The sequence below is a fragment of the Corythoichthys intestinalis genome, chromosome 7 (assembly GCF_030265065.1).
Source record: "Corythoichthys intestinalis isolate RoL2023-P3 chromosome 7, ASM3026506v1, whole genome shotgun sequence".
Classification (NCBI taxonomy): domain Eukaryota; kingdom Metazoa; phylum Chordata; class Actinopteri; order Syngnathiformes; family Syngnathidae; genus Corythoichthys; species Corythoichthys intestinalis.
Window position 1 is genome coordinate 14,810,500 of NC_080401.1, and position 231,247 is coordinate 15,041,746.

The 231,247-nt window shown below is 39.6% G+C and overlaps 5 protein-coding genes and 1 long non-coding RNA gene across 16 annotated transcripts in view; 3 read left to right on the forward strand and 3 right to left on the reverse strand.

Annotated features, from left to right (window-relative positions):
• The window catches only part of LOC130919284 (uncharacterized), a 21,616-nt gene extending 15,797 nt beyond the window's left edge, over positions 1 to 5,819 (reverse strand). Inside the window, exon 1 of the long non-coding RNA XR_009063935.1 lies at positions 5,400 to 5,819. This is a non-coding gene — a long non-coding RNA (uncharacterized LOC130919284). The remainder of the gene's footprint in view (positions 1 to 5,399) is intronic.
• A 17,585-nt stretch (positions 5,820 to 23,404) lies between these two features.
• On the forward strand, positions 23,405 to 78,900 carry rnf220b (ring finger protein 220b). Of its 3 annotated transcripts, none has more exons than XM_057841557.1 (16): positions 23,405 to 23,601; positions 24,412 to 25,026; positions 61,420 to 61,549; positions 62,295 to 62,337; positions 62,429 to 62,521; positions 67,071 to 67,113; positions 67,395 to 67,484; positions 72,643 to 72,686; positions 73,009 to 73,096; positions 73,457 to 73,553; positions 76,387 to 76,446; positions 76,547 to 76,605; positions 76,684 to 76,768; positions 77,325 to 77,433; positions 78,272 to 78,346; positions 78,416 to 78,900. In XM_057841557.1, the coding sequence occupies exons 2-16, from the start codon at positions 24,432 to 24,434 to the stop codon at positions 78,485 to 78,487; spliced, it is 1,683 nt and encodes a 560-aa protein (XP_057697540.1). In that variant the 5' UTR covers positions 23,405 to 23,601; positions 24,412 to 24,431; the 3' UTR covers positions 78,488 to 78,900. The 3 variants fall into 3 exon arrangements, with proteins under 3 accessions (XP_057697540.1, XP_057697541.1, XP_057697542.1); XM_057841558.1 differs by having other exon boundaries at positions 23,405 to 23,561; XM_057841559.1 differs by lacking the exon at positions 67,395 to 67,484.
• A 2,462-nt stretch (positions 78,901 to 81,362) lies between these two features.
• Positions 81,363 to 95,750, forward strand: guk1b (guanylate kinase 1b). 2 transcript variants are annotated; one of them, XM_057840715.1, is made up of 9 exons: positions 81,363 to 81,428; positions 85,092 to 85,206; positions 88,669 to 88,710; positions 88,930 to 89,049; positions 92,940 to 93,036; positions 93,917 to 94,055; positions 94,193 to 94,277; positions 94,356 to 94,441; positions 95,234 to 95,750. In XM_057840715.1, the coding sequence occupies exons 2-9, from the start codon at positions 85,095 to 85,097 to the stop codon at positions 95,264 to 95,266; spliced, it is 714 nt and encodes a 237-aa protein (XP_057696698.1). In that variant the 5' UTR covers positions 81,363 to 81,428; positions 85,092 to 85,094; the 3' UTR covers positions 95,267 to 95,750. The 2 variants fall into 2 exon arrangements, with proteins under 2 accessions (XP_057696698.1, XP_057696699.1); XM_057840716.1 differs by lacking the exon at positions 88,930 to 89,049.
• A 4-nt stretch (positions 95,751 to 95,754) lies between these two features.
• Positions 95,755 to 162,270, reverse strand: obscna (obscurin, cytoskeletal calmodulin and titin-interacting RhoGEF a). Of its 4 annotated transcripts, none has more exons than XM_057840708.1 (84): positions 162,088 to 162,270; positions 158,010 to 158,132; positions 157,666 to 157,932; positions 157,328 to 157,489; positions 157,129 to 157,233; positions 156,692 to 156,958; positions 156,225 to 156,494; positions 155,861 to 156,127; positions 155,496 to 155,759; positions 155,133 to 155,399; positions 154,787 to 155,056; positions 154,434 to 154,700; positions 154,072 to 154,338; positions 153,435 to 153,707; positions 153,091 to 153,354; positions 152,720 to 152,986; positions 152,183 to 152,449; positions 151,838 to 152,107; positions 151,453 to 151,719; positions 149,961 to 150,236; positions 149,610 to 149,876; positions 149,241 to 149,507; positions 144,706 to 144,972; positions 143,280 to 143,546; positions 138,759 to 139,025; positions 138,416 to 138,682; positions 138,065 to 138,331; positions 136,192 to 136,461; positions 135,810 to 136,088; positions 135,476 to 135,733; positions 135,139 to 135,405; positions 133,624 to 133,890; positions 133,285 to 133,551; positions 131,332 to 131,598; positions 130,958 to 131,224; positions 130,568 to 130,834; positions 130,146 to 130,412; positions 129,715 to 129,981; positions 128,712 to 128,978; positions 128,360 to 128,626; positions 127,998 to 128,264; positions 127,665 to 127,931; positions 126,501 to 126,767; positions 124,304 to 126,394; positions 124,173 to 124,245; positions 124,013 to 124,107; positions 119,751 to 119,863; positions 119,402 to 119,602; positions 119,201 to 119,283; positions 118,933 to 119,106; positions 118,626 to 118,785; positions 118,440 to 118,541; positions 118,206 to 118,370; positions 117,953 to 118,111; positions 117,691 to 117,868; positions 116,014 to 116,127; positions 115,782 to 115,949; positions 115,581 to 115,683; positions 113,891 to 114,020; positions 113,700 to 113,805; positions 110,778 to 110,883; positions 110,524 to 110,654; positions 110,193 to 110,305; positions 107,903 to 108,071; positions 107,722 to 107,809; positions 107,442 to 107,642; positions 107,308 to 107,368; positions 105,772 to 105,849; positions 105,516 to 105,688; positions 105,378 to 105,404; positions 105,135 to 105,287; positions 104,887 to 104,932; positions 104,723 to 104,800; positions 102,912 to 104,616; positions 102,712 to 102,828; positions 102,507 to 102,629; positions 102,240 to 102,407; positions 102,064 to 102,169; positions 101,742 to 101,981; positions 98,282 to 98,505; positions 98,183 to 98,197; positions 97,859 to 97,934; positions 97,625 to 97,774; positions 95,755 to 96,333 (listed from the first exon to the last, which is right to left on the reverse strand). In XM_057840708.1, exons 2-84 carry the CDS (start codon positions 158,047 to 158,049, stop codon positions 96,153 to 96,155), a joined length of 19,488 nt encoding a protein of 6,495 aa, XP_057696691.1. In that variant the 5' UTR covers positions 158,050 to 158,132; positions 162,088 to 162,270; the 3' UTR covers positions 95,755 to 96,152. The 4 variants fall into 4 exon arrangements, with proteins under 4 accessions (XP_057696691.1, XP_057696690.1, XP_057696693.1 ...); XM_057840707.1 differs by having other exon boundaries at positions 97,859 to 97,955; XM_057840710.1 differs by lacking the exon at positions 129,715 to 129,981 and having other exon boundaries at positions 97,859 to 97,955.
• Positions 162,271 to 167,160: 4,890 nt separating this feature from the next.
• On the reverse strand, positions 167,161 to 189,713 carry zgc:153738 (uncharacterized protein LOC558115 homolog). Of its 3 annotated transcripts, XM_057840714.1 has the most exons (21): positions 188,265 to 188,301; positions 184,225 to 184,291; positions 183,494 to 183,821; positions 183,296 to 183,415; positions 180,411 to 180,590; positions 180,253 to 180,324; positions 177,071 to 177,276; positions 176,900 to 176,984; positions 176,709 to 176,804; positions 176,546 to 176,621; positions 176,349 to 176,455; positions 176,172 to 176,249; positions 176,025 to 176,083; positions 172,995 to 173,077; positions 172,329 to 172,436; positions 172,026 to 172,225; positions 169,677 to 169,763; positions 169,409 to 169,586; positions 169,093 to 169,331; positions 168,831 to 168,996; positions 167,162 to 167,534 (listed from the first exon to the last, which is right to left on the reverse strand). In XM_057840714.1, the coding sequence occupies exons 2-20, from the start codon at positions 184,233 to 184,235 to the stop codon at positions 168,856 to 168,858; spliced, it is 2,454 nt and encodes an 817-aa protein (XP_057696697.1). In that variant the 5' UTR covers positions 184,236 to 184,291; positions 188,265 to 188,301; the 3' UTR covers positions 167,162 to 167,534; positions 168,831 to 168,855. The 3 variants fall into 3 exon arrangements, with proteins under 3 accessions (XP_057696696.1, XP_057696694.1, XP_057696697.1); XM_057840713.1 differs by lacking the exon at positions 188,265 to 188,301 and adding an exon at positions 189,546 to 189,713 and having other exon boundaries at positions 167,161 to 168,996; XM_057840711.1 differs by having other exon boundaries at positions 167,161 to 168,996.
• alkal1 (ALK and LTK ligand 1) lies at positions 188,937 to 225,557 on the forward strand. Of its 3 annotated transcripts, none has more exons than XM_057840717.1 (6): positions 188,937 to 189,351; positions 189,509 to 189,781; positions 206,158 to 206,211; positions 206,765 to 206,848; positions 216,378 to 216,453; positions 224,958 to 225,557. In XM_057840717.1, the coding sequence occupies exons 2-5, from the start codon at positions 189,511 to 189,513 to the stop codon at positions 216,440 to 216,442; spliced, it is 474 nt and encodes a 157-aa protein (XP_057696700.1). In that variant the 5' UTR covers positions 188,937 to 189,351; positions 189,509 to 189,510; the 3' UTR covers positions 216,443 to 216,453; positions 224,958 to 225,557. The 3 variants fall into 3 exon arrangements, with proteins under 3 accessions (XP_057696700.1, XP_057696702.1, XP_057696701.1); XM_057840719.1 differs by having other exon boundaries at positions 206,768 to 206,848; XM_057840718.1 differs by having other exon boundaries at positions 188,937 to 189,325.
• Positions 225,558 to 231,247: the final 5,690 nt, after the last annotated feature.

The following is a 231,247-nucleotide window of genomic DNA, read 5'->3' on the forward strand; positions in this document are numbered from 1 at the left end:
AGTAATGCATACATATCTCTTAACTAGCTAACACTGTATTAACTTGCTTTGAAAAATGCATATAGCACTGTGCACTGACACATTTATGATTTGTTCATCATCAGCTCTCCCATGTATCCTCCTGTAAGGGTGGTTTCCTTCAGATGTTTCTATCTTAGGCTCTTTTATTGTTTTGTTTTTCTGATTACTGAATTTGTATTAAAATGTCAAAGACAAGCCTTGCAGATAGATGGTAATAAAATAATGGAAAGAATAACAGAATGTTGGCGACAAACTAGACAAGAGAAAAAGATTGTGACAGTCATCCGTTTGGGACTCGGACTGTTGAATGAGCGCAGTCTGGCTTGTCAAATCTCTGCTAACAGTGAATAGGCGTATCTGCGCAGAGCATAGAAGGGTGTCATGGACTGTGGTTTCATGGTTCAGGATAAGGCTGGATAAAGCCATTGGATGGATGACACGCATCGAGTTTTCTCTCTAACACTTTGTATTTTTGCACTTTTGCGACTTTAGCCTAAAAAAAACTTTCAATTCAATCCATTTGGCTATCTGGAAAAAGAGGCAACAAAAGAATTTAATTAGAACATATCCACTCAGCTCTGAACAAGTTGATGGCAGTGACATTTTTGGGTGTGTGCGTGTGTCAGCTGCTGAAATGACTTTCACAGAAACCCCACACATTGTAACATCTCCATTAACAATTGCAAATCTCCTATATCAAATTTAGGATATATTTGTCTGTGCCTAGACTGACCTGTGAGGAGCAGCACTGTGCCATAATGCATTGACAGTGCCAAAAAATATTAAGAGTAGAGGAGCACTCTGAGAGAGCAGACTTACGCCAAAGCTGCCAAATTCAAAGCATTACCTTATTTCTGAACTTTGTGACCTTTGACCCTTTCCATTCTCATTCATCATATCACTCACCCTACAAATTTGAGTTAAACAGGCTAATCCATTATCAAGTTATTGTGAAATGCCTTTTCTAACCTCTGCCACCTTTGACCTCATGACCCCAAAATTTATTCACTTCTTCCATTTTATGTTAAAAACATATCCTGCAAGTTTGATAATAATCATTTTATTCGTTATTGAGTTATCTTGAACATAAACAAAAATACGGGACTGAATAGATAACCTTCAACTACTGTAGGTGTCACCTACTGGCAGAGGTAAAGAAGCAATACTCGTAGTAGTAGTCATAGTTGGTTAGTAACGCTTTAGATTTACTCCGTTACATTTGCCTGAGTAACTTTTTGAGAAAAATATACTTCTAAGAGTAGTTTCACAATACCATACATTTTACTTTTGCTTGAGTAGATTTGTTAAGAAGAAACACTACTCTTACTCAACTACTTTGGGTTACACTTCAGTCATTACATTTTTTCCTCTTTAGTTTACGTATAAGGGTTAGGGATTTTACTTTTTTTTTGTCAGAGATGCCCACAGTGGCTAACCAATACAAGCTTGCAGTCAGAAGTCCTATGATCGCACTGACCTGTTTAATCATGTGGCATTTTAAAGCACCCTAAAAAAACTAACTATTTGACATAGAGCGCTGCTGTCCAAATTTCTCGAAACAGCGGATTTCAACCTCTTTACCAGTTTTTGTTTGGCACTGATTGACCACGGAAAACCAGAGATTCGATTGTTATGATTTCATGATAGGAAATATGTTTTCTCCACTAGAAGGCACTCATGCTCTTTGGACGTGTGATGTTTCATTTCTGTTGATTTTTCTAGTAGGAATTACATTATTTGTGTGTATTCTTGTGTCTTAATTATAGCTTATGGTACAGTATAATAGTAACAGTTCATATACAGTGTATCACAAAAGTGAGTACATTTCTTCAGATATTTAAGTATATCTTTTCATGGGACAACACTGACAAAATGACACTTTGACACAATGAAAAGTAGTCTGTGTACAGCTTATATAATAGAGATAATTTATTTTCCCATCAAAATATAGCCATTAATATCTAAACCCCTGGCAACAAAAGTGAGTACACCGCATGGGAACTACGTACATACGTAAATGTCCAAATTGAGTACTGCTCGTCATTTTCCCTCTAAAATGTCATGTGACTCATTACAGGAGTGCTGTCAGCATTGCTGCAGAGATTGAAGAGCTGGGGGGGTCAGCCTGTTAGTGCTCAAATCATACACCGCAGTCTACAGCAAATTGGTATGCATCGCTGTCACCTCAGGAGGAAGCCTCTTCTGAAGACGGTACACAAGAAAGCCCGCAAACAGTTTGCTGAAGACATGTCAACAAAGCACATGGATTATTGGAACCATGTCCTATGGTCTGATGAGAAGGGCGGGCTATGCCATTGTTAAAAAAAAAAAAAAAAAATCAGCCATTGTAATCAGTTACACTTTATCTGATTATTCATTTCACTAAATACTTTTTTACATCTACTTGAGTACATTATTTGGATGACTACTTGTATTTTTATTTGAGCTATATTATTTTGAAGTTACGCAACTCTTACATGAGTAAAATCTTTGGCTACTCTATCCGCCTCTGGTAGTAGTAGTAGTAGTAGTAGTAGTAGTAGCAGTAGTAGTAGTATTAGACGAAGAACTACAATAATTGAGGCTAGCTGTTAGCTCATCTTGTCATCACTTTGTGATGCAATACTCTTCTTCTTATCAATTTTATTGTGATGAAAGACTTGTGAGACATTATATAAATATGAAACACAACCAGTTGCTCTTCTATTTGTGTTTGGAAACAAAGTGAGTGAGGATAAACTTTCAGAGAGATTTGTCAATAGGGTCTTTGATGACTTCAGAAGTGAAGAAAATGCTCACAATCTACATAACCAACTTTGTTGTAAACTTTGTTGTTCTGTTTGGGTAATAGAGGTAAGATCGGGCCTAAAACATAAAACCCGACCCTTGATTTGCAGGCCTGCGTCCGGAACCGAAAATTTTGTTTTATTTGTGAGGAATCAGGAGAAGGAGGAAAAGCAGGGATGCGTCAATCAGACCTGCCAGTCTTTCTGCTATTGTACGAGAGTAAAGCGCCACATTCGTTACATTCAGCGAAGCCGACACAGGTTTCTGTAGCATCTTCAACAATCAATTTGAAGCCTATCCACACTCCACTCCTACCGGTGGGTGTCTGTGTTTTCAATTCCCCTGTCTTTAGTTTATTTTTAACTTCTTTTTGCTCCATATCAAAATACCGGGTCAAAAATATGTAATGGATGCTGAGGAGAAGGTAAAAAGAGGGCGGGGCCACAGCGTTGAGGTGCGCAGGGCAGGCTCTGCGGCTCCTGTTTGCAATTACCATACAGCGCTTTCTCTGTTTTATCCAAATTTATTTCATAACAAGTATTCCTTATTTTTAGGATACATAACATATATATAATAGCCCTGGATGGGGAAGAAGGGGAGGAGTCGGTATTGACTTATCCACTTTATTGTGGCAACAATAATAAAGAAAAACAATGACAAAATAACAGCGGGCTGCCGCAACACGATCGGGCTTAAGATCTTACCTCAATTGGGTACCTAGCTTTTTGATGGCAGTGACATTATTTCTTCCAGTGGCTGTGCTCAAAAAGTAAAAGACGTGGACTAAGGATGGGGTCTAATGGAGTTGTTCAACTAGACTATAGGCCTTAGAGTCCTGATGCTCCCGGTCTTGCTTTATGGATGCAAAACCTTGACATTAATGATCCTTTGATACTGATGCGATGCCTTTGGGCCATGTTTTCATACCCGGAGTGAATCTAAACCAATGTGAGACAGGAAGAACAAGACAGGAAGAGACACTAGTTTGCTCAACAGTAAACATGCAAACTAAGAACTTCATGCTGTCCTCACCGTCAAATGGTGTTAGACCACGGAACAGTTTAAAAATTCCATCTTAAATGGTTTTGATTGCTTGGGTGATTTTGATGTGGAACTAGGGCTGGGCGATATGGCCTTAAGCACGTATCACGGCAAATTGAGCAGATTTACCTCGATAACGATAAATGACGATAAATTCGCCCAAGCGGACTGTTCTATAATATGAAAATCTAAATCAATGCATGAAATACAGATTAACTGTTTGTTGATTTATTTACCAGCTTTCAATTTAATATATTTAACAATTGTACATGCAGTCTAAACATTGAGTATACAAAAGTTTATTGTAAACGATAAGAATTCAAGTTTGAACATTTATAACAGCTTGTATGGCATGAACAATGTACATTGTTAAAATCAATATGCCTGTGCAAACATGTCATTGTAACACAAATGACTTACAGCTTGAACAGTACACTTCAAAGAGACAACTTATTGTTAATGGCTGCTGTGACATGATTACTTAACACGAGTGTTTACTTCAAGGTTTCAGGTTTTTTTTTTTGCCCAGTGCATTTTTTAATACATGCAAGCACACATGAACCCCCACACAGACACACACACATTAAAGCTGCATTGATCTAATGACACGAATTAAGCACATACAGAAAAATAGCTGGGGCCATTAAACGGTCATATTATAATTTTCACTGTTGGATTGTACTTTATGCTGAATGCTTTACCATGACAAAAGCTATCAGAGAAATCACACACAGACAGAGATACAAAATAACGTGACATACTAATTGCTAGATGCAGTCCGTGCCCAATCCACTCATTAAGTTCATCTGTTTCGACAAGGTTAGAGCCGCTCTCCGACTCCATCACGTTCATTTGTAGCGTTAACCGCTAGCGTTAGACTGTGACTCGGCTACAAGTAGAAAGCATTGAAAGCATCCTCTTTGGAAATCGTGAGAACAAGGGAGGACAGCGGGTGAAAGCCCGTCTGGATGCAACCAAGAGTCTATTTAATGTCAGGTGAAAGTTTGGCGAACCTCCCTTAAGCCACACTCCATCACGTTTGCTTGTAGCGTTAGCCGCTAGCGTTAGCCACTAGTGTTAGCCACTAGCGTTAACCTGTGGCACCTGTCAGCGGCTTTCGTACATAAAACACAAACTAGAAGGCTATCAAGCGATCACCGTGAAAGAAACGCCGAACCGTACTAATGCAATGCAATGCTTGAAGCATGAAGGTGGAAATACATAATACAAATACAAATAAATGTGCACAAACTCACCGGCGGTGTGTGTCTCTTACAGCAACGTGACCGTGAATTACCGCGATGCCGACCCGCTTAAATGCACATCCACACCCCTTTCCCGATTGACAGTGGATTAACCCTTTCGGACAAGATCGTAGATGACGCACAATTTAAACACGCTTAACCTAGCGAACGGAACAACAACTATGATCGGGGATTGCCACGAGTTAACTTTCGGCTAACGTCGCCAGCTTATACTGTTCATTCCACAACAATTGGTATCTCTGCTTTGACAAAGTCATCAGTCATCTATCCAAAAATCACACTTACTTTTTGGCAAATCCTTGATCATAAGCAGACCGGTTAAGGAAGCAGGCATCTTCAAAGTGTTTGCAGCAGACAAGATGGCGTGAAATTCATTCGCTTCGTGCGAACGAAAGATGTCCATTTACGTGCCCTGCTATCCTTTGGCCACTCATACAACTTTTCGTTTGAGTGAGAACAAAACATCGCCACACACCGCCGTGGCATCTTACCGAGAAGCAATGCAACAAACAATACTGTTCTATGGCGGACTTCCCTCGCACTTCCCGGTGTGACGTAATTTCCGAAGATTGCCAAAGAAAAGCATTTTCGTTGTCAAGGGCGTTGCTATGAATCAACAAAGAAACAAACAAAGAATCTGGAAGGGTTGCGTTAAAAAAATAATGAAAATATGCTTATAATTGTTTGGCCATTGATATTATTAAAAAACATGGTTGGACAACCTTAGTTCACATTTCCGCTTTAATGTTGGGTGAAAATATGGCGAACCACCCTTAAGCCACACTCCATCATGTTTGCTTGTAGCGTTACCCGCTAGCGTTAGCCTATCGGGCTCTTCTTTGTTTGGTTTCCCGATAACCACGTGACTCCATACGTAAGCACACTGTCTGCTTTCATAAAGGGGAATGAACATAGCCGAACAACACAGAGTTATAGCGGGATGAAAAGACTGTATTTTCTTGTTTTATTAAATTACAGAATTTACCGTCATGGTCAAAATTACGTTGATCATCGTGAAGAATTTCGGTACCGGTAAATTTTCGGTTTACCGCCCTGCTCTATGTGAAACCAAACTTTAACCCCATCAAGCACCTTTAGGATGAATTGAAATGTAGCTCCATAAATTTCCTTCTACGTTCACTTCTTATAGGTGTCCCAATACTTATACTCTTGCAGCATATTCGTAAAGCATTTCAGTGGGCAGTGTCTTGCTGACAGATTAAGCCCTGTGCCTCTATTATTGAGCAATGACAACCCTCCATCCCCTTGGCCTCCTCCTTTGCATTGTAATATCCTCCTCATCTCAAAGAGGAGACCTATTACCAGCTCATTAGCCGGAATCACAGGAGAATTAGACCCCTGCCTGCTGACAGTAGTTCAGAGAACAGGCGGCTTCTTTGCTCAAGAGTCAGGGGTTAAGTTAGCAATCAAACTAGCTGGGCAGATGTATTGAGACATTTTAATATTGGCCGTTGTGGGAGCTCTAAAAATGTTAATCTCTCGCCAACACGAGTGCAGCCCTCAGGCAACTCAAATTAAAGTCTCCAGGAGGAGGGGGCTTTGGTGTTCACAGAATTGATGCACCCTGCGGCATTTGGATAATTGTGTTGGAATTGTTGCTGCCTCAAACAGCTCTTTTTTGTTTTACTCTTGGGCTCAGTGCTCACCTGGAGAAGTTTTCCATGAGAGACTCATGTTCTTGTTTGTCTCGCTCTTTTTAAGTCTTTCGAAACCTAACAAGTTCCAAGAGGACTTCTCACATTGGTGTTTTTGTTCTTTATTGATTCTGATTAAATGGATCAAATGGCCTTCCAATTGTTATTTTACAAACAACATCAAGAAGCCAATGATAAAGACAGCCACAGTTGATGTTCAACGGATGCCCTTTTTTTGTGTATCTGCATGTTTTACAAATATAAAACAAGCTATTCCTAATGCACCTGTCAAGGCTCTTGTGCTCCACTTCATTCTTCCCATACATGCTATAGTCTTCTCCATGGTCCACGCAACACCTTCCCCCTCCCTGTAGCCCTGTCGTCTCCCAGGGCTCAGACTAATGACTGGTGACAGTCCACTGAGGGGAGCGAGCTGTTTGCAGTCAGCAGTGCGTTTGTTGGTAATTATTTTCCAGAGTGTCACATTAGTGTCAGCCTTGTGGCGGTGAAAGAGCAGTGAGGACGAGGGCCGCGGCCGGCTGGCTGGATGGCTGGGAGGAAGTGGAAGGAGCGAGGGGAGGGATATGGTGTGATGTTTGGCGGTGGGTAGTGTTGTGTTGATGTGCGTAGATTGAAGCCATTTTAGAAGTTTGAGGATGCACCCTTTGACTAGACTGCTGGGCTGCATAAGGCCAAAGATTTGGACGCACGGAGCTTTTTTCCAAAGAGCATCCTAAATGACTGAATAAAAAAACATTGTTTTTGAACAGCCTCGTATAAAACTATCTGCTGCGAATCTTGCTGGAGATAGTCTAACATCTTGATTACTGCCTACATTACAGCCACAAAACTATCACTTCTAATCGGCTCAACTAAAAGTGTGTCCATCCTGTTACTATTGTTTGTTTTTTCTATGTTAATCTACACTCACTTGATGGTTCTTTAGGTACATTTGTATAATATACAAATGAGAAAGGATACAATAAGGTAATGTAGCTCAGATTTTGATTATGCTCCAGCAAAGCTAATAATTAAATTCAATACCGAAGCTGTTTCTAATATTTGGATGTTCTTATAGCTCTTCATGAGTAGAGAAATAATAAACTATAGGAAATAGCTCTCGGTGTTGCACCATGTAAACTACAGCTTTGGATGTGGTAGGTGGGTCTCTTTGCAATAGACCAACATAAAAATCATTACGTTTTAAAAATAATTTTTATACTGTTAAAGTAGCATTTCAAGCTGTTTAAAGTAAGCTGGGAGAGGCTCCAACTCACTCGCGAGTCATATGAGGACAAGCGCTTGAACATGAAGCAGCAGATTATGCTGAAAAGCATGTTCATAGGATAACCCACAGTATCGTCACTCCCTATTGAATGTGTTCCCTCTTGTGGCACCACCTAATCCACAGAGTTCTACTAAAACTGCTAAGCTCAGGGAATTTAACTTCACAAGTGGAGTACAACATGCAAGCAGTGCAGGCCCACCAACTTGTGTGTCCGTGCATGTGCTGTAAATGTGGAAGCTGCGTTGATGCGGGCTTTTGTGCAGGGAAGGGGGCAGTCAGCTGCTCCCTTGGGAGGAAGCAATCAATGATTGAGACCATAATGCACCTCTCTGTATTCCTCCTCACATTCACGCTGGACGGCTGCTTTGGGGAGCTGTCACACACGCACATACATAGACACACACATTGCCACATGTTCGACAGCTCATCTCTCACACGTACCCCTCCACTCCGTCCTGGAGCTGTCTGGTCGATGGCCTCTCTTGCTACCTCACTTCGACTGGCAAACTGCGCTGGATCAGGCTCTCCCATGTTAATAAAGTAGACCACTAAACCCCCCTGCCCCCCACTCCCGCAGCGCTACTACCGTACAGACAGTCTCAAAGTTGACACTTTAAAATAACGCCAATGAATTTTCTTTTCTTGCAGCTGAAAACACAACAAAATGAAATTGCTGAGCGTCTTTTATTTTTGTGGTATTTGACTTTAAATGATAGAGCACAGTATAAATATTGAAGGCAGCCAGCAGTAAGAAAGCATCCTGAGTCACACAGAAAATGGCAATCATCACTAATTGGTCTGCGGAAATAATTACAGCTACATTAACTCCGACTCCCCAATGCATTAAGTGGGAACGAGTGAGTTGGAGAGAGAAAAAAGAAAATAATGATATTAAATACTCTTTTATGTTTATGAGAATAATTACATGATGGGAATATTAAAAGACTCGTTTGATGACCTCTTCCGCTCCAATATGAATAAACTCATAAGGTGCTAAAATACATTGCATCGATTTAGGCCGGGGTTATCTAATTTAAGGAATTTTGTTCTTCCCTGTGATGCAAACTCACAAAAACATGTCATACACTGACAATATAATGAACATATAATGATTAATGAGTGAGAACACAACGAGCATGTACATTGTATTACAACGAACATATAAAGTCAATCATCGCTGATTAACTTTGCACCTGCTTAATAAAATCCAATTGTACATTTTACTAACATTTCACGCTTACTCTTTTAGCTGAAATTCACCTGCGAACCAATTTGAGTCTTAATTGTTCTTTCATTGCAATGGTTAGATTTACATTAACGCACCTGAGGATTTGTGTTCTAATCTCATGTATTATTTTTTGGACATTCCAGCTACCTCCTTGTTCCCAAAACATGAAACCATTCTACAGTGAATATGTGTGAATGTACAGTGGTATGAAAAAGTATCTGAACCTTTTGGAATTTCTCACATTTCTGCATAAAATCACCATCAAATGTGATCTCATCTTTGTCAAAATCACACAGATGAAAAAAGCAGTGTCTGCTTTAACTAAAACCACCCAAACATGTATAGGTTCTAGGTAGGTAGGTTTTCACATTTTAATGAGGATAGTGTGCAAACAATGACAGAAGGGGGAAAAATAAGTAAGTGATCCATCACATTTAATATTTTGTGCCCCCCTTCCCCCTTTGGCAGCAATAACTTCAACCAGAAGCTTCCTGTAGCTACAGATCAGTCTGGCACATCAATCAGGACTTATCTTGGCCCATTCTTCTCTTCAAAACTGCTGTAGTTCAGTCAGATTCCTGGGATGTCTGGCATGAATCGCTGTCTTTAGGTCCTGCCAAAGCATCTCAATGGGGTTAAAGTCTGGACTTTGACTTGGCCACTCCAGAACGTGTATTTTGTTCTTCTGAAACCATTCGGAAATTGATTTACTTCTGTGTTTTGGATCATTGTCTTGTTGCAGCATCCATCCTCTTTTAAGCTTCAACTGTCTGACAGACCGCCACAGGTTTTCTTGCAAAACATCCTGATAAACTTTTGAATTCATTCTTCCATTAATGATTGCAACTTGTCCAGGCTCTGAGGCAGCAAAACAGCCCAAAATCATGATTCTCCCTCCACCATGCTTCACGGTGGGAATGAGGTGTTTTGATGAGCTGTTCCATTTTTTCTCCACACATCACGTTGTGTGTTACACCCAAACAATTTAACTTTGGTTTCATCAGTCCACAAAATATTTTGCCAAAACTTTTGTTGAGTGTCCAAGTGCCTTTTTGCGAACAATAAACAAGCAACAATGTTTTTTTTTTTTTTAGACAGCAGTGGATTCCTCCATGCACTCCTCCCATGAACACCATTCATGGCCATAGTTTTGCACAGAAGTATTGGACTGTGCCAGTGATTTCTGTGTCTTTAGCAGACACTCTAGGGATCTTTTTTACCTCTCTGAGTATTTTGCGCTGAACTCTTGGCATCATCATTGGTGGATGGCCACTCCTTGGGAGAAAAGCAACATTGACAAACTCTCTCCATTTGTAGACAACTTCTCTGACTATCGACTGATAAACATCCAGACTTTTAGAGATGGTTTTGTATCCTTTCCCAGCTTTATACAAACCAACAATCCTTGATAGCAGGTCTTTAGACAGCTCTTTTGACCGAGCCATGATGCACATCAGACAATGCTTCTCATCAAGACAATTCTTACCAGGTGTATATTTTATAGTACTCAGGAAGCTTTAAAGCACTCATCAGTGGTTGGGCGCACATCTGACTTAAATTGTTTGGTAAAAATTGGTTTCAATTGCTCTTTAAGTCTCCTTCGGCAGAGGGTTGCTTATCCCCCCCCGTCAGCGTTCGCATGCTATCCTCATTGAAATATGAAAACCTATAAATGTTTGGGTGGTTTTAGTTAAAGCAGACACTCTTTTTACATCTGTGTGATTTTGACAAAGATCAGATCACATTTGATGGTGATTTTATGCAGAAATTTGAGAAATTCCGAAAAGGTTCAGATAGTTTTTCATACCACTGTAGTTGTGAATGTTTGTGTATTTACCCTGTGTGTGCCCTGTGATTGTCTGAAATCTTCACTTGACCATCATTTTCCAAAATTTCACTGGCCGCAAATGCAAATTTTGCTGTTTTTGACAAGTCTATTTAACACAATATTTTACATATGTTAATTTTTATGTGGTTGTGGCCTTACTTTGCCTTGCAACTCCCCCTTTCTCACACATTTGGATTACACACGCAAGCGCACAACTTGACTGTTGGATGCGATTGAAGAAGACACAGAATAAACAAAGACACTGACAGAGAACTCAAAGCTCAAGTTGGACGAATTCTGACGTGTGTGTGTGCGTGCGTGTGACAGTCACCAAGACAGCCAAGTGACTCACCTCCTGCCAGAAAATGAAGACATACAATTAACATCGCATCCCATCATCCTCAGCTGAGTGGGCAGGCCTGTAATTGGCTGGCTGACCAACCTGCGTGGCTCCGGGTGGCAATTTATTCTGGGAGCCTCGCAGTTTACCCACGGCGGCTGACGGCCCCTGTGCCATAACCTGGCTGAGGGAGCGGGGACATCATTAACACTTCAGTGGGCCTGCAGGACACACAACCATCATCCACTACACACCCGCACTCACTTCGAGATGGAGGAAGATGTATGCCTGCTCATCAGCTAGCAAATGAGGACACTTGAGCCATGTTTGCTCAATCGTGTCTATCGCTATTATGCCGCTGCCATGTGCGATCGTTGCATGTTGGCCAGTGGAATTACTTGTTCAAAAACCAATGGATATGCTATATAAAGATATATATTTAAATGATTCCGAATGAAATACACCACGTTTCTGCTAAGCTTTTTTTTACTCTTACTGCATCACATTAGACCCACCAAAATTGTGTTAGACCAGCTTTCCTCCTGCAAAAAAATGGACAGTTGCTGAATTAGTGTCTATTTTGTGGGAATATATTGTCATATAATCATGAATAATTATACGTAGTCATTCGTTAAGTCTGTCACAGTATTCAGCTTTGTTCGCAAAGTGCCTGTACTCCTCTCTGTAAACAAAATTTCAACATGATAACGGAGTAGACGTTTATTCTTTATACTTTGTATTTTTCCACAGTCTGCAGACGGGCAGGAAATTTCCACTTGTGAGTCTGACAGAGTGCCCTTATGGGGGTTAATTTGTGGGCTGACACAAGACTGCCAATCTAGATATGCATAATATAAAGTCTAACATTTTCTCAAGTCGGGACCGAATCTTCTTGAAGGCATCATGGTGCACTCGAAAGCAGAGGTCCAGGCTAGCCTTCTTTTAATTGTTCATTAATGACTACATTTATTTAGGTTAGGTGATTATTACTTTCTTTTTGCTCCTGAATTGTGTGTCGTCATCTCTAGTTCATCAAGAGGATTACAGAACCTGTAAAAAGAAAAAAAATGGTCTTTGTTGTCTTCAATAAGAGACCAACTGCCAGTCACCAAATTGTCTCAAGCTAATTTTTCGAAAGACGTACCCTCACTATACTTGTACCAATACACTCAGCTTGGTGAAGACCTGTCTGATATATTAACCAAAAATGTCAGATGAACAAAATGTTAAAAATCCAGGTTTAATATGCACTGGTTCTCTAGACAGGAGAAAAAACTTCAATCCCGTTTATACTTTTGCTTTTGCTTATCCTTCTGCAATTCCTTTATGCGGCGAGACGTCATACACAATGTCCAGTGCGCTTGCGCACGCATGTGCACATCGACTAAAAGTGGGGAGTACTCACTATTTTTGTTTTTACTGAGTCTTATTACTTTTTCATTGCCTCAAAATACTTTTTGCATGTATTTTCCTCTCATACTTTTAAGCATTGTGTTTTCTTGTGGTAGCATTTAAGCAAAGTGTTGATCTGTTGACCACATTACTCACGTAGTGTATTTAAACCACCCTTCTTTGATATAGCTGCATTTAAGTATTTTCCTAAGGCATTTTTTAGTATGTCCTTCCTGTATGCAAGTTGAAAGCGCACGGTAGTTCTTAGGGTGTCAAATTCGCCTCTCCGATCGACAGTCATTCACAGTGCACATGTATTCAGACAGATGACCATCCATTCTCTTTTAATCTTTCACTATCAGTGAGTACTGCAGCTGTACGGAAATAAGGCAAGTCAAACACTACATTAGAAGTAATGCACATGCAGGGGAACATCAGAAATGTTTAGAAAAAGTAAAAATATATACGGTCATATGAAAAAATTAGGACACCCTATGGAAGCCTGTATGTTTTCTAACATATTTGGTCATATGAATATTTAATATCAATGTTAACAATCTTCAGAGATTTAAGTAATAGAACTAAACAATAAAAACTGAAAAAAAAAAAAGATTTTTTGAAATAACTTTCTGTAAAATATAATTTTGAATAAATGCAATTTCTGTTGAGGAATACATTAGCACACTACCGCATTCAATCCCACTTAAAATGGCTAAAATCAAACACAGGGGTATCATATCAGGTGCACCTGATAAGAACATCATTACCCAGTGTTTTGAAGGAGGCTTGCCTTATTTAAACCTCACTTTTAGTTTTGTGTGCCCCTGACTGTTGAAGTGAGAGAAAACATCATGATGAGATCAAAGGAGCTGTATGAGAAAAAATATTGTATACGCTTATGAGTCTAGTAAAGGATTCCAAAAGAAGATAAAATCAGCCATTCCAATGTCCGAAAAATAGTCTACAAGTGGAGGACATTCAAAACAACTGCCAACATGCCCAGGTCTGGCCGTCCAAGCAAGTTCTCCCCGAGAGCAAATCGCAAGATGCTAAAGGAAGTCTCCAAAAACCCTAAAATGTCATCACGGGACCGACAGCAAGCTCTTGCAACTGTTGATGTGAACGTGCATGCCTCTACAATCAGAAAGAGACTTCACAAGTTTAACCTTCATGGGAGGTGTGCAAGGAGGAAACCTTTGCTCAGTCTCCAAGAAGAACATGAAGGCCAGACTGAAGTTTGCCAGAGTGAATGTAGACAAAGACCAGGACTTCAGGAATAATGTTCCTTGGACAGATGAATCTAAAATGTAATTATTTGGACTCCAGATCAGAGGATGTGTTTGGCGTAAACCCAATGAAACATTCCAGGGAAAAGAACCTCATCCCAACTGTGAAGCATGGAGGTGGAAGTGTCATGGTTTGGGGATGCTTTGCTGCAGCAGGACCTGGCCAACTCACCATCATAGAATTCACCATAAATTCTATCGTGTATCAGAGGGTGCTTGAGGAACATGTGAGATCATCAGTGAAAAATCAAACCTGAAGCGAAACTGGACCCTGCAACATGACAATGACCCAAAACATACCAGTAAATCCACCAAGGACTGGCTGAAAAGGCAGAAATGGAGAGTCCTGGAATGGCCGAGTAAAAGCCCAGATTTTAATCCCATTGAGATGCTGTTGGGTGACTTGACAGGCTGTACATGCAAGAAACCCCTCAAACATCTTACAGCTGAAAGTATTCTGCGTTGAAGAGTGGGGCAAATTTTCTTCAGCCCGATGTCAAAGACTGGTACATGGCTACCAAAAGCATCTCACTGAACTTATTTCAACCAAAGGGGGTAGCACTGGCTATGAGGTGGTAGGGTGCCCTAACTTTTTCCTCGGTTAGAATATGCATTTTTGTTGATATATTTGGTTTAATGAGTAAAACAATGTTATTTTTTGTTGTTTACATGCAATTAAATCACTTTCTTTTCCAGAGATAAAGAAAAACAAGATCAGACAGATATGTGAACATTTCTTAATACAGAACTGAATATTTAATGGAGTGTACTAATTTTTTCACATGACTGTATACTGTATATGGTAATTGATACCCAATTGTATTATGAAATGCAACATTTTATAGTACCTTCTAGAACACTCAACAATTGTCTTTAGCTAAAACAGACAGACAGACTAAGCCCCTAACAATGTGTGAACAAGAGCACACCAATGACCTTGTCTTGTCACACATAGGCACAAGTTACATGTTGCTTGAAGGCCTGGACAGTTACTGGGCCTGGTCATGTTTATATGCCCCTTTTTAATGGCTGCATCTGCTGCATGGCTGCAGCTGTCATGAACTGGTGATGAGATGAGCGTGCATTGTATAGTGGTGGTGGTGTGAAAAGAACAAGAATGTAAAAACTAATGACAAACATTCATTTTTATATCCCAGTCCAGTTTGTTCTCACAGTTCAGACTGTCCACAAGAGTGAATGTATTCCCCATTCACTCATTTCCTATCTCAGAACTTGCCCGCTGATCACACATACACACACACGCGCACAGTGCAGGCTCACAGCCAAATGGCTGTTCATTAAAGACAGGGACCTGAGGGGAAGCAATCGTCTGAGAGACGGAAATTGCGTGTCACATTAGATTAGCAGTGTAAAGCCCCTGGATTGGCTCGGGGGAATAAAGAATTATTTCAATTACATTATTTCAAAAAGTCTTTAAGCAAAACCAATACCGATAAAAACAAATTAAGAGTGATTTGGGCTGATTTGTGACGCTCAGAGCCGTGCTTTCTGACAATTTGCTTGAAATCAGATATGAATTATGTAAATATTACACCGTCTGTAAAGCGTTGCCATTGAAAGCTGATTATGGTTGACAAATATTACCTATGGTCTGCATTGTGTCTCATCAAATGGGAATGTTCCACAGTGTCAGTCACTAGACAGGCTGCAGACGTTGCTGCCTCAGAGCGTCACAGGGGAGAAGATGACTCCATCAGCTGCCGTGCACAGTACTGACAGCGAGCCACACCTGCACTTGTTGACTGTGTTAAGTCGCTGAATTTGAGAAGAATGTACAGATAACATTTGATTTTAGAGTTTAAACATCTTGAGCGATTTTTAAAAGTGGAGAAACCCTGCTCATGACAAGGAAAAACGTGTTTATTAATGTACTGCTGTAGATGCAGCAGAGCGCTATTTATGTCAAAATTAGGCTCCTCAATTCACTTCATCATAGTTTCTTGGCACCAAGAAATACTGAATTTGTAAATGTCAAAGCATGAACATGCATGGGTTCACTGTAGTACCAAATGCATCTCCTTGTCATTTCTAACGTGGCTGACTTTTGAGATGGATAAAACAGGTGGACCCCAGGTTAGGAACGAGTTCTGTTCCTACCCTGGGGACATGACCTGAATTTCTGTGTAATCAGAATTAACCCTTTAGGTACCCCTAACACCCCCTAAATCTCAAAATAACTATCCAAAAACTTGTATTATACGTCATTGTACTGTCTTCGCCAAAATGTTGGAGCTAAGTCCTAGCTACACAGCGAGCTAAACTAATATTTCCCCTCTCTTGCTCAGCTGGGCGACTTCTTTGTGGGAGCAAATGCGCTCTTTTTTGTGTGCACAAATACGTTCTTCTTCGTGTGAACAGGCGCCCTTACTTGCGTGTGGAAGTACTACCTGCTGTACGCTTCCTGCGCCAAAATAAGAGCATGCATCCCAAAACAAAAGTCTACATTATAATCAAATACACATTTCGTCAAAGGGCAGAACAGTCATATTAGTAAAATAAAGTTAAAAAAAAAAAATACTCTGAGGTACAATAAGTACTGTTTACACACTTGAGAAAAAAAATCAACTGGAGACAACGCCGTCGTAAAGTCGAAATCACATGTCGGGTAAGTCATAACCTGGGGTCTCCTTGTATCGACTAATCCAAGTAGAGATTTGTGGACGTCACCCTCAACTGGTGGCTGCCATTACTGGGGTGTTTAAGCACCTCCGTAGCAGCACAGAGTCAGTTAATGTAAAAAGTAACGTTGGTGGCTGCTAAGCTTGCAAACTCCCTAATAATAAAAATATGGGACACCCCATTGGTAGAGCCGGTCGGCCTGATAACCGTCACCTTTTAAAGCAACACTAGGTAACTTTTCAGTATTGTTCAATTTTAGTGACGCAAGTGGACAAAAGCGGTAGTGTTTTGCCATTTCCTATGAGGACCAGCGCACAGTGTTGTAAAAGCCTGATCTCCCGATCGCTGATTACAGCGGCTGTGTGAAGGATGAATAGTAATGAGGTAATGAATCCAGTTGTGGCGAAACAATAGCATCTGATGATGTTGAAAATAAGAATGGTTTGTTTTCTTTGTTCTGTCAGGTCATTGGTCAGAAAACAGGAGAGGCGGGGTAATGCGTTCTTCCTTTTCACAAACATATCCTGGTACATTCCTGTGTAACGTGACACGGGATTTACTCGCGTCATTGCTTTCACCCATGTAGAGATGTCCCGAGAGTGACGCGGGTTGGACACTTTCACACACCTGTCCCGTGTTGCCCAATGGCGCTCTATGTGTGGGAAAGGCTGCTGGCGTGATTTTATAACCTGGACATTACGTCACTTTTAGTCGGCATCGGCTGTCACAATGTTGGTCAAATCGTAGTTTGTTCCAGAGGGAGCGTTCCCGACGTCGTAAGTGCAGCCAATTCAATCTCATCAAAACTGTATTTAAGCCCAGGCGAATCAAGAGAAGGGTGCCGAAATATTAACTTGGCTGGATGCCATTCGACACCTCTGCCGCCCTTGTTTTGAAATCCCCAATGTTGTGCTGGTATTTGAGTCTATTTGTTTTGTTGTCTTATCAGCTCTCTGCCTACCGATTATGTTAGTATTATTGATCCCTGTCGACCTACTCTCACGGACCCATTGTGTTATTACCCCTTTTCCGCGATCCCATGTATTTTTGTTTGTATTTAATAAACCCTTGAACGCTTCCCCCCGTTGTTTTTTGTTTTGAGGTACAACCTTGTTCCCGCAGTTACGCACCCTAACATTGGCAACATAATAAACCACACATTTCCAAAGATGGACGATGGACTCTCTTCCTCGACTCTCCGATCCAGTAGCAATTTCATTTCATTATGTTTATGTTGAATTTAATGTTAAGCCGTGTCCCGGGACTTTCACGGGAATTATTCTAAAATGTGATCCATGAAATGTCCACGTAATCTCTGTGTCAGTCGACCCGGGAATACAACGGCTGCCCATTTAAATCCTGCGATTTTCACGGTGTTTCGGTATGTGTGATAGGGGTAATATTCTTGAAAAGCACTATACCAGTATTCGTTCGTTCAACAAATAAAACACTATTTTCGATTTTCATGACAATACAGGACAGAACGCATCCCTCGTAAGATTACTACGGGACCCATGCTTTCTTTTCTAAATACTGGACGATTCCATTTTTCAATGGATGGTTGGCAACCCTAGTTGCTGCTTGCCGTCTGCTGCGGACGGCACACCTCAGCAATGGCAGGCAATGTACCTCCAGTCGTTTTTCTCGATTAGTCGATACAAAGTCTTAACAAAACCAGTTGCGACTCAATTTGTTTTTGGCAATAGTGCGAGCTTTCGGTTCCTACCAAATTGGCCCTCATTCTTTTTCATGTCCCAATCACAGAGACCGAGGCTTGGCTGAATTCCGTATGGCCAGCTCAAGGCTCGAATTGCTCCATCATCAGTTTGTGTACCCCGCATAAATCATTAATCTCATTCATACGCACTCTGAGACACAACTTTAGGTACTTTTGCATATTCTACTGAGATGAACAACGAAAAAAACAGTACAGTAGTGTCTGAGCCGAAATAGAACACCCACCAATAAGATTCTTTATTCTTTTATACAGAACCTCAAGAAGGAGGGATATTGCTGCAAGTGTGCACTTTTACACAGCAACACAGAATCAGCGAGAAACATATAATTGATTTTTCCTGTGTACTTGTGTAAAGTACCCGTCAACAACAGTATTACATTGAAAATACCGAAACAAGAAGATGCAAGATGTCTTAACTCTCTCCCAACATTCATTGTGAAATATTAGTTGAATTGTTATGTACTTTTTGGCTATGTGCAGTTTTTTTCAGATGTTCAGTAATTGTTGAACCAGATAATTGTGGCTTGAAATCATTCATGCCAACCAATCGTAGACAAACAACAATTTTGCACTGGCAAAGAAAAAGTCTTTAATCAACCTAACACGCAAGAAAGTGGAATGTGAGAGCTGCATCTATGTAAAACCTGTACAAGTAGCAAAAGAGCAAGCAAAGTCCATACAAAGGCTGCCACCAATCTGTAAACACTCCATAAAATCTAAGACTCTAAATTGGAATGGACTGATCAGTAAGTCACGCCCCCTTGAAAATCTCACACAACCCAAGGCTCTGTCAAATTCTCTCAGTGACAGTGACTGACTGAACGAACGACGCTTGATGGCGGGAGTTCAAAACTTCTGAATTTGCGCTACCATAGTGGTCAATAGACATCTTTTTTATTTAAATAATTTTTTAATTTATTGTTGCTTTCTTTTAATGAATTTCGTCGAGGACGAGACAGAAACTTTACAGAGACGAGACCATTATTATAATCAAGGCGAAATGCTAACAATCGCAACTTAAAAACCAGAAACGCCACAGGACGAATAACTATCTAGCTATAACATTAGCTACTTAGTAACGTTATGACATATGTGTCATATGTCTGGCGCTATTCATTTGGATTCTCAATATTATCCAGAGGTTCCAAATAAACAACTTTCATCATAAACATATATGTGCAACATGAATACAGCGTAAATGTATGCTCAAGGCATTAACGGTGAGAGAGCGGTGTGCAGTCGAGTTGACCACAGCCACATGCTAGATGTGTGTGAGGAGAAATTTCCTTCGTGTGCGTCGGTGAACAAACGTAAGTACATATTCCTTTCTTTATTGAAAGTCTGTGGTGTTTACTTTGGACTTTCAGTGCTGCAGTCTTGACAGCTTAGATTTGTTATATTTTATTCTATTTGTGTAGTGACAGGCGAGTAAACAAGTAGGCAGTGAAATTTTAGCAAACTAATATGTTAATAGTTAAGTCTACCACATGCTATCAAATATTCTTTTTTTTTTTTTTTTTTTTTTAGACAAATCGATCATTAACTTACCTTTGAGCAAACATAAGTGTCTATTGTGATTGTCTTGACATTCATTTGTTTATGTGGTTGATGACAGAGCCTTATCCATAGCTTGCATTTGGCGAGCGTTCTTTTAGGCTTAGAAAAAGGCACCAAAAAAATTGCTCCCCCCAATCTTTCAGGGTACCTAATGTCGCAATTACCATTTTACCATTTTAAAGTGAGAAAAAAGATGTTTTAAATCATGACCGCACTGTACATTCCTATGCATCTCAGTTTTCTGATTTCGGGGTGTGGTTTAGCGATAGGTCCATTGGATACTCATTAAAAATTTTGTTTAGTTAATTAACCCTTTCAGGGAGAGTGGACACTACTGTGGACAGCTATCCAAAAGTTATCATTATCTTAACTCATTCACTGTCAGGCCAGGTCTCAGAGTATGTGCTTTTTGGTAGTTATAGACAAGTTTCCTAAGCGAATCATTGGCTTGGAATTGGGAATCATGGAAATGGAAACTTGGAAAATTTCTGCTTCTAACTTTCGGTTTAGAAAAAAACCTCATGAGTTGCGGTTGAAGTTAGCAGTGTGTTGGCAAAGTCAAAATCAAATCAAAGCAACCCACTGATTCTCCAAAAATGGATCGTATACAAGGGTCGAGGACTTCCTATGCTGTGCGTGGCTGTGCAAACTCCTTGAAGCGCCTAAAGAAATGGTTTGAAGGGGAATGTTTTTATCACTGACCAGCGACAAAGCGCCACTGTGGATGTACCCTGCCATACGCCTTACATCAGAAACCAGTAGCAGACAATATTTCAAGAATGTGTATCGCTGCTCTAAAATTAGTCTCCACCCAAAAGGTTGTTTTATTTTTAAGAAGCTTGAAGCTAGTTATACTAGCCTAGTACTTAGCATGTGTTGTTGTAGTAGCAGCTACAGCAGCAGCAGTAGTTGTAGTAAAAATTCTTAAACTTCATACTTACAATCATCATCATAATATTAATAGCAAAGGCAACAAGTCGTTTCATGTGCGAGATTTTAGGTTTCGTAGTTTTGGAGCACATACCTTCGATAACACAGCGGCAGCATGACTACACGAACGCCTCGATTTCGGCGTCTCCCTCTTATGTGCCCAGCACCCATGCTTTGTGGTACGGAGCATTGAGGCACTGGCTTGGTTCTACATCCACCTTCATGAAGACAATATTCCCGTGTTTGTGTATGAGGACACATCCAACTTTGTGACTATGCAAGTACTGGAATGCTAGAATGCCTAGAGCTTTTCAGGTTCCTGATGGCCTTTCCATCCACTGTCATAGTCAATAACCTATGTCGAGATGGCAGAAGGATGCGATGTTTCCAGTTCGTGTTTTTTCAGGGTTTTTGGTGAGTGATGCCGCTCCAGCCCCATTGAAGTTAATGGTATAAAACTTGAAAAAGGAAGTCGCTTGCACACATGTACATGCACAAGTAAAGTGGAAGGACCTCGGAAACCTGTCTATAAAAAGAGGGAACTTGATACTGAAAACACCTATTGACGGGAACAGATATCCTGTCAATTTCAACTGGGAGGGGTTAGAGGCCATCGAACAGTTAACTGTTCAAATGGAATGGACCGCTATTGGCGTCAATGGCAGTCAATGTGTTAAGCTATATGAGAGATTTATAAAACAAAACAAACAAAAAATAGATCAATAAAATTCCTGGAGCAAAATACAGTGTATCACAAAAGTGAGTACACCCCTCGCATTTCTGTAGATATTTAAGTATATCTTTTCATGGGACAACAGTGACAAAATGACACTTTGACACAATGAAAAGTAATCTGTGTGCAACTTATATAATCGTGTTAATTTTGTTTCCTCTCAAAATAACTAGAAATATAGCCATTAATAACTAAAACCCTGGCAACAAAAGTGATTACACCCCTTTGAAAAAACGTACATCCCTAAATGTCCAAATTGAGTACTACTTGTCATTTTCCCTCCAAAAGGTCATGTGACTCGTTACAGGAGTGCTGTCAGCATTGCTGCAGAGATTGAAGTGGTGGGATGTCAGCCTGTTAGTGCTCAGACCATACGCTGCATTCTACATCAAATTGGTGTGCATGGCTGTCACCCCAGGAGGAAGCCTCTTCTGAAGAGGGGAAAGACCGCAAACAGTTTTCTAAAGACATGTCAACAAAGCACACTGGAACCATACCCTATGGTTCTGAAGACATGTCAACAAAGCACACTGGAACCATATCCTATGGTCTGATGAGACGGGCGGGCTGTCTTGTGTATCGTCTTCAGAAGAGGGTTCCTCCTGGGGTGACAGCCATGCACACCAATTTTATGTAGAGTGCGCCGTATAGTCTGAGCACTAACAGGCTGACCCCCCACCTCTTCAATCTCTGCGGCAATGCTGACAGCACTCCTGTAACGAGTCACGTGACATTTTGGAGGGAAAATGACAAGCAGTACTCAATTTGGACATTTAGGGATGTACGTTTTTTCAAAGGGGTGTACTCACTTTTGTTGCCAGGGGTTTAGATATTGATGGCTATATTTTGAGTTATTTCAAGGGGATAATAAATTAACTCTATTATATAAGCTGCACACAGACTACTTTTATTGTGTCAAAGTATCATTTTGTCAGTGTTGTCCTAGGAAAAGATGTACTTAAATATCTGCAGAAATGCGAGGGGTGTACTCAGTTTTGTGATACACTGTATATATGGGCTACACTTATTTGATTTATTAGTTTTTAATTATTATTATTTTTACAATTTGAGGTAATATATATTTATTTCTTATTTATTATTACTCATGGTTTTTTCTTAATTTGTGATTTTTGTGTGTGTGTATTTTAATTGCCCATCCTAAAATACAGGTGGGCTAATACACTAACAACACTAATACTACAATTTGATGTCAAATGGGACCGCAAAATATTGACCTGTAGGATGCAATTGGCCCCAGGGCTGCAAGTTTGAAACCACTGTCCTGTACAAAAGTGATAAAAATATTGAGGAAACAAAATCATAATTCTTGCATCAAAGTGTTAAAGTTAAGTTTTGTTTAGTTTTGTCATACCATACTTGGAATTGCATATGAAAATGAAGCTCTGTTTGAACTTTTTAATGGATGTGATCCTCAACCATCACCCATGAAAGTACTTTGAGAATAAAATGGGGTGTTTTATGCATACTTTCTTCCATACTTTTACAACTGTTGGTTTGTTTGACTGCTCTTTAGCAGGAGGGGGAATTGAAAGTGTCCGAGGAGGGCGTGGGGTGGGGGGTTGAGTGGAAAGCGGGGCTGGAAAAGAAGAAGGGAGGGGATGTGGGGGTGTCACACACAAGGAGGAGGAAGACACGGACAGATACGCAGCCGGCCCACTGGTGTACTCCTCCGGTCAGATCCACGGCCACCGGTGAAGTCTGGCAGCAGCATCCCGGAGTACGCAGACAAGAGGAAAGGAGGACGCTTCACTCTCCTCACTCTGCCCGCCCGTGGAGACTGTCGCGCCCGTGGACAGTTGGAAGTTGACAGAGTGAGTGGAGTACATATCGCGCTCGGAGTTCTTCATCACAGTGAGTGTGCATGTGCGTGGATTACATTTTTGTTTCTTTTAATTAGTTATGCTGTTAGTTTTAATTCGCGTTTATTGTAAAACTACGGCGCATTCACTTGCGATTGTCAACTCTCTAAAAACGGGCCAACATCAGTCACAGTTGAATTTATGATTTATTGCACGAGTAACTAAAAAGTGAATGCTTTCTCGTGGTGTAATTTTAATAAATATATAAAGTTTGCGCGTGCAGAGTTAGCGTTTAATTGGAGCAAAACTTTCAAAAATGTTTTATAGTTGTGTCCCACCCTCACAACACGGGAAAGACTAATAAAGTTTATTTTAAACTAATTACAAAGTTTTTATGCGTCACTAACTCATATATTCGAGTAGATTTTTATATTCAATTATGTTATTCTTGCCTTTTAATTACGTACTTTCCTATTCCTATATTAACTATCCTTAATGTTACATCAAAACATAGTTTAAGTATTTATTTATATATTTACTAAATAATAAATTTGTTGCGATATGACAAATTAAAATAATAATAATTTTCCATCATATGACCTTTTATAATTGTTCTCAAATTTTATTATTAAATGCAGTGCTCGCAAGTTATTGCAAAAGACTGTATTTTAATAGCAATTTGAACCTCTATAAAAGATTTCCAAATCTGGGATTGTTTAAAAATAAATAAAATAAAAAAAAGAAATGCACTCCAATATAGTGTATTTTGCGATTTTTAACAATGCAATTATATTTTAAGAATTTGACCTGGTGTGCATTGAATTAAATTTAAAATTATTTCTTCCACTCGATTCTTTTTTAGCACCGCTCACAAGGAGGTAAATGGACCTCCACCGACCTTTCAAAATGGACAGCTCCTCCTACATGCCAGCGCCCCTCGCTTCCCCCGCTCTCATGGTCCTTGCCTCCACCGCTGAGGCTGGCCGCGATGCTTCGGTCCCCTGCCAGGCGCCCAGGCCCTTTGGTGTCCCCGCTTCCGTGGAGAAAGACCTCCACCTCCCCTTTCCCTCTGCATCCTACACCTTTGCCTCCATGTATCAACGTCAGGGCCCCGTGTCGGGTGCCTTTCCAGGCCGAGACTTCCCGTCTTCCCTGCTCCACCTGCACCCACAGTTCACGCCACCGAACTTGGACTGCTCCACTTTGGGCATGCTCCACCACAGCGGGGTCGGCGGCGCCTTTCGGCCTTTCTCATCCCCTCATGACGAGAGGGAAGCGATTGGGTATCACTCGGCTTTCTCGCCTGCAAAAAGGCTGAAGGGTTGCTTCTCAGAGGTGGAGGGTAAGGAGTTCGACTTTGGCTCCCCCGGAGGCTCCATTAAAGCAGTAGAGGAGTCAGCGAGGAAGCTGTTCTCCATGTCCGGCCTTCTTTCAGATGGCGAGACTTCATCCAGCCCAGAGGATCGCAGGGAGCACAGTGAGTACATACCCATACATCTTGATGCATCTCTATTATCTGCACAGTTTCTCTTGGACTGATTCCGCGCATTCTGTATTAATTGGATCAAATTGCCGTGATTGAACTCAACAGAGTTGTTGTCCAATGAAAAGTATGAACTATACATTAATTTTCTGCGGTTAATTGTTTTCTATATCTACACTGTACTAGTATATACTGTGTATTATAATATACGTATATTAAATGAATTAAAACAGCCTGTGATTAGCTCGTGAGCAGTCCAGAGTGAACCTGGAGTAAGATAGATATGCTCATCTCATCCGTGACCTGAATGAGGACAACCGCTTTAGAAAGTAGATGGGAGGATTGATCAGAAAAACACAAGAGTGTCCTGACTCACAATTTCAGTAGCAGTTCATCCCAAAGGTGTTTGCATCCACCTCTTGCCTTAGTGAACCTTTTTTGGTGTACTTAATCAAAACAATACTTTGATACTATTTTTGTTCTAAATGTCTAGATACAATGAACAATTTTCTGTCCAAACCAACCTCTGGTTGATTAACTGATTGAGAGTGTCTCCAAAGATGTTTGCCTTTTGTTCCTTTTGCTCTCCAAGCTTGCCTCCGAGCGACTTTGACACAAATCATGTGAACAGCTGCACTTGTTTAGCTCAGTGATCATTAGCCACATATGACCATTAGGCCTATTGGAAGTCAGACTTTACTTGAGCACCGGAGATACATGGGAGCGTATGGCGGGCAGACGTCGGAGGAGTGCGCGTCGGAAAAGGAATGACATCCTGTCAGAGATAACGAGGTGGCAGAGATAGAGAAAGGGATGGAGTAGGATGGAGAAAATGAAAGAGGGAGAAAGTGTGAGGGAGAGCAAAGCGTCTCAGCCCGAGCTTCCCCGCGCAAAAACCCTCAGTGCAAATATGGCCGCCCACACCAGACGTCTGATTTGTTGACAAATGAGTGGGAGAGGTGTCAGTCAGTGCACAGTGGAAGGAAGAGACGCTCCTCATTACTCCCGGGGATAATTGCCCGATGACGCGGGGGCACCGCACAGGGGAGGGAGAGGTAGGAACTGAGGGGAGTCAGGGTGAGGGGGGGACAATGCTAGGCATGATGGGAAATCAAACCCTCCTCAGCGGCGGCCGCCACGGGGAGCGCCTGACACTTCAAAGCGAGCACAGAAAGACAGAAGGAAGAGAGAATCCAAAGGCTCGTCAGATCAGAGGGGACACTATCAAAAATAATGACAATGAGAAAAGGAACGGGGGGGCTGAAGGAAGGAGAAGGGGGATTGGGAGGGATGGAGGGTACAGATACACCTAAAGAAAACTTTCAACCCACACAAAGGACAAGGAACAGGAACAAGTTGTCTTAAGAAAAGTTTTGCATGTGCCGTCTTTTTTGTTAAAACTTGACGATTTTGTATTGAGTGACAGGGCCTGGGAGGCGGAGCGGCGGGAAGGAATCTCAATATGGAATTTTAATAAGGATGGGAAGGGAACGTGAAGCGATGGCAGCCGGCGCGCTGGCGTGAGAGGTGTGTCTGCCTGCCTGACAGTGTTTGCTCTGTGCAGCCGTGCATGCGCGCTCCGATCACCTCCTGATTTTGGGGAATCTCATTTAGGGAAATGTTGACAAGGACAAAAGATGGAAGGGAAAGAGGGAGGGCTCAAGTTTAGGGGTGGACAAAAACTGGAATCTGCTTTTCCAGCTTGATCCAATTAGTCTGGAGTGAAGGCAAACTTAAGAGCTTTAATGCAATTGAGCTCCCAGCACTTGCTGCAAGTCTGACATGCACTTGTTCCTCTTGACTGACTTACAGACAGTCACTTCAGGACCTCAACTCTTAAGTGTTAAGCCTGGAAATTTCTCAGGCTTCGAGAGTGCGCAGCTTTCAGACCCGACAACCCCCCCCCACATGCAAACAAGTAGAAGCTAAACGAACAAGTCTAACTTTTCCTCATTGGTTGACTCGTCTAGTTGCTTCCTTACATCCTATAGAAAAGAGTACCATAGAGTCACTTCATATTTAGGATGGGTCAAATGCAAATGGCAATTTTTTAAACAGTTATTATCCAATTGTGATTTTTCAGAGGGTGGTTTGTAAAACTTACACTTAGGAAACTTTTCACACTCGCATTCAGAATTTATCTAACATGCATGGGAGGAAGTACTTAAAAACATACATTGGAAGACAGACAAAATCTTCTACCAAAATTTGAACGTTGAACGTCAATCAAACGTGTGAACCAATAGCACCCCATGCTTCCTTCTGCATAATTTGAAGAGATTCAATACAAGATCTGAAGAGTTACTGATGTTATAATTTGAAGTAGTGTACAAATCCTCCAAATCAAATTGAGAGCTCTTTCTAATATTTTGACTTTGCTAAAATCAGACATCTCTATAAATGTGGATAAACTAATATCTTGCTAATATTATCAATCGAAACTCTACTTCATTCAAACAAACAAAGTTAGGGTATATTGAGGAGGTAATTATCTATTGTATATGTGTGAACTTTAAGTCATTATTCTAGTTACAGATCTTTTATTACATTTCATAGAGGTCTACCAAACGTTGCACGGCTCTGGTCAGTGTCCACATCTGGCTTGTGCATCATGGTGGCAGGACACCTCCATCTGCCCCGTTAGTGATTTTCCTCTGTTGATTTTTCCCTTCCCGAGTCTCCTCAGTTTTATCAGTTAAGGTCTGGGATGCTCGGCGTGCGCTGACAGCTGTTCAAACAGTCTTGCTGCCTTTCAAAGGGCAGATGCTTGCAGCCGAGCGAGTCGTGCTTATTTTCCTCAGGGAGATGCTCTCTGCTGCTGGGCCGAGCTGGAACCAAAACGGCTCTCTACCGGGAACAAAAGTAGGGAAACTGGAAGCTACAGGCCAGAGCCGACAGAGTATGTGCGTGTTCGCTTGTATCAAGGTGCCAGAGCTGTTAGAGATCCAGATCAATAAAGGCTAATGATCAGCTCTACTCGGAAACTTAAATGTCTCACCTGCACAATGATCCAAGCCCTTAAACAAGGCAAATCATCACTAAACAACAATTAAGTAATATTTCCATACATTAAATACTGACAATGTTTGTTCAACTGGTGCCTGATCTTTTTTTTATTCCGTCAAAAGATTTGCCAACCCAGAAAAGTGCATCAAACTTAACTGCTCCATAAATAAGTGTTGGAGAAAATTCACTAAAGCTGACTGCTGCGCAAATGATACTTAAATGTTAATCTCATATGGCAGTTAAAGAGTTCATTTTATCACATACTGACATATTCCATGTCTGCACAACTTTTGCATGCCCTCAACCACTCCACAAAATTTAAGTCAAAACTACATTTGAGCTAAGAAATTGTATTGTAATAAACATATACATTACAAACTGTATAACTTATGTACACAATATATATGTATTACAACTTGTCCAGTTCATGCAAGTCTGCTGGGATATTCTCCAGCTCAAGTGTGCAGTGTCATAGACTTCATTATCAGTTGATGGGACACGGGGCCAATCCATAGGGGGTCTTTTTTGAAAAACTTAAAATTCAAAATATTTACAAAACCAAAGCCACTAGTGACCTAAAACCATAACGGGCACCTCCCATAGGCATATATGAGTCTCCATGAGCAGCGACATCAAAAAATTCAAAGTCGTTCCCTATTAAAATCCCGATTAATTATTTTTTGATACAAATACACCAAAATCTAAAATGGCTATAAAATTCTCAAATTTTACGCTAGATGCACAAAAATCACCAGATGCAGAGATAATCACCTATATTTCCAGGATCAATAGCACTATTTAACACATCATACAAGTTTTTGGCCAAGATAACAACGTAATTTTTTTTTAAATTTAGTGCAAGTTTTCAACAGCAGTAAAACATTCGTCGGTTTTCCACCTAAAGCCGGCGTGTGAACGCAGTGTGTGTTTGAGTTTATCACAGTGAAAGCCAAATCAGCTCTGCCTGGGTCGGCCCCCAATGGGAAGGCATGGCGCAATGTTTGCAGGAGCTTTCTTGTAAACTGATGGTGAAGTCTATGGTAGAATAGAATAGAATAGAATAGAATAGAATAGAATAGAATAGAATAGAATAGAATAGAATAGAATAGAAATTAAAATATATCGTCATGTTCTTGGCAGCCCTTTTAATTTTCGTCTTAGTCTTTTGGACGAAAATACATATAATTCTTCGTCATATTTTAGTCATTTCAAAATGCGTTGGTCTTCGTCTAGTTTTATTCAACGAAAACTCTGACAAATTTCGTCTAGTTTTAATCGACAATTACTCCAAATGTTTGCGTTTGTGGACTTCAAACATTTTATTTCCTCAGTAAAAAAATAAATAAATAAAAGGTTTCCAACAATTTTGAATAAACATACGGGCACATAATTGTTGAGTCTACAAGGACATCACCATCTTCGTGATGATATTATACATTCAGCAGGAAAACAGTACATTATTTTCATACAATAAACTCACCTGGATGGCACTAACTGGACCCTCGCCATGCTAAATGCTACTGCTACAAGTTACATTGGTGTATTATTATCACTCAGCATAGACCTTTAAAGGCGAAAGCAACATGGCATATGTAGCCAAGATAAGAAAACAAAACTTACCAAGTAGCACCTGACATGTATTTAAAAAAAAAGTATGGAGCCGAAAGGGATAAACTGGTGAGTCTGCGTGTGTGACGGGCGGAAGGGAGGTTTGCTACGATGCGTGCTAATAAATGTCTAATACAGAAAGAAAATGTCACACATTGTGAACATATGACGGAAACTATGGTGTATTTTCATCTCGTATTCATATTGTAATGATTTGGTCTCCCAAGACACATTTTCAGCTCGTCATCGTCATGAAAAAATGTTCTTTGACAAATTATTTTCGTTACTGACATCGTTGACGAAAACAACACTGCCTCATCCTCTAAAAATACTTGACCAAAAAAAATCAACCGACGCAATTATTGTACGATGGAGTTGATATTAGGATGAAATTTCAATCGTTTCAGTTTAAATTTTTAAAATTCAGATTTGACTGGCCCCTCATGAAATTTGATGTCGCTCCCCTTGACATACACTTTGACTGGATATTATAGTCAACATTAATTTGATAAATAACTGTTAAATAAAATGACCTGTACATCATCATTCAAATCATGAATTTGTATGTCATGGGTAGACAGTGATATGCAACGAAACAATAACTAATTTTTGGACTAGTAGCCTACATCTGCATTCAGAATTTTTGGGGACAAGATGTTTAATTGAATTAAAAACAATCCTGAGGAAGGTTACTCGAAGGAAAGCATTTTAAATGCAACACGGGGTACTCACTGCTTTTTTTGCCTTGTTGAAACAATCAATATTGCGTGGTTTCATGTTAAATGTGTCACGTGGATTATTGGCCACAGTGAAGATTGACGGGTTAAGCTTGCTGCAGACACGATTTAAATGGGTCTAAAAGAGTGCACGCGTGTGTATGTGCGTTTATGGAGAAACGTAGCTGTGTGTGAGGATGCATGAATTTATATTGATGCCATATTGTTCTTCTCTTGACTTAATATTCTGAATCCCAAATTTTCCCTACCGAACAAAGCCATCTTGAACTATTAACAGTCTGAAAAAGAAATACACTCCCACAATTGGTATCTACCAGCAATATATAAAAGTCGGTTTGGCATATTGACTTATGAATTCAAGCCCTGTAGTACATGAATACAAAGACCGCAGTTTGTTGTAGACGTCTGCTTGTATTGAGTGGAGCTTCCCGTTGAAAGACACAATGTTTACATGCCACTGGCAGACCGCATGGAGATCGATAGGCACCACTCAATTCTCATGCATATACATTTAGTATCTACTCAGCGCAATTATTCCCAGGATGCACGCACCTCCTCATCTGTACTCCAAGCGCCGACCGCTTCCCTCACCAAATGCTTATTTAAGGTTTGAGGGAGTTTTTGCTATTTGTATCAAACTGAAAACATTTTTTTTTTTTTTCTAATCTTATGCGAGTTTTTATAAATACAATAAATATACAGTAACAACAGGAAGCATAATTTGCAACTGCAATCGCATTGTAAAAAACAGTTAAGCCGTTAAAAAGCAATGTGGAAAATGTAGGAATTCAAGTATACACTCATATAATTTTACATATGTTTATTTTCCAAATGTCGGAAATATCACGAAAAATGCTAATCAATTGCAAGTCATGAAATTTCAAATGAAGTAAATTCCAATTTTAACTGTGTAGCAGATGCATGCAGTAGTTCAGATTATACCATATTTATATTTCTTGGTTTCCACATGTTAAGGCAACCAAATATAGACATGGAAAAAAAAAAATAACTGGACCAAGTTTTGGACACACACTATTACTTACTCCAAGAACAGAAAAAAAAAATAACTGGACCAAGTTTGAGAAACACACTAATACTTACTCCAAAAACAGCACTATAAATTATGTGCCGAGTTTATTTACACACATTAACTTTGCATAGTGGTTTTATGACTGTTTTACGAATAAAATAACAACTGAGAAAACTGCTGGATCTGAATTTCTTTTGCTTTGATTCAAGCTAAGGGGTAACTAAAATCCTTTATAGAATCCACATTTTGAACAAAAGAAAATAAGAACCTATGCTCAAGTGAAGAGCCATGTGTAAGCCACTCTCTGACTGACCACACTGGTAGTCTTCTTGTGCGTTTCAAATGCTCCAGGAGGAAGAATTACAATATTAATGGTTGGTTGTGTTTGATGTGTTGACTGTTTCCCCTCCTGTAGTGATGGTAGTTTGTTCTCCTAATGTTCTCCCAAGTAAAAGAGGCTTTCATCTTGGCAGGAGGGGGAACTCTTCAGTGCTTAGCCCCCTTCCCTTCATCCTTTCCATCAGGGCCAGAGAGAGGGAGGATGGAATTTTACTTGTCATGTATTTAGATTTAGATACGGCGATTGTGTGGTCGCGCAGCACGCAACTTTTTCAATCCCACCCTTAAACTCATATTTACATTCATCAACACCACTGACAAAGTAAACACAGAACCAGTCGGTGCTTTTCTCTGACAGATTCAATTATTTTCAATGGCATTATTTGGGAGGTTTTCCCAGTCATATCAGTTGTAGCACTCTTTTCCATTGCAATTTTTCCCCTTTAATTCTGAAAAATTTCTACATTTTAACAAATGCAAATGTCAGATGTCATACTTGAATATTGTTATTTTACTTAAACATATTATGCCAGCCCTATACACTCTCAAAACAAATACACAAATCATCTGGTTTCTAATCGCAATCTTACATGAGACCCATGTAATAACTTAGTTCAACAGGTATTAAATGATGAACCTTTTTTTAGAATTTTCTTTACCTTTATGTAATTTATAGGTTATTCTTAAAAAAGTTTGAAAAGTTGTGTGATGAGAAGCACAGACCCGCAAAGTTATATACTTAATAATATTGATGTTGTGTGGACTTTGTTATCTTATGTCACAAATGTTGATTTTGCTTCCTATTACACTAGTCGTCTCATATGACTTGAGAGGCCTAGTTTATGGTGGAATTAATTAAGATAAGTTTACAGTGTACCGTAATTTCCCGAATATAAGGCGTGTATAACGCGCACCCCAAATTTACTTGTAAAATCTAGGGGAAATTATTGTACCCGTGTATAACGCGCACCATAATTTTAGCACCAATAAATAGAAGAATACAAGAAAACAGAGCTCGTGTACAGATACAGAAATGTCATTTTACTGATTGGTGAAACACAGCACAAGCATAGCACATTGGTAGTTCAAAACGTTACCGTAAACTGACAATATTTACGGTAATAATATGATCTGATAACTTCTTCAACTTACTAGAATCCAGGAGAAAACAAAAGAAATGTGACTTTTCTTTTAAAGGCTGCTGTATAACTTGCTCGTTTCATCATGATGAATAAATGTTTCCTCCATGGATTGATACGGTAAAATGAAAGTGAGAACGTAAGTCGGAAATCCGAGAGAGTTCATCGCTGTCGACACGACAGTAACAATAGAAACTATTGTTATTTGGGTTTGAGTTTCCCGAGGGACAGATATAGTAGTTGACGGACACAGGAAGTCTGTGTTGTGTTATGTTTGTTATGGTCCAAGTTGCGGAGCTGCAATAAACGTTGACTCAAATGAGTTCAAGAAACTAAATTTTGTGCTTTATGAAGAGTTAAAAAAGCAGAATTTAACACAGATGAAATCATTCGACCGATCAGAGTGAAGTATTACCGAAAAAAAACAATGGTGATGTCACGTCCCGTAATGGTCGTCAACGGATCGCCGCATACGTTTCTTCAACACAACATGGCCATGTCAATACAAAAAAAATTCGTTTTTTTATAAATATATATATATTTTTTTCTGTGTATAATGCGCACCATGATTTTACAAGTTGATTTTGGGTGGAAAAAAGTGCGCGTTATATTCAGGAAATTACGGTAAATTAGTTTCATACTTATATGAGTGTTTTTTAAAACTATTTTATTATTAATATTTTGTGTTCATATTTCCTCTTCTTCGCATTTGGGTACGTTTCTTTTATCTCTGTTTCTCTTTGTCTTGCCACCTTTCTTTACATTTTGTGCAAAAAGTTATTTCCTGAGGGATTGCTTACTCTCTTCATTATCGTTGGCCTAGTGCAAGAAAGCAAACACCATGCGACAACGAGAGAGCCACTGCCATCTCCTCTAGTAGATGAGCAATAACACTTAAATCTAGTGGACCCAGTACTTCTCAAATAGTGGGGCACACCACCCAAGGGGGGTGTAGAGCGATGCCGGGGCTGGTGTATGTGACCTCGGGGAACATACTTTTCTGCTGTACAAGAATAAAGTTTAGGTGGACATCCACTCAGTGGGTGGCGGTGGCGCTCTCAATTTCAGAGTGTGTGCAGTATTTTTGAACCAAACAAGAGCACACAGCAAAGAGCACTGAAGATATGAAGAGCCAAGACGAGGAAATATGACGAAGCATATGTAGCGTTTGGCTTTTGCCTCTGACTTTTAATACAGTGGGAAACAAGGCAAGACCAGTCTGTTTACGAGAGGTGTGTGAAATATTCCAATTCTTAAATTATTACCGATTCGGCCGTGGAAGATTCGAGAACGATTCACAAACATCCAAATTACGATTATTAAAATATGTAAAGTAAAGCGAAACTAAATCACAGTCAGTGCGGTCTTCATGACGCAATGAGGAACGGACCGAGAGTAAACATCATGCCAACATCATGCCAATATGCCATAATGACAATGCTCAACTCACGGCTCTGGCTCAACTCATGCCGTCAGATAAAAAAACAATAATACCTGACTGGTGCCAACAGTCGCTACGTCTACAAACTACGTCCACATAATGCTAAGGTAGATATCTTATATACAGTATATAGAACTCGATGCGAAATGACAGACTTGTTGGCGTTAGTAAAAAGCCCCATCTTAAAGCAGTAGACTTCTCTGAAAGGCTGTTGTAGCGAACCTTCCGAGCGAACCTAATTAAGTTTTTATCTAAAATACTCCTGAATTGGCAAAATTTTGACTCGAATCTATCTTTAAAACAGTTTTAAGATGTTCACGTCGAAAGTAGACGGAAGGGAAATTATGGAATAACGGGAGCAATTTTAACAACTTTAACGGTTGATTCACATCATGAAATTAATTGAATGTAGTTTAAAGCTGCTGCTACAGAATGGGGACTTGAGTATTTTATTTACTGTTTTGAACTGTTAACTTGATACTAATTAATGTACGAAACATTAAAAGCAGCCAATAGCTTGGGGGGTTGGTGGGTGTCATCAATAAACGATTCATAATCGGATCGTAGCCTTTGAAATTTAATCATAATCGAATCGTTTGGTGCCCAAAAATCTCTCCTCTACAGTTTACTTTGTCTAAAAATATTTGCAGCGGCTAGCAGGAAGCCAAATCAAATAAGACATCACTTAAAGACTTTTGACCCCAATCATATTTTTAAGTCGCTTGATTTTTTTTTTTTCAGCGAAAACTCGCAAATTATTGCCAACAATCGTCCCGCTTTGTCAGTGTTACATCAGTAAACCAACGAGCGTTGTTAGCATCATATAAGGTTGCATACCAAGTTGCTCAGTGCAAAATAACCCCACACCATAGCAAAGGAGCTGACTTTTTACTGACTATTTTTACTGCCTGCAGCAAAAATAAAAACTGTCCCTCTGTCCAATGACACTCGTTTTTGTTCAATTAATTTGTATTTTTTCGGTCAATTGTTTGGCATATTGTCCTCATGAGTTAATGTTGCTAATCAATTTGAATTTATTATTACTTATTGATTTTATTAAAATTTATTTTTCAGTATCTAATGGTCATAAAATGTACCTTAAGTGTATCTTTACAGTTCGGATGCGACTTTCTATTTTATTTTTTATTTTTTTATCCAGGCAAAGTGATGCTATTTAAGTCTTTTCTGTTACAAACAAAAACAATGTTAATCAAGGTATACTTTATTGTAAGTTGATCTATATTACTTTTTTTTTTTTATATCAAAAAAGGACACAATGTTATGCAGATGTGTACTTATAATAATAATAATAATAATTTTATAGACAAATGATACTTATTTTATTTGCAGTAGTGGCAGAGAGGGTGGGGGGTGTAACAGAAAATAAGTCAGAAACACTGAGTAGACCTAACACTAAAAGCATGTTCCCACGGGTCACACGTTTCCCCATTGACATTGGACCACTATTCTAGAAGCACTGTCTTATATCATAACTAGGGTTGCAGCTACCGAATATTTTAGTAATCGAGTAATCGACTGAAAATTCTATTGATTAATCGAGTAATCGGATAAAACAAATATAATTTTAGGTTAAGAGCAATTATAAATATACATGAGAAAACAAGACATTTAATCTAATCTTGAACCATTTTCAGTATATCAATGTCTTTATTATTAATGTATATTTTTGAAAACAGCCAACAATTGCATCTCAGATGTAACTAGAATAAAAAAAAGACTAATTCACTGCTTTCACTCAAAAAACCTTTAGATCTTATTAAAATATACATATACATATATATATATATACCTAAAAATGCCTTTACGCTTGATAACACACATCACTTAAAAGTTAGGATTTTTTCCCACGTGTTTCAATTGAATTTGTATTTGTGTCAAGCCATTTTTAAGTTCTAGTTAAGTTTTAAGTTAGTCTAAACTGTTAGTCCTGATAGGATTTTGAGTTTTTGCAGTGTTCAAAATAAATGTATGATACAGGCTGTATTGGAGCACATTAGGGACTAGAGCTACTTGGTGTTTTATCCAGCAATGACCACTTAGCTAAAATTGATAGTTAGCATTATTGAGTTTTTATTTTACACCCTCATCACTCCACAACGCTATGTTATGTTAAAGCCTGTATGTAAGACACGTTAGCCACGCATCGAAAGTGGTCATTATTAATAGAAACCTAGCCCTCCGCAGGGCTAACGTTACGTGAGCTAGAGACAGTAACGTTAATCTTATTTATTAGCGCTTAGCGCTCTTTATTAGCGCTTAGCACTATACTGCTTTAAGATGGTGGCTGTTTACTAACGCTGCCCAGACGCGGCCGAGTCTGTCATTTCGCATCTAGTTCAACATACATGTGATCTCTGAGACTCATCAGACGCTACCTGCTACCAACGTAGCATCGTGCGGGCTAGTATTTAGCAACGTCAGCGTCGTTTGTAGCCTGCTGTTGGCTGCAGTAAGTTTTTTGGTTTTTTTTTTTTTTTTTTTTTTTTTTTGCTTCTTCCTCTACGCACGTGACATCAGCGCGTTGTCCCGCATTAAAAGTAGTCCAAGCAAAACGTGATGCTTAGAGCTGTCAAAATAAACGATTACTCGAGGTTAATAAAATTACTCGGATCTGTTTTTAAACTCAAGTTACTCGAGCTGCTCGAGTATTCTTTTCAGCTCTAATCATAACAAAACTTATATTTCTATTACAGTGATCCCTCGCTACTTTGCACGTCAAACTCAGTCCAACACGGATTTTTTTTCAGTTAAACAAAAAAATACAGTATCTTATTTTAAAACGTTAAGATATATGCATGTGTACATGTACAAATCAGTTTTATTTTATGTCATTTACAGTATGTCATAATTATTATTGCATTTGCAGTTCTTAAAAAAACATTTATAAAAATATCCATATTCATGAAAGTTTTTTTTTCTTTTTAACCCTTTCAGGTCTGGGCCTATTTTGTCTGATTTTGCATGCCTTTGAAGTTGCCTTTATATTTCAAAGAAAGAATTGTTTACGATGGCCTGGTTTGGTCCCTTTTTTTGTGACACCTTGAACTTCATGTCCAAAGTGTTGCTTCCTTCACTGACCAATTATAAATCATCATTTTGGGCCCAAAAAGACCAAAAATTCCAAAATCGTTTTGTCAAAATTTTTAATATTGATGTCCAATTGACAACCAAACATGCGTAACGAACCGTTTTGAAACTTTGTAATATTTATTCAACATGTTAGGATGAACATTCAACCAAAAAAAAATAGAATAAATAGTCTTATATTTGACAATTCAACATAAACAACAGGTATAGCCATAGGCGTTTTTTGCCTTTATACATGCTCTAGTCAAAACAGGTTATATACAGCAGACCAAACAGTGAAGAACAGTGAAAAATTATATACCATCTAACACAAAAAGTGTTAAGAGGCCATCTCTTTATGAGTTTAGGTATTGCGGCCCATCACCTGATGAAAACTATGTACACACAATCAAGCTTCATTGGGAAAAAAAGTATTTTCAAAAATATTTACAATAAACAAGTTAAATTTTTTTCAGGCATGCCACTCCGAAAAGCAGTTTCGTCCTGGAATTAGACACAGGGCTACATCACACAGCTCACACTTCCATGGGGTGTCAGTCCTCTTTGCACCCTTCCACCCTTCCATTTTCATTTCACTTTACTTTCATTGTCACTATAAATGTACATGAAAAAAAGTCAGTATTTATGAAAATAGTAAAGTATAAAATAAAAATATATACAGCAATAAATAATAATGGAAATCTATATGTATGACAATAGAAAGAATACCATAGCTGAATATGTGCTACATCCCTAATCTTCATATCGAAAGAAGAACACCACAAATTATAAATTCCTGCCTGGGATACCCACAGTGCATGTACGACTTTGATCTGATATGCACATTTTATTATTATATACACAAACACACACTTATATTGCATCAAAATTAACTTTGTCTTGCAATATCAAAAGAAACTTTCAAAAGAAACTTTTTCAGTATAAAAAAAAAAAGAGTGAGTTGGCTTACCTCTGCTCGTCGATGGCGTCACCCGCGTGTTCAAATCCGTCACTATCTTCACTCGAGGACTCTTCCGAAGAAAACGATGATGACGAATTTGGACCATCCTCTTCCTCAAGTTGATCAAAAAGCACAATTGCTTGCGCTAAATTTAGTTTTCCGTTCATTGTCAAAGTCACACAAAGTCGCTGCTCGATCCAAACGGCCGTCGCTCGCCACCTCGCTGCTTCAGAACACTCCTCCCTCTCGTTCGGTGGATCGTCGCACGGCAGTTATATTTATTAAAAAAACGCATTTTGTGCTTCCACTGTGACTTCGAAAGGGTTCGTTTGATTTGTGTTTTTTTCATGGAGCTTCCGTTTTGAAAAAGGACAAGAAAATGATGGAAATATAGACATAAACAAATGATCCATGCAGCGTTTTAATGTTTTTTTGAGAGGACAATAAAACTATAAAACTTAAATGACAATATCTCACGTTCTAGTTGGTCGATTGACTTCAAATAAAAACGAGAGTAAACCGCAACTTCCGCACTTTAAAACGAGACCAACAAACGGCATGTGGGTGACATAATTAAAATGTGAGGGCGCTTCAAAGACGACGTGCGCTGAGGACGCGCCGGCGCGTCCTTCGACTCTCAAGGGTTAATCATACTTTGGCAAAAACATCTTTTTCCAATGATGTTAAGTCTGAATAAATGGACATCACTTATATCGCGCATTTATCTACATGGTTACCATGCCCAAAGTGCTTTACATTCACACTTACCCTTTCACGCACACATTCACACACCAGTGGTGCTGCTGCCATGCAAGGCGCTGCCAACCCATTGGGGGCAAATTAGGATTCGGTGCTCTGCCCAAAGGCACTTCAGCAGTGGGCAGTAATAGCCAGGAATCGAACCGCTGACAACTCGAGCTTCCCCCCCAAAAAAAGGCTTTAACAGATTTTTGATTTTCTTTTAGTGTGAAAAATAAGAGATCACTGTATTTGCTTTTGGAAATTTGTATTGACAAATTTGAAAAAAACAGAGTTTCACCAGTAGTGGTTCTTTTGCAATATTATTGATGTCAGTGATCTCGGGCAGGCAGGCGAGGTGGACTCAAATACAGCGAAATGGAGGCGAGGCAGACAGGCATGGTCCAACAATATTTTAATTAAAGTGAACAAAAAACAAAGTACAAACAAAAGACAAGGGAATCCAAAAAACACAAAGGCAAACAAAAGACTGGTATCAAACACAACTTACTATGGAAATCACACATGGCAGGATGAGGACACAGGAACGCACAGGGCTCAGACGTGGACTTTGGGGCCTTTTATATGGTGACGCTCCGACAAAAACAACAGAGCACGACCCATTTCATGTTCGCATTTACATGGTTCCGTCTCCATTCGAACGATGTCACAATTCCTTCTCAAAACACAGAATGTAGTATTCATGCCAGGCCCTAGGATGCAGTGCAGTTTTACAAAGTGACAGCCAATGATGCACTTCCTTGAAAAAAAGCATCATCAGATCGGAAGACAACGTACCCACCCACTCGAAGCAATGTTTTTTTTTTCTTTTGCTTCAAAAGGCACAAAAATGCAAACATAAAATCTATTATAATAATTATATATATTATACAAACAGTCAATTAAAGCCGACGTTCTGCCATATGTGCTGTTTTGATTGTTTAGTAGCAGTGATTGCTCATGCCCAAAGTAACGTGTGCGAGTGCTGACGTCATCGGAGTGAGAGCATTCCGTTTATATTGTTGCGGAGCGAGCCCCGCAATCGAATCGTTCCACTTTGGAGGCCGCGATCAAAAGTTTGCATCTTCACCTTCCGTTTTCACTGTCACAGTGTCTTGGTGTCACAGCGGCTATTCAAACTAGACATAGACGATGTCACACCAACGCTTCAACAAAAACGTGGAGCTTAAAACAATGAAAACAATGGGCACACACAAGGACAAGATACACTAGGGCACAAATTAGACAGAACATACTTTTACTCAGGTGTGGGAAAAAATATGGGTGTGGGTTCTCCGTTGCAACCCATCAAAAGGAAACCTTTACACCAATCTGGTGTCTACCAAGTGCAATCAGTTGATCGCAGTAAGGTGCTTCTTGTTTCAGCAGAAACCTCATTGGTTAAACTGTCTGCGCTGGATGAGTTGGAACAAAGACCAGGACCAACTACGGCCGTTGAGAATTGGTTTGCCCACCCCTAACTCAAACCATGACAATTGGACATTGCCATCACTCGTCAACTTTTCTTCACTACATATTTCAAAAGTTTGAGCACTAGCAACTATTAATAATTTTTATTTATGAATTTTTATTATGAGCCCTCGTCACTTGTGTTTGCGTATGTGTGTGTGAGCGTCTCTGCAGGCTCAATTGTGTTTTCAAAAGAGTTTGTGTCAGGATGTGGACCACACGGCTTGCCGGAGACAGACAGGATCTCTATAAGTCTGGAAGGACGCTTTTACAGTAGCAGGGGGACACGTGTGTTTATGTGCATTTGTGTGTGCTGAGGTCTTTTTGTGGTGACCATCAGCACCTGTTAGACCATCACGAGTCATAACACATCTTGTCGTCACTGCATCTGCCTCCCGTGCCCTGTTATGATGGGCTCAGAGAAGGGTGGGGGGCAGGTCATAATGAGTCCAAGGCCCAGGGGTCTTTAAAACAACACCCTTGTTTTGTTTTAACAGAGACTGTCTTTCCTTCTTCCACTGTGTTTTCTCCCGCTTTCTCTTTTTTTCACCTCTCTGTCCAAGCACCTGATCAACCTGCATTGCAGCTGCTTCTCATCTCACATCAAAGTGCTGCATGCACATGTGTGCATATGTGTGTGCGTGCATAGGAAGGAATCAGAATAACGGCGGAATGGGGATTTCTGGAGATCGAATCGTGTGTTCCTCAGAAGTGGCACGCACGCACACAACATCCTTTGCCTCGTCCCCCGAGCCCAACAAATCAGTGTCGGGCCCATCGACATGTCAGAGAGGGCAAACGTTGAGGTTAAACACATGCTGCTCACTATGTGTGTGTGTTTGGTATGTGTGTGTAGGCCTTGTGTCACAGACAGACCTCATTACAGCTTGTCGCTTGTGCTTTTTTTTTTTTTGCGAGTCTTCCAGCTGTGGAGGAGCTTGACAAAAGCCAAGTGTGTCAAAAAGACATGCCAGGCTTGATGGCTTTACCTCCCCCAGTGCACAATCATTCTATGACTTTGAGCCATTGTTTGCATTTGTTAAAAGTATTTTATCAAAAATGAAGCAGCATGTCAAGATGAGTACGTATGCGTGAAAAGTGATGTTTTAACTGAACCCTTCAAACTTCTCACATACATACAGTGGGTATGTGAGGAAAAATGTCATTTTGGCTCATGTACTCACAAGCACAAGCTATCTACTTTGAAGTCTGAAATAGCATTATTATGTGAATTAGTATCATATTTTGAGACGATTCGACTATACAAAAATGTGGCAAAGCGCAGATGATGGGAAATTAGTCTTTTAATCCACCGTTTAGCCACGCCTACCATTATAGTGCTCTAGCGTCCCCAAAAGGAGGATGACGTCGGCTGGGTCATGGTTTCATCTGATTTCGAATTCAGCCCATTGAGGGGGAATTATTCTGAACGAGGAAACAGGCCCGGATCATGTCACGCGGTGGCGGGGTTGTCGATTGTCTTTGCCGATCGACAACCCACCTGGCGGCGAGCAAGTTACAGCTCGTTCCCCTGTTACGGACATGAGATTTGCCGGGGAAGCAGCTGGAGAGTACCGCCGGACAAACCGGCCGACGTCAGAGGAGCGCGTAGCTGCCACATGGTTAACACAATATGGCGTAAAATAATGCTTTACTTCACAACGACGACGTAAACAGAGGGCGGTGTGCTGTTGTTGTGCAGCTAACATGGCAGGATGTGTCTGAGGGGAACTTTTCTACATTTCCAAACATCAAATGTAAGTAAATAGTCCTTTATTTAAAGAAAGTTTGTAGTATTTAATTTGTAATCGCTTTATTCGCGGCCATTTTTAACACAAAGTTGCAATTTCTGATGCGGTTGAAAATTTGACGGAACACCGGGCACACGAATAAGCCGAGTATGGGGGGGCGGGGGGTGCAAACAAGGCCGAGTATGGGAGAGGGGGGGCGGATGTGCAAACAAGGCCTAGTGGCATTCATGGTGAACAATCAGCCACAAAATGCAAGCCACCTCCGTATTAAAACGTGTGCCATGATCCCAGTATGAGATTCTGACGGTATGATAACCTTAAGCAAAAATGTCACGGTTTCACGGTATTGCAATTACAGCTCTAAAATGTATTTAGATTTAGATATCTGGGTTAAAAAAAAAAAAAAAAAAAACTTTTTTCCATTGAACAGGATTTTTATTTATTGAAATATTAGCAAATTGGAACATGAGTACAATGTTAAGTTAAAATAAATTGAAAAAATAACAAAAATAAAATTATTCTAAATAAAATTTAAATAAATACAGTCCTTTAAGTGAGCCTAAACCAAAAGCCAAAGCTCAACATTATTATCATCAAAACAAAAATAACTGAAATATTTTCCATAAAAAGCATGTGTGTATGACTCGTATCATGTTTACATTATATACAGTATACACTCTCCTTCTCAACACAGACAGCTGCCAGAGAGGAAAAAAAACCCAACACGTTTTACCACCGCTAGAAACACTAAACATGCTAGAGTTAACTCTCGTATCTGGTTGGAAAAGTTGATGACAGTGTTTATCAACCTTTAAATTTAAATTTTAAATGCGAAATCATATTGGAAGTATTGCATCCTCAGCAGCCACCCTCCGCAAACATGTTTTACATGTCGGTTGGCCTTCCTCCTCTGAGCCGCGGTCATCTGTAACTTTTCTCTAGCCGAAGTATTCCCATGACAGCGATTTTATTTTCTTTGATGGGGGTAAAAAGTTCAGGAGTTTCACCTCCTTCAACCATCGTGTTGCACAGCTGACTCACTGACACTGATCAACAACCAGTGGTGGAGTGTTGAGCCTTGCAGCTGCAAGCTAGGGATTTCTCCCTACATTTATGGTACATAAAAAAATTAATACCTTAGGAACGGTATGACGGAAAAAAATTTTGGTTTTGAAACCGTGACATTTTCATACCACGCTATACCTTCAAACCGGTTATCGACACATGCCTACCCATGATGTATCTCCAGCGCTTTTGCTCAACGGTTTTATTTTGAAACTCAGACTTGCATTGTCTCCAGTGGCAGACTGGCAGTAACTTGTGTATACTGTAGATGAGATTTTCTGGGGTATTTATACGTACAGAATTATTGTTTTATTAATGCACTACTATTGGCTTAAAATTATGACTGTGGGCTAAACACCCCTAAAGGTCAGATCCTACATTCACCTTTTCTGCTTAAAGGTCAAAGTTGACCAAATTCAATGCTATAGTACAAGGGGTGTAAACACTTTCCCCCATTCCTCTCGACACAATAGCTTTGAGTCTCTGCCATAAATCACATGTTTTATAATTGGTAGGAAAACAGCCGTCCAGCAGTATATAACCTTTTATGTGTCGTCTCAACTCTTTATTATGGTGCTAATGAGTGCCCAGGCATCGGTTGGAACTGCAAGCCAACCGTGTAGAGGGGATGGAGGGGGCTGAGGATGTTGGTCACTTTACTAAAACACTTTTGACTGACCACTTGCACATAAATACAGCACTTGCACACAGGAACTGAATGCACTGACTCACACCAGAGGGCACGAATATTTACGTCGAAGGATATGCGCGTATGCAACCAGACCCTCGCACACGCATGCAAATGCAAACACACAAACGCACACATCGGCTCAGCAGTGTCCATTACAAGCTGTCATTAGTATGGAGATTGTGCTAATTGTCCCCATAGACCACACATGCAGGGCTTGGCTAGCCTGCTGTGAGGCCGCTGGGCTGGGTCACAGCGTAGAGTCCGCTTCACACATCCTATTGTCTGTGCTGAGACTCCATTAGTGAAATTACAAATCAATCACTGAATAATTATGGGATTGTTTCAGTTTAAATTACGCCAATGTAGCACTTTGACATTAAGGGAAAGGTCGAAAATCCCTTGCTAATCATAGGGTAGAGGAAACCTTCATTTGTGTTAAGATGATGATGATGATTTTTTTTTTTTTTTGTTGTTGTTGCTTCAGGTACTGGCATCATTCCTGGATATTTTTACATACAGTCCCTGACAAAAGTCTAGTCGCTTATCCATTTTGTAGAAACAATTGCTAATAACCTGACTTTTAATTATTCAATTGGTTTCAAAAATGGCTCATATGAAAGCTAGGACCCTCCCAAATGATGTTGAATGTACAAAAATATATTTGTTTCACTGAAAAAAGATTTATCATTTAATAATCAAACTTCACTGTTTTGTGGCAAAAGGTGGATTTTTCCAGATGAATCTTCCATTGAATTACACGACAGTTGCCGCAAATATTGCAGGAGACCTACTGGAACCTGCATAGATACGAGATACACTCTGAAAACAGTGAAGTTTGGTGGTAGCAAAATCATGGTCTGGGGTTACATCCAGTATGGGGGTGTGCGAGAGATCTGCAGGTTGGAAGGCAACATAAATAGTCTGAAATATCAACAAATCTTAGCTGCCTCTTACATTCCTAACCACAAAAAGGGACAAATTGTGCAGCAGGATGGTGCTCCATCGCATATTTCAATCTCTACCTCAAAGTTCCTCAAGGCAAAGAAGATCAAGAGCCTCCAGGACTGGCCAGCCCAGCCACCAGACATGTGTAGGATGAAAGAGGAAGCATGGATGACGAAACCCAAGAATGTTGATGAACTCTGGAAGGCATCAGGGCCGGCCCAGGCCATTTGGGGGCCCTAAGCAAAATAATGCAAAGGGGCCCATATTTTTTGGCCCAACATTTCCTCACAGTGTACTGTGAAACCCATACATGCAATCCAACCCATACGTCCATATTTTGTATATTAATCAGATTTTGTTGCACTGCATACTTCAAACTTCTCACCCCAAATGATTGTCAGTACTTACAGTAGAAAGCGCCAAACCTTTTTCTAAAAGAGGAAAGAAAGAAGTTAAGGAAGAACTTTTATTTTTTTAAGCTTGTAATCAAGTGTCAAAACTCACAAAAGTCAAATAAAGCAAAATGTAATAAACAAAATCGAATATAAATTAAACAATTGGCAGATTGGGGGCCCCCTAGTGCTCAGGGGCCCGAAGCAGTTGCATAGTCTATGTATAGGCTGGGCCGGCCCTGAAGGCATGCAAGACTGCTTTCTTTGATGTTCCTGATGACTTCATCAATAAATTTTATGAATCCTTGCCGAACCGCTTGGATGACGTCCTTCAAGCCCATGGAAGTTATACAAAATATTACATTTGAATCTCACAGCGCCACTACTTAATTCGCTTATGTTATGTAAAATATTTTTGTATTTGAAGTACATTTTTTGTTCAATTTTCACAGAACTTTCTGTAGGCTACAAAACTTTTGTCTTGCCAAAATTTGACCTTTATGTCTTCATGTCTTCATTATATTATATCTTTTTTCAGTAAAACAAATATATTGTTGTGCATTCAACATCATTTGGGAGGGTCTTAGCTTTCATATGAGCCATATCTGAAACCAATTGAATAAAAAAGTCAGGTTCTCAGCAATTGTTTCTACAAAATGGATAAGCGACAAGACTTTTGTCAGGGACTGTATTTTAACAGTGGGCGAGTGGTTAGCACACATGTGTTTCACAATTCTGAGGTTGCTGGTTTGGATATGCTTGCATGGTTTTTTTTGTTTGTTTTTTTTTTTTTTTTTGGGGGGAAAAACATTTCCTTAATGAGAATATACAGTATCAATGTTTTTTTGTCTGGCTGTTACCAGCCCAGGGTGTCCCTAAAAGCCATCTAGGATAGGATCCAGCACCCCTGTTACTCTAATGAGGATAAGTACCAAGAAATATGGATAGATAAAAACAGAATACTTGAAGTTTTCTTTATCCTTTACATTACTTTTATAACCTTTGATGAGAATGAGTGTTGTTTCAAGCTCCTTTAGTTCAACCTTTTTATTTTCCTCTACAAACAGCGGGTTTCTCATTAATTTGTGGCTGACTGCATCAAATATGAATATTTATTATTATTAATTAATAATTTATTATAATAATATAATTTATAATTAATTAATTTTTTTAATTACCGGTATTCATTCTGATTAGCCTTTGGCAAGTGGGTGTGTTAGAAGTACAAAGTGGGCAGGTAATTGCATAATAAGGCACGGTGTGACACCACGCTGTCAGCGATTTGTTGAAAAATGAATATAATCAAATCTTAAACCACATAGATGACAAACTTCAACCAGGTCTCATACTCATTTTGACATATCTTACCAATGAAACATTGGAAAAAGTTGAGCAATATGTTAATGTGCAATAAATGTACAAGATGATTGCACAGAATATGTGCTACTTAATATACAATTATTTCATAAAAATATTAGTTATTGGCTGTTTATAATCATAATAATGATCGACCTACAGATTATAATACTACTGTAGATTTTGAGATCTAATTCCCAAAAGGCCTTTGCTGTATATAACCTCAGATTCTTAGTGGGACAAATTTGGCTATTGAGCGTCCAACCTCATTAGCACCAGCTGCAGCAGCAGGAGCTCAAAGCTTCTGATGAGTCAAGTAGAGGAGCTTGAAGTGATAGCTGCTCCTGTGTTGACCTCACTCAGGCAGAACACAGACAAGAAGATCTGTACCCGCAGGCGGCGCCGCAGGCCTCTTTGTTCTTCCTCTGTGTTTGCTGACAGATCGGTGGGCCCTATTGGCGGGGGCTCACGGAGACTAAGTGTTTGGTGTGCATATAAGCAACATATTCATGAGTGTAACGTGTGTTTGTAGCACGTATCATAGGCATATTTACATTCTTGTCTTCATCAGCCTGAAATAAGCACTACAACAGTAGTGGCATTTTTTACTCCTGGTCCAAGAGCCCAATGTCAGTTTGATGTCTGTCCAGTATGTCGACATTCTGGGGCTGTGTTCATCCATATATATTTATCTCCATGACACATCAAACAACTCTCATACTCAGTCACAGAAATTGCACATAAGTAACTGCATTAGCATCTAAACCACAGAACTATAATACATTGACAATACACATACTAATCTTTTAAATGTTATCATATTTCGACTATATTCACAGTCATTTTATGCCTTTTACAGCAGGTTTTTTTTCCTGTGTGTTTGGTGTCATTGGGGAAGATGTCAGCTTGCAGGTACAGGGCTGGCATTCACATGACAACACGCTCAATAGTTTTTGTAGGTCTGTGTGAATGGTGGTTTTCATCTACATTAAAAAAACAAAGAAAAAAAAACACAAAAAGTGCTTGTATTTTTTATTTGACCATTATAATATTAAATACCGTAATTTCCCGAATATAAGGCACACAAGTGTATAATGCGCACCCCAAATTTACTTGCAAAATTTAGGGAAAATTATTGTACCTGTTTATAAAGCGCACCCTAATTTTAGCACCAATAAATAGAAGAATACAAGAAAACAGAGCTTGTGTACAGATACAGAAATGTCATTCAACTGACTGGTGAAACACAGCACAAGCGTAGCACATTGGTAGTTCAAAACATTACCATAAACTGACAATATGTACGGTAATAATATGATGTGACAACTTCTCCAACTTACCAGAATCTAGGAGAAAACAAAACAGATGTGACTTTTCTTTTAAAGGCTGCTGTATACCTTGCTCGTTTCATCATGATGAATAAATGTTTCTTCCATGGATTGATACGGTAAAATGAAAGTGAGAACGTAAGTCGGAAATCTGTGAGAGCTCATCGCTGTCAACACAACATTAGCAATAGGAACTATTGTTATTTGGGTTTGAGTTTACCGAGGGACCGATATAGTTGACGGACACAGGAAGTCTGAGTGCTTATGTTTGTTATGGTCCCGAGTTGCGGAGCTGCAATAAACGTTGACTCAAATGAGAAGAGAAACTAAATTCTGTGCTTTATGAAGAGTGAAAAAAGCAGAATTGAAAACAGACGAAATCATTCGGCCGATTAGAGTGAAGTATTACCGAAACAAAATGGTGACGTCACGTACGGTAATGGTCGGCAACGGTTCGCCGCATACGTTTCTTCAACACAACGTGGCCGTGTCAATAAAAAAAAAAATCGGTTTATATACTGTATATATGTAATATGTATATATTTCTGTCTCCATCCATGTACCCGTTTATAATGCGCACCATGATTTTACAAGTTGATTTTGGGGGGAAAAAGTGCGCGTTATATTCGGGAAATTACGGTATACCCATTTCTATGATATACCATAGACTTCACCATCACTTGACCTGACAGCTCCCACAAACATTGCGCCACGTCTTCCTGTTGGAGGCCGACCCAGGCAGAGCATTTGGCTTCAACTGTGAAAAATTCAAACACCAGATTTAGGTGGAAAAAGGAAATTTTGCTGCATACAAGCAGGCAGGAGTGTCTCAAGTGATATGGTCGAGGATTCAAGGTAACTATTATATAAAATAGCCCCATGCATGCACTTTGAAACGTTGTGAAATAATGCATGGAAAAAAATTGGCGTAACTTTAGCTCGAAATATTTACGAAAAATGAATGATAACTGTTTGTTTTTTTTGTTTTTTTTTGCTTTTAACCAAGAATCTAGACTGTTCTATGCTCGTATCGATAGAAATTGCGGGATGTACGCATTTATATACAATAATTTTCAACTTAAAAAGCTCTTTGTTTTGTGATGGACGCCATGTTGTATCCATACACAGTAGCGTAAGTTTACATTCAAATGATATGTCAGTTTTTGGACAGAAAAAGTAGTAATTTAGACATTTCTGCATTCATACAAAAAATTCGCCCATACGTGTTTTATTTTATGTAACATTTCAATCTAAAAACGATGAGAGCCAGATAGCCAGCAAGACGTGGGTCCCAGACTATTCTCCTATTGTTTGAAAAACACAGGGAGAACAGTCTGGCCGTGCCAGGCAAAGATGATTCTGCATGCTTTCCGCATGTATTAAGTTTCTGATGTGAAAATTGAGCAATTTGTTAGCTGTTGAGAACTAAATTAAAAAAAAAAAAAAGTTGCTATTTTGGGCAAAAACTAATATGCTAAATATTGCTATTGATCCTGGAAATATAGGTGATTTTCTCAGCATTTTTTTGCATCTAGCGTAAAATTTGAGAATTTTATAGCCATTTTTTGGCCAAGTTTTGTTATAGTTGAATAAAAAATAATTAAGCGGGATTTATTAGGGAACGACTTTGAATTTTTTTTTTTATGTCGCTGCTCATGGAGACTCATATATGCCCAAGGAAGGTGCCTATTTTGGTTTTAGGTCACTACTGGCTTTGGGTTTGAAAATATTTGAATTTTAAGTGTTTGAAAATAGACCTGCTACGGATCGGCCCGAGCCCAGTGTGCCGTCAACTGATAAGAATGTCTATGAATATACATTTACAGTTTGACACTTTGACAATCATTGTATTATATTATGTTGGGCTGTGTTTAATACAACACAAATCAGCCTTTGTTTTATACAGGATCATCAATTCATGATACAAGCTCTCCAGATTACTTTAGCGGTATAAGAAGTATTAATAGCTTTGATTGTACAGTTATTATACATTTATAATAAAAAAGTAAGTAATCAGACAGAGAAATATAAAGAAGTGACCTGTAAGCTGTACATTTTTCCTTGGTATCTATCAGCTTCAATTTGATAAAGAAAATCACGATACTTGAGCAATTTAGACACAAGAATGCCGTAAGAATTGAAATGCTGTTGTCCTATGTAAAGCAACTCTCCATACTCTAAAGCGCTTGTCTTTATTAGGGTCACAGGAGACGAGTGGGGTACACCCTGGACTTTTCTCCGGTTATTAAAACATCAGAAGTGTGAGGCAGACGTGTTAATCAATAGTCTACAGTGCGCCCGTATTATGCCATCAAATTTGTTATGTTTTAATGAAATCAAAATAAAGTCATTTTCTCTTGTTTAAAGAGCAAACCAGTTCATTGGACAGCACTTCTTTTGTTGTTTTTACATACAGTATGTGTCTTACTGAAGATAAGACCCATTCTGTGTTTGCTCTTCCAGGCAGACACAATCCTTTAGGAAGTGTGACTAACCCAAACACAGGTGCATCACAGAGTGCCAGGTGCATATTCTCTTGAGGTACCAGCAGCAGTCAACACTGTTTTGGACAGTATCGGATGTTATCTAGTAAAGCAGTCGGGGGGTGTGCTCAGCGTTAGCAATACCGGTAATGTCTTACAATCAGGCTTAAAGCCTTGAAATGTCATGGGGTGGTAAATGACACAGTTTTGAGTTTCTGACGGGATGGACGGATGCGGGCCTTTTTGCGGTCAGCTGCCCTCATAGAATCTAAGCCAGTTTTTAGTTTTCTCTTGGAGTATGCTGGTGGTTTAAAAGAGCTTTCAACTTACCTATGGAGTGTTGAGACTTAATATCTAATATCTTCACCTGCACTACACATTGTATGAGAGTTACAATAGCAGTGCATGCAAGCGGAAAGCAACGTTTTCTTTTGTGTCTGGGATATGTTTCTACTGGATAAAATATCCAGATGAGGGGAGCACATCCACTTTTGAAGATGCAGTACATTCATAACAATAAAAAGCGTTTAAACACAGTTTGGATACACACTTTTTGATGTTTTTAATCTTTTTTTTTTTTTTTTTTTACCTATAGTGTGGTAAACAACTTTAAAAAAAGGAGAAAATAGCACTCGTTTTTTTCTGTCTGTGCTTTAAGAGCCATTCCATTAATGGGCACATTAGACCAAAGATCAGGATAAACTTTACTACATTTTCTTTTACATTTTTTTTTTAAAGTTGTGCCAAGGAATGTTATACAGGAGGAACAAGCATACCTTATAAGTGACTTGAAAACTGAGAAGCATGAGAGAATCAAAACTTACTTTTAGCTCAAACAAACCCTGCCAACTGATGGATTCATTGTGTTGAGACAGATTCAAGAGTTGGCATTGTGATACAATGTGACAGTATATTTCAGAGCGAGTGCAGGTGGATGACATCAGAATGAATGACAAGCCACCGGTGAACTGCTCTATCTGTCTCTGCACTCACTGGCTTCCTTGATCCTGTCAGATTGACGGCATGGCAAATGGGCTAGCAAAAGGCTGAATTTGACATTTTATTGCCCCTGGTAAGAGCTACATTGCGTCACGTATGCTAGGAAGAATAAAACAAGAAGAACTTGGTGCATGATTCAGATGTGTGTAAAGTCTCTATCAGGCTCCAGATCAGATGTCAGAAATAATGAAAAAAAAAAAAAAAAAATCTTGTTTTGTGATCGAAAATGCTTGAAAATGATTAAGTCCAAGCCAGTAATACTACTAATACATGTTTATTTTTTATTATTATTATCTTCCCCCTGATCCCAGTGATTAAAGTTCTGTAGGGTGCTGTAAAAAATGATCTGTACCCCCATCTCCTTTTTCGACCCTTTGTTGGGGTTACCAGTCACAGTAGTTTAAAAAAAAAATCTTAAGGACAGTGCTAAAGACATGAGGTTGATTGGTCCTTACCATGGGAATGGAATGGGCGCTTCTCATAACAAAGCTGGTCTTTTTGTCTACCAGTGTTATTACCCTTTGTGAAAGTACTATGGCCACATAATGGTAAATGTTTTGCTGTTTAGTGACTGTTTCAAATGCTTACAAATTGCTTAATGCTTAAAAAATTAACGTCATTTGAAAGAGTTGGAGATTTGTAGATGCACTGAAAAGCTGGACCAACAAATCACCCCCCTGACATTAAAAAAAAAAAAAAAACCTTTGGAAATTTGCGGCATCTGGGAAGAAAGCAGCAAGGATCAAGCAGTATTTCAACATGAAAGAAAGACAGTTGCATTTACTGTCCTTTTTCAAAAAGAAAGGAAGATGGTTCAAAACGAGTCAGAAAAGCAACAACTGGTGATGAGGGCAGCTGCAGCGATCAGGAGGCTAGTGCCGCAGCAGCTAGCCAGGTTCACGGACAGCCAGCCAAGCAGGGGCAGGAGGCTGCTACCGTGGCAGCAGCTGTTCAGGTTCAGCGCCAGTAGTCAGCAAGGTGGACCACCAACAGCCGGCGCAACAGGCCAGTACACTGGCATCAGCTAGCCCGGTAGAGCAGCCGGAGCAAAAGGTGGGAACTGCGACATCAGCTCACTTATAGTATGATTCAGAAGGAGAAGAGAGCACAGTGAGCGGAGAAGAATGTGGGACATCCAGCGACAGGTCAGGAATGGGATGCAAAACTGTTTGGACAGCAGCTCAGTTCAAGGTGAATGCAATATAGTAGGCGACGCCGTTATGAATTATTTCCAATTTATTTGCTTGCATGCACCTATACAATAATTACAACTCTGTTATTGGAATAAATTATTATAGAAGTATAATGAATTAACAGATAAATATGTTTGTAAACCACAGACTCAAGGCACGAATATAATGGCGTAGTGATGAATTTGGTGATGAGGCCCTAACCATGTATTAATCATCTAGTCATATTATATCGTGAATAATACACGGCAACTGACCCATCAGAGAGCTTCCTCAAACCCACTTGTTATTATAATAAATAATTATAATGGGAGATTTTTGCTATTTATTTGTAATCTCTGATTTTTGTTTTTACGTTTTACCAGTTAAACCCGTTGAAAAACTAATTGCTGACTGTATACTGTAAGTCCCACCTCTGGTTATGTGGGCAATTGCCCGTGCTGTGCAGAGTATAGCCTAAAAAAATTGTAAAGTGTTGTCATAACATTTATACCGGGGATATTATCTGAAATTGAGGCTTGTTAGTCCTACAGCAGGGCAAGTGGGCATTTGCGTGTTGTTTTCAGCACCATTTTCTGCGTATGTTCCGGGACTTGTGCCTGTTTCGTCATCCCTATGCTGTCATCTTACCTTATGATTTACAAATTAAGCACTGCTTACAGACTGTTTTCTGTTTATTATCATATGTTTTTAAATCTAAGGTAATTACATAAGAAAAAGTCTTCAAACTGCCTTGTAGATTTGCTGTGAGTGAACACATAAGTAGCTTTATATCACTGCAAATGGCCAAGGACAGCTCCTGACTTGCACTAGCTCTCTTCAATCTGTAATTCACTATCACAGATCATTGAGCCATGCATCTCAATGAGAGCCAGATTGATTGGCTGGAACAGAGCGGAGGCAGGGTTCGATTCTTCGCCCTGCGGTCCTGGGAAGGGAAATGTGGCCGCAGAATCTAGAAGCCAGCCAGTCCATTCTCCATCAACGACATGATTGGACTCATGCATGCTGGGCCACACCCGCACCTGATTGAACAATTGTGGTGACTAATGGAGAAGATGAGAGAGAGAAAGGCCGAAAGGGAGACTGAGATAAATTTGGGGTTGTGTGCTGATTGACCCACGGTCAGAGAGGTTATGTCCATTGATCTGTAGGTCAGGAGAGAAAGAGGAATTTAGCCTGAGGTGCCTCAGAATGAGTCCATTTGAGGTTTAAGATTCCTGTCCATTCCCACCAGGAGCTTTTTCATCATCTGATTCCTGAGGACTTGCAGCTGTTGCCTCCCATCACATGTGGTAGCTCCACGCAAATCCCAAAGAACTAGTGAGGACAAAGGCTAATCAATGTTCTACAAGAGGTTGATACAGATCTTATTAGTCAATGAATGATCATTAGCAATCTAACGAGGCATTGATTTGTGAAAGGGGCAAAGGTTGCTGTGGTTGTGGCTTGTGTTTTTAACACATTAAATACAATTGATTTCCTCAGTCGGAAGGATAGATTTTGAAGGATGCTAGAATTAGATTGGACAAAGAGAGGCAATTTGAGGTCAAGCCTTGAAGAAAAATGTATTTTCCTTTGTTCGAGCTTGTTACAGCATTATCATGCAATTAACAGAGCACAGATATCTCCAAATACTTTGTCAAAGGCAAGTCAACGTAATGTTTCAAAGCAGCTTTGAAAGTGGAGGAAATGACTGAGCTGCTAACAGATGTGTTACTACAGGCCCTATTATGTTGCTCATTAAATACCAAACTTCTCAATAGGCCATTATTTCCCCTATAAAAAACAAATGGCGGCCTGCAAACTCTCCCCTCCCGCCTCCTCTCTGGAGTTTAGCTCTACCTCACAGACGGCAAAAAGTCCTGACTAATATCCTGCATGGTGCTTTTAAATTGTAAGCAGGCAGTCTCGTAGGGTGTGGCACAGGTGTGGCAGGAGCCAGTGGCTTTTTATTGCGACTCCTCTGAAATTGTGCCAGGGACTTGCCTACTTATCAACCAGTGCGGAGTTATACACCAGGCGTTAACTGAAACCCTCGCCCTCCCCCAAAATCTCTGCATGCCCACTGCTTATATAGAGTAAGTGCTTGTTACAGTTTTATAGAGGGCTTTCTGGTGTGCTTAAGGAATTGTTTGATGATTGGAATAACGGTGCCGGTCAGACTGACTTGTCTCAGCACTTTATCGCCAGTGAAAAACCCAGCTTGCACAAAGTAAGCACCATAGCCTCCACTGGATGCTTGCTCGCGTGTCTCCTGCCATTCAAAGAGCTTTCTAGTCCGCATCACGTCAATCAAAATTATACCGCGTCCACAGGTTTGTCGCCAAGAGGAATGGGTGGGAGGGGGCCTTTGGGTTTTGGATTGTTCATCACAACATCTCCCCCTGCAGAACAGCCTTTTCATGCCCTAGCATAATGTCAGCGGGTGACATCCTGGCCTGATGTGATGTGGCATTCACTAAAGGTCACGTTAGGCATCTCTGCTCTAGCCGCATCTGCTGAAGTGGCAGCCGTCATATGGGCGCTGGCATCGGCCATTACCAAGGCCCTTAGGGGAGGGTACGTGATGTTTTGAGGATTTTTTTAAAAAGGGATTTTGATCTTGATGCTGCAGGGTGTTGGGTATCGGACATTGTGCAGGTCCACTGCACACATTCATATTTACAATGGAGAATGAATGTGGCATGAAACATTTACTTTATTACAGAATTCCACATTGTCAATCTGTAGATGTAGATCTGTGGCTTTGCTTGTGCTGTTTTTTTTTCTTTCATTTTAATCATAATCTCATAGAGGAAACTGTATTACACGGAGCTATCAGTGCAAGCGGCGTTCTGACTACAGAAATCAAATGTACTCATTCATTCCTCTACCGGAATTTACTACAATCCTAATGCTTCTTTATTTGCTGTACAAACTAACACCGCCCCAACTTCTTTAAAAAAAATGATTAGTTAACTGGCTGTAGATAATGCGCGAGAAATAGCAACTTAAGCAATTTGTCAGCGCTCACAAAATTTTCTTTCTTGCTATTTTAAAAACACATTGTTTTATGTGGATAAAATAATTTCTGAGTATTTTGAACTTCTGTTTTAATATCAGTTTTGTCTGGCTGAATGAGTTGTGGCTTGGCAGAGGTTTGCGTGGATGCAGCTGTAATTCTGTTGATATCAATTACAATGGTACCTCGACATACGAACACGTCGACATACGATCGTTTCGACATCCGACGTAAAATTTGACTCGTCATTCTTCTGAACGTATGACGACATGCTCGAAATACGTTTTACAACAGCGTGGCAATTTCATTGTTTTCCACCAAGTGTATGTATATGTATGTGGCGGAAAACACTCAGGTGACTTGAAGTTCCGCTCTGAGACCCCCAATTTGGCCAACTTTCAAAATTGTCCGGTATGCATGTGTGATACATCATTGGAAAGCTAAAAATCTCAATTTTATCACGGGGAACAAAAATTTGAACAGGAGGGAACTTTTTTTTTTAAAAAAAAAGTTTTTTAAACAGCAAAACCCTATCTGGAGGTGAGACCATGCGAGAGCAGAATTACAAACACCATGACTTTAACGAAATATTATCGCGTACTTACCTTGTTTCAATCCAAAAACTCCATGTAGCATGTATCACCGAGTGTCAAGACACAGATTTGAATGGCCACAGCTGGATTTTTTGGGGATTTTATGGGTGAAACATGGTAATATAACAAGGGTCGCGATGCAGAAATCGCAGACATCAAGGAGTGGTCGAGATTTCCTTTTTATATATTTTCCCTTTCAAACGTTTTTTTCTTTGTTTGGATCGATTATTTATTATCTAACATATCGGAGAAAATGCGACAGTAACAAAAAAAAAATGCAATTAAGCAATAGTAATGAGGTAGACAGCCGTGACTTTTTTACAGATGCCATTTTTTTTCATTGTGACATAATTTGTTTAAAAGTTTAAAATATGTCAGTGAATAAGTTTTTAAAGTCGTTATTTTTTTAAAACGAAATACGAGACGTCAATTAATGATTCTAAGCTAAAAATGTCAGACATTTTGAATAATAAATATAGTTAATTATCTTTGTTTTATGGCTGGGTTGAAACAAAAGCGGTTGCGCGACGTCTGTAAACGGGAGTTTTCAGGGTAAAACGGACAAATTAAAAATAGTTTGGGCGCTTAATGTGCCATGAATCTGCTATGGCAGCATATAGACATATTGTTCTATCAAACACAACAGTTCTTTTGGCTTAAAATACAGCAGTTTCTTTTAAAGAGGAGTGCAAGAGCAGAAACTGCTTTTTCAGTCTTCTCTGTGTTTTTCGCCATATATATATTTTAATAAATGGCTTTAAGCACTGTTAATGTAATTAATAATTATGAAAAGTTTTAAACATGTTACTGTCCCACCGAATTATTTTTAAACAAGAATAAAGTAGAAAAGCGCTTGTCTTTATTAAAAGCTGCATTGTGAGTCCACTCAAATCCTCTCAAGCTGCTCACTTACACACAATGAGTTGCCACAGCAACTGTTTAACAAGTTAAAAGATGATTGTCGCATGCGGCGCTTTTGAAGTCCGTGACTCTGCCAAGATCAAATGCAAACTTTAATGAGCAAGTCCATTGACGTGCCTGATGAACAAAGAGCAGGAAGAGGGAGGGAGGGAGCTAGAGTGAGACTATGCAATCGGCTAGGGACAGCTCATCTGTATTTTTAATTTTTTTTATTGAAAAAAAAAAACGCGATGGACTGAGGGCGCAAAGTTTGAAGCGCTAAGTAGCGAGGGATTACTGTATTTCAGAACTTGTGCAACACAACATGGCTACTGTCCTCCGTAGCCGACACCATCAACAGAACATGAAAAGTGAAAGTAAATCTTTAACGCACCTCTCTCTCTCTCTCTCTCTCTCTCTCGCTTTCTCTCTCTCGCTCTATCTCTCTCTCTCTCTCTCTCTCTCGCTCTCTCTCTCTCTCTCTCTCTCTCTCTCTCTCTCTCTCTCTCTCTCTCTCTCTCTCTCTCTCTCTCTCTCTCACCAAGACCATTTCGACTTACAAGCCAGGTCCTGGAACGACTAAAATTTGTATGTAGAGGTACCCCTGTACTTCATTCGACAGCAAAGTAGCTAGAGCTGAATCACCAACTACTACTCGGTGGCTGCTAAGTAGTATACTCCATTTGTCCTCACTTGCTTCAATACTTTATTGCTCAACCATTCATTCAGTGCAATCAACATGAATTTTAACGCTCAATTAATCAATCGATTGTGCTTTCTACATAGTGACAATTAATCTATTGCTAGACAACACAGTTATTACCAACACCAGCCTTTTTTAAAATGTGAGGCTTGAAATTACATTGTCCACTCTGGAATATGGTTTTATTATGCAGTTAGATATATATAATTCACAACAACACATTCGTAAATGAAGATGTTTCATTGTGACACACATGAAATTTACAGGCATCGTCACACTCGAAGTGAACAAATGAAGGACATACTGTCCACTAGACAGCCAAGAAAGGAGGTGCTGAACTGGCGAGACACCTTTAGGAAAGAGAAAGGAAACAATCAGAGACACTAACACAGTGAATCCATTAAATGACAGGCCCTTCAAACTGGGCAAGACCCAACAACAGCGCGCCAACAATCCATTGGAGACGGTTGCTGTAGTGAGGGAACAGTTTACAAGCCCCGCAAGCAGGTTTTACAGCCCCCTGTTGTGTGTCTGAGACCCCCCAGGCTGAATACGGTGAGTCTGAGTGATACTGACAGCGTTTATGTGGACAGGGGTAAGGGGGTTGGAAATGTGTAAAAAGAGTGGTGGTTGTCAACCAGCTACTGGCACTTACGAAGCAGCAACTCAGTAATTTTTTTTTTTTTTTTGTAATCTAATGTTGGTGTGGAATCAGAGGTGACTGATGCCTTCGGTAGGAGGAGGTTTGGGAAGTGGAATCCCAAAAGTGGACCAATAAAACACCTGAAAATCAAATCCCATTGCTCTTATCGCCGTACCATTCAGAGGCGTTATCTGTGCAGGTAATGTGGTTATAAATTCAATTTCAACACCGAGATTTCATTGTTTACTGATGCCGACATGTTCCGGGCGGCAGAGCGCAGAAAGCGCAGGAGCGCTCGATGCGTGTCGGGAAAAGTCATTTAGGCTTGCACAAGGGGGTGCAAAAAAGGTGTGATGGAGGGAGGCGGTGACACAAAGAGAAATGTCACTCTCCCAAGGACACCACTTTGTATTTTCCACCCCATGTTTTATTTAGAGGGCATTTTGTCCTATTTAGCATTGCATTAAGGGTTCACGTAGTCAAATGATGCCTTGTACGAACAGATTTCGCTTTGACAGCGTGACAATCGGGCCCTTCCTCGCCATAAAACTGTCCAAACCTGTTTGGGATCATCTGGTTTAAAAACGATAACCAGCACTACCATTGGCTTTCCCTCCTCTGTACAAAGATGGCAAATTAGGCGCATCTTGCCTAGTAGCGCTCAGTGATTGATGGCTTTCAGGAGTAAATCACCTCATCTACTAGGTAAAATCTTGATATAGTGGAGCTCCTGAGGATCCCAGCTGGCTGCTTATGGCAGTAATCCATCAGTGGGGCCCAATGGGCCGAGTGGTCCTCCTGGGTAATGTTCCTATTGACAGCCTATGATGTCCACACACTGACGGCAGGGAGATACTGCTGTACATGCATGCGTATGTACCAGTTTCTCTACTACTATGAAAATAGGATACTTGGGTCTACGGAACAGCCACAACCAATGCAACTATAAGTGTCTGAAACTTTTGACAGTAGAAAGAAACTGACATTACATACCGTGTACTAAAAAAATATTTTATTTATCTACCGTCATGTGAAAAAATTAGGACACCCCCTTTAAATATTCAGTTCTTTATTAAGAAATGTTCACATATGAATGTCTGATCTTGTTTTTCTTTATTTCTGGAAAAGAAGGTGATTTAATTGCAGGTAAACAACAAAAATTACCCGAACATTATTTTACTCATTAAACCAAATATATCAACAAAAATGCATATTCTAACTGAGGAAAAAGTTAGGACACCCTACCACCTAATAGCTAGTGTTACCCCTTTGGCTGAAATAGCTTCAGTGAGACACTTTTTGTAGCTATCTACCAGTCTTTAACATTGGTCTGAAGAAGGTTTGCCCCACTCCTGAATGCAGAATACTTTAAGAGTGACTAACTGTTGAAGTGAGAGAGAACACCATGGTGAGATCAAAGGAGCTGTCTGAGGCCTTCAGAAAGATGATTATAGACGCTTATGAGTCTGGTAAGAGATTTCAAAAGATCTCAGAAGAATATAAAATCAGCCATTCCACTGTCCGGAAAATAGTCTACAAGCGGAGGACATTCAAAACAATTGCCAACATGCCCAGGTCTGGCCATCCAAGCAAGTTCACCCCGAGAGCAGACTGCAATATGCTAAAAGAAGTCTCCAAAAACCCTAAAATGTCATCACGGGACCTACAGCAGGCTCTTGCTACTGTTGATGTGAAAGTGCATGCCTCTACAATCAGAAAGAGACTTCACAAGTTTAACCCTAATGGAGGGCGTGCAAGGAGGAAACCTTCGCTCTCCAAGAAGAACATGAAGGCCAGACTGAGGTTTGCCAGAGTGAATGTAGACGAAGACCAGGACTTCTGGAATACAGTTATTTGGGCAGATGAATCTAAATTTGAATTATTTGGATACCAGAACAAAGGACATGTTTGGCGTAAACCAAATACAGCATTCCAGGAAAACAACCTTATACCAACTGTTAAGCATGGAGATGGAAGTATCTTGGTTTGGGGATGATTTGCTGAAGCAAGACCTGGCCAGCTCACCATCATAGAATCCACCATGAATTCTATCGTGTATCAAAGGGTGCTTGAGGAACATGTGAGTTCATCTGTGAAAAAAAAAATAAAGCTGAAGTGAAACTGGACAGTGCAACATGACAATGACCCCAAAAATACCAGTAAATCCAACAAGGACTGGCTGAAAAAGTAGAAATAGAGAGTCCTGGAATGGCCCAGATCTTAATCCCATTGAGATGCTGTTGGGTGACTTGAAACGGGCTGTACATGCAAGAAACCCCTCAAACATCTCACAGCTGAAAGTATTCTGCGCTGAGGAGTGGGAGAAAACTTTCTTCAGACCGATGTTAAAGACTGGTAGAAGGCTACAAAAAGTGTCTCACGGAGGAGGTAAAAGGGGGTAACTGTAGCTGTTAGGTTGTTTGGGTGTCCTAACTTTTCCCCCAGTTAGAATATGTATTTTTGTTGATATATTTGGTTTACGGAGTAAAACAAAATGCATTTTTGTTGCTTAACTGCAATTAAATCACTTTCTTTTCCAGAGATAAAGAAAAACAAGATCAGACATTGATATGTGAACATTACTTAATAAAGAACTGAATTTAATGGGGTGTCCTATTTTTTTCACATGACTGTATATTTAGTAGTTTATGGCGTACAGTAAGGTGTTTCCATATTTTTTCCTGTTAAAAAAATCTTATTTACCTTTTTGCAGTTTTAGAGAATGTTGGTGAACAGTTATGACAATCTTGTAACTGTGGCTTATTTAACTTACCTTGAATATCTCCAGGTGGCAAGGTAAAGATTCTCTATGATGCGGGGGCCCCAGTGTGTCCAGTGTGTCAGAGTGTTCTGCGACCAGGGGAGCTGCAAGAACACATGGAGCAGGAATTAGCCAAACTTAGCCAAATTCAAATCAGGTAAACACAACCATCAAATTAGTTATTTCAATATTTGCATCTCCTTGTTCTTTTATTATTATTTTTTTATCACTGATCTGTTAGTCATTTGATTAATATTCAGTTTTCTGGTATCGATAAAGTAAAACACTATCTCAATACTACGAAAAAAATGGCCCCCACAGCCTGTAGTTTCCTCAAGTGTTTGCCTCATCTTCCCTGTCACCTGTGTCCTATGTTTACAAGCCACCTCATCTTTCCCTACATATTTCATATTGCAGACTCCAGCCTCCAGGCTACAAATCATACAGCGGGCAAATAATGTCCCACTAATAGATCTTAAAGGCTAACACGCTTGCTCGTGCAAGCGCAGGAAGAGACCCTACCCACACATAAACACAGGCTGATGCTTTGAGCAGAAGAAGGATCTCTCCAATAAAGATATTACACTCCAAATCTGCTTAAAGACCACTTGGCGGACAATAATGGTGTCAAATTGAACTTGGCCCACAGCGACACTTTATGACTGTGTGTGCGTGTGTGTAGACAATGTAAGCAAGTCCCCGTTTGTGAGTGAGAAAAACTGAGTGAAAAGGTGGTTATACAAACACTCCCATGCAAATTTAGACGAGATAAAGCCAATTATTCATTATAAAAACATATTTTGTTTGTTTTTCAGCATGTCGGAATTATATGCTATTGAATCATGTTTTATATTGTTGATTTGCCTGGGTGCTCATGTATTATTTCCCTTTCTTCACACAAGCGTCACTTCGGTGCAGCACGACCACCTAATGAGGACGCCAAAGGTGAACACACTTATATGGTATCTTCATGGTTTACATTGAAACTATTTCTCCTCATTCCTCCTTTGACTCCTTCCTTTCCCCTTTTTTGTAGTCTCTTTCATTCTCTCTACACATCAAACGTGAAGGAGCTTCACCGACTTCACCCACACGACCGGCTGACGACATTCACTCTGACAGATATCAGGTAACTTTGAAATGATCCAAAGCTTATGTTAAATCCATTCATGGGGATGATTTATAGAATAGTAAAGTTCAGCATTTGACTGGCAATAGACATTGCCCTCCATAGGGTCATACATAGGGTTGCCAACTTCCTGGGAAAAAAAAAACAAAAAACTCATTGGTAGAGCCGGTTGGCCCGATAACTGTCCCCTTTTAATTATTTTTTTTGGGATGTGAAAAGTGATTTTTTTTGTTGTTGTTATAACTATGATATTATAAGAATTTTACTCAAAACTGAATTAATTAGGTACATATTTGAGTTGTATAAGCACATGGAAAAAATATCAGCAATATATTTTTAATACAAAATTTAGTACAGTTAAATCTGTCCTGCTAAATTTAAAATTGTATAGTTTAAGACAAGTTCAGGAGCTTTTATGTATGTGTGTCTGTGTTTTTGGCCGTTTTTTTTTTAGTTACAAAAAGTTACAAAAAATACATACAAACTCTCAGGTAAAGGCACAATTTAGCTGCGTTCAAAGTCCCCTCAACAATAACATTTTCGCAAATAATCACTCCAAATATAATGAATTTGACAGAATACAAAAATGTAGGGATGTTCCGATGGCATATTTTTGTAGTCTGAGTGCGGGTCACCTGATTTTGAAAATCTGCCGATACCAAGTCCTGATCTGATACCGCAAAAAGTTTCAAACATTTTACAATACTGTACTAGTTACAGTACTTCCTCTTCAACTTTTTCCGAGAGTGTTGCGGAGACAATAACGTATACTGTATATTTTTGTTTCTTTGGCAATGACATTGTATTTCTGGGTTATTTTGTTACTTTTTAGCCCTTAAAAAAATATATATATTAGATTTAAAAACCCGATCTTTTTCACCACATTCCGATTCTTTGAAAAATGACGCAATCGGCCCGATTTCTGATCAGATCGAGGACATCCCTAAAAAATATTATACAATTAGTGAAAATTGATTACACAGAGAAGAACAAATAAACAAATGATCATCATTTTGAACATGCTTTTTACTTTCGCTTCACTCAAACCTCTTATCTTCCACACGCTTATGTTGTCTTCTGTTCGCGACAGTACCTCGACCAATGAGATGAGTGGGATTTCGTATTGTCATTGTTCCATCAGCTCATTGGTCAAAAAGTATTACAGGTGGTAGGCCTGCACAATATATCGTTTGGACATGGCCTTCTCAATGTGTGCATGCGCAATAGTCCCATCGCAGGACATGCGATAGTTTTTTTGTTTTTCTTTCTTTTTAATGTAAACTTTTGTTTTGCTTCATAATAGCAGCAATTGTGCAAAGACATGGCTGGATCTTTTTTATATACATCAATCTTCACAGATAAACCCCCTTAGCCGGGATTAAACGATATTATATGAATACTAGGGGTGTCATATTTTTGCACCCGAGTTCGAGTCACCTGATTTTGAGAATCCGCCGATACCAAGTCCCGTTCTGATACCGAAAAAAACCTTTTTTTTTTTTTTTTTTTTTTTGCTTTGATGCTCATGCTGCCAAGAACAGCCTTTCACTTACCCAATGAATGAATTGCAACAGCACACTTTAGACCAGTGGTTCTTAACCTGGGTTTAATCAAACCCCTCGGGTTCGGTGAGTAAGTCTAAGGGGTTCGGCGAAGGGAAAGAAATGCAGAGCCATATTTTCGTATGCTGATTTAATCTAGGCAAAGTGACTTTTTAGACCAGGTCTTGGACTGGTTTGCTCCCAATTTACAGGCTTAATCAATTTCTTTTAACTGCTAGTCGTCGATCTGACGTGAAGAGGAACTGGTTTGCTCAGTGGAAGATTAACTCGCACTTGGTAAGAGAGAATACAACAGTCCAAGTGTGGTCTCAAATTTTGACCTGTTTATTTTTTTATTTTTATTTTATTTTTTATTTTATCTTTGTTTTATCAGGCAGTCTCATATCTCTTATAAAACATGCTTTCAAAGTGAGAAGAATTTTGAACGCGAATATGCGAAATTGTAAGCTTGCTAGCTTAGATACAGTATATCGGTTTTCAATTTGAAAAAAAAAAATTGCTTTCTTATCTAATTCCAAAGGGTTTGGTGAATCCACATGTGAAACTAGTCGGGTTCAGTACCTTTAGCGAGATTAAGAACCACTGCTTTAGACTGTGTACCAAGCTTAACGATGATTAACACATACTGTATGTGCTTTTGATCGAAGAGTTACTGAGGCATCTCTGGCCAGATCAAAGCTACCGGTCAATCATTGTTAACTTTAAGTACCAAACGCCAGCTGCATTGGTGACCTAGGGGCAGTTTACATGGTGACTCTGCGACACGAAGATGCAATGACTGAGGGGCCGTTTACATGGGGACTCTCCCAGAATACGAAAAATTTTAAATGTGTGTTCATATGGTTTCGTCTCCATTTGAACAATGTCGCAATTCCGCATGAAAACGATGTAGTATTCATGCCAGGCCTCAGGGGGCAGTGAAGATTAACGAGGCGACAGCGAATGATAAACTTTGACCCCACCAAGCTCCTCAGCCCGGAAGAAAACATGCCCGCCCACTCCAAGCAACGGCATTTTTCTTTTGCTCCAAAGGGCACAAAAAATGGAAACATTCAACATATTGAAATTTAAAAATATTATTAAAACAGTAAATTAAAGCCAACGTTGCGTCATTTGCTGTTTTTAATGTTTAATAACACCGCTGCGCATGCCCATGTGACATATGCGAGTGCTTGGGCTTGAGCAGCGGTGCTATTAAACATTAAAAACAACAAATGGCAGATTGTCTGTTTCTACTTTACTGTTTTTATAATACTTTTTAATTTAAATATTTTAAATGTTTCCATTTTTGTGCCTTTTGGAGCAAAAGAAAAATGCCATCGCTAAGAGAGGGCGAGTATTTTGTCTTCCGGGCTGAGGAGCTTGTTGGGGTCAAAGTGCATCATTGGCTGTCGCCTTGTAAATCTGCACTGACCCCTACGGCCTGGCATGAATACTACATCGTTTTCATGCGGAACTGCGACACTGTTCGAATGGAGACGGAACCATATAAATGCAAATTTGAAATTGTTCGTATTCTCGGAGAGTCACCATGTAAACGGCCCCTAAACAGTTTGGTTGCACTGCTTAGCAGGAGGGAGGGTGAGAGGCTGTATGAGCATTAAGCAGAAAAACATACTTACAGTATTTTAATTAAAACCCCGATCTTTTTCACCCAATCCCGATCCTCTGAAAAATGACGATCATGTGCTCGGGTCGGTACATCTCTAATTAATACAATGTGGTCATAGTGAGTCAACCAAAATCTTCCAAAACAGAGCTATTTAAGCCATCTGGTGAAAATTCTTCTAGTTTTAATATCACAATATATATCGCAATGCCCCCAAGAGTCGCAATGTCAGTTTTTTTTCAATATCGTTCAGCCCTAATAGGTGGGGCAATGAATTTCCCTGCATATCTTTGTAAATCACCATACCAGTATTCATTCCTTCTACATACAGTATAGGACACATATTTAGACTTTCATGATAAGGGACAAAGCGCGTCCCTTGAAAGCTTGATAAGGGACGTGTACACTTGTTTCTGAATACGGAATGATTCTGTTTTTCAAAGCACAGTTGGCAACCCTTACTCATACAAGAGTATGGGAACTCATTAAATTTCAGATGTACCTAATGTTGTGGCCAGCGAGTGTCAAGCCAAAAAGGTTTATTGATTTTGCAGGCGTTGCTTTCAAATGTTCTGTTCATTAACGCACTAAAAGGGAAAAAGGTTTCTCAGCTAGTAGTTAGCGACATCATAAACGTTGTTGCTGGTCTTGATGTGGTGCCAGTGACTCAGCAGTTTTATGAGCTCTGAGTTGATCAAATGCTGGAGTCAACACTTACAGGCAATATGTTCATCAGTGTACCAGTCCCTTAGCTCCTAACAGAGTAAACGTGGGAGGAAATAGAAGAAATCAAATACAGATGTCAAAATGAGCTCACACTTCCACCCTCGTCTAAATTGCTAGTTTGCAACTCGGTATGTGTTATTCAGTCCGAATTGATAAAGTAAAAATAAGACATTGTGACAATGTTCTCCAAGTTCTATAATTAGTGACTATACTATAGGTGTATAATTGGTTCATAAATTTTTAGCTAGTACACAACTAACTTTGAAAATAAAAATCAAAGAAAATTAGCTCATTCAACTGTAATGCATTTTTAAAGGACATTTAGTAACAACACAAATATAACATTATTATTCAATTTCTCTCCTGAGTTTTAGCAATGTATGAGGAACATGGTGTGATAAATAAAAAGCACAGGAAGAACTCCACAAAATAAAACTCAAATCACAGAATTGAACCGTTAGATTCAGTCATAAGCACAATTTATACTATGTTATATTTTGCTTCAGGATGAGTGGATAATACAATACGTGCTTACCATCAATAACACCTCAACAACTGTTATTCATCAGAGTTCAAAGACATAATGAGATTGTATTGCTTATTTGTATTTAATCACTCATGGATTATGACATGTTTTCTATTTTTGATATAGACGTTTCTGCGCGTACGGGCCAACAGACACACAAGACTAAACGGTAAGTTGATTGCCTGCTAACGAAAGCAAATACTTTGTTAAATTGCTGCTGACTCAGTTTACCAATTAAAAAAACAACAACTTATGAGTAAAAGACTCACAGCTCTGTACTTAAGAGGCTAAACTAAACTCCACTAGTCTTCCCTTTTTGACATGGCCATTGCTTTGTTTTGTTGCACACACATCCACTATTTTCACCAAATGCGCTCCCAACTGGCCTAGCGCCCACACGAGCAGAGGAGTTATTAACCTTTCAACTTTGACCTTTTGATATGTTAACAGTCGAAGACCTCTGCTGGTGCAGGTGCTACGTCAAATCTGCCCCATTACGCCCCCACAGCGCAGGAGCCCACCTAGACTGCACACAAGCTGGTAAGAGACCATGCAGAATAAAACTGGATGCACACAATGCCAATCTTATATGCATAACACAATAATACTGTAATATTTTGGTTGATAAGTACCATACCAATTCCATTTTTGCATTTGCTTAAAATAGTTGTATAGAGTTCATTTTATCTACACTTATAGATTAGTTGATTTTTTTTCTTTTATCCCAGACAATTTTTTTAGGTTGTTTTAATTACCTGACATGTTTCGGCGACTACTTCCGCCTTCATCAGAGAGTCACAGGTGTTGGTGTGACGCGTCTTTATCAACTAATGGATGAAGGCGTGACTCACCTGTCAGTTTTGACAGGCGAGTCACACCCTTTGCTGACCATTCACTCTTCAAGGATGCTGGTCTAGGTAGTAGAGAGCATGTAAGACCCCTCGTCCCTATTGATAAACACACCGGTCAAACCACACACAACACTGACAGATATTGGTCCATCCAAAGGACAAAATCCACCCAGAAAACAAATGTAACTCCATATATGAAATTCCGTGCAAATCATGCAATAAATCATACAACAGGGAGACTGGGAGGAGCTTTATTATAGAAAAACTGAACACAAGCACAACAGGAACATCACAAGTCAGCCGTCACCGATCACTGCAAGAGAGAAAATCACATTATGGACTGGGAAAAGGCCAGAGTCACCCGCACCGATGAAAACAAACAAACATCAGCAGTGGATCGGGGGGGGGGGCAATTGAGATTCCCAAGAAGGTCCCGAGGAACTCCATATACAGTATGAAATTCCATGCAAATCATGCAATAAATCATACATTGGGGAAACTGCAAGGAGCTTTATTATAAGAAAAACTGAACACAAGCACAACAGAAACATCACAAGTCAGCCATCACCGATCACTGCAAGAGGGAAAATCCCATTATAGACTGGGTAAAGGCCAGAGTCATCCGCACCGAAGAAAACAAACATCAGCACTGGATCGGTGGGGCAATTGAGGTCTGCAAGCAGGTCCCAAGGACCAACGACAGGGACGAGGGGGCTTACATGCTCTCTACTACCTGGACCAGCATCCTGGAAAAGTGAATGGTCAGCAGAGGGTGTGGCTCGCCTGTCAAATCTGGCAGGTGAGTCACGCCTTCATCCAGCAGCTGATAAAGACGCGTCACACCAACACCAGTGACTCTCTGATGAGAGCGGAAGTAGTCACCGAAACATGTCAGGTAATTAAAACAACCTCAAACAATTGTCTGGGATAAATGAAAAATTCAACTACGTAATCATACTTAAAATATATATAAATTAAAAATGAAATACAAATTTAAAGTTCACTAACAGCCAAGGTTTGGGTAATGTTTCTGAATGAATAGCATGAGACCTAGAAGTACTGTGCATATTTTACTGTAAATGATAATGCATATCATATAATATTGCTTGGTTGTTGTTGTTGTTGTTTTTTTTTTTTTTTTTAAATTTTATTATTATTATTATTTTTTTTAATATATACACACATACACATACAGTACACAGGGGTTGGACAAAATAACGGGAAACACCTTGAAAATCAACAAAAACTAATTTAATATGATGTAGGTCCGCCTTTTGCGGCAATTACAGCCTCAATTCTCCGAGGCATTGATTCATACAACTTATGAATTGTTTCCAAAGGAATTTTAAGCCATTCTTCAGTTTGAATACCCTCTAACTCTTTTAGAGACGATGGAGGTGCAAATCGACGTCTTATTTGAATCTCTAAAAATGACCATAAATGCTCAATAATGTTGAGGTCTGGGGATTCTGCCGGCCATACAAGATGCTCAACTTCATTAGAATCTTCCTCATGGCATTCTTTAAAAATTGATTATGAAGCCAAAATGTTAGGTGTTCCCATTATTTTGTCCAACCAACTCCTGTATATTAAATGGTATTCATTTATATATTCATTTATTTATTCATTCATTCATCTTTGGTTGGTATTTACGTTGGGACGTGGTTTGAAAACCATAACGTAATTCAAAAATAATACAAATATTTCTCATATAGAAGGATTTCAGAGCTTTTTCAGCTTCTAGCTGACTCTTCAAACTGTTAATGCTGTTGAGGTCTGTTAGCCTTTATTAGGCTCATAACAGGATACCACAATGAGCTTCTAAATACGTACACGTCGGAGGAAGATGAGTGTGTTTTAGTGTGTGTGTCCATGTGAATGAGTGTGCCTTGTGTTGATTAATCAACCTCTCACTTTCCTTCTCTCCTCTACTTTCTTGTTTGATGAGCTCTTTCTCATCTATGACCACCTCTTTAACCCTCATTATATTTGCTGGCATGGTGACGCTTAGGGTCATAGCCACTGACCCCATTGTGTGTCCGTGTGTACATGTGTGAGTGCGCACACCACTGGCACCCTCCGTCACCTCGTTGTCAAAAGCCACTGTCATGCAGGAATTAAGGGCTCCTAAAACTTAATGTTCCTTGCTTGCAATCTCCAGTCAGTGTGGTCCAAATGGGGAAGGAGGGACTGTTGGTGTTCTGCCATGTTAACTTTTATATCACAGGGTAAAGTGGGGGTGCACTGACACTTTTAGTCTGAGGCCTTTGCCATGCTTTTACTGTGTACAGTATGTGATAGTTCGCCTTAGGATGGATGGATTATGTAATCATACCAAACAGGATCATGTTCAATAGGGAAGAATGACACAATGCAATAAGGTGATTCAAGTATTTAAATGTGTTTACATTGCAAAGCTTGTACTGTGTGCTTTTAAGACAAAAAGAAGTATAGTTTTTTAATTAAAAATACTGGATTGTGCTGAATTTAAATGCATCATCCTGTCTTTAAGAGTAGGTTATTGTTAGTTTTCGGTTATTTGAACCCGCAACATGGGTAACCGTTTTATTTGAGACAGTTCAAATTCTTTGTAATTGTAACAGCGCTTGGTGGTCCAGAAGTTGTGTCTCTCTTATATTTTGATGAAGTTGGGGCAATTCTTTTCCTTTCCAAAATGACACAATCGATTTTTAGGCAGCAAAACGGTATCCAGTTTTCATTTTCGTTGTATAAGAACTAGAGGAGGACTCTCAGAGCGTAGACATTTGCCTAAGCAGCCATATTTAAAGCATCACCACATTTCTGACCCCTGTGACCTTTGACCCTTTCTCTTCTCATCATACCCCTTACCCTGCAAATTTGAGTTAAACATGCTAATCCTTAATCAAGTTATGGTGATATTCCTTTTCTGTGACCTTTGGCCTTTGACTCATCACTCCAAAATGGAACCACCTTTCCATTTCATATTACAAACATAACACAGCAAGTTTGATGATAATTATTTTATTTGTTCTTGAGTTATTTGAACACAAACATACAGACATAGAAACAGAAAAACATACACAGAGGCAAATACATACAGTGGGGCAAATAAGCATTTAGTCAACCACGAATTGTGCAAGTTCTCCTACTTGAAAAGATTAGAGAGGCCTGTAATTGTCAACATGGGTAAACCTCAACCATGAGAGACAGAATGTGGAAAAAAAACAGAAAATCACATTGTTTAATGTTTAAAGAATTTATTTCCAAATTAGAGTGGAAAATAAGTATTTGGTCACCTACAAACAAGCAAGATTTCTGGCTGTCAAAGAGGGCTAACTTCTTCTAACGAGGTCTAACGAGGCTCCACTCGTTACCTGTATTAATGGCACCTGTTTTAACTCATTATCGGTATAAAAGACACCTGTCCACAAACTCGGTCAGTCACACTCCAAACTCCACTATGGCCAAGACCAAAAAGCTGTCAAAGGACACCAGAGACAAAATTGCAGACCTGCACCAGGCTGGGAAGACGGAATCTGCAATAGGTAAAACGCTTGGTGTAAAGAAATCAACTGTGGGAGCAATTATAAGAAAATGGAAGACTTACAAGACCACTGATAATCTCCCTCTATCTGGTTTCTCCATGCAAGATCTCACCCCGTGGCATCAATATTGATAACAGGAACGGTGAGCAAAAATCCCAGAACCACACGGGGGGACCTAGTGAATGACCTACAGAAAGCTGGGACCACAGTAACAAAGGCTACTATCAGTAACACAATGCGCCGCCAGGGACTCAAATCTTGCACTGCCAGACGTGTCCCCCTGCTGATGCCAGTACACGTCCAGGCCCGTCTGCGGTTCGCTAGAGAGCATTTGGATGATCCAGAAGAGGACTTGGAGAATGTGTTATGGTCAGATGAAACCAAAATAGAACTTTTTGGTAGAAACGCAGGTTCTCGTGTTTGGAGGAGAAAGAATACTGGATTGCATCCGAAGAACACCATACCCACTGTGAAGCATGGGGGTGGAAACGTCATGCTTTGGGGCTGTTTTTCTGCAAAGGGACCAGGACGACTGATTTGTGTAAAAGAAAGAATGAATGGGGCCATGTATCGAGAGATTTTGAGTGAAAATCTTCCATCAGCAAGAGCATTGAATTGAATTGACTGCTCTAGAGGAGATCTGCATGGAGGAATTGGCCAAAATACCAGCAACTGTGTGTGAAAAGCTTGTGAAGAGTTACAGAAAATGTTTGGCCTCCGTTATTGCCAACAAAGGGTACATACTGGCCTAGCCAGTCTCCAGGTCTCAATCCCATAGAAAATCTGCGGAGGGAGTTGAAAGTCAGTGTTGCCCAACGACAGCCCCAAAACATCACTGCTCTAGAGGAGATCTGCATGGAGGAATGGGCCAAAATACCAGCAACAGTGTGTGAAAAGCTTGTGAAGAGTTACAGAAAACGTTTAGCCTCCGTTATTGCCAACAAAGGGTACATAACAAAGTAATGAGATGAACTTTTTGTATTGACCAAATACTTATTTTCCACCATGATTTGCAAATAAATTCTTTAAAAATCAAACAGTATGATTTCCTGTATTTTTTTTTTCCACATTCCGTCTCTCATGGTTGAAGTTTACACATGTTCACAATGACAGGTCTCTCTAATATTTTCAAGTGGGAGAACTTGCACAATTAGTGGTTGACTAAATACTTATTTGCCCCACTGTAACCTTAACGTTCTGTAGATTTCACCTAGAGGTGAAGTAATAGTCAGAATAATAGTCTATTAAAAATTAATCGCAAATATGAATCTGTATTATACCCAGTGTTGTTTCAAAATTTACTTTGTCTTGTGTCCTCAGTAAGGATCAGCAAACTGAAGCGGAGGAAACCAGATGACGGTCAGGTATGGTGATTTGTTGCCGTTTTCTTTTTTTCTGTCACGTAAAAGACAGATGAAACCATACATTGTGACATTTTTACTGTCATCGGACATATATACGTAAATATCAGCAGCATGCACGCGGACAATGTTATTCGACACTGTTGGTTGCCTTTGTCCATGCGGCATTAGGATCACTGTCATGTCAGCGTGTATTCATGTGAAAACACTTCACTTGTTATGAAAATGCCGCCAGAGGCTACTGGAAGCATCAAGACAATCATCCGAGTGTGTGCTGTTTGTAGGTCTGAAAATGTGCTCTTCTTCTGTGTGTGTATTTGTTTAGGATGTCCCTGCAGACACAACACCATCAGAGGATGAATGGAACGAAAGGAGGAAGATTCAGATGATGTCGCTAGTCGGGGGGTTCAAAGGTAAGCGTGTGTGTGTGTGATGCTGTGCATTGTACGGTACTAACGTGACTGAGTGGCAGTTGTTGAAAAAGCACTGAACTTTTCAGTCCGCATTAAAGAGGAAGAGCATGCCTAGAAGGTTAGCATCTTTGCAATGGCGGCCTCCGACATGCAATTTTGTCACAAAAAAGATACACTTGAATACATCTCGATTAAGATCACCTCTTTGTAAACTTGAGACTAAAATACTTACTTTATAATACTGTTTTTTTTTTTTTTTTTTTTTTTTTGATAACTACGAATAAATGCATTCTTTGTCGAAGCATTTTCATACTTTGGGTGCATCCCTGTCAAAATAAACTTTTCTCCATGTTTCCTCAGGTTCAATGTTGGTGAGCAGCACGTCTAAAGAGGGTCGGGACAGCGACGCAGACCTCGACGTGGATGGAGATGACACCTTAGAGTACGGTCGTGCCCAGTATCCTTTAAATCATAAAACCAGTGTTGTTTTTGGCAGCCCTTTTAATTTTTGTCTTAGTTTTTTGGACGATAATATTTATCAGTCGTAGTCATATTTTAGTCATCTCAGAATGTGTTCGTCTCTGTCTAGTTTTTGTTGACGAAATTCAAGACTAATTTGGTCTAGTTTTAGTTAAAGTTGCTAAAATTGTTTTCCTTTGTAAATAAATAAAAAAAATACTCCAAAAATAAATAAATAAATAAAGGTTTCCAACTATTCCAAATGAACACTGACAGACAAGCACATATTGTAGCGTCTATCTAAAAGAGCAGAGCCAAAATGGTGATAATACACACCCAGCAGGTAAACAGTCCATTATTTTCAATTAATTGTGTCCACCCGGATGCCATGAACTGTAAGTAAAAAAAAGTTATCTGAGTTTTTAAGAGAACACTCCGTTAGCATTAGCCTAATGCTATCTTGAATGCTATGCTAATGCTATGAGTTACGTTTAGTGTGTGATGATCACTCAGCACAGACCTTTAACTCATTTGCTCCCAAAACGTATAAATACGTTTTACAGTATTTTTAATTTTTTCAGTGTCCCAAAAACGTATTTATACGTCTTTTACGTTTTTTTTTTTTTTTTCCAAGAGACATCTCTAGATTCTGATGCAACTTTACTTCAAAGCACAATGCCCAAAATCCATTTTAAAGCAATAAAACTGGCCACTGGAGGGCAGTAGCGCATTTGGTAAGAACTCATTTTGGACCATGAAAGGAAATGAATGAAGAGAACGGAAGTTGGAAGAAGTAAGACGCATGAGAAAAATTTGGAGAACGATGTAAAACACAAGGCACATTCACCACGCAGTTCCCTAGGTGAATTCTGTTATGAGGTAATGGTCACTACAAAAGAAAAAAGATTTAAAAAAAAAAAAAAAACTATCTTGATGAGACAGACAGTGATAATTTTACCCCGTCTGTCGATACAGCCGCGGCCACAACAGCGTCATCTCTCAGTTCAATAGTTTAGTTGTGTAAATAAATTGCTACTTTGCTAAGCTCTATTTGTCTTGTTGGTTATGTTATTTTGTTGTAGAAGGAAAACATTCAGATGTTTGGGATATCACAAAAGCAAAAAATAGCTGTGTGAAAATCAGTTATATTTGAAATGTATGCTTTTACAAAAAGCTCAATTTCTCAGTTTTTTTTCATCAGAAATTGGAAAATTGCTCAAACTGAGCCATTTTCTAATGCTGATTTCTAAAGAATCGAAAAAGATATGAACTAAAAAAATTTTTTCCTGCTGAAAGAAGAGTCTAATCTTTCTTTTGGTGGGTTCCATGTGTACATAGCAATAGAATAGAATTTTCTGTGGGTCTTGCAAAATCAGTCAAAATCCAGTAAAATGGCTAGGAACGAAGGGGGTTGCTCCGGTGAAAATGGCTGGGAGTGAATGAGTTCAAGGCTGAAGCAACGTTGCATACTCTCTCTGGCCAAGAAAACAAATCTTACCGTGTGTGCAAGCCTGCATAGCAACTGGAGACGACACACTGTTTACGAGTGACACAACCAGACACTGCTACGATGCAGGCTAAACTACACATGAAATGTCACACATTGTGAACATGTGACGGAAACTATGGCGCATTTTCATCTCGTTCTCGTCTTGTCAGACGAAAACTGGCTTTCGTCTCGTTATGTTTTAGTCTCCCAAACACGTTTTTAGGTCATTAATTTTCTCGTCATCGTCATTAAAAAAGTGTTCGTTCACAAAATATTTTCGTTGTCATCAAGACTGCTTAAAACAGGGTTTTCAACTGTGATTGGCTGCTTTTCTTTCACGACAGCAAGGATAACTACTACAATATACCTTTTCTGGATAAAAGAAATAGGTGGGGAATTTTTGCTCTCCCATGAGTCATTTCTTGTAGTTTTTCTGTCAATTTATTAATTTTCGGCTCACATTCTTGTTCCTTTCATTGGCTGCCATTGATGTCGCGAGACATCCAATCCATGTTGAGTGGGAGGGGTGAATTAACTTTTAGCATTAAATGCAAGTCCTTCCTTCCAGTTTAAATGAATTTGACTTTTATCATTGTTAATTTTCTGGCAATGAGGTAGTTTTGGGTTACTTCCTTGTTAGTTTTAAGGTACTAGAGATAACTTAATGCTTATATAAGGGCATATCTGTGTTACTTCCTGTTCATTGGTCACTTCTTGTTGATATTGGGCCATCTGTCTTCCCAGTGGGAATAAATAGGGCATTTGTCAAATTTTGGTGCAACTGTATATGAATGGCAAAAATTGTATTCAACTTTTGTGAGCCTTGATTTCCTGAATTTTTTCATTTGGTATAAATGGAATCGATTATTTTTGAAACAGTAACAGTGCACTCCAGTAATTTTCTGGGAATCAGTTTATGTATTCTTAAATGTTTCTTAAACTAATGCTTTAAAGACTTTTAAACTTTGAAAGTATTTATATTTCAGCGGTGTTCAGTCACCTTTTCACGATGATTAGATTCATTTGTCATTTTTAATCATCTAATCATGGGGTTCTGCTGGTTCAGGTTGAGATGTGACATGAGGTATCCGAATTCAAGATTAGTTTGTTACACACTGAGAAATGAATCGTTGTAATGAATCATGGGGGTGGGGGGGGGGGGGGGGGGGCATTAAGTTAGCACAAATATTTTGGGAAGATCGGGTCCGTAATTTTCAAATCATCCTATTGCACATATAAACAAATGTAATTATAATTAAATTCATGGCAGATACATAAACTGTCATGCATGCATGAATACAATTTTTGGCGTTTTTTTTTTTTTCCTTAACTTTCTCTTTAGATACACAGAGACAGATGTAATTATGTGCTCAGGGGAAAACAGCAAGGACACGACAGCTAAGTATGTTCCTTTAAATTTCAAGACAGCGTTGAAGTTTCTCAACATTTAATGCGTAATTCTCTCCGAGCATCAGTTTGCATTTCATTGTTTTTGTTACCAGTGTTGGTGCATTACCTGACTCTGGAGTCCAACAGGAAACGTCCAAATGGTCAAATGAAGGTATCTTGACATAAAAAGAATGGCATGTCATTTACTGTTTTTCATTATGTATTTTTGTGCTAATGTATGCCACTATAGAGTGTCCGTCCACCAGCAGTGGCGATAAAGTGGATGGAAGCATGCTTGTCCTCCCCCAAACCTGCAAAAACACAGAAGAAGACATGTAAGCTCAGAATGATTTTGGATTTCAGGGACCTCTGTGTTTTCTTTGACAAAAAAAAATGTAGTAGGTAATTATACTGTATTACATTCATCATATATTGAAACTGGACTATGCACCTTACACGAATTGATTGATTGTGTTATCCAACTTTTTCCACAACAAGAAGCAAACATGCCACAGTGCTGGAATTTGTTCATTTTTAGATTTTGTGGTATTGTTAAAAAGGTAATGGTAGTGTAAATTTTCATAACATGCTTTGATGCAAAAAAGAAAAAAACATTTTTTTCTTGATTAGTGACAGCAAAAGTCTTGTCTGTTCTTTCAGTATTTATGCAATGTCCCACTTCCCAGCAACACACCACACGCTCACCATCAAATCACAGAACTCGCACCTTCACTCAGCCAATGATAAATGACACGGTGCATATAGCCAATAATATTGCAGCTAAAATTCATGATAACTGTCCATGTTGGCCAGCTGATAATTTATTTTGGGTAACTATGCAGTGTCTAACTCGCTGCATCTGTGTGTTGATGTGCACGTATGTGTGTGAAGGCTCTCAGAAGACTCTGCGTTGACATCCCTGGATGCTCTTAAAGCTCGAATACGGGATTTGGAGAAACAGTTGTGTAAGGGAGACAGATTTAAATGCCTAATCTGTATGGTGAGTATATGCCTTAATTATTGAGTGCTTGTTGATCAGGCAATGTTTTTGTAACTACGTAGAGTACTTTGAGTTTTTATTTTAATTTATATTATTGATTTGATCGTTAGGATATATTATGTGTCCTCTTCAATAAAATGTTCAAAAATATTCCTTTTCTGACCGACTGTACTTTATACCGTTACTAACATGAACATTAGATCAAAGTTTTTATTTATTTATTTTTTTTTTATCAACTTATTTCAATAATACATTTGAATCAAACAACAAGTTGATTTTGAATGAAATGTTACTTCAGAGCAAATTATTTAATAACTATACAATTTTTTTAAAAATAAAATTTTGATCAACAATTTTATGTATATACAATTTTATTTATTTTTCATCATTCTTTTTTTTTTTCTTTTCAAATTTTCGAAAACATGAGTTGTATGAAAATATCGAAAAGGAAAATAGCAGATTAATTTTAGAGGGTTGTTACGGAGGACCAAATGGGACAGAATGAAATACATAAATAAATCTTTAAACAAATACTTAAACGTGCTATTAATTCATTAAAAAGGGAATGAAATAAATAAAAGCGTCATTAAATGTGACATTAAAATGAAAATATAAATAAAGACTAAATTTAAATGAAAATTGAAATAAATATAATATATCTTTCATTCTGTCCCATTTGTTCCCACATAGTTTTTTATCCTAATATATAAATAAAGCACGTAATCTGGTCTGAACCGTGGGGGGGGGAATGAACGCCGTAAAAGAGGCTATTTATGGACATCTAGTGGCAAGATGTGCTATTACAAATCCGAGGACTTTGACATGTGCTTCTTTTCAGGACACTTACTCAACCCCGCTCACTTCCATCCAATGCTGGCATGTTCACTGTGAGGAGTGTTGGCTCAGAACGTTGGTATGTTTATTCCCTGCAACAGCATATCATTTTGGATGAATTGCTTTAAGGTGTCATTTTCTTCATTAGGGAGCTAAGAAGCTGTGCCCTCAGTGCAACACCATCACCTCGCCCGGCGACCTTCGGAGGGTGTATCTGTGACGCCAGGCTGGTCATAAGGAGTGGACTTTTAGAGCAGCTGGCCTGACTCCCACACTCTTCCCAATCCTACCTTGTTTTGGACCTACTTTTTAGTCAGTGCATACACTCCAAAATAACACTCATGACTGGAGAACAGCTACAAAGTGACATTTTAACAAGAAATATTTCCAATTTCTAAGACTTGTTTGGTGGAAACAGCCGAAAAACACACTGGGACAATATTTATCAATTTTATAATCCCTTTTGTCTGTTTTCTTGCAAAGCACATGTACATAGTTTTTGTGTTTGGATTGGTGTTTGTATATGATATTGAATAGTACAACCTGACTGTATTTACTGTACATAGTTTGTCTTATTGTTTAACTCTTCTCACACTTCCTCCTCACTTTTTGTCTCTGTCAATGTTACTATAATAAAAGTTGTGGCCAAAAGATGCTACGAGTGCTTTATGAAAGGGTCAATTGATGTCATTGATGAATCAATGTGTCGACCCTAGGAAATGGGTCACTGCAGGATCAGTCAAGTCCACAAACAGCTCAATTGGGGCCCCTTAAAATTAAGTGTTTTTAATTAGAAAGATTACGTAGGTGAAAACCAGGGGCGTCACTAGTTTTTAAGAACAGGAGGGGCTTAGCCCCCAGGAGATGCATAAGATGTAAGTGAACGGAGCGTACAACCACAAAACTTTACAAACATAACAAAGACTGATCATAAATTCATTATCATTATTATTATTATTATTGTTGTTGTTTTAGTCTATATTATATACAGTAGAACAACAGGGGGGGGAATGGCTACAATTGCAAGTTACTTGGTAGATGGAAGCATCAAAGAATGCCATCTGTTTTTAAGGTTGGCAAATCAGTATATCACTCTGCTCTGACTTCTACAGGTCAATAAAGGTTGTGGAGTGATTATTATTAGTGTATTATTATAACTATTTACTGATGATAATCATAGGTGAATGAGCTCAGCTCCTGTAATCATCTATGTGTAAAGTGAGAAACACAGCTGATACTCCAGAAGGAAGTCACCCCAAAGATAGTGGTAAAAAGAGTGCACACTTAACTCTATAAACAACCAGGACCTTCACAAATCCATTTTAGACTAACTAGCTAGCAGCAGTTAAGTAGCAGCGTTATTTTAGAAATGGGATGTAACTTTTGACTGCAAAACAACAAAGGCGTGCGCAGAGATTGTATGTAGTGTGCAAGCCAGCTTTTTATTTGTCAAACACGGAGCAGTTGGTTTAATAATCACATGGGACTTTCTGCTGTTAGTCGGGGGTTGGAGCTAACTGTTACCATCAGCAGTGATAAATACTTTCTTGGAAAACCTTCTTATATCCATCCTTCATCCATCTATTCCCGCTCTGCTCTGTGTGCGTCAGAGGTTCAAACACACATGCCGGTAGTCTGGTACTGACTGTGAGCAAGGTGACAGGGAAAACGCGCACTGGATTTTCAGTGGGTGTTCTCTATATCAAGGGCGTAGGTTTGCATAGGGACGGTAAGGACATAACACTACCAACTTTTCTGGATGCTGAAATTGTCCCCACCAACTTTTAAGCAACCTTATTTGCATTGTATAATGACTTCAGTTATAAAGGCGATTATGATTGTCTTCCCATAGGTTGTAAGTATAGAATTGACCCTCCCATTATTAAGTGAAATTACTTTCATTGTGTTCAAACTTACATTGACCCCTTTTCCCTTGCTGAATGTGCCAGTCCATTTATTCCCGTCAAACGGTTGTTTGATTGGCTGATGACTTGACCTCCCGCACATACACGCATTCAAAGCCCCGACACTAATACATGCCACCCATTCGAAGACGAGGAATATTTTTTTTTTTTTCTGCCAGCAGCAGCCACTGTAAGTAATGTAAAAAGCCATCAATGTTGTGGAAGTTGGGAACACACCACAAATTTTGCTACTGAAAGTCCGACCTGAACAAGAGTTAGCATAACATTAATTTCCCGAACTCTAGTAGAAAGCTGCTTTAGAGAGAAATATCCTGTTTTATACTGTTAACGTTAAACTGTGAGAAACCGAGGTGTACCCCCTTCTCCCCAATTTTCATTATTATTTTATTTATGTGGTCTTAAAGCAGCCCAAACAAGCTTTCTTTTTTTTTTTTTTTAATTTGGCTGTGCTTGCGCACAAAAGTAGTAGTGTTTTACCTGAAGGCATTTATCATTTAGCGTATCAATTAATTAGATTGATATTCGTGAGAAATGTAGCTCTGACCCCCTGTTCACCCATCTGTTTGGTCTTATTAATGGTCTTATTAAAGTCCCGTCCCCAGCAAAAAGTGTACATGCAGGTTATGCTGTGATATTGTCCTTACCAATATTGAGACCAAACATACGTCTTTGCTCTATATGAAACAACAAGTGGAATGAATTGGATAACAACGCACTGAAGGGACTCTCTACCTCACTCTACGAAGTAAGGGGAAACTGAAAGATTTATTATTATATATAAGTTAATAATCATAGGTTGTATGAATATTGATTAAACTAACATCCTGGCAACTTCATAGTGAAAATGTCTGCATTTAAAAAAAAAACATAAAACTACAACAAATTATTGAGAGGGGGGGGGGGGGGGAGAATATTTTAGGGGGCGCACAAGCCCCCCTAAAACAGGCCTAACAACACCACTGGTGAAAACACTGCAGACCGTTCACACCTTTGCAAACATCTTCATCATTTCTCTTTGTGTAAATGTATACATTTTTCATTACACTGGGTATGGAATACCTGTGGACCCTTAAAGTTGTGGATGGGCTGCCTCCACAGTACACAGACATGATTGGTTCATGGATGTTACATTGAGGAGAGTAATTGAAGTTGACAGTGAGCTGATCAGCGAATCCCTCAGTGAACAACACGCCTGACTGAGCGGTCTACTCCACATCTTCGCAGCGGTGCACAAAGGTAAGGAAAATGCTTTCAAAGAAAATCAGTAGTTGGAAATATTAAAAAATCTTTAAAAATGATTTAATATTAAAATTATAATCCTTATAATTAATGTTTGTAGTTAATTTGGAACTCTTTTGCTGATTGGATCACTAGTTCCAAGTCAACAAGTGGATCGTTAACAAACATAATTTTGCACATTAAAATACAATATATGATATGTGACTGAATGGTCTATATTTATTTGTTTTTTAATTCAATTTAAATACTTGATAATATTATGAATTTGACAAAACAAAATTCATATAGAGTACAGTACTTTGAACAGAAATTGGTTTTACATACAGTATGCAAAACGTAATTCTTTTACTGCTTAGGATGTTTGACTGAATGAACTCAGCACCTGCCACTGCCAAATTCAACATACTGTAAAAATTAAACCATGGACTCAAAAATGCTAACATGAAAAGTATCATTAAATACAATAGTAGAAAAATAGATAGTACTGAAGTTGCATTTCATTTCACTTTTTAAAGTCACATTTGAAACAACAGTAAACCTTTTGTCTCCGAGCATCACATCATAATCACGTCATAATCTTTTCTTTTTTTTTTTTTTTTTTTTTTTTTTGTACAAATTTAATATGTGGAAAAGATGGTCAAAGTGAGTCTGAGCCTTGAATGAAACAGGTGAATATTGTGTATTTTTTTTTAAAAGTGCTGTTAACAATTAATGTCCTCCAATATTGTATAATTAGGTATAGTAAATGAACTCTCTTAGCTCTGTAGGTATAAAAAGGTCACCTGTCCTTGCACCTTTGGCCAGACCCAATTAATCCTGTTGACTGACCGGCCATGACTTCATTAATGAGCATTCTTCACGTTAACCTGTGGGCCTCAGCCTGTCGCGCCACTCACTAGTTTGTTATAGGACCATGTTTTCTTATTACAATTAAACGGGTAGGGACAGTGAATTATGCAAAAAGATGTGATCTACTTTTAATCCTGTTCGTGCATGTGTTTGTGTGTGTCTTGTCTGTCTGTCTGTGTGTCTGCATGTGTGCGTGTGTGGGGGTGTAGAGGTGAAGTGGATAAAAAAAGGAACAGCAGGGATCAAGAGATTAACACAGATGATTTAACAGGACTTCCGATTTGGTGGCATTTTGGTGTCCATTGGACTAGAAGCCTCACCTACTTGGGATTCGCTCTTCTTAAATTTACCCCTTCACATTTACACGCAATTATTGACAAACAGTACTGTAATATAGCAATGGTAATCCATCAATAATACGCAATCATTGACAAACAGTACTGTAATACAGTATAGCAATGGTAATCCATCAATTACATAATCTTTCTGTTTATGACAACGTATTATGAAATTTGCTGTAATGAGAAAATAAAAAGATCATAGTGTGACTGTCTTGTTTCCCATTTTGATGCTGTTGCATTGCTTAAAATAAAAAAAAAAATGAAACGCTTGGAGGACACCACTTGCGTCAAGGGAGAAGGTCTGTTCGCTTTTCTTGGGAGGAATAGTTAGGCACTTCTGAGCATCCATCTACCTGGTTGTACTATACTGTACTGTATTAAATTGCGTCTCTCATTTCTGTCCAAGTTCTTGTCTTGTTTCCTGTCCGTGAAAGGTTCAATATTATCCGGTGACAACTACTTATGTCTGTAATATACATAGCGTGAGATGAAGTGGCTTGCTCTTCCACTATACAGTATTTATTACCACTCCTATTTCTTTTTGAAGACCATTCCATTGAAGTGGTGCCATTTAATTGTTGTTTTTTCACAATTCCAAATACTAATACCGTATTGGCCCGAATATAAGACGGCCCTGATTATAAGACAACCCCCTTTTTCAAGACTCTAGTTTGAAAAAAGACTTTTTGAAGAACAAACTAATTTTATACAGAAAATAATTACAGTACATCTGAAAAAAATATTATAACAATATATTGGAGAGAAAAAGAATGTTATTTTGACTCATTCAAATCTTAATATCTGAACCTTTAAATATTTAAATTAAAGTGCAATCACATTCGTAAATGGATGGCTTCTTGTTTTTTAAAATGTAAATAAACCAATCTATTGTGTTAGAACAACAAAATTGTAATAAATGCAATAACCATCAAAGTGAGGTCTAACTGTAACTGTAGTCTTGAAACAAATCTGAATAAGGAAAAACATTGCAATAAAATAATGCAAAGTGGTTAAACGAGAGTAGCTGAGATATGTCATGACAGAACATTACTCCTCAAGTTCAGCATTCGCTTCAATGATATCTGGCGCCATCTAGTGTCGTGAATGGGTATAATGTCTAAACCGCGAATATAAGTCGACCCCCACTTTTTCAGTCTTATTTCAATGCAAAAAACACTGTCTTATATTCGGGCCATTACGGTATATTAAACGACTCAAAACGTTTACTGTAAACGTGACCATCTCAGGGAACTTCACCGTGCCAAGATTTCAAAGCCCCGGCAGTCATTGATATCAAGGAAGTATGTTACAGTGAGCTACAGTATCTTGACTATAGTGGGTGGAATGATAAACAGATCTAGATCGATACATTGATTGAATGGCCTCGTATCAGATCAAATCGTGGAAGACTTTGTAACATCATCAATTCCACAATGTAACACATATTTTGTTCCCAGGTTCTAAGGGGTATTTCCTAGTTTGCTTTGTCAGATAGACATATAAAAACACTTTTGTTTCCCAAAAGGTTTGTTGTTTGTGGTCACGACTTGAAATTCTATTTTCCACTTTTCTTTACTGTTCTTACTAATGCTTATATATGCGTGTATATGTACATTTTCCTCCTTATTTTATAGACTTAGTTTGCCCTGAAACGCGAAGAAATGTCGTTTAACGCATAACTAGGACGCAATCTTTAATATAGTCTCTAATTTTAGCAAAAACAAACTTTTAACTTTTTAGTGGCACTTTTTAATTGAGTTTGGACCAAAGCAACACAAATAAGATGATTATAATGCAGGGACAAAATTGTTTTTACCTGTAACATGGTGTTATCGTATCATTGCATAAAGCCTTGATATTGTATCGTTATGAGTCATGAAATAGTTGATTTGCATCTCAAGTTAAAACTAAGACTATGGGTGAAGGACACATCAATCTGGATCAATATGTCGATTGGTTAAGAAGCTATTGAATCGAAACAAAAGATCGTTTAAAATCATCTTCTTTCAGATGTCTTTTATTGTTATTAAAAAGAAGGTTTTCATTCAAATATCTGAAATGTTTCAGCAACAAAACTGTCAGAAACATCAGAAATTCTTTGTATTATTATAGGGCTTTAGGTGAAATGTTAAGTGTGCATAATACAGTATTAAATTGATGAAAGGCCCTTGAATCGAATCGAATCGAATCGAATCGTGGCAGACTGTAATATCTCAAATACTGTAACATTGCCCAAATAATCAATATTATATCTCCCTGAAGTAATACATATATCCAAATGTAAATACCTTTTGGTGGGTGTCAATTTTTATTTTGTTTCGCTTCTTTCATATGTGCCATTGCGTGGAAATCCGGGGGGTTGCTGTACCGTTATTTTAACGGCTCATTGTAAAATCGATAACTGTTTCACACCAGCATCATCCTTGGGTTGATCACTCATCGAGCCGTTGTGTGTGTGTGTCCATATCAGACAATGTCAGGACCAAGGCCTGTTGTGTTGAGTGGCCCATCCGGTGCGGGCAAGAGCACACTGATGAAGAGGCTCATGAAGGAGCATGAAGGAGTATTTGGATTTAGCGTGTCACGTAAGTGCAACCAACACCGTAGTGAGCTAATCCAGCAAAGTGCATCAACCACTTAACTCAGTGACATATCAGGAGGCACATTTGAATTTCTCTTACCTTTAAAGGCTTTTTATTCCAGATTCTAGTCCAGAGTAACAGCAATGGAAACAAAGAATATTTGTGATTGTAAACATTTGCCCCATAGTTATGAAATTTATAGTTTGCGTCTTGACTGACTTGTTGTATGGAGTTTGCATGTACTCCCAGGTTTATCTCTGGTTACTGCCGTTTACAAATTCATGCATGTTAGGTTGATTGACAACTCTAAATTGTCCAGAGGTGGGTAGTAATGGGTTACATTTACTCCGTTACATGTACTTGAGTAAGAAAAATGTAGTTGTTAGTAATTCTACTAAGCCATACTTTTTACATTTACTTGAGTAGATTTGTGAAGAAGAAACACTACTCTTACTCTGCTACTTTTGGCCACACTAGTTGTTATATTTTTACCTTTTATTCTACATATTATATTTTACTTTATTTTTTATGCAGAGACACCAACAGTGGCTCTACCAGTTTCACCAGTAAGACGTCGTGACAATAGTCACATGACTCCATTATACCAATCAGACTCAGGCTTGCCGTTTTATGATCACGCAGGCCTGTTTAATTACGTGGTGCCTTTAAAGAACTGATTTACCACGGAAAACCCAAAGATGTGATCGTTTTAGTTTCATAATAGGAAATATGTTTTGCCCACTAGAGGACACACATGGTCTTTGGACAAAAAAAAAAGCTTCATTTCTGCAGATTTTTTTTTTACGCCATCATTCAATGATTCTTTTCGTATTTCTATGGCTTAATGTTGTTCTCTAGGTTATAGTACAGTATAATGATAACAGTTCAGATAGATAACTTTTTGCTGGGGAAAAAAATATAGCATTGTTAAAAAAAAATCTAACATTGTAAGCAGTTATTCACAATGTTACTCATTACTTGAGTGTTCTTTTCACCAAATACTTTTTTACTTGTACTTGATACATTTTTGGGATGACTACTTTTGCTTTTACTTGACTAATGTTATTTTGATGCAACGCTACTCTTAGGCTAGGTTCATACTGCCTAAGGCATACTGCAGGTCTTAATGCACAATTCATTCAGACTGTCTTTGTCCATTAAGCCCGTTCAAGTATAACGCATACGCACTAATTCGCAGTCCGACACGCGCTGAGCAAACTGACCCGCATGCGCAGAAACATCATAACAAATAACTGCACATGCTGGCTGAATGTTATCCCAGGGTGATCAAATTTGAATTTACAAAAAGAGGACACAAATAACAGACATTAATTATCCCCGTTTAGTCTTTCCGTATATTCAAAGTTTATATGGACTGATAGAACGCACACACGCACTGTGCGTGCAAGATGCACGCACATAAGCCTGTGCGTCAGTTTGCCCCAACTCGGCCATGTAAGCAGTATTGAAATATTGCTCATTTGACGCACAGAAAGAAAATCGAGCATTATCAGGCTTATCCTTTTCATCATTTTATTTTTTTTATGACTGTGGTCAAGCCAGCTGCCTGCGTAAATGACAAATTCAAGCTAGGCGCTAATGCATAGCTACATCGCTGCCGTCCGGCCTGCCACTCTCGCTCTTTGCTAACATAATTGCTGCATGAATTTGGGAGATTGACAGTACAGACCGCTGCTACATTCTGGAAAAGTATGGCCCAGATCAGATTTAAACCACATACGAAAGTGACCCAGATCGGATCTGGAATGGTCCACTTCTATGCGACTTGTAACATTCAGACCGTCCAGTTAATTCCTCTCTTGAGTCGGAAAAACACAAAAACAAATTGGATTTGTGCATTAAGATCTGAACCTAGCCTTTTCTGAGTAAAATTTTTGGCTACTCCACCTACCTCTGAATATGCCTATAAAGTGTATCTGGATGCCACACAAGGAAGTGACAAAGCCAAGCCCACGTTGTACATGTAAAACACATTTTATGTATGGAAAAGACTTGGAAACAAACAAACAAACAAAAAACCAAGTACACAAAGGTCTCATTAAAATTATTAGACATACATGCAATGTACTCATTGAATTTACAAAATGTACAGCTCATTGTTTGATGATCTGAAGCTATGGTGAAATACATACAACCCCTAGCAAAAAGTATGGAATCACCAGTTTCGGACGAGCACTCACTCAGACATTTTATCATGTAGAACAAACTCAGATAAAAAGCTAGAAAAAATAATGAATTAGTTGAAAAGTGCAACTCTTTTAGCATTCTAGAAACACTAAAAGAAATGAATAAAAAACATTGTGGTGGTCAGTAATGTTAATTTTATAGAGCAACTGCAGGGTAATATATATGGACTCACTCCATTCTGAGGGAAAAAATATGGAATCATGAGAAACAAACAAAGAAATAACAATCAAAACACATCTCTAGTACTTAGTAGCACCACCTCTGGCTTTTATGACAGCTTGCAGTCTCTGAGGCCTGGACTTGATTATTATTCTTCATCAATTTGGTGCCAACTCTCTTTGATTGCAGTTGCCAGATCCTCCTTGCAGGTCGAAGCCTTGCTGTGGACCATTTCTTTCAATTTCCACCACAAGTTTTCAATAGGGTTGAGATCTGGGCTATTTGCAGGCCATGACATTGACTGGATGAGTCTTTCTCCAAGGAATGCTTTAATAGTTTTAGCTTTGTGGCATGATGCATTGTCATCCTGGAAAATGACAAACATATTTTCAATTGAAGGGATAAGAAAGCTGTCTAAAATTTCAATGTAAACTTGTGCATTTTTTGAAGATTTACACAGCCGTCTTCCCAATGCCTTTGCCTGATACGCAGCCCCATATCATCAAGGACTGAATCAAGGAATTTTGTTGTCTTCTTCAAGGCAGTCATCTTTGTAAATCTCACTGGAACAGCACAAAAAAAAAGTTCCAGTATCATCACCTTGTCCAATGCAGATTCTTGATTGTTGACAGGGTGCTACTAAATACTAGAGATGTGTTTTGATTGTTATTTCCTTGTTTCTAGTGATTCCATATTTTTTTCCTCAGAATGGAATGATTTCATATATATTTCCATGCACTTGCTCTATAAAATTAACATTTACTGACCACCACAATGTTTTTTATTCATTTCTTTTAGTGTTTCTGAATGCTAAGGAGGAGCACTTTTGAACTATTTCATTTTTTCAAGCTTTATATCTGAGTTTGTTCTACATTATAAAATGTCTGAGTTAGTGCTCGTCCGAGACTGGTGATTCCATACTTTTTGCTAGGGGTTGTAGAAATATATGAATAGAAATATGCATAATTGGTAATTTAAGAGGACTTTTATTGTGCTTTTATCCACATCACAGTGCCCTTTACAGTTACACATTTACCCATTCTACAACAGAAGGCGTTTATCAACAACTACAGTATTATTGTAATTTCCTCCCTACAGACACAACACGGAACCCTCGCCCTGGAGAGGAAAATGGCAAAGGTACTGTAGTGTGAGGGTAGGAATGAATTGAGGTTTTAGCACCTTTGTTGTAACACCGTATGACATTTCCCAGGCCCCTGCATTAGTTCTTACTCCCAAGTGAACTGCAAAAATAGTTTTGTCCGTAACCCTCCCTACCACCACCCCTCCGAGGCTGGGATAAAAGTCTGTGTGTGTGTGTGTATGTGTGTGGGTATGCCTGCTCTGCTTTCTCCGTAGGCCTCAACACACTCCCCATGCTACTGGGGGCTACTTTACTGCCCGTAGCAGACGTCTTTTCCTCAGAAGACTTAGACACGTCATTTTCGTGTCCAAATGAATCAGAAAGCCCACATGAAGGTGACCGCCGGTGTGATTCCACATGCGTATAGCTTAAGGCAGAGGGATGGGGGTTACTTTCATCACCCTGGAATGCTCTCTTTGGATATTTGGAAAGCGCTCTTTGTATCAGGAAAAAAAAAGGAAGAACATTTTGGGAATCACATTAACACATAAGTACACTTTGGAGTAAAAAAAAAAAAGCTTTTGAAAATAGCCCCCAGTGATACCTCCGTAGTGACTCCTGGTGTCCTGTCCTGTTTTGTGGAGGATTGTCCACAAACACTGTATCCCTCAGTAGAGTGTACACAATCTGCAACCAATCATTAGCATCAAAATAACCTTTTGTTTTTGTTTTCTTGGAAGGCTCAATGTCAAAGGCGCACCGCAAGCAACACATCACTTTTGCTCATTAATATTCATGACGTTAGCAATTGTTGCTAGGCGGGACAACCTCCCAATTGTATCTAATAGTAAATGAATGAAAATACAGTACGAACGAGATGTTTACTGAGCTAAACCTACCAATTCTGTCAGAAAATGATGTCCCTGGTGCCAAATTTACTGGTAAAGATGTGGAAGAACATACAAATGTTCAGTTAAAGAGATGGCTTGCGTGTCGAGGGCTGAAAAAGACAGGAAAAAGAGCCGACCTGATCCAGAGTTAGCTTTTATATCAACACCTTTTTCTTGTGTACATTGCCTTACGCCACTGACAATGACATTCTCCTGTTTCAAAAATCCCTCCTTTATCATCATATGCCCCGTTTTTCTTATATATTATATCCTCTGGATGTCTTACGTCTCTGACTGTTCTTGGGGGCAATTCATATTGCTATTTTTGTGCAGCGATTGCAAATGCTACTCAGCGACAGCCAACAAACACTTTTTAATTTTTTCCATTAATAACAATTCTTAATTCTATAATTTATTTACACTTCCCCCTCACTAAAGTTGTTTTTTTACAACAGAAATGGTAACAGTGGCAATCAGATACCATTAAAAATGTTTTCAGGTCATTCATTGTCAGACAGAAGCAGCATGGCAAAATGCCACGCTGAAAAATAAGTAGAAATATCAAAATGGCTTACCTCTTCGTCCTCTGAAGGACCATGGCCTCTAACAAAATGTTTACTGCATATGAAATGTGAATGGCTTCACCTTGCTGGTGTTAAACTGGTGTTTTGGCCATCCGCGCAAGTCCATCGAGTCTTCAAATTCTTTTCTCCCGAGTTTTTGGTTTCGGGAAACGTATGAAGAAAACATCCTTCATATGTCGTAATGTCTAGAGTGATTTTTACAAGTTCCATAGCAGCAGTGTTTCATTGACATGTTCTTTTTTTTAAATATTACTGGAGAAAATATGCAGAAATAACATGGTTTGTATGCGAGGGCATGTCTATAATGTCCCATTTCCGCGTTACGACGGGGACGACATGGTCCAGGTCATAACACATTCTCCCAGTCTTCTTCTGGATCATCCAAATGCTCTCTAGCGAACCGCAGACAGGCCTGGACGTGTACTTTCTTCAGCAGGGGGACACGACTGGCAGTGCAGGATTTGAGTCCCTGGCGGTGCATTGTGTTAATGATAGTAGCCTTTGTTACTGTGGTCCCAGCTCTCTATAGGTCATTCACTAGGTCCCCCCGTGTGGTTCTGGGATTTTTGCTCACCGTTCTTGTTATCATTTTGACGCCACGGAGTGGGGAGGGAGTTGAAAGTCTGTGTTGCCCAACGACAGCCCCAAAACATCACTGCTCTAGAGGAGATCTGCATGGAGAAATGGGCCAAAATACCAGCAACAGTGTGTGAAAAGCTTGTGAAGAGGAACAGAAAACGTTTGGCCTCCGTTATTGCCAACAAAGGGTACATAACAAAGTATTGAGATGAACTTTTGGTATAGACCAAATCCTTATTTTCCACCATGATTTGCAAAAAAATTCTTTAAAACTCAATGTGATTTTCTGTTTTTTTTTCCACATTCTGTCTCTCATGGTTGAGGTTTACCTATGTTAACAATTACAGGCCTCTGTAATATTTACAAGTGGGAGAACTTGCACAATTAGTAGTTGACTAAATACTTATTTGCCCCACCTTATTCAGTGGTGGAATGTAACAAAGTAAAAGTACTTTGTTACTATACTTAAGTACATTTTAGTGTATTTGTACTTTACTTGAGTACAAATATGAAGTGGTACTTTTTACTTTTAATTCACTACATTTTACAGCACGTCTCTGTACTTTTACGCGACTACTTTTCCAATTATCACCTGCGTTAAACGTTCCTTTTGTTTGTTTGTTTTTCTCTCATCGTGAATAGCAATTTTTTTTTTTAATGCCTCCAATGCAATCAACAGGCCCTGTGCAACTACACCGTTATCGATACTAGAGGGAACAACACGAGTACAAGCAAGATTAGGCAGGTGGACAAGATATTGACTAATTAAAAAAAAAAAAAACAGTGAGAGCAGTGCACCTTCAAATGGTTGCTAAGGGTGATAGGCTTTGTAGTTTTTTAAGCTTGTTAAGCTTCTGTTTACAGTGCATTCAATTTTAATACCTTTTTCCCTTTCTGCATGGTTATATAATATATTTATATTTAAAATGTATATCACATTTTTGCATCTGGAGAAAATATTTTTACCTTTTTACTTGTACAGTTAATTTTAAATTAAGTACTTTTGTACTTGTACTTGAGCAATTGTTTTCTTAGATAGTTGTACTTTTATTTAAGTAACCTTTTGCCCGTGTCTGTCAGCGCAATCAAAAAACCCCTGTGCAGCTATACCATTATTGACCACTAGAGGGAGCAACACGAGTACAAGCAAGATTAGGCAGGTGGGCAAGATATTGACCAATATATAACAAACAGTGAGAGCAGTGTGCCTTCAAATGGTTGCTAAGGGTAAAAGGTTTTGGAGTTTTTTGACAGTGCAGTCAATTTTACTTTTTCCCATTCTGCATGGTTGTATAATATACTTATATTTAAAATACAAAAAATATACATCACATTTTTGCATCGGGAGAAAAAAAACACTTTTACTTTTTACTTGTAAAGTAAATTTTAAAGCAAGTATTTTTGTAATTTTAATTGAGTATTTGTTTTCTTAGATAGTAGTTGTACTTTTACTTAAGTAACTTTTTGCACCTGTGCCTGTGCTTTAACTTAAATTAAAAAAAAAAAAAAAAAAGTGACTACTTCATCCACCACTGCACATATTCATTTTACTTACTTAGGGCATGCAGTCACGTGACCATTATTCAATGTCTTCAAACTTTTCTGGTGTACAATACATTTCTAATGCTGTTTTCATTTGTTGCACTGAATTCATAACTTCTTTAAATCCCATGATTCCGTTGACTTGAGTTTAAAGCACAGTTTAATTCCATTAGTATCACCACAATTATTCTGGCCTGAGCAGGTAACAACTGTGCATCCTGTCAGTAGCACTTCAGTTTCAGGGGTGGCGTGGCTCAGTGGTAGAGTAATTGTCACCCAACCCAGAGGTTGTGGGTTTGATTCTCCGCCCTGATGAACACGTCTAAGTGTCCTTGAGCAAGACACTGAACCCCACGTTGCTCCTGGTGCTGCGTCACCAGTAGGTTGATGGTGAGATAGTGTAAAGCGCCTTGAAAGGTGGAAAAGCGCTATATAAGTGTAACACCATTTACCACCACCAACACCATTCAATAAACTTTTTAAGCATTGCATAGCAAATGCTTTCGACACATTCATTTCCTAAACAGGACCAGTTAAAAACTCTTCAAACTAGTGCTAATGATTGGGTCTTTCGTGATAGAATGCTGTATGTGTTTTTTTTTTAAGGTTGGAAAACCCCACAATTGGTGCATGGAGTAGGTTCAATGGCTTTTCATTGTGCCAATCAAAAAGTTTGATGTCTTCACACAGATTACCACTTCACCACCCGAGAGTCCATGCAGGAGGGCATCCAACGTGGTGACTTTATCGAGAACGCCGAGTTCTCCGGCAACCTATACGGAACAAGGTAAACAACAAGCTGCTTACATTCCATTGGCAAGCTCATATAGAGTACCAATTAATTCATACAATATGTTTTGGAAGAACAAATCCTACTTAATTTCTATATTGAAAAGCTAATGCTATGTATTGTTTACTGAGTTGACAATTAAAAAAAAAATTTTTGATAACATATTAATACGACATTTTAGCTTTCATATGACGGTTCCACTCTGTTTAGAATGAAAATAATCACAATAAATCACTTAATTTTTTTTTTTTAAGTAAACAATTTAAAAAACAACAACAAAAGGAGGAATACAGTAGGCCTTACATGTGTTTTTCAAATAGGAAACTTTTTTAAAACAGCAGAAGCAGTTCACCTGTTATTCTTCCCGACATGTTTTCGTCTACAGAGATGGGGGAAAAAAATGACATCTCTATTTTAACAAGTTAACAATCAAAGGTGTGGAGTGAAAGAAAAAAAAGGCAATGAAAAATACCCTCACAATATAGAGGAGATATACTGTTAAATATAAAGACGTACTGTATTTCCACTTTGTTCCTTGCCGGTACACTGTTTTATATCTTGTCGGGCATCCTTTAAATAAAACAAACACATTCACTTAGTAGACAAGAGGTTAGTTGCCTTGAAAAAGGATGCACTTTAAGACTGCTCCACTGGTTAAAAGAGGATCAAGAAGATATATTAAACGCTTGAGGACAGATGGTGCTTTAACCCCTGATGTTACAACACAAGTGTATGTGTGTCACATTCAATCCTGCCGTCTTATTGTGAGACAAGCACAAAAAGTGTGACTGGCTCGGATCAACGCAGAGCGATCCTCTTAGTGGGGTCGCTTCAAGTAAGAGGTTAACAAATGTGCGTGTGTCTATGTGCTTTATAGTAAAGCTGCCATAGAAGATGTGCAAGCCAAGAACTTGATCTGCATTCTGGATGTAGACATCCAAGGAGTGAGGAGAATTAAAGAGACGGACCTGAACCCCATTTACATCTCCATCCAGCCTCCATCTATGGAGATTCTGGTAAATATACAGTGCTGATATGAAACTGCAGGAGTACATGCACCTGCATATTATAACACAGAATCTTTTAAACTGTTTACACAATAAAAACACGAGAGGAATTGTTTCAACAATGAAATGAATGACGATTCCCTCAGGAAAAACGCCTGAGAGACCGACAGACAGAGTCAGAGGAAAGTTTACAGAAACGTTTGGAGGCAGCACGCATTGATATGGAGCTCAGTAAGTTATCAGCAGAAAGATGACATGTCATATCAACTGCAAAAGAATCAATTCATGATCCGAAATGTTTCTCTTCAGGTAAGGAGCCAGGAGTGTTTGATGTTGTCATCATCAATGATGACTTAGAACGGGCTTACGAGGAGCTGAAGGAGATCCTTAATGATGTAAGTAAAGATATTTTACAGTGTAATGAAAAAGTAACTGAACCTTTTGGAATTTCTCACATTTCTGCATAAAATCATCATCAAACCATCTGTGGATGCTGTTTTGCTGACTCAGGGCCTGGACAACTTGCAATAATTAATAGAAGAATGAATTCAAAAGTTTATCAGGATGTTTTGCAGGAAAACCTGAGGTCGTCTGTCAGGCAGTTGAAGCTAAAAAGAGGATGGATGCTGCAACAAGACAATGATTCAAAACACAGAAGTAAATCAACTTCAGAATAGTTTCAGAAGAACGAAATACACGTTCTGGAGTGGTCATGTCAAAGTCCAGACTTGAAACCCATTCAGGTGCTTTGGCATGACCTAAAGACAGCGACTCATGCCAGACATCCCAGGAATCTGACTGAACTACAGCAGTTTTATAGCGAAGAATGGGCCAAGATTAGTCCTGGCAAATGGGGGGGGGGGGGGGGGGGGCATAATATCAAATGTCATGGTTCACATACTTATTTTTTCCACTCATGTCATTTTTTGCATGCTATCTTCATTCAAATATGAAAACCTATAAATGTTTGGGTGGTTTTAAAGCTGAGACTGTTTTTACATCTGTGTGTTTTTGACAAAGGCCAGATCACATTTGATGGGGATTTTATGCATAAATGTCAGAAATTCCAAAAGATTCAAATATGTTTTCATACCACTGTACAAGTCAAGACATTGTTCCAGTCATACTATTACAGTACTACCCATTTGTTCCTGAATGTTAATAGGTATCTCTCTTGCTCCGTACAGGAAATCCAAAAAGTTCAGGAGAGCAAATCCTAAAAAGGGAAATTCAGCATCTCAAAAGTATGGCAAAGTCGTCCACCTTCACCAAATGACCAAATATGGCAAAATGTGATCTTTTATCCCCTGTTTACTGGTTTAAACGAGTAAGAGATGATGGTTTTTTGTTTTGTTTTTTTAGACTGAATTCCATATTTAAATATGTGGAGCTCCTTTCACTCCATGTTTTTTTGTTGTTGTTTTTTTTGTTGGATGATTATTTATAGACTCATGCCTTTTAACGGTGTTGAAAATGATTGGATTATTATGGTTCATTTCCCTGTCAGTGATGTGATCCACTTGAAGGGGGGAAAGGTTGAAACAGGTACCACTTTTTTATGCTATACCACTCAGATCACAATACTAGAGCTGTATTAAACATTCTGCCTAATGGGTGGTGAGTGTACCAACACTGCAGCATTCAACATACACATGTCTGTTTGTGGTTATTTCCAATAATCTGAATAAATAATGAGGAGAATTACTGGTCAATTTAATGCTATTTATTACACCGGTCATTTGGTAACTCATCCAAGCAGGTGGTTGACACAATACATTGTATTATTGAGACATTCACAACACACATTTCTCATTTACACAAAAAAGGCTAAACAATGTGACATTTAAATTAAAATCTAGCATGCACAGAATAATATATTTTCCAAACTCAAATGCAACCGCTGAACATTATCCCTGATATGTTTTAATTTAAGCTAAGCAAACACAACTTTGAACACTGTTTGCTAAAATGCTATCTCTGAAATAAAGGGATAAAAAGCTTTTAAGACACATCATATTTCCTTAGAAGATGCTTCAAACAGCTGACTGACACACAGCTTCATTAAAGTGGTACTGTAACCGTCAATTGATTTTTTCTATTGAGCAGCTATTGGAAGAAGGGACCTTGAATCTTGATCCGCACTTGATCTCTCTTCTCTTCCTTCTGTGCGAGATACGCTTTGAGCTTATCAGTGGAGAAACACACCTTAGATTGGCGTGATCGGTGGGGAGCACGATGAGCGCGCAGCCAGGAATTCTGGAGACACTCGGCCGCAGTGGGTCTCCCCCTTAAAAAAAGATTATATATTTTCTAAATTTTGGCTGCACATCTTTTAGGAATCGTGAGCTCAAGATAAAAAAATCACTGCATTTGGAATTCAATTTTTCTCTTTGTGTAGGTCAATCAACTACAGTGGTACCTCTACATATGAATTTAATTCATTCCAGGACCTGGTTTGTAAGTCGAAATGGTCGTATGTGGAGCGGGATTTTCCCATAAGAATACATTATAATTCGTTTTACAGCCCAAACTATGACGGACAACAGCCGTGTTGTGTTGCACAGGTTCTGAAATACATGATTAAAAACCTAACGAAGCTGGCGATTTCTGTTTCAAAAATAATAATTCTCACCTTAACTTATAAAAACTGGCGAACGGAGGTTGGAGGAGGATCGTTGAGATCAAAGATCGTATGGATTATTAAGATCGATCAAAGATTCCAGCTGTATTGTCGAGCCAGTTCATTGATGCGCACACCACTATTTTTCTTGCCCGGAACTCCAGACTCACCGCTGTTCCAGCAATAGAGTCTGGAGACCGTTCCGTGGATCAAATTCCCAGGGCGGCGCAAGCCACAGCAAACGGACTGCAGAGTGGCAGGGATGGGCAGAAGTGACATTGGTAAAGCGACAAGAAACTCTAGCGCGAGGATGTAAACATACGAGGAGAACGGAGAAGTTTATTCAGCATGGCTAGCGCGAAACAGACTGTTGGTTTTAGCGACTCAATGCGTTTTTGGTCATTTAAAACTGAATTTACCGCGGATAGAAACATTCTCGGCCCTCCCGTTCTTCATCTGTACTGTTGTGGAGACGACTTCCGACGTGCAAGAGTGACGTTGCTCGGTTAGAACACGTCACGCAAATAAAAAAATCTGATTGCACGGTTGATTTCTTTCGGGCTTGAGAGGCCAATGAGCTGGGTTCCAGACTGTTCTCCTAGTAGTTTGAAAAATACAGGGAGAACAGTCTGGCTATGCCAGGCAACTATTTTTCTATCATTTCCATCTTAATTTCAATGCTAAGCATCACCTTTTTCCTTTTTTTTACCATCTGCACTAACCGTCTTGGGGCACATGTTGATTTCTCGCACAAGAAAATCTGCCACGCGTCCGTCTTTCAGGAAAACAATGAAATTGCGACGCTGTCATAAATCGTCGTATTTCATGACATTTTACATCGGATGTCGAAAGGATTGTATGTCGAGGTACCACTGTATTAGGAAAATCTCTCATTCTGAAGGTAAGTCAGTTTCTCTATTTGTGCTAACCACACTGATATCACCAATGAGATGCTCACCAGGATTTGTTATTAAGGCTTATCTTCATTAAGTTCAAGGCTCCTTCTGACAAACCAGGATAACAGCGCCCAAACTGGATCTTCCCTTTCTTGATGTTTTTGTCTTGTTCCCAACTCAGTTCTGAGTGAAACGGGCTATCAGCACTCAACCTAAAATATAGCAAATACAAATATAAGCTAGGACTAAGACAAAATATCAGTAACACTTTATAGAGCACTAATTTGTCTGCTTACATAATAAATAAGAGAACTCCAATCGCCCAAACATCAGTCTCAGGCCCAACACCTTGACCCTCCAGGATTTCCGGAGCTTTAGGGAGGACAATATAAACTGACAAAACAGACAGAAACATGATAATGTTCATAAAGTGTTATGCTGTTATTAGCACTGGAAAGTTCACACTCTTGATAAATTGTTGGTTATTCGGGAATGGGACACACCCATTTTGTACAAAATAGAGAACAAAAATAATATGAAATGGGTTGTTGAGCTTATGGATGTTAGGATCGATTGACGTTATTCCCAATCATCCATCCATCTATCCTCCAGTAAAGTACCTTTGCCGCAGCGTTCTGTTGAAGGCCATGACAGTCAAATGTTTAGTGTATTAGAGATGTACAAAAACACAACGATATCAAAACCAGCGCCTCAGTTACCTTTGCTCTCTGATTGGCCGTGCAGGTGCTCGGTGTGGAGAGGTTGACCAGGTATGAAAGACTGGGCCGAGCCGAAATCCACAATCTTCAGGTGGTTGCCGTCATCCACCAGCATATTGTCAGATTTGAGGTCTAGATGGACCACTCGCCGGCCATGAAGATAGTCGACTGCACTCAGGATTTGACATAGCAGCTCAGCTACGTTAGCCTCCGAGTACAGATCTCTGTGAAATACCAATGTGTAGTTCAAACACAAGGGCGTAGGTTTTGTCTCAACATTGGTAGGGACGATATAACAGCATAACCTGCATTTACACTTTTTGCTGGGGACAGGACATTAAAAAGACCAAACAGATTGTTGAACGGGGGTCAGGGCTACATTTCTCATGAATATGAACCTAATTATTTGATAGGCTAAATTAGCAATGCAAAATAAATCTATATTGACTTATACTAACTTTCATGTGTATTGGTTCAGATGATACAACGTTCGATTCAAACCTTTGTTTTCAAAAACTATTAAAGAAACATTTTGAAGTGCAAGTCCCTTTATTAAAAAACAGGGAGCTATCCAAGAATGGGTCCACTTCTGGGGGACACTAAAGCAAACACCCAAACGACCAGGCCGCAGACCGGGATCGGTCCGTGGAGCATTTGGTAACGGGCCGCGCAGAAATAATAAATTATTAACAACTGCATTCTGGCCGATTGATTTTGGCCTATGCCGCTTAACACACCAATATCCCTGTCTACACTAGATATACAACTACAGGATAGGAGGTTGTCATAGAAATGCATTGATTGGACTGTTGGCAGTACATCTTGTTTTATATATATATATGTGCGCTTGGCCTCGATAATAACTTATGAAGTAGGTCCTCGCCCATCACATTTGTTCCCGGAAATAATTAGCCCCACACTAGAATGACTGAAAAATGGACGTCTTTGGACAGATTTTTTTACCGGGAAAGGGAACCTCACGAGCCACATGATGAGCCTTCAACCTCGAAGAAAACAAAATCTATGCTACTTCCCAATCACTAAAGACCCGCGAACTGCGTAAGAGTGGATTTGTGACTCGTATGTGAATAAACCGAGTGATTCGAGCATGTCTGTACAACAGAAATATCAGCTTGTAGAGATCGCAAATCACGGCGACATTAAACGTACATTTGAGTCAACAACTCTACCGAGGTTCTGGATTAAAGTCATTTCGGAATATCCTGACATCGCTAGGAGAACACTGAAAACTGTGCTACAATTTCCAACATCGTATCTTTGTGAAGCGGGCTTCTCTCTCTCCCATCTCGGGAGATTCAGCCACTGATTCAGCGGGTGAGTTGTATTTTCCCTACACTTAACACGATGGGGCTAAAAACAAATGTTATTTCATATTTGCTGTATTTTTCTGCCGCACATTGCCAGTGTTCTGACAAATTTGGCATGCACGTAATGTTAAAAATGACTGCGAATGCAGCGATTCCAAAGTACACACTGCAAACTTTCTTCAAAGAAAGGAATATTAACTTACGTTTGCCATGTTAGCTACACAAAACAACTGGACGCAGCTCTCTCACTTCGCCGTGTCGTTAAGCATTAATTTACGCCATTTTCGTGTTGGATATGCATGTTTATGATGTAAATAGTTTTTTAGCACCGTTGGATAACATTGAGAGTCCAACTGAATATAAAAGAGGGTTTTTTTTCACCGCCACAAAAGCTTTGGGAGCAAAATTTTATAAGGATGCAAAATTTGACAACAACGGTCCGTGAAAAAAAGACCCTTATCACACCGGTCCGTGGTGCAAAAAAGGTTGGGGACCCCTGCACTGAAGCACCCCTAGACTCAATCTATAGTATTGTAATATGTAGGGAAATATTTCATATATTTCGAATATATTCTTTCATTACTTTAAAATAATGTGTATTTCTATGCAGGTCTTTTACTTCCAGTATTATTTGGTTTGTGACCAGAAGGCCTGAGTGGTTAATGACTCTCTTTGAGCTGTGTAAGCAAAATAAGTTATTTCCTGTCTTTACGTTTTATTATTTTATGCGGGGCAATTAGGCCAAAGGAATGTTTGTTTCAACAACTGTTGATGAGATCAGTGACCACAGGTGGACATTCTTTAACCTCCTTTGTTCTCAACAAATTTTCTCCTCTGGTAGCCTTTCTAAGCATTTCCTGCCTTTGTTAAGCCCATTGGGATTGGCTCACTTGTTCATTTGCATATAGACTTAAAAGTTGATGTGTCCTGAAAGCGGGGCCCTCCCTTGAACCCGGAAGTCACCGAAAGGTGGACTGAGAGAGGGGACCTCGACTGGTCAGTATTATCTACAGTAATTGTTTTGTCCCATTGCAGTATCAAAAATATCTTACTGTTCTATGTTCTGTTTTGTTACATTTTGTAAGCTTGTTATTAAATGTTTACCCTCTTCCGTCTTACTGAGAGAATTAAAGGATTTGCAAGTAGAGGCTGTTAATTGCAGCACACAAAAAATAGTTTCTTCTACAAATATAAAGGTGATTTGGGAAAAAATTAATAAAAAACAATCTGAGATAATTCAAGGACCAATCATCACGTCTGAGGCAAACTAGTCTACTCCAAGACTCGAACCGAAGCACTCTCATGAAATCCCAATGGGTGATTTCATGTCAGATTTTGTTTTTCATGTCAGTTCATTTTCATGTCAGTGTCTCAGTTTCCCCCTGAAGTGGACCAATTCTTGGATAGCTCCCCGGGACTTGCACTCTGAAGCCACTGTGTGTCACTACCGTAATGCACACAATGCAAACAATGATCCAAATGAGGGACTGCTAGCTTAGCTTCGTTGTTCCTTGTCAAGTAGGGGTGGGCCAACTATTCAACAAAGGGCCGCAGTGGGTGCGTTTTTTTTTTTTTTTCAAACCCATCATGAGGACAGCCTTTCACAAATCTGGTTTCAAACAATCAGTTGATTGCAGTCAGGCGCTTCTTGATTCCGCTGAAACAAACTGTCTGTACTGAATCAGTTGGTACAAAGACCAGGACCCACTGCAACCCTCAAGGACCAGTTTGCCCACCTATGTTATAGAGCAGGGGTGGGCAAACCGGTCCTCGAGGGCCGCAGTGGGTCCTGGTCTTTGTTCCAACTGATTCAGCACAGACAGCTGAACCAATGAGGTTTCAGTGGAAACAAGAAGCACCTGACTGCAATCAACTGATTGCACCTGTAAGAAACCAGATTGGTGAAAGGCTGTCCTCATGATGGGTATGAACAAAAACCCGCACCCACCGCGGCCCTTTGTGGAATAGTTTGCCCACCCCTGTTATAGAGGCTGGCCTGACCGCAGTAGTTTTGCAGGTTAGCAAGTTCACATTTTAATGTTATGCTAACTCCAGACTTTCAGTTGCAAAATTAGTAAGGCCTTGTATCATTAGTGCTTTTTAGTACTGTGTGTGTTTCAAGCATTTCTCACCTTGCAGCTAGACTGTCGAGCAACTCTTTGCCAGGACAGAGCTCCTCCACGAGCACCAGGTGACAGGATGTGATGTAAGCAGTGTGCAGCTGTACCAGGTGGGGATGGTGAAGCCTCCTCAGCAGCTGATATTCCCTGAGAACCAACTGTCTCTGCTCTGCTCTGTAAGGTGTTATTTTGGCAGCAAACACTTGGCTTGTTTCAGCATCACGACATAAGTTGACCACACTGAAACGACCCCTGATAAAAAGACAACAAGCAAAGTGAGGCACTAAGTATTTTTGCTTTTTTTTAGAAGACGGTCTGTTCCAGGAAACCCAACCTATTGATCTCTGAGAGGAAGTTATAATGCCTCTGATTTGCTTGATTTTCTGACCCAGTAACTTTTGAACCCAGGCACTCAGTCTGAATGAGAGGAATGTTTGCATCTGTGCAAACAAATAAAAAACGTTAATACTTCGAGGACGAAGCCCGCTTTAAAAACTTGAATGCACTCACCTTCAGAGTGAGTTGCCATGACGACTGGGGCAGACGCGTCACTGAAAGGCCCTGCTCCCATCTTAGTTATGCAACCCACCCTAAAAACATAAGACATTCCTCTGGGTAGGTCCCTTGCCACATAACTGCTGTCACTAACGTCCTCCGATAGGACTGTCCACTCCCCACCTGAAGAGGAATATAGCACTCTTTTAAAACATGGTCACACAAGTTAATCAAAATTTGAACAGCGTTTGTAGCCTTGAGAAAATCAATCATTAAACCTACCATCTGTACAGTACTGCACACAGTAGGTAACAGGGTCACTAGACTGGACAGGCTTCCAGACCAGTAGAACTCCACCTCCGTCCAAATGTAGCACATCTGCCTTGTTTGGACGGATGAGAAGCTCTGATCAAATGAAGCACAGAGGAGAAAATATCAACACAATTAATATGAACAATAGACAAATTCAACGAGGGTAACTGGATACCTTTCGATTTTTTGAACGCTGGTATCTTAAAAGAAGGCAAACGCTTTGAGGTCCTCTTTTTAGGAATCTCAAAACTATATTCCTTTTCAGGAAAAGTAGATCCCTTAACTATTGGCCCTGTGATAACAGAAAAATACATTAATACATCTGATTATATTATTGCTCTTCAAACTGATTCCTCTGCAACAATGAAAACGTACCGCCTTTACTTAGATCATCCTGACTAGATGACCTTGAAAACAGCTTGGTCAGACTTGAGGCTGAAGCTCTCATTCTCTTCCTAAGGGACATGGTCGGTGTATCTGGCTTCATGATCTCTCCTAGCGTTGGTCCTAACTCTCTGCTGTCTAACTGTGAGTAGGAATGGCTAGCCCAGGACTGCCTGCGGAACATCTTCAGTAGCCCCAGTTTTGGGGATTTTCCTGCTGGTGGCTGAATTTCAAGAGCTGGTGCAGATGCATGTCTTTGAAGGCCGCGGTTGTCTTTCTTATCTTTGGCTCTAGGAGGCCTTTCAGGAGCCTGTAAAGAGGAGAGGCTAGGACTTGGACTGGGTGTTGCTGAAGTCTGCATGTTGCATATGTTGGGGTGGGAGCGCGTGCGGTTACGTGGTGGAGCTTGAGGAAAGGGGCCTCTGGGTCTAAGTTCTTGAAATGAGCGAGGGCATGAAGAAGACAAGGGCTCCCGCGGATCATCATAGACATCACTATCTTCTGATTTGTACCTCCCTCTGAGCTCCTCATATGAACCAAGTCTACTGGAGGACTCAGAGCCATCATGCTCCAAAATAAATGACTCAGCCAAGGAACCCTGGGAACCAGTGAATGCTTCCCCATCAGATTGGTCCCGACTTATTTTGCCACCCATAGATATGCTTATTGGAGCAGATCTACCACCCAATGTGGCAGCGTCTTGCACAGGAACAACTGAACCCCGTCTTCTTGTGGGTCTGCGGGGGCTTGGAATTGCCAGCAATTTCTTTCCTACCACTTCATCATCTGTGAAATCCTCTTTCAGACTTTGCGTACCTTCTTCGTCACCTGGCTTTGAGGGCTTGGGCGAACTAGGAGATCGCCGAGAGTACCCGTCAAGAGACCTGCTCCTTCTGTGAGGTGGAACATTGGTTTGGATGCGGTTGACACTGCCGTCAAAGGAAGTAGACTTGTGCATCGTGGGCTGGACGGATCCCCGTCTCTGGCTGCGGTTGGTCTCGGTGTCATCCTCTACATATTCTATGAGAGGTTCATTAAGACGCCCTGACAAGCTTCTTCGAAGTGGCTTTCGACCTCTTTCCTGCTTTTTAGCCTGAAACTTGTCCCGCAATGTCATGTTTCTGGCAGACATGGGTGAAAGCTGATGAGAAGAGCTGTAGAAAGTGCTCCGGATCACGCTGCCTCGAGGTATTTTACCCGCATCACTCCCTGAACCTTCATCACCGTCGGAAAAGTTGAGAGAGTGACTACTGCCCTTGTTGAACCTTCGTTCATTCTGAGGTGTTTGCAAGTATGAAACATCTGACGATGCAGCCGACTGCCTACTCACACTCCGTTCTAGCACACCCTTCGGACTAACCAGCTCATCCTCCTCCTCATCCCCAAATGCTACATCTTCCTCCTCGTATAGGCCTTGATGAAGTTTAGCAAAAGGTTCTGGAATCCGTGCTCTCTCGCTCAGAGTATCATAGTCCTCTTCTGTTTCATCTTCCTCTTCATCACTTGGGCTGCAGTACTGGAAAAAGTCCCAAGAATCAGCTTCATCATATTCAGATGATGAACCACTGCTCATAGAAGTACTGCTGTTCTGCATGTGTTCACGGGGTACAGTCACTGCGGTATCTCTGAGAGGAGCATCCAGGAGCTCAGGTATTTGCCTTAATGTGAGCACGGAACCAACGCATGTCAAGGAACGCTGGGTGTGAAGAAGGACAACACTGGTATTAAAAAGGGGTCCTATGATGATAAATTGCAGAATCTAACATGATCCCAATGAGTTTGTTGAATGATAAATAACTCACCTGCCATTTTCTTTTTGAAATGAACACCTTTAAACCCTTCGTGTTAATTTCATCTGTATCTTCACCTGCATTTTCATCCTGATCACAGTTAAATTTAGTCACATTTTCATTTACAAGTCAGGAAAATTGTTAAACATGTACACTATGAAGTAGTTAAGGCTCACCTGGAACCATTCATGGCTCAAGCATTCAAAGGCTGAAGGACGCTTCCTAGAAAGGGTGAAGAAAAAGTATAATGTATATTTTTCCACACCTTAATTGAAACGATTTGTTTTTATTACCCTGAGCATTCTTTGCTCAGAGTTTTACTCTGTTGTAGTGAGGTGTGTGTTACCAGTTTCTAGTCATTAACAAAAATCACCTTTGACAATTAAAGGGCTAAGGAAATAATAAGGGATAGAACAGGGCCTACTCAGGGTCTGGTTGAAGAAGACTACGCAGAAAGCTCTGGGCCTCTGGACTCCTACTCATCACATCAGGCGCATCCCAGTTTAGGGTGCCTTCACCCACTCTCAGCAGTGTAGCACGGTCCGTCTCGCCCACAAAGGGACAACGACATAATAGACTGTCAATAGAATAGAAGTGAAACAGTAGTTTCTGTTATGGTCAGTTCTATGATAGCGTACTAATATGTGTTGCCTAACAATATACGTACCATAGATATGCCATCACACCCACCGACCTGTCACAGACAGAAAGATATATTTCTGTTATGTCACATTATTCATTTCAAGTAAGTCAATTGATTAAAAAATTGTTGGCTCTGATTGCAATGTCTTGAATCTTGGCTCACCAAATATCTGTGCCCCCACTGACGGGTTCTTGATGTACAACTTCAGGTGCAACAAACTCTGGCGTACCAAACATGCTATACTGATGTCTGGATGTGTCTACTTCCTGGCAGAAGCCAAAGTCACAAATCTTGATTTCATCTCTGGGTGGATATACCATGAGGATATTCTCTGGCTGAGGGGTAATATGCAGAACAAAATTCATGAATTCTTGAATACAAAAACAAGTCAGTATGGAAACTTGAGTCAAAATCTCACTTTGATGTCTAGATGCAAAATGTTCATGCTGTGTATATGTCCAACTCCTTCAAGAACTTGCTGGATATATGACTGAACCTGAAATCGAATAATTCACAGTAATACATAGTGTGGGGAAAATATACAGTGGGGCAAATAAGTATTTAGTCAACCACTAATTGTGCAAGTTCTCCCACTTGAAAATATTAGAGAGGCCTGTAATTGTCAACCATGAGAGAAAGAATGTGTGTGTGTGGGGGGAAATCACATTGTTTGATTTTTAAAGAATTTATTTGCAAATCATGGTGGAAAATAAGTATTTGGTCATTAGCAAAAGTTCATCTCAATACTTTGTTATGTACCCTTTGTTGGCAATAATGGAGGCCAAATGTTTTCTGTAACTCTTCACAAGCTTTTCACACACTGTTGCTGGTATTTTGGCCCATTCCTCCTTGCAGATCTCCTCTAGAGCAGTGATGTTTTGGGGCTGTCGTTGGGCAACACGGACTTTCAACTCCCTCCTCACCCCGTGCCGTCAAAATAATAACAAGAACGGGGAGCAAAAATCCCAGAACCACATGGGAGGACCTAGTGAATGACCTACAGAGAGCTGGGACCACAGTAACAAAGGCTACTATCAGTAACACAATGCGCCGCCACGGACTCAAATCCTGCACTGCCAGACGTGTCCCCCTGCTGAAGAAAGTACACGTCCAGGCCCGTCTGCGGTTCGCTAGAGAGCATTTGGATGATCCAGAAGAGGACTAGGAGAATGTGTTATGGTCAGATGAAACCAAAATAGAACTTTTTGGTAGAAACAAAGGTTCTCTTGCTTGGAGGAAAAAGAATACTGAATTGCACCATACCCACTGTGAAGCATGGGGCTGTTTTTCTGCAAAGGGACCAGGACGACTGATCTGTGTAAAGGAAAGAATGAATGGGGGCATGTATCAAGGGATTTTGAGTGAAAATCTCCTTCCGTCAGCAAGGGCATTGAAGAGGAGACGTGGCTGGGTCTTTCAACATGACAATGATCCCAAACACACAGCCAGGGCAACAAGGGAATGGCTTCGTAAGAAGCATTTCAAGGTCCTGGAATGGCCTAGCCAGTCTCCAGGTCTCAACCCCATAAAAAATCTGCGGAGGGAGTTGAAAGTCCGTGTTGCCCAACGACAGCCCCAAAACATCACTGCTCTAGAGGAGATCTGCATGGAGGAATGGGCCAAAATACCAGCAACAGTGTGTGAAAAGCTTGTGAAGAGTTACCGAAAACGTTTGGCCTCCATTATTGCCAACAAAGGGTACATAACAAAGTATTGAGATGAACTTTTGCTATAGACCAAATACCGGTACTTATTTTCCACCATGATTTGCAAATAAATTCTTTAAAAATCAAACAATGTGATTTTTTTCCCCCCACATTCTGTCTCTCATGGTTGACAATTACAGGCCTCTCTAATATTTTCAAGTGGGAGAACTTGCACAATTAGTGGTTGACTAAATACTTATTTGCACACTGTATGTATTTAAAAAAATACCTTGAAAAACAACTCTCACCTCTTTCTCTGAGACTAATCCTCTGAGTAACAAATGGTCTACAAGGCCATGAGAACAGCAGCTAGTGATTGATTATGTTAAAGAAGAAGTTTATCTAATGTGACAAAAGGGGAAACATTTTTAAGAGGGGATACAGTTCTGTAATTAGCACCAGTGTGCGCCGGGTGCAAAAGAAGTCCAGTAGACAAGCCACCCGGGGATGAGCCAGACGAGATAGCAGATCCCTCTCCTTGAAAGCCCGGGTGCGGGTGCTGCTTCGCAGCGGTAAGAATTTGGCAGCAAAAACTTCACCTGTTCCTCTGTGGATCACACGCTTCACTACTCCAAATGTTCCCCTAAGGACGATGATTCACAAGTGACACTCAAAGAGATAAAGTGATGCTAGGACAATCCTGCAGTGCAACAGGGCCGCACCTCCCAATTTCTGCACCAACATCATAGACTGCAAATAACTTCCTTCTTTTCCCCAGCTCCACTTCTCTTTCCTGAGACCCCAGCGGACCTTAAACAAATAAAATGACAGTGTACTATTCGATTACCGACAATACGTCGGATTTTTCTTAGCCCGAAGAAGAGCCACAATCAATTGACCCACCTTCCTCCACTGTAAGCTGGGCCTGGCACGAAACGTGGCCAGAGTCATTGTAGGAGAAGCACGTGTAAATGCCACTGTCTTCCCCTTCTGGACACACTATGGTTACTGAGCAGCGGGCGGCATGTTGTACTATCTCCACATTTTTACTGGCTCTAAGTTCTTCCCCATCCTCGAGTAACAGAACATAGATCAAATTTATCAGAATATGTCAATATAATTACGGTAGATATCACTGGTGGTGAAAGTTTAAGCTCGTCATGGTTATGTTCAGAACTGTAATCCCTGGGTATAAAATTGTCAGGGCTCCAGACTAACATTTTTTACTGGGAGCACAGTGGCCCCTAATGTAACATTTTAGAGGCGCAAGCAGAAGATTCAGGGGCGCACACTGTAAAATCGCAAAGTTTTCTCGTGTTCTCACTGTTTAACCAATAAATAATTTCATAAAAAATGCATAAAACTATGAATCTATATTTTATTCTCTATCAGTTTTTACATCAACCAGTATACGGCTTACAAATTAGGTTAATAGCGGAATTATTTTACGGAACCTCAGCTGTGGAAATGTGGAGTGTCCTATTCATGACAAAAAAATAAATATCGATGAAAAAAGTTTTGGGGAAAAAAAAGACAGATACTCATGGGTTTAAGTCAGGGGTCAGGAACCTTTTTGACTGAGGGAGTCAAAACACCCAACATTTTAAAATATGATTCCACAAGGGACCATACAGTGTGTGTTTGGGGATGGGTGCATGTTTGTGAGAACTGTTTCTTTCGAGAGCGCATTTGACTGCATCACACGGGAGGGAGAGTGTGGCCACGCTCTGTTTTTACAAGCAGTCGCTGAGTATTGATTGAAATAAATCTTGAGAAAATGTCAAAGAAAGTCTATCATCGTTACTTGGGATGTTACAATCGTTGCGCAGTTTCAAACTCACCACTCGGAAAATAACAAATAGAAACATGTTGTGGCACCACGTATATTTCCTGGAAGCGGAGACGACCAGGAGGAAATGTGCATAACGGTGGCCGAGGCTGTCTCATGAGTCTCGCTCTCCTTGAAGTGATGACAATTTGAGAGTCCAAAAAGTCATGAAAGTGAAAGCGACTAAGCGCCTGTAAGACTAGGAGTATCACGCTGTTTCCTTTCCTGCTTTAATTTTCCCCAATGCATTTTTTATAAACTCCACTTCATTCAGCTTCGAGTCAGGAGGGGCCGACCCACCGCTGGCCAAGCAGCGTCCACTTCCCACATCCTCCACCTCCACCTTTTTTCCTGTTGTATTTTCCCTTGGCAAACCAGCTCGTTACATTAGCGCCAACTAGTGGATTTAACCGTAAAGGAGTTTATCAGCAACAAAAACATACAAACAAAACCTGCAACGGTCGCGCATGTGCCAGTATATGAAAAAATACTCGCACTGGCACTAATTTTAGGCCATGTCTACACGTAGCAGGGTATTTGGCAAAAAGAAAAACTTTTTCTACAGTTTGGCCTATAATCCACACGCACACGTACATTTAAACGAGTGTTGTTGAAAACTGCGCCAAAAGTGAAGATGTGCGAATTCTGCGTTTGTGGCGCCATCATGTGGACACTGATAACCGACATTTTAATTGTGGAAACGTCACTGACTGTGACAAAATTTGTCCCTACGTCACACATTAGACCAATGTTTACATTTGGAGTAAATTAGACAGGTGCTTTTTTGCTTCCATTTATTTACAAACTCTTGCAGTACTTCATATTGAAGAACACATGCTAAGGTTGGGTGTATAATAGACAATTCTTTTTCGCGCATTGTTATGAATGTACTTAAACATTAATGAATGCGGTTGGTTGTGGAAGATTTTTTTTTTTTTTTTTTTTTCTAAAAACGTGCTGGTGTGGACATAATTATTTTTTCCCTGACATATTAAGGCGGGATACTCGGTTAAAAAAAAAGACCCTGCTAGGTGTAGACATGGCCTAAGTCGAAAATACGACCATTTGGTTGCAGTCTGGAGCCTTGATTGTTATCATGCAGGTGTGTAGGCAGGCATGTAGAAATAAATATGTCATCGTGAAAGTGAGACGATGCAGCTCTCTATTGAATTCAGTGTAGAAGACACATTAAATCAAGCAACAATAGATGACACCTAACATGTTGTGACACCAAGACTTTGACCACCCCTAAGCTAGTGGCACCTAAACATTATAAAAGTAAAAGACTACCATTATAAGAGATGAAGTCAAAATGACAAAGCACAGAACCACTCATTAACTTCTAAATCACACATTCACTCCTACCTTGTACCACTGTATCTGTGGCGTAGGCCTTCCTGTAATGATAGCGGTAAATGTTGCTTTTTGGCCAGGTTCCACATAGATATCTTCTGGGGGTACTTGGATGAAGGGAGGAACTGAAGAGAAGGGCAAAGAACGTTGCAAGATTACTATTTGAAAATAGTGCCTCTTTTTTTTTTTCAACATAAGAATTATTACATTTTCTGAGGCGATATAAACAGGATTGACATTTAGAACGAGTGCAATTTTTTTGACCAAAAAAACATGCTAACAAAGACAAATGAAAATAGTTAATTAACTTTAATTTCAAGACATAGTTAAAAAAATACAGTACCATCTGTAATTTCCTCCAATTGCTCTGAGATATAAATTTCTTCTTCCTCTTCAGCGTAACATGGAAGTTGTGGCAGTGTTGGCTGATCCACAGATGCTAACTGAGGAACTTCTGCAATACTACTCTCAGCTCTGGAGGGATAAATGCAAGGTGTGGTAATATCGTGATAACAAAACATAAAATTTAAAAAAATAAATAAATTGCTAAGCTTAATGTACAAAGGGAAGTTCAATAAAATACAGCGTTAAACTCACTGTTCTTGAATGGATGGGAAAAGTCTCTGCGCAATAGAGGTGGGTGTGAAATCTGTTTGTAGCCATTTCTTCACAAAAGCAGAGGACCAACCATCAGAGTCGGCGTCTAAAAAAATGCAGAATGTCAGTTGGTTGATGAATGCAATGATTCAACAGTGATGTAATTGAAATGTACACTACCTGAGAAATGCATAATAGAAATAAATCTCTTACCTGCTGATTTCAGGCTTTAGTGAAACTCTAATACCCACCACAATAACAAGATATGGGCACGTGCCCACTCCTGTATGAGAACAACTGCCCAGCACATGGCCATCTTGTATTTGTGGTGGTGAAGAGTTAGGTTGGCATGCGTTGACGAGAGGGGGAAAAAGGGAAACACTGAGTGGTTACATGTTATCATGACAATGATGACTTACATGGAGTAGCCCTCATGAGGAACGTCCTGCTTTAAGACAAGTAGAGGGAAGATGGAAACATGACGGTTATAGAGAATGAAAGAGTAATATCTAAAATCAGTGTTGTTTTTTAAAACTCACCAACCACACCTGCATAATTTAAAAAAAAAACAAAAAAAAAACAAAGATCCAGAACATGAAGAGTAGCTAGCATTGCCCATTTACAGACATTACATTGTAATGCTCAGTTTACACAGTCATAGAGATATGTATTTAGCATAAATTGTTACCTAAAAAGGTTTTCATTCGCATCTTTAGGGAAGAGTGAAAACATTTTTTTTTTAAAAATCAATCACTCTGGTTTATATTTTGATCAATGGAGGGTGTTTAAACTTTAAAAAAAAAAAAAAAAAAATTTTTTTTGTTTTGTTAGCATAACGTCAAAAACTCTGAAGTATAGCGAGACTTATTCTGCAAGTGATGCCAGTGTACATCTGGCAGTTTCTCACCATATGTCGGAAACATTATGAATTTAAATTACTACTTTTATCCAATAGTTTCTCTTTCAGGAATTTTTGAAATACCAAAAAAGACAATTTATATGCTAAATGAAATAATATTGAATTGTAAGAAAGTGAAATGGATAAGAGGAAAAGTAATGTCTCAAAATGCGATAAACAGACAGAATGGATGAAGTGTCCCACAGGACTACATTAAAAGATGAGAATAGACATGGACTGTTGTGGACGATGGCATGTGCTTCCTTCTTACACATATCTCAAAACAAATTTATCTGTACACTATATTTAAAAAAAAAAAAAAAAAAAAAAGACAACTTTCTCATATGAAATCTACATTTTTTTCTGTTTAAATTCAAGTCAGATGACCAAGATTATTTCTATTTGCTAATTCCGGACTAATGATATGTCATTAGTACTGTATTGATACCAGTGGTGAAAGTGGCCAGAATTTCTTGCCAGAACTCCCTGACATACAAATCGCTATGGTGCCAGAATTTTTTTTTTTTTTTTTTTTTTCAAAACCTCCTAAAGCCACAGAGATGCAAAGAAAACTGCTTTTGGCAGTTAGACCTATAACACAAAATAAAACACAACAAGTTTTACACATGCATTAGGCTACTGCATTACACTTACTGTAACAAAGCATACATGAGAAACTGATTTTCATTAAAAATTGTATTTTTCGACGATGTGCAAAAAAAGTAACATACATTAACAAGAATAGGTACAAATGACATTGCTGACATTATGCACAGTGAAATTGAATATATTTTTAAGAAAACGCAAACATTGACTTTTTCATTAAAAAGGAAATAAATAAGTAGCCTTATGCACATTAACTATATTGCCAAATGTATCATATTTGAGACACGCATTTCTGGACCTCACTGCAGTAAAAAAAAAAAAAAAAAAAGTTTAAAACCCTATTATGTTTGATTTCACTTTAGTTATATTTGTTTTACCAAGTGAACTACATTTAATGTTTATTGCATAATTTATGATACAAATTAGAGAACATATAGATATAAATTTAAAAAAAAAAAAAAAAAAAACATTCAAAATGTTTTGTTATGTTTAAGGACAACATAAAGCTTTCATATTGAAAAGGTCCGAATTTTCTGTTCATTATTTCTCCGGTCAGGCATTATGTTCTGAACCTCCCCTATCAGAGAAAATAAGTCTCTTCAACTCTTTCCTTTCTCTTAAAGATCTGATCAATTTGCCGTTACATTTCTCTTTTTTATTGCTTTAATTCAACAAGCTTGTTCTTTTTTTCTTTTTTGTTGTCCCAGAATACATGTGCATTTGAACCAATCAGAGCTAACTATCCATGCTGATCACATGTCAGTATTTCACCCAATGAACTAACAACTGGAGTCCAGGCTAGGGAGGGTGATTAGGTGAGCGCATGCACACATCAACGTGACTCGTCAGACACACGCTGGGAGAACTCCGTGGAATAAATAAATAATAAATATTGGTGGAAACAAATGGTACTACACAAGAACATTATTAGGCTTGTTGTTCATGCTTGTGTAAGTAAATCTGACGTTAGTCATTTTTTTTTCTTGGAGATGCGCGTGAGGCAGCCTGAAAGTTTAGTTTTTTGTTTTTTTTAACATGGAGGTTTGACAGTTGCTGTTATATTTTCAGGATCAACGCACCGTTCTGCCCATGGATTTTATACTGCAATGGCGTTCCGGACAGTTCGGGTCCACTTTCACCCCTGATTGATACCTTTACCTTTAAACTATATGATTTGGGTTGAACATTTTTTGGATATTCTTTGCCAGTTTCTTACAATTTGGGCACGTTCCCAAAACTGAGTCTGATTTCATGTCAGAAAGTCAGAAAAAAGGCATCTGTCTTTTATATGGTCAACATACAGTATGTAAACCTCTGGTACATGTTGAAGAAATGAAAGTATGTCCCAAACAAACAACCCCCGATGACCTCTATGTTCTGCAGAGGACAATTACCTTGTACAGCTTGAATTCTCCTACCTTTCGGAGGCAAGTCGTGTATTTGTTCACTGTCTGAGTCGTTTGGAGCAATGTAGGAAGGGCATAGTCCAGCTTTGCACTTGACACAACCAAATTCATTTGAAAGCTGAAGTCCAACAGAATAATTACCATCCTGTGTCATCAGGGATCACTTCTGCAAATGGTGACTATTAGACATGGGAGCATTATACCTCACACTCATAGAGTCCGATGTCGGCCTCTGTTGCACCAATGACTGTTAGAGATAAAATTCCACTTCGAGGGTCATTCAAGACTGAATATTTTTGCTTGTCAGTCAACTCGTTATCATCCTTAATCCACCTGCAAAGGCAAAGTTTATTTCATTCCAATAAAGCTGATTTTTCTAAATTCTGCATTTACAAGCAGGCATTTTTAATATTAAAAGAATGATAAAAATCAGGCATGGTGGCAGAATCCACTATAATTGATCTTTATTTGGATCACAAAAAGTAATGAGGTTTATCATTGTGTCAATGGGCCAATTATGAGTGCACTTTTCGCCCTATAACTTTTTTTGTTTGGAATTTTTGAATGAAATAAATAGTGACATCATTGTGTCAGTGAGTCTTGTAAGATTCGAGCAAAAAAATAGTGAAAAAGATTACTTCTAAATAGGGTTGTTCCAATCATGTTTTTATGCTCCCGATCCGATCCTGATCGTTTTAGTTTGAGTATCTGCCGATCCCGATATTTCCCGATCCGATTGCTTTTTTTTGCTCCCGTTTCAATTCCAATCATTCCCGATAATTTTTCCCGATCATATACATTTTGGCAATGCATTAAGAAAAAAATGAATAAAACTCGGACGAATATATACATTCAACCTACAGTACATAAGTACTGTATTTGTTTATTATGACAATAAATCCTCAAAATGGCATTTACATTATTAACATTCTTTCTGTGAGAGGGATCCACGGATAGAAAGACTTGTGACTTTGTATATTGTGACTAAATATTGCCATCTAGTGTATTTGTTGAGCTTTCAGTAAATGATACTGAAGGCCATGCCCAAATGCATGATGGGAAGTGGAACCATGACTGTGCGTAGTGCTACCAATTGATATATCTTCTCTGCGTTGGGAAACAACATAAGGTGTTAAGAAAAAGATCAGTTGCTACCCTGCTTCCCCACATTGCTTCCGATGATATTTCTAATCGAAAGGAGAGGAATTGTAAGGCTTTAGCCAATTAAAATAAGGCTCCAAAGAATGCCAAAATTCACTCTACTCATTTTATGCTGCCTTTTAGCTCTCTATATAGGCAAAACGGCGCCATTACAGATGAAGCGCGACAATTCGTGAGTAGGTCGTGCAGCGCATGCATTAATTGCGTTAAATATTTTAACGTGATACATTTTTTAAAAAAATCAATTACCGCCATTATTGGGATAGATTTGATAACCCTACCTTAAGCCTAAACTAAAGACTCTGGATAAGTGTAACATTTTATGTCTGTAACGTTAAATACAATTAGAAAACGATTTACGGTAATTAAAAAAAAATAAAAAAAGGCATGGCCGATATTTTTTTGCAGATTCCGATACTTTGAAAATGACGTGATCCGTCCCGATCGATCGGGATGCTGATCGATCTGGACATCTCTACTTCTAAATTTTTTTCCAAGTGCCAATATAAGCAACTGATTCCTTAATAATAGGCAACCGCAGCTTTTTTGTTCATATCATAATGCCCTCATAACTGAACAATAATTACAATGAACAACTAGGATTAATCCCACAATAGAGAATTTTATATTTAAAACTATTTACAAATGCACTTTTGAAGTATTTATATACAATTATTTAATTTACTAACTCACTCTAATTAGTGCGCATTACTGGAAAAATTGCATACTGACCTGATTTTGGGCAACGGAGTTGTGAGTGTGGAACAACTAAACTGGATGTCTTCATTCTCAATCAGGCAAGTACTTTCAAGACGACTCACAAACCTGGGTGGAGCTAGGGGGATTTAAATATGTATTCAATAAGTAAACCCTTGCGGATTGAAATAGTAAAATAGAGTAAAATATTTTAATTTAATAAATCATGGGATTTACCCTGCACTATAACAGTAGCCAGAGTGCCAGCACTACCCATGCTGCTGGTAGCGTAGCACATATATTGTCCAGCGTCTTCTGCAGTCAAGCTGTCCAAGATCAGACTGCACGTGCCTGACCTGTCTGCTGTGATAATGTGCCGGGGGTCATCCTCCAACACAAGGCCATCTGAGGCAAAGACATCCGGTTTGTGCAAACCATTGCAGTGCGAGTCATATTTTTCCATTCTGACCTTTGAGCCAAGTGATGACTGGTTGAGGCAATCCTGCGACCTTGCAGCTCAGTTTGATGGTCTGTCCGATCTTAGTTGTGCAGTCCGACAGTGGTGATTTAAACACAGGGGGATCTTTGATTGATTGACAGATGCAAACATGGCAGGGACAAACAACAAAATTTGTGTGCATTATAGTTTTTAGTGCTTATTTAAAAGCAATGGTTCTCAAAAAGTGTGGTACAAGTACCATCAGAGGCTCACTCTCGTGCAGTACTTCTTAAATAGTGGGATGCGCCCCTGCGATGTCTATGCGCATGTGACCTCGGGGAACATACTTTTTGCCATAATATAATAACGTGCAACCGCACACACACTCAGTGGGTGGCAGTGGCGCTCTCAGTTTCAGAGAATGCGTAGTATTTTTTAACCAAACAACAGCACACAGCTACAAGCACAGAGATATGAAGAGCTAAGACGAGGAAATACGACAATGCGTATGTAGTGTTTGGCTTCACTTTTAATACAGTGGGGGTCAACGAAAGACCTGTATGTTTACTGTGTCTAAAAATGCTGGCAGGTCACAGCATGAAGCCAAATGAATTAGGATGTCACTTAAAGACATTAAATGGTGTTATACTTATATAGCTTATATAGCTTTTCCACCTTAGACCCCAATCACATTGATTAGCCGTTTGATTTTTTGAAAACGTGACGAATATTGCCAACAATTGTCCCGCTTTGTAGGTGTTACATCAGTAAACCAGCAAGCTATGTTAGCATCATAGTAAAGGAGCTAATTCTGCCAGCAGCAAAAATAAAAACTGTCCCTCTGTCCAATGAGACTGTCGATTTTGTTCGTTTTTTAAATTTTTTATTTTATTTTCTGTATTTTTTTTTTAAACTTAGGTCGAATTCTTTAGCATATTGTACTCTTGAGTTACTGTAGCTACACAATTTGAATGTATTATTATTTATTTATTTATTTATTTTATTTTATTTTTCAGTATTAAATGGTCAAAAATGTACCTTGAATGTATGTATACAGTTTGGATGGCTTTTTTTGTCCGTTTGTTTTTAATTCAGGCAAATTGATGCACTTTTTCTTTTCTGTTAAAAACAAAAACAATGCTAATAAAGTTATAATTTATTGTTAAAGTTGATAAATATTACTTTTTTCTTTAATGTTAACAAAGACACAATGTTGTGCAGAGGTGTACTTATAATAACTTTATAGACAAATGATACTATTTACAGTGGTGGCAGAGAGTTGGGGTGTCTGAAACTTTTACGTCTTCCGGGCGAAAGAAATAGAAAATAATTGAGAAGCACTGCTCTAGTGTTACACTAAAGATTTACGTACAGTCATTGTTCAAACAACTTTTATAATCCACTACAGTGCAGTAATCAAGTACAGTTCAGTTGTATTCAACCTAAACTGAAAAGGAATCAGATTTAAATTTTAAAACCTTTTTCTTTTCAAATATTTAGGAGCAACATTTAGGTGTAATGACATTTAACTCAATCCTTAAGTACATTACTATTTCTGTTTTTTTAAAACCTAAAACCTTAGAGCAGTCTTGTTACTTTCTTAATGTTTGCCCTGATGGTGGTACTCATAGAGCCAAGTATTCGCTGAGGTGGTACTTGCTGTAAAATATTCGAGAACCATTTGTCTACAGCACACGAAAAGCCTACTGTTAGTGGGCAGGATGGATCGTTGCTGCAGATCCTTCAGGTCCTTAAGCCAGGAAAGTTTCACTAGTGGTGAACGGCCCTGTATTGTGTACCTCCGCACCGAGCCCCTGTGTTCATGCCACAGCTCCCATGTCTTCTCATCACATCCCGTTGTTTCCTTCAGCTCAATATCATTTAGCTGAAGTTGGTCAAAAAGTTAACATGGATTTTTAGGTCAACACATGTGACTGGTCACCACCAATAGTGTAATAAGTGTAATTACCTTCATTTTATTCTTGAATACATATGTGTCACAGTTCTTACTGGCATCTTTTTTCAGTTTGCATAGAACTATGCATTCTTTGAACAGAAATACTTGTCTTTGGTGCCCTCTAGAGGTTTTTTTTGTTTCTGGAGCGTCATCCCACACTGTGAAGGTCCCCTTCGAGGGGTGAAAAAACAAGAAAACCAGCATGTTTTGAACTCATGAAACTTACATACATTTATTTTAAAATGAGATTGATATTTGCACTGACCTGCCGCAAAGGCTCACCCAGAGCAGTCAAAGGAGCGGGGTAGTTCTCAATGAGTGACACCTGGTGAAGGTTGTCAGATCTCCAAGGTAGACAGGCCACAAGGGAGAATGCATCTTCCAACAGACAGCAGTTTTGGCCGCTTTTTGTCTTGTTCTTAATTAATTCCTGTAAATAAAATGCTCATTCAAAACATGGTGGACACGCTGTGGAGAAATAACCACATTGATTATTGACCTTCATTAATGCTTGATATGTCTGGATCCTTTCAACTGGTCTTTGGAGGAAGGTCAGGGAATCAATGACAGGTGCCTCAGGTCTACCAGATCCTGGTAATTCCTGTAATTTAGCAAAAAAATGTCCCTTAAAATTACATGGATGTTTATCATCGTTCTGGTACAGAACAATATTGATGGCACGCACTTTAAGATACTGTTGGATAGCTTTATCAGCAATGCAGGCCTCTGCTTGTGGTTGACCCAGAATGTAGTGAACATATTTTTCAAAGTCCTCTGAGTGCTGGATCAGATGCATGGCAACATCATCATCAGTGGCACACTCTCTCAACCCGGGGAGAATAGACCTGAAACCGCAACACATTATGTCAACATTAGGTTCAAACTGACAGAAGAAAATTACGTTCTACTTCTTGTATTCTTTGTGTCTAATAATGTGGGTGAGTTTATATATTCTGTACATACTGTATGTACACTTTGTAATGCATATTTACTTCTCGTGAAGAGAGACAATGTCCTTTATATTTCTGAAAATAATATCTTTCTGGTTAACGATGTTGACTGGGACATGGCGACTTGAATCCAAGTAATTTAGTGGATGAGAAATAAACATCTTCATCTCCTTCACAAACTCATCTTCACCATCAATCAGACCTTGGATCAGTTGGCTAGAGAGATTAGGTAACAAAAAATTGATTTTTAGATGTCAGAGTAAGAGAAGACAGACTATTTCTGGAACAGTGCTTTACAATATAAACAGACCTCAAAGCCCTCCTGTACTCTTCTCCTGTGGAACCAATTCCATCAAGATCCTCTTGGGGTGTCCGCTGTTGTATGAAGGCTTCCTGTTTTAAAAACAAACAAACAAACAAACAAAAAAAACTAATTATGTGTATTTTTTTCCAATACACTTCACTAATTGATTCATTGAGCTAGTCCTCACAAACAGAATTAGTATCTAACCTTTCTCTTCTTCTCCAGGTAGGCTGGGCACACCCATCCCTGTCTTGCAGGGTTTGTTTTGGTGGGTTTGGTTCTTACGAGCCATTTGTCTGGATGAACAGAGTCTAGAACCTCCATGTACTGACCCTCCTTCAGTAGAAAACTGTCTTTGGTTCCGCTGTTGGGGTTGCAGTCTACTCGAGCCACATACATTTCAAATATCTAGAGGTTTTACAGTAAAATGGGCAAATTATTACATTGCGCTACTAACTGTCTGCCTGGTGTATCTTTTTCTCATCTTAAACACATTGGGCCAGTCACAAGGAGTTATGGCATATACACTTGACAAAAATCTAATCAAATGACAAACCTCGTGCTGATCTTCTTCCCCTTCAGACTCTGATCCAGACACAGTGCTGGTTAAAGGTGTGTAGGCCCTATGGTGTTTAGGAGATGGTGTCCTCATTCGGTCGTCTTGGGGGCCTATGAATACATATCATACGATTAACACACCTTATTAAAAAGCATGAATACGCTACAGCACACTACAGGCCGAAGGCTGCGTATGCCTCTCTATTGGCTAACTTGTAACCTACAGGCAAATATAAATCTGCAATTGATTAATCAGCCTTGATGCAAAAACATCAAAAATCGTGCTCCAACTATTGATATATGGCACAAAATACAGACAAGACTGAAAAAGCAGTTTCTGCTCTTGCACTCCTCTTTAAAAGAAACTGCTGTATTTTAAGCTAAAAGAACTGTTGTGTTTGATAGAACAATATGTCTATATGCTGCCATAGCAGATTCATGGCATATTAAGCCCCCGAACTATTTTTAATTTGTCCGTTTTACCCTGAAAACCCCCGTTTACAGACGACGCGCAACCGTTTTTGTTTCAACCCACCCATAAAACAAAGGTAATTAAATATAATTATTATTCAAAATGTCTGTCGTTTTTAGCTTAGAATCATTCATTGATGTCTCATATTTTGTTTAAAAAAAAAGGACTTTAAAATATTATTTACTCACATATTTTAAACTTTTAAACAAATTATGTCACAATGAAAAAAATGGTGTCTGTAAAAAAGTCACGGATATCTACCTCATAACTATCGCTTATTGTATTTTTTTGTTACTGTCGCATTTTCTCAGATATGTTAATGATAAATAATTGATCCAAACCAAAAAAAGTTGAAAAAAAAAACGTTTAAAAGGGTAAATATACGAAAAAGAAAATCTCGACCACTCCTTGATGTCTGCGATTTCTGCATCGCGACCCTCGTTATATTACCACGTTTCACCCATAAAATCCCCCAAAAATCCAGCTGTGGCCATTCACAGCTGTGTCTTGACACTCAGTGATACATGCTACATTGTTTTTTTATATCGAAACAAAGTAGGTATGCGATAATATCCCGTTAAAGTCATGGCGTCTGTAATTCTGTTCGCGTGTGCTCTCACCTCCAGATATGGTTTTGCTGTTTAAAAAAATTTTTTTTTTTTTTTTTTAAAAAGCCCTCCTGCTCAAAAAAATTCTTCCCCCAGAAAATAGAGATTTTAAGGTTTTCAATGATGTATCACACATGCATATCGGACAATTTTGAAAGTTGGCTACATTGGGGGTCTCAGAGCGGAACTTCAACTCACCTGAGTGTTTTCCGCCATATACTAGCCCAGTACTTCTCAAATAGTGGGGCGCAGAGCGATGCCAGGGGTGGCGTGTGTGACCTCGGTGAACATTTTTTTTTGCCGTACTAGAATAAAGTGTACTTGCACATCCACTCAGTGGGTGGCAGTGGCGCTCTCATTTTCAAAGTGTGCGCAGTATTTTTGAAGTAAGCAAGAGCATACGGAATCACGGAGGAGACTCATGAAGAGCTGGAGAGCTGTGCGCCGTTTTCGAAAGCCGTTTTCCGGCTGGACTCACGCAGCGACCCACTGTCTTCTCCGGTTCTCACGTGTCCGCCTGAGAAGTGCCATTTTCGGCTTGGGATCGTCACGATGACCGGCCTCACCTACGGTTCTCCCTCGGCCGCCGAGAATGCTTTGACATTTAATACAGTGGTAGACGAGGAAAGACCACTGTTTACTGTGTCTAAAAATGATTATAGTGGACAGCCGGAAGCCAAATGAGTTAAGACGCCACTTGAAGACATTAGACCCCAATCTCATTGATAAGCCGCTTGGTTGTTTTTCAGCGAAAACGTGCCGAATATTGCCAACAATCATCCCGCTTTGTCAGTGTTATATAAGTAAACCAGTGAGCACTGTAAGCATGCTCATTGCAAAATAACCCCACATCATTGCAAACTGGAGGTGATACTGGGAGCAGCGAGCAGCGAAAATAAAAACTGCCCTTCTGTCCAAAGACACTTTTTTTGTTCTTCTTCTATTCAGTTTTGTTTTTTCGGTCAAATTTTTTGGCATATTGTCTTCATGAGTTAATGTTTCTAATCATTTTGAATTTGTTATTATTTACTGATTTTATTTTTCAGTATCAAATGGTCAAAAATGTACCTTGAGTGTATTTTTACAGTTTGGATGTGACTTTTTTTTTTTTTAATTCAGGCAAATTGATGCGCGTTAAGTCTTTTCTGTTACAAACAAAACAATGTTAATAAAGTTATACTTTAGAAGTTGATCTCTGTTATTTTCTCTAATAGAAAAAAAGGATACAATGTGAGGCAGAGGCGTACTTATAATAGTAATATTATAGACAAATGATACTATTTACAGTGGCGGCAGAGTTTGGGGGGCGCGGAACATTTACGTCTTCCTTGGGGGGGGCGTAAGAGAAAATAATTGAGAAGCACTGTACTAGCCTGTACTACAGTGCCTTGCAAAAGTTTTCGGCCCCCTTGAATCTTGCAACCTTTCGCCACATTTCAGGCTTCAAACATAAAGATATGAAATTTAATTTTTTTGTCAAGAATCAACAACAAGTGGGACACAATCGTGAAGTGGAACAACATTTATTGGATAATTTAAACTTTTTTAACAAATAAAAAACTGAAAAGTGGGGCGTGCAATATTATTCGGCCCCTTTACTTTCAGTGCAGCAAACTCACTCCAGAAGTTCAGTGAGGATCTCTGAATGATCCAATGTTGTCCTAAATGACCGATGATGATAAATAGAATCCACCTGTGTGTAATCAAGTCTCCGTATAAATGCACCTGCTCTGTGATAGTCTCAGGGTTCTGTATAAAGTGCAGAGAGCATTATGAAAACCAAGGAACACACCAAGCAGGTCCGAGATACAGTTGTGGAGAAGTTTAAAGCCGGATTTGGATACAAAAAGATTTCCCAAGCTTTAAACATCTCAAGGAGCACTGTGCAAGCCATCATATTGAAATGGAAGGAGCATCAGACCACTGCAAATCTACCAAGACCCGGCCATCCTTCCAAACTTTCTTCTCAAACAAGGAGAAAACTGATCAGAGATGCAGCCAAGAGGTCCATGATCACTCTGGATGAACTGCAGAGATCTACAGCCAAGGTGGGAGAGTCTGTCCATAGGAAAACAATCAGTCGTACACTGCACAAATCTGGCCTTTATGGAAGAGTGGCAAGAAGAAAGCCATTTCTCAAAGATATCCATAAAAAGTCTCGTTTAAAGTTTGCCACAAGCCACCTGGGAGACACACCAAACATGTGGAAGAAGGTGCTCTGGTCAGATGAAACCAAAATTGAACTTTTTGGCCATAATGCAAAATGATATGTTTGGCGTAAAAGCAACACAGCTCATCACCCTGAACACACCATCCCCACTGTCAAACATAGTGGTGGCAGCATCATGGTTTGGGCCTGCTTTTCTTCAGCAGGGACAGGGAAGATGGTTAAAATTGACGGGAAGATGGATACAGCCAAATACAGGAACATTCTGGAAGAAAACCTGTTGGTTGCACAAGACCTGAGACTGGGACGGAGATTTATCTTCCAACAGGACAATGATCCAAAACATAAAGCCAAATCTACAATTGAATGGTTCAAAAATAAATGTATCCAGGTGTTAGAATGGCCAAGTCAAAGTCCAGACCTAAATCTCATCGAGAATCTGTGGAAAGAGCTGAAGATTGCTGTTCACAAACACTCTCCATCCAACCTCACTGAGCTCGAGCTGTTTTGCAAGGAAGAATGGGCAAGAATGTCAGTCACTCGATGTGCAAAACTGATAGAAACATACCCCAAGTGACTTGCAGCTGTAATTGGAGCAAAAGGTGGCGCTACAAAGTATTAACGCAAGGGGGCCGAATAATATTGCACGCCCCACTTTTCAGTTTTTTATTTGTTAAAAAAGTTTAAATTACCCAATAAATTTTGTTCCACTTCACGATTGTGTCCCACTTGTTGTTGATTCTTGACAAAACATTAAAATTTTGTATCTTTATGTTTGAAGCCTGAAATGTGGCAAAAGGTTGCAAGGTTCAAGGGGGCCGAATACTTTTGCAAGGCACTGTACATACTGTAGGTAGTATGTTTCAAGACGATTGGTTCACGTATAACGTGTAGGACTTTAAAGTTAGTGTCCACAAAAAAATGAAATAAAATAACAACAGCCACTTGAGTTGTGACTCGATAGGCCTTTATCCTATAAAAACTCGGTAAGACGTAATGATGACATTGCTGACCTTTAACTTGTAATAAATTCTTGACATTGAAAGAATCAGGGAATTGTTCATCCAAGTCCTTTGGAGGAATTTGTTCTGTTGTCTCTGCAACCTCCCTGTAAGTGTATTATTTAGACAAGGTATCATCATGAGAAATGAAAAATAACATCTGATCTATTACCTCGGTGAAGGGGTTTTAATTTCATCAGGCTCCAGCATATCTGGTGCCGTGTCATAATCAGATGGACTTGACACTGTAGAGGAAAGAGGTTTGAATCAAGAAAAGGTGAATTAACCGGACATAATACTCACTAGAACTGGTAGCGATGAGAGATGATGGTCTCCTCTCTTGTCGGCTCATCTGAATGTTTTGTTCTGTCAGGTTGTAAGCCTCCCATAAAGAGACGTCCACATTCTCAACATAGTTATCAGCATCAGTCGCTGAAACTACCTGATCTGGAATCTGTGTTTTGTCCTCAGACCTAAGTGGAGCCAACTGCAATGGAGTTATTGCAGCTAGTGGTGGATGCACAGGTCTGCGCGCTATCTGAACAGGTTGTTGGGGCGGCACCACTGTTATGTTTCCGTTGTAGGACGTAACGCCAAATTTATTGACCACCTCACAAGTATAAATGCCACTGTCACTGAGTGTCACTTCTTTAATTACAAGAGAGCATAAGCCGCCATCTGTGGTCTCAACAGATTGTCGTTTATCACTACTGATTGGTTGACCATCTTTAAGCCAACGCACGCTGTCATACTGCCCTTCTACGTTACACCGTAGACTGAGTGTATTATTTACATCCACGCACTGGTTCTTGAAGACCTCTTTCAAGACCGGTTTTGAATCTTTGTCAGGCTTGTAACCATGGAAAGGGGTCCGGATCTTGACTGTATCCAGCTGTATTTGTGGTTCATCTTCGGCACTGATCTGAATCTCTGGAGGAGCATCCTTAACTGTTTTCTGGAGAACCAAAACTGTAGGAGGCGTGTAGGGTTGGGTTGATGTTTCATCTTGAAAGCCCCCATGTTGGATAATGCTATAGTCAGTTGGGATCTCGGCTAAAGCTTCTGAGAAAGTTTCATCTTCAGAGATGTAGAGAAGTGGAACATCTTCTGTCATTTGTACTTCTTCTTCTTCCTTACTTCCCATTGATCTGGCAGCTATTTCATTGTCCACATCAGATTCTTTTCTCATGGGCTTTACTGGATGTTTGATCAACTGTTTGTGGACAACCGTTGTCTCCAACAGTTCAGCACTTGCTGTTACCGACTTGTTTTGCTCAAGTCTTGGTTGCTCTTCTTTCAAAGACCTTGCAACCTGTTTTTGTCGCAGCAGTTGCTCATCTTGATCAGTGTCAGTGTCTCTTGACAGTTCTTTCTCTGTTTTTGTTTTGCTTTTTGTTCTCACAGGTGGCTTTGGAGGAATTATCTTATTTTCTATTTTTGTATCTTGAGGTAGTTCTGATCCTTTTACAGAGCGTCTGTTCTGCTGATTCACAGATGGCTCTTGTATCACTTGTACCTCTACTCTCTCTGTGGTCACAGCTTGTTTCAAATGGTTTCTCTGTGTATTTACTTCATTGGAGTCAATGACTGTAGAGTTTGATGGCTGTTTGATAGGCACCTCAGATTCTTTTTCAAGATATTCTGGAGGCTCTTTTCCTCCCACTGTTGCCTTTCCCTTTAACCTCACAGGCGCTTTAACGTCCTCTTCCGTCTTCCCTATTTCACTATCCTCAGCAGTCAGCTTTGCTTCGTGTTCTATCATCTTGTTTCCAATAGACATTACTAATGGATTAACAGTTTTCTTTTCTTCTTCGACTCTCTTCCACAACATTGTCTCTGGATGTTCTATTTTCTCAACTTCTCTGACTTTTTCGCAGGATTTCTCTTTTTGATTTTGATCCATTTCCAGGGATTGAAATATCTGGGTCTGTTGATCAGCACTATTGTCTCCAAAAATCCTACCTAGCTGAGTCACTTCTGCCTTAGTCTGTCGTTTTGCTGGTTGTATGTTCTCCATGTTAGCTTTTTCAATATCATGCTCCTCCTCAACTAACATTGCTGGTCTTTCGCAAACCTCTCCATCTTTGTCAATTATATCCTCATGTCGGTTTGAAGCTCGAACATTGTCAAATTCTGTCTCTGTAGATTTTTCTGTCTGGATATCTTTTTGGTCTTTTACATCTCTTGATAAAGACTGGATAGGTTGTTTTATGTTCAACGTGAGCTTTTCATTTTGTTCTAAAGCAGTGATGGATGCTTTTCGCAATGTCCTCTTCTTAGGCTCTGGAAGGCTTGGGTGAGCATCAGGGAGAATGTCATTTTCAGATTTGGAAGCGGTATTTCTTGTCCGTGGCAGTATCACAGAAGGTTCTTCAATTGGTGGAGTCTTTGGTGCTGGAGTGAGAGTTAAGAAGGTGAGGGAAACATTTCAGGGTAAAAAAGAAATACTCAATTTTGTTGCTGTACATGTATTTTAGGTATGTATATTACATGCACCAACCTTTTACAGTCAGTACTGCAGTGGTCTCTGCATTCCCTGCTTGACATAAGTAGCTTCCACTGTCTTGTGGATTAAGATCCTTGACATGAAGTTGGACTAACGTGCCATCCTGCTTCATTTCGTACTTCTTGTTTGCTCTGATTGTTATTCTGTTCTTTTTCCATTGTACTGACACTCCAGTGGTAGACAGTTCACAGCACAAGATGACTGCACCTCCCTCCTCTGTCTCCATGTTTTGTAATTCTTTCTTGAAGAAGATGGGGAGTTCTGGAATATATTAGGAAAAGAAGTACACTCATGGCATGCCCCTTTAAATACCGTATTGGCCCGAAATATAAGACGGCCCTGATTATAAGACGACTCCCTCTTTTTTAAGACTCAAGTTTGAAAAAAGACTTTTTGAACACCAAATTAATTTTTATACAGAAAATAATTACAGTACATCTGAAACAAATGATTATAACAATATATTTGAGAGAAAAAGTGTGTTATTTTGCCTCATTCAAATCTTAATATCTGAACATTTAAATATGTAAACTAAAGTGCAATTACATTTGTAAATGAATGGCTTCTGGTTTTTGAAATGTAAATAAACCAATCTATTGTGATAAAACAAAAACAAAAAAATGCAATAATTGCATTAACCATCAAAGTGAAGTCTAACTGTAACTGTAGTCTTGAAACAAATCCTGAATAAGGAAAAACATTGCAATAAAATAATGCAAACTGGTTAAACTTGAGAGTAGCTGAGATCTGTTATGACAAAACATCACTTCAATGATATCTGGCGCCATCTAGCGTCGTAAATGGGGAGAGTAGCTGAGATCTGTCATGACAGAACATCGCTTCAATGATATCTGGCGCCATCTAGTGTCGTGAATAGGGAATTATGTCTAGACCGCGAAAATAAGACCACCCCCTCTTTTTCGGTCTTTTTTCAATGCAAAAAACACCGTCTTATATTCGGGCCAGTACGGTAATACACACTCAGCTGCAGAATCATTTGAGGTCCAATTTGTTTTACAGAAATATCAAAACATCAATATCTGTATGATGGAACTTGGCATGTGTACCTAATGTGTGTATGTGTAGTTGTGGGTTGAGGTGTGTGAATTCATGTCTTGCAATACAAAATTGACTGGAAGACAGTAATTTAATTCACACCTTTTACGGTCACAGTTGCAGTGGTCTCTGCACTTCCTACTTGACAGGTGTAACTGCCGCTGTCCTCGGGATGAAGCTCCTTTATGTGAAGCTGGAGGAGGCAGCCATCCTGTTTTATTTCATACTTCCTGCTCACCTTTAGTGGTAGTGTGTTCTTCTTCCACTGCACTGACACTGCAGGTTTTGACAGCTCACAAGACATGACAGCTGTAGCTCCCTTCTCTGCCTCTATACTTTGGAGTTTTTTCTTAAACAGTGGAAGGATCTCTGGATAAACAGACACATATTAGATAATAATGGATTTTATCGTGAATTTGTCTAATATACACACACCTTTTACAGAAACTGTTGCACTGGTTTCTGCCCGTCCTACTTGACAGGTGTAGGTCCCACTGTCCTCTGGCTTGAGTTCCCTGACATAGAGCTGGAGAAGGCAGCCATCTTGCTTCATCTCATACCTACTGTTGGCCCTCAGAGGCAGCCTGTTCTTTTTCCACTGCACTTGAACTCCAGGTTTGGACAGCTCACAGCATAAAGAGAGTGAGCCTCCCTCTTCCAGCTCCATGCTTTGCAGATCTTTCACAAACAACGGTGGAAGCTCTGGTAGAATTCAACATAAAGAAAGAAGATGACAATCGCAGGCAAAATTAAATGGCAAAGTGTGATTGAAATACCCAAACTCTATTTTAGCGCACCTTTCACTGATAAAGTGGCCACAGTCTCTTCACTTCCGGCTTGACACGAGTAACTACCACTGTCCTCAGGTTTGAGGTCTGTGATGTTGAGTTGAAGGAGACAGCCATCTTGCTTCATCTCATACTTCCTGTTGGCCCTGAGAGGTAGCTTGTTCTTCTTCCACTGCACTTTCCCTCCAGGTTTAGACAACTCACAGCACAGAGAGATTGAACCCCCCTCTTCCACCTCTTTGCTTTGTAGATCTTTCACAAACAACGGTGGCAGCTCTGGGGGGAATTCAACATCAAAATAAAATATGATCATGGCTGGCAAAATTAGATAGCGCCGCTTGATTGAAACACACAAACACACCTTTCACTGATAAAGTGGCCACAGTCTCTGCACTTCCTGCTTGACATGAGTAGCTACCACTGTCCTCAGGCTTGAGGTCTTTGATGTTGAGTTGAAGCAGACATCCATCTTGTCTCATTTCATACTTTGAGTTGGCCCTCAGAGGTAGTCTGTTCTTCTTCCACTGTACTCGCACTCCAGGTTTAGACAGCTCACAGCATAGCGATGCTGAATCTCCCTCCTCTACCTCTATGTTTTGTAGGTCTGTCACAAACAGCACTGGGAGTTCTGGGGGGATTCAAATGGAAGAGTGGAGTTGCAGATGATCGACAAGATTAGGTGACGCAGTGTGTGGTTAAAGAGACTACATGGAGTCACTTTTTTACTTGCGACTGGCACCTCCGGCCTAAAGTGAAAATGCATCTCGAGCATGGTGCGCATGCTTGTACGAGCACTAACATAAAGCAACAAGCGTTTGGCCTATCAAATCAGCACCAGAAACGTAAAAACAGATAATAGTAAGTATTAAGCGGGTTAGAAAAGTTGTTTTTACAAAGCGGAGACTGGGGGAAGGCTCAGCGAAACAGCGTTGCTGCCGCAGGGAAACACACAGGCGGGTGTTTGCCCGCCCACAGTGTTCGACCTGAAGTATCTCTATTGAAGGTATGAAAAAGGGCTTTTTGGGGCAGTCTCAGTTACAATGTCATGGCTCTGTGTACTTATCAGGGCATTGGTGAAGCTTGCATTGAGTAGAATAGTGATTTAAATTAACTCTAAAAATCCTGTATAGTCCCTTTGAATTAGATCAATTAGAAGAAGCTTGATTTATTTTATAGGAGGTTTAATTTTATTTCATGTTATTTGATTTCTACGGCATAAAAATATGCATGCTGGTACATTGAATTTTGTTAATATTTACTTTTTTATAGCTGCAAAATGAAAGCAATTGTGCAAAGTGGTGGATGACGTTTGGTGAGTCTATTAAAGGCCAATTGCATGACCCACGTCTGAAAGTCAAACACACCTTTCACTGACAAAGTTGCTGCAGTCTCTATACTTCCTGCTTGACACGTGTAAGTACCACTGTCTTCAACTTTGAGGTCCTTGATGTTGAGTGACAGAAGGCATCCATCTTGCTTCATCTCATACTTAACGTTGTCCCTCAGTAGGAGCCTGTTTTTCTTCCACTGTACTGGCACTCCAACTTTAGACAACTCACAGCATAGAGAGATTGAACCTCCCTCCTGTGTCTCCATACTTTCTAATTTTTCTTTGAAAATTAAGGGTAGCTCTATAAAAAAAATAACAATAAAATAATGGACAAGAAATTGATGAAATATAATGTTTGGTGTCAGAGATTGATTTTAAAGAAATTTTCCACAAAATTTTTGATATACTTAAAATATATGACCATATCTACTATAAATTATATGCACATGTACCAAATGAAAATACCTTTCACAGCTACAGTTGCAGAAGTCTCTGCACTGCCTGCATGACATGTGTAGCTTCCACTGTCCTCAGGTCTGAGGTCTTTGATAGAGAGTTGGATAAGACAGCCATCTTGTTTCATCTCATACTTCCTGTTGTCCCTCAATGGCAGACGGTTCTTTTTCCATTGCACTGCGACTCCAGGTTTGGACAGCTCGCAGCACAAGAGAGCAGTATCTCCTTCTTCTGCCTCCATACCTTGCAAGTCAGCCTTAAATGAAACTGGGCGTTCTGAAGAAGGATTAGTTAGAGTATAAAACGCTTTAAAGTTGACAGCAAGGGATAGATTAGTACTAAATAATACAGCATATATAGAAGCGGAAAGCAATCCCTTTTACACAGATCACAAAATTCGAAACTAAATTCCTTTTCCTCAGTGGACTCACCTCTTACAGACAAAGTTGCCACAGTCTCTGCACTTCCAGCATGACATGCATAGCTACCACCATCCTCAGGCTTGAGGTCACTGATATTGAGCTGCAGCAGGGCACCATCTTGTCTCATCTCAAACTTCCTGTTGCCCTTTAGAGGCAACCTGTTCTTTTTCCATTGCGCTGGTATCCCAGGTTTGGACAGCTCACATTGCAGAGAGACAGTGCCTCCCTCCTCTGCCGCTACACTTTGCAATTGTTCTTTGAAGAATAATGGGAGCTCTTTTGGGGAAACAATTAGATGTTTGGAATCTAATTACAACAATAGTAATGCATTGCGATGATAAAATACAATTATTTTTGATAGAACTACTCAATACACACTGAATAAATTACAATAAATACCTCTCACAGCTACAGTTGCAGAGGTCTCTGCACTTTCTGCTTGACATGTGTAGGTTCCACCATCTTCAGGTTTGAGGTCCATGATCTTAAGCTGTTGGAGATAGCCCTCTTGTTTCATTACATACTTCCTAGTGGCCCTCAGAGGTAACCTGTTCTTCTTCCATTGTACTGATACAGCAGATTTAGAAAGTTCACAGCACAGGATGGCAGTATCTCCTTCCACTGCCTCCACATGTTGCAGTTCCGTTTTGAAAGTAACTGGAAGTACTGGAGAAGAATTATATGTAATGTATAATGATTGAAATGATTAGCAAGGGACAATATAGTAACTAATAATGTATATGCAAGCAGTGCCTTTAATCAAAGCTTCCCACCTCTCACAGAAACAGTTGCAGTGGTTTCTGCGTTTCCTGCTTCACAAGTATAGCTACCACTATCCTCAGGTTTGACATCAATGATTTTGAGCTGAAGGTGGCAGCCATCTTGTTTCATCTCATACTTTCTGTTGGCCCTCAGCGGCAGTCTGTTCTTCATCCATTGCACTGTTGCTCCCAGTTTGGACAGCTCACAAGACAGGGAGATTGAACCTTCCTCCTCCACGTCAATATTTTGTAAGTTTGTCACAAAGAATGGAGGCAGCTCTGTGAAAATGAACACTTTTCCATTATGATGACTAGGGTTGGGCATCGAGCATCGATGGGATCCGGGACTAACAATCCGGATCTCCCGGAACCGTTCGAATTTTTATATTTTGATTCCAAGTTTCGATGCCATGACCGCCGACCAGAAAAAATAAAAATGCCGACCGCCATGAAGAGAAAGCCATATGAAGTGTGTTTGAACATTGCAACTTGATTTCAAACGTAGTCACTGTGTAACAAGAAAAATGACCAGGCAGCTCAGTGCAACATTTGCAACAAAGCTATATCATGCAAAGGTGGCTGCACGACCAATATGATTAAAAACCTCCGGCTTCATGGAATACAAGTGCGGCATATTTGATGCACTGCGCCGGACCTCCAACCAGTCAGAAGCAGGTAAATAAAACAGTAAATTACATCTGTCTTCTGCTGCCCCCGCCCACCCGATGATGGATGGATGGATGGATGGATGGATGGATGGATGGATGGATGGATGGATGGATGGATGGATGGATGGATGGATGGATGGATGGATGGATGGATGGATGGATGGATGGATGGATGGATGGATGGATGGATGGAACAGTACGAGAATAAGTTGCATTATTACGTCGGGCTAATGTAGCTATTTAAGTAGCTACGTACTTTACATAGCGTGTTGCCGCCTTTGTTAAAATCAACAGTATTAAACGATCATCAAATTATAATAAATAGAAAAATTTATACTAATGGTAAATGGTAAATGGTGTTATGCTTTATCGTAGCTCCCAGCTCACAGCTACTTTACCCCTACATAATATTTGCAACTTTGCCGTAGCTATAGTACGACTAATCTCGCAGTCCTTTTTTAAAATCTATTAATTTAGCTCTAATACTCTGTTGTATCAACATGCATCATTAGTTTGTTTTTCACGTGCTTCACTAGTGACACATGACATTTATTTATCTGCTCTGCTGTGAGCACCAGCCACTGTTATGCTTTCAAGCTTCATCTACACCCAGTGAGTGTGTGTTCTCCACTGCAGGAGACACTATCTGTCCAGAACGTTCACGCTTATTGCCTGAGAAGGCAGATATGATCATTTTCCTCAACAACAAGCTGTTTCTGATGTTATACTGTACCCGCTGCTAATCTGGACCTGGTTTTACATGTTGTCTTTTTGTTTGTATGTTTGATATTCTGCACTAGGTTAGCCTATTTGCGGAAGCTCAAAAACATGTAAAATTGCCTGCAGGATAAGACACTTTAAAACATAGGCAAAAGAATATGGGTAAATGTTTTCTCCATGAGCTTTTGAAAAATCTTTGTGAAAGTTCACTCCTGTGGGAAGAAACTTCATCATATTCAAGTTCAAAGACTGATATTTATATACAAGTTAAAAATAGCCCTGTGAGAAATTCATAGCAAAGTTAATTGAAGATTCATATAACTTCGAAAATAATCAAGTTAAGAAATTAATATAAACTATGCAATTTTTTTGACCTGCCTATTAAAAGGATCGGAATCGAGAATCGTTTGGTACTGGAATCAAAATGTGAAATCAGAATTGGAACCGTTCAAATTCAAACGATGCCCAACCTTAATGATGACCCTCAAGAATGCAGTAAGTGAAGAAAGAGACACATATGAATAGTATCCAAATGTAACTGAACCATTACTCGAGTAGTATTTTTGTTTCAAAGTACCTTTTACTGACACAGTTGCAGTGGTCTCTATACTTCCTGCTTGACACGTGTAACTTCCACTGTCCTCGGGTTTAAGCTCCTTTATGTTAAGCTGGAGGAGGCAGCCATCCTGCTTCATCTCATACTTGTTGCTTGCTTTCAATGGCACCCTATTCTTCTTCCATTGTATTACAGTGTTTGGCTTTGATAGCTTACAGCACAAGGAGGCAATACTTCCCTCCTCTGCCCTTACATTCTGTAAGTTTTCTTTGAAAAATGGCTGTAGTTCTAGGAAATATTTGATTAATGGGTGAGAAGCACTGAACAACAACAACAACAAAAGGAAGACGGTGAACCTACCTTTTACTGTCAAAGTTGCATATGATTCTACACTCCCTATATGACAGGAGTAGCTGCCACTGTCTTCAGGTTTGAGGTCTATGATGATAAGCTGGAGGAGGCAGCCATCTTGTTTCATCTCATACTTCCCGCTTGCCCTCAGCGGCAGTTTGTTCTTCTTCCATTGCACTGGTGCACCAGGTTTAGACAGCTCACAGCTCAAAGTAGCTGATCCTCCCTCATCCATCCGCACATTTCGCAAATCTTTTTTGAAGAATGGTGATAGCTCTGAATAATAATGGATACCAAAGATAAAAAAATCCTAATAAATATAAACAACTCAACATATCCATTTTAACATTACATCATGAACGTGATGTGTAGGGTTGCCAACTCCCTGAAGAAAAAAATAAAAATAAAAACGGAACACCTCTTTGGTAGAACCGGCCGGCCCAATAATCATCACTCTTAATTTGTTGTTTGTATGTGAAAAGTTTTTTTTTTAACTTAAAAAAAAAAATATATATATATATTTAATTTATCATAATAATTTTACTCAAAACTGATTAGGTATATATTTGAGTTGTATAAGCACATGGAAAAAAAAAATCAGCAATGCATTTGTATTAATAATAATAATAATACATTTTATTTCTAGAGCACTTTTCATGCCACTCAAACATGCTTCACAAGAAATAACAACAAAACTATCATAAAATTAGACTAAAAACAATTTGAAAAATCACGAGGTCAATATAGAACATAGCTATGGATCATTGTGGGTAAGAAAGAGTGAACAGGTGTGTTTTGAGTCCGGATTTGAAAAGTGAGAGGGTAGATATATCAGGGGGTACGGAGTTCCAGAGCTGGGGGGCACAGTGACTAAAAGCTCTGGAACCGAAGGTGGTGAGATGGACACGAGGAACAAAAAGGTGCAGGATAGAGGAAGAGCGAAGTGAACAAGGGAGACGGTTAATACAGAGGAGATTGCATAGATAGGTTGGGGCCAGGCCATGAAGTGCTTTGAAGGTAATGAGGAGGATCTTGTAGTTGATTCTTAGTTTAACTGGGTGTCAGTGAACTTGACGTAGGATGGGGGTAATGTAATGTGTGGTGGGGGTCCGAGTGATGAGGCGTGCTGCTGAGTTTTGGAGGAGCTGCAGTTTCTGGAGGGACTTATTTGGAAGACCGAAGTGCAGTGAGTTACAGTGGTAAAGCCGGGAGGTGATTAGACTACAAACAAGAGTGGAAGCGGTATGGCGGGTGAGAGGAGGGTAGGTGAGAGAAGGGAGGGTGTGAAAAACATTGTGAAGGTGGAAGTAGGCTGATCTGGTGATGTCATTGATATGGGAGCGGAAGGAGAGGGTGTTGAGGATGACTCTTAACCTGAGTAGAAGGATGCAAACTCTTAAGCAAACCATGCAAATTGGAAAGTTGACCACTTTAACTTTCTGAAAATAGTTTGTGGAATGCTTTTCTCTATTGTGAGAATGATTATAAGCATTATGAACTAATAAGCTTACATTTTAGCCTTACCTTTAACAGTTACCGTTGCAGTAGTTTCCGCATTTCCTGCTTGACACATGTAACTGCCACTATCCTCTATTCTAAGATCCTTGATGTGAAGCTGGAGGAAACAACCATCTTGTTTCATCTCATACTTCCTTCCGGGCCTCAGAGGCAACCTGTTCTTCTTCCATTGTATCGGCAGCCCAAATTTGGACAGCTCACAGTACAGGACGGCCGAGCTTCCCTCCTCAGTCTCAACACTTTGCAACTCTTCCTGGAAAAATGGGGGGAGCTCTGGAGAAGAGACAGAAGGCACAAATAAAGACACTTTGACTTGATAATGCCACAATATTTAATGGATTACCTTTTACAGTAAGCTTGGCACTGGCCTGTTCATCGCCTGTATCGCAGGAGTAAATTCCTGCATCCAGGGGCTCCACAGCATGAATCAGCAGCAAATTAACCTTTCCCTCTTTACGCATCTCAAATTTGTCACTGTTTCTGAGAGGAATATGGTTGCGCGTCCAGGTAACGGAGGTGGTAAAATCAGTGGTTGTGCAAGACAAAGTAGCAATTTCTCCTTCCAATATTAGGAGATCTTGAGGCTTCTCTTCAAATAAAACTAAAAAAAGTACATCTCTTTAGCTTAACAAATAATCACATCATCAACATGATTTGATATGTATGTCTCTCCTCACCTTTGGGCTTGGGAACCACTAGAAGATTTGCTGATGTTCTTTCCCCCCCAATCACAAATGCTACAATGCCGGTTTCCTCTGGTGTTGTCATGGTGAGGACAAGCCGGTGTTGGCGTCCCTGGCACGTCATCTGGTTCATTTCGTTCTTTTGCAGTGGACTGGAGCCCAGCCACCACGCACCCTCATTCACATTGGCATGGCTAAGCTCGCACACAAATATGGCGTCCTCCCCGGCACACACAGTCAGGTCTTTTAGCTCTTTAACAATTTGCACTCGCTCTGTGAGGAAAACAGAAAAAGTTACTGCTGTAGCAATGGAGTGGGAGATATTTACAACTTTGATAAGAATTGGAAGATACTGTAATTCTTTGTTCCCGCATACCCCTCACTATCAGCTTGGCAGTGGTCTTCTTGCCCCTAGTGATGCAGCAGTATTCGCCAGCATCTTCCAGGTGCAACTGCTTGATTTCAAGCATATGTCTAGGCCCTTTTTTCATAATAGTTAGTCGTTCCCCTTCTTCAATGGTAGTGTTGTCCTTCTTCCAAGTGACTGGGACATTCGCACTGGAAACTTCACATGACATCAGCACCGATTTGCCCTCCATCACTGCTTGGCTTTCCAGTTCCTTCTCAAAGAACACTGATGCAGCCGCTAGTACGATTAGAAAAATAGATATATTCTGTTATGAGCACACATTGGAATTATGGAAACAGTTACAAGTAAAACAACGATATGCATTTGACCAATGGCGCAGGTTTGGTTTCAATATTGGTAGGGAAGATATAACAGCATAACCTGCATGGAAACTTTTTGCTGGGGACGGGAGATGAATAAGACCAAACAGATTGGGTGAACGGGGGTCAGGGCTACATTTCTCACCAATATGAACCGAATTAATTGATAGGCTAAATGATTAATGCAAAATAAATCTGTATTTGACTTAAACTAACTTTCACACTGCAAATTTATAATGTGTTAATCTGACTTTTCTTTAATCTAGTCGAATAATTTTCTCCATCTTGTTTTGAGTGTCAACGGCTAGTTAACAGATTAATGTGTCAGATTACTCGGCTTAATATTAGTAAATATTTATATTTAATATTTCAATGGCGTTTCTTCAGTGCACCACGCAACCCAAACTGTTTGGCCCGTCGACGCCGTTCCAATAATGAAATGACCGGAATTCTCGTGTGATGCAGGGAATGTTTCGAATGACCCCCCAAAAAGTACCGTTCATGCCGGGTTTTTTTTTCAAAGTGTATGTAGTCCTGCAAAACATACCGTTCCCCCCAAAATTCGCCAAAAATGTTCCCAGTCGTTTCTAATGGCTAGAATTTCCCCTTCATTTTCAATGGCAGAAAAACATAGGTAGTTGTTATTTTTGGCCAAAAACTTTGCATTACAGCCCATTGACCTTCAACTGGCGCCAAGTAGGTCGAATGCTAAGCCATGCACTTCCATTGACAGCCATGTATGTCTTTGCCAATGATGGCCATGTACGTCAGTGCCATTGACAGCGATGTATGTCGATTCTATTTATGCCAATGTACTTGGATTCTATTGACGCATATGTAAGTTGATGCCATTGACGACCAGATATGTCAAAATACCCACAAGAAGTGACTCTGAAATGCCTATAAATCAATAGGAAGTGACTTCATATCAACAGGAAAAAATCCTAAAATGTCGTCACATATGATATCAACAGGAAGTGGCAGGGAATTAGCAGGACATGACCCCAAGGGGTTTACCTGCGAAAGCAAAGCTACCTCTATTTTTTTTTTTTTCTTTTTTTTTTAATTTTGGCACTTCTGTGATTACCTAGCTCTCAAGTATTAGATTATTTCCCAAATTATTACATTTTATGAAATTGTATATATTACGCATTACATTTTAGTTCTCTCAAGCTGTTCTTTACAAATAAAATTTATATTAAAACTCACATAGCGTGTCGACAATATAGTGCTGTATGAACTGTACATTTGAGTGCAAATTTTAGTTGTATTGTATTATCATTTCCATTCCAATTAGTCTAGCAGGGTAACTTTGAAATAGCACCATAGTTTAGCTTGCCATAATTCAACAAGCAATGATTCCAGGTCATAATATTCAATGCTTTTTAAAATAAGCAACAGGATCATCAGTGTCTCTGCAAGCTCCAACCTCAGCCTAACAATCATCATAGCATTTCCCTAAGCTTTGTACCAAATGTACAAAGTTCTTGTGCAAACAGATTCTGCAGAATGTTCAATACCTCTTACGTTCACTTCAGCTGTGGTCCTCTGATCACCAAAGACACAACTGTACTCCCCGACGTCCTCTGGCAGGATATTTTTGATGCTCATCTCAGCTATGTTCTCCTTCAGAGTCATCTTGTACCTGCCGCCTTGATGGAGCTGGTCCTCTCCCTTCCACCACTGAACAGAAACCCCAGTCCTAGACAGTTCACATCGTAGGGTCACGTTGCCTCCCTCTGCGGCTTCCTGGTTCTTTAGACCCAATTTAAAGGTGAGTGGGATTGCTGTGAATGTGTGAGAGAAAATAAGTAATACAGTATTTCACAACACACATTTTTACACATACTACAGTCGCAACCACATCTCACGTGTAATGGTGATGTTGGCTACAGTCTTCGTGTCGCCATAGGTACAGCTATAGACTCCACTGTCGTCCAGTTGAGTGTTTTTGATGGTTAGCTCCATTGTACTGTTCCGATTTCTTAGCTGATACTTGAAATTATTCTTCAGCAACTCTTGGCCTTTTCTCCACTCCACAGAAAGGCCAGGCTTGGACAATTCACACGTCAACGTCACACTGTTCTCCTCCTCTACTTGCAGATTCTTTAACTTAGTTTTAAATGTGATGGGAGGTGCTGAAAATACATCTTACAGTGAAAATTGTTGCAGGACATCTTGATGTATACTTTTAAAAAACGTGAGATTCCTCACCTTTCACTGTGAGCTCGGCAGTAGATTGGCTGTCTTTAGTCTTGCAAGTGTACTTCCCGGCATCACTCTCTTCAACATTGTTGACAAACAGTTTGGTGAAATTTCCCTCCTGTTTCATTTCATATTTGTAACCAGGCTTCAGGATCACTCTTCCTTTCCTCCAGTCAACCGAAGCTCCAGGTTTTGATAACTCACAGCTGAACACTCCACTGTCACCTTCCTTCACTTCCAAATTTTGAATTTCTTGCTTAAATGTAATAGGAAGAGCTGGGAAAAACAACACAGAATTCAAACAGATTTCAGTCTTATATACAGTAACTAGAAAGTTTCACACAATATTATAAGATCCAATACACGATCACAATCAGTTCTTTAATTAATGATGAGTTAATAGATTTTTAAATATTTTTTCATGTCCTGTATGTTAAAAATGTAAGCAAAAAATATTAGGGGTGCACGATATCAATTTTTTGAAACCGACACCAATATCGATAACTTCCTGCTCCTTAAGCCCGATACCGATACGTTAACCGATAATATATATCATTTTTCAATGTATATTCACCTGAGTTTTTGAACACCTGTAGGTCAAAAATACTAGTGGTGGATTCAGCATAGATTTGCCTTTGACCTAACCAGAATTTTCATGATGACATGAACCGTATTATAATGAACAAAACAAAGACAAGAACAGTTTTGACTTCAAATAAAGTGCCCATATTAGGCGGGTGGGGGGGCCGCGCGGGTGCCGGTCCGGGGCCGCGGCCCTTCCCCGGCCGGCCGGGGTGGGGTGGAGTTGGGGTGGGGGCCGGGGGGTGTATGCGGCAGCCATGGTTCCCTCCCAGGTCCGCCCGGCCGGAGCCGCGTCTCCCTGTACCGGGTGCCGGGGAGGTGCCCTCTGGTGCCATACCGCGCGCCCCTCTTGGCCCGGGGGTGGGTTGTGGGGGGTGCGCTTCCCTCCCCTTGGTCTGTTTCCGGCCCTGTCTGCCTCCCTGGGCCGCGGCGGCCGCGGCTGCCCCCCGGCCGGCGGGGTCATTGGCGGAGCCTCTTGGGGCCCGCGGGGCCTAGGGTGAGGCTTGCTGTCCCTTGCCGGTGGGGTGGACGCCCCCTGGTCGCCGGCGCTTGGTGTGGCGCCTGCTCGGGGTGCGGGGTGGGTGCTTGGTGGGTGGGAGGGGGGTGGGCGGTCGCGGAGGCGCCGTGGGTGGTCTGGGGCGGGGATTGATCGGGGCCCTGACGCTTCTTCCGCCCTGGGGCCGGTGGTTCTGGTGGACGGGGCCACGCCCGCGGGAGCCTGCCTCTTAACTCACGCACTTCTCACTTCGGCACTGTAAATATTTTTCACCCTGGCACTTACATGCTCATACATTTCTCCGGGGAGAGTTGGGACGGGGCTTTACAGTCCCAGCCCGACTCCCCCCTGTTTTTAATGCACCACACACCAAGGTTGTGGGATGGTTGGGACCTGTTGGGGGGGGGGGGGGGGGGCTCACGGTTGCCTCCTCACCACAGGCCCCGCCATCCCTGCACCTTTTTTAAATGCACCACACACATCATACTCCACAGGAGAGCTCCGGCAAAGGGCGGTGGGACGGGCGGCTGGACAGAAACTCCATGCTGCGGTCCCACTGCCCCAAGCCAAGCTCTCCTATTTTAATGCATACATTGCACTACCCTCCCGTCACACCCCCATCACGGTGCTGGGTGATGGCTGCCAGTCGGGAACCTGGCAGCCACAGTAATAGGGTGGTAGGTGGGTCCCACACTTTTTCTATATGGCGTGGCTCCCGGGGTGTGGCCTCCCCTCTGCCTCGGCTGCCGGCCACAGGAGTGGGTTGGGGGGTCGGGTCTCCGATCTTGCATCGCCCCGTGGCAGTTCCTGGGCGTTCTCCTGCCTTCGCCTTCCCCTCTCTTCTCTGGCTGGGCATCCGCCCTGCGCTCCGTCGCGGGTCGCTGGCTGGGCGCCGGTGTATCAGCAGGGTGCCGCCTGCACCGGCGGGGGACCCTGCCTTGCCTGGGGCTTGGTGGGCCGCTGGGGGTCCCGTGGCGTGCCGTGCCGTTTGGGGGGCTGTGGCTGTGGCTCGTGGCCCGAGTGGGCGGGCGGGGGTGGGTGTAGGCGTGGGGTTGGTGATGCGTCCCCTCCTGCCATCCCTGAAGGCCGGTTGATGGGCACGCGGGTGGCCCGGGTGACCACCCTGGGTCCCGGGGGGGGGGGCGGTGGCTCCTTTGCTGGGCGGCGGGAGGAGGGATGGGCTGCGCATGGCCCCCCCACCACCCTACGGGCTGGCTGGGTGGGGGCCGTGGCCCTGGGTTGGCGCCCGCGCGGTTTCTCCGCCCGTCTGCGTGGCTGTCGCGCGCCCGGTGGGGCTTGCGTGCTGCTGGATGTGGTAGGGCATGCTCGGGTTGGGGGTTCCGGTGCCGGGATTGGCAATGCGGCGGCGTAGGGTTGGTCGCCAACGGGCTTACACTCATAAGAGATTCACACGATTACTGGGTTCTAGATCACAGAACTGATTTGTGTACACTCTACCCCTTTCAATCACTTAGCTTATAGTCTTATAGACACCCCCACCCCCATTCTCCTCTTTCACTGGCCAATTGGCCCCCACATGGTGTAAACCAGAAATACATCTCGCTGACGATAGCACCAGCATATTAGTAACTAGTTTAGATGTTCAATGTATTTCTTGTTGTTGTTTGTGTATGTGTTTCTTTTCTTTCTTCTCTTGTATTTCTTTTCTTCTGTCCCCCCATAATCCCTTCCTGTTCGCTGCTTTGTCATAATAAAAAGGTATTTTGAATGATCACAATGGGAGTATGTCAGACTCTCCATGTGAAACATTAAAACTGCTCAGAATCCGGGCACTTAGACTTCCATTCTCTGTGTCAAACAGCTGAACAGGACAGGTTTTAAAAAAAAAAAAAAAAAAAAAAAGTGCCCATATTAATTTTTTTAAAATAAATATAATTTGAGTCAATCACAATCAATCAGTCAATATCATTGATGATGTGTTCCCCTGAACAATAAGCACAGAACTGAAACAAACATAAACCTGACAGGTATTGTGCTTTCATTCATTCATTTTCCATGCCGCTTTTTCCTCACAAGGGTCGCGGGGTATTGTGCTTTGTCAGCAGATAAAACATTTGGTGCAACAGGAGAGGAGACTTTTGTCATTTTGGTCCATGAAACTTTCTTAACCTGGCAATTACAGGACAGCAAGCCTGTCAACAACTAAAAGGCCTCTCAATAACTTGTAAACATAACACTGTAAAATGCAAACATTTGCTAATTGCCATAGTAAGGTTCATCACTCAGTGATGGAAAAATAAGGCCTCTAGAACAGTAACAAAACTTTGCATACTGGTAAAACAGGAATGGAAACAAACGCACACATCCCAATCCACTGACACCGTGCCAAAATTAATATTAATAGGCCCGATAATATATAATGTTATTGGATTTATTGGTATGATGTAATAATTCCTATTATCGGACCGATAATTATCGTCCACCTCTAAAAAATATCATAAGAAAACATAATTTCCAAACATTATAGGACACTTACTGAAATACTTGCAAATTAAATATTTTTAGCCCAAGTATGTTACATGGTTCGTTTTGACTTTATAGTATTAATTTTCCATGTTCTATTCATAATACAGTGGTACCTCTACACACGAACGTCTCTGCATACAGATTTTTAAATTTAAGACACGCCTCAAAAGGGAACTATTGCTTCTTGTTACGAAAGAAATCTCAGGATACAAAAGGCAAAAATACAGAATGGCTGTTACTCACAGCTCCCAAAGTTAACTGAAGGTAACATACTTAAACCTGCTCTGCCACTGGCTATTGCCTAGCATTCCTGGCATCCAATTGGCTCTACTGTATGTGTATGTGTGTATCCCAGTGTCCTGTTTATTAGCCCCCCGTGTTCCCACAGCTTTACGTGAGAGTATTAAACTTTTACTCTTTATTCTTGTTTTGTTTTGTTTTTGTTTTTTTACATTAAGGACAACACTTATTTTATGTTTATTGTTCTTTCATTGTAGCATCTATTTGTTACATGTTTTGATGCATTTTTAAGCATTATAAAAGGTTTATGTCTGAATTTTGGGGGGCTTGGAACGGATTCCGACATTTATATGGAAAACGTGTATATACTTACAGAATTTTCAAGCTACGAAACTACTTCCAGAACCAATTAATTAAATTCGTAAGTACAGGTACCACTGTGCAGATACTGATATCCTTGTAATGTACTGAATTTTCCTGTCCTCACTGATCGGCTGCGACAGGTTAGATGGTTGTATTGCGTTATACGGACGTGTCATTCATTTTAACTTTTAAGTTGAAATTTCGCGCAGTGTTCATCAAAGTAAGCATTAGTATGTTTTGTTATGATTGTCTTTAACTTTTTGGGGGGTCTGTTCACCGTAGATGCAGGTGAGCCAACAATTGCCCCTAATGTTGCGTGACTAATAAATGTTTGCAACCGTATTGACTTGAGAGAAGCCTACCTCGTACTTTAATATCAGCTGAAGTCACTGCTGTACCAACAGAGCAGCTGTATTCTCCAGCATCCTTGAGCATTAAATCTGTGATCAGCATCTCACACACCCTGCCCTCTTGCTTCATCAAATACTTGGCTCCCTCTATCAGGAGCTGAGCATCCTTTCTCCACTCGACAGGAACTCCTGGCTTGGTGAGCTCACAGTGGAGCGTCACGCTGCTCTCCTCCACTGTTTCTTGATTCTTCAACTTTTGTTTGAATGTCACTGGAATTGCTGTGGGGGAATTACTGTCAGAAATGTCCTCTTATTGATCATAATAGTAAATATGCTTCTGCCACTTAATGAGATCAATACACTTTTAACTTCCCAGCATCATATTGAGATTGTATCTTTGTGAGCAAGACGAAATCAGCCATTCCAAGACCATATATACCTGTATTTTCGGCACTATAAGGCATATCAGAGTATAAGGTGCACCTTCAATTAATAACCTATTTTAAAACTGTTTTCATACATAGAGCCCCTATCACATATACCTGAACACCGTTTAAATCACGGGATTTAAACCGGCAGCCCTTATGTTTGAAAGCGATTTCCCAGGTCGACTGACACGGAGATTACGTGGAAATTTAACGGGTCATGTCTTAGTATTATGTCCCGGACTTTCCTCAGATGAAGCATGAGTGAAAGCAGGCGTTAAATTCCCGGTCAGAGCATGAAAGCTAATGACGTAAATATCATAGCGAGTCGATCGTCATTTCCTCTTTCTTCGCAGTAAGACGAAAAGCAGCAAACAAACATCTCAATTATCAACATCGCAAGCTGGAAATAGCAAAATTGAACTGAAAACAGAACTAATTTAAATTGCTACTGGATCGTAAAGCTGACGAAAAGAGTCCATCGTCTATCTTTGGAAATGTGTGGTTTATTTTGTTGCTGATGCCGACCAAAAATGATGTCATGTCCGGATTATAAAATCGCGCCAGCTGCCCTCACCTCACAGAGAGCGGTGAGTCGGCAACACCGGGCAAGTCTGTGAAAGTGTCCAACCTGCGTCATTTCCGGGATATCTCTCCATGTGTGAAAGCAATGACGCGGGCAAATCCTATGTCACCTTACCCGGGAATTTACCGGGATATAAGTCTGAAAGGGATTTAGGGCGCACTGCATTATAAGGCACAGTACTAGTAGTAGTATAAGTAGTAGTAGTAGTTGGGGTTGTGTTATGCATCCAGTAGATAGAACTGCACTAAAGAGTATGTCATGTCATGATAAACCAATATTAATCCATAAATAAAGCGCATCGGAATATCGGGCGCACTGTCAGCTTTTGAGAAAATTGGAGGCTTTAAGGTGCACCTTATAGTGTGGAAAATACAGTAAGTAAACTTATACTGTATTTTACTGTAAAATAACTATATTTGTTTCTTACCAGTGATTATAATTGTGGCAGTCGTTTTAACGTCTTCACAAACGCAGCTGTAAACGCCAGTGTCTTCGGGCTGACTCTTTCTGATGAGCAGTTCCAATGTAGAGCCTCTCTGCTTGAGCTGGTATTTTTCATCATTGGTCAACACTTCATCTCCCTTCATCCACTGAGCAGTGAGCTCTGCTTTAGAGAGCTGGCAGCAAAGTGTTACCCCATTACCCTCCTGCACTTCAATATTACTCAGTTCATGGAGGAATTTGACAGGTCGTTCTAATTGGGAAACAACAAATATAGGTCTCACTAACACACTATAATTGAAAAAAAATTAACATGTTTGAGTTTTGACTATTTTAGTATTTTTCCCTAATATACTAATGTTGAATTCTGCGTGGAACCTCGAAATAAACGTTACTAGAGAAATGTATTACAACAACAGCCTATCAATCCAACAGAATATCAAAATGGAAAAAATCAGAATTTTGGATGAGAACTGAGTTAAGCCCTTTCAACAATGCCTTAAATAGTCATTTTAATTGCATATGGCGGAAAACACTCAGGTGAAATGAAGTTCCGCTCTGAGACCCCCAAATTGGCCAACTTTCAAAATTGTCCGATATGCACGTGTGATACATCATTGGAAAGCTTAAAATGTCAATATTCTGGGGGAAGAAAAATTTGAACAGGAGGGCATTTTTAGGGCCCGAGCACTAAGCGTGCGAAGGCCCTATTGTTTTGCAAAGGATTATTATTATTATTATTATTATTATTATTATTATTATTATTATTATTCTTCTTTTTTCAGGGCAAATGAAAATGGCCAATTTGGAGGCCTGAACATGCACGAAAAGTCACCAAAATTTGCACAAACGTGCGGCTTTGCGTAAATTTCGATAATCTTGTGTCGTTTTGAAAAAATGTCAAAAAATGGCTCAGTGGCGCCCCCTTGACCCTTAAAATTTTCAAAAAGGCCTCTCCTCTCAGGTTTTCAACGTAGAGCAATGAAATTTGGGGAGTAGATACCTTATGCCTAACTGCTCAAAAAAGCCTCTTGCACCCATATTCCAAATCCAACAGGAAATCGGATATTTTGGATCAAATGTGAAATTTTTATCGGTTCACAGTTTGAGTTTACATTTGGAGGCCTGAACATGCACGAAAACTCACCAAAATTTGCACATACATGCAACTTTGCGTAAATTTTGATAATCTACAAAAAAATTTAACAAAATGGCTCAGTGGCGCCCCCTTGAAATTTTCAAAAAGGCCTTTCCTATTAGGTTTTTTCAACGTAGAACGATGAAATTTGGCAAGTCGATACATTGTGCAAAACTGCTCCAAAAAGTCTCTTGCACCCATATTCCAAACCCAACAGGAAGCCGGAAATTTTGGATCAAATGTGAAATTTTATCGATTTACATTTGAGACCTTGTCGCTGAAGAAAATAGTTGGATAGTCTTCAAAATTGGTCAGACTATTCAGGAGACATATGAGATCTTAAGTTTTCAAAATGGGGAGTTTTCACTCAAGGGTCTGACCTGGGCGTGGTCCCAAAGTCGGCCATTTTTGGGCAAAATACCAAATTCAGAAAATGATTAAAAACTCCGTGATACAACGTTCAATCTTTTTCATTTCTAGCATGTATATGAGATATCCCAGCCTGAACACGACTGCATTGAAATATTACCCATTAGGCCTGGCGCCCCCTAGTGGGAACAGGAAATGGCCTTCTTTACGAGACAGGCTCCTCCTCCAAGGGAAAAAAATCTATTGACCTCAAACCTGTTTCAGGGGAGCCTCAAGACATGTGTTCAGGTCCCTGATGAAAAATATTGAGGTTTCGTTGAAGCGGAGAGGTCCAAACTGGAAGTGAAAATGACCGTCAACAATTTGTCTCGCCAAAAATTTTGAACAGTCATAACTCGGCAGATATGCAACATATCTGCGCCAAACTTTCCGTGTTTGTTGAGAGTCATACCCTGAAGGTTCTTGTAGGGGTCATTTGCATCAACTCTACAGTGCCAACTAGTGGCGACAGAAAGAAGTTTTAAAAAAGGCCTTTCCTATTGGGTTTTTTCAACATAGAGCAAGGAAATTTGGGGAGTAGATACCTTATGCAAAACTGCTCCAAAAAGTCTCTTGCACCCATATTCCAAATCCAACAGGAAATCGGGTATTTTGGATCGAATGTGAAATTTTCATGGGTTCACAGTAAGAGTTTACATTTGGAGGCTTGAATATGCATAAAAACTCACCAAAATTTGCACATACATGCGGCTTTGGATAACGTTCGATAATCTTGCAACGTTACGAAACAATTTAAGAAAATGGCTCAGTGGCGCCCCCTTGAAATTTTCAAAAAGGCCTCTCCATTTAGGTTTTTCTAACATAGAGTGATGAAATTTGGAGAGTCAAAACTTTGTGCAAAACTGCTCCAAAAAGTCTCTTGCACACACATTCCAAATCCTACAGGAAATCGGGTATTTTGGATTGAATGTGAACTTTTTATCGATTTACAGTGTGCACATTTTACACCTTGGCACCTAGGGAATTAGTTTGATCATTCTCAAAATTGGCGAGACTGTTCATGAGGCATATGAAATCTTAAGTTATAAAAATGGTGTGTTTTCATTCACGGGCCTGACCTGGGCGGGGCGCCAAATTCTTCCATTTTTTCGCCAAAACACCAAATTCGGAAAATGACTGATAACACCCTCATACAATGTTAAATCTATTTTAAATCTGGCATGTGTGTGAGGTATACCAGCCTGAGCAGGACTGGATTGAAAATTTACCATTTGTGCCTGGCGCCTCCTAGTGGAAACAGGAAATGCCCTTTTTTACGGGACACACTCCTCCTCTAAAGGGAAAAAACCAATCTACCTCAAACCTGCATAAGGGAAGCCTTAAGACCTGTCTTCAGGTGCCTGATGAAAAATATTGAAGTTTCGTTGAAGCGGAGGGGTCCAAACAGGAAAGTGAAAATGACTGTCAACAATTTTTCTCTCCAAAAACTTTGAACAATCATAACTCGGCAGATATAGAACATATCTGCGCCAAACTTCCCGTGCTTGTTGAGAGTCATACCCTGAAGGAACTTGTAGGGGTCATTTGCATCAACCCTACAGCGCCAACTAGTGGCGATAGGAAGTCACTCGTTTTTCCAAAACATGTCCAGTTCTTTTCATGTTGGTCATTGTAGTTTCAAGACCTATTAAAATACTTTTTTACGGCCCATGTCCACGTGTCTCTGTCTGTTGCCATGACGACCCTTTGTTCGCCATTTAAAGGAAATATTTTTTTTCAGAGACTCAGGCAGCTTATAGAGCCACAATATTTGGCACACTTGGTCGAATTGGCCAAGTTAGAAGATTAATTTTGGTTTTGAATAAGGGCTTGGCTGCACAGCTCAGTAGTGGCTCCTTTTTTGTAGTACTCTCTCCAATAGGGGTTTTTATCTCTTGGGTGTGGGAATGTAATTAGGCGACTTTCGAGCATGTTAGGTTCTAATGAGATGATTAGAGAGGAGGATCTGCCACCACCCTGACCTGCACACAGTCCGAGTTGCGTGACGTCCGAGTTGCGCTAGATTGCGAGGGCCCGTTCAGTCCTGCTTGCAGGCCTAGTTTTTTTTTTTTTTTTAATGTTTTTTTAAACAGCAAAACCCTACCTGGAGGTGAGAGCACACGAGAGCAGAGTTACAGACGCCATGATTTTAACGAGAAATTATCGCTTACTTACCTTGTTTCGATCCAAAAACTCCATGTCGCATGTATCACTGAGTATAAAGACACAGCTGTGAATGACCACAGCTGGATTTTGGGGGGATTTTATGGGTGAAACATTGTCATATAACAAGGGTCGCAATGCAGAAATCGCAGACATCATGGAGTGGTCAAGATTTTCTTCTTCATATATTTACTCTTTTAAATTTTTTTTTTTTTTTTTTTTTCCAATTTTTCTTTGTTTGGATCGATGATTTATCATCTAACATATCGGCGAAAATGCGACAGTAACAAAAAAAATACAATTAAGCGATATTTATGAGGTAGATATCCGTGACTTTTTTACAGATGCCATTTTTTTCATTGTGACATAATTTGTTTAAACGTTTAAAATATGGGAGTGAATAATTTTTTAAAGGCGTTTTTTTTTTTTTTTTTTAAACAAAATATGAGACATCAATTAATGATTTTAAGCTAAAAACAACAGACATTTTGAATAAAATATATAATTACTTACCTTCGTTTTATGGCTGGGTTGAAAGAAAAGTGGTTGCGCGATGTCTGTAAACGGGAGTTTTCAGGGTACAACGGACAAATTAAAAATAGTTTGGGGCTTAATGCGCCATGAATCTGCTATGGCAGCATAAAGACATATTGTTGTATCAAACACAACAGTTGTTTTGGCTTAAAATACAGCAGTTTCTTTTAAAGAGGAGTGCAAGAGCAGTAACTGCTTTTTCAGTCTTGTCTGTGTTTTCCGCCATATGTATTCAAGAATTACATCATAAAGGAAGAACAAATGCATTATATACAGACCATTTACTGCAAGCCAAGCTGTGGTACTTTCTTCGCCGCAAATACAGGTGTAATCACCAGCATCTTCAAGAGTGATATCCCCAATAGTCATCTCTAGCTGCAAATCCTTCTTCCTCATCTGGTACTTATTTCCTTGCTTCAGCACCACCTCTCCTCTTCTCCACTCCACTGAATGGGCAGGTTTGTTCAGCTCACAGCGCAGAAACACACTGTTGCCCTCAATGACCTCTTGGTTGGCAAGCATGATAGTGAAACTTGGTGGTAAACCTGTAAGGTAGGTAAAAGGTCAGTGAAATGACTTTTACCTTGGTAATCCATTCAGCAACCCAAAAGTAAAGAAACATGTTCTGTCTGATTTTGGCAACTTACCCAGTACCGAAAGCTCGGCAGTTGATTGGCTGTCCTTGGTTTTGCAAGTATATTTTCCAGCATCGCTATCTTGTATGTTGTGGACAATCAATTTTGTGTAAGGCCCTTCCTGTTTCATCTCATATTTACTTCCGCTGCTCAGAAGCACTCGACCTTTCCTCCACTCCACTGGAGCTCCAGGTTTCGAGAGCTCACAGCAGAAATTCCCACTGTCACCTTCTTTCACTTCCAAATTCTGGATCTTACGTTTAAATGTGACAGGAAGTGCTGTTTTGCAAAGCACACACAGATTTCTGTAATCAGCGTGGGAATACTCTATAATATTATGTGTGACATGTTCATTTCACTTACGGTTCACTTTGAGCTCAGCAGTGGTTTTCTCATTCCCAGTAATGCAGCTGTACCTCCCTGCGTCTTCCTCTTGAACGTTCACAATTGTCAACTCAGCTATCTTCCCTTGGAGTTTCAGATAATATTTCCTTGACGACATCTCCTCAGACAGCACTTGTCCATCTTTCTGCCACTCTACTGGGGCATTTGTTTTGGATATTTCGCAGTGCATTGTCACACTATCACCCTCTTCTGCCTCCTGGCCTTTCAGACCCCCTTTAAATGTGGCGGGAACAGCTTAAGAAAAACAAAGAAGATGTTTCACGTTGTACCGTCAAGGAAGAGCACTTAAGACAGATGATGAAGTCTATCGACATTGTTTATAATGACACAGACACCCAGGCCTCACATGTTTGCTTGTAATCCTCAGAAAATTCTTGGGTTTTAGGGTGTGCGTGTATAACAAATGCAAGTGGTTGCATGCAATTGGTTGCTGTGCATGCTGGGAAACCTCACTCCCTTTGACAAAAGAGTATGCTGGTGACTTACAGTGTATCACAAAAGTGAGTACACCCCTTGCATTTCTGCAGATATTTAAGTTTATCTTTTCATGGGACAACACTGACAAAATGACACTTTGACGCAATGAAAAGTAGTCTGTGTGCAGCTTATATAATAGAGTTAATTTGTTTTCCTCTCAAAATATAGCCATTAATAACTAAACCCCTGGCAACAAAAGTGAGTACACCCCATAGAAACTACGTACATCCCTAAATGTCCAAGTTGAGTACTGCTTGTCATTTTCCCTCCAAAATGTCATGTGACTCGTTACAGGAGCGGTACACAAGAAAGCCCACCCGTCTCATCAGACTATAGGACATGGTTCCAGTAATCCATGTGCTTTGTTGACATGTCTTCAGCAAACTGTTTGTGGGCTTTCTTGTGTACCGTCTTCAGAAGAGGCTTCCTCCTGGGGTGACGCCCATGCACACCAATTTGATGTAGAGTGCGGCGTATGGTCTGAGCACTAAATAAAATAAATGGAAAATAAATTAACTCTACTGTATAAGCTGCACACAGACTACTTTTCATTGTGTCAAAGTGTCATTTTGTCAATGTTGTCCCATGAAGAGATATACTTAAATATCTGCAGAAATGCGAGGGCTGTACTGACTTTCGTGATACACTGTAGCTGCTAGCCCATGCATTTAGCTCAGTGGTCAGGATGCTCAAATTTTATGGGGCTAGGGTTAGGTGTGACGCCACCACCACCATTAAGACTGATTACATCAGTGAGACTTTTGGTCCAGTTGTGAGGTCAAGCATCTAATGATGGACATGAGAGATTCTGCCTCTGCAGTGAGACAATTCTTGTGTTTCATTTCAAATCCACTCTGCAATGGTATTTGGAGCATAATAAAGATGTGAGTTGTGTCAATGTCCAAATCTTTATGGATCTGCCGGTAACCAGTGCTTAGAATCAACAACAGCCGACAAATATTGTAAAATATACCAATGACTTTAACTGTGGCCTTTGTCTTCTGGTCTCTGCAGACACAGGAGTAGACGCCGCTGTCTTCCGGTAGAGCATCTTGGATAGTCAGCTCCAGCACAGAGCCTCTCTGCTTCATCTGGTACTTCTCTCCATTCTCTAGCAGCTCACCAGCCCGCCTCCACTCCACGGGAAGACCAGGCTTAGAGATCTCACAAGACAGCATGATGTTGTGTCCTTCCTCAACTTGAAGGTTCTTAAGTTTCTGCTTAAAGGTGATTGGAAGTGCTAAAAAATGACATTGACAAATGAATAGAGATATATATTGTAGTTTGATAAATGAATGTTGATACTCTAGAAACCCCAGACGAGCACAATCTAACTATTGTTTAACCTTGTACTTTACCATTCACAGTAAGAGTAGCTGTGGTCTCTATACTGCCACAAATACACGTGTAGATGTCACTGTCCTGTGGTGTCACATCCAGGATCCTCAGTTCAATCAATGTCTCTCTCTGGCGAATATGATATTTGTTGCCATGCTTGATCAGCTCATCCCCAGCCTTCCTCCACTCAACAAACAGAGATGCTTTGGAAAGCTCACATCGTAAAGTTGCAGTGCTCCCCTCTTCGATGGTAACATTGTGCAGCTTCTGCTTGAAGTTGAGCGGCTGAGCTGGGGGATGGTCGGAAATTATAGACACCGATGAATCAAGAGTCTAAGATAATTTATCAAAAGAATATTTGCTACCTTTGATTTTGACAGTGGCGGATGTGACCTGATCGGCACACAAACACTTGTAAAACCCACTGTCTTCAGGAACAGCTTTCCATATCAAAAGTTCCAGGGTCGTCTCCCATCTTCTCATCTGGTACTTGACTCCATTCTTCAACACATCTTGCCCCTTTGCCCATTCGACTGGCATTCCAGATTTAGAAAGTTCACAGCGCAATATGACGTTGCTCCCTTCCTCCGCGTGCATGTTCTTCAGCTGCTGGATGAACGTAATCGGAATAGCTGAAAAGGAAGGATTAAATAAAGATAGGATGTCGGTGAAACTGAAAATAAAATGGGAATGTTCACAATCGTCGGACACTTCAAAGACCACAGTTGTACGTAATGAAATTCAGTTCAAGACCTGAATCTAAAAACTCAATCGAAAACATCCGTTTACATCCAAATACGGGTACAGGTATTTATTTCATCTCAGTGGAGGAAACTGGCTTTGTTATTTATTTGTGTGTTATTCACCCTTCAAAATGTTGTTTTAACAGGAACATGGCTTACCTTGTACTTTTAGCCTTGCTGTAGTGTGGTGGCCTCTGCATTGGCAGGTATACTCCCCTGAGTCCTCTGGCTTCAGAGCTCGGATTATGAGTGAATTGATGGTCTGTTTCTGTTTCATCGCATACTTGTCACTAGGCCTGAGGCTCTCTACACCTTTTTTCCATTGGAACTGGACTCCCGGTAGAGAGTACTCACAAGTCAGTGTTGCAGTTTCACCTTCTCGTGATTCTACATTCTGCAGAGGCTTTGTGAATTCAGCTGGGATAGCTATAAGGAGATGGTAATATTCAGCAAAGATTGTAAATTTTTGTTGTTGTTCCTGTATATTCTAAATGTACAGTACTTCTAATGGGGAAAATTCCCTTGGATACCTTTAACAGTTACGACAGCCCTCGTTGTAACAGAGCCAGCACTGCATTCGTACACCCCGGCATCACTTTGACAGACCTCCCGAATTGTCAGTCGAGCCTCACACCCAGAACGACTGGCAAAGTACCTCGAAGAATTCCACATCAGGCAGCAGTCTTTGTACCACAGGATGTGACAGGGCTTTGAGGTCATGCAGGACAAAACTAGACCCCCTCCTTCAATGGCCTCACAGTCTTCAAGAGCTTTACAAATGGTCGGACGCCTCTCTGGCAATATGAATAAATCAAATCTACTAAAGACCAAATTAAATGGGGAAAAAAAGAATTAAGCAAAGACAAAGCCTCACCTCTGACCAAGAGAGACGCATATGATCGTTTGTCACCGGCTGCAAAGGAAATGGTACCAGTGTCTTTGCGGGCTAGCTGTCTAAATGTCAATGTGTGATAGCCTCCTGCTAGCATTTGGATCTCATTAAGTTGATTATTGTAGAGCAGAGTCTCGTCCAGGTACCACTTCACACTCGTGTAGTCACCCGGACAGATTTGACACTTGAATGTGACTGTGTCACCTTCAAGGCACTCAATGTCTTCCAGTTCATCCAGGATTACCACTCTCTGGCCTGACAGAGATAGAAAATGTACTGTAAAATGTCATATAGTAGTACAGTTGCCGTTAGTTGGTAGGTATTAAAAGGTCAGCTGACTAATTTGCCCGTGATTGTCTACCTCTCTTTATTATGGAGATGTCAGTCTGTTGTCTGTCTGTGTGTAACTGGCCCAAGAGCATTGCAAACTACAGTACGCTATCAAACTGCAATATTCTACATGAGATTTAAATTGAATGATTGGTACTAAACAGGGCCTGGATGAACTTGAATTAGCCAAAGTGAATAGTACTAAAGAGGGCCCAGAAGAAACTCAATTAGCTAAAGTTCTGCCTTGGTCTACATGAACATTCTACACCAAAGTCTGGCGTTTCTTTACCTTGCACTGTCACCTGTGCACGGCTCTGCATGGTACCAACATCACATGTGTAGATATCCGTGTCCAACTTCTCCAGATAAGTGATGGTGAGAGACAGGACCACACCCTTCTGCCTCATAACATACTTCTTACTTGACCTAAGTTCCATCATGCCCTTCAGCCAGGTGACTCGCTTGGCAGGCTGTCTGGTCTCGCACTCCAGGGTGACTTTAGTCTTTTCTTCTGCTTGGGTATCCTTTAACTCCCTTGCAAATGAGTGCTGCAGTTCTGGAATTATGAGCATTTTATAAATTGTGTGTGGTGCCTTCTGATGTACGGTAGATGTAACAATAATGCAGCAAATATTTTTCTCCAGTACTTACCTCTGACCTCTAGCTTGGCGCGAGAGGCAACCCCATCGGCTTGACAGCAGTACTCTCCCGAGTCTCTAATTGTGGTGTTCCTGATTATCAGCCTTGCCAGGTTTTTTTCCACACTCATCCGATATCTGTGGCTCTGCCTGATTAAATGGCCATTTTTCAGCCAGTGGATTCTGACCTCAGGTTTGGTGATCTCACAATTTAGCTCAGCATCCTCACCCGGAACAGTCTTGATATTTTGAAGATCCCTAAAAATGTGCACTGGTCTCTCTAACATCACATAAAATACATTATGGCAAATAATGTTATTGCATATATTAAATTAATGTTGCATAGATTTCAATATGGCTATTCACCTTTGACGAAAAGCATGGTTCTACAGGTTAAGTCTTTAATTGTAAAGATCACTTCTCCAGCATCGGACAAAACAGCACCTTTAATGCTCAACTTGTACTTGCGACCATTGTTGATGACCTTGAAGTGGCCGTTGGAGACAACCACTTGACCGTTGATGGTCCAGGAACACTCATCACTAAGATTGTGGGAGAGCTGACATTCAAAAGTGCAGCTTTCACCTTCAAGCACAGATGTCGTCTTCAAGCGCTGGATGATGGTGATATGTAAATCTGTAAATAGAATAAATGATGAATACCACAAATGTGCACTTTCTTCGTAACAGATTTATCCTGATCTTTAACCAACCATGTACGGAAACTTTGGCCTTGGTCTGGCTGGTGCCCAGATCACAGGTGTAGTGTCCAGCATCATCTTTGCTCAAGCAACGAACAATCAATGCCATGGACCTTCCGTACTGGCACAACTCGTGTTTTTCATCAGGTGTTAGGACAATGCCATTCTTTCTCCAGACTGGGATCACAGATTCTTTGGAAATTTCACATTGGAGGCAGACCTCTCCTTGCTCTTCCCCAATAGCATCCTCTAGAGGTCTTAGGAAGACTGCTGGGCGCTCTACAGCAGTAGTAAAAGTAGTACAGAACATAATATTACTGTTTATCAGTTATTTCCCTAAATTAAAGTACATATCATAGGTGTGTTGTGCCTGACCTTTGACCTTTAAAGTTGTTGTCTCTGAAAGAAGGCCGGCTTTAAATGTGACCTTGCTATGCTGGGGCCTAAGCTTCTTAATATTAAGGCTGTGCATTGTTCCCATGTGCTGGATCCTGTTTATGGCATTGGAATAGAGGCGGACATTGTTGAGGAGCCACTCTACGTTGGCAACCACGTAGTTGAGCTCACAAGAGAAACTGGCAATGCCGTCCTCTTCAAGTTCCACTGGTTCAAGATGTTTGACTAGCTTCAGCTTTCTCACTATGGTAAAAAAAAGAAAAGAAAAAAAAGATAGAGAAGCCGATGCAAGTGGCACACGGAGATAAGCGCTCAGCTCAAAATATCATCCTCAACCTACATACCTTCGACCTTAACATATGACGTGCTCTGTGCTCCCCCCGCCACACAACGGTACTGCCCAGCATCCATCCCGACCAAGCCATGGATTGTCAGCTCTGCACGTTTTCTATCTCTTCTCGTGCAATACTTGTTTGACGTCTTGAGAGCTGTACGACCTTTAAACCACCTCACCACCCTGGGGGAGGGGGCAAACTCACAGCTCAGAGTGACAGAGCTGTTCTCCTTGGCTTCCACATCTTCCAAATTGCGGACAACTTGGAGGGGTCGCTCTACAGGGCGGGATATAGTTTACCAATTGAAAACGATACTGTCACCCTTCTAATGGTCACAGGGAGGGTGAATTTGGGGGAGGGCTAGTTTACCCACCTTTTACCGTAAGCTGGGCAGTAGAGCGGCTCTTGCCGGCAACAAAAACCACAAGCCCTGACATGGAACTGTCTGTGGAGGTAAGGCAAAGGCTGTGGATGGTTCCCTCCCTGTAGATATCCACCGCTTCGCTAGGCTCCAATACATTCCCATTGAGGGTCCATCTGGGCGGCCTTCCCGACTTTAGGCTGGTCTCTACCTGGAAGAGCGCTGGCTCTGGTTCGGTCACTTCCACTGAGCTCATGTCTCGAACAATGCTCATCGCCTGCTCTGCACGGACAGTCACAACATACAGTATACTTCTGTAACTGACAAAGTTTATTCTCCAGAATAAATTCCTTATGACACCTTTTTTTTATGTCTTAAATGAACAGCTGTTTAGAAATTTGAATGATCATGGATTTGAAAATTAGCGTTTCCACTTTGTCTTACTAATTTTGTGTATACTATATCTGGGTATATCTCACCCTCTACTAGAAGCTGACAACAAGTTTTGTCATCGCCAGCATCGCAAGTGTAGGTGTCTTCATCTGAAGAACAGACGTCATCAATGGTAAGCTGCCTATAGACATCTTGGCTAACTAGTTGGTATTTTTTGCTGGACACAAGCTCCTTTTTGTTCTTGTACCACTTGACTTGAGCATTGGCCCGAGAAACCTGGCACTCCAGCAGGCCTCTGTGATGATACATGGCTATCTTGACTCTCAGGGGTCGAACTATTTGGACTGGCAGCTCTGATGATTGAAAACAAAGGATCGGTCAAGGGCTTTAGGTGAATTACTTATGTGTTACTGTAAAACAAACAACCCTCATTTCAAATGTTAATTGTTTGCTTATTGAGTTTATTAGGATTTATTCTGAAAGTTTGAATGTGAATTAAATTCTGAGGCACAAACAGGCTTACCTGTTACTTTAAGAGTTGCGTAAGACGAGACACGCTCAGCAGTGAATCTGATTTCTCCAGCGTGCTCTGGCCTGACCGACTTAAAAGCCATTGTGTGGGTTTTACCTGAAAGAAGTTTCAGTACAGTGGAATACGATTCTACATTCTTGAAGACTATTGTAATAAATCTTTTCACATATTAATTATTAGGATCATTTACCCTGATGTCTAATCTTAATGTTGTCTCCAGGTCGGATCCGACAGTCATCTCTGTACCATCGACCATCCACATCCACTTGGTTTACTTCACACAGGAAGTTGACAGGTTGGCGTTCCATAGTATCAACGTCTTGCAGTTCCTGAATAATTCGGATGTCCCTAGCTGGTAGGAAAGAAAGTCACAACTGACATATTGAAAGAATGGCATTTTCAATTATGGTCCATATCAAAGCCTCATAATTTTGTCACCACTAGCTAATTGTGTAGAAACCTGAATTTAGACCTTGATCATGCTACTGTTTTGGACAAGGAAAATCACAGTCAGTTGTCTTGACATACCTCTAACAGTGAGTCTGCCAGAGGTCTGAATGCCGTTGGCCTGGAAAGAGATCAAACCCACGTCTGCCAGAGCCACTCTGGTCAATATGAGCGAATGCGTCTTCCCATGTGTGCTGATGCGACAGTTGGGTTTGGACTTGACCCGAACTCCATCCTTGGTCCAAACTCCCTCAATGTATGACAAATTGAGGATCACCTCGAAAGAGCAACTCTCACACTCTGACACTTCCACATCCTCCAAGCCTCTAACCACCTGCAAGCGATTCTCTGAAACATAGACAAAAGCACTTTGCGTATACACTTCAACGCCAACATTGACTATTGCTTTTGAATGGAAAACTTACTTGCGGCTGCTACTATTCCCCCAGGTATATTTTCTGCCATGCTTCTTGAAAAACGAATGACTTATTATTGATTGGAACCTTTCAGTCTTGCAGGTGTATCTCTTATGAGTTACTGGCAACAATCTGGTTAATAGGGAAACAAAGATTTAAAACCTGTTTATTGTACGTTTGCCTGTAACTAAACTACAGTAATTTTCGCACTATAAGGCGCACCTGACGATAGGCCACTACCCACCAAACTTGGCATGAATACGGCATTTAATCATACATAAACAGCACTGGACTATAAGCCACAGCTGTCCTCACTGTATTATGGAATATTTACACCAAAAGATATTAATCGGTACCACTTTATTTGACAGCGGCATCATAACACTGTCATAAAACCAAATGAACCACCATGAAGCTTTGAACCAATTGGCCGCAATAAACCACCATGAAGCTTTGCGGCCAATTGGTTCAAAGCTGGCCAATTGGTTCAAATTCTTGAAGCATTGAACCACAATGAAGCTTTGCGGCCAATTGGTTCAACGCTTCATGGTGGTTCATTGCTTCAAGAAGCTTCATTTGGTCATCACTGCTGCCTTTGGAGAAACAGTCAAACTCTGCTGCCACCTGCAGTCAACAGTGTTGTTGTCCAACATGCCCCCTAGCATACATTGCAGCGCAACAGATGTAAATAACAATCAAAATTCATGTTCTGTGCTATTTATTTCTTCAGTGACTGTTCCAATTGTTTCATTAATTGCTAGTTATAGTATTTGGTAACACTTTATTTGACAGTGGCGCCATAACACTGTCATTGGACAGTCATAATTCATGAGCATAAAGGAATGCTTATAACAGATGTCATTTAGTGTTATCCGGCAAATTATCTCAGTTTTGAACGGATGTAAAAGATCCAAGCTGGACATAAATGAAGTTAGTGACATCATTTGCCGCATGACACTTAATGACATCTGCCATAACCATTCAGTAATGCCCATGATAGTTTCATGTCATAATTATGACAGTCTAATGACAGTCTTATGACACCGTGGTCAAATAAAGTGTTACCTATTAACCCAAATAAATCAACAAATGAGCCGCACTGGACTATAAGCCGCAGGATTCATAATGAAGGGGAAAAGTAGCGCCTTATAGTCAGAAAATTACAGTAATTAGCATACTTTAAAAATGGCAAATCGTGAGTTGCTTTCTATCTCCAGAGATCGCTCCCTTAACATAATGAATAAATGATCTGCAGAATCTGCAGTATTAACAAAGAGAAGGTACTTTAAAAATCTGTTTTTCCAAAATAATAATTATTTGACCATATTGACATCATTTATTTTATTTTATTTTTTAAGTTGCTTGACGGGATCCGGCCTTCCTGTGTGGAATTTGCATGTTCTCCCCGTGCCTGCATGGGTTTTCTCCGGGGACTCCGCTTTCCTCCCACATCCCAAAAACATGCGTGGTAGGCTGATTGAACACTGTAAAGCAGACATGTCCAAAGTCCGGCCCGGGGGCCAAATGCGGCCCGTAGTCAAATTTCATCCGGCCCCCAACCTCTGTCATAAAATCAATGACGTCTGGCCCGCACACATACTTAATAAATTGGTCAGCAGTACTGCTACCAGCATATGAAGTAACTTACACGCTAAATGCTGCTCCTCATTTACCCACTAAAAGGCAGCAGCACTCTAAGCAACATGACCCCATGTGACCCTTTACTCCCAATTTTCTTCAATGGCGACAATCAACCAAAAAAAGAAAGTTGACTGCGACGGCTGACGCTTCAAGGATAGAATGTAATTGGACTATTTCTTCACTAAAATACGCAACAACTGTGTCTGCCTCATTTGCAAAGAGACAGTCGCTGTTTTTAAAGAGTTAAATGTGAGGCGATATTACCAAACAAGACACGCCGACATGTACGACAAGATTACAGGGAAGATATGTAGCGAGAAATCGAAGCAACTTGAAGCTAGTTTAATTTCACAGCAGCAGTATTTCAAAAGAGCCCGGGAGTCAAAAGAGAACGCCACAAAGTGTAGTTGCGAGAATGTTGAAATTATTAATTAAAAAAAATAAAATAAAAATAAATAAATAAATAATGTAAAGTAAATGTGACACACAGAATGGCTTGCTAATTTGCTTAAATATATTGTTCTACGTAAAGGACGTCAGCCAATGTCAGCCCCCCACATTTTTACCACACCAAATCTGGACCCCTTTGCAAAAAGTTTGGACACCCCAGCTGTAAAGTGTCCGTAGGTATAAGTGTGTGTGAACGGTTGTATGTCTCTTAGTGCCCTGCGATTGGCTGGCAAATAATTCAGGGTGTACCCCGCCTACTGCCCGTAGTTAGCTGTGATAGGCTCCAGCACCTCCGCGACCCTCGTGAGGAAAAAGCAGCATGGAAAATGAATTAATGAATGACTGAATGAATGAAGTTACATGACTCAAGGGGAAAGCTGGCATCAGTTCCATTCGGTAGCAAGATGATCACTTCATGAATTCAGCCAAGCAACCAACAAATGATTTATTATTGTTGTTTTTGTTGTTTGCAGAGTTATAAAACTGTAATGTATCTTACTGAGAGATGTTTCCAAAATGTATTTCAGTCACTTTATTCAACTGCTCAAGAGGAGGCAGCTTGCACTACAAGCAGACCAATTAAACGTTATGTGATATGCAAACGACTTGCTTGCTCAGCTTGTAAAAACCTCAAGTAACCACAATTTCGCTTCAACACTTGTGCTTCAGTGGTACTCTCTCGAAGAGGTTTTCAAATTGTTGAGAGCAAGGTACTGGAGGGATAAATTCCAAGGATCCTCCCTATTAGTCCTAAAGACATTAGGAGGCAACATTAGCCGTAATGAATACCAATAACAATAGATTCCAATAGATTTGTGTGTGTGTGTTTTATTTATAGTTTTTTACCATGTTTGTTCATGACCTGTTTAACTAATAAGCTGTCAGTGATGACAAATGATGTTTAATTCATTTCAACTAGGAAGAATGAAGAGCCACATGATTGGACGTCTGTTCTCATCAGTGGCATTGAAAGAGTTGAAAGAGTTAATAGAAAGTACTCATGGTCATGTTTTGGTTTAGATTTGATTTAGTTTAACACGGTTTCCCCGTGTTTCTAGGTCTTGTCTTGTCTACTAATTATGTTTTCATTTCCACCTGTTTTCGTCAGCCCCTTCCCTTATGTTAACCCTCAGCCCCCCTTGTCCTGGTGTTCCTCGTTGTGACGTCAATTTGTTTTTATATTTTGCCCGGCTTTCTTTCAGTCTAAAAATACACTACTGTTCACAAGTTTGGGGTCTAAGCGACCCTAAACTTTTGAACCGTAGTGTACATAATGAAAAATCCCATATGATACACTACGGTTCAAAAGTTTGGGGTCGCTTTGACCCTAAAGTTTTGAACGGTAGTGTATGTTTTAGATATGAAATGGAGAAGTCTCAAGGAAACAAACCTATGATGATGCAGACACTGTTAAGAATTTTTCAAATTCAAAGATGGTCACATAAGGTACAGAGCACATCACTATCTTATGGTGGAACCCTACCATGGCATGCTCATCCCGACCTCCTCGGTAATGACAAGCAGTTTAATCTTTGTCACTTTACTTGACTGAGCTCATCATTACCGATATAGATTCAGCTGTGATGCTGTCTCTACCAGACTGAATGCCCCCAATCAAGAAAGAGAAGCTAAAAAAAACATGAGGTTAAATGACAATAGATTGATATCAAATCTGAGAGATAGGCGCCTATAACACTATCAGAAGTAGCAGGATGTTTACAAGGCTCTCTGAATAGATTTAGCTGCCATCTCGGCCAGCTTCACAGAGCAAACCACTGGATTTGGATTGAGTATAGTTCAACTCAACATTTGGTCCAAAGATCGCGAGACCAAACTCTCATTCCCAAGAGTGTCTTAATAAATCACAAATGGGGCCTACCACAAAATACATCAATGTTAATATTAGAAAATTAAAATAGAATTCATCCCTCCCTTATGGTGTGGAAATTTTTAAAGACACATGCCAAGAAACAAAACACCAGCATGATGTACGCACCTTTAACTCTGAGAAATCCATCCTTACACTGGCAAGACATGATGGAAAAAAAAGACCTTTGTCTGAGAAGAATCAATATATTTAAAAACACCATCACAACAAAACTGCAAACATCTCGTTTTTTTTTTTTTTTTTTAAACAAAGCCTACAAAATAAACAAAGTCAGCATGCATACATTCGGAATATGAGTCGCACTCCCCGAAGGAGACAGCCTCCAGTATATCCCCCCCCCTCTTGCTCCAGTGATGGAGCGATTTACTGAACAGCTGACACATCCCTCCCCACATACTGACCTCCAAATAGCTCTCTGTCAGTATGCAGGCAAAGATAGCTACAATCGCGTGAACCAGAATGTGACCAGCATCAATTGAATCAGAACTTAATCAAACAAAATCTAGTAATAGTGATCAGAGAGTAGGCAGGGAAGCTACGCCTGCTCCTCTGGAGGGTCATAGTGAGCTGTAGCGTACTCCAGCTGAGAAGAGGTGCACCCTGGACTGGTTGTCAGTAGATAACAGGGCACCAGCAGAAAAACAACCATTCGATGAAAATCTTTTAAATCTTCAAATAACCTCATATTTTTATAGGTATGTGGGAGGAAGCTGGTGTACCTACAGTGCTGGCCTACAATTCTGTCAGATAATGCTCAATTTCTCCCAGAAAATGATTGCAATTACAAATGCTTTGGAAGTAATACTGTCATTTATTTTGCTTGCAAATGAAAAAACACAAAAGAGAATGGGGAAAAAATTAAATCATTATTCATTTTTCATAAAACTCCAAAATAGGGCCAGACAAAAGTATTGGCACCCTTTAAAAAATCTTGTGATGCTTTGTGTAATTTACAACACCTGTTACTTACCTGTGGCACATAACAGGTGGTGGCAATAACTAAATCACATGTGCAGCCAGTTTAAATGGATTAAAGTTGACTCAACCTCTGTCCTGTGTCCTTGTGTGTACCACATTGAGCATGAAGAAAAGAAAAAAGACCAAAGAACTGTCTGAGGACTTGAGAAGCAAAATTGTGAGGAAGCATGGGCAATTTTAAGGCTACATGTCCATCTCCAAAGACCTGAATGTTCCTGTGTCCACCGTGCGCAGTGTCATCAATAAGTGTAAAGGCCATGGCACTGTGGCTAACCTTCCTAGATGTGAACGGAAAAAAAAAATTGACGAGAGATTTCAACGAAAGATTGTGTGGATGGTGGATCAAAAACCTCGACTAACATCCAAACAAGTTCAAGCTGTCCTGAAGTCCGAGGGAACAACAGTGTAAACCCGCGCTATCCGTCGGCGTCTGAATGAAAAGGGACTCTATGGTAGGATCCCCAGGAAGACCCCACTTCTGACCCAAAAACATAAAAAAGCCAGACTGGAGTTTGCCAAAACTTATCTGAGAAAGTCAAAAACGTTTTGGAAGAATGTTCTTTGGTCAGATGAGAAAAAAAGTAGAGCATTTTGGGAAAAGACATCAAGTGTCCAGTTTACTGGGGAAAAAACAAGGCTTTCAAAGAAAAGAACACGGTCCCCACAGTCAAACATGGCAGAGGTTCCCTGATGTTTTGGGGTTGCTTGGGTGCCTCTGGCACTGGACTGCTTGAGCGTGTGCAAGTCTGAAGACTACCAACACATTTTGCAGCACAAATCTAAGGCCCAGAGTGAGAAAGCTGGGTCTCCCTCAGAGGTCACAAACACACTTTAAAAAGCACTGGAAAATGGTTTGAGAGAAAGCACTGGACACTTCTCAAGTGGCCAGCAATGAGTCCACACCTGAATCCCATAGAACACCTGTGGAGAGATCTGAAAATGGAGGGTTGGAGAAGGCACGAAATACACTCAACTGTGGAAACACAAGTTTAGTACCGGTGCATACATCTTTAGTTTAACTATATGTTGTCAACCTTCACAACTAACTTGACCTTAACCTTTAGCTTGTACCATTAGCAACAGCAAGTGACTAGGGTTGCCAACTCCCTGAAAAAAACAGTAAGGGACACCTTTTTTGTAGAACCGGCTGGCCCGATAACCATCACGCTATAATTTTTTTTTTTTTATGCAAAAAGTGTTTTTTTTTTTCCATTACAATTGTAATATCAATCATTTTACTCAAAAACTGAATTATTTAGGTAAATATTTGAGTTATATTAGCACATGGAAAAACAATATGTATCAGCATTGTGTAAATATGTCATGTTAAATTCAAAATTGTATAATTTAACGGTTAAGGTCCTGAGCCTTTATGTCTGTGTGTGTGTGTATGCATGTGTGTGTGGTTTTGGCAGTCCCCCCCCCCCCCTAACAATTTAGGTGCGTTCAAAGTGCCTTCAGCAATAATGCAATAATTCACAAATGATCACTCCATATATAATGAATAAGACAGAAAACAAAAATATAATACAATTAATGAAAATGGAGTACACAGAGAAGAACAGGAAAACAAATGTTCATCGTTTTGAACATGCTTTTTACTCTCTCTTCACTCAAACCTCTCATCTCCCACACTCTTATGCTGTCTTCCTTTAGCGACAGTACCTCGACCAGTGGGATGAGAGGGATTTCATAGTTATTGTTCCGTCAGCTCATTGGTCAAAAAGCAGGATAGGTGGCGGACTGTGGTTACCTGCATATTCTTGTACAGCACCATACCAGTAAGCGTGTGCCGGTATAAGTTTCTGACGGTATGATAACCTTAAGCAAAAATATCCCGTTTTCACTGTATCACGGTATTGCAATTACAGCTCTAAAATGTGTTACTTTGAGATATTTGGGTTTTAAAAAAATCCATTGAACAGGATTTTCATTTTTCAAAACATTCGCAAATTGGAACATAAGTATGATGTTAAATTAAAATTAATAAATAAATACAATAAATAAATATTCCAAATCAAATTAAATTCTGTCTTTCCGGTGAGCGTAAACCCACAGCCATAGCTCAACATTATTATCATCAGAACAAAAATAATTGAGCTATTTTCCATAAAAAGCATGTGCGTATGCGTATGACTCGTATCATGTTTACATTACATTACATTACACACATTCTCTTTCTCAACACAGACATTTGCCAGAGAGAGGAAAAAAACACGTTTTATCACCGCTAGACACACTAAACATGCTGGAGTTAACTTTTGTAGCTGGTGGGAAACATTCATGACAGAGTTTACTAACCTTCAATTTTGTATAAATGAGAAATCATATTGGAGGTATTGCCTCCTCGGCAGCCACCCTCTGCAAACATGTTTTACATGTCGGTTGGCCCTCCTCCTCTTAGCTCTGACCAACTAACTTTTCTGTAGCTGAAGTATTACCATACCAGCAATTTCGTTTTCTTCGATGGGGGAAAAAAGTTCAGGAGTTTCACCTCCTCCAGTGATCGTGTAGCACAGCTAATTCACTGGGACTGAGCAACAACTGGTGGTGGAGGGTTGAGCCTCCTAGCTGCAAGTGAGGGATTTCTCCAACCATTTTTGGGACATAAAAAATAGCTAACACCATAGGGACGGTATGACAGAAAATTTTTGCGGTTTCGAAACCGTGACATTTTCTACCACCGTACACCTTGAAACCGGTAATCGGCAAATGCCTACGTACAAGTATTCGTTCGTTCTACAAATATGACACTATTTTCGAGTTTAATGATAGTAAGGGACAAAGTGTGTCCCTTGAAATCTCAATAAGGAACACGTACTTTTGTTTCTGAAAACTGGACGATTTCGTTTTTCAAGGGACAGTTGGCACCCGTAGGAGTGACTCACATGAATGGCTTAGCAGTCTTTCCACCCAATGCTATTCCTAAGGCAGAACACCAATTTGTTTTTGGGGGGAAAATCTGAGCTTGGCAAAGGCAGCAGAATATACCGCTTCTGAACCTGTGCCAATATATAAAAATTTGAAAATGATTTTGAAATCATTGCCATCTGCTTTGATTTGTGATGACCCAGTCTGTCATTGTCTTAAATATCATGTTTGACAGTTCCACCCCTCCGGGAATCTCCTACACCGTCACAGTTGAAAGGTCGTGAAGAGATTAAGCAATAATGAGATGCCATTTCACAGGATCATCATTCACAAAAAACTCAACACATGGCATTGTCATTTCGCATTCTGTCCATTAAATAGATGTGATTCACGGGTTTGATGCCCAAGCTAAAGATAATAGTGCCTCACACGACAGTTAATTAAAAAAGTGAGATTTAAACGTGTTCCCGAATTTAGACAGCCAGACAGACCACAAACACAGGACAACCCAGCATTGTGTTTGCTCGGCTTGATAGACAGCTCCATGTGGCACTGAGCACTCCTTAATCCACTGAAACTCTATCGACACGGTAATCTCTACACAGTCCTGCTGTGGCACAAAAAAACAACTTGTCGTCAGCAAGAGTGGAATGGCGGCATCCAAGCCAGTCTCACTTGCCAAAGTTCCACCAGACCATTATATCACAAAGGTTAGGTTCTGTTTGATACATTTTCTTCGAATACCTATGATTTACCAAGACTACAAAGAAAAAGGATTTCTTTACCACACATTTGGTACAATTGGCGCAATCGATTTGACCTATATTTGACCTTAAAAGAACCCTAAGGCAAAGCTAAGACATGGAATGTTTTTGCAACTAAACAAAACAGCTGGACTCTCTCCATACTGTTGAGAATCTTTACGTGAGTGACTGTATACATCCAAATGAAAATAAGATTTTAGTGGGATGGGAATGCTGAATTTAAAGTGTTCGACCTGACGAGCTGGCCTAAAAGTCGTTTCCTGTTGGTGGTGTAATGACACATTTAGCCGTGTGCCATTCAGGCAGCTGCATCATGCAGCAGAACAACATTAGATGTCCTTGACTTAAGCCTTGTCAACAGTCCTCCATGTCTAATTACAGCACATCCTTAAAGCTGACAACTACTTAAAACCCTGACTATTCATTTAACCTCTTAAAAACATTATATTTCTTTCTATACTTCCATCAGTTTTCAAAAGCACGTCCTTATTTGGGTCGTAGGTGAGACAAGGTGAGAGGCCTTGTTATAAACCCCCCAAAGGACATGGAAAACATGTAGTGGAGGAACAAGTTATTCATGTTTATAACTTATAAGAAATTGTGGAATTTTGCAATGCGACCATCTTCTCTAGTGCAGCCAAAATGCTTGGAGACTGCAGTTGACAGCGTTTTGCTGCCCTCTTGTGGCTTTAATATGCAAACTAGACTAGTGTTACCTTTTGTGGTAAAACTTTATTTTAAAAAAACACATTTATACTAACATTCATGAATGTCTGAACACATTTCCTGCAAAGGCATAGGTTTGGTCTCAACATTGGTAGAGACGCTATAACAGCATCACCTGAATGTACACTTTTTGCTGGGGAGTGGACATTAATAAGGCCAAACAGATTAGGTGAACGGGGGTCAGGGCTACATTTGCCACGAATATGCTGATGTTTCCTGTCAAAATGAAAAAAATTAAAATTATTATTTTCATGGGAGATAGTCATTTTTTTAAAATAGGGGAATTTCCCCTTGCGTCATATAAAGGAAATTTAGAGTGGTTGTTTTTTGGAGAGGTTGAATGGGTAGACACTACTTAACCTATACATGGAACTACATGTCAGCCTACATTGTCCTTCACCTCAAGAGTAGTACTGTACATTGCTTTGATTGGTTGTCTCTTTCATTTTCTCCATTATTTTCATCCTCAATGCGCATCAGTGGGTTGAGCAATTATGGGAGAAAAAAAAATCTCAATTAACTCTCAGTTCTTTAAAGGATGAAACTTTTCATCTCAATTATGATTAATGTATGCTTATCTGAAAATAATGTCTGCATTATCTTCAAATAAAAAATATTTTTAAGTAAGGTAGATAATAAATGAATATATTTAAATTAATGGATGAATGCACTAATCGGTATTTGGTTTCAAAAGTGTAAAGCCACAACATGCTCTAGCCTTCTTTCCCTCTAAACCAGGACATTTACAGGAAGAAAAGCAGCAGCATGTTTTTGTTGTTGTTGTTTTTTTTTTTTTTTTGACTATAAACACTTTCCTGTTAAACACAGACTGGGGTTTGGGACCTCTCTCACCAAGCAGCTTCTTTCTCATGTTTCGTTGGTTCTATAGTTTCCATCAGAGTTTAGTACATTTCTCACAGTTCAATGAATGATAAGAGTAGAAAACACATTGCAAATTTATTATTTAGACCATAAATAGGTCTGTCAATCTTACTTTCGGCTAGTTGATAGCGCGAGTTGTGCTGGGACAGAAGGGTCAGCGGTTCGATTCCCGGCTACGACTGCCCACTGTCGAATTGCCCCTGGGAAAAGCACTGAACCCTAATTTGCCCCCAGTGGGTTGGCAGCGCCTTGCATGGCAGCAGCACCATTGGTGTGTGAATGTGTGGTTGAACAAGTAAATGTGTGCTAATGTAAAGCGCTTTGGGCATGGTAACCATGTAGATAAATGCGCTATATCAGTACTCTCCATACACCATTTACCATTCACCAGCACATTCAGCTAGAAAAAGGGGTAAATGTGAGCCTGAATATATTGAGAATAATTCACTACATAGGTGTAGGGTCAATTCTATCCATAAAACATATGGAAAGAATCTAAATTACCTATATAAGTTAGAGTGTAAATTACATTGTACGATGCAAATAAGATTGCTTAAAAGTTGGTGGGGACAATTCAAGCATCCTGAAAAATTGGTAGTGTTTTGGCCCTACCGTCACTATGCAACCTACGTCCTTGATTTCCTGATAGTGAACATTATTTCTTTCCTTTCTTCGGTGCATCTTTCCCTTTCCCTTTCCCTTTCCCTTTGTTCGCTTGCTGAGCCTGTAGTGCCTCTTCTCTTTCTTGAGCAGCCTTAATCCGCTTCTTTCCCAAGGGAGTTTTTGCATACCATTTCTGGACAAACACGCAAAAAACAAACGCCACACAATTTGAGAAATAAAAGAAACTAATAATAACAATCTTTTGTTGAAAAAGAAAGATCCACAGTACTTTTAAGGCCTCTTCTTGATCCTGAAACACTGGGGTGAACTTGGCCAATGGGGCCACAAACTCAACAGCAGTCAAAGGCCTCTTTTCTTGCAGCAGAAGTCGTCTCTTGGTAATAACTTGCTGGATTGCCTGAATCATGTTCCCTGCGGTGTAGCCATCTGAAATCTTGGACAAGGAGCTAAGGTCCAATGCCGAGGTTATCTCGCCTCCGTGTTTCTGGATCAGTTGCTTCCACAAAACTGAAATCATTTCAAATTAATGCAAACATTGCGAGTAATATAAATTCTTGTTTAATCTTTGTGGGAGTTTTTTCTACCGTATCTTGAGCCATAGTCGGGTCTTGGGATCAAGATTACTTTTGTGTACATTTTACAGAGCGACTTGATATCTGCAGTTGTGGGATCTTTACTTGTTCCTATTACGAGAACACGATCCTCTTCTTTAATCAGCTTGAGCGATTTGGGCAAATCTTTCTTCAAGCGTTTAGGTTCTAACTGGAAATGTGGAGAATGTCTTGGTTAGAAATGTTATATGAATAAATTGTACACTGTTTACTATGCAGCTTTCATATTCATCAGCCATACCGCTCTTTCTTCCTTGGGAATTTTCTTGTAAAACATTTTCTCTGCGCCATCTATCCATATCACTGAAGGTTGCAACAACCTTGCGACCTGTGTGAAAATAATCATGTAAGGACTCACTTTTTTTCCACAACATGAAAGAGAGCTTTAAAAATCAATGTTCATGGGGTGTCTAGAAGTTCCATACCACTGACACAAAAGATATACAGGTATTTCAAACCCAAACTATAGGTTTTGACGTTCTAAGAGTGTTACGAGTGGCATCCAAGGTGTTGCGGGGTTGTTTATTTTTATTTTATTATTTGCATGTGGGGAAGCAGGTTTGTGGCCTTTCGATTTTTTTTTTTATATCGTTTTTCTTCTTATTTTGGTGCAAGTAAAAGCTTGTCCCAAGAGTTAGCTTCTGTAGCTGGGGGTCAGACAGCCAAAATCCCCGCCTTTGGCTGCCACACAACTCCCTATGCACCCGACCCCTTTTGCCCCTCCCACAGGTGGTGAACCCATGTGAAGGGGGACCCACATTGCCTTTTCGGGCTGTACCCGGCCGGGCCCCACGGATACAGGCCCGGCCACCAGACGCCCGCCTTCGAGTCCCACTTCTAGGCCTGGCTCCAGAGGGGGGCCCCGGTAACCCACGTCCGGGTAAGGGAAAACTAAGTCCATTTATATTACGAGGGGGTCTTTTGAGACATGCTTTGTCTGGTTCCTCAGCTACGACCTATTTGCAATGCGTGACCCTGCCACGGGCATAAAGCCCCAGACAACTTAGTTCCTAGGATAATTGGGACACGCAAACCTTTCCACCACGATAAGGTGATGACTCACTGATGGGGTGTCGGAAAAGGGTGGTGTGCCCCAAGTGGAGGAGTTCAAGTATCTTGGGGTCTTTTTCACAAGTGAGGGTAGGAGGGAGCAGGAGATCAACAGGCGGATCGGTGCAGCGTCTGCAGTGATGCAGATTCTGTACCGGTCCATTGTAGTGAAGAAGGAGCAAGCTCTCAGTTTTTCAGTTGACTTACGTTCCTACCCTCACCTATGGTCACGAGCTGTGGGTCGTGACCAAAAGAACAAAATCCCAGATACAAGCGACCAAAATGAGTTTCCTCCGCAGGGTGTCTTGCCTGGCACGGCCAGACTGTTCTCCCTGTATTTTTCAAACACTGAGAGAATAGTCTGGGACCCAGCCCATTAACAGCCTCTCGAGCAAGCACAAAATCAATCGACAAATCAGATTAGTTTATTTGCGTGACGTGTTTTTAACGAGTAACGTCACTCTTCCGTGTCGGAAGTCGTCTCCACAACAACAGAGATGGTGAACAGGAGAACCGAGAATATGTTCCAATCCACGGTAAAATCTGTTTTAAATGACCAAAAATACATCGATACAAGTCTTGCGCTAGCCATGTTGAATAAACTCTGCTCACCTCGTATGTTTACTTCCGCAAGCGAGTACTCGTCGCGTTTCTAACGTCACATCCGCCCGTCGCTGATTGGTCCACTCCGCTGTCTGTTTGCTGTGGCTTGCTCCGCCCTGGAAATTTTATCCGCTTAATGGTGCCAGACTCAATAGCTGGGACAGCGGTGAGTCTGGAGTACCAGGCTACAGGGTGTCTGGGGTCTCCCTTAGAGATAAAAGAAGCTCATCAAGTCATCCGGGAGGGACTCAGGGTCGAGTAGCTACTCCTCCGCAATGAGAGCAGCCAGCTGAGGTGGCTCGGGCATCTGGCTTGGATGCCTCCTGGATGTCTCACTGGAGAGGTGTTCCGGGCATGTCCCACCAGCGGGAGACCCCTGGGACGACCCAGTGCACACTGGAGAGACTATGTCTCTCAGCTGGTTTGGGAACGCATTGGGATCCTGCCGGAGGAGCTGGTCGAAGTGGCTGAGGAGAGGGAAGTCTGGGCTTCCCTGCTAAAGCTGCTGCCCCCGTGACATGATCCCGGATTAAGTGGTAGATAATGGATGGATGGTAAAAACTTGTTTTTTGGCATATCAATTTGATATCTATTTGTTAATGACCCCTTTGTGGGGGGCACATGTGAAATCTTGTTTTTTGAATTTTAATTTTATATCGATTTGTTTAAATGTATACTTGTCTTCCAATCTTTTTATGGTGCATCTGTATGCCCATTTTTGTCCTTTCAAATAATAAAAAATAAAACACTCCAATGTAAGGACAAACAGGTTCATAAATATTAGGACATCAACACACTTTCCTCATTTTGGCTCGAAATACAACAACTGAAATGAAACAAAATTGAACTGTCCTAATATAGCTTTGTTTGTAAATTAATTTTTACTGTTAACAATGTATTCCCATGATTTCCCAAGATTTCCCATGTGCTGTGTTACCTTGAAGACTAAATGGAGCATCATAGAGAGGCCACTCTTGCCTGGATACTTCCCAGCGATATTGACAGGAGACAGGTCAAAAAGGGTGGCACCAGTCTCCGTGCAGATGGCATTGACCAACATCCTTTTACCAACCCCCACTGGTCCTGCTAGTAGAATGGCCTTTGTAAGGGGGGCTTTTTCATGGACTATTTGAGAGCCTTTAAAGCATAAAGAAAAAAAGCGGCATGGAAAATGAATGAATGAATGAACTCTTGATCAGTCTGAATAATTACTTTCTGTTGCATGTGTGAATCTCAATACCTAAAGGTAAAATCGCATAGAGAGATAAAAGTTGCCGCACATCGGACATTGAGGGCATGGGTTCGATGTCGTTCATTCTCAATGTGGTTCCAAGGTAATTGAAGTCACCTGGGAGTTAGAAAGCGTTCAGATCATGCTAGTGGTGGTTTTTCAGAATCACACCAGAAGAGGGCAGCACATCGCTATTGAATAATTAAAATACACTCATTGGTCACTATTAGGTACACAAGCACACATCTCAGCCACAGGAACTACAATTATGTTTTAATATTTTAATTCTGCAATTATTGATGTTCGGTTTTTATTTACACTGCATTAGCTCTATTAATACAACCTTTCATGTGACGGTCAAATATTTTGCTCCTCTTGTATACGTAGCTTTTAAAATTAACTAAATTATTACTGATATGCCATCATGTAGTGAAGAACAGTTGTGCACTGCAAACAAACTACAACCACAATACAAATACTATGCATTCGTAAGATTGCGCAGGTGTACTCTTTGTCAATCCAGTGAGCGTGCAATATTGTGTCAGATGGCAAATGGATTCTTAAAGAATAAAATTATTGACATAATGTTTTGTAGTAATATCTTTGTGTAGGCCATATACTGGAAATCATGCAATAAATTTGGGCTGGAAATATACATATTGTACTATGACTTACCCAGGTAGTCTTGCATTCGTACAGGATTTGATTGCTTCAATAAACCCTCCTCCACCATCTCCTGACATAGAGATTCAAGAGTCCTAGAGGACACAAATGATTTATTTCCTGTGGGTATAAAATCTCAATATTCCTTTTTAAATATATATCTTTTTTGAGTGATAGAAAGCATTTAAAATAAAATGTTAACCCACTGGCGCCATTAATGGTGATTGAGCAGCTGTGAGGGCTGCTATTGAATGATGATTGCCAGCTCTCGCAGTTAAAAGAATTTGCACATGTAGTATAGTACCATCAAACTACCGTAATTTTTGGACTATACGCAGCTTTTTTTCTTCATTTTGAATCCTTATAGTCCAGTGCAGCTTATTTGTTTATTTTATTCGTTCCATTTACAGTGGGGCAAATAAGTATTTAGTCAACCACCAATTGTGCAAGTTCTCCTACTTGAAAAGATTAGAGCCTGTAATTGTCAACATGGGTAAACCTCAACCATGAGAGACGGAATGTGGGGAAAAAAAAAACAGAAAATCACATTGTTTGATTTTTAAAGAACTTATTTCCAAATTAGAGTGGAAAGTAAGTATTTGGTCACCTACAAACAAGCAAGATTTCTGGCTGTCAAAGAGGTCTAACTTCTTCTAACGAGGCTCCACTCGTTGCCTGTATTAATGGCACCTGTTTAACTCATTATCGTTATAAAAGACACCTGTCTACAACCTCAGTCAGTCACACTCCAAACTCCACTATGGCCAAGACCAAAGAGCTGTCGAAGGACACCAGAGAAAAAAAATTGTAGACCTGCACCAGGCGGGGAAGACTGAATCTGCAATAGGTAAAACGCTTGGTGTAAAGAAATTAACTGTGGGAGCAATTATTGGAAAATGGAAGACATACAAGACCACTGATAATCTCCCTCGATCTGGGGCTCCATACAAGATCTCACCCCGTGGCGTCAAAATGATAACAAGAACGGTGAGCAAAAATCCCAGATCTACACGGGGGGACCGAGTGAATGACCTACAGAGAGCTGGGACAACAGTAACAAAGGCTACGATCAGTAACACAATGCGCCGCCACGGACTCAAATCCTGCACTGCCAGACATGTCCCCTGCTGAAGCCAGTACACGTCCAGGCCTGTCTGCGGTTCTCTAGAGAGCATTTGGACGATCCAGAAGCGGACTAGGAGAATGTGTTATGGTCAGATGAAACCAAAATAGAACTTTTTGTAGAAACACAGGTTGTCGTGTTTGGAGGAGAAAGAATACTGAATTGCATCCGAAGAACACCATACCCACTGTGAAGCATGGGGGTGGAAACATCATGCTATGGGGCTGTTTTTCTGCCAACGGACAAGGACGACTGATCTGTGTAAAGGAAATGAATGGGGCCATGTATCAAGAGATTTAGAGTGAAAATCTCCTTCCATAAGCAAGGGCATTGAAGATGAGACGTGGCTGGGTCTTTCAGCATGACAATGATCCCAAACACACAGCCAGGGCAACAAAGGAGTGGCTTCGTAAGAAGCATTTCAAGTTCCTGGAGTGGCCTAGCCAGTCTCCAGATCTCAACCCCATGGAAAATCTGTGGAGGGAGTTGAAAGTCCGTGCTGCCCAACGACAGCCCCAAAACATCACTGCTCTAGAGGAGATCTGCATGGAGGAATGGGCCAAAATACCAGCAACAGTGTGTGAAAAGCTTGTGAAGAGTTACAGAAAACGTTTGGCCTCCGTTATTGCCAACAAAGAGTACATAACAAAGTATTGAGATGAACTTTTGGTATTGACCAAATACTTATTTTCCACCGTGATTTGTAAATACATTCTTTAAAACTCAAACAATGTGATTTTCTGGGAGGGTTTCCACATTCTGTCTCTCATGGCTGAGGTTTACCCATCCTCACAATTACAGGCCTTTCTAATATTTTCAAGGGGGAGAACTTGCACAATTAGTGGTTGACTAAATACTTATTTGCCCCACTGTATGTCCAGTTAGGATCTTTTACATCCATTTAAAAATGAGATAATTTGCCGGATAACACTAAATAACATATCTTATAAGCATTCATTAATGCTCATGACAGTGTCATGTCATGAATTATGATTGTCCAATGACAGTGTTATGGCGCCACTGTCAAATAAAGTGTTACCAAGTACTATAACTAGCAATTAATGAAACAATTGGAACAGTAACTGAAGAAATAAGTAGCACAGAACATTAATGTTTAATTGTTATTTACATCTGTAGCTCTGCAATGCATGCTAGGAGGCATGTTGGACAACAACAGTGTTGACAGAAGATGGCAGCAGAGGTTGACTGTCTCCCAAAAGGGAGCAATGATGGCCAAATGAAGCTTCTTGAAACAATGAAGCTTTGCAGCCAATTGGTTCAAAGCTTCACGGTGGTTCATTTGGTCTTATGACAGTCGTATGATGCCGTTGTCAAATAAAGTGTTACCGGTTAATATCTTTTGGCGTAAATATCCCAGAATAAGGACAGCTCTCATGACTCAACTGATTAGATTTATACTCATGTTAAATAGAACTTATTACTTAAATTGCCTCTGTTTAACCTAAAATAAGGTTTAGCCATTCTAGTTGGACTGTGACATTTTTTTTTCTATGCAAACCCTGAAAGATGCTAACATTTCCCAGGTAAATGATATCTTCAATGTCTTTTTTAAAGACACAGTTCCAGCTGGAGTAAAACAGCCTCAAAACATGATGCGCTTACCATGCGTCACTGGAGTAATGGTGTTCTTTTTTGTGTGTCTGCTCCAAGCTTGTCTTTTTTTGGAATTATTGGTGAGTTCAACCTTGGTTTCATCAAACTACAACATCTTTTGTTTTGGTACCGTGAAATCAAACTTGATGTTTGTGTAGGGTTCAATTTTCTATCTCAGTTATTTAGTTTCCCTTTCCCGGACCAGTTTTGTTCTTAAATTCAGTTGTACAATATTTAAACTGCATTCTTTGATTTCTGCACATAATTCACAAGGCTGAAAGTATGACATCTCTTAGTGGCCTCACCTATTAACTGTCAAATCTTTTTCCCCTTTTTTCTTTTTCTTGTCGCGCTTCGGTTTTTTCTGCAAATAAAATGGCACAGTTGGCACAATTCCGAACAGAGCAGCCAAGTATTACATCATGAATTTTTGGTTATGCTAGACTACACACCTTTTTATAAATTTTGGCTGGTGTTTTTTCCACAGCAAGCCTCCAGTCTGCCAGTTCCTGTCTCATGTCCTCATCCACCTGGAGAAACAACAACAATGTTAGCTCCTGCGATTGTGAATGTGAATCAGTGTAATCATTGGTTTTCTTCAGCTCATGTTTGAATTCCCAAATATTCACCTTAACTCGAATCTCTGACAGAACGTCCACCCTCTTCTCCTCCTTGATCAGCTCTACCTCATGCCTTTGGTCGAAATTTCGAGACTCAGTGCGGGTTTCCCAGAAATCTGCGGGGACATTCACATGATTTTTTTTTTTTTTTTCTAATAGAAACTAAGTGTTCACCAACGACTTAAAACCAGCTATAGTTCCGTTACCAACAAAGGTCTTGTTGCATAATTCCAAGTCTGCCAAAAAATTTGAAGGTAACATCTCCAAGCCCTCTTCTTCTTCCTGTGGTTTAGTTTCCATTTGAATTACATGATGACGGATAGCAGTTCAATTTGTTCAACTATTCAAACGGATAAAATTAGCCCTCACCTCTTTCCCCTTTGCTTTCTTTGCATCTTTTTTCTCAGGTTGCTTTTCTTTTTTATTTTTGCCATCATCTTCAGCCTCAGCCATTTCTTTCAGCAGCTAAAAAAATGAGAGAGAGAGAGAAATGGCAAATATCACTCCTGCCTGCATAAATAGTGCAAGACAATCTTCTTTTAACTTCAAGTGGGTTATACCTGTTGATAATCCTTTTCAGCAAAAAGAATAGCTGAGCCACCTTCATCATCATCCGGAAACTCTGGAAATACTCCTGTTAGATTACTGAAAGACAAAACAAACAAAACCTCTTGAAATAATTTCTTATTTTAAACAAAAAAAAACAATAAAGAGCTTCATGTCTAACTGACCGGCATTCAAGAAACCACTGGCGGATTTGTTCTTTCATGTTGACAGCTATGTCGTGACCTTCGACCTCTAGCAGGTGGCTTGCAATTGCTATCACAGACTTTTGATATTCATCCTCATGTTCTTTCTGCTTATTCCGTATGGCTTCTTCAGTGGCGTGAGCATCGATCTTGGCTTGGATGGGCGACTGGTATTTTGGATGTGGGGCCTGTTACGGAAATATTTTAAACATAAAAAGAAAAACAGACCGTACTGTTAAAAAGGTGTTGGTGACTCCACATATCTAGAATGATGGAAATAACTTGAACCCTCTGATGCATGAATTATGAAATCTTTGGTCAAGATTTTTTCCTGATATGTTTTTATTCTTCTTAGGACATGAAAATAATGTTTAATTTCTTAATTTCGGGAAAAAAAAAAAATCATGAAGTTACGGACATGTCCAATCCAATGGACTACATGCACCTGCACACGCAACATAAAACAAGGTGAATTCACTATTTTTTTAAAAAAAGAAATTAACTTGTGTTCTATTGTTAATAGAGTAATCCTTGATCCCTTTTATGCTTTGATAAACACTATAACAATTCATAGGCCTAAATAAGAAAACCAATGAAACACCGAAGCACCAATGTCTCTGTTGTTGTCTGGCAGCCACTAATCATCACTGTTGTGACTACAATCATCATCACTGAAACTGGATGGAATTTTTCTGGGATATTCTGTAAACTACCTTATTCTTTGCTGCTTTTGAAGTCTACAACATAAGATAACATTCATATGGCGGAAAACACGCACGTGACTTGAAGTTCCGCTCTGAGACCCCCAATTTAGCCAATTTTCAAAATTGTCCGATATGCATGTGTGATACATCATTGGAAAGCTTAAAATCTCAATTTTCTGGGGGAAGAAAAATTTTGAGCAGGAGGGCATTTTTTAGAAAAAAATATTTTTTAAACAGCAAAACCCTATCTGGAGGTGACAGCACGCGAAAACAGAATAACAGACGGCATGACTTTAACATGATATTATTGCATACCTACTTTGTTTCGATCCAAAAACTCCATGTAGCATGTATCACTGAGTGTCAAGACACAGCTGTGAATGGCCACAGCTGGATTTTATGGGGATTTTATGGGTGAAATATGGTAATATAACAAGGGTCGCGATGCAGAAATCACAGACATCAAGGAGTGGTCGAGATTTTCTTTTTCATATATTTACCCTTTTAAATGGTTTTTTTTTTCAACTTTTTTTTGTTTGGATCAATTATTTATCATCTAACATATCGGAGAAAATGCGACAGTACAAAAAAAAATACAATTAAGCGATAGTTATGAGGTAGATATCTGTGACATTTTTACAGACGCCATTTTTTTCATTGTGACATAATTTGTTTAAAAGTTTAAAATATGTGAGTAAATAATATTTTAAAGTCTTTTTTTTTTTTAAACGAAATATGAGACGTCAATGAATGCTTCTAAGCTAAAAACGACAGATATTTTGAATAATAAATATAATGAATTACCTTTGTTTTATGGGTGGGTTGAAACAAAAGCGGTTGCGTGACGTCTGTAAATGGGGATTTTCAGGATAAAACGGACAAATTAAAAATAGTTCGGGGGTTAATGTGCCATGAATCTGCTATGGCAGCATATAGATATATTGTTCTATCAAACACAACAATTGTTTTAGCTTAAAATACAGCAGTTTCTTTTAAAGAGGAGTGCAAGAGCAGAAACTGCTTTTTCAGTCTTGTCTGTGTTTTCTGCCATATACAGTGGTATGAAAAAGTATATGAACCTTTGGAATTTCTCCCATTTCTGCATAAAATCACCATCACGTGATCTGATCTTTCTCAAAATCACACAGATGAAAAAAAAGGGTCTGCTTTAACTAAAGCCACCCAAACATTTATATGTTTTCATATTTTAATGAGGATAGTATGCAAACAATGACAGAAGGGGGGAAAATAAGTAAGTGAACCATCTCATTTGATATTTTGCGGCCCCCACTTTGGCAGCAATAACTTCAACCAGACGCTTCCTGTAGCAGCAGATTAGTCTGGCACATCGATCAGAACTAATCTTGGCCCATTCTTCTCCACAAAACTGCTGTAGTTCAGTAAGATTCCTGGGATGTCTGACATGAATCGCTGGCTTGAGGTCATGCCACACCATCTCAAAGGGGTTCAAGTCTGGACTTTAACTTGGCCACTCCAGAACGTGTATTTTGTTCTTCTGAAACCTTTCTGAAGTTGATTTATTTCTGTGTTTTGGATCATTGTCTTGTTGCAGAATCCATTCTCTTTTAAGCGTCAACTGTCTGACAGACGGGCTTGGGTTTTCCTACAAAACATCCTGTTAAATTTTGTATTCATTCTTCCATTAATGATTGCAAGTTGTCCAGGCGCTGAGGTAGCAAAACAGCCCCAAATCATGATGCTCCCTCCACCATGCTTTACGATGGGGATGAGGTGTTGATGTTGGTGAGCTGTTCCATTTTTCCTCCACACATAATGTTGTGTGTTACTCCCAAACAATTTAACTTTGGTTTTATCAGTCCATAAAATATTTTGAATTAATTCTTAAATTAATTTACTTCTGTATTTTGGATTGTTGCAGCATCCATCCTCCTTTTAGCTTAAAGTGTCTGACAGACGGCCTCAGGTTTTCCTGCAAAACATCCTGATAAACTTTTGAATTCATTCTTCCATTAATGATTGCAAGTTGTCCAGCAGCAAAACAGCCCCAAATCATGATGCTCCCTCCACCATGCGTCACAGTGGAGATGAGGTGTTGATGTTGGTGAGCTGTTCCATTTTTCCTCCGCACATGCCCACACAATTCAACTTTGATTTCATCAGTCCACAAAATATTTTTGCCAAAACGTCTGGGGAGTGTCCAAGTGCCTTTTTGCAAACATTAAACAAGCAACAATATTTTTGGGGGGTCATCAGTGGTACACCAACTGACCACTGAATTGACCTCAATAGAGTATGACAACAGAAAGCATTCTTGAGGTTGCCATGCAGTAAAACTTTATACACCAAATGCATTAAAGACAAAAGTAACTTTCAGTGGCTGTCCACCGTAGTTACCACTATGCACCCAGGGCTTAAAAGGTTCCTGACTATGAAACGCATATAATCTTCATTATGGACGGTCAGAAGTATTTCGCTTACCATTCCGAGAAAAATCATATCTTCAATACGAGCAGCCTTTGTCTTCTTCCTCTCTACGTAACCCCTCCAAACCTACAGATGACATTCAAGTCTTTCAGCATGATGTTGATAAACACACAATTAAAAAAAAAAGGGTCAATATCTTGACAAATAACCACCTTCTGGATGCGGACTGCGGCTCGGGCCATATCAGCGGGTTGCGGTGCCGCGGCCATGGGTATCTTGCTCAATCTTTTGCTAGCTTCATTTAAGGCTGCTCGTAAGCGTCCTTGCCGTGCCCTCTCTGCCACTTGAATGATTCTGATGGCCTCATCTTGACTCATGGGCTTTGTCACACGCTAACCAGTTGAAAGAGTACAAATTTATGATCGCTCGACACAATCAAAATACAAAACACAAAAACAGTCCTGGAAAACTGACAAAATGCTTACTCAACTTTCTCCTATTGTCTTTCTTTCTTCCTGGAAAACTTACTAAAGAGCTGTTTTCAATTTCAGGACCTCCCATTGTAAATGTTTTTAATTTATCACTCTTCTCTGACATTGTACCTGCAGCTTTTAAGACTATTGTTATTCAACCAAGGGCCTAGGTTTACAACAGGACAGTAGGGACACAACACTACTAACTTTTCAGGATGCTGAAATTGTCCCACCAACTTTTAAGAAACCTTATTTGCATTATATAATAAGTTAAAATATATAGGTAATTTAGATTGTCTTCCCATATGTTGTAAAGATAGAACTGACCCTACACTACCTTAATTGACCCCTTAGTTAATTATTTTCATTATGGTCAGACTTACATTTATCCCTTTTCACTTGCTGAATTTGCCAGTCCATTTTTTCCCTTCAAACGCACGTTTGACTGGCTGATGACTTGTATTTATTTCAAATGTATTTATTTATTACCTACATTATTTATTTAAAATTATTTTTATTTGCCGCCTATGCAAACATTTTTTCATAATCATATATTAATCACAGTCGGGATAAAAAGTTTTGATTTTAGTAGTGAGTAGTGAGTAGAGTAGTGTTTTACCTGAAGGAAGGCTATATTTTTATTTATTTTTGCCATACCCTGACTAAGAAGTTTTTAACTTCTATTCATTAATTTAGACCAGGGGTCCCCAAACTTTTTCCTGTGAGGGCCACATAACTTTTCCCTTCTCTGATGAGGGGCCGGGGTCAGTTTGTAACAGAAAAAGTGTGATGATTGCAGGAGTGCCTAAATGTAAAAAATTATTGTTTTTCAGACAGCCACAATCAAATAACCCTTTCTGGATTCTTCACGGAGCAAAAGTAAATAAAATAAAAATAATAGTGTTATCATTATTTATTATTATTATATTATTATTATTATAATTTTTTATTATTTATTTATATTTATCAATTTAATTAATATGTTATTATTATTCATTGTTATTACATTATTAATTAATTAGATAATAGCCAAATAACCCTCTCTGAGTTCTTCACAGAAAAAGGCCAGGAAATAAATAACACTACTGAGAAAAAAAAAAAAATCTAAATGCTCTCTGGTATTGTTCAGCGGGCCGGACCAAATGTGGAAAGGGGCCGTATCCAGCCCGCGGGCCGTAGTTTGGGGAACCCTGATTTAGACAGACAATATTGAGTGGTCTTAGGACAAATGTTTATTTTTTTGTATTCCTGGATGGTTAAGAGATTATTAACAAATATGTATTTATTGTGTATTTTAAGATAATTTAAATTATGTTCAAACATTGCAATTTAAATATGTTAATAAAATTGCGACATTTATTCTGGAAGTTTTAGAAATTTTTATTTTGCAGTTTTTGAAAACAAACGTTTGAATCGAACGGTGTTTAACCTGAACCAATACACATGAAAGTTAGCATAAGTCACTACAGATTTATTTTTGCATTGATGATTTAGTTTATCAATTAATTAGTTTCATATTCGTGAGAAATGTAGCCCTGACCCTTGTTCACCTAATCTATTTGGTCTTATTCATGTCCTGTCCCCAGCAAAAAATGTACCGTACATGAAGGTTATATTGTTATATCGTCCCTACCAATGTTGAGACCAAACCTGTGCCCTTGTATTCAACCCTTGCTCCAAAGACTTAACCTCGACCATGAGAGTCTGCAATTATAGGCATATGTCAAATTCCCCATTTCTTGCAAAATTCTTGAATTTTTTTTTTTTTAGCAAAACAACAGTTCAGTTGGAGGAGGGGTGCAATTACGGAATCCTTCCCCTATTCTGGGATTGAATCTCAAGATACTATGCAGATTTCCCCTCACAAACGAGATGCTGCATTCCTGAATAAATTAGAATTGCATACATAATGTAGGAGCAGTTGAACATATGCTTGGAAGCAATATTTGGTTTATACGGAAATCACAAACTTTTTCCAGTTGATGTAGTGTACAAAAAATAGGAGCAGGTTAACATACAGTATGCTTTGAAGCAATATTTGGTTTATACGGAAATCACAAACTTTTTCTAGTTGATGTAGTGTACAAAAAATAAAAAATCCGAAAAAAAAAATTGATTTAATTAAAAAAATAAAGAACAAAAAAAATGATTGAATGCCTGTCTAAATGTCTATTCTAAACTACTTTCATAAATACTTTGCTTGTGTAACTCTTAGCTAGAAAGCAAGTGCATTCTGCAATTCGGGGCTAATGAACTGAAAAGCACTATTACGGTTATTTTTTAAATTTATTTATTTAATTGTTGTCGAGCATTTTCGTCAGTTAGAACTTACAATCCAAAGTTGATAACCATGTACGGGTTTACTCATCATTTAACTTTTTAATCGTGGAGGGATGAGAAACAGGGAGAAACAGGTCAATGTTCACCTTTATGTTTGACCTCAGGCTAGTTTGTAAATCATTTTCACAGATTTCTTAGGAAACTGGAAGCTTTACGATGAAAAATAATAATAAAATAAAATTAGAAAAAATGTTCTGCTGAATTATTAAGGAACAAAAAAAGCTGGACTCAAAACTGTATTATTGGTGAAAGGAGATTTGATATATTTGATAAAACTCACTCACTTTTTCCGTCACAGTCGCCTCCATCTTTTCTAGGATATTTGTTAGCATGGCCCTTCGCGCCAAGTTGTCTTCATTGCGTTCACTCAAAAAATAGTAAGGGATGGGAATCTCAAGGTCAGCCTGTTGAAGACTTGATTAGTAGCAGCAAACAGTCAAATGTACTAAATTTAAAAAAAAAAAAAAAAAAAAAAAACTTACAGGTGTGAGCTTCAGGTCATGTAAGACATCATCCATGTAGTGGTACTCGCATAACTCTTTGTCCACCATTTCATTTTTCAATTCTAAGAGTCGGCCCATCACAGCCTCAAGGGTAGTCAGAACAAGACGTCTTTTCTGTGGGTGCACTGCCTGGTCGTACACCTTCTCTAGTTGTCTAAGAATCTGCAGATAGCGCACGTACAATGTGGCCAGTCTCTGGAAGAAAACCACTCGGTCCTTTTCTGGCTTTAGAGGTTCGGCAGGGAGCTCCTCAACTAACAGACGACTCAACTCCACCTGAGCCTCTGCCCACAGTTCGTTGTATGTCCTGGGGTGGAATTTTAGTCATTATGAACTCATTCACTGCCAGTGACTAAGATAGGCATCCAGTCTAGTTTGACTGGCAGGGCTGGTAATCAAAATGGGTTGGACGTCTATTACTGTCAATGGCAACCAATGAGCTCAAGGAAAAAAGTATCCAACGCATGTTGGAAACGTGTTTTGACAAAATCATGATACAACTAAAAGGACACCATCCATAACACCACACATTATGGTTTACTGTACACGTACATTCTCAAACTAGCTTGATGCAGAATTGGGCAACATATGTAAGAGGCATGAAATTAATTTATTATTCTGCAGAAGTTTTTTTTGCAATTATTTAATACTGTACCAACTGGAATTGACCACGATATCATCCCTTTCACTCTGGCTACTGGAAACTTTACCTCTGTGACATTTCGTTTCTGGAACAGCGGTGGGATATGTCTTAGTCAAACGTCCTGTGGGTGGTAGCTGTAAAAAAGTAATTAAAAACTGTGATCGGTGTAAGAAAACAACAACGTTTAATTGTTCTCCTGAGGGAAAATTCAATTTACACTTTTTCTTTTTAAAAAAAGATATATGAATAATATATGACACTTGATATGACGATATATTATGACTACATTAACACCGGCCATATTTGAATGTAGGCAGTAGCAGGGGAGTTAAATTCATTGCGGGCCACAGCACACTGTAGTTATGGTCCCTTAATTATATAAATGTACAACCGTCTTATTATGTTATTGTATATACACTGCAAATAGGAAAAAAACAACACTCCATATACCGTATTTTCGGACTATAAGTCGCACCTGAGTATAAGTCGCACCAGCCATAAAATGCCCAACAAAGAGGAAAAAAACATATATAAGTAACACCGGAGTATAAGTACCATTTTTGGGGTAAATTTACTTGATAAAATCCAACACATAGACCAGATATGTCATCTTGAAAGGCAATTTAAATCAAAATACAATAGAGAACAACATGCTGAATAAGTGTACAGTATGGTAATGTTACATGATGCATGAACTACGAAATGCGAACGTGGCTGGTATGTTAACGTAACATATCAATCAAGAGTTACTCAAATAATAAAGAACATGCTAACAAGTTTACCAAACCATCAGTGTCACTCTAAAACACCAAAATAACATGCGAAATGATATAATAATGTGTTAATAATTTCATATATAAGTCGCTCCGGAGTATAAATCGCACCCCTAGCCAAACTATGAAAAAAACTGTGACTTATAGTCAGAAAAATACAGTACGTGTTTTTGTATGTATGTTTATATGTATGTATATACAATATGCATGTATGTATAGCCCCTTTCAGACTTATATCCCGGTAAATTCCCATGTAAGATGACGTAGGATTTATCCGTGTCATGCCTTTTAGACATGGGGATATGTACTTGAAATTAACCGGGTTGCACGTTTCAGACTTGTCCTGTTTTAGCAACTCGGTGCTCTCTGTGTGGGGAGGGTGTGGGGCGGGGTTTTATAACCCAGACATTGCGTCATTTTTGGTTGCTTTTTGGTTTGGCATCAGTGGAGGAATGGGCCAAAATACCAGCAACAGTGTGTGAAAAGCTTGTGAAGAGTTACAGAAAACGTTTGGCCTCCGTTATTGCCAACAAAGGGTACATAACAAAGTATTGAGATGAACTTTTGGTATTGACCAAATACTTATTTTCCACCATGATTTGCAAATAAATTCTTCAAAAATCAAACAATTTGATTTTCTGTTTTTTTTTCCACATTCTGTCTCTCATGGTTGAGGTTTACCCATGTTGACAATTACAGGCCTCTCTAATATTTTCAAGTGGGAGAACTTTCACAATTAGTGGTTGACTCAATACTTATTTGCCCCAATGTACAGTGGTATGCAAAGTATGTGAATCTTTTGGAATTTCTCACATTTCTGCATAAAATCACCATCAAATTTGATCACCAAAACCACCACCCAAACATTTATAGGTTTTCATATTTTAATGAGGATCGCATGCAAACAATAACAGAAGGGGGGAAATTCAGTAAGTGAACCCTCTCTGCCTAAGGAGACTTAAAGAGCAATTGAAACCAATTTTTACCAAACCCTGCCCATTATAAAACACAAACCTGGTAAACATTGTCTTGATGAGAAGCACTGTCTAATGTGCATCATGGCTCAGTCAAAAGAGCTGTCTGAACACCTGCGACAAGGATTGTTGGTTTGTATAAAGCTGGGAAAGAATACAAAATCATCTCTAAAAGTCTGGATGTTCATCAATCGACAGTCAGAGAAGTTGTCTACAAATGGGGAGAGGTCGGTACTGTTGCTTCTCTCTCAGGGAGTGGCCGTCCACCAAAAATGAAGCCAAGAATTCAGCGCGGAATACTCAGAGAGGTAAAAAGGAACCCTAGGGTGTCTGGTTAAGACTTACAGAAATCACTGGCACAGTCCAATATCTCTGTGCACACAACAAGTATGTGTAAAACTATGGCCAAGAATGGTGTTAATGGGAGGACTCGACAGAGGAAGCCACTGCTGTCTAAAAAAACATTGTTGCTTGTTTAATGTTCGCAAAAAGGCACTTGGACAGTCGACAAAAGTTTTGGCAAAATATTTTGTGGACTGATGAAACCAAAGTTGAATCGTTTGGGAGTAACACACAACATTATGTGTGGAGGAAAAATGGAACAGCTCACCAACATCCTCAGGGCCTGGACAACTTGGAATCATTAATGGAAGAATGAATACAAAAATTTATCAGGATGTTTTGTAGGAAAACCCAAGCCCGTCTGTCAGACAGTTGATGCCTAAAAGAGAATGGATTCTGCAACAAGACAACGATCCAAAACACAGAAGTAAATCAACTTCAGAAAGGTTTCAGAAGAACAAAACACACGTTGTGGAGTGGCCAAGTCAAAGCCCAGACTTGAACCCAATTGAGATACTGTGGCATGACCTAAAGACAGCGATTTATACCAGACATCCCAGGAATCTGACTGAACTACAGCAGTTTTGTAGAGAAGAATGGGCCAGGATTAGTCCTGATCAATGTGCCAGACTTATCTGCAACTACAGGAAGTGTCTGGTTGAAGTTATTGCTGCCAAAGAGGGGCGGGCACAAAATATCAAATGTGATGGTTCACTTACTTATTTTCCCCCCATCTGTCATTGTTTTCTTACTATCCTCATTAAAATATGAAAACCTATAAATGTTTGGGTGATTGTAGTTAAAGCAGACAATGTTTGTACATCTGTGTGATTTTGACAAAGATCAGATCACATTTAATGGGGATTTTATGCAGTAATGTGAGAAATTCCAAAGGTTCATATAGTTTTTATACCACTGTATTTTTTTTATTTATTGTTTATACATTTTATCTTTTATAGTTTTGTTTAATTAATTTGATTTGTTGATTTTACATTGGATTTGGTGAAGATAAAGGCTTTCCATGGCTTAGTGTTATAAAAAAAAATTAAAAATTAAAAATAAAAAAAAAAAGAGAAAAAAAGGCAATGTTACATTTTTAGTGGAGATTAACCACATGATTTGCTGTATTTGGCAGGCCACATTAAATTGTGTCGGATGTATCCCTACTCCATGAGTTGCAAACATGCGCAGGAGAAAAATTGACCTATGATGAAAGAATTTATAAAATGTATTTACAGTCAAGACCTTACAAATTTGATTTTTTTTCACAGCCAAATATTTAGAATTACATGGAAAATGTTTCATGCATGTCTCCCTCACCTTAAGCAGTCACCACTCATTTTTGCATTTTACAAAATCATTCATAATAATCTCTCATAATCCTGTTTAAAAAATCAACGTCATCTGGGATTTATTTCAAATCCTTTTAACTTTGGGAATGGTGGAAAATATGGTGAATTTAAAAAATATTCATAGTAATTTTGATTTAAATTATTTTCCCCATTTAACTCATTACATGTTCTTGAAAATGATACACGTCCCAATTAATTTAAAATAGAAAGAGTGGCTGTAAATTCTCATGTTTCAGTGAGATTGACGGCGCTAGACGTCATTCCACTTTGACTGGGAGGGCTGACAGTGAATCGATGGAAGCCAATGAGATAATTACTTGCCAAACTGCACTATTATGACGTACAGAGCTCATTTCACACAATTACAAATAGTGTGTCTTTCATCTTATTTATACTTTGAGTGCTGCTCAATTCCACTGTATAACCGCATTGGACGTCATTATTGCGTTTGTCACTGAAAACAATATCGTGTTGCCAGTTTCTCCCAAACGTCAGTTAACACCCGCCTGCCTGCTTAATTAAAGTTAAGAGACTTGAGTAAATACGTCTCTCTCTGCAAAGGAAATTAATTCAAGTGCAAAGGGGTTATGATTTTATGAGTCATTTTAAAGTACATACAAGTAAACATAAGTTGTGACGTTACGAACGTCAATCGATAATACCTACCGCCAGATGAGGTTGCTATAGAAACGACAAACACCGTTAGCTCTTCATTTGAAGGGGTTTGCGTAACAGGTGTCACACTGCCACCTACTGAAACGGAGAATAACGTATTAAAGTATTCCAGCTATCAAAAAGGATTAGGCGTTTATAATAGCATCACAAAAATATTGTAAAACACACTTGAATGTATCGGAACAAAATATAATGGGCTAAATTTGGATTTATGTCATAAAATAAAATGGATCTGAAGTTTGGGTCGTATTGATAAATAACAATTCTCGTGGGAGTATATATAAAAGGAATTGTATACAAGATTTTTTTGCTCCCTGTTTAACTTGAAGAGCTATAGTAAAGTTGGCAAGCAACAAGTGGGTCGGCAACTCTCGGCAAAGTAGTACAGAAAAGAAAAGAAATAAAAACGACGCTGCCCAAATTTGTATCGTTGCCTTCATTAACAACGGATGAATTTAAGAGAACGGCATGAACGCATCACTAACTTTTATTGTTCTTACATGATCATATATACTAAAACGATAAATCACATAGCACATAGAAGCACATAGCTGTAGCCATGCAGGATTAGGGAAAAGTCTGCCTGGAGGTTCAGCACGTTAAGGCGGGTCACAAGACAATACGGGAGCGCAAACATCCCACACAGTGACAGTTCCATGAAGCTCACACTTAAACCTGGCTGCATTTAACAGCCAACTTGGGGGGAAAAGGCTGCTGAGCTCCTGGTTGATTATTTTCTCTTTTAAAAATAAAACTGGAGGGATGTTGCAAGATGTTCACGCACGGAGGTGCCTTTTTTTATGTAATGAGTTGTTGAAGTTGTGATGTGCGCAAAGGAGGGGCGCAGCGCGTGCCAAAGTTAGCGAACGCCGCTGGATGAAGCGCCGCCAAAGATGTCAACCTTGCTTTGCCACCCACACGAAATCAATTGTATTACCCCCAGGAAGCCACACATAAATAGAGACGGGAGAATATTGCTCCAAAGGAGAAATTGAACAAGAAGAGCTCGCTGCGACTAGGACCACAGACAAGGACTTCAACAATTTCAGCAAGTATATAGTGCCCACTCTTAAAATTAGTAAGTGTGCTGTCAGATTCGTTTCACTTTACAACTTCCTAAACTTTCTCTTCTAATTGGTGGACACACTTAGGTCAACATATTTTAGATTCAATCATATGTTTAGATCTGTTTGCTTGTGAGATTTATGTTTTTCTTGGTTTGTTTTTACAATAAGTCATGCAGGTGGAGAGGAAATGGCATATATTTCTTACTTTCCTCATCCTGCTCATCACCTCTGGCCAGTGCATGGACAACAAGGAGGTCAAGCAGAAGGAGAGAAAGACCCTGTTGGATTTAATCTTACAGGTGATCAGAGACAGCCAACAACGGGACAAACACATTTCCAGGCGTTGCAGTGGAGGACAGTTTTCTTCCCTTCAAGACCTGAAGTTGCCCTCCCGTGAAAAGCCTTTGTACATTCCCAGACTGGATAACAGTAAACTCATAGGTAAGCTGATAAGATTTATTTTTAGCTTGTGATGATCAAAGCATAATCCGTTATTTTAGCGTGGGAGACAGCTGTCATTGTGTGCATCTCAGATGAACTTAGTTACAAGAAGCCTGAGGTAGTCTGGCTCAATCGGATGCTTGTGTAGGATCTAGACGATAACATCTCTCTAGCAATACACTCTACATGTGCCAAGTGGGAGCCGAATTATTGTAATGACCAATTTAAAGAGTTTTGAGAATGAATTTGATGTGCCTAAAAGGCAAACAGATGTTTATGTTTGCAATATTTCCACATTTCCACTGAGTTGTCCGTGGAAATGTTCGCCCTCAATCCAGCTGCGCATAAAGAGATGAATGAAGACAGCGAAGATGGGACACATACATCCATAAAGGAGGAGCGTCACAGTGTCAAATGTGAATGACTCATTCACTATGATTCATTGAAGAATCCTAAAGCATGAATGATGGTCGTCACTACATAACCCTGGAGCATCTTCAACAATGACAAAAAAGTCTGTTGACTATCTGTTACGATAAGCAAGAGAAGACGTGAAATTTTTTATACATTTAAATTGCAACAGTATTTGCTTTACGGAATTGCTTAACAGAAATATAAGCAGACAACAAAGGTACAAAAACACCCCTCCTATTATTACCACATGTAAACTCACAAAGGCTCATACAAATGCATAAGTTATAGTCAAGTTGTAGTGTAGAGACACAGCAAGGCACTGAAACCATCCATACCTAGAGGTTCCACTGCCAGCAACCATATATATATATATATATATATATATATATATATATATATATATATTACGGAAAAAAATATTTTAAAAAATGATTGAAAACATTTTTTTGATTGAAGCAACTTTTTGGGGGATTCAATGATTTAGACACGAATGTCCTAATAATAATATGGCCCAAACACAAAAAGGATTGCTTCAATCAAAGAAAACGTTTTCAATGAAATATTAAGTGTTTAAATGCAAATTTTTCAATCTAAATATTTTTTCGCATTCATAAACTTTTTTATATGATTGAAATTTTTCTTTTTTTGATTTAATTGATTTTTCTGTTTGAAAATCTATATATTTTTTTGAAGCAACTTATTTTTTGATTGAATAACGAACACAAAAATGTCCTAGCCAAAATGTGGCCCAAACGCAAATCAGCATTACTTCAATCAAAATGTTGCTTCAATTAAAAAAAAACTTGACTTCAATCCAAAAAAACAAATTTTTTTCAAAGAAAAATAGCTTTCACATGCATTTTTTGAGATTTTTAAGTTCCAAATTTATTTTTGAATTTTTTTTTTTTTTTTTTTTGTTGAAGCGACTTTTTGGGGGGTTGAAAATATGTATTTTGATTAAAGCTTTTTTTTTTTTTTTTTTTTTTTTTTGAAGCAACTTTTTTATGATTGACTAATGAAGACACAAATCTACCTACATATGGCTCTGCACAGGGAATCCAATTTTTGACTGGGGTAACTACATTTGCACGACACCAGCGGGCGTACCAAATTCAATGGATGACGATCTTGGAGAAAAGTATTGCCTAAGCAGCCTGATTTAGAATTCCCCTCAGGAATGATGGGAAACAAAAAACAAATAAATATTCCTTTAAGTTAATTTTATTGCTGACACTGCGTTTTGGGGTCATCAACATCTTGTGCCCCCCCGCCCCAAAAGTCAAACTCCGCCTATGACAATAGGTAATACAATAAATTAATTACAATAATTAATTACAATTAAGCACATAACTGTACTGTATAATGAATGAATTAGATTATGATTTTTTTTTTTTTTAAATGAGTAGCCAAATACACTATAATCAGAGGTGGGTAGAGTAACCAAATATTTTACTCAAATAGGAGTAGTGTTACATCAAAGTAATATTAATCAAGTTAAAGTTAAAGTACACATCCACAAAATCTACTCAAGTACACGTGAAACAGTATTTGGTGAAAACAACACTCAAGTAATGAGTAACTTTGTGAGTAACTACTAATGATGTTTGATATTATTTTTTGAAAACAAATGTATTTTTTTTTTCCTCAGCACAAAATTATCTATATGAACTGTTATCATTATACTGCACTATAACCTTATTACATAACCACATTAAGGCAATGAAATACATAAAAAAAAATTTTTTTTAAAGAATTCTCGCAGGAGAAAAAAATCTACAGAAATAAAGCATCATGATGATGTGATGAAATCTCATTGGATTGATTTGTTGATCACGAAACATGATGTAATATGCTACCTTTGGTCTTCAGCTGATAGGCTTCTGAGTTCTGAAATACTTGTTGATTGAAGATGATGTTCTTGGATAGGCCAGAGAGCAGGGGATTGCAAAAATGTAAAAGATGCTAGATAAAAACAAGCACAAGCACCTCTGTGTAACCCTGAGAGAGAAACAGGTGGACTCTGGCAATATCTCTATGTTTCTTTTTCTTTTTTAAATGGTATCAGTTACATTCCTGAATAAATTAAGATCACTGACAAAATTGATGCCCAGGTTCTTTACAAATTGTGAGGGTTTCAAATTATGTATTTTTCAAATCTTCAAACCTCATTTTTTCTCACATCTGGGATCAAAAACTGAAACCTGTTTTGTACTGGTTAAGATGTAAGAAATTCATTGCCTATCATCAGGGGAAACGCAATGTACTGCAGTGTGTCATCTGTACTTATGGTCCACATGTACAGAAGCCATCTTTTTCACGCATTTTTATTTGCATTCTACAAGGCTCACTCCGAATATAAATTAAGTTATAGGGGAAAATGTGAAAGATTATTGACACAATGAGTTAGCCCGTTGTTCTTTGTGATTAACTGAAGATCATTATAGTACATTTTTATTGTTTTAGGCACCATCTCAGTCAATTATTGTACTATATTAAATCCAATACTCAGTCCATTACCCTTATGACATGATTTTAATGTACTTGACTTTTGACCCATCAACTTGACCTTTGACATAATTTATGTAGTCTAGACATGTGCCGATTACCGGTTTCAGAGTATACTGTGGTATGAAAACGTCAAGGTTTTAAAATCGCGAAACATTTCCGTCATACCTTTCCTAAGCTATTTTTTATGTCTCATAAATCCATGGAGAAATCCCTCGCTTGCAGCTGAAAGGCTCAACCTTCCTCCACCGGTTGTTGCTCAGTGTCAGTGAGTCAGCTGTGCTACATTAAGGCTGGTGGAGGGGAAACTGCTGAACTTTTTCTGGCTATCGAAGAAAACGAAATCACTGGTATGGGAATACTTCGGCAACAGAAAAGTTACGGGCGGCCGCGGTTTAGAGGAGAAGGGCCAACCGAAATGTAAAACATGTTTGTGGAGGGTTGCTGCCAAGGAGGTAATATCTCCAATATGATTTTGCATTTATACAAAATTAAAGGTTAGTAAACAACGTTACAGTTAAGTCACGGTTCGGTACGATTTTCGATACGAGGGACACGATTTTCGATTCGATTCAATACATTTAATGCTCTGAAACCAAAAATACATGTTATTATATATATATTTTTTTAAACGTTTTTTATTTTGCTAATAAGCAAAAATAACAATGCCATCATATACACATGCATTATAATGCATACTATTTATGTGCTTACTTCTTACTGATCTGAAGACTTTTTTTTTTTTTTTTTTTTATAAAAGTGCTGAGAACAATCTTTACTGTTTGTAAAGTGAGGCGGGGCACACTATTGATTGCTACTACTCTCTTAGCAGGTATGTTTACCACATGAGCAAAACATCCTATTTGTGGTCCGAGTCCATCTGTATTACGTACTGAATTAACAATATTTGCAGCATTATCTATAGTCACTGCCTCACTGGTATGGATTGATTTGGCCTGCTTAACTTCCATTCAGTCATGGCGGTTTTTAATTCATCGATGTAGTATATGGACTACGCGTCCCATGATCCCTCTGGGCTCACGCAGCCAAGGACTTGGGGGGATCTAACGTAGCACATCTAGGTTGCTATTTGATGATATGTAGTGTGTGCGCGCGAGTGTTGTCGAGCATTAAAAAAGTTAACGCCACAGAAGTCACGTCTGCTCATTACTGCACAACACCAGCATTTGACAATCAACTTTCATAAACAGGACGAGTTTGAAGTAAAGAGCTCTTAATTTGCCACTCATTGTTCATCGTGTAACCGTGAGTTAGCGCTCTGTTTCCCAGGGTCTTAAGCTGCCTGTTGTGAAAGCGAAGTTATTCATCGTAGCCAAGTCGGCAACAATAAATTGGCAGACTTTGTTGTACTGATCCGTAAAGACAGTCTTTGATAAATACGTATGTACCAGTGGGGATAGCATATCAGCTCACCTAAAATGCTGCCAAACAACGAATCTGTACAACATTGAAGCTGGCATGCCGCCTCCCTAAGTTTCTGTCTTACCTCACGAGCAATTATCCTCGTGCGGCACAGCTTCCACCTATCAGGCAGTTTGGGGGAGGAGTGTAGAAGGGGAGCTGCTAGCGGCAGTGTTTGTTATATCAAAGCAAAGCTGCGCCAGACATTTTAGCGAGAGAGACGACAAAAATAAATTCTGAAAATACATTTTGGGAGCTTTTCATTTGGATCGAATATTTTTGCATATTGAATCTGGCAACTGTCTGTGTTGAGAAAGGGAGTGTGTGTATCATGTAAACATGATACATACACACGTGGTTTTTATGGAAAATAATTCAATTATTTTTGTTCTGATGGTAATAATGTTGAGCTGTGACTGTGGGTTTAGGCTCACCGAAGGATTGCATTTATTTTAATTTTATTTTGAATACTTTGTTATTTGTCTATTTGTTTTAACTTAACAATATAACTACGTTCCAATTTTCTAATCTGTTTCAATCAAACAATGGAAAAAAGTGTTTTTTTTTTTTTGTTTTTTTTTTAACCCAGATATCTCAAACTAACACATTTTAGAGCTATAATTGCAATACTGTAAAACCGTGATATTTTGGCTTAAGGTTATCATAACGTCAGAATATCATACCGGAACATGCACATATACATACTAAAGTCGTTGTACTACCCAATGTGTCAAGGCATGAAACTATATGCGATCATCAGAGCAACCTCATATTTCACATACAAGTAATATAAGATCTAAACAACAACCTAACAGGTAAAAATTAAATCCACTCATCTTTTTTTTTTTTTTTTTTTTTTTTATAATTTATCATCACTTTGAAAAGTCCTCATTATTGTAATCATCAACAAGTAACCTAAATAACCACGGTGGCTTTGAACTTAACATTGCTGACTCCCCAATGTTGTCAGCGTCAAAACAAAAGACTTTGACATGGATACACCCAACGTTCTGTAAGGGTAGTTCCAAAACATGCCACCGGAGGACATTTGGATTGGAATGAAAAAAAAAAAAAAAAAACAGGTGATGTATCCACGGCCACAAGTGCAGCGCAAAATTGTGTTTTCGCAAGTGCCTAACAATATGGAAGCTAATGACATCTCTCCTGATGGCCTCTTCAAGGGAAGTCATACAGAGATTAAACCAAACAAAAAAAAAAGAATTGGACTTAAATCAACCGTTGGGGTACTCCGCACTTAATTTAATGTGTTCTTAAGCAACATGTAACTACATTTACAAAAAACTTTTACAAAGAACTAAGATAGGAGCTAAGCCTTTAAAAAATAAAAAGATAAACTAGCGGTTATTGGTCTTTCAGCTGTTCTTCATATGTGCTATTGACTTATACTGCTACCTGTCCAAACTTTTTTGAGATTTGTTGTCATATGTTGTTATTTTCCCCTTAAAAAATTATTTTCCTCTACTATGCTATTTTGAATAAAATATTGAAATTCAGCTCTTCCACTTGATTGCATTCCATTTTTATTCCCAATTTGTACAGCGTTCAACTTTTTTGGAGTGCAATTTTTAAAATCTGTTCCTCAAAGAAGCTATAACATTTAATGAGAGAATGTTTAAATTAATTCTAAAAGGCTGTTAGTTGGGTTCACAAGGGAGTATGAATGTAATGGTTCAGGTATGTTTAAAAATTCTATTCTGACGTAAAACAATGACTGATACCATCTATGTTGGTTCTGCAAGTTCAGAATTGTTCAAAGTGTCTTGGCAAGAAAAAGAATTTCTGTATCCAAGCTTCATAGCTCTCAATGGCATATAGTGGTTTATACCAGGAAACACATAAAACTTGACTATACTGCAAATATACCTATAGTGTACTGTATGTGGGTCATCTAATTCATTAAATAGAAAAATAATAGCCTGGAACCGTAAGCATTTATTTTAAAAAATTTGGGGGGAAAATACGGCAAAAAGGACTATTTTAAGATGTGTAAGGGTCCTAATCTCTATCAAATCTCCAACTGACTTCGCTAGATACCACTTTGACAACATTTCCGAAATGCATTCATTCTATGGGCGCTTTCACTCTAGCACTGTTTTGTCCATTTCAAACGGACCAGACCTCTTTTTCTCAGATAGTCTGCGTTATTTTGTAAATGTGAACGCACATCCAAACTGTAATTCAGATCAAACAAACAAACTTTGGTCCGCTCAAAAATCATGGGTCCTGGTCTGCTTTAAGCAAATCCTGCTTTGCTTGTGAATGCAACCAGAGCGGGGTGTGTTTTTGCTACTTTATGTGCAGCATCTGTGATGAGTTGTGATGCTCCAGGCTGTGACGCTACACGCAGGGCATTCTTGGAAGCGGAAGTACAGCGCGCACGCTATTTAAAATCGGCAATGGCAAGATGACAGACTTAACCATGGCCAAATGCTGTGCTGTGCTAAGCAGTTGCATTTGATGCGGAGAATCTGGTTCTAATGTGGCGATTGTGTGTTGCATGCTGTTCCTGAACCTACCGTGTGAGAGTGACAGTGAGCCTCTCAGGGCGGCCGTTTTGTGAGTCCCGCTCTCCTGGAAGTTGAGACCATTTGACAGACCAAAAAGTCACGATTGAGAGCGATTGCGCACCTGTGTGACTTAGGGTACCACGTGGTTCCCTTTCAGGATTTAATTTTCCCCGATGATTTTTTTATATACTGTACTCTAGTTCGCTCGGCATCCAGTCGGGAGGGAGCGACCCCGCTACTGGCCGAGCGGCAACATAATTTATGCTACATTACGGGCTGTGATGCTCCCTCCCCTCTCAGGAGGGAGGTATTTCCACTTCTATTTGTCCAATCAACGAGTGCGTCTTTCGTCCACGTGATGCTTCTCGGAAAGTTCTGGTGGTGCAGTGTGAATGCAGAACCTTTTCAACAAGTCATTTCCAAGTGTTGTTGCGAGGTAGCTCTCCATCCGAACCCTGGTCCTCTTGGTCTAATGTGAAAACGCCTTATGTCTCCCCAAATTTAAAAACTTACTTTAAGGATATAAGGAATGACCTATATTAAAATTGTAGACAAATATATAGCCTGAAAGACTATGATAAAGCTACATTGCATGGTACAGTATGCGCAGTGGGAATATATTAACTGAAAATAACGCACTTTGTCTGCCGTTGAGACTCTTCCAAACACCAGTGAGTCTACCTCTCTTGGAGAGGTGTTGCTCAGGCATATGTTTCAAAGTCTCATCAGCCAGTGCAATTGGAAAAGCACCTTTCTCAGACCAGTGGGTGGATGGAATTTATCTTTTGAGGATACAAAATAAAGCATATCAGCAAATGATGCGTGTGATGCTACCAAAGCACAGCGGTCACGCAATGATAGATGTTTTGAACACAATGAGAGCAAGGAGAAATTTAATAGTAATGTGTTTGGGTGGAGTTGTGTTGCCTTGATGGAAAGTAATCTAGTGAAGAGATCTATCAAGTTAAAGTATATGGCCTGACAACAACATCAGCTGGATCAGTGGATATTGAAATTCCAGGTTTTTGTAATATAAAAAAGTGAGACTAAGATTAATCATTTCTAAACTTTTCCCAACATTATACGAACTATAGCCTGTACATTCAATAAATGATTAAATGTTGTTGGACAACATTTTCAAATGATTTATTAGTTTCACTTCTTATATGACAAAAATCTGTCATTTGACAAGGGTTCAAAACACTATATCAGTTTTATGCAACAATAAGCTAAGATCACTTTTACTTTGTATTGTGTGTTTTTTTTAAGTATGCACTCCACTTTATCATCATCAAATGCTATGGAAGCCAGTCCAAAATCTTTTATGTAATCATGACATTTATAGGAGGTGTGTGCCTTTAGAGTAGCATTAAATTAATTTTAACCACTCTAAAGAATCACAGATTAATGACTTTAGTTTCCCTCATAAATTTGAAAACATCAAGCATCAAAATATTTAAAGTATAGTGTTCCTTGCAAAAATATTCGGCCCTCTTGAAAATTTTATGTCAAGAATCAACAACAATTGGGACACAATCCTGAAGTGGAATTAAATTTAAATTTAGTGGGTATATATATATATATATATATTTTTTTTTAAACAAATTAAAACCTGAAAAGTGGGGTGTGCAACGTTATTCGGCCCCTTTACCTTCAGTGCAGCAAACTCACTCCAGAAGTTCAGTGAGGATCTCTGAATGATCCAATGTTGTCCTAAATGACTGATAATGATTAATAGAATCCATCCGAGTGTATAATCAAGTCTCCGTATAAATGCACCTGATACGTGATAGTCTCAGGGTTCTGTCTAAAGTGCAGAGACCATCATGAACACCAAGGAACACACCAGACAGATCCGAGATACTGTTGTGGAGAGGTTTGAAGCCGGATTTGGATACAAAAAGATTTCCCAAGCTTTAAACATCTCAAGGAGCACTGTGCAAGCACTCATATTGAAATGGAAGGAGTATCAGACCACTGGAAATCTACCAACAGACGGCTGTTGCTCCAAACCTTCACTTCAAACAGGGAGAAGACTGATAAGAGATTCAGCCAAGAGGCCTACGATCACTCTGGATGAACTGCAGAGATCTACAGCTGAGGTGGGAGACTCTGTCCATAGGACAACAATCAGTCGTACACTGCACAAATCTGGCTTTTATGGAAGAGTGGCAAGAAGAAAGCCATTTCTCAAAGATATCCATAAAACGTATTGTTTAAAGTTTGCCACAAGCCATCTGGGAGTCATGCCAAACATGTGGTGCTCTGGTCAGTTGAAACAAGAATCCAACTTTTTGCCCACAATGCAAAACGATATGTTTGGCATAAAAACAACACAGCTCATCACTCTGGACAGACCATCCCCACTGTCAAACATTGTGGTGGCAGCCTCATGGTTGGGGCCAGCTTTTCTTCAGCAGGGACAGGGAAGATGGTTAAAATTGATGGGAAGACGAAAGGAGCCAAATACAGAACCATTCTGGGGGAAAACCATTTGGAGTCGGTAAAAGACTTAAGACTAGGATGGATATTATCTTCCACCAGGACAATGATCCAAAACACAAAGCCAAATGTACAATGGAATGGTTCATAAATAAACATATCCAAGTTTTGGAATAGCCAAGTCAAAGTCCAGACCTGAATCCAATCGAGAATCTGTGGGCAGAGCTGAAGACTGCTGTTCACAAACGCTCTCCAACCAACCTCACTGGGCTTGAGCTGTTTTGCTGGGACGAATGGGCAAGAATTTCAGTCTCTCGATGTGCAAAACTGATACAGACATACCCCAAGTGACTTGCAGCTGTAATTGCAACAAAAGGTGGCGCTACAAAGTATTAGTGCAATGGGGCTGAATAATTTTGCACGCCACACTTTTCAGGTTTTTATTTGTTAAAAACGTATAAAATATCCAATAAATTTCATTCCACTTCACGATTGTGTCCCAATTGTTGTTGATTCTAGACAAAAAATTTAAATTTGATATCTATGTTTGAAGGGTGAAATGTGGGGAAAGGTTGAAAAGTTCAAGGGGGCCGAATATTTTTGCCCCCATTTGGTTTTACTGTATGCAACATTTTACTCAGACATTTTTCCGAAGAAGTGTTTAATTAACCAATCCATTTAAGGACTCAAGTTACTCATGTGGCACAATCATCCCTGTCCCAGAGCCCAAATTTTAAACTTAGCATTTGCCAGCTGAACAGTATATTATATGCTAGTAACTAAGCATTTGGGGTTTTAGTTATCTTCACGTCTTTTTTATGCTTTTGTGTCGATAAAGTTCCATGTAAAGTGAAAACATACACTGCTGGCCAAAAGTATTTGCTCTCCTGCATTTCAGTCAGATAATGCTCAATTTCTCCCAGAAAATGATTGCAATTACAAATGCTTTGGTAGTAATATCTTCATTTATTTCGCTTGCAATGAAGAAACAAAAGAGAATGGGAAAAAATCAAATCATTATCATTTTACACAAAACACCAAAAATGGCCCGGACAAATGTATTAGCACCCTTTGAAAAATCATGTGATGCTTCTCTAATTTGTGTAATTAACAGCACCTGTTACTTACCTGTGGTACATAACAGGTGGTGGCAATAACGAAATCACACTTGCAGCCAGTTAAAATAGATTAAAGTTGACTCAACCTCTGTCCTGTGTCCTTGTGTGTACCACATTGAGCCCCACAGTCAAACATGGCGGAGGTTCCCTGATGTTTTGGGGTTGCTTTGCTGCCTCTGGCACTGGACCACTTGACCGTGTGTATGGCATTATGAAGTCTGAAGAGTACCAACAAATTTTGCAGCATAATGTAGGGCCCAGTGTGAGAAAGCTGGGTCTCCCAAAGAGGTCATTGGTCTTCCAGCAGGACAATGACCCAAAACATACTTCAAAAAGCACTAGAAAATGGTTTGTGAAAAAGCACAGGAGACTCCCAAAGTAGCCAGCAAAGAGTCCAGACCTTAATCCCATTGAACACCTGTGGAGAGATCTGAAAATGGCAGTTTGGAGAAGGCACCCTTCAAATTTCAGAGACCTGGAGCAGTTGGCCAAAGAAATGGTTTAAAATTCCAGCAGAGAGCATTGTAAGACACTCATTGATTCATACCAGAAGGGGTTGTTCTCAGTGATTTTTTTCTAAAGGTTGTGCTACCAAGTATTGGGCTGAGGGTGCCAATACTTTTGTCCGGTCCATTTTTGGAGTTTTGTGTAAAATAATAATTTTTTTTTTTCATTCTCCTTTGTGTTTTTTCATTGCTAGCAACGTAATGAAGATATTACTACCAAAGCATTTGTAATTGCAATCATTTTCTGGGAGAAATTGAGCATTATCTGACAGAATTGCAGGGGTGCTAATACTTTTGGCGAGCAGTCTATGTTACTCCATGGTGAAGAGTGTTGTAAACAACCATTCCAAATTTAATTGCTGGCGGAAAAAATTGAGCAAGTATATGGAATGAGGTTTCAAGTCGTACAAAATCAAGATGTTGACCAGCATGTTGCACCAGATTGTCTTTGACCTTAGAAATTCCACTGTGTGAAAATCCATTTATCGTTGAATTAAGTCTAGTTCACTGAAAGATAAAAGACTATTTGACTGTGGTGGCCATATCTTTAATCCGCCTTCCGGTACAGTGTGGTTGGTGTGTTCCTAAATCTGGGGCTCATTTAAGTTAGGCCACTAACATGCCTACTTGCACATACTTATTCTGATGAGCATTAAATTCCCATACAGTAAGCTCTTTAGGCTGTTAGCATGCGGTATGTGTGCTTATATACTTTAGGTTGTAGATTTGATTATTCATAGTATGTAATGCCTATATTCATGGAGAGTATTATGACTTCTGAGGCATTCACATTACTGTAATTAAACTTATCTTGGCACAACAGATAACTATCTTTTTTTTTTTTTTTTTTAATTCTAAAAATGTTTTAACATCAGCTCCGTGGGAATTTTTTTTCGAATTTCCCATTTTCCTTTAGTTAAATTTCAAGCTCACAAGTTACTATTAAAGTAAGCATTATTCCGCATTATTCATTCGAACCTTTTTGTATTAAGCCTCAGATTTCAAAGGAGGCAAGGTCAGTGGCTGAACCCTTGCTGATGAATATGAGTGAATCTTGGACAAAATCCAGGCACGCTTCAGGGTCAGCGACGGGTAACAGGCTACTAACTAAAGGTTGTGTATTACCATGAAAAGTCTACTATACAACAGTAAGACATAATTTGGGAGGTCAACTTTCAGCATCTTATATCATCTTAACACTATAAGGCTCTTGGTATGTGGCCTCAATGTGACATAATGTTTAACAACTCTTGTCATACGAGTACCACATATGCATTCAAGTAGCAGTGCACATGATCATACTATTATTTCTAGGAAGTTGACCAAAGTTAAAAACTAAACCTTTTTATGTCAAAATAAAATTAGAGGGACAACTAACTACAATGCAGTACTTGAAAAGGTAACCAACTCTACTCCCTCTTTTTTCTATTTTTTTCCCACCAAGCAGAATCTACTTATTGACACAGACCACAAAAATTAGAAAATTAAAAAAAAAAAAAAATAGGACACCTAATTAAATATTCAGGTCTTTATTAAGAAATGTTCACATATCAATGTCTGATCTTGTTTTTCTTTATCTCTGGAAATGAAAGTGATTTAATTGCAGGTATACGGCAAAAATTAATATTGTTTTATTCATTAAACCAAACATATAAACAAAAATGCATATTCTAACTGAGGAAAAAGTTAGGACACCAAACCACCTAATAGCTAGTGTTACCCGCTTTGGCTGAAATAACTTCAGTGAGACGCTTTTTGTAGCCTTCAACCAGTCTTTGACATCTATCTGAAGAAAGTTTGCCCCACTCGTCAACGCAGAATACTTTCAACAGTGACCAAAGAGATCAAAGGAGCTGTCTGAGGCCTTCAGAAAGAAGATCGTAGACGCTTATGAGACTGGTAAGGGATTTCAAAAGATCTCAAAAGAATATAAAATCTGCCATTCCACTGTCCGGAAAATAGTCTACAAGTGGAGAACATTCAAAACAACTGCTAACATGCCCAGGATTGGCCGTCCAAGCAAGTTCACCCCAAGAGCAGACCGCAAGATGCTAAAAGAAGTCTCCAAAAACCCTAAAATGTCATCACGGGACCTAGAGCAGGCAGGCTCTTGCTGCTGTTGATGTAAAAGTACATGCCTCTACAATCAGAAAGAGACTTCACAATTTTAACCCTAATGGTTGGTGTGCAAGAAGGAAACCTTTGCTCTCCAAGAAGAACATGAAGGCCAGACTGAGGTTTGCCAGAGGGAATGTAGACAAAGACCAGGACTTCTGGAATGTTCTTTGGACAGATTAATCTAAAATTGAATTATCTGGACACCAGAACAGAACATGCTTAGCGTAAACCCAGCACAGCATTCCAGGAAAAGAACCTCATACCAACTGTGAAGCATGGAGGTGGAAGTGTCATTGTTTGGGGATGCTTTGCTGCAGGACCTGTCCAGCTCACCATCATATAATCCACCGTGAAATCTGTCAGGGACGCGGGGCAGGCAGGTGGTGTGGACCCAAATGCAGGGAAACAAAAAACGCAGCAAGGCAGGTGGCAGTGAACTGAAAAAACGTTTAAATAATAACTAACAAAATCACAAAGTACAACCAAAAGGACTAGGGATCAAAAAGGCAATGTTCAAACAAAACTTATTTAACCCTTTAACACCTAAGCCTATTTTGGCCGAATTTGCATGTATTTGATGTTGCCTTTATATTTCAAAGAAAAAAATGTTTACAATGGCAAAGTTGGGTCTCTTTTTTCAGGACACCTTGAACTTCATGTCCAAACTGTTGTTTTCTTCACTGACCAATTAGAATCCACATTTTGGACCCAAAAAGACAAAAAAATCCCAAAATCTTTTTTTCAAAATTTGTAATGTTGATGTCCCGTTGACAACCAAACATGCTCGACCAACCGTTTTGAAGCTTGATAATATTTATTCAACTTGTTAGGATAAACATTCAATAGAAAAAAATAAGATTGAATAGTTTTATGTTTGACAATTAAACACAAACCGCGGGTATGGTCATTGGTGTTTTTGGCCGTTACACATAATATGGTCAAAACAGGTTATATACAGTGCAAAATAGTAAGAAAAAAGATTATATATATCATCTAACACACAAAGGGTTTGGAGGATATCTCTTTGTGAAGTTAGGTGTTGTACCCATCACCTTATCAAAATTATATACGAACATGCAATCAAGCTTCTTGAACACACATCTACATAAAATTTAAAAGATTACAGTGAAGAAAAAATATATATATAACATAGAAAAAAAGTATTTTAAAAAATATTGACAAGTTGTTCAGTTCAATTCAAATTTTTCAGGCATGCGACCCAATAAAGTTTTTTTTTTTTTTTTTGCGCACTCAATAAAGTTTCTTCTTGAACAGGTCACAGAGCTGCGTCACACACAATGTCACACAGCCTACTCTTTTGCTGTTTGCGCGCTGCTGTCACCTCTACTCGCCGAGACGCCGACTCATCCCAGGAAAACAACGACAAATACGGCTCATCTTCTTCCTTGAGTTAATGAAATAATGCATTAGCTTGCGCTAAATGTGGTTTCAGATTTATTCTGCACGTTTCAAAGTCGCTCGCTCAAACCAACCGGCCATTGCTTGCTTCGCATGCCTCTCTTTCATTAGTTGGCGCCTCGGTTGAAAATTTATTAAAAATGATCACATTCGGTTCGTCCTTCTTGACATCACAACGGCTCTTGGGATGTGTAGTCTTTTGTGCTGCTTTCTGTTTTGAAAAAGGACAAGAAATGATGGAAATATGGAGATAGATACATGATCCATGCAGCGTTTTAATGCATATTTATGAGTGCAATAAAAATATAAAATTCAAATGACATTATCTCCCGTGTTTCTTGGTCGATTGACTTCAAATAAAAACTGGTGTGGACATCAACTTCCGCACTTTCAAATGAGACCAACCAGCGGCACGTGGGTGACGTAATTACAGCGTCATGACGCTGCAAAGACGATATGCGTAAACGCGTCGCTGCCGACACGTTCGGTGTTAAAGGGTTAATAGGAGGGATGGGTACACGAGGGCTTGGACAGGACTTGACTTCAACATTGACATAGACAATGACGCAACCAGGAGTGAAAAGAAAATGGGAGCTTATATATAGACGCAGACAAAGGGTAACGAGACAACGAAGAACAGCTGGGCAACACATGGGAATGCAGGTAAAAGGCTACACTAGGAGCAGGTACAACAGGTGAAACCATTGGGCAATCACAGGGACAAGTCACATTAGGAGAAAACCAACAAAAAACCTAACAGAAATCTATCGTGTATCAGAGGGTGCATGAGGAAAATGTGAGACCATCTGTGAAAAAATTAAAGCTGAGGCGAAACTGGACCCTGCAACATGACAATGAACCAAAACATACCAGTTAATCCACTGGCTGAAAACAAATGGAGAGTCCCGGAATGGCCGAGTCAAAGCCCAGGTCCTAATCTCACTGTTGAAAATATTCTGCATTGAGAAGTGGGGCAAACTTTCTTCAGACCGATGTCAAAGACTGGTAGATTGCTACAAAAAGCAGCTCACTGAAGTTAATTCAGCCAAAGGGGGTAACACTAGCTATTAGGTAGTAGGGTGTCCTAACTTTTTCCTCGGTTTGAATATGCATTTTTGTTTATATATTTGGTATAATGAGTAAAACAATGTTAATTTTTGTTGTTTACCTGCAATTAAATAACTTTTCTTTCCAGTGGTAAAAAAAAAAAAAAAAAAAAAAAAAAAAAAAAACAAGATCAGACTTTGATATGTGAACATTTCTTAATAAAGAACTGAATATTTAAGGGGGTGTCCTAATTTTTTCACATGACTGTACTCTACAGTAGGTCATGTCATACTCATTGTACATTACAACAGAAAAGAATTTTCAGCTTGCTATCATTATTGTTTCTCAATGAGAATACTCTATTTTTGTCATGAGTATGTCACCAAGAGAATTTTAATGGTATCTTGTTGCTCGGCATTCAATTTAACCGACTATTTCTTTGGCAACCTGCGGCAAAGGGCTCAAACTGCACAAACACAACAGAGAAAGTAACGGAAATTTGGCAGGAACTTGAAGTCAAACACTTTAAGGACAGTACAAATATAATTGCTTACAAATGTAATCAACAATCAATGCTACAAAATTAATATTTATTTTCATAGCAACAGTCAATTTTAATGAATGTTTTCTCACCCTCAATATTTTTTTTTTTTTTTTTTACAGTTTACAATATATTAGCAGTTGGACACCAGGTCAATGAATTGTTTTCCATTGTACCATTTATTTATTTATTTTGTGACTGTGGTACATTTTGTATTCCATTCATAATATGGAGTATGGTATATTGCAGTGTTATTTATTTAAAGACATGATCAAAGCAGTTGTAGATTGAGTAATGTTGCGATTTTCCTTTCCAGAAATTTTCCCTCGAGATCTAAACATGAAAAGCAAGTTCATTCAGCACTTCACAGGTAAGAAAACTTATACCAAAGCTGCATGCTTGATTAAAGCTCACTGCTGCCTTTGATGATATTGTAAAACAATTTCGTTTGGCAAAGAGATCAAGCGGCACATACGTGGCTCTTTTCCCATACAAAAATGGCTTGAGGCACATTTTAAGAAATAATTTGTATTCCTCCAAGACAACAACCATAACTCCAAGTCAGAAAACCTGAGTTGCGGTTTGTTAAATTGTGTTTGAGTCAACGCAGCAATGCAGGGAAAAAGCACATGGTATAAAGTTGAGAGATTTAAGCCAACTACAACACAAGGTTAAGCTGATTAGTTTCTCAGGACCTGGATAGACTTCATTAGCGGTGTGAAAATCTGTAAGCTTAAATGTAATTTCGGTCATAATTGACAATTGGATTCTTCTGTTCGCTAAATCCGTTATTTACGATCATGAACATATTTGTAGTGCCACTTTTTTCTTGTCAAAAAGTCAATCTAGCCTGGATTGGTAACTTTTAACTTTTTAAGAATAAATCATGATTAATTTTGGCTTATGATACCGTTTCTATTAAGCAGGACCAGTCAAGTTCTCATCGGAATGCAGAACACACTTTGACAGACTTTATCACAACACAAGAGATTGCACAAGACCAGCGTGTATGTATTTGATTCTATTTACATCTTCTTGGAAAATGTGATGTTGTATAAATGGGGGAAAACTCTTTGAAATGTATTTTTGCAGCCTTAAAGTTGCAGTATACAGTGTCAAGCAATTTAAAGCAGTCTGTTGAACTCATGACAATTTATGTGAATGTGTTTCCCAAGAATTGACTGAGAATCCTTCAAATTACACCTTGCAAAGTGTCAAAATATTGTCTCCTCCAGTCTAGACACGGGTGCATCTCATTTTTTTCAGAGGTCAAATTGTTATTTTATGCACACTTGTAATGTAGATCCATTGCACATGAAATATTGTAAGCTTTGATTTCTTGTACCACATTTTTTTGCACTATAAATCTCACCTGAATGAGATTCGAACTGTTAAAAAAATGCACAATGGAGAGGGAAAAAACACAGGTTACATTTGTGGGGGGTATTTCGTTTTATCAGAGACCAAGGAGAAAAATATCGCTGTAATAATAAAAAGAAGAACAACAGGTTAAATTAGTGCAGTGGTGGATGAAGTACTCACTTTTTTTTTACTTAAGTAAAAGTACAGACACAGTTGCAAAAAATACTTAAATAAATACCTTAAAAAAATGTACTCAAGTAAAAGTACAAAAGAAATTGCTTTAAAATTTATTTTACAAGTAAAAAGTAAAAGTATTTCCTCCCGATGCAAAAATGTAAAATACTTGTGTACGCCTGCACAATATATCGTTTGAACATCGCAGGACGTGCAATGTATTATTATTTTTATTATTATTATTTTTTTTTTTTAATGTAAACTTTTTTCTTCATAAAAGCAGCAATTGTGCAGAGACATTGCTTCCTGGATCCCTTTTGTATTTTTCTATACACCAATCTTCATCATTCACAGATAAACCCCCTTTAGCCTGGATTAAACGGTATCATATGAATACTAGGGATATCCCGATCGCATATTTTTGCACCAGAGTCCGAGTATCGGAGTCCCGATCCGGTACCGAAAAAGAAATAGATACATATTTTTTGCTCTGACACTCACGCTGCCGAGAACAGCCTCTCACTAACATAATAAAGGACAGCACACTTCAGACTGTGTACCAAGCTTAACAATGATTTACACGTGTGTTCCTTTAATCATAGAGCTACAGAGGCGTCTCTGGCCAGATCAAAACTACAAATCTGTCAATTATTGTTAACTTTAAGTACCAAACGCCAGCGGCACTGGTGACCATAAAAACAAGTTGGATGCAATGCTTAGGAGGAGGGAGGATGAGAGGCTGTATGAGCATGAAGCTGAAAAACATATTATATTAATACTATAATTTTTAAAAATTAAAAACCCAATCCTTTTCACCTGATCAGCTCAATCATTTGATTGGATTGGGACATCACTAATAAATACAATGTGGTCATAGTGATCCACCAATGTCTTCCCAAACAGAGCTATTCAAGTCATCTGGTGAAAATGCTTGTAGTTTTACTATCGCAATATAAATTGCAATATATCGCAAACCTTACAATGTCAGTTTTTCCCAATATTGTTCTGCCCAATTACAGTATATGCTCTTGCACCCCCTCTATAAAATAAACTGCTGTATTCTAAGCCAAAAGAACTGTTGTGTTTGATAGAACAATATGTCTATATGCTGCCATAGCAGATTCATGGCGCATTAAGCCCCCAAACTATTTTTAATTTGTCCATCTTACCCTGAAAACCTCCGTTTACAGACGTCACGCAACCGCTTTTGTTTCAACCCAGCCATAAAAACAAGGGAAGTAATAATATTTATTATTCAAAATGTCTGGCATTTTTATGTTAGAATCATTAATTGATGTCTAATATTTTGTTTAAAAAAAAAAGACTTTAAAAAAGGATTCACTCACATATTTTAAACTTTTAAACAAATGACATCACAATGAAAAAAATGGTGTCTGTAAAAAAGTCACAGATATCTACCTCATAACTAGCGCTTAATTGTATTTTTTTGCTATTGTCGCATTTTCTCCGATATGTTAGATGATTAATAATCGATCCAAACAAAGAAAAAAAAAAACAAACGTTTAAAAGGGTAAATATATGAAAAAGAAAATCTCGACCTTGATGTCTATGATTTCTGCATCGTGACCCTTGCTATATTACCATGTTTCACCCATAAAATCCCACAAAAATCCAGCTGTGGCCATTCACAGCTGTCTCTTGACACTCAATAATACATGCTACGTGTTTTTGGATCGAAACAAGGTAAGTACGTGATAATATCTTGTTAAAGTCATGGCGTCTGTAATTCTGCTCTCACCTCCAGATAGGGTTCTGCTCTTTAATTTAATTTTTTTTTTAATGCCCTCCTGTTCAAAATTTTTCTCTCCCCAGAAGATTAAGATTTTAAGCTTTCCAATGATGTATCACACATGCATATCGGTCAATTTTGAAATTTGCCCAAATTGGGGTTCCCAGAGCGGAACTTCAAGTCACCTGAGTGTATTCTGCCATATATACAGTATAGATACACATACATACAATATGCATAAATACAGTGGGGAGAACAAGTATTTGATACAATGGGTTTTCCCATTGGCAGTGTATTTGATACAATGGGTTTTCCCGTTGGCAGTGTATCAAATACTTGTTCTCCCCACTGTATATATGTATATACAGTGATCCCTCATTTTTCGCAGTTAATGGGGACCAGAAGCCGCCGCGAAAAGTGAAAAACCGCAAAGTAGCACACCCCTCTCCCCCAATTGTTTTTTATTTTTATTTTTTTTATTTTGTTCAATGTATATATTATTTATTTTATTATTATCAGAATAAGCACTGGAAAGTGATTCATATAAGACATGTTTTTTCACTCTTTTCCCCAAAAGTATAATTTAAAAAGAATATATGTATACCGTAATTTCCGGACCATTGAGCGCCCCGGATTACAAGCCTCACCCTGTACATTTTTAAAGGAAAAAGCCTTTTGTACATACATAAGCCTCTCCTGCCTATAAGCCGCGTGTGCCCACATAGTAAACTGAAGTATTTATAAAGAAATGCACAGCTTTCCAAGTTTAAATACCATATTTTAACGAATCGGGTTATGATACAGCGCGTGACTTACAGGTGCTGTCGTCGTTGTTGCGGTGTGTCTGTGTGTGTGCGTCGGCTGCTAGAGGCAGCAGTCGTGTGTTGTTCGACGAGTTTCCAAAATAGAGAATTGCAACCTAAGTAAACGGGTTACTATTTGTCATCGTTACAATACCTTAACTTTTCTTTCCAAACAGCGCCAGCAACACGGCACTTAGCTGACTCCTCAAGCTCACTCCTTAGCGTGTCGTCCTCTTCGTCACGCAGCAGACTGGCTTTTCTAAACCCGTTGGTGATTGTGGATTTTTTTCACGCTGCTCCACGCTGTCAGACTTTTGCAAAAGTTGCTCTTCGCATACGGCCACTTTTGTAAACGATCTGACGCCGCTGGCCATCCAAGCCTTCAAATCAACTCGGCACGTCATGGGTATGCTAATTCTTGGCTGGCACGGCCAGACATTTCTGCCTGTGTTTTTCAAACACTGAGAGAATAGTCTGAGACCCAGCCCATTAACGCCCTCTCGAGCAAGTACAAAATCAATAGATAAATCAGATTCGTTTATTTGCGTGACGTGCTCTTAACGAGCGGCGTCACTCTTCCGCGTCGGAAGTCGTCTCCACAACACAGATGGCGAACAGGAGAGACGAAAATATGTTTCAATCCACGGTAAAATCAGTTTTAAAAGTCAGTGACAACAGTCTGTCTCGCGCTAGCCATGTTGAATAAACTCCGCTCTCCTCGTATGTTTACTTCCGCACGCAAGTCCCTCGTCCCGCCTGTCGCTGATTGGTCCACTCCGCTGTCTGTTTGCTGTGGCTTGCTCCGCCCTGAAAATTTTATCCGCTTAATGGTGGCCAGACTCAATAGCTGGAACAGCCGTGAGTCTGGAGTACCAGGTTATGCTAATTCTACTAATGCACAAAAATGAGGGTCTGCTACTTTTATTCATGCACAAAGCACAAAGTTAAAATACGGGTAAGAGTGCCAACTAGCGTCTTCCTGGACACATATATTCCACGTGTCTTATGCTTGCATTTTATGCTCGAGCGCTCCTGTCGGTCATTAGAAAAATTGATAAATTGGCCGCATCATTGCATACGCCACAGGATTCAAAATGAGGGAAAAAAGTAGCGGCTTGTAATCCGGAAATTACGGTAATATTTATTTTAATAAATGTTTTTAAACACTTGAAATGTAATAATTATGATATGTTTTAAACATGTTACCATCCCAACGAATTATTTCTTTAACGAGAATAAAGAAGTAAAAAATGCTGGGCTTTATTAAATGCTTCATTGAGTGAGTCTAATCAAATCCGCTCGAGCTGGTCACTTACACACAATAAGTTGCCACAGCAGCTGTCTAACAAGTTAATCGACGATTGACGCATGCGGCGCTTTTGAAGTTTGTGACTCTGGCTAGATCAACCAAATTCATCTGTCAGTCATCGTTAACTTTAATAAGCAACTCCAGTGTGCTTGCACTGCCAGCCTGACGAACAAAGAGCAGGGAGAGGGAGGGAGGGAGCAAGAGTGAGACTACGCGATCGACTCGGGACAGCTCATCTGTATTTTTTTTTATTTTTATTTTTTTTTGTAAATCCGCAATGGAATGAGGGCGCAAAGTTTAAAGCGCGAAGTAGCGAGGTATCACTGTACATATATATACACATACATACATACAGAGATCTTAATCAATATTTAAAGAAAGAACCACAAAATTAATTGACTACTCAGTTTTATTTTAAACTGTGCAGAATGGAAAAAAAAAACAAGCAATAAAATTGACTGCACTGTAAACAGAAGCTTAACAAGAGCAAAAATGCCAAAACTTGGTTGCATGCAATCCGCCATTAAGCTATTAGGTGCATACCACCACCTACTGTGCAAGAGTGTGGAGGTTTTTATTGGTCAATATCCTGTTCACCTGCCTAATCTTGCTTGTACTCGTGTTGCTGCCTCTAGTGCTCAGTTACGGTACAGTTGCACGGGGCTTGTTGATTGCGCCTGAGGCATGAAAACGAAACTATCAATTCATAATGGGAAAAAAAGAAGCAAAATTTATGTGTAACACAGACGACAATTTGAAAAGTAATGGACTAAAAAGTACAGAAACCGGCAGTAAAATGTAATGAAGTAAAAGTAAAAAGTACCACTTCATATTTGTATTCAAGTAAAGTACAGATGTGCTCCATAGTCAGCTTTTTAACCCTCTGCTGCATCATGGTCACTTCCGTGGACAGCTACTGAAACATACTTTTTTCCTTAATGCATTTGTGTATACGGTTTAACTGCATAGCAACATCAAGAGTGCTTTCTGTTGCCATACACTATTGACGTCAATTCAGTGGTCTGTTGGTGTCACTGCAAGTAAATAGCCTCTGAATCCAAGATAGCTGTCAACCTGCGACCCGTGTCGACTACAACTGGTATATCCTGCAGTGGTGGAAGTACTCACTTTTTATTTATTTATTTTTATTTTACTTAAATAAAAGTACAGATACATGTGCAAAAAAATACTTAAGTAAAAGTAGAAGTATCTAAGCAAAAAAAATATTCAAGTATAAGTACAAAGTACTTGCTTTAAAATTATATACTGTATGTATATATGTATACATTCAGAGATCTGAGTCAATATTCAAAGAAAGAACCAGAAAATTAATTGACTGCTCCGTTTTATTTAAAACTGTGCAGAATAGAAAAAAAACAAGCAATAAAAAAGAATGCACTGTAAACATTAGCTTAACAAACTCAAAAACTCAAAAACCAAGTTTAATGGCAGATTGCAAGCAACTATCATATTTGTACTCAAGTATAGTACAGATACACAAAAACGTACTTAAGTACGGTAACGAAGTACTTTTACCTCGTTACATTCCACCACTGAATTACTGTCTGTTACCGTAACATATTCGTGCTTAAGTATAAGGGGGCAGTTTACATGGTGAGTCTGCGACACCAAGACGAATTGAATGTGTTGCGGAATGGCCTCGCCATCATATAGTGTCGGCGAAAACAGAAGGCGAAGACGCAAACCATTGAATCCGGGTTCCAAAGTGGAAGGATTCGATTACGGGGGCATCGGGGGGCTTGCTCCACAACATCAATGGAAAGCTCCCACGGCAATAACGTCAGCACTCGCACACGTCACACTGGGCGTGCGCAGCGATGCTAATAAACATTAAACACTAAAAACAGCAAATATGGCGGAACGTCGGCTTTAATAATTTTATATTTTTGATTTAAATTAGGGCTGTCAAACGATTAAAATTTTTAATCGAGTTAATTACAGCTTAAAAATTAATGAATCGTAATTAATCACAATTAATCACAATTCAAACCATCTATAAAATATGCCATATTTTTCTGTAAATTATATATATATTCTGTAAAATAAATTGTTGGAATGGAAAGATAAGACACAAGATGGATATATACATTCAACATACAGTACATAAGGACTGTAGTGGGCATTTCACTCTACCGTCATTTAAATCTGTCTATGCTGTCCTCACTCCGAAGCGTCTACTTTTTCCAAAGCTAGTGAACGACGCCTTAATAATCAGACTTTTTCCTTTTTCATCTGATTTATTAATAAAATGGCCTCAAACCATTGTCCTCTTTAGACCGTAGTAAAACTACAAAAAAAAAAGTACACGAGCATTGCATTAGCAACAACGTTAGCTTACCACGCTATACAGGTTCACTAAACATAAACAAAAAGCGTCTCATACAAAAAATTAGGGCTGTCAAACGATTAAAATTTTTAATCGAGTTAATTACAGCTTAAAAATTAATTAATCGTAATTAATCGCAATTAATCGAAATTCAAACCATCTATAAAATATGCCATATTTTTCTGTAAATTATATATATATTCTGTAAAATAACTTGTTGGAATGGAAAGATAAGACACAAGATGGATACATTTAACATACGGTACATAAGGACTGTAGTGGGCATTTCACTCTACTGTCATTTAATTCTGTCTATGCTGTCCTCACTCCAAAGCGTCTACTTTTTCCAAAGCTAGACAGCTAGTGAACGACGCCTTAATAATCAGACTTTTTCCTTTTTCATCTGATTTATTAATAAAATGGCCTCAAACCATTGTCCTCTTTAGACCGTAGTGAAACTACAAAAAAAAAGTACACAAGCATTGCTTTAGCAACAACGTTAGCTTAGCACGCTATACAGGTTCACTAAACATAAACAAAAAGCGTCTCATACAAAAAATATAACATTTCGCTTACTAACATAATATGTACATTCTTTACAACAACCATACTTACGGACAAATCTTGTCCAAGGATCATATAAGCACAACATTACACCGTAGGCGTCAGGCCGAGACGTCGTGCAGCCATATTAAACTGGCAAGAAAGCAATAAACCATGTCGCAAAGCGACCACAAGAGTTCGCTGTTAGACAGCACAAAAAACCTTGCTGTAAAACTTACCAAAAGGCAGAATACTGTCTGAGCGGGACATGTGCGTTAATTGCGTCAAATATTTTAACGTGATTGATTTAAAAAATTAATTACCGCGCGTTAACGCTATCATTTTGACAGCCCTACAAAAAATATAACATTTCGCTTACTAACATAATATGTACATTCTTTACAACAACCATATATACGGACAAATCTTGTCCAAGGATCATATAAGCACAACATTACCACGTAGGCGTCAGCCTGAGACGTCGTGCAGCCATATTGAACTGGCAAGAAAGCAATAAACCATGTCGCAAAGCGACCACAAGAGTTCGCTGTTAGACAGCACAAAAAACCTTGCTGTAAAACGTACCAAAAGGTAGAATACTGTCTGAGCGGGACATGTGCGTTAATTGCGTCAAATATTTTAACGTGATTAATTTAAAAAATTAATTACCGCGCGTTAACGCGATAATTTTGACAGCCCTAATTTAAATATGTTGAATGTTCCCATTGTTGTGCCTTTTGGAGGAAAAGAAAAATGCCATTGCTTGGAGTGGGCTGGTATGTTGTCTTCCGGTCCGGGCTGACGAGGTTGTTAGTGTCAAAGTGCATCATTGGCTGTCGCCTTGTAAAATCTGCATTGCCCCCTAGGCCCTGGCATGACTACTACATCGGTTTCACATGGAATTGAGACACTGTTCGAATGGTGACGGAACCATATAAATGCAAATTTGAAATTTTTCGTATTCTCGGAGAGTCACCATGTAAACGGCCCCTAAGTTGAACGTCCAGCAAAAATATGAAAAAAAGTGTGACCGATTGTCCAGAAAATACGTTAATTTTCATAATTATGGCGAATGGAACCTAAAATTCACCATCTCAGAAAACTAATCTAAAAAAAGATGTTCTAAGCACAAATGTTGGGCTTCTGAAAAGTATGTCATTTTTGATGCACTCCGTACGTGACTGGGCATGAACTACTGCATCGCTGCACCATGACACAAAGTCAGTCAACCTGATGTGCTGTGTAAGCCCAGGTTTCTTTGATAGTTGCTTTCAGGTGTGCATTTTTAGGTCCGGTGTCTTTCATTCTCATCTTGACCACAGGCACAGCCTTTTAGACTTTTTATGGGGTTAATGCCAGATGAGTTTGCTCTCCAATCAAGCAAAGTAACCCTATGGTGTCACTCAACAAGTTTTTGCTACCTTTAGCAGTGTGAAGAGTTGCCAATTCCTACTGGAAAATAAAACCAGCATCTCCATGCAACTGATGAAGCGCTGTTGAATTTCATGTTAGATACTGTAGCTACGCTGAATGTAGACTGCAGAAAACAAAGGCTGCTTCTGAAATTTTTAGTCCAGGTGTGGCTTGACACAAGGAATGCAACATTTGTAGCCATTCTGTCGTATCCCTCTGTGAACTACCTCTCAATACACTGACTTCAGCCTCAGTTCAATCCTTGTGAAGCTCCGCCAAATTCTTGAATGGATTTCGCCTGACAATCCTCTCAAGGCTGTGGTTATCCCTGTTGATGCCCCATTTTCTACCACACTTTTTCTTCCACTCATGATTGGATAAAGTACTCTGTGAACTTCTTTTACAATGACCTTTAGTGGTTACAATCCTTATAAAGGGTGTTGATGACAGTCTTCTGGGTATCCGTCAAGTCAACAGACGTCCCCATGAACATCGATTTTGCTGACTTTAAAAGCTCAATCAAAATTTGCAGGCGTTTTGAGTTAATTAGCTGATAAGGGTGTGGCACGTTGAGTTTTCAGAATTGAATTTTATTTGTCAATATCTTATAATATTCAAATTTTTTGAGACACTGTATTTGGGGTCTTGACTACCTGTAAGTCATAACGATCAAAATTATAATGAAAGCTAAAAATATTATTCTATGTTCAGAATTGTTAGACAAAAATATTTACATTTACGTCATTTTCTGAGTTTATATAGTGGATCTAGTACAAACTGAAGCTATGACTATGCTATGCTATTTACTAATGACTGTTGTCTCTTTGTTTTCCAGTTTATAAAAGATGTGCAAGATTGCTGACACGATTAGCAATGAGTCCACTCTGCATGCAATCGTAGTTATTCAATAAGTAAGTAAAACATTTTTTTTTTAAAGTGTTTTATCTTCTTCAGTATTAAGTTCATGTTTTAGCCATCACTGTCAAGTAAGTTTCTTAAGTTAAAATAGTAAGGTTTGGTCCCCCAAACATTTAAATACCACCCTTTTTTTGTACAGTAATGATCATATCACATAAAATGACTTCTGGACTTAGCAGATTTCTATGGAACACGCGCGACGAGGCAAAAATCGCCAACCCTCTTGCGGCGAAGCGACACGTGAAATTTCGCACTTATACACATACTCATGCACGCGTGGACCAGCGACGGGATACAAGAAAACGGGAAATGGTTCTACATAGAGGTGTGAATCTTGGGGCACCTAACGATTCGATTATGATTCAGAGGCTAAGATTCGATTATAAATCGATTATTGAATTAATGTTTCGTTAGTTCCAAAAGTGTTCAAAAATCCCCACAGGCTAAACCAAACTACTGTTTCAGTATCAAGTTAACAGTTCAAAACAGTAAATAAAATACTCAAGTCCCCATTCTGTATCAGCAGCTTTAAACTACATTGAATTAATTTAATGTTGTGAATCAACCGTTAAAGTTGTTAAAATTTCTCCCGTTATTCCATAATTTCTCTTCTGTCTACTTTCGACATGTCAAAGTTTTAAAACTGTTTCATCATTTAAAGATAGATTCAAGTCAAGATTTTGCCGATTTAGGAGTAATTTAGATAAAAAGTTAATTAGGTCCGCTAAGACAGAGCCTTCCATAGAAGTCTACTGCTTTAAGATGGTGGCTGCCGACAAGTCTGTCATTTCGCATCTAGTTCTCTATAGATGTTCTAACGCCACTGTTGTCTGTCATTTAGCATCTAGTTCTACAAACAGTGGGGTAAATAAGTAATTAGTCAATCACTAATTGTGCAAGTTCTCCCACTTGAAAATATTAGAGAGGCCTGTAATTGTCAACATGGGTAAACCTCAACCATGAGAGACAGAATGTGGAAAAAAAAAAAAAAAACAGAAAATCACATTGTTGGATTTTTAAAGAATTTATTTGCAAATCATGGTGGAAAATAAGTATTTGGTCAATACCAAAAGTTCATCTCAATAGTTTGTTATGTACCCTTTGTTGGCAATAACTGAGGCCAAACGTTTTCTGCAACTCTTCACAAGCTTTTCACACACTGTTGCTGGTATTTTGGCCCATTCCTCCATGGAGATCTCCTCTAGAGCTGTGATGTTTTAGGGCTGTCGTTGGGCAACACGGACTTTCAACTACCTCCAGAGATTTTCTATGGGGTTGAGATCTGGAGAGTGGCTAGGCCACTCCAGGACCTTGAAATGCTTCTTACGAAGCCACTCCTTTGTTGCCCTGGCTGTGTATTTGGGATCATTGTCATGCTGAAAGACCCAGCCACGTCTCATCTTCAATGCCCTTCCTGATGGAAGGAGATTTTCACTCAAAATCTCTCGATACACGGCCCCATTCATTCTTTCCTTTACACAGATCAGTCGTCCTGGTCCCTTTGCAGAATAACAGTCCCAAAGCATGACGTTTCCACCCCCATGCCTCACAGTGGGTATGGTGTTCTTCGGATGCAATTCAGTATACTTTCTCCTCCAAAAACGAGAACCTGTGTTTCTACCAAAGAGTTCTATTTTGGTTTCATCTGACCATAACACATTCTCCCAGTCCTCTTCTGGATCATCCAAATGCTGTCTAGCGAACCACAGATGGTCTGGACGTGTACTGGCTTCTGCAGGGGGACACGTTTGGTAGTGCAGGATTTGAGTCCCTGGCGGCGCATTGTTTTACTGATAGTAGCTTTTGTTACTGTGGTCCCAGCTCTCTGTAGGTCATTTACTAGGTCCCCCCGTGTGGTTCTGGGATTTTTGCTCACCGTTCTTGTTATCATTTTGATGCCACGGAGTGAGCTCTTGCATGGAGCCCCAGATCGAGGGAGATTATCAGTGGTCTTGTATGTCTTCCATTTTCTAATAATTGCTCCTACAGTTGATTTCTTTACACCAAGCGTTTTACCTATTGCAGATTCAGTCTTCCCAGCCTGGTGCAGGTCTACAATTTTGTCTCTGGTTTCCTTCTACAGGTCTTTGGTCTTGGCCATAGTGGAGTTTGGAGTGTGACTGACGGATGTTGTGGCCAGGTGTGTTTTATACCGATAATGAGTTAAAACAGGTGCCATTAATACAGGTAACGAGTGGAGCCTCGTTAGACCTCGTTACACCTCGTTAGAAGACGTTAGACCTCTTTGACAGCCAGAAATCTTGCTTGTTTGAGGTGACTTAATACTTATTTTCCACTCTAATTTGGAAATAAATTCTTTAAAAATTAAACAATGTGATTTTCTGTTTTTTTTCCACATTCTGTCTCTCATGGTTGAGGTTTACTCATGTTGACAATTACAGGCCTCTGTAATCTTTTCAAGTAGGAGAACTTGCACATTTGGTGGTTGACTAAATACTTATTTTCCCCACTGTATAAGTGATATCTACCGGAGCATTATGTGGCCGATGGCCGTATGTTTGTAGCAACTAGCAACTGGGCGTTGTATGTAGCGGCTGTCGGCCGCAGTCAGGTATTATTGTTTTTTTTAACTAGCGGCATGAGTTGAACATGATATTTACTCTCGGTCCATTCCTCATTAAGTCCCAAAGACCGCGCTGTGGATGTTTGTGAATCGTTCTCTAATTTTTCACGGCCAAATCGCGAATAATCTAAGAATCGGAAATTTCGCACGCCTGTAGTTCTACAGTGGTACCTCTACATATAAATTTAATTCGTTCTAGGACCTGGTTTTTAAAATCCAAATGGTCGTATGTCTAGGACATAGGATGTACTTTAAAATTGAAGATAATATAAACACTTTAAATATATATATGTATGTATAGATATGTGACTTTTTTTTTTAAAGTTAAAATGACTTACATTATGCACAGTGAAATTGAATATATTTTGAAGACAAAGCAAGCATTGACTTTTTTTTTAATTACAAGGAGATAAATAAGTAGCCTTACATAAATGAGCAAAAATAACCTCAAAGTGCACATTAACATGGAAGATGTTTTGAACCACCGAAATAAAACAAACCTCATCAAGTCTTTCCTTTCTCTTAAAGATCTGATCAGTTTTCCGTTGCATTGCCCCTTTAATTCAACAAGCTTTTTTCCCCCTTCTATTTGTTGTTCCCCCCAAAAATGCATTTGAATCAATTACGGCTAACTATCCATGCTAATTACATGTCAGTATGTCAGCCAATTGAACGGACAGTAAAGTCCTTTTTTTTCTGCCTGCCCTGAAGTGCATGTGCACTGTGTGTGTAGGGCGACACGACTTGTCAGATACAGAGAGACGCTGAGAAGAACTACGTACAATAAATGAATAGTAAATATCAGTGGAAACGGATGACGCTACAAAAGCTCTTTATTAGGCTTGTTGTGAACACTTGTGTATGTAAATCTGATGTTAGTAGATTGTTGTTATTGGAGATGTGTGTGTGGCAGCGTGGCAGACTTTTTTTTTTAACATGGGGTTTTGACAGTTGCCGTGGTATTTTCGGGATCGAAGCACCGTATGCCGGAACGGCGTTCCGCCTCCGTAGTTCAGGGCGGAATGCCGATACGGCTCGTTCCGGCCCACTTTCCCCCCTGCATCTGCTTTTGACCCAATAGAGTAGCACACACATTGGCAGGGAGTAGTAGCAGTTATATGTGATCCAGAGAACTTGGACATGGCCATGCGATTGTGTTCAACCAGCTGCTGAAAGCCTGCTCATATTTTGGGTGGGGTTGAGGGGATATCCGGGTAGTTTTGTAAACTTGGCGGAAGTAAAAAGCTGTTGTTGATTAAGGGGCATGTCAGGAATACTAATCTTATTACATTGTAGGAAACAAAAGAGGAGATATCCTCAATTTTCTTTTCGCGAACCCAGAACGTTAGATTAATTGTAATGTGGTTCATGTTCACTGGAGCCAAACCCAACATATTAGCTGATGTTACTAAGGTGAAACTATTCCACGAGTATTTTCAATTTTGAGTAAAACATTCTATCATAATTAGTTTTATCTAAATTCCATACATATATTATATATATTATATATTACTTCAATTCACAGATATCAAATTCACACACCAACAGCAACACCGATGCACATAAAGTAAATATTCAAGTGTCAACACTCACCAAACGTTGTAAACAAGTTTCCTGCATCGTATGAATGATGATCTGTCATTATGTGGATACCATTAACATTCCAGAAGAATCTCTTTTGGATCAACAAGCTTTGGTGTGTCCGCATTCATATTCTAGGCAGATATCCAACATAGTCGTTCTGCCCAGTCTGCCTTGTCTCCATGATAAATAACGGCACTTAACATATTTCTAATATTGATTAACATTATTCTTTCTGCGACAAAATAAAGTGACAATCAATGGTGTTCTTGGATTTTCAGGCTTTAGATACTATATACTGTACTTTTGTACTTTACCACAAACGGCATGGGAGAAGCAGATTGAAAATGTTCATGAAACAACATGTAGGTTTTAATTGGCCATTACACTTCAAATTAATATCAAAACAAAACGTCACGAAACACTGTTCAACAAACTCGTTTAGCCAAATCGTTCTGTAAGAGGTGGGCCCAAAGTGCTTTGACAGGTGTGAACGCATCTTGCATTCCTAAGTATCAGGGAGAAGATTATATAAATATGGTATATACCCGTATTTTTCGCACTATAAGGTGCATCAGAGTAAAAGGCGCACCTTCAATGAATGGCCTATTTTAAAACTTTTCATATATAGGGTGCACCGCATTCGGAGTACAGTGATCTCTTGTTTATCGGGGTTAATGGGGGCCAGAACCCCCAGCGATAAGTGAAAAACTGCGAAGTAGCGCCCCCCCCCAAAAAAAAGGGGGGGGGGGGGTGTTCAATGTATTTTTTTCTGAATTAGCATTGAAAAGAGATACATATAAGTTTTTTTTTTAACTTTTTTCCCTAAAATATAACTTTTATGTATACACTGCTGGCCAAAAGTATTGGCACCCCTGCAATTCTGTCAGATAATGCTCAATTTCTCCCAGAAAATGATAGCGATTACAAATGCCTTGGTAGTGATATCTTCATTTATTTTCCTTGCAATGCAAAAACACAAAAGAGAATGAAAAAAATTTTAAATCATTATCGTTTTACACAAAACTCCAAAAAATGGGCCATTCAAAAGTGATGGCACCCTCAGCCTAATACTTAGTAGCACAACAGACAAAATAACTGCAAACAACCGCTTCCGGTATCCATCAATGAGTTTCTTACAATGCTCTGCTGAATTATCGACCATTCTTGTTTGGCCAGCTGCTCCAGGTCTCTGACATTTGAAGGGTGCTTTCTCCAAACTGCCATTTTCAGATCTCTCCACAGGTGTTGTATGGGATTCAGTTCTGGACTCATTGCTGGCCACTTTAGAAGTCTCCAGTGCTTTTTCTCAAACCATTTTCTAGTGCTTTTTGAACTGTGTTTTGGGTCATTGTCCTGATTAAGACCCATGACCTTTGAGGGAGACCCAGCTTTCTCACACTGGGCCCTACATTATGCTGCAAAATGTGTTGGTTGTCTTCAGACTTCATAATGCCATGCACACGGTCAAGCAGTCCAGTTCCAGAGGCACCCAAGCAACCCCAAAACATCAGGGAACCTCTGCCATGTTTGCCTGTGGGGACTGTGTTCTTTTCTTTGAAGGCCTCATTTTTTTCCTGTAAACTCTATGTTGATGGCTTTTCCCAAAAAGCTCTACTTTTGTCTCATCTGACCAGAGAGCATTCTTCCTTTGGCTTTCTCAGGGAAGTTTTGGCAAACTGCAGCCTGGCTTTTTTATCTCTCTGGGTCAGAAGTGGGGTCTTCATGGGTATCCTACCATAGAGTCCCTTTTCATTCAGACGCCGACAGATACTGTTGTACCCTCGGACTGCAGAACAGCTTGAACTCGTTTGGATGTTTGTCGAGGTTCTTTATCCACCATCCGCACAATCTTTCCTTGAAATCTCTCGTCAATTTTTCTTTTCCGTCCACATGTAGGGAGGTTAGCCACAGTGCCATGGGCTTTACACTTATTGATGACACTGTGCACGGTAGACACAGGAAAATTCAGGTCTTTGGAGATTGACAGTTTTGCTTCTCAAGTCCTCAGACAGTTATTTGGTCTTCTTTCTTTTCTCCTTGCTCAAAGGGGAACGCACAAGGACACAGGACAGAGGTTGAGTCAACTTTGATTTAGTTATTGACACCACCTGTTATGTGCCACAGGTAAGTAACAGGTGCTGTTAATAACACAAATTAGAGAAGCATCACATGATTTTTCAAAGGGTGCCAATACTTTTGTCCAGCCCATTTTTGGAGTTTTGTGTAAAATGATAATGATTTATTTTTTTTCCCCATTCTGTTTTGTGGTTTTTGTATTACTACCAAAGCATTTGTAATTGCAATCATTTTCTGGGAGAAATTGAGCATTATCTGACAGAATTGCAGGGGTGTCAATTGTTTTGGCCAGCAGTGTGTATGGTTTTTAATAACTGGTTTTAAGCACTTCAAATGTAATATGATAAGTTTTAAAAATGTTACAGTCCCACCGGATTATTTTTAAACAAGAAAAGTAGAAAAATACTTTTTTAAAGCCTTCATTGAGTGAGGCCACTCAAATCCACTCAAGCTGCTCACTTACACACAATGAGTTGCCACAGCAACTGTTTAACAAGTTAGAGTGTTGACGCATGGGGCGCTTTGAAGTACGCCGCTCTGGCAAGATCAAACGCAAACATCTGTCAATCTTTGCGATGCGACAGCTCATCCGTATTTATTTTTTTGATTGAAAAAAAATCTGCGATGGACTGAGGGCGTGAAGTTTGGAGCGCGAAGTTGCGAGGGATCGCTGTAGTAGTAGTAGTGGTTGGGGTTGCGTTATGCATCCACTAGATATAGCTGCCCTAAAGGTAATGCCAAGCTATGATTAACCAATATTGACCTGCATTGGATTATAAACTGCACTGTCAGCTTTTGAGAAAATTGAGAAAAGGCTTTTATGTGCGCCTTATAGTACAGAAATCACGGTGTGTATATATAAAAAGAATATTCCGGCGGCATTGATTCATAATCATCTATCAAGGTTTAAGTTTGAAACAGTACTTAAGTTGTCAATGTGATATAGTCCTCAAAGTAAAGTTCAAAAGTTACTACTTTAAAAAGAGATTTTTTTCTGAACCTAATTGTTTGAACAACTTTTGTACTTTTATTGCCCTGGATGCATGAAGGAGTATTTTTCCTATAGCGGAAACGTAATCCAAATCTATGCAGTTCAATATAAAGTGATACAGTAATTACAATAAATATTTGTGCACCTAACGCTTCCAGCTCATAAATAAACAACCGCATGAAAAACATAATGTGTGTAATGTGACTTCTTGTGCATTGTAGTGTATTTTTACACTGCTATGCAAACAAGTTTCATGTGTGCCGTTCTTTACTGCAACACATTTTACACGAATGTTGATAGAACCGTTTAATTATTTTTAAATAGGCTTTTCCGCTCCAACAAAAGGTATGCCCATTGATATGCATATTATTGAAGAAGGCCTAATCATACAAACTTTAAAAGAATGCATGTTTCTTTATCCCTGAAGTATTAAGGAGAAAGTGATCCACGTGTTCTCTAGTAATTGTATCTCAGCGACATTACTGTAGATTAATAGTAATTTATCACAGGCTCCATATTGTTTGGTTCACGTTTATAACAGCACTTTTATTTGTCAACATAACACAGTTATTATAGATTGACATCCATTTACCACCCATTTTTAAGTGAGACTGACGTATTAATTTAACTATGTTTTACGATTATGCTTTTAGCTGTGCTGTAAAATTGAACTGCGGTATACTGTGAGCTAAAGAATGTCAACATTTCACAATCACATATGCCAAAAAATACTAAAGTTTATGAGGAAGTTACTAATTATGAATTTGGTCTGCACTTTTATGAGGCCATGTCTAATAACAGTGGGTTAGATTCACATTCACAGCAGTCGGTTTCTGAATCTGCCGTCACTCAATTAAGTGCTCTCAGAGGATGTACTGTGATTACAGGCCACTAGTGAGTGATTGCCGCAAAAGCAAAAGTAGTACTTCACTTCCTTTTACATTTTTTTTCTTATTTCACTTACGCGATTCTTGGTTGAATAGTGATGAGAAAATTGACAGGACCAACATGCTCGAGTGAGTCACGTAATGAGGTGCCCTCCACATTCTTCTGGACAAATCTGTCAAACATATAGTTCACTTCAAGAGCTCTTTCTAATAATTTGTGATTGATTCATAATTTTTTTTACTAAGATTAGCAATAGATGACTAGTAGTAATAACACTCTTTGATCAGACATCATGATCAGCCAGAAAAACAGGAAACTTTTGGACAGCTTTGCTTATTCAGAAGTGCTAAAATTGACTTTTTCTCCCCTAACAGGTCTCATCAAGATGAAAGAACGTGTTGCCGAGGAAGTGCCTTCAAATCCACAGCAGTTAAATACATTTGAACATTGTTGTTGTTAAATAATGTTTTTATTTTTGTTACTCTTCTTGACATTACCAGAAATGCTATTGGAAAATGTGGTTATTTTTACATCCTCAGTATTTCATAAAGCACATGTACTGTGTATATTTTTTTGGAGACATCGTTAATTTAATATTTCAGATATTAGGCAGATGTATACTGTATATATTTCCACCAGAGTTCGATTATTTTGCTTTCCATGATGAAAGGAAAGGATTTCCCTTTCTCCTTATGACTGAAGTCCTCTATTGTTGTGAAACTCGAAGCCTGCCTTGAATTGAACCATTTGTCATGCTCGTGTCTTCATCACCTTTTATTTGGCACTTGAGTGATTGCTGACTATGAGAACACGTAGGATGAAAACAGATAACAGATAACACTGCACTATTGAACAATAAATACTATTGAAGCAGCGCATATCGAGTGCATTGAGATTCTTGGAAATGAAATCCAGGTGATGATGTCATAGGCGAGATTCCAAATGGAACTCAAGGGACGGAATTACATATTGAAAACAAGACTTCTCTAGGTCCAACCCATTGTGTTGCTATCGTTTTACACACAGGAAATAATGCACACAAAAATATGTTCGAGCTACAGTGGTCCCTGAGAGACAAATATAAGTCTATCCGTGGCTACGCTTACAACTCAAAACACTCCTATTTCCCTGCGGAAATTAACGGCAACGTCACTCATCGGCCTCCCCATGTCCATGTAAACACGCAAAACAGCTTGGAGCCTCTTTTTTGAAAATGTGTTCACCGTGACAAAAACGCCATACGGTGCTCGTACACCAAAAACTATTGCTCTCAAGTCATCGCTGAAAAAAATAGCCAAACTGCATCTAGTATCTTGAAAAACCCATTAATCAGGTTGTTTGTACCGCAAAACACCACAATAGTGTAAACATACTAAACTCCATACTAAACAGTTTCAGGACTAATGTCACGGAATATCTTAAATCCAAACGACATTTTTACAGCGCAATCCTATGATAATTAATCTCGTGTGATGTCATGGATGATAGCAGTTGGACCTCAAAGTTAATCATGACATCAAAGGAATATTTTTGCAGATTGGGCAGAAATCCAAAATGTGGAACCTTACTCTAGAGCAGAGGTATCCAAGAGCCGCTTTCAGAAAAATCAAAGGATGCAAGGGCCAACTTAAAATCCTCAAACTTTCATTTTTTAAACAGAGGATCGGAATCAGGGGAAGATAAAATCGGGATTTTTTTTTTTTTTTCCAGGTGAACTCAATGACTGCTATTGACGGGCATAGACGTCCAATCCATTTTGACTGGGAGAGATCGTTGCCAGCTCCCCAGTCAAATTGGATTGGACATAGCAATGAAACATGATCACTCAATGCCAGGATTCCCAGTTGAAATGGATTTGATGTCTATAGCTTTCAATGGCAGTGCATGTGTTAAGGGCTAAAAGCAACAAAATAATTCAAATGTATAAGGAAATTAAAATAATATAAAAATATATTCATGTTTAATTAACCGGTGTGTCCGCGACACACTGACTGCGTTCCGATCCCACTTCGCTCAGGTCAAGACTCGAACCCGCACGACACGTCCACTCGGTAGGCAGAAAAACTAACCTCTAGGCCGAGCTGCCAGCGCACCCACATGAAGGCATCAGAGGGAAGGTTTTCCACGCATCGGCCCTGCGTGCACCCGCTACACTAACCCCCCGAAAACCTTTGCTGCCGATCCGGGTCATGGCACCAATGTAACCAGTGTGTCCGCACCACAACGACCACATTCCGATCCCTTTTTGCTCAGGTCAAGACTTGAACCAGCACTGCACAACGCATCCACTCGGCAGGCGGAAACACTAACCGCTAGGCCATAAGCTCAAGCTGACGGCCTACCCACCAGCGCACCCACATGAAGGCATCGAAGGGAAAAGTTCTCCACATATCGCCCAGACACGCGGACCTGCGTGTTCCTATTACATTTACACTACTAAAGCATGCTCTGCTCAAAAAAGAGAACATGTACAGCGATAGCATAAAACTCCAGAAAATCACATCCAATTTAGCTCAATTTATCATACTTTTTTTTATATTTAAGTTACGCAAAACAAAATATTGAAATTCTACTCAGTTTTCTACATTGATTTCAACAAATCAAGTTTTGACTAGTATTGCACCGATACCATTTTTTGGCCCCGATACCGATAACAGGCTGTGCAGTGTATATGTATATATATATATATATATATATATATATATATATATATATATATATATATATATATATATATATATATATATATATGTATATATATGTATATACTGTATATATATATGAAAATTCCAAAGAGCTACATACTTGGATGTGAAATCATTGCTATCATGGCTTTGTCAGGCTGCTTGCTTACCTTTGTGAAACAGGAAAAAGAGTAATACAAAGTAAATCCAGAACTTTTTATTGCATACCTGGTATGGGTGACAATAGTTGTTAAATCTTTGCCTCTCAAAGGCCAAAATAGTGAATTCTTGAAATTAAAACATGTATAATACTAGCTCAACAGCAAAAAAATAAAAATACATTCATAATAATAAACTCTGAATGAACTGAATAAACTTTTTTAAACCTCTCAAAGGCCAAACTGTGCAACTTTCATGAAAGTAATAATTGACCATGGCATCCTGTCTCTCTATTAGCCTCCCTCTTTGGGCACCAGCAGCAACATAACTAAACTCCGTCTATAGCAGTGCACAAATGCAAACAGCGCACACACACACACACACACCCACAGCTTAGCCACTCTGCTCATCACAAAAACATGCATGGTAGACTGATTGAACGCTCTTAATTGTCCCTAAGTATGACTGCGAATGGTTGTTCGTCTCCTTGAGCCCTGCAATTGGCTGGCAACTGATTCAGGGTGTACCACACATATTGCCCATAGTTAGCTGGGATTGGCTCCAGCACCCCCGTGACCCTTGTGAGGATTAGCGGCTCAGAAAATGAATGAATGAAAGGTTTAACACATGCATTAGGCTACTGCATTCACTGGAACAAGGCATAAATGACAAACTGATTTCCATTCAAGATTGTATTTTTTCACTGATTTACAAAATTCCATCCAAACCTCCATCTAATTTTTATTAGGGTTAGGGTTAGGGTTAATCTAAAAGCAAAACCTCAATTTCAACTATTTAATAACATAGGATGCACTTTAAAATGGGAGATAATGTAAACAATGTCTTTTTTAAATAAAAGAGATATAAGTAATATACTAGTACATTAACAAACAAACAAAAGTACAAATAACATACATTATACACAGTGAAATGGTATATATATATTTTTAATTATAAGGAATTAAATAAATAGCCTTACATAAATGAAAAAAAAACAAGTCCAAAGTGCACATTAACATGGAAGATTAAAATAAAATAAACCTCATCAATTGTTTCCTTTGTCTTAAAGATCTGATCAATTTTCCGTTGCATTGCTCCTTTAATTCAACAAGCTTGTTTTTTTTCCACTATTTGTTGTTCCAAAAAATGGAGAGGGCTTTGGCTGCAAACCGCCCCTCTCAGGCTCCTCTTCCGCTCTTCTCAGTCTCCTGTTTTGCACCCAACTCTCTTGGGGAGAAAGAACGTGCATTTGAACCAATCAGAGATAACTATCCTTGCTCATCACGTGTCAGTATGTCAGCCAATTGAACGGAGAGCAGAGTTTTTTTGTTGTTGTTTTTTTGCTGCCTGCAACGCAAATATCGGTGGAGATGGTTGACGCTACACAAGCTCGGCTTGTTGTTAACATTTGCGTATGTAATTCTGACGTTAGTAGATTGTTATTGGAGATGCATGTGTGGCAGCGTGGCAGTTTTTTTTTTTTTTTTTTAATAGTGTTTGGACAGTTGCCGTCATATTTGCCCGATCAAAGCGGCGTTCTAGGCGGTTCCGCCTAATAAACTCATAGCAGAACTCCGTTTCGGATCGTTCCGGTCCACTTTCACCCGTGCCGATACTACAATTTCGGGCCGGATCGGCTCCCGCCTGCCAATACTGGTATCGGTGCACCAGTAGTTTTGACCCCTGAGCTAATGTAGAGACACTCTTTAAGTAACTAGCCCCATCTAATGTTAAAGCTGAGAAATGCAAGAGAACGCAAACTGAAATTAAGCATCTAGTGTGGGCCATATTTAAAGATATTTTCATAATTTGCTGCGGGGCAGTAAAAATTGGGGATCGGGCCACAGTGACTGTAGTTTGAATAGCATTACTATAGTGTTTCCACATTATAAAGTGTGTGTGCTATCCATCCATCCATCCATTATCTTCCGCTTGTTCCGGGGTCGGGTCGCGGGGGCAGCAGCTTTAACAGGGAAGCCCAGACTTCCCTCTCCCCAGCCACTTCAACCAACTCCTCCGGCGGGATCACAAGGCGTTCCCAGGCCAGCCGAGAGACATAGTCTCTCCAGCGTGTCCTGGGTCGTCCCCGGGGCCTCCCGCCGGTGGGACATGCCCGGAACACCTCTCCAGGGAGGCGTCCGGGAGGCATTCGAACCAGATGCCCGAGCCACCTCAGCTGGCTCCTCCCGGATGACCGAGCTTCTCACCCTATCTCTAAGGGAGAGCCCGGACACCCTGCGGAGGAAACTCATTTCGGCCGCTTGTATCCGGGATCTTGTTCTTTCGGTCACGACCCAAAGCTCGTGACCATAGGTGAGGGTAGGAACGTAGATCGACTGGTAAATCGAGAGCTTTGCCTTTTGGCTCAGCTCCTTCTTCACCACTACGGACCGGTGCAGAGGCCGCATTACTGCAGACGCCGCACCAATTCGCCTGTCGATCTCCCGCTCCCTCCTACCGTCACTCGTGAACAAGACCCCAAGATACTTGAACTCCTCCACTTGGGGCAGGATCTCATCCCCGACCCGGAGAGGGCACTCCACCCTTTTCCGACTGAGGACCATGGTCTCGGATTTGGAGGTGCTGATTTTCATCCCAACCGCTTCACACTCAGCTGGGAACCGCTCCAGTGAGACTTGGAGGTCACGGCTTGATGAAGCCAACAGCACTAAATCATCTGCAAAAAGCAGAGATTCAATGCTGAGGTCACCAAACCGGACCCCCTCAACGCTTCGGCTGCGCCTAGAAATTCTGTCCATAAAAATTATGAACAAAATCGGTGACAAAGGGCAGCCTTGGTGGAGTCCAACCCTCACTGGGAACGAATTCGACTTACTGCCGGCAATGCGGACCAAACTCTGACACCGGTCGTACAGGGACCGAACAGCCCTTACCAAGGGGCTCGGTACCCCGTACTCCCGGAGCACCCCCCACAGGACTCCCCGAGGCACACGGTCGAACGCCTTCTCCAGATCCACAAAACACATGTAGACTGATCGGGCAAACTCCCATGCACCCTCGAGGACCCTGCCGAGGGTGTAGAGCTGGTCCACTGTTCCACGGCCGGGACGAAAACCACACTGCTCCTCCTGAATCCGAGATTCGACTTCTCGGCGGACTCTCCTCTCCAGCACCCCTGAATAGACTTTACCAGGGAGGATGAGGAGTGTGATCCCTCTATAAATGGAACACACCCTCCGGTCCCCCTTCTTAAAAAGGGGGACCACCACCCCGGTCTGCCAATCCAGAGGCACTGTCCCCGATGTCCACGCGATGTTGTAGAGACGTGTCAGCCACGACACCCCTACAACATCCAGAGCCTTCAGGAACTCCGGGCGGATCTCATCTACCCCCGGGGCCTTGCCACCGAGGAGCTTTCCAACCGCCTCAGTGACTTCAACACCAGAGATCGAAGAGCCCACCACGGAGTCCCCAGACTCTGCTTCCTCAAAGGAAGGCGTGTCGGTGGAATTGAGGAGGGCCTCGAAGTATTCTCCCCACCGGCTCACGACGTCCCGAGTCGAGGTCAGCAGTACACCATCTTCACTATACACAGTGTTAATGGTGCACTGCTTTCCCCTCCTCAGGCGCCGGATGGTGGACCAGAATTTCCTCGAAGGCGTCCGGAAGTCGTTTTTCATGGCCTCGCCGAACTCCTCCCATGTCCGGGTTTTTGCCTCGGCGACCGCCGAAGCCGCAGTCCGCTTGGCCAGCCGGTACCTGTCAGCTGCCTCCGGAGTCCCACAGGCCAAAAAGGCCCGATAGGCCTCCTTCTTCAGCTTGACGGCATCCCTTACCGCTGGTGTCCACCAGCGGGTTCG

Bases quoted from the DNA above. Each gene is read 5' to 3' on its own strand.
- rnf220b (XM_057841557.1), top strand. From the start codon at position 24,432: ATGGACCTCCACCGACCTTTCAAAATGGACAGCTCCTCCTACATGCCA. The intron at 76,606-76,683 runs GTATCTTGACAT...ATGCCACTATAG, and splicing joins GTCCAAATGGTCAAATGAAG to AGTGTCCGTCCACCAGCAGT. The intron at 77,434-78,271 runs GTGAGTATATGC...GCTTCTTTTCAG, and splicing joins TTAAATGCCTAATCTGTATG to GACACTTACTCAACCCCGCT.
- guk1b (XM_057840715.1), top strand. From the start codon at position 85,095: ATGTCAGGACCAAGGCCTGTTGTGTTGAGTGGCCCATCCGGTGCGGGC. The intron at 85,207-88,668 runs GTAAGTGCAACC...TCCTCCCTACAG, and splicing joins ATTTGGATTTAGCGTGTCAC to ACACAACACGGAACCCTCGC. The intron at 93,037-93,916 runs GTAAACAACAAG...TGTGCTTTATAG, and splicing joins GGCAACCTATACGGAACAAG to TAAAGCTGCCATAGAAGATG.
- obscna (XM_057840707.1), bottom strand. From the start codon at position 158,049: ATGGCAGAAAATATACCTGGGGGAATAGTAGCAGCCGCAA. The intron at 155,760-155,860 runs GTATGTAGGTTG...TTTTTACCATAG, and splicing joins GTCATATGTTAAGGTCGAAG to TGAGAAAGCTGAAGCTAGTC. The intron at 118,786-118,932 runs GTAAATATGCAT...TTGCGGTTTCAG, and splicing joins ATTGTCTCTCTTCACGAGAA to GTCTATTCTCCCCGGGTTGA.
- zgc:153738 (XM_057840713.1), bottom strand. The intron at 176,622-176,708 runs GTGAGGGCTAAT...ACTAAACCACAG, and splicing joins AGAAAGCAAAGGGGAAAGAG to GAAGAAGAAGAGGGCTTGGA. The intron at 176,250-176,348 runs GTGAATATTTGG...TTGTTTCTCCAG, and splicing joins TGTCAGAGATTCGAGTTAAG to GTGGATGAGGACATGAGACA.
- alkal1 (XM_057840717.1), top strand. From the start codon at position 189,511: ATGCAGGTGGAGAGGAAATGGCATATATTTCTTACTTTCCTCATCCTG. The intron at 206,212-206,764 runs GTAAGAAAACTT...GTTTCTATTAAG, and splicing joins GTTCATTCAGCACTTCACAG to CAGGACCAGTCAAGTTCTCA. The intron at 206,849-216,377 runs GTATGTATTTGA...TTTGTTTTCCAG, and splicing joins AGATTGCACAAGACCAGCGT to TTTATAAAAGATGTGCAAGA.